The sequence below is a fragment of the Dromaius novaehollandiae genome, chromosome 5 (genome assembly GCF_036370855.1).
Source record: "Dromaius novaehollandiae isolate bDroNov1 chromosome 5, bDroNov1.hap1, whole genome shotgun sequence".
In the NCBI taxonomy this organism is placed as follows: Eukaryota; Metazoa; Chordata; class Aves; order Casuariiformes; family Dromaiidae; genus Dromaius; species Dromaius novaehollandiae.
Genome location: NC_088102.1, coordinates 37922686 through 38151926, shown reverse-complemented (window position 1 = coordinate 38151926; position 229241 = coordinate 37922686). Strand labels below are relative to the sequence as shown.

At 40.4% G+C, this 229241-nt stretch overlaps 10 protein-coding genes and 1 long non-coding RNA gene across 22 annotated transcripts; 5 read left to right on the top strand and 6 right to left on the bottom strand.

Annotated features, from left to right (window-relative positions):
* Positions 1–2256: 2256 nt before the first annotated feature.
* Positions 2257–22166, top strand: ARG2 (arginase 2). The gene is made up of 8 exons (XM_026095869.2): positions 2257–2457; positions 2577–2649; positions 13688–13865; positions 14786–14945; positions 18929–19023; positions 19168–19272; positions 20802–20938; positions 21831–22166. Exons 1-8 carry the CDS (start codon positions 2341–2343, stop codon positions 22034–22036), a joined length of 1071 nt encoding a protein of 356 aa, XP_025951654.1. The 5' UTR covers positions 2257–2340; the 3' UTR covers positions 22037–22166.
* VTI1B (vesicle transport through interaction with t-SNAREs 1B) lies at positions 22167–34450 on the bottom strand. The gene is made up of 6 exons (XM_026095870.2): positions 34197–34450; positions 30013–30071; positions 28406–28597; positions 26862–27035; positions 23591–23652; positions 22167–22540 (listed from the first exon to the last, which is right to left on the bottom strand). The coding sequence occupies exons 1-6, from the start codon at positions 34309–34311 to the stop codon at positions 22444–22446; spliced, it is 699 nt and encodes a 232-aa protein (XP_025951655.1). The 5' UTR covers positions 34312–34450; the 3' UTR covers positions 22167–22443.
* Positions 34451–34485: 35 nt separating this feature from the next.
* On the top strand, positions 34486–35586 carry LOC112980745 (uncharacterized). Its single transcript, XR_003258494.2, has 2 exons — positions 34486–34790; positions 34862–35586. It is a non-coding gene; the product is annotated as an uncharacterized LOC112980745 (long non-coding RNA).
* A 645-nt stretch (positions 35587–36231) lies between these two features.
* LOC112980747 (retinol dehydrogenase 12-like) lies at positions 36232–66423 on the top strand. 3 transcript variants are annotated; one of them, XM_064512484.1, is made up of 7 exons: positions 36232–36382; positions 38042–38160; positions 40507–40662; positions 41283–41387; positions 41850–42059; positions 42922–43111; positions 65808–66423. In XM_064512484.1, the coding sequence occupies exons 1-7, from the start codon at positions 36288–36290 to the stop codon at positions 65809–65811; spliced, it is 879 nt and encodes a 292-aa protein (XP_064368554.1). In that variant the 5' UTR covers positions 36232–36287; the 3' UTR covers positions 65812–66423. The 3 variants fall into 3 exon arrangements, with proteins under 3 accessions (XP_064368554.1, XP_064368553.1, XP_064368552.1); XM_064512483.1 differs by lacking the exon at positions 65808–66423 and adding an exon at positions 52949–53725; XM_064512482.1 differs by lacking the exon at positions 65808–66423 and adding an exon at positions 45297–46260.
* Positions 47772–99461, bottom strand: ZFYVE26 (zinc finger FYVE-type containing 26). 3 transcript variants are annotated; one of them, XM_026095871.2, is made up of 41 exons: positions 98876–99461; positions 97544–97622; positions 96583–96672; positions 94062–94608; positions 92377–92507; positions 91396–91560; positions 89581–89669; positions 89132–89292; positions 85696–85902; positions 84432–85085; positions 82084–82173; positions 81305–81370; positions 79865–80016; positions 78326–78524; positions 77737–78000; positions 77432–77551; positions 76992–77159; positions 75779–76006; positions 74227–74332; positions 72707–73446; positions 71899–72095; positions 70908–71012; positions 70207–70329; positions 68793–68969; positions 67325–67571; positions 66421–66519; positions 64464–64621; positions 62920–63089; positions 61666–61694; positions 60953–61080; positions 60642–60862; positions 59982–60129; positions 58645–58854; positions 57546–57761; positions 55859–56056; positions 55314–55516; positions 54368–54509; positions 53720–53779; positions 52133–52315; positions 51364–51408; positions 47772–50286 (listed from the first exon to the last, which is right to left on the bottom strand). In XM_026095871.2, the coding sequence occupies exons 1-41, from the start codon at positions 99064–99066 to the stop codon at positions 50077–50079; spliced, it is 7716 nt and encodes a 2571-aa protein (XP_025951656.2). In that variant the 5' UTR covers positions 99067–99461; the 3' UTR covers positions 47772–50076. The 3 variants fall into 3 exon arrangements, with proteins under 3 accessions (XP_025951656.2, XP_064368551.1, XP_025951657.2); XM_064512481.1 differs by having other exon boundaries at positions 85717–85902; XM_026095872.2 differs by lacking the exons at positions 94062–94608; positions 96583–96672; positions 97544–97622; positions 98876–99461 and adding an exon at positions 93404–93469.
* Positions 99462–100386: 925 nt separating this feature from the next.
* On the top strand, positions 100387–105716 carry LOC112980753 (galectin-related protein A-like). Of its 2 annotated transcripts, XM_026095879.2 has the most exons (5): positions 100387–100525; positions 103294–103382; positions 104196–104370; positions 104753–104938; positions 105455–105716. In XM_026095879.2, the coding sequence occupies exons 1-4, from the start codon at positions 100499–100501 to the stop codon at positions 104894–104896; spliced, it is 435 nt and encodes a 144-aa protein (XP_025951664.1). In that variant the 5' UTR covers positions 100387–100498; the 3' UTR covers positions 104897–104938; positions 105455–105716. The 2 variants fall into 2 exon arrangements, with proteins under 2 accessions (XP_025951664.1, XP_025951663.1); XM_026095878.2 differs by having other exon boundaries at positions 104753–105716.
* A 497-nt stretch (positions 105717–106213) lies between these two features.
* Positions 106214–117081, bottom strand: PLEK2 (pleckstrin 2). Of its 2 annotated transcripts, XM_026095876.2 has the most exons (9): positions 116900–117080; positions 113996–114160; positions 112757–112938; positions 111946–112037; positions 111428–111615; positions 110806–110907; positions 109535–109618; positions 108302–108380; positions 106214–107205 (listed from the first exon to the last, which is right to left on the bottom strand). In XM_026095876.2, exons 1-9 carry the CDS (start codon positions 117038–117040, stop codon positions 107078–107080), a joined length of 1161 nt encoding a protein of 386 aa, XP_025951661.2. In that variant the 5' UTR covers positions 117041–117080; the 3' UTR covers positions 106214–107077. The 2 variants fall into 2 exon arrangements, with proteins under 2 accessions (XP_025951661.2, XP_064368549.1); XM_064512479.1 differs by lacking the exon at positions 113996–114160 and having other exon boundaries at positions 116900–117081.
* Positions 117082–122194: 5113 nt separating this feature from the next.
* On the bottom strand, positions 122195–132642 carry EIF2S1 (eukaryotic translation initiation factor 2 subunit alpha). The gene is made up of 8 exons (XM_026095716.2): positions 132497–132642; positions 130277–130518; positions 129438–129517; positions 128509–128660; positions 125831–125937; positions 123847–123944; positions 123056–123199; positions 122195–122746 (listed from the first exon to the last, which is right to left on the bottom strand). The coding sequence occupies exons 2-8, from the start codon at positions 130515–130517 to the stop codon at positions 122621–122623; spliced, it is 948 nt and encodes a 315-aa protein (XP_025951501.1). The 5' UTR covers position 130518; positions 132497–132642; the 3' UTR covers positions 122195–122620.
* Positions 132643–132907: 265 nt separating this feature from the next.
* Positions 132908–142340, top strand: ATP6V1D (ATPase H+ transporting V1 subunit D). The gene is made up of 9 exons (XM_026095717.2): positions 132908–133122; positions 134992–135109; positions 136308–136387; positions 137714–137781; positions 138486–138530; positions 139015–139118; positions 139549–139615; positions 140843–140921; positions 141570–142340. Exons 1-9 carry the CDS (start codon positions 133082–133084, stop codon positions 141709–141711), a joined length of 744 nt encoding a protein of 247 aa, XP_025951502.1. The 5' UTR covers positions 132908–133081; the 3' UTR covers positions 141712–142340.
* A 1648-nt stretch (positions 142341–143988) lies between these two features.
* PALS1 (protein associated with LIN7 1, MAGUK p55 family member) lies at positions 143989–200770 on the bottom strand. 6 transcript variants are annotated; one of them, XM_064512475.1, is made up of 17 exons: positions 200553–200770; positions 195637–195700; positions 187829–187962; positions 180597–180679; positions 173358–173861; positions 165994–166206; positions 159190–159267; positions 157684–157830; positions 156905–157066; positions 155089–155166; positions 154070–154253; positions 152265–152336; positions 151738–151809; positions 150828–150995; positions 149894–150096; positions 148733–148843; positions 143989–147148 (listed from the first exon to the last, which is right to left on the bottom strand). In XM_064512475.1, exons 5-17 carry the CDS (start codon positions 173718–173720, stop codon positions 146972–146974), a joined length of 2028 nt encoding a protein of 675 aa, XP_064368545.1. In that variant the 5' UTR covers positions 173721–173861; positions 180597–180679; positions 187829–187962; positions 195637–195700; positions 200553–200770; the 3' UTR covers positions 143989–146971. The 6 variants fall into 6 exon arrangements, with proteins under 6 accessions (XP_064368545.1, XP_064368543.1, XP_064368544.1 ...); XM_064512473.1 differs by lacking the exon at positions 187829–187962; XM_064512474.1 differs by lacking the exons at positions 187829–187962; positions 200553–200770 and adding an exon at positions 200351–200436.
* Positions 200771–207923: 7153 nt separating this feature from the next.
* Positions 207924–215874, bottom strand: GARIN2 (golgi associated RAB2 interactor family member 2). The gene is made up of 4 exons (XM_064512401.1): positions 215806–215874; positions 214524–214762; positions 213205–213251; positions 207924–208262 (listed from the first exon to the last, which is right to left on the bottom strand). Exons 1-4 carry the CDS (start codon positions 215872–215874, stop codon positions 208258–208260), a joined length of 360 nt encoding a protein of 119 aa, XP_064368471.1. The 3' UTR covers positions 207924–208257.
* Positions 215875–229241: the final 13367 nt, after the last annotated feature.

Below are 229241 nucleotides of genomic sequence, written 5' to 3'. Positions count from 1 at the left end.
TAGTATATAAAAATATTTCTGTCGCTGCTTATCTGCAGCATCCTTAACTACAGACTTTTCATTGAAAACAGCCTTGTTAGTGATGTATTTTTGCAAAGTTTAAAGCAATGTTTTCTGTTTTTTTGCCATCTAAGTACATGATGTTATCAAAAACTAATAAATTGGAGACTTGGCTTTGTATACAAAGACTTTAATGGGTCTTTGTATTGTGTTTCTTTTCATACTTTTTAATTATTATTTCATATGACTTCTCTGGTACTGACATAAAGCTACTTTCTTTGCCCTTCAGGTTTGTTTCCCCCTCCAGTCCTTGAGTATATCAGCTAGCTTTAATTGCAGATACCATCTCTCTGTGGGCAATTTATTTCATTTATTGTATTATCAGAGCTCTTGGGTGGTTACTGTATATAAACCTGTTAACTTGTTCTTGTCAGGATAGTAAAGTCAAGGAAAAGGAACAAAAGGGGCTTGAGGAATCACTACCAAGATCTTTTTCTTAGGCTAGACAAGTAGGTGAACACTGGCGCTACGGAAAGACTTGTACAGCATGTCCTACGTTGTCCTGTAACACAAGAGCTGAGGTAAGGGGTGGGCTGGAGCTGTGAAGAGTAAGAGTGAGGTAGCTCGGAGAGAACAAAAGCTAGCAAAGGAACTGCAGAAATTGGAGGGGGGGGGAGGAATGTGGGAGTTCAAAAGAGGGTTAGTAAAGCTTTCTAGATAGGATAAAAGTAAAAAAAATTGAAGCCAGAGTTACAGATGTTTTTAAAAGGGAAGAAGTGTTTGTACTGATGGATGAGGACTGAACTGAATAAACAGGAGCTTTGGTATGAAAGCCCAGGAGATGGGGACAGGGAGAAGGAAAAAAAATCAAAGTAGGGGGTAGAGGAATAAAAAGCAGTGTGGAGGGAAAAGGCCAGTAACAGGAGGGGGAGGACTCCTGGGAGAGCGGTAATGGCCAGGAACACATTAACAAGAAATGCAAAACTACCGGGCCCTACAGAGGTTGGAGGACTTGGAGATCTTAAAGGAAGAGGAAAAAGCAAATGTATGTGTATAGATTTTGTTTTCATGTTATTGAGAAGTCCTGGTTTAACCCTGGGTTGGCTTCTTGTCATCTCTGTTCTCAGCTCATTGATATTGCCAGCCTTTCTTTCAAACATGTATTGTATTGTATACAAGTACAATGCACGTATTTGCACATTTCAGAGTAAGAATTGTGTTGCCTGGCCACAGAGGGGTAAGATGGGGTGATTTACTTGCTTTTCAGTGTTTATTGAAATTGCTATCCTTAAGATACATTGTGAACAGGAAGAGTCAGAGAGTTTTCAGAATTAGTGAGCTACCTCAGAGCAAGACACCCTGAGTGATCAAGTATTTGAAGTGGGTGAAGAGGTGACTTTTCTTAATGCTTTATCAAGGTTATCAAACCAAGAGCATAGCCCCGGTGGTGCTACTTCTTCAGTGAAACCTGGAAGGAGCATTACTGTGAGATGGCTCTCACCATCTGCATGTAGCCAGCCAGGGAGCAGGCGAAGAGCACATGAGCGAAGTAGTGTTTGGATATTAGTGTATTACACCCATCATCTTCATACATGATCACCCCCCAGGATACGTTACAAGAATGGCTCTGCCATGTCACACCAAGGTCCGGCTCCCCGGGATTTGGTCTCTCACAGAGGCTGACCGTGGCTGTTCAGAGACAAGGGCAAGGTAAGGGATATTTCCCCCAGACCTCTCCCAGCGTTCGGTGGTCCTTTGCCCAAAGCCTGGCTGATGTTTCATGCCTGCCCTCTTAGCAGAGGCAAGAGAACCGGTGCGGCGCTCGCTCTGGGGTGTGTGGGGAGGAAGCCACGAAGGGCTGCGATCCGCCGGCGCGGGGGGCTCCGACTGCCCTGACCGTTAACGGCAGCCGCTGAGGGCCGTCACGGGCACGCGGCGGCTGGCAGTGGAAAAACCCCGGCGAGGGGACGCGTGCCAGGCGCGGCGTTAGCCAGCGGGAGGTGCGCGGCTGAGGGAGGGCTTCCCCGCCGCGGCGGCGGGAGGGGAGGGCAGGGAGCGCCGAGGGGCGCGGGGGGGGCGGACGTCTGTGCCGGGCAGCCGTTGGCCGCGGCGGGCGCTCGCGCCACGCCCTCTTGGCGGGCGCCGCCGTCGCGCGCAGGGTCGCGTGCGCCGTGGGGGCGGGACACACCGGGCGCGCGCGCTGCCGTTGGCCGGGCGTCCCGGGGGTGTGCGAGGGGGAGGGGTGGGGCCGCCCCCCGCTGCGCCGCGGCGCTGGAGCTCTTTAAAAGGAGCGGCGCGACGGCAGCCGGCATCGCTCAGCGGCTCTGCGGCGCCTGGATCATGTCCCTGCGCAGCAGCTTCGCCCGGCTCCTCCGCAAGCAGGCGGACGCGGGGCTCCAGCTCCCCAAGCCGGCGCACTCCGTGGCGCTGGTGGGAGCCCCCTTCTCCAGGGGGCAGGTGGGCATGGCGGCCGGGGGGCGGAGGGGGGGCCCAGCCCCTCGGCTCCCTCCCGCGGGGCTCGGCGCCTGCCGCGGCAGCGCTTGGTAACCGCCCTCCCCCCTTTCTTTGTCTCGCAGAAACGGCGCGGAGTGGACCACGGCCCCGCTGCTCTCCGCGCTGCGGGGCTGGTGGAGCGGCTGGCCGGGCTCGGTGAGGCACAGCGCGGCGTCGGGGGGCCTCGCCGCGGGGGGGTCTGCTCCCCCCAGCCCCCCCCCCGGGTTTCCCTTTCATTACTCCTGTCGGTGAAGCGTGACTCAGCCGCTCGCCCCGAGCTGTGGCGGGGGGGGGAGGGGGGGGACACTACTCCCCACTCCGCGTTTCGCTTGGGATCGCGAAACCTGAAATGCCCCCGAGCCGTCCATGCGCGGGGGAAAGCACTATCTGCCTCATTTCTACGGTATCGGGAAAGGGTGACTCGGTGCTGTGCCGCCGTTCCCGCGTGCGAGATGCGTGAGAGAGCGTACGGCTGCATCGGCAGGCTTGTGGGGGCCCGGAACAAAGAGCGCTCGGGTCCGTGGCCTGCACACCTCGGTGTGCTCCAGCTCCTGAGAAGCAGTCGTGTGCATGCATGTATTTTCTGTGTTGGCACATCGAGTGCTTTAATACCTACCATTCCCACACTGATTTAAGAAAAGCTTGAAGAACATGATGCCATTCAAAACGTTCTATGCACTGAGTGTATCCAGTCAAGTAATACCCTTGAATGTATTGCTGAATTTCTCAAATAGCGTGCTTTGTTTTTCCATATTCGTTACGCTAATAAATAGGAGGTATTTAACTTGTTCTTAAAATATACTTTCAAATGACGAAATTTGGAACTTTCTGGAGAAAACACTAGGTTTGCGTATGAGGTTTTGTCTGAAGTTTTGCTTTGAAAGCACTTGGAAGTAGCACTGTCCGAATGGAAAGATTGTGGTCTTTTAACTCTTACCATTACTGTTGTTTAAGCAAATTGATGGGCTTGCCGGTGTTTCATATCTCACATTATCGCTTCTACAAGCTGAGAACTGGTGGAAAAAAGTATCACAGTTATTAGGAACAGGACATGAGAGATACAAACTTGTAAAGGTGAATTCTTGTCTGGAGAGTCTTTAATTTAGAAAGCTTTACCTGGAACTGTGTAATGGGGATGGACTGCAGAGGTGGATCACATGAAGAGAACCTGCATTATCTGTTCTATGTGTGATTAGTGTTGATAGAATCTAGGGGCATGTAGAGGTAAGATAACTTCTAATAACCCCCTAGCAAATTTATTCTGAATTTTAATACCACTTTAAAACAGAAGGTATTGTTCTGGACAGCCCTGTAGGCTTATCCTATGTGTCTCCTTATGGTTCACCAGCTGAAAGGGGCCAATTTACAACCACTTCAATGGAAACTTGGGGAAGGTGGGAAAAGAGGATACAAGCCTCTTCTGCATTCCAATAACAAATGGTTGTAAGGATAGAAATGAAGCAAGGTAAGCTCAAAAACAGGTGGAGTTTCATTGTTGAGTTGCTTATGAACCATTTACTAATTCATCAGTAATGCACGTGGAGATATTTTCTTGCTGTCCTTCTACATTTTTTAAAGCTTTTGGGATTTCTTCCTCCTGCAAATTTCAGTTTCCCATTGCTGACATTCTTCCACCTAGGCAGAGGATTTTTGGGGCATTTTTTTTAATTTTAATTTTTTAGTCTGTGTTGGTGTAACTTCATCTTAAATCTCTGCAGCCCTCTTATGAAGAGGTTCAGATGGCACATGAATTGTAACAGATTCTGTTTTGAGAGCCCATCTTGAAATAAATGATGGTCTTCGTTGTTTATCCTGCAAAGACAATCTGCTTGTGGGTTGGGTGGTAGATTGAGGAGGGAACTATCATGTAGCCTTTTGTGTTGCGCATATCTGTTGTTCATGGAAGCTTAACCAACAATTGTTTTTGTTTAGCGGCTGTTTATTTTTCTTCTCTAGCAGGATAGCTAACCCTGGCGAGATAGCTTTGCCTTTATTAATGTGGTAGTAATTCCATTGCTTGGTCTCCTGTGGTACACTGAATTGGCAGTAGAAGTTTACCTGCTTTTCTTTGTCTTCATCTTTCTAATGCTATGCTAATGCTATAAGTCTTATTTCTATTGCACTGAAGAAGGAAAATATAAGATACAGCAATTATTGTTGTTAACTTGAATTATCTCTTATGTTAAAAGAATTAATAATTTTCACAGGACCCCGTTACTTGCTTTCCAGGAGTGGGTAAATAACACTGCAAGAGACCAGATTTCTTCTTAAAAAGAAGTAACATTTATCTAAGATATAGGGCCTCTGTTCTCCAGTATGTATTGATTACTTCTGAAACGTTTGTGTCCACAGTGGGTTTTTTGGGGGGGGGGGGGGTGGGAGGGTGAGTGGGTGTCAGCAGGAATGTGAGAGTGCTATAAACATCACTGCACTGTTTGTCCTTGTCATTACAAGCTTGTAACTGGACACAAGGCCAGCTATGGAGGTGATGCTTCCCTGTAGAAGATTGAGGGTGGACTCTGTGCAGTGTAAGGAAGTGTAAGAAGTTCCCATCTACAAATTGAAATTATGTATTAACAGTAACTCTTATATAAAATTGCACTTAGTTGTTTCAAGTAGAAGAGATTTCTGGTGATTAGAATCCACTGTTTGCCTGACATTGTAAAATTTTATTTTTTCCATTATAGTTTCAAACTTAATTTGACTTGTATAAAATGAAGATGCTCTAAAGTCCCTTCTAAAACTATAGTGTTTCAGATGCTAAGATGCATGCATTGCTTTCTAATTTTCTGGGTTTGGCCTTAAGTATATATACTCTGTTACTTTGAATATCAAGGAACCACATGGCTTTTCATATGTTAATATGCCCAATTTAATGACTTAAGTTGCTAGTTTCTACCTACATTAAAGAGAGAGAATAGTAGACCTTTGGTTCCTTCTTTTTGCAGTGTCTTGCATCTTGCTTTCACCGACTAATATCTTGGGGAGGGAGTTTTCCATTCCTTTCACTCCATCTTAACTGCTGTTCTTTGATAGTCCTACTGCAGGGTCCTGGGCTGCTACTCCATTTTCTCATTTCTGATTATTCTCCTAAGGGGAAGACCAGAATATTAACACTTTAAAGGAACTCCTCCATCCTGACAAAGAAGTAAGAATGTTGTATAAAAACAGAGATTCATAGCTCCCTGGCTTGGGGGAGGACAGGATACAAAGCTTTGCAGGGCTGTGTATTCTTCTGACAGTGAAGAGAAATAGATACAATATGTGGAGGCGTTTGGACTTTGGTGGGTGGGAATGACTGGGGAAGATAGGTGGCAGATGAGCATTGCGTGATCTATAGGAGATACGAGGTATGTAGTTCTGTAGAGTAGGAATTTCTTGGGCCTCTCCTGTTTGTTGTGGATTAAGCAGAGAATCTGATCAAATTTAAAACCATAATGTTTTCTAGTTCCCTTAGCTGAAGGAGAAAAGGACCATTCTTGGATTTATAATAGGCGGCTGTTGTGTTAATTAGCACAGCCCTTGAGGCGACTTAGAACCCCTCTGCTCTCTCTAACATGAAAACAATTCTAGTAAAACACTGCTGCCCAAGTTTCTTTCTTGTTTGTTGGCTACTGTTGATTTATTTAAGTGTTTATTTAGAGCTGGATGTGCTGGGTTCCTGAGTTTGGTCACGCTGGGGTCAGACTGATCTAGAAGAGATTAACAAAGTTTGGATCTGAATTGCAACTTTGACTGGTTTGATAAGCTGGTGGCCTGCAGAGATATGTGGCCTACAGGCTTAAGTAGAGGTAGACTTGTCAAAGAGTGACTGTCTGGTATGAGTTGATATGGCCATAGTCTTAATTTACCGGAAAAACATCAACAGTGAAAGTATGTGAAGCTGGGGCATTCCTCACAGTAGGTCAGCTCTGATTTTCCTCCCTTCCCCATACTGATGGAAGACACTGTCTGCTTGTTTTTAATTTAGAATGAAACATTTTGGGGTCAGCTGATTTGATGGATTTTTTTCCCCACTTGTCCAGTACATATTCTGAATTGCACAAATTCACATTGAAATTGGCTTTAAAATAAATTAGGGTAAAGCACAGAAGGTGCTTCACTTGTAGATGCTCATCATATCAGTTTAGTGATTTTTTTTTTTCTTCCTTTCTTTTGGATGGATTTAAACTAAACTGATCAGGAAATCTGAATTTATTATTTCTTCCCAACCTTTCAGTAAGAAGAGATGAGATTCAAGGATGAAAGAACAGAGCTCTTCGGGGTTTTTGTATTTTGTTTTTCCTGGTGATACTAGTCATTCTTGACTACTTTATAATATAAAATCAGTTTTAATACATGGCTTAGTTTATTTGCTGATAGCACAAATTCAGCCATCTCTGGATTGGAATGAGTTCATGTCACATGCTGTTTTATTTCTTGCAATAAAAGGTGTTGAAGGAGAGGAGTTAGTGGAGAGGGGCCCAAAGGGAGATGATTGAGGGAAAAATTTAGAAAATGAACTGGATTACTGAACTGCTTTAGTGTTTGGAATTGTCATTACTTTCTTGTTCAAAACTTTAACCCTGTATTTTATTGTAGATTCATAAGCCCAAGATACCTATGGCAGGTATGTGCTTATGTGAATGTAATAGAAGGGATGGAAGGTGCAAGTTTCAGTTGTAAAACTATATTGTGAAAAGCTCAGACGTAGGTACCTGAGTCAAATGCCAGAAATTCAGATCTGTCATTTTAATATGAAGAAATGAGATAGTTTCTTCCAGTGAATAAGAGGAAGGGAGAGAACTTCAATAAGTTCTGGTATGTTCTGCTCTCCCTTCCTCCCAAGTATTACCTGCCTGGGATAACTGATGTAACAACTATTTACTTGTATAATAGTTAAAGCATGAGGTGCTTGTTGAGGAGAGCTGTTCTGGTATGTCTTGGTATGTCTGACTTACATTTTCTGACTTACATTTTTGCTGTCAGAAACATGCTGTTTTGGGGTTAAACTTATTTAAAAGGAATTGGATCTGTAAATGAAGACAACTTGCGCTGGAGTTTGTCAGGAGAGGGACAGACTGCAACGGCTGTCCGTCATCTCCTGCTCTGATGCAAGCCTCAGGGCAAATGTTTCCCAACACCTGAAAGTGATGTTTTTCAAGACCTCTTGAGGTCAAGCACACTGGATTTCATAACAGTTATCAAAGGGAGATGAGATGGCTGCTTGATTTGGGGTCAGAAAAATTTCTTGGCTAAGTGTATGCAAAGGCAACCTTGAATACAGACTCGGGATAGCAATTGGATTTCTTGTTTGTTGTTGGGTTTTTTTGTATGAGCAGAAGGCTTTTAAATAGATACTGAAACAGGAATGTTATTTTGAACCAATGCTTTCACAATGCTAAAAAGCAGAATGGAATTACTGAGATGTGAAATTTTGGTACTAGCAGAAACTTGTTAAACCATTAATCTACACCAAAAAGGAGATTTTTGCAGTGGGTATATATTTAAAGAGATTTTGTGTAGTAACTTTCAAAGCAAGAAGGTTATGATTAAACTAGACTGCTGAAATCTCAATATCCTGTATTGGGATCCTTGCTGGCCTAGTTTCATATCCGTGCAGAATAGAGTATGCCCTTGTTTGTATAGTTGTTCTCACCTTTTTTTTTTTTCTTTCCCCTCTCCTGGTAGATCTGGTGGATTAAAACTGTTTTAAAATAGGCTTCAGTATGCACTGGTCATAATGAATGATTCATTTGTTTGCTGCCATGCAACCTTTTGCCAGCCTCTCTGAGAGAGGATAAAGCGAAGCCAGCACCAGCCTATAAGCTTATCCGTGTGAGCCCACTGAAAAGGGGGATAGTAACAGCTTGTAGCCCTCTGTCTTGTTCACAGAAAGGAGAATGTTAAGTTTGTCTATCAAGATTGTTCATAATACTCATTGCTTCTTGAAAAGCCTTTCTGTATCTCTGGTGATTCACTAAGCTGGCTGTAACCTGAGAAAACAATTCCATTGAATAAGCAGGAGTGATATGTTCATGTAAGTGGTTTTATATAATACATAGTGTGAAATGAGATATAGTAACGGTGGGATATCCAAATTCCTTGTGAAGTAGTTCAGCAGGATTTAGAAACCCAGAAAAGGAAAGATTTAACTTTTCTGTTAAATTTAATTTTTTTTTACCTCTAGGTCACAAATGTGCGGTGTAAACAAGCAGTGTCAGGAGATCATTTCTCCCTGATGTTCCATATGCTTTTGTTTCAACTCCTGTCTGCCCCTTGAGACTTGTAACCATATTCCAGCAGCATGCCACTGGGCAGTGTTAGCAGACTGTCTAGATTTTGAAAGCTGAATCTCCTCCTTTCAAATTGCTGCTTCTGGCTCTGGTGCAACATCCTAGTAGAGTAGGATGGGTAGACTTTCCCTGCTGCTACCCAGGTGTTTTTCTAGTTAGATGCCCCCAAAGCTTTTGAGTCAGCTTACAGAAGAACATTTTCTCTAAATCTGTGTAGGGAAATGACTCACTATAGTGACTGTTGCCTATTGTGGAAGCTGACTAAATGAACTGTATTTCTCGTAAGATAGGAAGTGAGTATCCCCATTGTCATACAGCTTACAGAAGGGCATCTTATATCCCAGTTGTAAGTGTCAGAGCCTGAGTGATACATTAATAGCTTATTTGAAAAAGTGTGCAGGAAACCTTCTTTTCTTAAATCTGTTGTTTTGTATTGGTACTTTTTTCTAAGTACAAGTTTGGCTCCTAATTATTAAAATTCTGATTTCTGTTAATGGATATAGGTTGCATTGTGATTGTCTGGGTTGCCATCCATCTCCATCCAGTCCAAGTGACTGCCCTCCATCTGTTGGTGTGCTGATTGAATGCTTATGTGACCTTTCCCTATCTGTCTGCTCAAAATAAGTCTGCCAAGTTGCTAATGTTTGATATTAAAAACAAAGCCTAAATCCAAAAGAATTTGAGCTTGAAAATATTTCTGCTTGGCTGAATGGCTGAAGTTTGTTTGTTTATTTTCCCCTCCACCCCTTTCTTTTTTTAAATAAACATAATTTGATAGTGCTTTTTTACCATAAAACAAGCATGGAGGTGAGATGAGTATTGTGTTTTCCTGAGTTCTGTAAAAAGCTGGAGGTAGAGACCAGTAGAGAGAAGGCAACACTTACGAAGCTCTTTCTGAGATTTTTGGAAAGAAAAAGAAAGTCTGGGCAGTTAGAGTTCCTATCCATTCTACTCAATGTTACTTTTCTATGTGGCTTTCACAGAGGAGATTATTGAAAGAAAAATGCTTGCTGGGTGATTCTAAACAGCTGGAAAGGTTGGGAAAATAAAATGGTTTCATTCTGTGCAACTGCTGCTGCTGGTTAGGTCACAAATGTGATGAATTTGATGGTTGCAGCCCAGCTTTCTGGTGAATTTCTTTTTATAGCCTGAATGCAAGGCTCAGCCTGGCAGAATAAATGTCTGATCACTGAGGGAGGTACCTGCTGTTCCTGACTAGTCCTAACCTGCTTCACTGACAAATAGTGTGGATGCTGTGCTGCAATGTATGTGAGGAAGTTGGCTTTTTTATTTAGCCACATCTTCCAGTTTTGAGAACTTGGATCTATTGTGTATAAAAAGGCCCATATATGTTCTTCTTGTCAACTCTCTGTGCTGACTTAAAAAGCTGTTTGTTTATAGCTGTTAGCATCTTAAATTGTAAAGGATCCTAAGAAACAAAGAAAATAAGTGCTTATGTTTGTGGTAGTTGATTATAAATCTTTCACTAATGGCCAGATAAGTGCTAGGGACATCAGTTTGCAGTGCACTACAGTGTAGCTATCCATCTAGTAATTTCTACCTTTCTAAGTTGGGCAGCAAAATGTAGCTGAGGAAAAAGATTTAGTTTTAGAACTTCCTTAAAGCAAAAAACTACATGCGAGGAGGCAGAGTACATGGACTAATATCTGAGACATTTTTGACTAATATCTGAGACTCTCCAAAGAGAAGCTAAGAACTGACTATAAAAACCTGGTGAATTTGACATAAATTCTTTCACTTCACTGTTCAGTAAGCACTAAGACATACATGTTGGTTTCATCTCTTTAATATCTGATCACTCAAATATATGTGCATACGTGCACACACACCCCTTAATCAGGACCCATGGTTTATCTATGTACCATGAACATTTTTGTGCTATCTATTCATTAAGCTTTTCTTTTGCCCTGGGGTCACTTAACTCTAGGCATATTTAAAAACAGTAGAAGAAGATATTTTTAAGGTTTTAGGATTGGGTTAGTGCTTGCTTCTGTGACTGACTGCTTTTACTTTAATCAGCTAACTATGGCAAAGATTGCTGAAAACATCAAGTCACCCAGAGAAACTTGAGCCATCCTCTGCAACTACATAAAAACAGTGGGCCTAAATAAGAAGGCAGCACAAAACTGTGAAAAGGAGCTGCTACAAGGGTTAGCTGCTCTAGCTGAACAACAAAAAAACAACTTTTGAAGATGGTTACAAAAGCTGAAGGCACCTACTGACTCTAATAGAGACTAGGCTTTTTATAAAAGTAACTAGAGAGGCATCTTAATCTAGGAGATGCAGGAGTACCACTTATCTAAAAGGTGGACAAGATGACAGAATTCTGGAATCCAATAGTGTGTGTTCATCTGTCCATCTCTGACACATCTCCACTGTATGAACCCCATAGTGATCATAAGGAACACACAGCTTTATTTGGAAACTGTACCAATTCTTTTTGCCTCATAGATGGAGATTGGAAAGGGGACAGGGTAAAGAAGGTAAAAGAAAATCTTGAACACAAACAATACTTGTCCACACACACACTTCTTAGAATCTGCCATGTTTGGCCTCCTTTTAGGATAACCTGAAGAATCTTAAAAGAATGAGCTATATGTCACTACCTGGTATCCAGCTGACATCAGTTAAATACATTCTGCAGTTTTCCTTAAAGTGCTGTGAAAGATTGGTTGGCTTTGTTTTACACTGATCTAAAGATGGAGCTTCATGATATAATTTCCTTTAATTCTTTTTCATCCTAAAATGGGCAAAATACTGTGATGTGCTTGTATGTCCTGTAAGAGAGAATAAAGAATAAGTGGCACTCCTTTCCTCCATTGCAGTGTATGATGTGATGTCCTATCATGTTTAAGTCACTTGAACACACCTGCCCAACTGCAGATTTGCTCCCCACACATGCCAGATGTATTAGATCAAGGGAATGTGGAAAATTTTATTAACCTGTGGAGCTTCCTCTAAAGCTCTTGATACCTATTGACTGACTCAATGTCTGACTGTGAAGTCTTATTTCCAATACTTGTTTTCAAGCCACACTCACTTTCATCAACCCTTTAAATAATACTGAAAACAGGAGTAGCAAATAAGAAATTGGAGACCTTTGCCATTCATTGAATGTATCTCAAACTTGCAACTCTTCTCTGAAGGTGCACAGCAGAATGAAATAGAGGAAAATGTAGTGGTTGCACTGGATATCAGATAATGTACTCGGCTCTAACCAAAACGGGCTCAAAATTCCAGAGCTGTTGTCCTGCTGCTAATTATGTATTGTCACTGTATGCCCGTGTTGTCTTTTGAAAATGTAAAGTGGTAGGTCCTGTTCCAACTTACTGCTTTAACTCTTTGCAGATAATGCACTTTTTTGCAGAGTAGCTGACATTCCATTTACTTAATCCTTTGTCAAGTAGCTGTGCTCAGCTACCATGTCCTCTCCTAGCAAATACCCTGACATATGTCCACCTATGCCCCTGCTGTAAAACATATGCTTGCCCGTTTCCCAGCAGCCGAATTTTCACAAGCCACTCAACCTTTTTCCTTATGTTCACCAGTCAAAATTCCTTTGAATTAAAAATAGCACTGAGAAAAATGTGAGTTTATTATTTCCAACAAGCAAATTCCCAGAGCCTATTTCCTAGACATTAGACTAAGGGCTTAACAGAAATGAAGCAGGAATCAGAGTTTAAAGTGAAATACTTCCTTTTGTTGATTTGCTTTGCCTTAATTTTTCAAAATTCCCTGTTATGCATAAAATGACTAAATGTAAAATGTCAACCTCTAGCCTGGATGTTTTCAACTGAGAACAGACTAGTGCTTCTAGGGAACAAATTGAACAGACACGGTTGGTATTCAGGGTAGTCTTGACTTAGTAAGCCACTATTGGTGTAGCTGTAAGTGTCTTCGGGCATCTACTGTCCTTGTTGGTGCCTGAAGTACCTGCAGCAGTAGGCCTATCTGAAGCTGGGAGGCTCTGGCCTGTAAAATGCTGTTAGAAGTTTTGCTATCTGGAAGACTATTATGAAAGCACACAGTACCAAACAGCAGAACTTCAAAGGATAAGTTCTATAATGTGTGTGAAAGAGAACTGAACTTCAAATGCAACCAATTAATAAACTATTCCCCCCCTCCCCCCAGTTTTTTAAGGGGGGGGAGGGGGCAAAAAGTTCCCTTGTTTCCTATGTGGAAGTGACTCTTCTTTGGGATAAGTAGATAGAAGTACATTTTAGGAAGGCTGGGTCTTAGACCCAGAACGTTGTCATGTTTCAACAGCCAACTGCAATGACAGGATCTCAAAGCAGGTTGGAATCAAGGCAGCAGAATTAAGGTATCTTCCAGAGCATCTTGCATTGGAAAAATGGATAGGTTCTTCTACAAGACAGTTAGTGTATCTTTCAAGGAGTTGCTTGGAAGTACTGTAAGACAAGCTACTTCAGTGATAATTAGACACTTTGTGCCTGGATTCTGGTGGGGTTTGAAAATGAAAAATAACTGTTAGAATTCTGGTAATTTGATTAAATGTGGTCCTGGGCGTGTTTGGGCAACTGAACTCATTTAAGGCCATATACATTTTGGCTAACTGGGAAGGAAGACAGCAATACAAACCGTACTTTTTCAGCGCAAAAATTGCCAAGAAATAAATAAGTAACTGTTTTTTCCAGGTGACTTTTAGTGATTGGCTTATCTCATTGCTAAATTAAAGTGAGAATATTATCTTAAGCTCTCTAATTTGTAAAGCTGAGAGATGGTTGTTTGCAAGGGCATGCAAATGTCAAACGAATCAGTTTCCTTCCTGTTGCCCCTTGTGCTTGTCCAAGAGATTTTTTGAGGGGAATGTATTTTGAATGCTTCTTTGGGCACTTGTTTAGTAACTTCATTTTCTCCCTTTGCTGCTTTGTTTCCAGGATGTCAAGTATACGACTTTGGAGATTTGAATTTCACTCAAGTTCCCAATGATGAACTGTACAACAACCTGATTTTATACCCACGATCAGTGGGCTTAGCCAGCCAGGTGGTGGCTGATACGGTGAGCAGAGCTGTAGCTGCTGGACATAGCTGCGTGACTATAGGAGGTGATCACAGGTGAGCTGAACTAGAAACAATTGGTGCTGCATGCTGCAGGTTGACACTTAAAGGGGAGTATCACTTATTTAAATCAAAACAGGGGGATACTGAGAACAACTTTGGGTCGTTCCTGGCAGTACTATGAGGTAATGGGATTTTGTTTTGTTTTTATTGCTGGGACTTCGAGGATGGAATACAGAAGATGACTACAAAAAACCAACATTCAGAGATAGTACTTCCTAACTCCAGACTCTTCTGTCATCTGCAGACATAGGAAAGCCTCATTTATTTCTCTTTGGGGAAGTTCGTGTGATCAGATCCCTTTAGGAACCGTTGCAGTTTCTTTACTGCTAAATGTTTAGTGATTTGTCTCTTTTTGCAACTTAACTCTCGTGATGACAACTTTTAGGATAGGTTTGTAATGCCTGCACAAAGGCCATTTTTTAAGAGATCCTATAATGCATGATTCTGCTTTACTTTTCTTTCTTGCTAACCTTTGGCCTGAGAACAGGATGAAGAAGGTGGGGTGTGTAAGAATACATTGTGGGGGTAACATGACTGGAATCAAAAGCAGGTGAATAATTCAATTGATGAGTGAGCATATTAGATTTTCTGAGAGATGATTTGGAACTAGAAAAGGTGACAATTAAGAGTGTGGGAAGGCTGACAACACAGAGAGAGGAGAGCTCTTTCCCATCTCTCAGTACTAGTACTGTCCTCTAGAGTTATTTGTAGTGTTGTGGAATCACGGTGTTAGAGGCACTTGCCACATGGTTTATATGAGGTGCCCTCTATGATCGTTGTCATCAGTGTCTGATGTGTTTTAAATATGACAGTGCTGGTGACTGTAGTTGCAGGGATTCCCTGTTGTCCCCATATTGTTCTGAATGCATAATGTTCTGCACAGTTGACTGAAGACTTTGCTACTGTACTTCCAGCTTGGCACTTGGTTCTGTCAGTGGCCATGTGCAGCAGTGCCCACACCTTGGTGTGATCTGGGTAGATGCGCATGCTGATATCAACACCCCTCTCACAACTCAGTCTGGAAACCTCCATGGACAACCAGTTTCATTTCTCTTGAGAGAGCTCCAAGATAAAGTAAGTATTTTGCTGTACACATAGCCTGCACTGAAATCCTCAGGACATTTTACTTCCTTTCTGGTGTGAGGTGCTTTCTTATCTGCTGCAAAGGCAGACCTACTTTTTTATCAAAGTACCAGTAATAGTATGTATTATTTGTGTGTGTGTGTACACATGTATATACATATACACACACACATATATAGGTATATGCACACACTGTATGTGTGCATATATGTGTGTTTGTGTGCGCGCACATGTAAGTGCACACACTTGTAGAAACAAGAAAAAGCTTTTCTTCTTGCTAGCATTCTCCTGCATTGTACAACAAAAGCTCTATGCAGCAGCTGCCCATGGTGCCACTCCTGCATAATGAGTATAGTTAACGTGCTGAACCTGTGCAATGGCAGCAATTCTACTAACTGAGCCAAAAAGGGAACCTCCCCCCAGCTGAGCCTGTGAGAGCTGTGCAGAGCTCACCTCCAGTGGCAGCTGGGTCCTGCACGCCTCTTCTGCTTAGTTTGGCACTATATGTTTTGACAACCTTGGGGCACGACAGAGGCTGGTCTTATGTCACCTGACTGGCTGCTCTAGTGTTAGTCTTCCTGCCAAATATTACAAATCAGAACTGCTGTACCTGCTTACAGCCTGCTTGTAAAGAGATAGAGTCTGCCTTCGAAAGGAGTCAAAGTATCAAAAAGTACTGCTTACCAGGGCACATGGAATATGTGTAGCCAGTTTTTGCGACTGCCACAATGTTAAATAATAGGTAGGTCTAAGTCCTATATCATTTTCCTTTGGAATTTTGTACTGTTAGATAAATTGTGGGGGTAGCATGTTGATGGAAGTATGCCTCTTCCAAGTAAGGTCAACAGTATCTAATGTCTTCATGGCTATTGAGGATATGATCGCATTAGTACCTATCTGTCATAGCAAGTGGTCAAAACTGGTGTCATTGGGTAAATCTCTTCTGGTTCTCCTGCAAATTCATGGAGTGAATTTCTGAATAGAGTGGTTTGGTGCTTTTAAATAGCTTCTGCTTTCAAATAATTCAGAGACCATACAAGAAAACACGCTAGAATTCCCCAAGTAATGCAAAATGAATGGGACTTCTTAAAGTGTCCCCAGGACACAAGCAGATTAATAGAAAAGGCTATGGTAGTTCTATTTTCTTCCCCGTGAGTTAAAGGGGGTGATTCATACTTGGCCAGTGAGCCCACTTCTGTAGAGAGGGGATCGTGGTGGTGGTGGAGAAATCAAAAAGCCAAAAAAAAAGTTGTGAGTTACAGCTCACCTGAGGTCAACAGTTTGGGTGAGAACGGAAAAAAGCCAAGTTCTTTGATAGCTGGGGAAGGAGGAGAAAGGAAGAGTAAGATGCTGCTTTCCTCTTCAGTAGGTCAAAAGTATTTAATATGTATTTAAGTTGTTGATTTCTGGTCTGCCAGCAGCAGCAGTGAAGAAAAAGTAAGATCAGGCTAACCTTACGGGAGGGCTAGTTAAGTACCATGTTGGGTTATGAGATGTCACAGGCCCACCTGAATGTAGCTTTCATGAAGCCTTTGCAGACACATCTGACACAAGCCCCTCACCTCTATTTGCAACTGTGCAAACAGGCTTGCACACCCTTAAGTTTTCTTACTATATTGTACTGCTCTTTAGGGGGAGAAAAACATCTGTCCTGCTGGTGCAAAAAAAGTTCTCACAAGAGTATAAATTTTTCAACAGCTGTTCATCAGCTGTAGAGTGAGGCTTTGGCAATAGCAGCCTGTTCCCAGCTTGCTGTCACTTACTACTTGTTTGTCCAGCAATGCCTGGTACTCCTAGCAGCAAGGTGACACTTCAGATTTTTAAAAAAGGACTCTGGTTTTCTAATTAATTTTATAGTTTTAATAGAAAATATTTATGAACACAATCCTTTGAATGGCATTTCTCAGAGTATTAGTGTCAAGGCTCCTGGAACCATTTACAGACTAAACTCATAAACTACTATTAATAACTTACCATGAAAATGCTTGCAGATTTTTGAGCCCTTTTTCGGAGGCCTGTTTGGTTTTACTGTCAGCACCTTCTTTTCTACTGCAACAAAATGAGGATGGAGTCTACCAAAGGATGTGTTAAGGCATTCCATTCTCTCAAAGAGGAAAAGGTATAATTAAAAATGGCAGTACTAAACCTACTAAATCAGTTTGATATTACACAGAATGTGCTCAGCTCACAAGGAAGGTGATGGGTTTTGCAGGCAAAGCTTCATTTTTGACTGTATTATTTTTTCTTAGTGTGCCTCCAATCCATTTATATCTCATCTGATTTCATGACTGCACAAAAATTTCAGGTCATTGCTCCAGAGTAAGAAATATTTTAATTATTATAGATGCTTATTTAATCATAATGCAATTAAACACAGCTATGGGTGTTTTATGCCTTTAAAAACAAAGTAAAACATGTTGTAACTAGAATATAATTAACAATTGAGAAGGGTAAGAGGGAAGGAAGGCCTTCTTGCTGTTTGACAGTTTTGTTGGCTCTAGAAGTATTCAGTGGGAAGGTGAGGGGGAAGAGGAGAAACCTGTGTTAAATTAAAACATTAATAAAGTTAGTAGATATTACTGTAGCTGTTCCCAGGAAGCTGCTGTGCATGGATTCTTGGCCATGCTGAGTCCTAGCACTAGCTTCTCGCTACTTCTGTGGACAGGGCAGAGCAGGAAGGCACTTTCTTTTGCTCCCTTAGCTACTGAACCTTGCAGGAATCTGAGGCCAGGGTAGGAAGGCCCTGGCTGACTGGATGATGTGTTTGTTTGTTTTTTTCCATTATTTAAAGGGATATTATCTCATGAGGGAGCAAGATGAAACACGTCTGCTACAGAACCTCAGTTTCATGAGCATTTTTTCTGCCAAGAGTGCTGGGTTAAATCAGTACAATCAGTAGTCCTGAGAGAAAGGGTAGCATGTGAATCTTTTTTTCATTTTTCTTTTTTTTTTCCCCCAAAAACATTTTAATAGCTTAAGAATCTAATGTAGTTGAGAAACAGTGCGAGCAAAAATCTGGACAGCTTTCCAGTCTGTGTGTAGCACAAAATAAAAATCTCAAGAGCATTAAGCCAGCTGTTGTACCTAATTCTTTTATCATCTAAAAGAACCAAACCAAACCAAACCTAGTACCACCAAATGCAAAGTGCTCTCCCTTTTCTGTGAGTTGTTGTTTGCCTTTATACAGCTGCACATAACGCAATCATTCTTAGTCCCATTTCAGGGCCTTCCTCTTGAGCAACTGACTGAAGGATTTGGCCAAATTTCGTAGTATAACCACTTTATTACCAAAGTTGAACTTATTGGAACTCAGTATCTTTCATGTGCTGTCCCAGCCACATTGTCTAGATTTCTGCAATAAAAGCCTTGATTGTGATGAAGCCTGATCTAGAGGCGCAACTTCTTGTCATGCTTTTTTTTTTCTCCTACTTTAAATTGATCCATCTTTAACTTCTGTTTTTGTACGCAGTTTGCATGACCTTTTGGTGATTCACCTGCAAAGATACAGGTGCCTTAAAAATTACTCTAGAGACCGCTTGGTTTTTAGCCTTCTGCATAGGTCTTTTGTATGTACTGGATAAGTTACTTAGCATCACCAATAGTCTATTGTGTAAGTGATCTAGGTCTGGGTATCTAGTTTTCTTATCACTTCCTAATATACTCACTGATGCTAATTACCTCGCATTTGTGGATTTGGGCTTTTTATTCCTCCTCCCCTTCCCAAAACTGGAAAATGTAGAAGAATTAAAAACTTCCTCCTTCAACATTTAACTCAGGGAAACTGGTATGTCATTGGCATAGATGGATTAAATCAGGAAATCAAACTCTCAAGTGAGGAACAATTTTTCTCTCTTTAGGCAAAAAATAAGCACAAAGTTTTGAAGGGAGTACTAAATACAGGTGTGTTAATTATGTCATTAAATTATTACTAAATATGTCATTAAACTAATCTGATACCAACACTTTGCTTGCAGGTGCCACAACTTCCTGGCTTTTCCTGGCTAAAGCCCTGCCTTTCAGCAACTGATATTGTGTACATTGGCTTGAGGGATGTGGATCCTGCTGAATAGTAAGCTGATTTAAATTAAAGGAGTTTTGCAAACTCTGAAATCCCAGGTTTCTACCTACATCTGGCTGTGCCTGAGGGTTGTTAGATTTAAGTTTAGGCCAGTAATGAGTGGTTTTCTTCTTCTTTTAATATTTTCTTTAATAGTTATATTTTGAAGAACTATGACATCCAGTATTTCTCCATGAGGGAGATTGATCGCCTTGGAATTCAGAAAGTTATGGAAAGGACGTTTGAGCAACTGATGGGCAGGTAACTAACTATGGATGAACAGAAGCTGTTTCATAAGGATAAAACATAAGCTGATTAGTGACCTCGAAGCAAATCTGTAATCCTTACAGATACAAACTACTCTGTACCATCTACTTGTTAAGAACAAGTATCTGCTTTTCTGAAAGGTATTTAAATGAAGGGTCACTTCTGATGGAAGGCAGCTGAGTGATGATTCTCACGGAACTGTGAAAGTGTCCAGTAAACAGTAATGCCTTAGCACTGACTTCAGTCTTTGACTTCCACATCTTGAAATGGAATCATTTCACAGTGGTTGGCAAAGAGCTATAAGATAAGTTACACTAGTTGCTACAGTTGTGGCTCTGGTTTAGATGATTTGTCCTATTTCCTAAGAAATCATGTATCTTGCTTCAGTTTTACAAAAGCATTGAATCAACTCTGAATCCAGGGTGTACATTATCCCCTTTGAAAGATGTATAGCAACTGACAGTAACTTGAATTCAGCTGTCAGTACATGAGGTAGGAGCATTTGATGGCTTTCTCCTTAGACTATGCTCACATATCTTGTTCTGATGTCAACTGCTGTTCTCAGTTCTGCTAGTGAAGATCGCTGTTAACTACTCCCTTACTTTGTTCAAGCTTGCTGAACCAGGTCAGGGAGCAAATCATGCTATAAGGCCTTGGACACAGAGAAAGGATCAGAGCTAGGAAGGGTAACCTTTTCTGTTGCCACAGGATAGAACAAAGTCCTGTAAAGATATTGGTTGCTGCACATTGTTGTATCTAAAGCTGTGCTCACCTTTCCTAGCTGCAGCTATGCCAAGTAAAGAAGTTGCTAATCCATCTGCAGTCATTTGGAAGTACAAAGTCTACCACTTCAGTAGCGCATATGAATGACAAGCATTGTCCTGTTTGTTAAGCTCTCATGGTTGCCAGATTTCATGTAGTAAGTAGTGACCTTTTAAGTTTGAGCTCATCTTTTACTATTTCATCAGCTAGGCTTACACGGCAGAGTTTGGAGGGAGCCTTCAACTACTGTCATAAAAAAAAATACAGAATGCCCCATTCATCTTGATCTATTAAATCCTCAAGCTTGGTGCTTTCCCCGCCTTAGATGCCAGGCAAATCAGTGTTTCAGTCTTTCACCCTGGCTTTCCTTACAAAAGGAGGGAGGTGGCTAGATTATAGTGTATACTTCTCTACATTGTTCCAGCTAGGGAGACAAGCCTCGGGAAGGATGGTCAGAACTGAAGTACTTCTCTCCAGGCAAGTCAGGTCTGAGCAGAAGCTCAGTAAAATTAGAAGGACAAACTTCTTCTTTCTCAGCACACATTGGAGAAAGTTCTGAGCTAAGAAATATTTCAGAGTCTCCAAGGAATTTTTTTTAAAATCCTTTCCAAATGCAAACAAAACACTGTGTAGGACTTGAGCAGGGCACAGCATCATGGAGTGTGATACTACTTTGCTGATCAACCTGGATGGTAAGAATGCATGTAGCAAAAGTTAAAGGTTTTGAGTTTGCTTTTCTTTTTTGTTCTTTCACTCTCCAGGAGACAGAGACCAATTCACCTCAGTTTTGACATTGATGCTTTTGATCCCTCACTGGCTCCAGCAACTGGGACTCCTGTTCTAGGTGGACTAACTTACAGAGAAGGCATGTACATCACAGAGGAAATACACAACACAGGTAGGAGCTGGCCAGCAGTACTGCGCTGAGCCATGACAGGGGAAGCTGCACAGAGCCCACATCTGTTGTTTTTCCTGCATAACTAGATAATGATATGAATGCAGCCTAAGCTAACTGTCTGAAAAGTCAATTCAACCTTCAATAAGGAGGGGGGGGAAAAAAAGTCCAGTGATTGGGCAGTACCCCAGGTGTTCGAAGCTGCTTAACCATTAACACCTTCTACTTTACCAAAAGAAATGAAATTAACAATTCATGCTAAAAGTAATATAATTGTACTGTCTCCTTTTTCTAAATGCATGAGGCCAGATGAAAAGAGGGACACTGGATGCAGACACTTTTAAACACTCTGGAGTTCCATTCTAGGTCTAAAAGGCTAGCAAATCAAGCTTTCACTAAGTCTACTACAGTTGACTTAATATATGAGGACTTCCTCCTTATGCCATGGAGACTTCATTTAATTCGTTTAAACAAAGAATTCTTTGTAATAGAAGTTAGGATAGGAAGAAGGAAAAAAACCAGACCTGAGTATAATCAAAAATGGGATGGCAAAAATTAGTATGTAAGACTATTTTATATCCCCTAATTTTTTGATTGGGCAAATATAAGATTAAAAAGAAAAGGGGTTCCTTTCATAATTGCAGTTGGAGCATCAAACTTTGTTTCCATGAATACTAAAAGCATGGATGAGTGAGGTAGTGACAATGTAGAAAAGAACCAAAAACAACCACAAAATTGTGTCCAAGAATGAGAACCTCTCCCCTCACTTGAAAGCCAATTTTACTCATCAAATGGGTAAAGCAGGTCACAAGTTCAAATATCAGACTTGAGTGAAATAGCTGTTCCTGGATTCTTCCTGGTTTCATAATAACAAAGCTGCAAATTATTTTCACAGGAATGCTTTCAGCTATGGACATGGTAGAAGTCAATCCACTGCTCGGAGCTTCTCAAGAGGAGGTGAATGCAACTGCTAGTCTTGCAGTAGATGTGATAGCAGCGTCCTTTGGGCAAACAAGGGAAGGGGCACACATTGCTTTTGATGAACTACCAACACCCAGTTCTCCAGATGAATCTGACAGAGAAGAGCAAGTGAGGATTTAAAAGCCCAAAGTGTTGGGTACATTGGACATTAAAGAGCTCTGCTGAGGCACTTGAATGAATAGACTGACTGTCAACACTTGATAAATACTGTACCATCTCAATTTTTAAATAAACTAGCTTTTCCACTTGATCAGTGGCTACTGTATTATATACCAATTTTTATTCATTCGGTTAAGTATATACAAACTGAGACAATAAAACATTTATTACCTTCTTATAAATCTTACCAGTAGTTCAAGTCTGTCTGTGCATTTTCCTTTTACTCCCATTCAGTGTCTTTCTAGAGTTAGTACAGTTTCAGTTGAACATGTTGTCACATGATACAGTTCAACCCTTAGGCAGTCAAAGGGAACAGACATCCCACTCTGTTCCTCAGCAGTAGAAAAATTCATCTCAGCCATGAAAATTCATCTGCTGCGAAAGAATTTGTAGTAGACCACACCTCCCAGGATGGCTAGTTCCAGGATGATGATGACTGATAGCAACAACTTATTTGTGGTTACTCTAGGTTAAAAAAAAATAAATTTGATCACAATCTTACCTTCATTAAGACCAGAAGGCACTGTCTGAATAGCTGTTAACAAGCAGGAAGGGGCAAGCTCAGTGTTTTTCCTACTGCTTTTCTGGAAATTCTGCTTAAATATCTTACTTCAATAGCAGTAGTTCTTCCCCCCCCCCCCGCCAAGTACAAAGAAGGTGGATCAAACTGCTCTACATGTGCCTATTAATTTAATTAAGCAAAAAGGGACACATCAGTTGAAGTCTTCCATAGGAGCTGAATGTGCCAAAACCCATGCTGTGGTGCTTTTACTTGAAACTGTAGGAATTGAAGTAAAACTTTAAAAATCTCTAAATAATAATGTACTTTTCCTATTGAAAATTGCACAAATATCATAACTTCTCTTAACAGGTATACAGGAAAGGTGGTTTGAATAAAAGTACATACTTGAAACACACTTTTTCAGGTACTGGTTTCTAAGGATACTTACACCACAAGAGTTAAAAAAAAAATGTAGAGACACTTAAGCAGCCAAGGCCTAGTCATCAAAACAGTATATGGTCAGTCTCAGAGTTTCTCATATGACAGTTGAGCTACTCTAGAGCATTACCGTGGGCTAAACAGATTTGTCTGTGTCATCAGACAGTTAAATCATTCAATGCTGTAGTGATTCGTGGCACATCTTCTTCTGACCTTAATAACAAAGCGTTTCATGAGGTTACCTTATTTAAGCAATTCTCTGTAACTTGCTTATGTCCAAATTCCTCCCCCCACAATTTATCATGCATGATGGTTAAAGACACAATATTATCTTAAATGAGCAGCACAAATTCAGTAGTGTTCAACCATCATGTACTTCACTGAGCAGTTACTAGAGAGGAGAAAACATGAATTGCCATCTATGCACTTGCACGGTACTGTTTACACAGTAAAACCTGAAAACCTCCCTGCAGTTCCAGCTGACACTGTATTCCTTATTTTTTTGCCTTAAATTAGTAAGCAACGATACTGCCTCCCAAGTAATTGCTCTGGTACAAGTCAGTCATACTACTCACCTCCTGGACATAGTACGCAGAATTTTACGACTCTTGCTTAAGTTTTCACTTGTATTCACCAACTAAGAAGAAATGAAAGTTATTTACCAGTTAAGCAAGTATACACCAATGCTGTAAAGATGCACCTGCAGGCAGTTGATACTGAAATGTTGCAATTAATAACAGATTGAAGGCTAGCCATATGTTCTCAAAATCCAGACACAACATTATTGTTCTCCAAGTACAATACAGCTGGAGAGCTGTCTCATTACTAAGGAAGAAATAAGATGTCCAGATACACTTTCCCATAGATACACACAAAGATTATATGCAATTTAGGATCACTTTCTGCCCCCTTAGCTAACCTAAAAATATTGGAAAGCTGGTATTAGTTCCTTTTATTAAATTTTGTTTCATTCATTATTCAAGTTGTCAATACCAGAAGAAATTGGTATTGGCATGTTCCTCCCTAGTGCACTTCTAGATCTTTTTGAAATGCTATTATGTTTCTAGCAAGGAACCATTTTGCACTGGTAGGTCTAAGTGAGCCATTAGATTTCAACTCCGAACTGTTAATAACTAATGCGTTTCAGCTTTGTAGTGCTCAGAAATGAACTGTTAAGTATTTGTCAGTCAGCTATTATGAAAGAGGTAATTAAGGTAGGTTATGGACAACTGAAAAAAGCCGTTGTCTCTCACACACAGACGGGGGACCCATGATGTATGGTCACTGAAACTCTCCATGTAACACTTGGCCAGTCCACTTCCAAAGCTTCAAGATTAGTGAAAGGGAAGTCAGGTCATTTACCATTACAGCACACAAGACACCTGCCTGCAAAATTCCGCTTGTAGTTTAAGCTGCTACTCTCAACTGCAAAACTGGCCCTGTAGGTACATTTATTTTGCACTGAGATGCATTGGGCCAAGTTCAGAAGAAAACTACCAAGTCCACTTAAAGCATGCTGGATTTTGGATTTTTGCTATAAAAGAACCAACAAGAAGAAAGTCTGTTTCTAGTTGGGGTGTCTGTGTTTTAATACAATTCAGTAATACAATGTCTAAAATGCTTATTATAAAAAACACAGTCTCATAAGTAATCTCTGGATAGACTGATATATTTGAAGGACTACAATACTTTTTTGATAGAAAAAAATTGAAAAAAGATACACCTACAAATCTTAAGACCACATTTCCTTTCCTACCCTCCAACCCAAATTTGGGAGCAGGGCACATCAAACTCAAACTGAAAGTGAAAAATTACTTAAACTAAAAAGCTACAGTCTTTGTGGCAATGAGTACAGATAACTCCTGAGAAAAGGGGTATGCATTCTGTTTTGGCTGCATGCACCTGCCTGTCTAACTCAGTGTCCCCCTGCAAGTCACTTACCTAAAAGATGAGGAGCAGATCAGGAGGATGAGGAGCAGGCAACCTATCTGATACCAACATTTAGAAGAACTTAACAACTGCCTTCCAAATCTAAACTATTACCATTAATCTTTATGCGCTGGGCAATACCTTAGCATTTTTGATTAGATCGAATTACTGCTCTATTTTGAAGAGGTACTGTAGGCGTGGTTTCTTGCTACATAAGAGATCAAATTCTTCTGTGTACTCACTCCCATTTCATCACTGAAGCAAACGGTATTTTAGGGACAACTTTTCAAAGGCAAGACTAAGCTACAGTTGTGACCAAGTATGCAAAAGGCTCAGGTTCTTATTTACATACTAGAAGTGCTCTCATTTATATCCTGTTGTGGGGAATACAAAATCTGTATACTTTAAGCCATTCTAAATTAACAAATAAGGTACATTTAGATACTTTCTTTAACAAAATATCTTCATAGCTACATGTTGTGAACAGGACCTCATGACATTGCTAAAGAATATTTAATTGTGATTGAGTAGATTATAAATAAAGTTGTGATAGCAATAAGTTGACCTGTTTTTTATTTAAACACTTGGAGTGTAACAGAAGATCAAGTATCAATAATGTGCCTCTTGTGTCACTGATTAGAAGAAGAAAAGCAAAATACTGTCAAGTTAATTGGGCTATTCAATCTTAACATCACAAACAAGTTATGGTCAAGCCTGCCAACCAGCAGCCATCTGCTATTGCTTCTGGTGTTAATGGTTTACACTCTCAATAATTCTAAGAAGTCAACAAAATCAAGCAAGAGTGAGCTGGACACGGCTCCCTTTTGTACTTCACCATAAATATTATTCTAGCTTTGTTGTATGCTTTCAGATGTAAATCTTGAAAGGAATCTTGCCTTCATAAGTCAGTGGCCTAATCTGAACAAGTGAAACTTTGTTGCTGATAATGGAAATACCCATGGTTCTTTTTTGAATATGGATCTTCCTTAGGATGAAATCTAAGCACTAGAAAACATCTTCTCTCATTCAGTGAGCTCTTTCAACACAAAAATCTGTGAATTAATCATTTCAGAGCAATTCACCTCTCCGACAATAGTTTACTCAAAAGAAACGCTTTAGGATTTGACATCAAACTTTCAGACAATTTGAAGCAATTTAAGCCATTATAATTTTAAGTTATTCATTCCTGAGCCACTTCCACTACTGGCCTCAAGAGTCTAAGAAACCTACTGAGTCTCTAATCAATCAGTTTAACAGGCCAGCTAACAGCTAGTTTAGCTTCTTTCGTACTGGGTTCAAAAAATCAAAATAGCTAGTTCATTTCCACAGTCTTCTCTCAGTGGCAAGTACTTGTTACTATGAGAATTCAAACTGCATTGGGATAACCAAAATGCATGTTCCCCCTCCCTTACCAGTCTACAAGTCTGCATTCCTCTTCCCTTCCTCACTGAACCCAGGCTTTTACACATTTTACTGGATGTCTGGCTCATGGATTTCATTCCTATGAGACATACCATAGGTATGGAAACTATCACATCATATTGCTTGTATACCACAGAAGCAGCTTGGCTATACCAGTGCAGAGTGGTGAAAACTCACAGTGCTGGTGTTCAGATGCCAGTTTTGTGATGTCCCCTTGCAAGCTACAGAAAAATAGCAGCAGTATACAGGTCTAAGCACCTAGTCACATACAGACACTGTAGCAGACATTTGGCCATCATGCTCTGGGCACTTCCATAGTGTTTATTCTCCTTTTATGAGCCCAGCGCAGAAATGTGACAGCCTGGATTTGGTCTATAAAAACATCAACTGGATTACCATGTCCAGGGAGGTCTCCAACAGTAATTACTGGCACACATTTCCCACTAGGCTAACATCAGGCTGTTCCAATACAATGCCCACTGTTTCTCTGCTTACTCTGCTCTTGGTGCGTTCCAGTTGCTCTCGCTGCTCTCCCAGTTCTTCAATTATATCAGTACCAATCTGATCTGTTTCAGCAGCAATTCGGTGTGAGCGCTCAATGCTCTGAGTGGCTCGGTTTAGGCTGTCTGTCCCCTGGAGAAGCAGCACCCTCTGTGACTGCAGATTAGTCTGAAAAATAAAGTGTACCTAACTATTAGACATAGAAATAGAGATGCATGGGGCTTCTGACACATTAAAAAGTTAAGATGTGATCTTGTCAGACATTTGTTTGTATTAGCTGTAAAGACTTCTTAGGTTAACAGATGTAGCCCAGTTAATTTTGAAATAGTTCTTGTTCACATCATAAAATCATGACCAAATATGATTCAATCTTGAAAAAGGATGCACAGTTAAAGAGTTAAGAAATTTAGCTACAAAAACTGACTTTTTTTTTCCCTTTTCTCAGTAATTTCCTTTTCTATCAAATGATATTTACATGCAAATAATATCTTTGCTTTCCAGGTGCTAACTTTTCCTTTTATTCATATTTAAATTCAGTCTTATTTGTGAATTCACAATTGGTTGCTGGGGAGATCATTAAGAGTTTACACAGTCAAAAGCATGATGAACAAACAGCACTAGTAGATGGACTGCTAAGTAACAAAGATCCTCTTTTCATGGCAGCAGCTTCACCTAAAGGATAAAAAATATTTGCTGACCTTGGAGCCAAAAGGAATCTCAAAATAAAATATTTTCTTAAACTTTAGAAAGTCTCATCTACCATCCTGCTCTCAGTATTATAGAAGAGGAATCAAATGGCAAAATTTACCTAGCTACTGTAGAATGAGATATTAAAGAAAGAGCCTCCCTCAAAGCTTCCCTATTTAAGAAGAACAAACAAAACAACCCCACCTCCATGAACTTCTTCACAGATCACAGCACTTGCCTTTGAAGATGGCAAGCAAATTCAGTCCCAGTAGCTCAGATACATCTAAGCAAATTTGGCAGTAAGCAAAGAAACTTGCACTGTAGTAGCATATCCATTGTGAACAAAGTGCTACAGGATGACTTCTTAGGTTGTCTTTAAATTGTTTAAACTAAGATTGCTTAAGAGAGAATTCTACCAAAGAACCTATGCAGTGCATGTGAGTCACACACTTGGCTAATTTTAGAGACTAAAACTACATCAGTCAACAGCATCACTTCGGTGCTTTCAGTGCTGCAGGGGAATGATTAAATAAAGCATTTCAGTACATGCAGCTAGTCTCTAAAATTCATTGAAAAAATATGCCCTATAAGATATTAACCAGATAATACCCAAGGAGTACTATTTTGTTTAGAATAAATCATTATTTTAGAGCAAAAAAAGGCTCTCTTATGAGTTCTAGGTGTTCCTTCTCCTCCCTGAGATATTCATTTTACATGCAGAGAGATATACAGGGAGTTATGCAAGCACAGAAACTAAGTGGATTAAAGTAGAAACATTATAAATAATACATCTGGAATTATTTTTGTTAACAACCACAGAACTTTAAATACAATTTATATCTAACACTCACACTCTGTTCATTTTCAGTGGAGAAGATTCCATATTTTATATCTCCTTGACTTCCAGGGCCCAATCCCAAATCTGTACTTCTTATCTCTCTCTGGAACATGGAGAGGTCTCTTCTGTAAGCCCGGATTTTGCTCATCATTTGGTTGCGGAAAGGCAGAGGAGCATATTTCAATTCTTCCTCCATCTCCCGCAGCTTTAATGAAAGAAAATGTGTTTATTTTTTAAAGCACCACATTTATTCTTACCAACAGCCATATTCGAAACTCACTAGCACATGAGGGAATTCACATGTTTTTATAGCAATTGGAGGTGGGGGAGGGAGGATGAACCCCAAAGCACGTACCCCTCATCTAGTATCAAGTATACCATTCTGTTTAATGCTACTCAGCCCACGTGAATAAATTTATGCCAGATTTATAGTCTCTTGCATCACATCTTAATGACCTAAGGAATTTTACTCTACGATACTACATCTGAACTTCTCATCCCATCCTTTAATATTTCGCAGTTTAGCATATTATTGGCACCACCCACATTTGATTTGCGTTGTCATATCCTATCTCAGCAGCACATGTGAGTTTTGTTAAACAACAGCTTACACCAGGAAATCACTAACTACGCAACATTTAAAAAAAAATTCACTGGCAAGTTTAATGCTGGACATCTTCTGAAATGTCACTCTAACTTCTAAATTTGCACTTTTCCCTTTCATATTGTTTAAGCATTTGTTGGGCAAGTATCAGCTTCCCATCATACCTGTGGCAACAGAGCTCTGTTGCATAGATAGGCATGCCACCAAACTCATATGCTGAACATCCAGGCCTGACTACTGGAGTTACGATTTATAAACCCTGAGATTTTGCAATGTATGAATTTTCACATAAACTTTTGGTGACAGCTGTTACAAATTCAGAATGCTTAAAGCTATCTCCCAATATGACCTCTACACCCTACACATCGTCAGAATCTACAGAGATGCACCTCAGTCTGGTGCAGTTTCTGGTGCAACTGCTGTAATAAAACAAACACAAAACACAACACTCTCCATTTAAAAGGTATGTTATACTGCTAACAAATAGTTCATTATTAAGAAAAGGAAGTTTAATCCATAATGTCTTGCCTAAAAAGACAAGTCACAGGTATTTTCGCCTTGTTTCATGTCACCTGTTGCCCATGAAACCTGTATCTTTTTACTGCTCTATACAACAGAAGTTTCAAATACACAAGGTCCCTGCACTTGACCATCACACAATTACAGAAAGATCAGATGGGTTAAGATTGCCATGAAATAAACACAAAAGACAAAAAAGACAAAACAGAAATTCACTACCTGCTTTTGGCAGTGCTCCCTACAATCGCTGACAATTTTAACTGCATCGCTATCACTCTCTTCACTCAACAGAGGGAAGAGATACCCAAATTGAGCACAAATAAATAAATGAATAAATTTGTGTATATATATGTGTGTGTGTGTATGTAAAAAATCCCACAATATTTCCCTGCCAGCATAAGTATACCTGATGTAAGTAAAATTTGGAAGTATTATCCTTTTTAAGGCATCAATGTTTCAACCAGGCACAGAGGCCACAATTCTAGACTTAAACTTACTGTTTCATTTGCTTCACGCTGTTTCTCATCAAATTCTCGAACTAGTTTTTTTCTCTCCTCTGTTGAAGAAAAAGAAGTATGTCAGATAAATTATAAATAAATTACAAGGGAACTCAATCCACTGTGACAAGAAAGTTGACTATGGAGACCCCAGGCCAAAATTTACCATGAACAGGAACAGCCTGCTCTTATGACAACTTGAACAGGTTGGGGGCAGGGGGAACCACCCTTCCACCAGCTGGCCACTAGCTTTGGTGGACAAAAAAAGTCATTATTCAAACACGAAATATTTTTCTGACCTATTATCCTCAACACTTTACTCTGAGAATTGCATTGAGAAACAATTAACATGAAAGAGTAACAAGGAGGATGTGTTGGTAAACATCTCAAACGTTTCTTATTTTTGTATAAATTCTGCAAGATCACTGGAAGTTGAAATTTAATTTGGATTTGGACATAATGTGAAGTCAGGCTACATTTCCAAGTGATCCCTGAAGTTTTCAGCAGATACAGTATTCTGCATTCTGGTAGTCATCTAATAAAGCTATGCAGTAAATGGGATAAGTTTCTAGAGCCCTTTGAATTTAAAGATGCCATCAAGACATCAGATCAGGTCCCCACATTAATGCCCAAATGCTTCCCTCTTCTGAGACAAGATCAGTTTTTTGACTCAGCCAACACAGCTATACATTTTAACTGTTTGAGAGAGTCACTAGGTAGTCATATATGTGCTAGCATCCTCATACCTAGGTCTTTGGAGACCAAAGAATTGCCTTTTGGTACTGTTATATTTTTTAAACAAAATCTTCAGATATATTCTGCATCTGTTAAAAAACAGAATCAGCTATCATACCTTTCTAATATCCAAGATGAACAAAAGGAGCATCAGGGAAGTAGAATTCTGAAATATCTCATATCTCAATGGAACAAAAATAAATGTTTTATAAGCTTCTGCAAAAGCACATAAAAAGACAGACCACCAGAGGACTCTTCTAACTTACTGCAAAATTAAACCAAATTCTATCAGAAAGCTAATAAATATGCAATAGCCTAATTCATCTCTCTCTCAGGAGAGAACGATTCAGTCTTAAATAAAACCTTGGGTAGCAAAAAATGCAGACAGTCATGTTGGTAAAACTTACCTAATCTGATTAAACTATTTAGACAACATTATGAAGACACCATTGCAGCAAAAAAACCCTGACTTTATAATAACTTTTGTTAATATGATCCTCTGCATGAAAAGCAGTTTTTAAAGCACTAAGCTCTCAGCAGCTGGATATGAGAAAGGTTTGAAGTGGTCAAAACATTGTAATATAGTTCCTCTCATTTACATGACTCACCTAACTGTACTCTTTCCATTTCACTTCAAATTCATAATAAGCCCCAGAATTTGAACTGTTGAGAACTTAATACAGTATTAAAAACTAACAACATGCTATGATCTCCAGTGGCGCACAGGAGAATTATTACAGACCAAGCTATAGTATTATTAGCTTACACATTAACTGGTATCAGCAAATGTAGTTTCACATCACAGTTCATTCATGGGAAAATATTTATTTTGGAGGTTCCCAAATATACACTCAACTCCTTCCATAGTTTACTGCCATGCTGATTTGTGCTGATGCAACTGTTTGAGTGGCTGGGTTGCAAGTGAAATCAGTGAAATGAATTGGGAGAAAACAGCCTTCAAAAAGTCAGTATTTTGTTTAATAAAGGTCATTTCATTCATCTGGTTTATGTAGTGTTTTCTTAAAATAACCACTATCTCAAACTAACTGAAAACTGAAAAAGCAGTATTTTATCTTCTTTTTGTGTCCCCAAGCAGAGTAATAAGACACTGTACTTGTAAACAAGCAGCCAAAGAAATGAAAGTTAAAGTTTCCACAAGTTAAAGTGATAAGGGTTTGGGACTTTTTTGCTTGTTTATATGTCAAAAAGAAAATAGGTGATACAGTTAAAGGTATTATACTGGATCTAGTCTAACAGAAATGACAGAATATATCAGGCAGTTTAATTCATAACACTTAGGATTAAACCGCTACTCAAATTATACTGAGGTAACTTTTTTAATACAATAAAAGGAAATAGTACTTAAGCTGCAATAACATCACCCACACATTCATCAAAATTTGTGATTTATTTCCACTCAATCAGAAATAGATTCAACTGAAAAGTACAACTAACTGAATTTATTTAGAGAAAAGTATATTTTAAACTGATCCAGGCTGTCTGAAATGCTTTCTTATAAATGTGGAAGGGACAAGGTTTCTAGATCAAGGAATTTGTTATCTTGTTGACAGAGAATGGAATAACATTTCCAGGCTGTGTCCCTCAAAGATGGCTACCAAAGGACTAAAGATTGTCTTCCTTGGCATTTTGGTAAGGTGCTGGACATCTTAAAAGGAGTATGTATAACTTCTTTTATTGTCTCCTGACATTCTCAGGATCAGATATCTCAAGAAAGGGAGACATGCACACCCCATATGCACTAGAAGCAGACAAAGCACACTAGCAGAGCAGCATGTCTTCACCAGATAAAGAAATTCTTGACATACCTTAAACTCTCTTGCAAATTCTTTCTAAACTATTATGGCTTTTTTTTTCCAGCAGAAAATCTGTTTTCCAACAGATTTAAAGAATAAGACCATCATATTAAAATTTCATAGCATGTCTGAAATAATGTTTGTAATTATTTGTAATCCGTTGAAAAATCTACAAGCATTGCAAAAATTGTTTCCTGTAAATATTGTTTATGTCCATTGCTCAAGACTATTACAGTTCCACAGAGTCTTGACAAAGCTCCACTTTACTGAAAAACTCATTACTCTCTTTTCTACAAGGAAGTGAGGATCTCCTAGAAGGAATTTCTATTCTTTCAATATTCTAAATATACAATTAAATTCAAATATAGGGTGTTCTACTTCTTGTTCTATGGTGCTTTTCAACGTAATGTTTACTGATATTCTCAGTAATCTCAGGGCTCCTCAAGTAAACAATGATGCAAGCACAGTATTTTCTTGTTCTTTTCCTTGAAGTCAGGCAGTAAGAGAGAGGTTCTGCATTTCAAAGCAGCAGAGACAGTCACCCTCCCATAAAACCATCTCCAAAAAAATTTACGCAAACAGCATCCAGATTCAAAGGCCACTCTCCAAGGGAGGGTATGTTTTTTATTCTTGTTGACTGGTGGTGAAATTAAGTCAGCTTTGAAAGTTGTAATTTGCAGTTTTGAATGTCCTTCTTAGGCCAAATTTTCTGGAACCTTGATAATGAGGACTGTGACCCTGAATTTAACTCATTATTAAATGGAAAGCCAGATAAAAAATTAAATATTAAGCTTTTCATAGCACATGCATGCAGAGTGGTGTATTCTGAACAAACCATTTTTTTTCAGGACTTGTGATTTTATACCTAAATACATAGAATTAAGCAGTTCTGGGGATCACAAGACTAGCTATCACAGAGCATGGCTTATAACCTCGACTCATTCTTCTAGCATGGAAAAGAAACTGTTTGCAGCGGTTCACGATAATTACGTGTGATGTTTCTAGTTTAAAGTAAGCATTTAACCAAAGGGACCAGGCCACACTGGCAGAGTTCTCCTTGTCGGGTCGCTTCCCGTTCCAGTTCTCAGAACACAACCAGATATCCGGAACTGAAATAGAAAGACACCAACAAGTATTTACAGAGAAGTCTTCTGCCAGAGTGCTTTAACCCAGTGACAGTCACGGGGCGGGGGGGAAGTCAGCTGAAAGTGATGCACCAACTTCCTGACATTGTGTCAGCAAACTGCTTCCTTGCATAAAGGCTTATAAAGAGACTGATCTCCGGCTGTAAAAAAGGATTTATCTGCAGAAAAGCAGCCCAAGATCCCTGCCGCTGCCCTGTCAGCAGGCCCCAGCTACGTAGCGGAGTGGCCGGCCGGGAAGCAGCGGCACGGCGCCAGCACAGGGGGCTCCTGGCAGGGAGGGAGGGAAGCTGGGACGAACCCCGCAGCCCCCAGACCCCGCGGCAGCGGGAGAAACGGGCCCCCGACAGGGGAGGCGCCCGAGCGCCGGCCAAGGCGCTGCTGCCCGGCCGGGCCCGGCCGTTGGCCGCGCGCGCTGCTCCGCGGCCGTTACAGCCCCTCCCCCGGCTGCAGTAACGGCCACTCCCCCCCCCCGCCGCTCTCCGCTGCTCACCGGCCGCGCTGCCCCGCAGCCGCTCCGGCACCCCCCGCAAGTCTCCGTGCAGCCCCCGGAAGATCTCATGCAACCGCTCCAGGTGCTCCGAGGAGCCAGAGCCCCGGCTCGCCATGGCAGGCAGGCGCGCCCCGCCGTCGCCGCCTCCCGCGCCCTTCGGCCCGCACGGTTACCGCGGGGCTCAGCGCATCGCCGCTCCCTCGCGGCCGCTCCCGACCCGGCGGCGCCGTGGACCCCCGCTCCGCATCGCCGGGCGCCCCGAAGCGCAGCCGGACTGCAAAGCCGCTGGGCGCCGGCGACACCGCAGGCAGCGCCCCCCCAGACGGCTCCCCGCTGGCCGCGGCCGCCACCGCCGCCCGGCGACAGGCCTGGCAGCGGCACCGGCCGCCCCCGCCACCCGCCACCGGCCGCGGGGCGAGTCAGGCGCGCCAGGGGCAGCCCCGAGGCGGGGCGCGGGGCCTCGCGCCGCGCACTGCATGCTGGGGCGCGTAGTCCCCGCGGCGGCGGCGAGGCGGTTTTCCCTCCCCCGTAACTCAAATGTGTGGGAAGCCCTGCTTAAAGCGGCGACGGAGTCCAGCCCCGGTCGTAGAGCAGGTACTGAGCTGAAGCCGATGTTTCCGGGCACGAAAGATGTTTTATGTGACATTTCTTCATTTTAATTGCAGTGTAGGTGCCACCTACAGTTGATGTCTTCATGTCATAAAGGCAGTGTACTTTTAAAGGAAGGCGTGTGCTGAAGCAAGCGATTCTCTGGAGAGGTGCGAGCAGGCCACTGGGGCTTAGCTACCTTTCCACGCCGGTCCGGCCTGTGCCTGAACGCCACCCAGCAGAGCCGTGGCGAGGCTGCGCTGTGGCACCACTTCATTGCCTGCGGTGAGCACCAGGACACGCGTCTTCAGGGAAGTTCAGGCACAAGGAGACAAAGCAATCTGGTGCCCCACGCTTCTTTTTTCTTTTAATTCTCTGGTTAAGGTTGAGAATGAACATCTGCGAACTGAACATGGACTTGCAGACTGGAGCACTTCACCCAGCCCTTTACACATATATGTGCATGTAATCATTTCATATGTTTTGCTAGGGTTAATATCGTAAACTTAGGAATGAGGTTAAGAAAGGCTTAAGAAAGATAAATGACCTCGCTTTGATGTTGTGAATAACTCTCTTCCCAACCGCTCCTGAGCTTTCTCTTCAGGTACTTCCCAGCACGATAATTGGAAAGTGTTATTAAGACAGCAGAACTATTGTTTAAAATAGTTTGGAAAGACATAGGTCAGAGATGTGTACTCCATAGGGAAAAAAGCAGGCTGAAGGCGTAAAGCCAGCTGGCTTCATGCTGTAAGCTGGTATTTCAAGTAGGGCAGTACATTTACAGCAAAGAGCTAAACATGAATCTCCGTGTTGAATTTCTGCTTTGCCCGGCCTGGCCTTAGTGTAGTAGCCAGGCTTCATGGATGAGGACTCCAGAGCAGCTAGCACAGCTGGAATCACGTTCACCAGACTGGAATTAAGTGATATTAGTGGGTGAAGCAGGGGCACTGCACGTGCATCCGAGGTGTGTGCTGTCTGGCAGACACTGCTCTGGGGGCAGCGCAGAGCCCCGCAGCCGGTGCCTGAGAGTCTGGCTGCCCGGGCCTGTGCAGCTGTCCCTGAGCCACAGGGATGCTCAAGGCCGCACCGGGGAGGTTGGCCCGGCCACCGACCTGCTGGGCCACTGCTGCGGCACCAGGGCAAGCCAGCAAAAAAAGGGCAGGGATTTAAATTAAATCACAGTGTGGGGTAGCTTTAAGGAAAGCCTGGGGGGGGGGGACCGGTTTCTCGTGGTCTTTGGCCGTGAGCGAGGACACGCGGAGCAGCACTGACCACCGCGGCCAGGAGGCAGCCGGGGGGGGAGGGGGGCGCTGACTACAGCTCCCGACATGCCGCAGGGGAGTGGAACTACAACTCCCAGCGTGCCGGGGGGGGGGGGGGGGGACGGCGGCCGCGGGGAGCGGACTACAGCTCCTGGCGCCACGTCGGGAGGGGGGGTGGGGCGGGGCGGGCTAAGGGGCGGGGCCTCTCCTTCACCCGGGCAGAGCAGCAGCAGCAGCAGGCATGGAGCCGGCGGCGATGCTCACCTGCTGGGGAGCCGTGCTGGGGACGGCTGTGTCGCTCCCGCTGCTGCTGCTGGCGGCATCCCCCTACGTGAGGTCAGCCTGCGGTGGCCCTCGGCCGCTGCGCGTGTCGGGCTGCGCGGGGGGAGGCGGCGGTGCCGTCGCGCCCGCTGCGCGCGGGGCCCCGGCTGCGCGGGGCAGGTCGCGTCGTCCGTGCCGGCGCCGGGAGCGGGCGCAGCACCCGGGCAGGGGCCGGTGCGTGGTGTCGTTTGAAGGCTCCGGGGTCCCAGTGTTTGCTAGTTATGTAGTCTGCGGCCGTTAAAAAGCTGACCTCGCACGGGAGTTAGGGCATTCGCAGCCAGCCCTGCCTGACGCCGCCTGCGCGAGTTTCTCGTGCAGGCTCTTTCACTTGGCTTGCTTTCTCCGTTTGTAAAAGACAAGAGTAATAGTAAATGCTATTCATTCGATGGCTGCGCAGAAAATAAAAGTATATAGAAACATCCGTTCTTTAGTAGCGCCTTTGATGTCTAGGAAGAAGGATTAGGTAAAAAACCTCCTGGTTATTTGGGTCTCTTTCCCCATCAGGATTTATTTATTTTTTACGGAAAGGTAAATAAAATGGAATTTTTTTAACCTCGCTGAGCTAAAACGTTACTTAAATTTCTCTAGCTCTAGTGTCTAAGTAGCAATGATTCGAAACAATCTCACGCTTGCCCTGGGACCTGGGATACCCTTAGGTCTCAATTCAGTTTTCGCCCTCGTTTCTGCGGTCTTCTGTCTCGGCTGCTGAGAGACCGATAATATAGAGCAACAGCTGCCACAGCTGGCGCGTACCTCATGCTGCCCCGAGAGAGGGAGCTTTAAATGTTTCTAATATATATATTTTTCCAAGCTCTGACTGCTTGAGTTTGTCGCGGAAAGGCGTCCCGCCGTGGGCCCATCCCTGTACCCGGCAGTCGGAGCCGGGGTCCGGCGGCGGCCGGGGCTCCGCGCGGCTCCGCGGGGGCGGGGCCGCGGTCGCGCTCATTGGCTGAGCCGCCGGAGGGCCGATGGCGGCAGCCAATGGGGAGCCGTGGCTCCACTTGATGTAACGGCGCGGCCGGGCGCCGGCGGCGGTTGGAGGGCGGCAGGGGCCCGTTCGGGAGGGGCGGTGCTCTCCAGGCGCGGGGGCATTTCCTGCTGCCGCCGCCGCCGCCGCCGCCGGGTCGGGCCGGGCCCTGCCCTGCCCTGCCCTGCCGAGGCCGCTGCGCAGCGAGCCCGCAGCAGCGTGGCTGCGAGCGCTTTGGGGGCAGCCTCGCCCGCGAGGGCCGGGAGAGGCGCCGCTCTGCTAGGCGGTGATGGTGCCCGCGCTTCTGTCCTCTCCGAGCCTTTCTCTCCGCCAAACGGCCGTCAGCCGGGCCGAGGGTGGGCTGGGCTCCTCAGCTTTGCGTGCAAGCGCTGGCACTGTGCTTAAAGCAGAGAGGTTTGGAAGATGAGTATGAACCTGATGCTGTGGCTTGATGATGACCCCTGATCAGAGGAGGCAGCTACTCGAAGCTTGAAGGGGGAAGGAGGGATACAGTGAACTGGCAGCTTGAACCACTTTAATTGACTATCCATGTGTATCGCTGGCTGTTCTGAATGCAGGAATTGGCCCAACTGCTGGGGCACAGCCAACCGAGAGCTATAAGTGATCAGCGTGAACCTCGTAACCAGAAAAAACTGTCCTTGGACCTTTTCTCATTATCCTCTTGTTCCTGTTATCTTCTCTTCCAGGAGGTATGTTGCTGGAGGACAGTGTAAGTCAGCAGCTAAGCTAGATGGGAAGGTGGTGATAATCACAGGAGCTAACACAGGCATTGGGAAGGAGACAGCCAGAGATCTTGCACGAAGAGGCAAGTCACTGTCCTGTATCAGCAGGCATCCATTTGTAATGGCTGTGTGTGGGGGTGTGTCAGTATCACTGAGCCACATTTGCAAGAAGCTGGGAAATGGCTTAGTTTCACTGGTGTGTGTTTTAGTTATTCATGTTTCAAGCTAATTTGGTTTAAATGCTTTTGGGGTAATTGCTGTGGAGATTAATCTACCTGTTCATAATTGGTTAAGAAACTATTCTGGCTGGGGTCTGTTTGGCAAGAAGGCCAAACGCAATGGGGTGAGGTTGCTGTAGCTGTGTCCCCAGCTCAACCAGTAGCAAGACTGAGAACATATTCCTAGTAGTCACCCACACAAACACTCATATACAACATATATACACAAGTCCAACCACACAGATCAACTCCAACAGATGCACTCAGCACTCGCACAAACAGTACCAAGAGCCTCATCCTGTTCCTGTCTCTGGCTGATCAGGAGGAAGGTCTGTTAGTAGGACATATGCACATACATACAATGTGGATCCCTCCAGCAGCTGGGCTTAGAAACTCATTCCAGCCCTGGCCCCTTGATCCCTGGTCTCCCCAGTTGCTGGCACCTGGACATATGAGCCCCTGAAATCTGCAGCCCCACTCCACTTGCTGGTACAGACCTCCTCACTCGTGCATGTACGCACACATGCCTGCGTGCACAGACATGTGCGTACACACTGTAGATCCATCCAGTAGCTGGTCCTACATCCTTTCTCTTCCAGGTGCCTTACCCCTAGACACATAGACACACATATGTATGCGCACATCTTGGACTCTGTGGTCTCCCTGGCACTCGGTTGGGACTCCCCTAGTCCTTCCAGCCAATTTGCCTGTGGTCTCATGCCTGCCCCCCCCCCCCCAGCCTTGCAATCAACCCCCCCAGAGAGAGAGAGAGACAGACAGACAGACAGACAGACAGACAGACACACACACACACACACACACACACACACACACACACACACACACACACACACACACACACGTCTCCCAATCAACACCCCCCCCCACACACACACACACGTCTCCCAATCAACCCCAGATGCTACAGTCTCCCTGGCAGTTGTCTGGGACTCCCCTGGTCCCTCTGGTAGCCAGCTGTCCCTGTGATCTCACCCTTAGAGACCCACACACATACCCAGGTCACTTCACCTACTCACCAACTAGTCCAGCTTGATATTTGCAAGTGATCACTTGCATACCCTCCCTCATGTGTTCCAGTTGCTAGCACCCCAGAAGAATGGGCCCTCTGACCTATGGTCCCAGTCCAGTCCCTGGTCCCACTCCAGTCACTGGTACTTAATTTCACTGATTCTGATCTCTCTGCTTGCTAGCACGACAGACATATGGGCCCCTATGATCTGTAGGCACTCAGACCACCACACTTGCACATGCATGTGGAATAGAATGTCCCTCACCCAGGAACATAGTTAGAAAGGAATTTAATAAAGAGATGGGACAAACTGCACTGATCAGATGCAGGGCATGGCTGGATGAGCGTACTGACCAGGCCTCTTTCTATCCCCATATCCTTCTATTTTCCCACTTTTATTCCTCCTCAAATCATCTAAATCCCGCCCTTTCTCTGCCTTTGGTTCCTCCCCTAAACATCCTGTAAATAGTCTTGTGCTATCTCAAAATGCTCTTCTCCTGCGTCCCACAATGTGTCCCATACCCCTAGGCAGTAACCCCCCCCCCCCCAGAGCTCCTCTGGTTGACTCATCGTGGTGGGTTTCACACCTGCACCATGGGGCTGATGCTCTCCTGGGACAGCCCTGGGAGGAGCCAGGCAGGGTGTTTGTTCTCTGAGTAGGTGATTTGGGTTCCTCCACTTGCCACTGTGCCTCTACACTCCTCTGTGCTTGTGGAGATGAGCCTGTGATAGCCTGATCTGCTCTCCCGTGATGGTCCTGGGAGCAGCCGGGCAAGGTGTTACTTGGGTTCCCTCAGCTGCCATTCACTCTCTGTGCTCCTTTGTGCTTGTGGAGATGATCTTTTTACCACATAACCTAACACGGTCCACGTATCTGCATGTGCTGCTGCCTTGACACTGCCATTGTAGGGACAGTTACAACCCAGTCATACCAGCATTGTGGTACACATGCCTGACCTGGGAAAAGCTGGACAGAGGCACGTCTGATGTGCTTTTTCCTGGTCTAAGGACAACTCTGGGCTGCACTAGAGCTAGCAACACATGAGTTGATGCCAGTTCCCTAAACTAACAATATGTTGTTTGTAGGTGCTCTGTGTAGTCAGCCTGCTTGTCATAGTCCTGATTCTCCAGTCTGCTCCCAGTGGTCTCAGCCTGTGTTCCTGCTTCTTTCCCTTTTGCAGGTGCAAGGGTGATTGTTGCCTGCAGAGACGTAGCAAAGGGAGAAGCTGCAGCCAGTGAAATCCGAGCTGAAACAGGGAACCAGCAGGTCATTGTGAAAAAACTGGACTTGGCTAATACAAAGTCCATCCGGGAGTTTGCTGAGAACTTTCTAGCAGGTACAGCCCCTAGATCTTTCTTTTCAATGGGAATATTTGTCAAGAACTGCTCTCTGCTCTTCAGAGCTAAGGAAGGGGTGTGGCAGAGTGTGTCCTGGGAGCATTATCACCCTGCTCTATTCCTGTACCTGCTGTTAACTTGCTGGGTGACCATGTGTGTATCACAGAGATTCTAAAGGCAGAGGCTGAGGGTGTTGTGTAAGTGATGCAGACTGCTGATATGTCTATGAAAACGTCTTCCCATTTACTATACATGGAATTGTTCTGTGTGACAAACTCCATTGTGGGCAAGGGCAGAAAAATGAGACTGTCCTGGAGGCCAGTTCCGCCCTCCAGAGCTATCTACATGTCCAGACAAGAGAAGCAGGTTCTGTTCTGATGCCAGTGGATTTTAGCAGATACCGAGTTCCTGGCCTGCATATCCCTGTACGATGTTGGCTACCATGGTTTGACAGCAGGGGCTTGTCAGAGGCCATGATCTAGTTTGTGGTAGGAGAGTTATTCTGATTTTATTGAGGAAATGTGGCTGCAACTCAGACAGGCATGGGGTTTTTTGACTGACTGACTGACTGTCTTTTGTCTCTGTTGCCTTATTTAATGATGTCTGTTGTTTCTTGCAGAGGAGAAGGAACTTCATATCCTCATTAACAATGCTGGGGTGATGCTATACCCTTACTCCAAGACAGCTGATGGCTTTGAGATGCACCTGGGAGTCAATCACCTCGGTAAGACTAGTGGAGTCAAGTTTTTAACTCAATGTCTGTGGCAAAATGCCAAAGGGAGATTCTGCTTCTGGATTTTCTCTTCCTCATCCTTCCTTTCTGGGAAAGAATTGAAGACCTGAACTAGAGCTCTGGAGGAAGAAGCTGGATTCTGCAGGACTCAAATGTCATGAGAAGGAGTAGTGCTATGTGTTTGCTTAGCATGGATCTAGTTTAAGAATCTCTAGATGTCACCTGGGACATACGAAATTTACAACAGCTCCAAGTTTTTGAAGCTGAAGAGCAGAACTTGATGGCCCCATGAAAGTTTAGCTGTTTCAGTGTGCCTTCTTTCTCCTGGACTTGAAAAGATGGTAGCAGTAAGCAATAGCATGCAAGTAGTATGTTGAAAGCACTTTGAAATTCCAGCAGGGGAAGACTTCAGAGAAGGATGAAATATCCTAACTTTTCCTCTCTTTTTTTAAGGTCACTTTCTCTTGACTTTCCTATTGCTGGAGCGTCTGAGGCAGTCTGCCCCGGCCCGTATAGTGAATGTGTCCTCACTGGCTCATCATGGAGGCCGAATCCGCTTCCATGACCTCCATGGTGACAAGAGCTACAATCGCGGCCTTGCCTACTGTCACAGCAAACTGGCTAACGTGCTTTTCACACGGGAGTTGGCGAGGCGGCTGCAAGGCAAGTCTCACAGGAGAGCAGAGTGTTTGTCTGCTTGGCTTTTGAGCACTGTGTATGAGGAGCGTGGATTGAAGAAAAGTCTAGAAATTGGATATACAGAAATGAAATGGTTTGAACAAAGGTCACTGATAGCTGGTCCATACAGGAAGAAAATATCTCGTGTCTGTGGAACCAGGAGACTTAAAGCAGTAATCATCTTTTCAGCAACAGGGCAGAGGAGTTTAGTAGAGTTGCACAGTTGAGTGGATTTCATTTTTCTTCAAAGCTTGTCCGAAAACTATCTGCATCCAAGCACACAATTGTATTTTGTGGGTAGAAGCTGAAAGGACTTAGAGCTGAACATAACACTTGACAACTGCAGTCTACAGTGAAAGAGGTATGGCATTCTCAGCTGCCTGAAATGTTGAAGGCCGGTAAAATAGAAGCATAGGACTAGACAGAACCTCTTAAGTCGCAGCATCTCTGTCACTGCCATATTATTCAGTCCCTTCCATAAACCTAATTAAGTAGTATTTATTTTACTAAAACAGAAGCAGTGTCTTCTCTAGGAATGTAGTATTAGAGTAAATAAAAAAAGGTCTGGTCCTCTCAAAAGCCTGATGGAAACTGCTGCTGTTTTAGCATCCAGGCCTTTTGGCAGATTGCTTTGCAAAGGCATGTAGTAACTGCAGTGTTTGGAAGGGAGTGAGGGAAGCTCCAGCAAGCAGTGAGGCTTTCATTGGCTCTCCCAGTATCCATGCCTGGACTCCTTTTTTTTAAGTTGTTGAATATTTGCTGATAGAAACGAGGAGAATGTTACCCCTTTGCATAAGGCAAGTCTGATGCATGCAGATTTGTCCTAGATTACTTTCTTTTCCCACAGGTACTAAAGTCACAGCAAACTCTCTCCACCCTGGCTCTGTCCGTTCTGAACTGGTCCGGCACTCATCTGTAATGACATGGCTGTGGAAGGTGTTCTCATTCTTCCTGAAGACTCCTTCGGAGGGAGCTCAGACCAGCGTGTACTGTGCAGTGGCAGAGGAGCTAGACTCTGTGACAGGACAATATTTCAGGTGGGTGAAAGTTGCTGATGTGATACGAAGTTGCGGAGACGATGTGGAAGCAACCTTGCTTGACTGGGAGAGTAAATAGTGTCATTCTTTATTGCAGAAGGGACTGTGCAAGATTGTTGTCAAAGGTCACCCAAATAAAGTTGAAGGTGACAGAAATACAGGCCCTACCCCTTCCAGGTCTGTTCCAAGGAGTACTGTGTTACAAGGAACCACTGACCTGTGCAACACTTCAGGCAATAGCAATTCCCATAGTGCTAAGAGTGTCACTGCACTGGAAGCGCAGGAGAGGCTGTCACATGCTCAGAGTTCTAATCCTATCTATCTGCCTTAGACGCGGGCAAATCACTGCAGTAGAGCTGGTTATTTAGTTAATGAGGTCACTGGAGTCAAGCATGGGAAAGAGCAGTTTGTTTCTCTTTGTAGTTTTAGCCTGTTGGAGCAGAAAGTACCTGTGCTCACAGGGAGTTGGGAGGCTTGATTCAGTTCCTTTCAGACAGTTCAAATGTGGCAAGATTGTTGGGAGGAGCAAAAAATGTGTGCTTCTGATCCTGTAAGAAGTAAGATTTTTTTTCAGTATGAGTCTAAAATTAGGCATATAACAAAATGACTTGCTCCTCCAGAGTGACAGACACACCAGCTGGGAGGCTCCTGCTGGGAAGCTCATCACTCTGTTCTGCAATTTGTCTTTTGTAGCTCTTGCCACAGACCCCTTTGGTTTTTTTTAATTTTCTTTTACCTTTTTTTTTGCATAATCACTCCCTTTCCCTGACCAAAACTGCAGCCCAGAGCGGTTTCAAGTCATCATCATCTTAGACTTGGAAAAATGCCTTTTGAACAGCTTCGTTAAGCCCAAGGGGAAGCTGACAGGCACCTCTGAGAGCAGTGTAACCAAACTGTTTGAGAAATGAATATGGAAATCTGCTTTTTGTTTTTCTTTGTTGTTTTGTTTTTAGCATAGATATTGTTGGAGCCTGCACTTCTTTGCAGAGCTTTCCTCCCTTGTGATAAGTAAGTGAGCAGATTATTCTCTGTAATGGTTTTGTCTGATCTTCACCTGGAGCTTGTAACATCTTAATCAGACTTGAGTAGTATATAAATAGGTGCCTTAATCTTCCCTGCATGATTGTTTCTCCCAGGATATAAATGGAGCATTTATGTGCTGGAGTACAGAAAATTTATGTAGATTTTAACTTCATAATAGAAGAGACAGTTTTGGACTTAGTGGGAAACAAATAGCTGAAACACACTAATTCACAAGTGTGCCTGGTTTTACAGTGGACTGGCCTAAAATAATTTCCACCCAATAGAATATAAAGCATAAGTATAAACATTAAAAAAAAAAAAAAGCCTTATGGGCTACAGCAAGCCAGGCAAAGTCCACCATAGCCTTTTTTGGGGGAACATCACAGGTTGTGCAGTATGGAGTATACAACCACTATGTTTTGCAGAGTCTAGAATGGTTAGAAATCTCAGAGATGTGATTTCCTCTGCTCCCTTAAGCCTCCCATTAGTTGCAGCATGCAACTAATAAGATAAGAAAGCATAGTCCCTATTCCAGACAGCATGCTGTCTGGTTGCAGGAACTGAGAAGAGTGAGCCACCCTACAGAGGATAGAGGAAAAAGGCATAGTATAAAACACTATATGGTTGTTATAGTATTACCGGCCTGGGGTAGCTCTGCCTTTAGTGAACTGCGGTACAGTGGGATGAATTAGATGAGACAAATAGTTCTGAATGAAGGGCTATTCAAGTGGCTTTTTTGTAGTGTTTGCTGGAAAAGCTGCTTTTGCAGAAGCTTGGCTAGCATTTATAGTCCTTTGTAGTAGTATTAGCAAAAGCTTACACTGAAGAGTACATAGCTCAGTGTATCTGGGCTAGGGTTTCTTTAAGAGTCAAGACAACAGATACAGAGAAACAGATGTAGAGCCAGTTCTTGGTGCCATGGGGGAAGATTCCTCTTCCCTAGCCAGGTAGAAAGGAAGCCTTCCTAAGGTGGCTTTGCAGCAGCCCTTGCTCATCTGCTACTTATCCTCCTATCCTTCAACTGGACTTGAGTTAAGCTGGTAGAAAGCAACTCTCCTCTCCTTACCACAGACATTTCAGTATTCTAATGCTGATAGAAATGTTTGATTTACTTAAAAAAAATAAACAAAAAAACCCCACAACAATCATGTTCCCCTTATAGTGATTGCCAGCCAGCATATGTATCTCCACGGGGCCGGGATGATGAGACAGCAAAGAAGCTCTGGCATGTGAGCTGTGAGCTCCTAGGCATCCAGTGGGACTGAGCAGTGCAGACCTCAAGCATGTGTCACAGTGGCTGACCATGGTGATGCTTCTCCTCCTGGGAAACTTCAAGACAAGAACTTCAGCACTTCCAGATACCCTCATGATGGTTCAATGGACACAACTGAGTATGAATTTCTGAAATATTATGCTTAAGGAATGAGATTAGTAAGCAGCTGGTCCCCTTTCCTAGGTGGAGACTTAGAGCACAGATGCAGATATGATTGATATATACTTGATATTCCAGAGCCAGGTGCTAATTGTGCTCTGGCTCTAGAATAGAAAGGGAAGTTGCAGTCTTATGTTTAGATTATGAAGCAAAAGACTTCCCTTCATTGAGAAGCTTTTTTTTTTTTTTTTTTTTTTTTTTTAACTCCACAGTAGTAGTAATAGTAAAGTAGGACACTATATTTATGATCTAAGGTTATTTTCAGTTTCTAGTATTTGACCTAGCAGAATAGGAGAAGTACTTTTTCAGGTATTAAGGTTTCTGGCAATTATATGCAATACAAATGTTCTCTAGCACATAGAAACAGGTGCTGGCCTTTTTGTGCCAAGCATTATGTAAAGTTTTTAACTGGAATTAGGTGTTGTTCTGTATATGCTCTGTAAGAAGTTGGGCCATAGCTACTGAAGCACCTTGTCTCCATTGGCTATTGATTGGCATAAGTAAACCAAGGGTCTGTATATCTTTTGAGGACCCAGGTCTCAATGCAGTTGACTGGGAGGTTAAATGCTGCAGGAATACTGCAATCCTGCATAGGCAAGTTTTCTTATTTCAAAAAATTGACATTGCTGCTATGAAGCATTAAGCAAAGACGATGTAAAAGTTGTTACAATAAAATCCCCAGCTGCACTTTAAATGACTTGAGAACTCAGAACTACAAGAGAGCAGAGTGAATAAAGAGCATTTCAACTACACTGAAAAAACTTTAAAAAAAAAAAAACACCAAAAAACCCACACAACCTTCAGCTGAGCTTTCAACTTTAAATGACAGCTGCTTTGACAGGCAACTAGCTGAAGCTAAACAGTGCTGATCCCTGCTTTATCTTGGTGTTATGGTTATTTTAGCTATGAGACAGGAAAGTAGGACTTGCACAGAAGTCTACATTTGTCTGCCCAACAGTTACTGGACTAGGCTTGTTGAGGCTGCCATCCTGGCCTTGCAGTACCAGATACCCTGTGTGCTCAAAGGGCAGCTTGGTGAATCCACATACTAATGTGACTGCTCCCCTGGAAATGCGCTCTTGTGCTACTTACTTTGGTTCAAATTGCTACAGTGAGACCAGTAATCTGAGATCTTTCTGGAAGACCCAAGCAGCTAAAAACAAAAAAACCCCCACACACATGTGCTACAGCTCATGGGATTATCTTCCACTTCTGGAAAAAAATGCAAACATCTCTGGACTTGCATATGAGTGTTCCACTGTGACAAACTACCATGAAATTAGCATTTGCTTTCTAATGCTGGTAAATTCTGCTTGGAGGTTATCCATGCAGCTCAGTCCTGAACTACTTCTGAGTAATACTAAGTAAAGCCATTTTCTTTTTACAGCAGAATACCGTATCTTCCTTCAGAAATGTTGAAGCAGTTTAGTTGGTGCTGCCACTATACACACCTGCCTTACCTATGTAAAGAACTCAGTTTGTGTTACATTAAGTCCCTTTGTATTTCTTTGTCATGATGTTTTGTTTCCGCCCTTGTTATGCTTCACCTTGAATGTGGAGCTAAATCCACAACTAAGTTGTAGCAGTAGAATGCTACCAGGCACCTGCGTTGCAGGCTTAGCTTTGTCTGTGCAACTCTGATCTTGAAAAGGGCTTTCAAGAGCAATAGAAACCATCAAAAAAAAAAAAAAGGGGGAAGAAAGTGTCTCTGGCCCAAATACTTTCCCCTTGAAGGTCAACGCTTTTTTCAAAGAAGCAGGACTGTAGATCTAACATAAGGCATGTAACAACAGATTTCCATAGACACAAACCCTTCTTTTTTGACCTTGGGCAGGTTATTTATCCCTTCTGTAGCTGAGCCTTAAAATGAGGCAACTTAAGCTCATTTAGCTGCCTCAAAGGGAGGCTGTAACACAGATTAACTTGTAAAGCATGCTGAAGAGGATTAGTGGTCTGTGAGAGTGCACACATAAGCAATGGGATGAAATAAATAACATGACTGGGCTGGCTACCAGGAGGACTTCTAAAAAGTGATATTCTAACAACTTTAAATATTGAACTCACTATAGCAAAGAGTGTCCCGTCCCCCCCCCCACCAGAGGAGACTTCTTCCCCTTCCCTCTGCTAAGCATAACAAAAAAGCAAAACACAAATCCAGAAAGAGAACCCCAGCTACGCTGTAGTAGAAAACAAACAGAAGATATGTTAAGAGATCTTTAGTGATAGTACTTTATTTTTTTTGCATTGTAAACAAACCTTGGTCATTAATATAGAAGTTCTTTTTAACTGGCAGTATTGAATCCATTTTTGATGCTGAACATTTCTAAACCCATTGATAATTGTAGTATCATGACACAAGGCAGTTAGTCAGGTTCAAAATTCCAGGTCTGCTGGTAAGAGAAAGGTCCCTACAAGTCCAGGTTATGAACTATCAAATTGCAACAAACACTGTATAAAGTGCATAAAGTACAGTGCAAAAAGGTCAAAGAGAAAGGCAGGCAAAGAACTGACTGGTCTGCATGGCAAGCTTCTCTCTCTCTCTCTGCTATATACAGCTGTGAGGGACTAGAGCAGAAGTGTAGGTGGTAGAGCAGTGCATATCTGGATACATAAAACAGTAGAACCCCCTTGACTCCCCTCATAATTAGAGATTTGAAAGTGACTGAAGACATGGATAGTGTCACATTTTAGGATTAGCCTAACAACTGTAATCTGATGGAAAGCTAGATCAGTCTGGCCAAGACAACAAAAGGAGCTTTCATTAGTACTGCTCACTAATGAGATCGTGCAAATCTGGGGTTGGCAAATTCTGAAAGCTAAATGTGGTCCTTTCTGACTGTTTAGCTCAGAGGCATGTCTAGCGCCATGCTAGTGAGTGAAGCGCCTCAAAGACAGATGTGCATGTCAGTGCGACACTGTTCGTGAAACACTCAAAGGAGATGAACCACATCCTTTTTACCTCCATGGAAGTCTGCTCCGTCACAACAGTGAAAGTGGGGATAGTGCAAGACCCTTATTTGACAGTCTCAATTTCTTAATGTATTAAACTATTTACAGTTATATTACACTTCAGAAACCTATTCTTTTTTTTTGTAGAAAGTACACAGTTTAACAATTACAAACACTGTACTAGTTTTCCCACCTCTTGTACTAAAGTACATGTAAACTGCAAACACATACACTTACGGATTGTCCCCCACCCTTAAAAAAAAAAAAAAAAAACACCCTACTACTATCTACCCCTCTTCTGCCCATTTCTCATGTCCCAGTAATCATGGCTGCAGAGAAATAGCCACCTCTCTCAGCATCCCTGAACACCGATGCCTGTTTTTTTCATGAAACTGAATAAACCTAACACTTCTGGTCTATCTCTAGTCACAGTAAGCACACACACACACCCCCACATGCAAAAATTCAGTGCAAAAGCTACTGTTTACTCCTTGAGCTATAGAATACTTCTTTTTCACCTGTCCTAATGCACTCCAGAGCAAAGTCAGGCAATATATTGATCTGTACAGTTTATGTCCAATTAACAAAAATTCAGTCTGCTGTTCTATTGTGCATGACAAGGAAAGATTATTCTGGTAAGAAAAAAACCCCAAACCATCAATCTCTTTATGACAGGGATACAAACTGCCTGTTGAATTTTAGCACAGCTCTGTCTTTCCATGTCTTCTGCTCTATTTGATGCAAAATTGTGGAAGTTTATTGGCAACTGTTCAATGACAAGCCTGGATCACAACAATTTATTTGATATCATCATAGAGAAGAAAGAGGTAGGCCAGTTTTAACCATTTTAAAAGAATTTTTCCCTTTGTACTCCCCTTTCCTGAATATCCCCCTTTTAACTTCATTCATCCATTAAGGGTTCAAGTGTCATGCATATGTCATATAGTGCAACTGGTAAGTAGAAACCTGCCCAGAAGAACCAGTTCCTACCTTTTTAAAACAACTAAAGAAATTGAGCACACTGCACTAATGGGAAGAAAAAAAAAAGTAGTAATAATTTGTATAGAGACTTAAAAATAATCATGTTTTTAGTTCAGTTACTGTAAAAGAAGATGTCCCCAATCTTCAGAAATTTTACAGAGAAACTCATAACCACAAAAAAAAGTTTGTACTCTAGGCTACATCAAACTGATGAGATTTTACCGTCCTCTATGTAGGTTTGCTGGGTTAAAAATAAGAATCATGCCAAAAAGATTAGTATCTTTCTAAAATATATGAGTGCCTTCTTCCATAAACCTAAAAAGTCTTGTTTGTTCAGTTTGAAAGTCTCCACAAAAAAAAAAAAAGGCCAAAAAACACCCTGAGGTAAAGACCATTGTTTGTCAAAATGTAGGACTGGCACTTGTAAGTTAGTTCCCTTCCTTTTAACCAGAGGAACATTAGCAGCTTACATTTGCCACCAACATTGGTCAAGAGACTTCCCTTTTGCCAAGCGATCGCTGAACCACACGCCTTTAGGCTGTCTTCAAGTCATGTCTTTCTGGATGATGGTGAACACCAGTTACTTCCTACTGCTCTGGGAAAGCCAATTTCTTGTTTTGGGCTGGTGCACAGAGAGCCACTGGGCACAGATGGCCTGCACAATGTCATCTCCGCTGTTCTCAGCCAGCTGTCGCACATGCTGGACTAGCTGCACTGCTCTGGTGTTCTCCTGTCTCACTGAGACTAGGTAGGCAGAACGTAATTTGTTGCACATCAGGTAGGCTTGGATCTGAAACAGAAAAGACAGAACGTTATTAGAAGGCTGCAGCAAACTAACAACAAGCTTCAGCACAGGTTCACTGGAAAAACGTAGTACAGAAGCCTGTCATACAAGGCAGTAGCAGCATATTATGAAGCAGAATACACCATAGAGCAGATCCCACTGTAAGAGATAAACAGACTGGTGTATTTTAAGTCTGTCTCTTATGGAAACTCCTTTACAATATCACTACAAAAATCAACATCAGGAATCCTATTTGGTGTATTAATTTTCACACCTTCATATCAAAGATTCTAAAACAGTCATTTTCATCTATTGCCTGGTTCTTGAAGAGGTCACATCTTTCAGCAATAAACCTTATACAAGGGCAGAATGAAAAGTCCATTTTTCAATCTGCATAAAACACTGTTAGCTGGAGCAGGACAGAGGAGAGTTCCCAGCTATGCAGCTGATCGCTCACATGATCTATGACAATCCACAAACTCTGAGCCACAGTCTCTTCATCTATAAACATGCATCTGGAGTCCATATATTTACCTGTGACACTCTAGTGGTTTCACAGGCTAATATTAAAGCTAACAAGAGTCACTGAAACCAAGTAGTTTAGGCCTCACTTCCCTTCGGAAAGAAAGTGCATCAAAATTGGTAAGTTCTATCATTTAACTCCCTATAATAATGGAACATAGTAAGCTGAAATGCTCATCTTTGAGGTATATTGTTCTTTCTCAGCTGCCTGCCACCACAGGAAGCTTACACACACATACATGAAAGATAGGGTAGCAACCCACCATAAGCCGCTCCGAAGTACTTTTCCTTCCAGTTTAACAAATGCCTAGCTCTCACTCCAAGGAGAGTCAAGGAACTTGCAAGGATAACATCAATCAATACCTTCATGCCACAGCTACAGTGACAAATAACACAGCCTTGAGGAACAGACTGTGATTTCTATAATGCGGGAAGTGGCCTTCAAAACTTCTGCTCAAGTAAGGATGGGAGAGAAGATGGTGGAAAAGAGCATGTAGCCTGCAGACTAAAACTGGGTTCTTCAGCTCCTGCTAAAGGATTTCCTACTGTGCTTTTACTTACCTTGTTTTCATCACTGTCCATATCCTGAATCAGATTATCAAGATCCTGCATCCAAAAAAGGGAAAAGGTGTTCACATTTAGAGTGACTGTAGTCTGCAACCCCTTCCCTTTTCAGACACCAAGCCTTTCCATAGAGGATGGGCTGCTGAGATCACAGCCAGATGTTTACATCATCCCAACTGCTAGTGCTGCAGGTGTAGAAAATAAAAAGTCCAGTTCTTGCCTTTACCACAGCTTCCCCTGCCTGCCCCATGTCTGTGAGGTCTCTCTAGAGAATGCAGTCAGGTCCAACTCTTGTCCCCTTGCCTGATTAGTAAAACTTCATAGAGGACCTTCCCTTCCATCACTGGGATAGAAGAGACATTGTGGCGGGCACAGGGAATCCTACAATTGTTTTCTATGAAGACAGGAAATTTCTGTCTCCACAAATCCCTCTCTGTCAGCCAGGGAAGCTTGGTGGAAGGGAATGCCTCCCACCCCAATCAAGAGCATCTGGCAGGATCCCATTGGGCAAAGGTTCTCTCCCCATTATGGATACTCATTTGGAAAGTGCGGAGTAGGAGCATGCAACAGCTACCTATTGCTTCCTCTCAGAGTAACTGCCTCAAGACAAAACACATGCTCCCATCTTTAAACGATGTGTGTGGTGCAGGGCCAGAATAAGGAGGTGCTACAAGAGCAGCACAGGCACCACTGGACAGTTTCTTTGTATTCTGTATGGTATGTACCCATTTTATTTCAAAAGGAAGAAAATGCAGGATAGCATTACCTCAGCAGGAATGTTCTTGAACTCATTTAGACAGTTTATGATGATGTTATCTCCATCGTTCTTAGCTGCAACTCCAGACTCACTGACACATTTGAGGAGCTGCCGGATCTCACTGTACTTCTGCTGCTTCACTAGCTGCTTGGCCACTTTGCTGTACAATTCTGTAGCCTCCAGCTGGAAGTCCTAGAAGTGGTTGGAACATCAGAGCAACATGTTAAATGTCCTCAGCAAGTTCTTGCAGGCACTCTGTACAACAGACGATCTTCCGCTGAAGACAAAGTATCACAGCATGCTCCAAAAAGCTAAAGCTGTTTTGGTGGCCTCTAGCTTCCCAGTGACCACAGCTCAGGACTGGCTCAAAGCTTCTCCATGATCAGACCAGTAAAATCCAGTTTTGCTCGAGAATGAGCATACTGTTATATTTTCCCTTTCTGGGGTGTCAAAACTCAGTTTAGCTTCTGGCCAAGCATCTTTCCTAGGCAGAGGCCCTACACAAAGCATAGTCCCTACCCACCTCCTTCTCACTTAGCAAGCTCCTATGGGGTCCCCCAGCCCCCTCCAATGGCAGCCATCCTTTGTGCACCCTGGGAAGCAGGAGTCAACTGACCATAGTATACCTCCCATAGGAGGGAAGAGATGACAAAACCTGGGACTGCTCGTGTCATGGATAAGGAAAGGAAAGAAACAAAAGGAAGGAAACAGAAGTGATGCTGGGGAGCTGGACTTGCTGTTCCGTTTTTGCGGGGGGGAAAATGACTGCTTTTGCTGCTAAGAAATGCTGTTTTACTAATGCTCTCCATATCTTACTCCAAACAGTAGTACTGCCTTGTACATCCTGACCTGACAGAAGCAGCATGGTCTGTCATCTGCATCAGTCAAAAACACAACAGACAGCAAGGCAACAGACACTTTCTGTAGTATGCCACCTCTGTCCAGAAGTGGCCTTGCTATATATACCTCTGTCCCAGACGGGAGGCAACTGCAGACTGCTCTGCTTGAAGCAGTATCTTTTAGCAACTCCTAATATTTGGATGAGAAATGCAAAAAAAAGGTTGGAGGATGATGTGCTACAATGACTGACAAGCACCTCAGCTTCTACAGAGACGTGAGGAAGGACAGGTCCCCGAAGACAGTTTTCAATTAAGTAGCTTTGCTCTCCCAGCCAGGAGAGGAGTATGGAGATAGCCTGGCCTTATTTATTCACCTTTTTTTTTTTTTTTGCATGGCTGTCACAGACTGCAGGGACCTGCTAAGTCAGAGCGCTCAGCTTATACCTGTGATTGCCTTTTGCCAGTGCAAGCCACTGAACAAGATGCAAGGCAAAATAAAAGCCATATTTGATTCCTCTGTAGGAGACAATTACCTTGGAAGTGTCCTACTGAAGCAGGATCTGCATTTCTTTACTCAAAACACATTCTTCCAAATACATGGACAGTTTAAGACTTAACTAGTAAATTTTCTCACAAGATATCTTCCCTTTTGGGGATTAAAAGGCCTGGGGCAAAAAGTCTTTTGCTTAAACAACTGCTGTTTGCAGAGGTTTCTCTTTCGTAATGACAGTACTTCTTCTATCAAGATTTTCCATACCTGAAGGACTCTGAATGCAATCCCAAACCCCTCCTCAATGTTTTTTCCTTCCAGCATGACCTGAAAAAGAGAGGCATCAGACAAATTTCAGGATGCACATTGCTTTTTTGTTACATATGGTTAAATAATAGCAGTCTTGCTCACAATTCTGAATTTTGTCCAGAAGCAGTACCTTTGCCAAAAGACAACTCATGACTCTGAACAATGGAAAACAGCACCATCCCAACAAGAAGTGGAGCAAATACACGGTCTATTGTCACACACTGATTCACTGTGGAACACTGGGTAAGCTAAAGATGAAGCTGAGCTGAATTTAGCAAGGGTAACAAAAACAGCATTGTTTGCCTTGCTTCAAAACACAGTAAGATGTACAATTGAAAAACACATTACTATTAGCATTTGGTATCCTCTGCCTCTGAAACTTTGAATTTTGAACAGAGTAGCTCCAGGTTCTCAGCTGTTCTCTGCTGCTTTGAGGAAAAAAAAAAAAAACACAATTTTTTCCATAAACAGGAGGTTGCATACATGCACAAGAAAGCTGCCAATGAATAGTACCAGGGGCTGCTCCAACTGTCAAGTATTTCAACCTGCACACAAGTCGGTTTTGTTTACGAAAATAAGACCTATGTTTGAAACAGCAGTAAGTACCTTGCAGGCAACATCCATTTTCATGTTATTGTTTCCAAAGAGTGTGGGCAGCAAAGAATCTGTCATTTGAAAGGTTCCTGAGCTCTCACATCGATGCAGGAACTTTGTTACTTCCATCTGCAGCTCAACTGTATTGATATGTCTAGACAAGGGGAAAAAAATATTTACACTTTATTTTGAAATAGAGGAAGCATCAATTATTAATTGTGTGAACTTACTACTTTCTAGAACACATTTCAAAATAAGACATATATATTTCCAAACAATAATTATTTTTACTTGCTGTTTGACTTTGTTTTTGGTGTAGCCTAGTCTGCAGCAATGAGGTACTTTTCAGATCTGTGCATACAACATGCATCACAAGCTGCAGGTGAGCACACGTAAGCATTATTCTATAGAGTGAGCCAGACAATCTGGATCCCAAATAAATATCTGCTCCCTCTCTTTTCCACCTTTTCACCCACACTCCCCTGCTTAAGCTGGGAGTCTAGCCTTAAAGAACAGTCACTAGGTAAAACCAAGATATAGAAGACCAAGCACGAGAGAGATCTGGCTAAACTTTCAGTTCAACTTCTGAACATGAAGAGATTTAGTTAAGTCTAGCTCCTGCAATTCACGTGTAGTTGAATTATAATTCGAACAAGCTTAACCAGTTCAATATTGCTGTCTGTGTACCTGTAGGGTTTTTTTTTGTTGTTGTTGTTTTTAATTAAAGGGAGGTACCTGTTACACAGATTGGTATGTTTAGCAGAAACAATGGCTCATCTTCTCCGTTAGGTTGTGGGGGGTGGGAATGGTAATGGGAATCCTGTACTTTCAACTAAATAAAGTCAGATTTGGGTCAGGCACTACTAGCAGCCTTAAGCCACCTTAACACAACCACTAAAAAAGAAGAAAGTCTGTATTTCTCCTCTTTCTTGTAACCTAGCTTCCTGTTTATAGATACCTTGACACATCTGTAGCAGACATTTTCTTCCGGAAGGTGAATACCATTTTTTTCCTCCCTGAACTTCTTGAGACCTCCTGCAGGTAGACTTTGAGATGATCCTTGATCTTTAGGAGCCATGTCTGTCTGCCTCCCAGTTCAGTGTAAGACTTCGCTCCATGAGTGAAAAATCTAATGCAAGTCATGGCAGCACGAACATGATCCTAGAAGAAATATACTGAATACTTTAAGAAGGACTGAAATAAGCTGCCTTCACTAGTCCTTTGTCTGTACTAAAGCACTCACACAAAGTGGGTGGTGCTCTATTATCTTTAAAGCAGTGGTTAAGCTACTGCAACGCACCAGACACACAATAGCGATGCATAGCTGATCAGTTTCAGTCGGGCTCAGGCTTTCCTTTTTCTTAAGGACTGGAAAGTAGCAATAATCTACTTGTCCATCATGCAGATTAACACCACTTTTCAAAAAACACCCAACTAAATAACCAAAAGTCTGACAGTATTCAATATATCACTGAAAGAGTTAGCCATTCACCCTCATCTCACCTTCATGAACTGTTGCAGCTCATATAGGATATGGTAGTAGTTCTTTCTCTGCAAGTGTTTGCAGGCTGCAATCAAATAGGTTCCCCAGCTCTCCAATCCTGGATCAATGGTTTCTAGCAAGTTCTCCAACATATGTAGTTTTCCACTTTCATAACTTGGAATGAAGATCCCTTCAATGAACACTTCAGATGGGGATTCCTACACAAATATCAGAAAGGTAGGTTGAAGCAAACCAGCTGTGGCACCTAGATCTCCTTTTATAATGTAAAGGAGTATCAAGTGACAGAGGTCATACAACCAACAGATAATATAGGTTGGAAAGGATCTCCACAGGTCATCTGGTTCAAACTCCCACTTAAAGAAATGAGGGCACATTGCTCAGGGCCTAGACAGTCCTAAGCATCTCCAAGGAGAGTGATTCCACAGCTCCCTTGGGGGCTGGTTTCCATGTCTGACTACCTGCACTGCAAAAACCTTTTCCTTATATCCAGGTGGAATTTCTCTTGCTGCAAATTGTGTCCACTGTCTCTTGCCCTTTTACTGTGTACACTTGAGACAAACTTGGCTCCATCTTCTCTATAATCACCCACTTGCTAGCTGAAGACTGCAAATAGATCTCCCTTAGCCTTCTCTTCAAGTTGAAGAAACCCAGCTCTGTCAGACTCTGTTCATGTATCACATGATCCAGTCCACTAATCATCCTGGTGGCCTTCCACTCAACTTGTTCCACTTTGTCAATGTCTGTCTTGTTCTGGGGAGCCCAAGACTGGACACAGTCCTTCAGATGAAATCTTACAAGTAGTGAACAGAGGGGGATATTTACTTCCCTTGACCTCCTGGCTACTGCTTTTGCAAATGCAACCCCATGTATTAATGTTACTGTGGAAAGAAGCATGTGTGATCACACAGCCTGCATAAAATTTTTAAAGGCATGATATGTAATTGTTTATTTTTTATTTTTTTTTAATTCCACAGTAAGATACAAGTTACAAAACCTGTATACATAAAAATGTTTTCAAACACCCAGCTGCAAAATTGCCTGAAGAAAGATTATGTTTCATCAGAAACCTAGTATGTTATGGTCTTAAAGTAGCAAGCCTTCCTTTCTGTTTCGTAATCAGTGTTAGTCTCCATGTCCAAAACTTCCATATCAAATTGTCTGTCTAGAGTATTTTGAATGCCTACTACTTAACTAGTGAAGTTATTTAACCAACATTGTAAAAACATGCAACTTTCTTTAAAGGTATATCTAAACTGATAAAAAGGACACATTTGAAAAGCAAATTCGATAAGCAGATGAGAATATGAGCTTAGAATGGTTGATGAAATAAAAAGTAAGCAAAGCTGGTAAGACCACTTAAATAATTTCCTACAAATTAGCCGACTGAAGACAACAGAATTAGGTGTTTCAAGTAGTATATTCTCAGTAAGAATTATTTTAAATCCAAGAAGTCAGTAAAAAGCAACCACAAGCACAAAAGCTTAAAAAGATGAAAGTTATTTTTTCATGACACTAAATTCTTGTTAGCCACTGGACAGATGATGGCACTGAGGACCTCAGAAAACTCAGGTAGAGAAAACTGCCCAGAATGCTGTATGACACTCATTGATGTTTCAGACTGGTCTTGAAAGCCTTTTAGCTGCTTTTCAAATTCCAGTTTAGGTGACTGCAAATTAGATTACTCACCTTATTTAACAAGTGAAGCAGTGCTTCTCGCATACAGTCATGCCTCATGTAAAAGCTTATTATTGCTAGATTAGTGCCATAACTGTGTAAATAGAACAAGCACTCTTGATAGTAACTGTTGTGTTGAATCTTCCCCTCACACATCATCTCCAGGGACAGACTTCTTGTTCTCAGTGTTGCTTCAAGTTCCCTCAATGTGGCAAAGTAGTCATCATCCTGCAGTCAAAGCAGAGAATCAATGATAGGTGATGACTAACAGGAAAACCTTCTCTGCAGAATTTCTTTGAGATTCTTTTCTACTAGATCTTGTCACCTAACCCTGAAGCTTGGGGTTTTTTTTGGTGGATGTGGGTGTGTTTTTAGTAAGTATGGTTTTAGAGGGGCAAGACCTCAGTCATGCTTTTTATAAACACTAGGCTGGAACCCTGCTATAGACAGAGATGTTGAATGTAGGCGTAGCTAGCATGGCTCTGTCTCCAGGGATGGACAGGAGGCTTATTTATTTAAAAGAAATTCCACTCTCAAGAGCTACTTCAACAAGCTAGTCCAAACTTGCTTTCTTATTCTCCTAGAATGTTTACTACTAAAAGCTGTTTCATGAATGCAATTCTGTAATTTAGCCTTAAAAGTCTTTTTTTTTGGTACCTAATCAGAGCTTCCAGAGCTAATCCAAAACCATGTAATAGTGCTTTCTGTCAAGGAAATATGAGTGGGACAACATTCTTTGCATTTGTAATTTTTCCTTTTAATTCCTGCAAAGTAACCAGTTTCAACAGAAGAATGGCATCATTGCAGCATCACAAGATATGGTTTAGTTTCCTCAAACTGTAGTAGTAACAGCTTCTTTCCCCTCCACTGAGTATACCCCAAATTACTATGAAAATCCCCTGACAGGGCTATCAACCAACTTACTGCCAGGAGGCAGCCAATGAATTTCTCAACAAGATTCAGTTTGTGATGCCTAATCATGACAAAAGGAAAAAGAAACGTGATACTTGATATTATAACATACATTGCTGTAAGATTTGTATTAAAGCATCAATGCTTGGACAGCTTTACTATAGAGCATTTTAGAGAAGACAGAAGAGAAGACACTTACCACAATGTGTATGGGCTTCACTGTGGACTCCAGATATTGTATCACATCTTGGATCAGCCTTGAACCATAGTTCAGCTGGTTTAGATCCACAGGTGGCTTTAAGCATCGGCTGAACTTCTCTCTTGCTGAACTTAAATTCCCAGCTTTAAGGCAAGCCATGCCCCAGGCATGCCACGCCCCGCTTGGATCCAACCCAGATTTTGTAGAAACCTAAATTCAAAAATCATTTATTAATACTGTAACATATGGTTCCAATACAGAACACAGGAAAACTGGATAATCACACAGAGCCTATGACTATAACCTTCCATTTCCTGAAGACATTTCTCATTAAAACAGACAAACAAAAAACCCACAAACTAGGCTACTGGCACTAAATGCCAACTACTGGAACACCCGTGACCTCCAAATGCAGAAGAATTTTTTTGTTCAAGTTTAATCAACCATGTGTCCAGGATGTTTCAGTTCAACAGTTTTAAAACTCATGACATTTTTCACATCGGGAACAGATTTTCTTATAAGGCAAGTGATTTTTACAGAGAAGAATTCATCAGGTTTGTGGTTTAAGAACAGCAGCAGAACATGTAGTTTTCTCCTTAGAGAAATATTGATACTTCGTGAACTGCTGCAAATTTCTGTTCTATTCCTGAATTTCTTTAGTAGATTTGCTGCCTTTAAACATGAACCATTTTTACTCAAGTAGGTCATCTATTCCTGATGTTTATTTCCCTTTAAAAATCCTAATCCTGTTTGTAGTATCATAATCCTCTTCCTAACAAATTTCAATGCTATAAACGGAGGCTTATGAAATACAGAGTAGGAGGAAGATAAAAAGATAAACCACACTAGATAAGCTCTTGTAGATAAATATGTCACCATAGCTGGCTGCCAGGAAAATGCTTGGCAAAGCTGCTTGAGTAGTATCTGCTGCAGGACAGCAGGACAAATTAAGGACAAATGAAATCAAACATACAAGTCCTGCCACAAAGGATGTCTCAACTCTTCTACTGATTATAAGATTCCTCCATGTAGTCACTCTCTGGCAGTTTGCCCACTACAATTTTAATTGTACCAGGAGATACGGTCCCTATTCTTGCCTTCAGCAGCCTGCTCCACAGCAGAAGGCATTTTCCTCCTCAGAAGTTTTCTTCAGTGTTCAGAAAAGGTTTGCTTCATTGCTTAAAAACTTAATCCCAGTCTGTAACAGTTTAAATATTGTTTAAATATTAAATATTAAAACAGTTTAATTATCATATCCAGCTGAACTCAGGAGGGGAAAAAAACCAAAAGTCACTACAAAATGATTATTAATACTTGTATCCCTCTATTGTCATTACCTCTATAGCTAATTGATAGTACTCTGCTTCCAAAAGCCGATTTCTTAGTCTTGTGATTGCTGCAGGGAGAAGAATCTGATCCAAAGATGGCACTGGACGATAGGAAGCAGCAACCAAAATATTCAACACGTCCACTTTGCTGATGTAGCTAGGAGAAAACAGAGGTTAAACAGATACATATACTGTCACTGTTATCATGCACGCTAAGAATCTTAAAGACTTTTATGCCAAAGAACTCTTAGAACAGTGGTTCCTAATCACTAGTATTGCAGGTTTGTCTGTTTCTCATACTGTCCTATTTAGGCTACTTTTGCCATTCCATTTCATTCAGTGGTGCACTGGCAGATACCGACACCAGCTAACATTACCAAATCAAACTAGCAGGTGGGAAATTTATGCATTGCACCTGGCACTGCAAGCATCAGTAAAACAAAGTCTGAGGAACAAATAAGATAATTTTATCAGTAATTATTACATAGCCATGAGACTTGAACTTCTATTATTTGAGCTTTCATATTGTTCTATTACGAACTTCTCTTGTTGCTTAAAATGCCCACAGTACAATCACAAAACAACCCTCCTCTCCTCTACTCCCCAATATAAAAGCGTAAGGGTCTTGACAGGACCTTGATGCAGCCTACTGAACATCTGAAAAATCACCTGTCACAGAGGGCTAGATCCTGGCTCCTTCCAGCTTTTACAAACATCATTTTGGCACTGAAGAGCAATTGTTTCATGATGTCCATAAGAAGTCCTGCATCCACCTCAGGGTTAGTCAGCCCTTGGGACAATTTGCAGCAGTGCTCTATCAGTTGGTGGCCACACACTACACCATCGCTGTGCAGACTGAGGATGGCAATGCACAAGGAAGAGCTGGGAGCCTGACAGAGGAAAGAAAGATGAACATGAGTACTGAGGTAATTCTTTAGGGAACTGCTTATACTGGACTCTCCTCTTTCTCCACATCTCACCTGCTCATAATAAAATTCACTGCGTACAATTTCATTTTCCTCTTCATTCAGGGACACAATCCATTCAAGCTCAGTTGCCTCAGGAATTCGCACGACTGTGGAATATTTGTTACTACACCTTTCCAGGGCTGAGAAGGGAAGAAAAGGTAGAATCATCACACAAAAGGCAACAAACCTGGCTGAGGGAGCATCATACAGAGCTATTCCAATGCTCTCAGTTATTTACAGTCCCTTCACTGTGCCAATTCCTGTTAGTCTCACATGTCCAGCACACAAACCATAGAAACATTTCCATTCCTCAGCAGACTGCCAAGCTGGATCAAAACCTACTCTTACTATCACCAACATCTTGTCAGTAAGAACTGGTTCCAACAACATATTTTCAAATGGGCTAATTAATTCCTACTTTTAGCACAGCCTTTCACTGACTGCTTCCAGTATGCAAAGTGCCTTCTCCAACTGTTGTTTTCAGTTTCTGCATTTAAACCGCACCCAGCTTGTTCAGTATTGGCTCTGACATCTCTCCTAAATCACCATTTCCATTTACAGGAATTTAAAATGCCTGATTTCTGCCTGCTCATGTGAAAACAGTATTTTTTAAACAGAGGTTTTGATCACCCTTTTCCTGCAGCTAGATGTAGCAGATTCCTATCTCAAATTCTACTGGTAATCAGGCACTTAAAGTGCAAGTTTAACATTACTCTATTCCTCACCTTCCACTTGGTCCTGATCTTCTTTTGCGCTGTAACAGAAAGACAGAAAGAAACATCATGCCTATTCCAACACACTGGGGTAAACGTAATTTTTAAGAAGGGATCAATGCAGCTAACCTTTTCAGAACACCGTTTTCCGCTCCCCCCAACCCTCCCCATCTGTGCGTTCTAGAAACATGAGTTCCTGCCCCTACATACTGCACTTCAACTCCACTAAAGAAGTAGTTCTTACAGGCTTGTGCAGAAATGGTATTGTTGTACATATGAGTGAAAGCAGATATTGAGAACAAGAAAGTACCGCCCAGTATCAGCATATGTCAGAGCTAAAACAGAGTTTTTAGCATGCATGTCTCTTTCTTAAGATTTAGTTGGTTTTGATATACAAACAGGGTAAGTTTAAAAACAAAGGTCAACAGCACTTCCCCCCCCGCCCCCAACACTTAATTAAAACATGAAGGTGATGTTCAAGCTTACTGCTAGGCTCTGCTGATCTATTCTGGTAGCATTAGCAACCATTCTGACTCGACCTGGTCTACCTGCAAGTAACTGCTTGTTTCTTCAGAGGTTCCTTTTCAGATCTGCACAGGATTCCTCTCTTCCTAGCAAGCCTGTTTGTACTGCTATTAGCAGGCTTGATTGGGTCACAGGGAATAAAGCCCACTCTTTACAGCCGTACTTTGCACTAGCTGACCTAACCTACACACCATGAATTTAACTCCGATTCTCATCTGAAAGCAACCATATCGAAATCTGTCATCACAGCTAGGCCTTTCATTAAGGGCACTGTTTCAATTTCAAAACCTATATAATCATGAATGCCCAAGGGTCACAATCATGGGATTGTGGAGAAACATTTAATTACTGTCATGTTTTGCAGAGCCAGTCAACATGCAATGCTAACCCAGAAGCCGAGTAAGCTGCAAGCAACTTGGTTGCTTATTGTAATATTTTGTTCTAAGTGTCTGGTACTAAAGCATTCAATTCTTAGGTTTAATGACCAATTGATGCTTAAACAATTAAAGCACTTCAACCAGTTCTCCAGTGTTCCTTCTAATATTAAAAGTAAACTGAGGCATCATGATCATCCCCTCACCTAGCAAACTTGAAAATCCCAACTGCTAGAGGCCAAAAAGCTGATGTATTGTATTGTATTATCCAGATAAACCCAAATTTTTGTACTCTCTGATCCCTGAAGACAGCAGTCCACTTTCCTGTATACATGGAGTTACGAAGAGCTGGAATGAAAGGACTTACGTGCTTGTGTCTTGTACAGAGTCAGGTAGATGTTCTCTATTGTAGTAGCTGTAGCACTGGTCACATACGCGAGCTGGATTTTCTCTACAAGCTTCTACTGCCATTTTCTTGGTGGAACAAGAGCTGCACACTAGCCTGCCACAGCGCCTGCAGTGATGGCGCCTATTAAACTAAGCACAAGAAGTCATGAATGAGCAACGGAAAAAGTTGACTAAAGTCCCCTCCTATGTCTGCCTCTGTGTATGAGTAAACTTATTCCATTCAAAGCAAGCAATCAGTGTGAATAAGGCCTTTCAGAACTAGTGATTGATGCTCACTGCTGATTCTCACAATTCCCTTTTGGGGAGGGCATAGCAAAGGGGAAAAAAAAACCACAAACAGAACCAGATATTTCTAACTGACAAGCTTGCTGCAGGGTTGGACTTTCCAATATTTAGATTGTTACAATTTTGATATTTAGATCAACGATCAATTTAGATCATCTCTTGAAAGAGTTTAAAGCTGCAGACTATCTTTCTGACAACATATTATTCATTTCAAAATTCAAAAGCAACATAACTTTGAGGAAGCAGTGCTGTTTGTAAGCAATAGAAAACAGACCGCCAGCACGTTTACAAAACTCAAAACTAATTTTCTCCCTAACAGCACCACTGTATTTGCTTGAGTACTTTATGCAACAACAGTAGTAGAAAAGTGTAACCAACAGCAAAGCTTGCTCTCCTCTGTACTGGCAAGCTGAATTATATTACGCTCATGCTATTTCTAGCCAGCACAGTCAACCAGACAGCCCTGTGAAATTGCTAAGAATACAGATCTCCAAGTTCTCACAGACTCCTCTCTGATAACGAGATTTCCTTTACAGGCTGTATGGAGCAATATGGAAGAGTGTCAAGGAGACAGGCGATGGAAACTAGGCAGACTGTCCCAGGAGGGAAAAGAAGCAGTGCAAACTGTCCTGCACATCTTATCTGTCACAACCCGTAGCTTGGCATGCTTTAGCGGCTATATCACACAACCATTTCACGATCATAACGTAATTCTGCTTATTGTGCATGAGCCTGTTGCATAAAAACCTATTAGTTCCCCCTTCCCGGGTTCCTTGCCATGGACCAATGCTCAGAGGTGCCAGGGACTCTCCCGTCTTCTTATTGCCTCGATCGATCAGGATAACACTGGGGACACCCCACATAGACACAGAGGTAATAAGCGCCTTCTAATGATCCTTGTGTGTGTTTATTTGTGTATCCATCCCTGCCTGGGGTCCGGGTGGTGCCACCGCCTTGCACCCACACAGGCTCTATCACTTCCCTCAGAAAACTTGAGGAGAGGCCTGAGAGACTCTGCATGGAGCTAACAGTGTTGCCAGTCTCCTTAACTGATCTAAACAGAAACTAATGGTTACACAGGTCAAGTCCTGGCAAACCTACACTGATGTAGGCAAACTTGCTGAAGTAGCCAATGGCTCTTAGGAAACAGAATCTGAGCAAATGTTCACATTAAGATCACAATTCTAGAAATGTCTGTACTTTATCTCTGCTCCTTACCATAGTAAAGCGTTCAGTTTTGCAGACCATACATATCATTTCAGTGTCATCAGGTATCCATTGCTGTTTTGGCGGTGGCTTCTCAGGTGGCACAAATTCTTGAGGAAGCAAATTCTGCTGCAGGCTTCTGTCTCTGGAACTTGCGGATATGGTAATGCCTTAAAAGACCACAGCAAGATGAACATGGAATGGGATTTTAGCTGTTCAACAGAGTCTTGAAGACCAGAAAACACTACAGACTTACTGAGGCTATCTGACTTACTGCTTATTTATTAGAAGACATTTACAATAAAAGTTACAGAAATTTAAGACTAGGTCTTGTCAACATCTGTTCTTCTATCATAAGCAGAGACTTGAAAAACAGATATATGGATACCAAATATGTAGCATAGCATAAAATATAATCTTCAGGATATTCAGGATAGGCAGACTGACATTCCTGAAGACTGCCTTTTCTTTAGCATCTCAGGAGAGTTACATCACGGCTAGCAACTGCATATCCTCCCTATTCTGCTCCGCATTGCAATCTATTGTGGGGAAATCAATTCAGAGAGGCAGGAATTTGTAAGTCTGTGGCCTTTGGCATCTTTGATATTGCCATTGAAACACTCATTGACTCAAATTTATAGCATTAAATAAGCTTTTAGTTTACATGATGTGAGCTGGTTACACTTCAGGCTAATTGAAAAGTTTAACATCTCAGTGCAGCCCCACAAGCCACCTCCTGTGCACAATGATACTAAAGAACAACTCCATTCCAATAAAGCTGACTCATGTTCATCCAAGTAGCTATTGGATTGCAGAGGAATATTAGAGGACGATGCATCCAGGTTTTATGACAATGTTGTGATAATTAGCTGCCATACAAACTATTTCCTGCCTATCATGAGAGAGGCTGAAGAGCTGCGCAGCCAGATCCAAGACACTGCCATCACCTCAGGTATGCAGAACAAGGGGAACCTTTAATTCAGGATACAGAAACTAAAGAATAGCTCAGACACCCTGAACTGTAGGATCGAGATATCACTGTGGAGCTCTAGTTCAGGCTCATCACTTGCTGGAAACCACCAGTCTTGGAGATCTGAGGAAACCCACTGGTAGTCATTCTCTGAGAGCACATACTCTCCATCCATCATGCTATACATCCTGTGAAGGATATAACTCACATTCAGTGCAGAACAGAATCTCAGAAGGATTTGTTTTTCTTTTTCTTTCTTTCTTTCTTTTCTTTTTAAAGCCAAGAATATTCTTCATTTTTTAAAATGATTTTGTTTCTATTTATTTGGGTTCAAGGACAGTGAATGGAGTCCCTTAAGGCAATTAAAGGTGTGCCATTTCCCTCAGGTGACAAGAGGAATCCTAGAAAAAACTAAATTCAAAGAACAAAAGAATGAAGAAAAGAAAAAAAGACAAAATGGACTAAGCTTCCACTGCAAAACCAAAGTTAAGATCCAGAAGAAAAAAAAATTTGCTGAGCAAAGAACAGGAAAACAAGAAAAAATACCACACTGATGGGTTTCCAGACCGACACTGCCCATGTACCCAGAGACCATTGAAGTCACGACAGGAAAAGATTAACCTGCAGCACCATCAATCCACTAGCAACTTAACTGCGACACATAGGTAAACCTTTTGTTTTTGCAGCTGAAGTCCAGTTTCCTAGGGTCTGTTCAGACTTATTTCTTTCTGTAGGGTCTGGAATGGGATTCACATGTGCTGACTTTTCAGGCATTTTGCAGATATCTACCAAAGTCCAAAACAAAGACATACCCTTCTTATCTCCCTCTAAGTTTTCTTTTAACTGGGCCCAAAGCACCCAACTGGAAAGACCTACTAACCTGTGCTAAATGTGACCAAAGCTACTATTAAATGGTGAGATGCAGAGTTCAGACACAAGCAGGGGATAAAAGAAATAAAAACAGGTTGAAAGAAAATAGCATTGAGACCTCATCCTTACCAGTAAAGCTGGAATAAGAGAGTTCTGGTGATCCCGATTTAGACAGTGCTTCACATTCCAATATTTGATTGAGACTCTCTTGGATACGTATGACAGAATCTAGGACAAAGGAAGAAACGGATCAGATAATACTGGTTATACTTCTAACCTGCATATACGAAGATTAGAAGAATCCATTCACAACAGCATGTAAGAGTGTTACAAAACAGAATTAGCTATGTAATGAATTATTAAATCTTTCATGAAGATTCGCTCACAATGATTCATGTTTCAGGAACCACTGTGGGCTAATCTTCATGGAAGAAGGCGTGTGCGTGTACATGGTCAACAAAAGCACTGAACTCGATCTGCAGCACCCTCTGCTCTTCAAGTTCTAAAACTACCAAAGAGAGCCAAGCCCAGGAGAACTGAATTTAACATGGATGAGAAGGGACTGGTAAAACAGGAAGAGGAGCTGTGCAAAGGTAATTAATAGAACTAGAAGTCTTTCATACAAATAAAAGGCACAGAGCTCTGGAAGGAGGAAACAGTATGAAAGATTAAATCCTCATTTGATTTTGGGGAAGATGCAGCTGGGTGAGGCGGGTTAGAACTGCTGAAGTTGTCAGTGATTTTATATTAAACAGAAATGAAATGAAATTGCATAGTACATATAAGAAAGGAGCCCCTGAAAAGGAGCAACAGAGGAATATCTGAGAAACTTTTGGAGCTGTTGATCCTTAAGCTTACAAGCCTAAGATCCTTCTACTTACAAAAAAGGCAAGGACTTAAAGAACATGTCTTGGACTAGAGGGAGATAGAGACACGTCTCAAAATGCTGTGGGCACAATTGATGAGATGATTTGGGAGGGAAAATTTGCCCTTCTTTCCCAAGGGAAAAAACAGCATTTTCAAGGACAGATACCTGATCTCTTTTCTTTTAATGCGAAAGGGAAGTCAAGGGCTTTTTCTGCATACTTGGAGAGCAAATTATCAATATCTTCTACAGCAAAGCCAATTTCCTGTCCAGCTAAGAGTTGGTGTAGTGTCTGCACAGCCACAGCTACCCAGTCCACTTTCATATTCATGAGGAGCTGCTCCAGCATGAGCAGTGGCCTGGAGGAGAGGTGGAAGTAGTTAACACGGTAGAGCTCAGGTAGAGTCAGCAACACCTGGGACACAATTAAAAAAAATTAAAATTATACACCTCCAAATCTGGGCTTTTGTAAGAGTAAAGGTAAGGTACTAGCAGAGCCGCTTATGATGTAAGGAATGGAATAACATTTAGAGGCTAAGAAATGCAGATGGGACTTCTTGGGCCTATTCCTAGTTCCCTTACAGAATTACTGAGGGGATTTGGACAAATCACTTGGCTTCTGCCTGACCTGTTTCACATTCTATAAAACACTGTCTCATTTCAGAGAGGGAAAGGGAAAGCTGAGAAAGGGAAAGCATTTTGTGACCCTATGACAGCGATGTTCTAGTAGGGCAGAGCATATTCTCCCATTAAAATAAATTTTTTAAATAAACATTGGCACAATCCTTAAGATTTTCTCTCTTGTCTCTTCACTATATCCATCACTTCAGGAAGTATGGAAAGGAGAAAATAAGAGTTCTTCAAAAGATGATCAGCCAATATGGGCACTTTCCAAGTTAATGTCATATCCTCCAAGAGGGACAATACATACAGGAAATGTAACAAAACTGTTGCACCAAGCACTGGAGCAAGCTGCTATTTGTAGCCCTATAAGAATGGCCTACTATGGAAAGCACTGCATTTTGTTTATGTATGCACTTACTGCTTAATCCATTTACTCCCAGGTGGAACACAGAGCCTGTGTGACTTCTGTAAAGGTAACGGTCATCCAGAAAAAGAAATAATATTGCCCACCTTTGGCAGGTATTTGGGAGTTCCTCAGAAGAAATATGTAAGTGTCAAAGACCACTATACAAGCGGGCATATATTTATTCATATTACTAGACAGGGAACAGTGGTAGCACTGGAAGGATACCTGGTGTTTCTGACACAAAGAATAAGTTTAGGATGCTTTCTTCTTCACTTGGACAAAGATAGAAACTGTTCTGATAAACACCTTATTTCCCTCCTCTACTCTGTGTGGTCCTTCACTCCCCACAGCTCAGACAGACACAAGAACGCTCTGTTCACTTTGGGAGCTGCAGTCACCTCAGGATATAGGAACTACAGAGATGGTGAAGGGAAAGACTACTTTTATGCCATCTCCACCTTCCTTCAGTGCTGTCACAGCACAGATAGGGACTAGACTCACGAACTGAGGTCCCATACGATAAGGCGGCTCTTGTAAAAAATTGCAGGCAGATACTTACAGAATTACACATTGCTGTAAATCTCACAATGCAGCAGTTTTACTCACTTTCGACCCTATATAGAGAGCCTGAATTTCGTTATGGCATGCAGTTGTCAGGTTCCTGCAGAAGTGAGTTGTGAGGTAATCTGCCAAGAAGTGAGAGGCTGCCAAGCTGGGACGCTGATCAAGGGACTGTTCACTGATGGCAAGACAAATATCAGGGTCTTCTATTCTTTGCAAGAGCTAGAAATACAGACAAAAATACAGTGTATCCCAAGTACATTCCTGGAAAGTACTCTTTAAATCACATGGTCCATGACAGATTATCGCCCTGTGATGGTTCCATAAGCATTTCATTTAACTTGCACCAGCCTCTAACATATATATAATGATGATTTAGATCATTCATTTATAGGTTACCTCATTGCCTAATTGCTCCTTTTAATAATCAAAATAGCTTTACAACTAAAGCAAGCAAAAATTAAGCAAAGAATGAGGCAGAAGATGAATTAACGAGAAAGCTCTACCCTGCTAAGTACTTTAATGCCTATATAATCTAAAACAGCCTTTACTTTTATTTCACTCTCTCCATTATTAGCAATGGCCCCCTAATTATTAAAACCAGAAGAATTCACACTTTATTACGTTTGGGCAGAAGCCTAACTGACCACTTTCTGTTATTACTTTCACTCCTGGTTCTTCTGCTTAAGCAGCACAAAAAGTTTCCTTATGATTTCTCAAATAAAAAACGGTCCAATGTTTTCATTTAATTACAATGGCCATGAAGGCATTTACACTATTTCATCCCCAAACTAGACTGACAAGCTATATTTTCACTGAAGTGGACTGGGTGAAAGGCAAGACTCTGCAAGTGAATCTATGCAAACAGCATCCTTTGAAAGGAGAAAGAAAAAATAGCAAAATGCCCATGAGCCAAAGAAAGCAGTTCCATATCCTAATAACCATAAAGCAATCTGGCAACATGTAATATAGAGACAGAACAACAGACAAAACACAGACAAGTCTCATTTTCTGATATTATTCTTGGTTCTCAGAAAAAAATACTGTCATTTAAGAAAACAGTGTGCAGCCTTCAGTTGCAGAAAAACCATAAGACAGGCTGAAAACCTCACATAAACTGTTAAATAAAAGCATTTCTCAAGTCTGGCCTAAAGTCTCTGGAATGCTCTACCTTACACAATTTGAGCTGCTTGGGTTGAGAGCTACAACAGCTGCAGAATACTTCTCAAAAGTAGTTGCTGACATAAGTCAGAGAAAACTAAAGAACTCTGCATGCAACAGTGATCTTACATCTAAGCAACTCCGCATGTTATCTTGTATGTTTATGATGAAGAGGGTAGCTCTGTTCCCCTCTCCCCTCATCCATTTGATAGGAGTAACTCATGGTGACAAAAGTTTGGCTACTTTGTTCTCAACTAATTTGACCTTTAGATGGGAGGCTGAAACAGTCCTGCTTTACCCTCAATGCTTTTTCCATGTCTCCTGTCTCCAGTAAGTGGAGGAGGTGCTCACGGTGAAGACTGATTAAATTTTCTCTTGGGACAGGATACAAGCGGCCCCATTCCTCACACAACTCATAATCCTGAAACAAAACACACACACAAAAAAACACAAATAAAAATCCAGCTTCCTCCAATGCAGCTGTTTCTTCCAAAGTCCTGATCAACTTCTCAGGAAATTCTGTAGCTTAGATTCCTCTCCCTCATGCAGAAGTAAGTAGTTAAAATGACAAGGAGAAAAAGAAGAGATTCAGTTTGGCCAAAGTCACAGACCACACCAAGAATACTCATATCTCCCAGTAGGCAAGTTGTCTTTCTGGACAGACACTTCTCAAACCAGCTATCACTCCCTGAAATCTATGGTATTGACACTCATAATGTAATTAAACCTATATCATGCCAAAAGCCATACTAGTAAAGACTTCAAAATTCTAAGAGAAAAGAACAGGCTGAATTTCAAAATAAGAGTTACTGGACTCCTTGCATGTAAATCTTGACATTAAACACATATTTGCATCTGTTTCTGCAGCACAGAACTGAATAAAGAATTTCTTCCTTCCAAGGTAATCTGTAGACCAGTGTTTTAGAGTACCATTTTCAACAAATTTGTCCAAAGTGTAACGCACTCTAGTTCAACAACATTCACGTGAAGATGCCTAACCTTTGCCTTCAGAATGATATCCATGATGGCTTGAGGATCATCAGTGCAGGCTCTTTTCAGATCCTGCCAGTCACTCCACAGTGGTTCATTTTGCAAATTCAATATCTGAAAAAATTAGTGTAGCACAAATCTTAAAAATTGTTATCCACAATAACCATTAAGCCTAAGAAAGTGTCTGAACTGATCACATTATGAGTTGCCTCATACTAAGAAAGTCAAAAAGCAGCCCCTGTTTATCTCCCCCTTTTCTGGAATGATTTAACACACTTCTACCTACCCCCAAAAGAACGACAAGATTTTCTCAGAGGTGCAGATTTATGAGTGCCTTTGTGCAAAGAGATTTCTAAGGCAAAGTTTCTAAAAGACTATGCATACTGCAGACATTGTTAGCACTGATAGTGATATAGCTGAGGTAACTTTCAGCTAGCAGAACCACTGCCAGACAGAATTCATGACTCCTTTTTGCTTGGTCTGGCTTTTCAGTCTGCGCTGATCTTCAGGTCAGCTAGTCTAACTTAACTTGGGTATCTACATTATGTCGCAATTAGAAGCACTGATTTGCAATACAGACATCCATTGGGCCACTTGTCCCATAGACCATGCCTAGACACATCTGCACCTCTTACAAAATGATGAGCTGCCATGGGAAGCTTCCAGAGGTTCTTGTATTTGTACGGACTGGGAAAAAAAAAAAAGAAACATCACCTTTGGGGGAAAAAAAAAAAAGTGGCCTCACTCAAAAGTTTAGGTCTAATAGCGTTTGCCAACCTGAAGTCTAATAGGTGAGTGGAAAAGTTAGGAAGGATGGAGGTGGAAGCATTAACTGGATATTAAATCCAATATTAAACAGCACTGAAAACATGATCTGTTTTGAAAGACAAACTTGGAAAACTTTTGTGATGAAAAAAGAACCAACGGCTTTTTTCAATGACATGCATATTCTCTGTTACCCATTTTGTCTTAGTGGTTACTTAACAGAATGGCTTCGTACCTTCTGATAAACCTGCAGTTCTTTCTTCCTGCTCTGCAGATTGGATTTTAGTCCATCAGTTATGTCCAAATCAGAGGCACAATAAGCCAAGATTTCCAAACAGGCATCAAGGGGCCATTTGTCTAGACAGCGCAGGGCCAGCCTACTTCTCAGTGTTGCATCTTTTACTGGGAACAAGTACTGCCAACCATCTTTACCTGGGGAAGGGTGGAAGAAAACACAAACCACCAGTTTGAAGCTCAGTTTCTACGGTTGAGAAAAGAAAACCCTTATCCTCACTGAGTGCCCTCACCAAGAGAAAAACAGTACAGCGCTGGAAAAGCCATGCCAGACTCACCCCAAACATCAGATTTTCAGGAAACAGTGAAAGTTAGAATGGAACATTTATGGTCTTTAGACTCCCAATGGCCACTCCTTTCACAGGATACATCATGCATGTATCCCTTGAAGGGAGAACAACAATACTGCTGCAAGAGATGTTCCATTAATGGTACTATAATTAACACCTCCTGATGTATTCAGCTTTTCACAAATAAATAACACCAGAGATCCATCCCAGTTCTGTGGTACTTTTTTTTTTTTTTTTTTTTTTTTTTTTTTTTTTTTTAAGTTTAGTGTCAGGATTTGTTCATTTGTATAAGAGAAACCACACTATCAGCAAAACCAAGTTTACAGTGGGGGAAGGGAAGGAATAAGTTTCTGTTCTTCAGATTTGCCAAAGGACCACCAACTATGTCCTTAGTTTCTACCTCCTGTGCTAAGCTGTACTCTTTATAAAGGAAAAAAAACCCCATATAATGCTTCTTACCATCAGCAGCTGCACAGCTCAGCACAGCATCCTTCACACTGGCCAGCTCCTCCATACCCTGGCTGTACAGATCCAAGACCTTCAGAGCTCTGGCCCAATCCTTTGCCGTAAGTGCTTGTTCAAAGACTCCCATTAGTACCTCAACAGCTGTGGTGGAATGCAATCCTAGGAGAACCAGAGACATGTGTGTCTTGCCACAGAGGACACTGGCCAAACTGCTGCCTTCCTCCTGCTGATTCTGAAGCGGCTCAAACATAGTAAGAAGAAATCGCTCCAGTACTGAGAATTCCTTCAACAATGCCTCACACTCCCTGCAAATCTGTTCCAAACCTAATGGCACTTCCCTTTTGCCCCGAAATTCCATCCATGATAAATTGGATTTGGGGATTTTCTGTATATTAGATGCACTTAAACATGCCACTGTGGCCATTAGCCTTGACTGAGACTTCAGGAAGTCCAGGGTGGAGGCAGTGAGTGCGTTCTGGTTCAAGACAGTCACTGAGGATGGGGCCTGAGCAGAGACATCCTCAAAGGCTGTTGCAGGATTGCAGATAGGTATTTCAACATCTGGCAGGCAGTTGTAGGCATACAGGCATGCTAGGCTGCTTATGTTTGCCAGAAGGGACATTGTCTGGCTGTTTTGCCTTGCATTGCACAAGGAGAGCGGTTCACAGCAACAGCTGACAATAACTTGCTGCACATTCAAGTTCAACTCTTCTTTAGCCAAAAGGCAAGAAAGCCTGCAGGATTGAAAACAGAACCAAGCTTACCCTAAGCATATGAACAGTACTTAACAATTATCTGCTTTCATAAACCTTCCAAGCATTCTGTGAACACAAGTCCCTTATATGCTTCAGAGGTACATACAGAGGAAGAGTTCAAATCCTATGTTTAACCTGTATGAGAAAACTTATACAGCACAAGGATGATAATTCAGAGCTTATGCGGCCAATCCTTTAACGAAGTGGAACTTCTCAAACATTAACTTTTACCTAAATGCCACATACTAAAACAGTTCACTATTTGTGCTAAACATTTTAAGAGCGACTTTGTCAAATCCCAAATCGGAGACTTTCCACACCAGCCCAATTCAGTTGTTTGTGACAAGAACAACTTTGATTATTCAGTCTACCAACTGGCCAGTTGGGGAAAAGGGGGAAGAAGGCAGGAAAAAAGGGGGGAAAGGGAAGCCCAGGAAAAAAAAAAAGGGGGGGGGGGGGAAGCCCAGGAAAAAAAGAAAAACCCCACACACAGAGGCACTTTTTTTCCCCCAACAGACAGCAACTGTCAAAAACAACGAGCTATATATAGCTTTAACAGCAGAAATCTTCAGTGCTATTTTGGTAGAAAAACCCTCCCTGCCCACCAACCCTTGCAGCATTAAGTGACCTGCTGGTGGGAAAGAGCAAAGGGAAATTGTATAGTTGTGCTAAGTAGCCACAAAAGACTTCAGTCTTGGTTGAGGTCCAAACTCACCAACACTAAGTCAACATAGGTAAGTATACCTGAAAAGCACCAACCTGTCAGGATGAACCTGTTTCTCAAACACAAGTTGGGAGAGCAGGTGAGATGGACTCTGCTGTAACAATATGAAAGGATTTCCCACTTTCACTTCTGCAGATAGATCTTTAAAAATCAGAGCAAGACAAAACATCTATTACAAGAAAACACATTAGCTGAATACAGCAACCAACTCTTGTTTTAGAAACACAGGTTTTAAAAGCCTGAGTCTGAAGCTTCTTTGCTCACATTCAAAGGTCCGTGTTCACATAAGTCAGGTAAAATCCAGAGTAAACTACAAGGCATTTATGATTATGATATGCCTTTCAAACTTTGCATCACTGGCTCACATTTTACTGGATGTGTTACCAGAACAGTGCTTTGTGGAGCGTCATTGGCTTTTAAGTGAGATCTAGGTACAAACGATTTAGCAACTTTACTTCAGCCTTTAACCAAACTGTATTTGTAGTGAGACACAGAACATGTACAGTATTAGTTTCTGAGGATTCTCTAGATATAGATTAAAGAGTCCCTGCCCTTATCAGCTCCAGGCGAGCAAAGGAGGTGGCAAGGGGGGGGTAAAAACAACACAGAAGTACAGGTACTTTTAAAAATGGAGTAAATCCCTGGACAGCACTGCTGAAATGCCTTTCTACCGACTACCACGTAACTGTAAGCAGATTCTCAAACTCACCTTTTCCTTTCACACTCTAGTGCAACAAGACTAACTCAGCCTTTAAAGATCAAACATTTTTTGGTTTTCGCAGTAAGTTCTTAGGGACTGAATCATGTCCATATAGAAGTTACTACTGGCATAACAGCAGCCTGAGCTGAACTGGCATGCCTGAAAAAGGTTCTTTGTCCTCTTCCCTTATCCTCTACACTCTCTAAAACCAGTACTGTGGTATTTTTGCATGAGTGCACCTGAATTCTATTTTAACTGAATTCTATTTTAAAAAACAAAGTGTTTTTCTCCTATCAGTTAACAGTGTTTTCCTTCTAACAACTATACATGCTGATGATGCATTTCTTTTCATAAACCACCATCATCATTTGATTCAGTGATAAAAATTCTGTCTGGTTACCTCCACATAGCCTTCTAAAACACTCTCCTTCTGTTCCTCTAGAGCAGTAGGGCCTAGGTTGCCTTTAAGAGAGCTAGGAAGTACATAGAGTGCTGATGCACTGGATGCGAAAGTCACTCTTTCCTTACAGGGGTAGTGGTCAGAATTTGGGAGGGCTGTGGGTGGTGGTGGGGGGTGCATGTTCATTTAAAAAAAAAAAAAAAAAGTGCAGACTCTGGGTCTGCACCTAACATTACCATTCTGATTTTCCCACTGCAGTCAACTACCACCTTAGCTGTGGGTGATCTGGGCACTAAGAAATAAATAATACTAATAAAAAAAGACAATACAATAATCAATAGAAATAAAAAAAAAAATCAACTATGCATAGGTAGTCAATAGGTTTGGCAAGGAGCCATTTTTACATGGTTACTTTTCAGAAGCAGGCCAGACCGTGCAGTCTGGGTAACTTCAGCTATGGTCAGGCTTTCCAGCAGAAACCACTTACCTAGCTCTGCATTCAGGCTTCGTAATACAACAGCAGCCAGTGTAGTAACATAGTCAAAGAAGGTCTTCACGAAGTTTGTCTTTGTGCTGCTCCCTGGCATGGTTTGGATATATTGGTCAATAGTTTTCAGCAGGAGCTGGGTTTGATTCCAAACTGGGTGTTTCTCCAGTTCCAAAGCTTTCAGAGAGGCCTGTTCTACCAAGGCACTAAGCAAGCTCCCTTTGGAGTCTGGTTTAAGAGAAAAGATGCAGATCAAGATTCAAGAAAGAATTAAATGCCAAAAAATAAAGATGTTTAGCTTAATTTCGTCTCTACGATTACAGCCTGCAGTCTGGGCATTAAAATTTTATCAAAAGCAATAGAAATTTTCACAGCAGAATAAATCAATAGCTCATCTAAACTGGTAACCTTGCCTCTGGCAGCCTAGAAAAGCCTGAAATATATTTACTTGAGTGGTGTTAACATAAACTTATTCCAAGACACAGCTGTTGACCAGTCCTTATGCCCTAAAACATTTAGCTCTTAGAGCTCTCCTAACTTTTCGCTCATTAATCGTAAGACCTTGAAATATTTTATGAACACCTATATGCCATTTAGAAGTTTGGTGAAGGCGGGGGGGAGGAAAGGGGACAGAGAAGAAAACCCCAGTGCTATAAAACACAAAGAGCTTGGCAAAAAGGCTGTAGTAGCGCTACAACCCTGGAAAACATTCTGAAAAAAAATTTTTTTGACGATCCTATGAAAACTGGAAGGTACATTATGTTATACTTGTAAAACTATTGTAGCCACTTTTTATAAAAACAAAGGAAAAAGCAATAGGAAGACAACATCTGATTATCTAGAGGCTGTCAGGTTAAAATACATTTAAAGAATTCCTTGTTAGGACTGCATAAAAATAGCAAAAGTAATAACCTCAGATAACTCATTTACATTTTCTTCTCTTCTCTGGTAAGTTCCCAATTTTAGCTCTGATAAGAATGCTTAGGTTATAAGAATTAGAGAAAAGTTTTTACATCTTATATTTGTGATTTAAAAAAATACATCTATTTATGTATACATAAAAGAGCATTACTACTGGTTTTACAGTTTTTTGGATTGCACTCACAAACTGCAGCTTCAGACAGCTTAACAAAAACAACATACCACACCACACAGGACAAACTACAAAATTTAGATGCATTTGTTAGTCTTCATGATGACAAAATTAACTCACCAACAGAATGTTCAACACGTGTCAGTGCTTTTAGAATTTGATTGAGATGTTGTGATAAAACAATCTCATTAGTAATACTTTCTTCAGTCAAGGCAGGGTAGCAAGCCTGCAGAAGAAGGTGTACAATACTGCATCGAAAATGGCTACTTATTTTCTCATCTGAGAGCTCTACAAAGAAAGAGAAAGAAATAACAACTACACAAAAAATTGGAGTATCTTTGCAGAGAAGATGACCTACATAACTAAAAATAATATAATATAATACAACATTTGTTAAAATCAGAGTTGTTCACAGTTGATTCAGAATTGAGCTCTTTTGTTGTTGTCATTTTAAATACGAAGCCAAAAAAATGGAAAGTTCAAATTTTCCATCTCAACAGAAGACAAGAATTTGAAATAAGCACATTGAAATGGAAAACTGTATCAGCAAAGCATACTACCTGACTTGGACTGTCCTTGTGACGTGCAGGAATAGTTGAGAATTTTACTGATTTGCTGAAGAACTGCTGGGAAGCCCTTTATACCTTCAGAGTGCAGTAAAACAAAGTCAGGTCTGTGGCCTAGAAAAGTCATTGGACAAAGGAGTCAAAATACGAGTTAGGAGTGGAAAAAGGGAGACACTAATATGAAAATACAAAACAAAATTTCAGTAAGACCCAGGTATTTGCACAAACAGCACAGAACAGCACAAAGGCATCTTCCACCCCCATGTCCCTATTGATGAACAGAAAAATCAAAAGCCTACCCCGAGTTTCAAGACTATTGTATAGTTTTCTTTCTGCCGTTTCCAAAAGCTGCTTACAAGTCTTCCAAAGATGGCACTGAGTACAAGCTAGGTCAAATGCTGCCATTGCTGAAGGACTGAGGTCCTCAAGGACTTCCCGCAGTGGATTGGTATGCTCAAGCTGGATGTTGCTGATCCAGAAGTTTTCTTGGAGAGTAGGGGCAAGACTTCCAGAAGTTGCAAGCAATTTATCAGTAACATCGGAGATGGAATAAAATACCATGCCTACACAAGTAAGCAAAACACACCAATCACTAATGAAATGGGATATTTATCTTAGATCCTATCATGGATAGGATTTTCTAATTCTTTAAGAAGGTAATTCAATAGGTGGTCTGCTTCATGGACCAATTCCCTCAGAGTTTATCAAACTAATCCAACTGGGCATCAACAGCAAATTCCAGCATTCTCAATCTCTTTCTCTGTCAAAGATGACATGCTTACTCTTCTGAACATTTATCACACTTATTAAGGCAGTATTTAAGCTGCTTTTCCCTGTTTTCCACTTCTTCACCTTCGATGAATGGTACTAAAGAAACCCAGTCCTTACCAGCTGCTGCTGCATTCCCAATAGCCTGAAGTGTTGAACGACCACTGCCAGATTTCCTGATGCCTCCAGTGCCATCTGATGTTTGGTTCTCAATGTTGTGCTCCACTCTGGCCATCTCTCGTACCACCTCTTGGTAACGCTCCATGAAAACCAACTCACCGTAACAAGATGAAGTATCCAGATTAAACATCAAAGCCACCTTTCAAGAACAACAATACATGTAATTATAATGCATAGCAAAAGCAGGTTTCAAAGGTCAAAGAGTTTGGGGGGGGGGGCTTGGAGCAGATGGGGAGGAATAAAATAGATACTTTAATTGAAAAACATGTGCACAGAAACAGTGAGCTGAAATGGCTTTTTCCCCCCAAGAGTTTTAAGTGCCTTAGAGACTCTTTTCAACTTTTTTTTTTCTTATAAAGCTCAGCTATTATGTGCTACAAGACCAGATCTGAATTAATCTGCATATCTATCTTTCAGAACTATGCTTCAAGATTTCAATATACCAGATAATGATAAAAATCTAGCAAACTGGGCGTCCAAAATAAACTACTTAAAACAAATTCTTATTCAGCAAGGAATACCTTCTAGATATTTAAAGACAGAGTAGATAAGCACAACTGTGCAAGTTCCTACTATCAAATCAATAGCAGAATGCAAGTCAAGCTTGAGTTCTTCACCATCAGAGATACTGAAATTCAGAGTAACAAAGGAATATAGATGCTTCTTGGGCCTGTAAGTAGGGAAAAGATGAAGTAGTACATTTGTAGTCAAACAGAACTAATGAGTTGGGCATTCAACTGCTGCTGATGCAACACTTCAATGATATCAACTGCTGTGATAGTATTATCTCAAACTCAGCCAGGTCACTGCTTTTTGCAGAGGATCCAATTGCTGATGCATTTCAAGATGCTTTTTCAGAGCATCAGCCCAAAAGCCACATACAGAAAGGTATGTAAAACTGTGAGGGAGCACAGAATTACAGCTATGCAGACTGGTAATTACAAGTCATTTTGCTTATTTTCAGCACTGTGAATTTAGCCTCAGCACACCTCCTCCAAATAAGTATACTCCCCACTTTGGGTAGGGAATACATTTACATGTTACCACTGAGCTTCAAAGTAGCAGAGTCATGGTTTTGATTCACTGACTACATTAAGCAGCTCAAATGCTGCTTCTTCAAGAGACTTCATATAAGCTCTTCACCTTCTCCTTCACTCAAGTTGATACACTAAGCTTAGTTGGTTCTGATCAAATATTTCCATGCTTTGAAAACCCAAGTTAAGAGGAGCAATTTTTATACAACTGGGAAAAACAAAACAAAAAAAAACCACCACAATAGCCTCCTTGTGATGTCATCTTGGAATATCTTTGCTCCTTTCATGTATTTTTACTGCTGAAATCACTCTTTCACTTCAAACAGATGCTTCAGCCCTATGCTTGCTAATGCAGAAGGAGCATGAACTTCATCAGCTGTTACAACAACAAATGCCAATACCAAATTGGATTTTAAGTTGCACAGAATATATGCAGCTCATTCACCTGATGGGCTTCTATGAAATTTCCTCTCAAAACGCAAGAAACTAGGAGTGATTCTGGTGGGGAAAGCATCATAGGAATCAGGGGGTTTTGCTGCTGTGGTCTCATCCTACTTTCCAAATCACTCCAACCAAACATGTTGTTGGTACTTCCCTCTGCAAGACGAGAGAATTAATTAGTGTGCTATTACAGGAAAACATTTCATCAGATTAACAGCCAGTTATCGGATAACAGCACTTCTTATATTTAACACAAAGATATAGGAGCAGAGTTACAAACAGTTTTAGCATGAAGCAGACAATATAAGTCCCTTGTTAAAAATTCTAATAAGATTTGACTATTTGGTCAGAACCTTCATTTTGCTTCTCATCCAAATGTAACACTGTTTAGCAGCTACATAATGCAGATGCTATGCTAGGGCACTGGTTCAATATTGATAGAGGGAAGAGTCTCAAGTACCGGACCAAATAAATCAAGAATCTAAGACAGATTCACTCATTCCTCACAATTCAAGACAGAGGCTGGCAATGAGTCCTAGCTTTCAAAGTCAGCCAAGAGATCATAACCCAAAAAAGCAAGACCATCTGTCACCCAGCGTGACAACATTTCTTTTTTCACAGTAAAAACTAAAAGATATCTCAGGATATAACAGACACACACCTTCTATCAAAAAAATTCACTGGAATTTTTATACTGCATAATTCAAAGTAAGTACCCCAGAACAACAGCCAACCAGTGACAGTCAGGCAAAAAACACAATTAATGCAAAAGCTAGCAAGCGTGAAGAATACTAGTAAAGTCAGCATGAAAATGGGAACAAGATGTCAGTAGTGGCAAGCGATTTTGAAAGGTATCTGCAATCTGTTCAGGCTAAGCATTAGCACAACTTTCACTGTTACCGCTTTTCAAAATCTCAGCTGTAAAGACCGAGTTCAAACTTCTGTAACAGCCATTGCTCAGCACAAGCTTTGCAGTAGGTTGTTTCAGCCGAGTCATGACGCTTATGCACAACAAAGGAAGAAAGTTAGCTGCCAAGTTTAATAGGATCACAATTATATAGAGAGAGAGAGACAGAAAGAGAGACTTATAAGTCTATACACACACACACAGAGGAGTCTGATACGCCCCTATCTGAGAAAAGTAACTGCACTGCTTCATACCAAAGCTTGGAAGAAAAGAATGTGTGTTTTGCAATACTCGACTACCAATCTATTACCTTTTTTTGATGTTTTTCTGAAAAAACACCAAGAAAAAAAAACCCATTCTCTTATTTGAGAAGAAACACATACTATTTAACTAGAGAAAAGTCTGCCAAAGGTGGGAGCTCTAAGAAGCAAAGAGTTCTAATTCTGTACTGCACAGAGTAGTAATTCACCAGTCAAGCAAATACTTTATCAGGGCACATCAACAGAACAGAGCAATTCTTGTTTAGTGGCTTAGTACCTGAGGTACTGGTGCTGAGCTCGCTACTTGTACTTTCTAACGACGGACTGGAAGTTCCCTCTTTCCCTAAAAACAAATCAAAACCAGCACATGAAATATACTTTGACCAGACAAGGTATTTACTACAAATAGCAGATAAGGCAATCTCAAGAGATCTTCAGGAGTACCTCACAAATGAGCCATCACTGATGTCTATAATAAACGCAAAAATCAGTGATTTGAAGAAAATGCTGGGCCACCCCAAAGTCTCTTGCCTATCAGTGATTAATATCAGATACTTTAAAGCATTTTATTTGGAAATATCCCACTCCAAAACTAGCCTTATCTTTTAAAAGATCAGTAGAAGAGGGGGGAGGGAGCCAACTTTCTCCTGAGTGTGTGAATTTAAGTCACAAAGGTTTCTGTAAATTTGTATCTTAGGTACTACAGTGATATGAATAAAAACATAATGAGCAGTCATTGGATATAGTGGAGATAAGAGAAGAACTGGTATTGTAGTTGCAAGTTCCCCCTCAAAAATCAGGTTATGTATGAAAGAAGTTATTTCCTTAACTCATTTTAAATTGAGTTATCTTTTAGTTGTGCAGGTAGGCTTTAGGAAAACAACATCAATCCAAGTAGAACTGGATTACGACACTTCAAACCAGTTAGTAAACTAAAGGAAGTTAATCTCGTTCGCTATTTCCTGTCCAGTAAATCTAACTGCATTCAGCTATGAGAGCTCAGCAACATGATGTGCACTCCAGAGATGTCTTCTCTAAGTCATTTTCTCAATCCACCTGTCTTGAACCTTTGCGATCTACTTCGTTTCCTTAAGCTGGAGCATCTGATTAAAAAGCTGTATCGTCTGGATGCTGCAAGCTGATGTTCTGTGAAAAGATAAATTTAACACAAAAACATTACCAAGTAGCTAGACAGGACATAAACACAGATATTTGTCTACCTTGAAGATCCTACTTGTACATCTACATAGGTAGAGCTCTGATGGCAAGCCTCCAAACAAAGGACACACACTTGATCTCAGCTAAAGGGTTCTTCTGCAGTAAAGTTTAAAACAGCTCCTTAGAATAATTTTGATGCGATTCAACTAATACTGTGCTTTTTCACCCACATATCTAATATTGCTTGAAGGGGACTGCACCTTCCACATACTCCTAATGAGTACAACTATACAGAAAAATAGGCAAGGTCCAAGCCCATACACAACTAGAAACAGGCAAGAAGAGTGGGAATGAAAATAGGAAAACAGATAGTTTGATTTGACATTTTGGTCTTCCTAAGACAACTGGGTTCCTCAGTACTACAGGGTAATAAGAACTCTAACCTAGTCAACAATTCTGAAATTGAACAATAGGGTGCAACCCTCAGGACAAAAATTTTAAGAGATGCAGTGTCAAGGAATGTCAATTGCCTTTCCTTGGATGATGCTCTCCAAAATCATCATCCTCATCTGTTGACAGAAGTTACCACTAAACTGTACAGAACCCCACAGAGAGCTACTGTCCTTTTCAGTATAAAGACTGACGACTGCCTACTGAAACATTCATGCAACTGGCCAAAAGAAAACACATCAGAGTAACCTATTCCAAAAGGGTTCATCTCCTCAACTACAGCACACCAAAACATCTTGGGAACTGTAGACTTGTTCCTGGATGCTACTCCTGCCTCGAACTCCTCAGCCCCATCAAATCCATTCCTTTATAAGAGCAGACTTCAGAAATGCTTAAACACAGGTCTGGAAAGGCCCTTTCTTAGACTCATTTGAGCTTAGTGTAATGAGTGATCATATCAGTCATCCCCAGATGCTCTGAACTCAGATTTTCGACTGCCACCAGATTCTTTTGAGAGCTAAGCCCATCCTTCTACACCATCATTCACTTTTCATTGAAGATACTCATCTGAAAGGGCCAGGACAGTGGGACATCAGCTCTCTACCAACTGTGTAAATACAGTTGAATCTAAAGCACATCTGCAGCTGGTGTCATTCACTCCCAGTGACTGGGGAGACTGCTTTCCTGTCTCTTTAAGAGGGGGAAACTACAGCTAATAAGCAGACAGGGTCTGCAGCAAAGAAAAGAGTTCTAAGTCAGCTGCCTGCAAATTTCAGTCATTTATGGAACCACATTAACTCTGAGAACTGCATAAAGAAAGTAGTAGCATGGCAAACACTGGTATGCCCTTCATGGCTTTCAGCTCTGAGGGAATCATTTGCATTTTAAATATTTTACCATCTAGGCTGGAGACACTATAAGGATGCTCTGAAGATATCCTTTCCTAACAGCAGGATAACAACTAGGAGGCAGCAGGGGCCTGTTTTAGTAGTGCCATTCTGAAGGGACTGTTAACAACAACAGCTAAGATGACCTGATTCCAGTCACTCAGCTGTGATTATAAAACAAACACTGCCAGGTTGAAGTCAGTGCCAAACTTTTACCTGTGCACTTCATCCACATCCCCAGAATCTAAATGCCCTTCCCTCCACCAACCAAGCTCCTGCGTTTGGAAGGCTTGATGCCCCAGCTGCTCTGCTGCCTGGTCTTTCTTGGAACGTGTACTTTGCATGGTCTGAGACACACAGTAAGTCACAGCACAGTACAAGCAAAAATCTGACGGTAGCAGCGCTAAGTAGTGATAGGATACGGACAAGGCTGGGAAACAGGTCCTTAAGCATGTTGTCCTAGCCACTCCTGAGGAGTGGCCAACATCCCAGAATAACACAGCTCCCTGTGAGGTGTGTTTCTAATGCGCTCTAAGACTGGGCTAAATCAACACTATATCCATGAGTGAGATGGCACTATCTGGCTTGCATTGGATCTTACATCACTGTGTCCCTTTGTATCACTGTACTGTCAACAAAACTTGTGTCTAAGGGGCAGGAAAAAGGCAAATTGAAGCAATGCATCTGAAAAGAGAAGGGGAAAAAAAGCCTCAAACGTTTTCATTAGATCACTCACACCGAAGAATAGTGCAAGAACCAGGTGATCTTTAAGTAGGGCACCCTCCTATCTTCCACCAAAACGTGCCCCTTCACTGATATGCTCAGGGAATTTAGTCTTGAGGGCACTGCCTGGAGAGCTGTAACAGAATAATATCGATACCACTAGAAAGCACCTAATACGAACCCTACCTGCATTTCTGTTACTCATCACCACTTTGAATCGCCAGTGAGCTTCAGAAAGGTATTTGGAAAATTGCAACACACGACTCCCAAAACTGTCTCTGCTTGCAGAAAGATTCAAGCACTCAACAAGCTCCAGCTCTTCACGAAGCACATTACTCGAGTCCCATGGGAGAGAACTCTGAATTTCTTCCAGGTGGTTGAGGAGCAATGTGAGGAAGGCATCCATGGCCACATCATCCACTAAAAATCCGGTGACACCACTGGTGAAGTGTTTCAGATCCAGGTAACTCTGCTGAGAAGATTTACAGCTTTTGCTACTCAACTCTGAGCCAGAAAAAGCTTGAGTATCCGAGTGGACTGTCTGAGCAGCTAGCAGGTGCCTCTCTAATTTCTTGTCAGCCTCTATTAGGTACTGTGGACTTTGTGAGGTGAAAGACTGTCGGCTAGCACTGCCTTCTACCCTCACAGTAGAGCTCTTTTTGTCAAGGTCATCATCCTCTGCATAGTCCTCAGGTTGGAGAATCTCAGTGTGGAGGTCACTGTAGGACACAAAAAGTAAGGAGAAGATGTTCTCCAGAAGCTCCAGGCGCAGAGGAACAGGAACGCTCCTTAAGAACTGCTGACATTTTACAAGGTACTGAGGAAAGACTGATGAGCAATCTATATATGTAAAAATAAAAAATAAAGAACACTTACAATGTTTTCCAGGACGCCTTTCCTCCCACCTCTGCCCTCCAAGGAAATCCTAGAAGAGGGAACTGTCCCACTGTTTCAGAGGTGATCATTCCTCTACAAATCAAGTACCTATATGTTCTGTGTTTTATATTTAGAAGGCCAGTGTGCCGCCTCCTCAGCAGTTGCAATTACTATCTTGTGCAATGATGTACAAATTCAGACTATACCCATTTTAACCATTAAATCAGTTTTGGCTCTGGGAAACGATGAGCTCTTACAAAAGCATGCTTGCTTCATCTATCTTATCTCTAATATCACTTTCTTCTTGCACTGTATTTTTAATACAATTACCTTAAATGCTTTAGAACAAGGCAGGTAGCTTATCCACATCTATTACTACTAAAGGTAACACCTCACAGAAATGCCAACAGACTTGTTTGCAAAGCATTCATAGCCCAGAAATGCCAACAGACTTGTTTGCAAAGCATTCATAGCCCACTGAGTAAAAGCATTATGTGTATGCAGGGTGTACTATTATCCTAATACTAAATGACAATTCAGAGCCCAGCAAATGGAGAAACAGTAGCTATTGAACCTGAGAAAGCAGGCCGATCACCTGCCGGTTCTTCAGGAGAAGTTGCATCTTCGGGGATATCACCAAGAAGGCCGCGCACACAATATCTGCACTTGGAATGTTTATGTGAATTCACACAGAGAGCATAGATAGCATACTTCATGGCGCAAAATGCTCGAAAGAGTGCCAGATTGCGTTGCTGACTCAGGATGTTAGGAACTGGTGCCACTGTGGAGGGAAATAAGGGTGTGGGGCAATAGGGAGGCAGAAAAAGAAAACAGAAGATTAGTTCTCTCCTGCTGTTTCCACACAACAAAGCTTTCCTGCTTTTTCTTCCTCAGAGTCAACTGCATCCCAGCTTTGCTCTACTTCACAACAAGAAGAAAAAAAATGAATAAAGAAAAATCAAGTCTGGATCCCTTTCTAAAAGGGAAATTTTCTGCCAGTTTGTGTTGCAGGACCACGTTACAACACAGAATGATCAAAATTGGCTCATGAATAAGTCTCAATACAAGTACAAGGTTAAGCTGTGCTGCTGCATTTACAACACAATACCCTATCTGTTTCCAGCAACCTAGAATTTGTGCTCTATTACATAATAAATTGATAGATAGTGGAGACTGGCCATGAGACTAGAGCACCACCACTTCTGCAGACTTACTAATAAATAGATATTGCAATTTGATTCTATCCATAATCGTAGTCAAACCGATCATATATAAATAGCAACTGACTTATACTAACAAAAACCCAAAAAACAAAACAAACAAACAACCCCCACAACCATATGATAGGCATGATAAAGGCAACTTAGAGAAGTACTGCATGACCCACTCCTCCTCCTTTTGCTTTTTTTTTTTTTTTTTTTGAGGAGAGAAGGCGTCACATGCTAGAGACATGGTCCCTTCTTACTATAGTGAAACAGCAGAGCTGCAAATAACAAGCAAGATGTATCATCATTCCCTTTACCCAGGAACACAGTAGTCATAAATTCTTCCTTTATGATTTTAGATGAATTATCAAACTACTATGCAAAAGTTGTCCAAAAAAAGAAAAAAAAAAAATCAGTGACAAGACTTAAATCAGTATTTGAATCTGCTATCCTACAACATTCTTATACAAAGCTTACACTGCCCCTCTGCCTCCTGGTCATGCAGGGGAAGCATTCATGATGCTTTTTTAAACAGAGCACTGGTTTGATGTACTGGTAATACCCCCATCCAAACATGGGAACTGAACAGCATTATCTAGAAGTGTTTCAGCACTGTCATCCACATGGTTTGAGCATAGCTTCAGATTAAGACACCAGCATGAACGCATCTCAGACTACAAAAAAACCAAGACAAACGGAGCGCACAGTTTGAAGCCCACTACTTCCTGTCACTGCAATCGTAAACAGCAGCAATGGCAGAAACTATAACGTACACAGCAAACAGAACTGAAGAAATACCCAAAAATACAAGTCCTGTTGAGAACCTACACAGACATGGCAATGTTATAATTCACCAAGCGCTCTACACTAATATGTATTATCTGAAAAGTTCTCACCACTGCTGTCATAAGAGGACTTCAGGCTATTGAAGCCAGAGATGTGATAAATACAGGTCTCCTAAAATAGACTAGCTGGAGATACTACAAGATATACACTGGTAATCTGATACAAGATTAATAGTTTTGCCTCCCTCATGGAAGGGCTTAGATGGAGTGCATCCATAGCAACAGTTGTGCCTAAACTAACCCTTTTCCTTGGAACTACTGTATAACTATAAGCACTTGCTTTTCCTACCCCAGAAACATTAACACTTTATTCTTGAATTATATAACTCATGGGGAAGTTTCTGGCTATTTTTTTTCTTATTAGCTTGATGGCTCACAAGCTTGTCTTACACACTGATCAGAGGGGAGCCTGCACAGAGCTGTTAACAAGTACCACCACTTCTTCGGTTTCATTTTTGCTGCTAGCAGGCAGATGTGTGTCAAGATGAAGAGGAAGTAAGTGGGGGCAAGGGGAGGAAAAAAATCTGTTAACACTATCAGATCAGACAAACCAAAAACTTCAAGGCTGCTCTCTTCCCTTTAAATGTCAGAATACATTATTATAAAGGAGATTCTATTAAATGACTTATGGAAATGTCTGACTTTTACAATAATCACTGAGTTGAAAAGAAAGGAAGGGCTTGTCCTCCATTAACTAGTTCTGTAAATTGAAGTGATCCAAAAGAAGAAGAGAAACTAGAGCTAGAATTTTTTACCAGAGCCACGCAGCTCCCAGATGATCTGGTGGGCCTATCTCTTCCCGTCTTCGAAAGATTTCTGACAGAATTCCAGCAGGACAGAATTAAAACATGAAGACTGATTAAAAACCCAACACTACCACCAAAACCATTAATTTCAAAAAGCAGGACACCAAGACAGGAGATCGATACACAGTCTCAATCATAAAGTCTTTTTAAGACTTATTCAAGACAATTATCATAATTTAACAACAGTGTCTGTAAAAACAGGACTAGAAACCACCATCTCAATCTGATACTGAAAGCAGAGAAAACTGCTTCCCATTAGGCAGCTTGGAAAAATCTGTGTAAGATCCATCACTAAGTTGTCAGTGTAACTCCAGTTGACATTATGCATGTACAAATTCCTATCCATAAATGGAATACAGCACAAAAAGTTACAGCTTTCTGATCTCTAATAAGTTCTAGTCTTCCTGAATGTGCATCATTAAGAGAGACTCTGTCAGAGAACAGCAATAAAATAGCAGCAGCCTGACTTAAACACCGGCATAAATCAGAGAGCATAACATGGACACGTTCACTTCAAACTGCACTAGTGTGTTTAGTAATACCAAATATTTTGAGCACTGAATTGGAGGGTAAGAGGAAAAGAGAAATGAGGAAAGAAGGATGTAAAGACAGCCTGTAGGGTAAGCCTTATAGACTGTAACATTAAAATAGATTTTTTAAGGCTTTATATTAGAAGAAGAAAAATATATATATTTAAAAATGAAGATATTACATTGATAAGAGATATTGTCAATGTCATTTAGCTTTGCCCTTTGGCTTGAAAGGCAAGCGCACTGTTGGCTGAAATCCAAAACACACACTTAACTTTTCAAGCTAGGGGTATTATCAAATACATAAGTGACAATGATTAGCACATGAGATAATTTTAGAATTAAGTCAATTTTAAGCAACACAAAAAGAAAGATCTTAAATGTATTTTTTCCTGAAAGAGTCTGGTAGAAGGTATGCATATATTATGAATACATGCAAAGTTTTGTTACCATCTTGAAAAGGCTCTTTCAAGGGTCTTTTTCTTCCATAAAATGCCTGATCAGTATCTTTCTGATTTACAAAAGCAGGTCAGAAGAACAGATTCTTCCTGACACAAGCATTGAGCAGCATACACTTTGATGGATCAGGGATATTCCTGTGTTCTCACAATCCTACACATTTACCCTGCATCTGTTGGTCTCTAGCAGGAACCCTTTGAAGAAGCTCAATTACATCATCTTCATTCAGTGCCAGGAGATTAGTGAGGTGATGAAGAGAGTATACTGCAGTGTGGCAACCTAGGCCATGCAAGTGTTGCAGAAGAACCTTCTCTGGGATAGTAATACTGCAAGAGAGAACAAACAAAAAGGTGGCATAAATAGACTCAGGCCTCTCAGACATGTTCAAAGATCTCTCTTTCGTGCTAACTCTGATTCAACCAAATTACTGCAGTTAAAAAGAATAAAAAAATAGCATAACTAACATCCAGGAAGCAATTTCAAGAGTTTGTGATATGCAGTCACTAGGAGACAATTAGCTCAGATTCACAGAAAGAATACACTTTCTATTTGTGTGTGTAACATTGACTAATAGGCAACTTTGGCAAGACAGTTTGGAAAGAGTTCTACTTTACCTGTTTTGCTGTATGCACCATTCAAGAACTTCCACTTGAGTCCAGAGTCCATCACAGAAGTCTTTTAACACTAAATCATTGCACAGATCCTAATTGGAAAGGCAAATAAAATAATCTCTTTTACAAAAAATTCTCTAGTCAAACACAACAGCAAAACTAAGCTTGTATTGCATATGGGATGTTCATAAGACTCCTTATCCATAGCATAACTTTTAAGTGCAGAAAACTGCCAGTTTCATTACAAAGATGGCAAGAAAGGACTATCTGAAGAAGCAAAGTCGATAAGCCTTCACACGACATACCTACAGACCACAGGAAGATGGCTACGTCCCCTTCAAATTTAGCTTTCAAAAAGACAATTAATGCTTCCAAATGATAGTCCAGAACTTTAACTCCTAGAACTAATAATGTACCAGACCAAATGCTATACTGGGTAGCAGATACTCATTTTCCTTTTTCATGTGCTTTTCTACTACAGATGGCTGCCTGTTAAAAGGCATTCACTTTAGAGGCTACTGAATAGGCATTAGACAGGAACTCCCTTAAGGCAACACCAGCCTAGGTTAGATCTGCCCCCATGATCCAGCAGTGTGTCTCAGACAGATCCCTGTCTCACCACCTCTGTCTTCCAAGCCACATGCCTGCAGGCAACCATCACTGAACTGTAACTGCACCCCCAGAGGTAAACTCTGACTTCTTCAAAGAGGAAGACTCCCAAACAAGGTGGATCTTTCAAGCACAGACCTTGTTATTTGTGTCATAGTTGATTTTATTCTAGGAATGCACATAGGAGATTTCTTAGCTCCCCCACTACCCAACTCCGATTAGTTGCGACTAGAACTTGTCACGATCCTGTGCTCGTTCCTCAGGCCAAGCGATGTTGCAAAGTATCCCCCTGCTCCTTCCAAAACCTGAGTCAGGTGCTGCTGCTTGCTGGCTCTCTCTAGTCTAACCAGCAAAGTGCTGAACAGATCATGTAAGGCGAGCTTTCATAATTTTCAGGGCAATCATATTCAGGTCACAGATGAGCAGAAAGGCAAATTCCCTTTTCAGGAAGATTAAAATTCTCACTATAAACACTCCCCTTTCATCTCTTTATCCGCAGTTCAGATTCTCAAAATCTGAGGTTGTGATTTTTCCCTTTTTTTTTTTTTTTTTGCACAAACCAGGAAGCAAAAGAAAAAAAATAAAAGAAAAAAAATAAAAGAAAAAAAATAAAAGAAAAAAATAAAAGAAAAAATAAAAGAAAAAATAAAAGAAAAAATAAAAGAAAAAATAAAAGAAAAAATAAAAGAAAAAATAAAAGAAAAAATAAAAGAAAAAATAAAAGAAAAAATAAAAGAAAAAAATAAAAGAAAAAAATAAAAGAAAAAAAATAAAAGAAAAAAAATAAAAGAAAAAAAATAAAAGAAAAAAAATAAAAAAAAATAAAAGAAAAAAAATAAAAGAAAAAAAATAAAAGAAAAAAAATAAAAGAAAAAAAATAAAAGAAAAAAAATAAAAGAAAAAAAATAAAAGAAAAAAAATAAAAGAAAAAAAATAAAAGAAAAAAAATAAAAGAAAAAAAATAAAAGAAAAAAAATAAAAGAAAAAAAATAAAAGAAAAAAAATAAAAGAAAAAAAATAAAAGAAAAAAAATAAAAGAAAAAAAATAAAAGAAAAAAATAAAAGAAAAAAAATAAAAGAAAAAAAATAAAAGAAAAAAAATAAAAGGTCAGAAACCCAACTAACAATCTAAGCAAACAAACTGCATTAACTGGATTCAGACTGGGAGCACAGCACTAACATTCCCACTTGCCTTTGCTGCCAGCTTACCTGAGTTTTGTGAAGAGCCCATAGCAACACTTTTGCTGATTCCAAGGTACGACAGTGAGTCCATCCTAGCAATATCAAAAGGCGGCTGAGGGGGTTGAATTCCCTCCTCAGTAAACTGCTCAGGCCTGAGAAGTCTTCTCTTTTCAGTAAAGTTAATGCAGTCACCTAGAAAACAGAAGGGAAAAATATTTATCTTTCTAAAACACAGTTATGAACCTAGCAGTTAAGCAAGTGAGGAGCTGTTTCAGCATCAGCTTTGCAAAAAGGGTGAAGTTCTGCATTTAGAAGTTTCCTAAGCTCACGTTTTACAAGCCATCAGGTTACTCCAAATGTTTGCTACAGAACTGACTCTCACTCCCTCACCACACTATCATTAGTTCCTTTCTACTGAGTAGATCTCTATTAAAGGCTTTATGTAAGAATCTCGAATCAGCAGCTTAACCTAGAAGTGGAGCTATGTTCAACTTTAAAATTCATACCAGTGACTGCCTGCCAGAATTCTGTTTCTTCTCTCCATGTAAATACATTCAAATAATTTAATTTGTACCAGAATATTTTTCACCAGATCTTCAAGCTCTTTACAAATATTATTTTCACCTTGCAAACCCTTTGAAAAGCCTCTCTGCCTGAAGTCTACCAGCTTCACCCAGACAAAGTGACTAGTCCAAGGTCATGGGATAAATCAACAAGAACAGACGACAAAATTGCAAACAGAACACAGGACCTCCTAAATCCTCAAGATCTAATCTTCGGTTTGCATGCAGAGGAGCTTTTCCAAAATTTCACTGAATGTTTTGAGTCCATCATACTGCTAAATTGAGGGGAGTTATCATCAGTTAACTTGTTGTTCCTGAAACTCGTGACTCCTAGTAAGCACTGTCAGAATACAAAATGCTTCTGCAAGTCACCAAGATATCTGGAATACAGGGACTGATGTTAGCCACCACTGGGTTTTCCCTCTTAATGATTTTATGGCCATACCAGAATCTGTTCCAGAAAGTGCTTGCTGCTGCTCAAGCAGTAGAAATAGGCAGTCTTCCAAGAAGCAGCCTCTTTGGGATCTGAGAACAAAGTCATCACTGCTTGCTCTGTATCCAGCTGCTTAGACGAGCCTGAAACGCATCAGAACAAGATTATCTTCTAGTACAGAGGGGTATCCTTGAAAGAAGCATAGTCGCTGTTAATTTAAACTGAGGAACACCTAACATTTTCTCAAATACTAACCAGCTATTATATGTTAATAGTTAAGACTCACAGATACTTTATTGGATAATGAGAAATCCAGTCAGAGAAATGCAGAAGAGAAAGGTAACAGGACAGATAGGGTGGAAACACCCTTAAGTTGGAGGTAGACTTCTAGTATCAAGAATAGACTGCTCTTAATACAGCACCCTATCATTAGGATTCTTTGATAACCAGCAAACTTAATAGTTTGGGCTGAGCATAAATCCAGATCCAATCCAAGAACCACTGATTTTTGTTTGAACTACAAATGAGCAAAAAAGTTGTTCTGGTTGCAAAACCAGAAAAACATTCATCTGAACTGTTGACACACTAGCAGAGGCCTGCTCAGCAAGCACACAGAATTAGCTCAGGTCTACAGAGCAGAATCACTTTGCATTTCTTCCTCATTTCTCATCGTACACATTTTATCTCTATGTAGTTTGAACGCTCACTTCTGTACTGTGACACTATGCTGCTCTGCAGGCCCGAGCAAAGGCTTGTTCAACACAGGAACTTCTCTGATATGTGCAAAGTGAGAATTCAACTACTCCCAGTATCTCTATTTCTCTTCCTCCACAAGGGAGCACTATCTGCAGCTATGGTCAGAAGTGCTAGAGCCCACTGGGCTTCACTGGCCTGAACTTCCCTTCAGCAGTCCCTTGGAGTGAAGGGAACCTTTGGAAGACAGAGGATACAAACCCCACTGACTCGCACCTCCACCTCCATGTACAGAGGCAAGCAGAAGAGGGTAGGTATTCTAGCCTTTCCTTCCTTGCACACTCACCTGCCACTTTCCTGACAAGAGCATGGGCACTGCTTGCCACCCAGCTTCAACTGAGCTCTTCAACTGAATGTACCAGACCTAGGGAGCTGAAGGGAAGCCATAGGGTTATAGTTGGTATACAAACAACAACAGGGCTCTGGCAAAGTCCTAAGTGGTGGGACTGAATCCTCTTTCCAGCTGCAGCATTGGCCTCTTCCATTGTCCCTTTCCAGTTCCAAAATTTTCCCAATATTAAGATGTTTGAATGTTTCAGAATTACTGAGGCAGTTAAACTGTTATTGGCCTGAAAAGGAAGCTCCTCCAACATGGAGGATCCCAAGCTGGAGCTAAACCAAAAAAAAAAATTTCTATATGAACAGAGAGTCAGTTTTCTAGTTACAAGCTAGATTGTCAGCAGGAGAAACACTGAGCAAATTAAAATAGAGCACAACAAGGGACTGGAAAGAAAGTGCTCACACAAGAAGGCAGCACAGAATACAGAAAAGTACAGACAGGTGCCAGATTCTTGCTTTAAATCATTTTAACATCATTTTTTCCACCAAGACACTTAGTCCTGTTAACACACCTGAAGAACACTGACTGATTCCATAACAACTTGCTCATTTAATGTCTCAATGGCATTATTAAAAAGAAATGAAAACAAAGAAGTGAAACAAACCTTTTGATTTTGACCCCAGGAATTTTTCTCTTGTTCTTTCTACAAGAACACTGCTATACAGGCTTAACAGGCCATAGCTCCGTTTCCTTAGCATGCAGCTTAGTAACTTCTCCTCCCTCAGTGGGCTCCCTTCAGCCCAGCATGCATCCAAGAGCTCCCTGAAGACTTGCCGTATTTCATCAGTCTGATGTTCCATCTCAAAATTCATCATACTAAGAGCACCGTAAATTGTATCTACCAGTTCTCTTTGATCCAATTCTGCTGAAATCTCAGAATTGCACTGAAGCCTCTGCAGAGATTTTAAGGATTCACGAAGAAAGTCAACAAAGATATTTTGTACAGAGGAATACTGCTGGAGTGAGGAGCTGTGCATGCCTGGTTCCTCTCGGAGGAACTCCAGCAGGGCTTGTGCCCTCTGGGGAGCCCGCAGCAAAAGCTTCCGGAGAGCTGAAACAACATCCAAACTGAATCTGTGAGAATGGCCATCTTTTCTTTTCCTGTCTGCAATATGCTTGTCCTGGGTGCACTCAAATGCTTCAAATAGTTCCTGGAAGGGGAACAGTGGAAGAGTAAGCCTTTTGGACTTCATAGAAAGAATATGAAATAAATATACTGAAAAACAGGAAAAAAATGAAAGCAAGTAGATAAATCAATTTGGAAACATCGGATTACCTAGGAAACCCATTAATAAACAGGAAGTGCCAACACTGGTATATCTTGCCCAATATCCTCTCTAAAATAGCAGACATGCAACCAAATATGAAGAATTCTGTAATATACAAGAACAATACATAAGCCATGCACTCTTAAGCGAGTACCTTAATTCATCCAGGCAGCTCCTATAGTGTGGCTGAAGCGTTATATTCTACCTCTTAGAAACACGTTCACATGTCTGTATCTTCATAATCCAGTAAGGGCATGATGATTTAGTGTCCAGTCTTTTTTTTTTTTTTTCCAATCCTGATTTCCCACGTGCAAACCATCCATCTACCAGCCTTCCACCCACACCATCCTCATCAACAATGATTTTTCAAATTTGATTGAAATTGGCAAATGGATTCAGAAGTGATCTCACTGACTCCTCTATTAAGCAACAATTTTTTTGAGTAACAGAAAAACCTACAATTCAACAGCAAGGAAGAAGAGGAAAAGCAAGAAAAAAAACTGCAAAACAATTAGCCACTGAGGGGTGGTAATGCAAGGCACAGTCCAACCATTGCATCTTCTAGTTGGTGCCAGTTGGATAGCAGCTAAGCAGCACTTGTGGCCAATCTGGAGCTACGTGTGTGCTGTCCTTCTGGAGGCAACGTCTCAGGGAATATGAAGGGGAGAGGTGGCTGGCGTGTGTAGGAAAGAGCAGAATATTAGGAAGAGCGGACAAGTCCACAACATCCTTTTCTACTTGCTGGATCAAAACATAACTCTACCTGTTATCATGCCTCTGACACTAACTGGTGACAAAGAAATGAAATTAATGAATCTCCTATTTTTGTACAACACTGCAGACAACGGTGAACTCTTTCATGACCTTGAAGGTCAGATGATAATGTCCAACGACTTGATTAGTTGTTATTAGACTTCAAGCAGATTCATTTTAAAACAGTCAACTTTGCCTTGCTTGCTTTCACCCTGTAATTGTTAATTCTGTATCTTTACAGAAATATTTAATACCTCTTCCTTATTCATACTAACAAGCTGCAAATAGTCTCTGAATATAATCAGTTTCCATTTTAATCTTAAAAAAGCAAAAAAAATTTCTTTAAAGAGCTAACATGTATAAGACTAGAAGAGACATTCTAGGACATTGAGTACTATTTTAGATACTGTATCAGATAATTCTGTTGTAATCAACACCAAATTAGGAGAATTCTAAAGTCAGAAACTCTCCTGCTTTTCAGTGCTATATTTGGTCTTGATTTTAATCACTCTTTGAATGGTTCAATGTATTTCTCAACTAAATCAGTCTGTGTGTATTAATAATGGAAAAATGGGTCCTAGACTTTAGAGCACAAGTCATACCAATTACCAAGTAACATCACTAACAATAGCACAGCAATCAAATTTCCTACAGGGATAAGATGGAAAACAAGATTTCAGGAGAAAGAAAAAGACGACAGATGTGCTTTTAAAAGGTGTTTTCCAACTACAATTTCTTTTTGCCTTTTTTTTTTAAAAAAAAAAAAAAAAGACTTTATGATAACCACAGGCATCTGTGGATGCCAGACTGTGGCAAAAAGCCAGAGTTGGGAGTGGAGTGCGTTAGAAAGACCACGCAGAAAAGCTTGCTCATTGCCTGCCTACAGTCTCTTCTCTAGCCAGAGAAAAATCACTTTCAGGAACATTAAACTAACTTCAAAAATGGAGCTGAATTACAGTCTCTTTCAGTTTGCCAGAAGAATAACAACGCGCTACCATCTCAGGCAGTCAAGTTAGCAGAAAGCACTAACTTTGACCCCAATGACTGATAAAGAGAAGTTGAACACTCTGAAAAATTAATGAGAGGAAGTAAGACAGCACTCACTTTTAGAGCTTCCTCAGAGACATCTTTCTGTAGTTCTTCCAAGAGCAATAAAAATTCAGTTTCTCTCTGAAGAGCAACTGGAACAGTTTTCTGAAATAACATAAGAAAATAGCGAAAAAGTTAATCAATGTAACTTTTACTTATTTCTATTGTTACGTGAACCTAATTTTAGCTATTTAATTAACATTTGAGGCAGACTGAAATATCTGTCCAAAGATATCTAATTCTCAGTTAAAGACTATTCCACATCTAGGTACTGCTTCTGCACCAGTGGAATCCACTTAACCATACATCTGGAAATGGAGACAAGTGTCACCTCCCCAGGAATTATAATCTCATCAATTAGAGACATCTTTCCTAAGAGGTGATGAAAAATTGCAAATCTTTAAGTAGTGGGATCAATGAACAAATTAACTGGGGGGGGGAGGGGGGGAGGGGGAACACCAGCACATGAACACACATCCCACTGTACCAATTCAAAAAAGAGGAACAGAGACTAGTTTCTCCTTTGCTTATGAAACATCTAACACCCATCTATCTCCACCCACCAATCCAGCAACCACAAGCTATATTCCCTCAAAATCTAAAGCTTATAAAGAATTGTCTAATGCCTGAATTACTTTACGAGAAGAAGGTGTTACACAAATGCAGAAGCTTATTAGCTCATACTTTCCATTAGCAGAAATGCTCTATGCTAAAAAATCAACTTATATTATCTAAACAAACATAAAAAATGTCCTTTTTCTCCTGAGCATGCAGAAAGGAAAGGGAAAGCACCTTGTGAAGATTAACAGTTATTTCTTGGCATGTTTGTTAAAAACAAAAGCAAAACCCATCCCATGCACCCCTCAAACTACCTTGAGAGCCTTCTTGCATGAACAGTGGGAGAGCCTAGAATTTTAAATAGGCAGCTATATTGACTATTTTCCACTTGGAAGTCAGCTAGAACTAACTTCTGTACCTGATTGCAGGCAAGCCATTTTTCCAGCACAAGAAGCCATAGCCACGCAGCTCTTCGGGGGCTGCAGTTTTGTTCACATCTACAAAAGTAATAAGCACATATCATGAATTATACAACATTGTTCCCCATCCTCTTAGATCCTGGAAATCAGTCAGGGCTCATTTTGATCTTTATATTTCTTTGAATATGATAAAAATAAAGATGACCAAGTCTTTAAAGAAGAGGCAAACAAGAAGAGAATGCAGAGAATACAGAACATTGGTACTACTTCTTCCTTAACTTGATAATTTCTGCTATGCAAATAGCTGCTTTTGGATGGGCTCAGCACCAATACTACTGCCATAGTTCTTTGCTTCAAAACACTGGAATTTATTTCTGGTCTAAAGTTCAGTCTGTAGAGCAATCTTTGAGCACTTCAGCAGATTTCTCTGAAACTTGAGGGCTTGCCAAGCACTGCTATTACCTGTTCTTTCTAGTTCTAGCCCCCAAACCCAAACAAACTCTTAGCTCACAACAGCATAGATGCAATTCTATGTCCAAATTAAAAGTGAACTGTTGCACCAGTTAAAGAAAGAATACTTCTCACTTCCATCAGCTTTTCACGTGCTGCAGTACACTTACACACATTCCACAATCTATGCTCTATTCAGTATTGACCAAGGAACTGGAAGAGAAGGAGAAAGCAGAAAATATTTAACTAGTCTTCAATAGCCTCATCAGTGCTAAGCTGAGTCTTCATATGTGATAGTACAAATAGCAAGGGTAAAAAGGATCAAAAATACTTGTGTTTCACGTGGTCATTCACAATATTCATATAACTATGTGTGCACCTTCCTCTGGACTCCTTTTAAGTGCTGTCTGTGTCTTCACTAAACTTTGCACAAATGTTAATGAGAACAGGTGTTATCATTTGCTTGGAGAGGGGGAGTGATATTAAGTTTTAACTTCCCTTGAATATCAATGTTCCCTGAAGAGCTAGAAAGTCACACTTCCTATGCACCCGCCTCAAAAGCGGAGATCAAAGCTAACTAGAAACAAACAAGCAAAATGCTGTTTCAAAATCCAGTATGAGACAAATAAGAAACCAACAGCATAATTTTGGATTTATTAGAGCTTATGTTTTCCAAACATTGGAAGGTCTTTCTAGAGCTAGAAATATGGGGACACTGTCAATAACCACGGTGCCCATCGTGGGAGTATCATTTCTAAACTAACCCGAGCTCAGTTTCAGAGCAACGCAACCTCAGAACAGGTCTCATCTTTCAAGGAAGTCTAGCGAAATCAGTTCGTCGCGCTCTCACCTACTACGTGGGAACATCGCCTGGCGCTTACCTCGCCGCCACGGGACAGGCCACCAGAGCCTCAAGCACCGCCTCCACCTTCTCGGGGCCATGGCCGGGCCCCTGGCGCAGCTGGGGGACGCAGGCCTGCGCGAGCTCCCAGTGCCCGTGCCGCACGCACTCACGGAAGAGCCCCAAGAGCCGCTCCAGGGAGGCCGCTTCTTCGCCGCCGAAGGGATGCATCTTCCCCGGAGGCGCGGTCGCCTAGGGCACCCACGCACCGCAGGGCCGACGCCGTGAGGGGGAGCACATGCCTCCGCCAGGCTGCCCGGCACAACAGCAGGCCGCTTTTTCCCCGGCCCGCGGCCTCGCCCCGCTCCCCGAGGGCCCTCCCGGCCCCGCCGCCCTATCTGGCGGGGAAGACGCGGCCCCCGCCGCGCTCTACAGCACCGCGGGCGCCCACCGCCCCGCCGCCATCTTGAGCGCTGCCTCAGCTGACCGCGCCGGCGGGCGGGCGGGCCGGCGGGCGCCCGGCCATTGGCCCGGCCGGGGCAGCATGTAAATAAACCTCCATTTTCCTTTGGGGCGCCTGACGCCGCCGCAGCATCTCGGGGCAGCCCAGGCCCCGCCCTCCCGAGGACCGCGCCCCGCCTCTTACCACTCGCCAGCTCCGCCCCGTCCTCGAGCCTCGGGAGCTTCTGATTGGTTCTCGCCAGGAGCCCTGCCCTCCCCCGGCGGGCGCTGGCTCCGCCCCAACAGCGCGTGCCTACCTGACGGACGCGGCCGCGGGGCGCCATGAAACGGGTGACGAAACCGTGTGTTGGCAGCAGCCACATCCTCTCCCAAAGAGGATGTAATAGATATTGATGTGTATATACATACATATGCACACACCCATGTAGTTAGAATATATGTATGTGTGTGTATATATATATTTACTCCTTGAGGATGAAAATACTACCAAAATATATTTAATAGAGCTTAATTACCTATTTAGGTATATAATATACAGTATTTTATACATACATGCACATACATACACACACATTATACACATACTATACATAAGTGTGTGTGTATAGATTTGCCAGAAAATCATGATTCTCCATGCCGACCTTACTGATCCGCCTCGTTTCCATTTGCTTATTTTCAGCATCGCAGAGGACGTTCGGAGCAGGCTTGGTGCCCCTTTCCACAGGGACAGACGCAGGAGGCCTGCACGATTCACCCATGCTGGGGTGCAGGCCGCGGTGGCTGGGCAGGCTGGGCCGGGTGTCGAGGGGCAGTGGGGCAGGCCATGGGGCAGGCCGGGTGCTGAGGGGCGCCAGGCCCACAGCAGGGGTACAGGCGAGGACGAGCAGGCGTGCGGGCATGCAGCGCCCGGGCGACGGGGGCCTGGCTGGCAGCACCCCGGTCTCGCTGCCGATGGACCCCGGGGGCCCGGGCTATTTCTCCGTTTCCTTTTGCCACTGTGGGGGTAAACGGAGGCGCGGAGGGCCGTGACTCAGCTGCTTGGCAGGGTGGTGTTCAGCTGGTGTTTGGCAGAGATAAGGCCCCCCCACACACACATCCTCCCTGTATTCCGGGCTTTTTGTTTGTTTTTTTCCTCGGGCGCGAAACAAGAACGTCTCTCCCAGGACTGTTGCAGCGGAGGCAAGCGTGAGGCAGAGGAAGGATGACAGAGAATGACAGGTGTGCCAAAGTAAGTGGATGGATGAATCCCAAGGGCTTTTACACAGGAAGTACGGGGAGGCTGCGATGTACATGTGTGTATTAAAAAGACAAAACTGCTAGGAGTTTCTCAACTCACCTATAAACAACACAAGATCCAACAGGGACTTTATTCTCAGCTCCTATAGCATCTTGAATAGTTTTCCTCTATACTGTCAACTCAAAATCAGCCAAGAAATGGCATATAGACAGTTGTGCCTCTGAATTTATTTCAGCCATGCTGGAAGAGTTTTAAGTGTTGAAACCGTATAGTTGTCTTTGCACATATTTAACTCTGATACCTTATGCATACCTAATGACTGTAATTACTGTGTTTCGTGACTGTGCAAACCATTTCTCAGCCCTCACCCTCAAGCTTCGGTATTATTCCATGTCTTTGCCTCTTGGGTAGGCGAGGGAGGAACGCTGATGGGAGACGAGACCTCTGTGGTGAGGGAGTTCGTTTAGCCTGTGGTCTTGCCTGCCCTGTTATCCACTCTCTGATTGCTTTATCTCATTTAAAGTATCTCGTTACTCAGACTTCTTACTTGAGAGACTATTCCCTCACCTAAGATGTCTTAGACGGTCGATGCTTTTCTTTTGCTACAAGTTTCTAAACCCTGGCTATATACCTAACCCTGGCTGGAGCCACCTGTCCAGTTCTGGGAGAGTAAATGTACACTATTAGCATTTACCAGTACTGCTGTAATTTTGAAGGTATTTTTTTCATTAATTTCTTCCTATATTTGTTCTTAGGAATTAGAGGTTTATTAATATCTGTAGCACTGTAAAGGTTGCTGGATATAAAAAGCAAGATGGGAAGATAAATTACTGATGATGTTTTCAGCAGAAGTTATGACTAGTATATTGAAATTAGAAAGTTGAGTATGGGAGAGACTTTTTCATCTGTAATTTCCATGCTCACTAAGCAAGCGGGCATTCAATAATTTACACGTTTTCTTCTTTTTATGAAACAACAAAAAAAGTAACATTTGTCGTATCTTTCAATCACCTGAATTAAAAAATGTATGAAGTACTCATAGCAAGTTACACTTGAATGAAAGTGATTTTACTGTGAGCAGAAGTCCACGAGTTTCCATGATAATGTAATGTTTCTAAAAGTCAAACTATTAAATCGTATATTTTGTGCAGATCTTCTAGTGAAAACTGTCTGAATTTTTACTTTGGAACCCTGGAAAGATAAAGTGCCTTTTATCTAAAATAGTGTCTGCTGTGCATTGACTTGGAAAATTGCAAATGCAAATTGCTAATTATGCTCAGCGTGTTATAGCAGTTTCTGCCTAAGTGAGTATACCCATGGAGTGATTATGTGCTGCAATATAGTACTTCGGCATTTGCATTATCAAATCGTTTTATGAAATTGAATTCTCAAAACATCCCTATCGCTTGTTTCTAAGCTATTTTATTTGTCTATATTAACCATCCCATCTATTAGTTTTATTACTGACCCTTGAAACAGAGAATTACTTGGAACAAGTACATGTAGCTCTGACGTTTGGGTGGAGTTTTCAACTACAGTTCTCTGTATATAGCATAAAAGTAGATCTACTGAGAAGTCTTCTTCTGTCTTAAAAAATGATGGCTTTTAAAGTTACTTAAAGGTGTATCAGATCTAACTCTGATAAATAAAAGGAAGGAATATTACTCCTGACTAAATATAAGGAAGTAGGGTGAACCAAAGGCGGGCAATATAAATGATCTATATTAAATATCAACCCATCATGGGCACTGTAAGTGTATCCAGATCAACCTCCACTTGCCCCTGTGGGGCCCTCAGCCAACCTACTGTTCCTGTCTGCATAAGGTCGAAGTTTCCGTGCCAAAGCATTTCTTGGGACACAACAGAGAAGCAGCCGGGGGCTGCTGTCCACTGATTGTTAATACTGGACCTGCACGTTAGCAGATCCCCCACCAGCACAAACTTGATTGGGATCTGATGTGAGCACACAATCGCATTTCTGTCCAATTAGCTGCATTACAGAGTTTGTGCTGGCTCTATGCTCTTACGCCAGAGGACAGACACAACCTTACTCAATGTAATGTCTGCTAATATCAAGTCGATCGACCAAAATTTGTTAACAAATTTGAGTTGGCAGAGTAAGTTTATACATGGTCTGTGCTCTGCATCATGCTTCCACAAAGCTTTTGATTTGTTATATGGAGCATTATGACCAGGTTTATTGTCATTAGACCATAGTAGCAGTCACTGGGTCATCCGAGATGTGGCAGTTAGCTGCCACTCTCTCGAAGCATGTGAGTCACCTCACCTACTTGATCGATCTCATTTATCTGAGCAGCTTCAGTGCTTGAAGTACTTACTCTTAGCTTAGCTAGTGGTGCCAGTCATCTTAAGTTTGTGATATCTGTTTATAGAGCCACCTGAGGCATGCTGTCACATTAATTAATCATGCATATCAGTCATATATTTTACAGACAGCAGCCAGTCATCTTAGTCATGTCAGTCTTTAGTCAGATATTGCCCATCACAGTCGACAGCCCTATCAGTTAGTCATCACATTGCTATCAGTCATTTTGGTTACGTCAGCCAGCTCACCTTAGTTACCAGAATGAATGGCATTTAGACTAAAAATATAAGAAGTATTTTAGATTGAAGATTTTTTAAAATCCTTTTCTACATGTAAAAATAAAATAGAGCTGTAAGAGGTAACCAAAGCAGTTGTTAAAGCTAGTTTAACCAAGCTGTAAACTACCCCAGTGTGTTTTCACTGTTCCCTGCAGGTGGAGCAATACATTGGTGAAATTAAAGGTGGACTGAGACCAGCCATGAAAATCACTGTCATAGGGATGGTGCATTCCAACCCCAAGAGGTAGGTGGAGGGGCTTTTGTGGGGCTTAGTCACTTCACACACTGTAGCATACCTGCCTTTTACATTCAAAAGATTTCTTAAGGGTCTGTGCTCTTTCAGGAGGAAGAAAGTCATATAGATTCATAATTTATGGCTCTGTTTCTTTTCCTTCTTTTAGAGTGAGATTAAAGGTCAAGAAGGAATTCACTGTTCAGGCTCTCTGCTGTTGCAGCATTATCTACTCTTTGCCTTTGTCTTGTGAAAACTGTAGGGAGTATATGAATGGCATTGCTCTTTCAGGAGCAGATATAATTCAGAACCTGTGTCTGTGTTGTCTACTGGATGCTCAAGTAAACGCCATTTAATTCTGCACAACAGAAATATCTGGTTTTGGCACAGCAAGTGTAGGCCCATTGCTGTGTTTGGTCCAGATGACAGCAACTGTGCTATCATTACATTTTTTGCCTTTACTGCTATCAACTCTTGTGCTTCCACCAAGGAAGAGTTTTCCTCTCTTACTACATTTTTTCATAGCCTCCTTTATGACACAGACTGGAATTGGCTCACCCACAAATATTTGCTTGGTTTTGGTCGCAAGAGAGGAAAGCAAAATCAGAAGTCAGTAGCATCCTACTGGAAACTGGAGGAGAAACAAAGAACAGCTGGTTTCCATCCCTTTCTGCAGCTTCTAAACCTGTGCACAGTCCTTACAGGAGTCCTGTATTTTGATCTGAGAAGAAATGAGCAGGGGTCTCTAGTTTTTCTATGCATTTGCCATGTATCCTCTGTTCTTTTACATTTCTGAAAGTCCCAGTCACTGAACTGTTTTTTCAGCTTTGCAGTGACTCTGCTCTGTGATCCAGTGGATGCAAACAAAGATGTCGGCCTGTTACTCACAGTTAACTTCAGTGACAAATCCATCACCCGAAATGCACGAATTGGTGGGAAGTGGGGAAGAGAAGAGAAAAATATTCCCTACTTCCCATTTACGGCAGGTGACACATTTAAGGTAATTTGGGGGGTACTATGATTAGGGTGGGAGAAAGGCTGAAAGGCTGCATATATCACAACAAATCTGTAACTGTTGAAATTGCCACATTAACAACCCTGACATACTAATCTAGTGTGGCATTGAGGGCAACATTCATGCTTCATCAGCAGCCCTGCTCGGAGAGAACCATTTCTTTCTCTAGTTTTATGGAGAGAATTCACTGTAAGAAATTTTACAGTGTTATCTCAGCAGAAGATAAGTTGTTAATTAGAGGTGTTAGAGAAGAACCTGTAGACCTTGTGCTTCAATATCCTGATCACATGGGGTTCTAAGTCCATGCTAGCGAAATCACCTCATCTGCTGGTCTCTGATACCCTCCTTTGTTGTTCTTCCATTGCAGATGGAGCTCTTATGTGAACACCAGCAAATACGGGTCTTGGTTGATGGACGGCAGTTCTGTGACTTCACTCACCGCATTCAGGCCCTGAACTTGGTGAAAGCTTTACAGATCACAGGGGACATCAAGCTTACCAAAGTAGCTTGATAAAAAAGAAGACCTCAGTATCATCAGGGAACAAAGATAAATGTACTGAGAAATGTTTTTTCTTTCTCTCCTGGTTGATTCTGGAGAATGGGGCCTGTGTCTGTTTCACTTGCTAATATTTTTGAAACATACACTTTTTTCTCACACACACTGAGCAATTGCAGGTATTTGGCTGGTCCAGGTAATCAGATGGCCTTTGCTGAGATATTCTCTTGGCCTTCCAACCTTAAGACTATGATGCTATGCAATATCTCCCGTTCTTATGCCCCTCCCCCCAGCTCCCCAGCCATGCCAGCTGCTGGAGCTCAGGCCTATCAGAGATAGCATGGCTGTTGCTCTTGTGACTAGAACTGAGCAGTGTACAGGTGGTGGTATTGAGAGAGGAGAGATTGGAGATCTCCTTAAAAGTGAGTAAGGGAGTCTGGTGGGCCCCCAACAGGGTTTGCATTACTAGGAGAGAGTTGTTCTTCCTGGAAGCTCTGCTCAGTCAGCACAAAGCCATCTGTGCTTCCCAGTACAGAGCAATAAATGCCTTACCATCGTCCCTGTCTCTTGCAGGTAGAGTTCTCATGAACTGAAAGGTTTCAACAGCTGTGGATTTCACAGTCTTCTCTGCATCAGCCCTGTGCAATGGTATCTGTAGCTGAAACTGCATTGCTTATTCTTGTATCTGATTAAAACTGCATCTTTACTGACAAACTTCTGTATTAACTTTGTTAGATATTTCAGTGCATGTGAGTGTTATGCTGATATTTTGTTGCTGTAGGTTTACAAAAGATTCCCAAATATGTAGCTATTACAATACATTTATATATCATAACTGCTGCCTTTGGCTCTAATTGTTTGGTTATAAAACAGGAAAAAGGGGAAAATCTCTAGATATAGAGGCTTTTTGTTCAGTACAGAACTTGGAGGACAATAAATCTGCAATGAAATCGTTCTGTGGGTAGGGGGCTATCAAATTTCTCTGTGATTTTCAGGGAAGATATATAGCATACTGGTTTCAGAGGGCCTCTTCTAGAGACTCTGCAAAGGTTGGCTGTCAGATACAGGTACTCAGATAACATGAGGAATTTTATGAAAAAATGGGCAGTCTGGTAAGGCGTTTTAATCATCTCACTAAATTCCATTCTATTCTCTGGCACTGTGTGAGATGTCTGAGTTTCCATACTAATCTAAGTTTAGAGTATATGAAACCATTATTTTCACATACCCCAAACTATCCTCTGAGAAAAATTATCTCAAAAGAGCATAGGAGATTCAAATGCACTGAACTTTTATAACATCTAATAATAATAATATAATATCAGAGTCAAGTTTACTAGAAAAACAATGAAAGTTTAATGGTTTAAAATAGAAACAGCAATAGGCAGAACTGCTATTAGAACTCTCAGTCCCCATGGTGCACCACATGAATGGGTTTACAGTGCTAATCAGAAGGAAAAGTCTTGCTTTCATGGCTGAGTGATTTGTTCCAATATATTCAGCACCAGCCATTGTCTGGAATAACTACCACTGGTCTGATCTGATATAGCAGCACTCAGGGTCACGTAATGCTATGAGCCATTACCAGTACAAGAAGAAACTAGATATCGGAGTGGAGGACTCTCTGATCTTTTCTAGCATGACAGACAACCAAATACTAGAGCAGATGGATGGACAGACAGACCTGTGGTTTGTTTCACAATAGTGATTATCTTAGCAACTAAACTGGCTAGCACAAGGTGCTTTCATGGTACATGAAGAAAGGCAGCCCCAGAAACCAGAAGCTTTCATAGCTCTGACCCAGTTCACATACCTTGAGTCAGTCAGCCCAGACTCATTAGTTTATGAGCCCCTTTATAAAGAGGAAATGGAAAAGACATTTCTGCTTTAGGTTAAAGCACAATCTGGATCTGCCCGCTAATACTTGTACAAAAGGATATTCGCTTCCATCTTGGAATATTCTATCTCATTGTTTCCTTGTAAAGCCTCATTTGTCTATATCAACCTGTCATTGCTTGTCTCTTGGTTAGATGATAAATTCTTGGTGGTGAATTTTTATTCTGGATTTACATGACTTCTGTGCTGTGGTAATACAAATATCAAAAAAATCTAAGGGAAGAACAACACTCCCAGACAAAGAGAGCAGGAAACCTGGTCACAAATGTGACTTGCTATTTGGCATGGAGTCCATCTTGTTCATGTCAGTGGTTTGATTGCCTCAATCCATTGTGCTCGCTCTGCTTTGGAGCTGGCCTGGATATAATAATGGATGTCATTTTTGGTGATGATTTTGAAAAGGTTGCCTTGCACATTCCCCTTCACTCCTGCAGAGAAAAAGTGTGACAGATGAGGAGAGTGCACAGAGGACTGCTTTTCAGCAGAAACAAAGCTTCGTAGGGAAGAATTTTAATGTAGTGAAAGAAAGGGATTAGATCTATATCTGTTTCATTATGGATAAGACATCTAAAATCACTGCGTCTTTGATTCCCCTTCTGCATTATAAAGACATAGTATAGACACACCTCTCAGAGACTAGATGAACTACTGTGTGTTATGCACCGTATGCAAAACATGTGCTATTTAGATCGTGAATCTTACTGGAGTCATACAACGGAGAGATGAACTCCTTACCAGTTCCTGCGGTAGATTAGACTGGCTCCTGCCCATCTTCAGGCTGCTCTAGCAGGGAGCTGTACTGCGTATTGCTGTGTCATCTCTCTCCCCCCTCTACCCCCACTCCCATATCTTTTTCAGGCTGTGTCTTTTGTGGGGAAATGTATTGCTTAGGAAGAGGAAAAGGAAACCAACTCTTAAAAGACGTCTTCAGAAAGATGCTCCTTATTCAAGATCAACACATTGTGCTTACTATAACAAAATTGATTACTTTAACAGCAAAAACACTTATTTGTGAGGCTGAGGTTCCAGACAAGTGTTAAGCCAAGCACATATACTAGCAGAACTGGTTTTTGTACTGTTGTTTTTAAGTCTCTCCTATATTTGGATTGTAGCAGATCAAAACCAAAAAGGTATTGGCATAAGTAGAGAGAACAGACAAAAAGGGATGGCATCAGGGGATGCCTCTGGGCATTAGGTTCAACAACATCCAAAACCAAGACATTTCCTCTTTGACTATTAACTCTGTAATATTAATCAATGTCTTGAGACAGTCTCAGAGGTCATCTGACTGAGAAAGGCCCATAAAAAGGGGAACACTCAAGATATGCAGAAATAACTCTAAAAATTCCTATCTGGTATGGGACAGCCCAACAGTATGGGGCTTTTCAATGACCTGCCTCCTCCCTTGCTTGCCACGTGAAAGGAAAGGCCAGCCCACTTGTGCACACATGCAATCCCACCCCCAAAAACTGTACTGCTAGAGAGTATATTTGTATGCAGGAAAGTCTGAAGGCTCATGCTTACCCGTTGGGACTCCATTGTCCTCCAGAGCTGAGACAAGACAGCCACGAAGAGAAAATCCACCTACTGGCCTGTTTTCTTCCTGCAAATAAAATGGAAATGAGGCTTATCTGGAAAAATCAGAATTATTTTCTAGGGCAGACCATTTATTTTTACAAAAGTGGAGAGGTAATGCCAATCTTTCTGGATCTAAAACATCCAAGTCACAGGAGAAGTCAGGACATGCAACTAAATTATTATTTTCCCTCAGTCTCAGAGATTTCTTTGGGGCTGGGAATGGTAGAGATCAATTAAAAGAACAATGGTAGTATAAAAATTATATACGTAAAACCTCTGTACTGTTTTATCAATAACATATTTTTTTTTAAAAAAAAGCTTCTCCCAGTTTTTAGCTTACCACTTTTCCCTGAGTCTGTGTGGGAAAAATCTGACCATTTTCACTAGCAGGTTAGCTCCCTTGTCTGATCGCCAGGCTCTGCAGTTTGAGTTTACAGCATTACAAGGGAGAGTTGTAATACAAAAAGACCTACAAAGAAATCAGCAAGAAAAAACGAACCAGCTCTACGAGCTGTTTTCACTGTTCTGCTGTTTGCCTTTTCTTGCAAAGTCACATGCAGCACTCCTATACATGTTCCACTTAGTGACCTGGTGGGGTTCGTGGTACCCTGTGCGTCTGGGCCTGATGGCTCCACGTGCCCGTCTGGCTCACTCTCATTGATGTTTATATCCAGGAAGATAAATTCTAATATTCCTTGAGCAGGTTTAGAGCTGAGTACTACAAATTCTTATAAACACTTTGGGATCAAGGAAGACCTATTCAGCATTGGAATAAGAAAGTAGAAAATCCCAGTAGCAGTACAGCCCCCAAGAGGTGAGATAATGGCCCCAAAAGACCACAGACCAGCAAGAATCCCTGCAGGAGCGTGGTCCCCTGCTGTGTGGACACAGCAAGAGTAATCTCAAGGAGATCACTGCCCCACAGCTATAGTAAAAGAGTCTCAGTGGGGAAAACACAGGCTGGAAGACACTAGGAGAGACAAATCACACAGGGACAACCTCCCAGGGTAAGGCCAGAGAGGTCCTGTTCCCCAGGAATGGGCAGAGGAACCCAAAAGGAGATTTAGGTGAGAGAAACAACATTTACAGCATAATTGTGTATTATTATTATTATTATTATTATTATTATCATTATTCCGTAGAAGGGTTTTTGAGGAGGCCAACTCCCCACTCACATACCTTTGTGGGGTCGTAGTAGTGCAAGAAAGCAGGATCAGCTCTCAAAACAAATCTCCTCACCTTCCAATTTTTCCTTTTGTGCCCCTGTAACATAGAAGAATTAAAAGTTACCACCAGTAAATACCTCCTGCTGCAATGGCCATTTTCCCGCAGGCTGTAGGGGAAGCCTACATAGGTACAAAAATTAGAGGATTTGGAGCCAACAGGGAAAAATCTTTTCTGACATCTTTACAACTCCCAGGATTTTCTTCTTAACATCCTTTATCATACACCGATAATTTTTCACTCTCTCCCTTTCTTGTGCTGAGTACCAAGAAAGGGGAGTGAAAGGAACAAGCAAATATATATGTGATTCCTCCTCCTAACTTCAGATTAAATACAGGGCTTGGATTAAAAAGATATGCCCTGCATGCTCTGAGGGCATTAAGAGGTGATGGGTGCTTTTGTGTCTCTTTACTCTTTCCCTGGCAGGTGCTAATGTGCAGGGCACACATCAAGCCTGTGTCAGGGCCCTGAAAGCATCCCCTGGCGGAGGTCTGGACTCCAGGCTGGGGATGAGGAAGAGCTTGAGCAACACCAAAAACGCAGCTCATGGTTCAAAGCTCTAGGAAAAAAATGCAGGGGTGCAATAAGGTGGGGTTGCCTGCTGCAGGGGCCTGGGTTTGGCTTTGTAATGTTGCAACTGATGCTCATTTTAGAAATGAAGTGTTGCAGACTGCGGGTGGGATCCTGCAAACAATTACCCACTAACAGGTAATTACACTCAAAGACAACAGGACTCCCCCCCACCAGAGCATCTATGTGTATATGAGTGACTGCCCACCGGTTAATGTCTGCTTCATGCCAAAGTGAATCCATTCAGCTTTGAAATTCAGCTGTGGCGTGGCTGAACATCCTAGCTGCTTACATTACCCCGATGGGTTAGGACAGAGCAGAACAGTGCATCTGCTTGGGGGTAAATATAACAACTCTGGTGGGATTTTGAGTTTGAATGGGACCCTTGCTTTTGACATTATTTTATATATTTCAGTATACCCTCAACATATATGGTATATATCCCATTAATAATGCTGCAGCAGCAAGCTCCATAGTTCACTTTATGACTAGATACTCTTCACTACATTATATCTGATAGCAAAGCTGACAAGAAAGTTCTCTCTGTTGGCCATAATTTTTCAGCAATGCTCCTATAACCCATGTTTATTCTCCATGCAGCCGTAACAGCTGTCATATTTCTTGTTTCACAAGGAAAGTTCAAAGACTGTATTTACCTGTTTCACTAAATAGCCTTGTTTCACAATTGTGCCACTTAATTCACTGATATTAAACTGCAGGTCTTCCTTGGAACTGTTCTTTTTCTTATAGCTCTCAGCCTGCAAATGGGGAAGAAGATAGTTGCACTTTTAGAAAATCTAAACACACTTCTAAGTACAAAGTTCTACTGTATTTTGTCTTCCATGGAGCTGTTTTTAGCTCATTTTTTTCCTGAATGAATACTACTCTGTAACCCTGCTGCCCAGGTCAGCAGTTCTGAGATTTACAAGCAATGAATTACAGCCATAAAACCTACACATGCACTGTGGCCTTGACTTTTAGTAGAACCACAGCATGGTCCCCGTTAAATGCAGACACAGCAGTGCTGAGCGCTGCACCCCTTTTTGTACTTGATTACCTAACCTGGAGATCCCTCCATATCCATGTAGTTTTTTGTCTCCAACAAAAATACAAGCCTTATTACTATTAAAAGCCCAGAGCTGCTTCTTTCGTGTTTTTTTTCACCGCCTGCCTGCTTTGCCTTTTGGTGCCTGCTGTGCGTGTGTCCCCTTTACCGCTGCTGAAAATCAAGGGACAAAGGGCAGAGGAGGTGCGTCCGTTGGCAGCCGCATCACTTACAAACATGTACAGTGCGGTGGAGTCGTCGAGGAACTGCTCCGACAGGTCGCTGTAGCGCGTGGCCTCAATGCTGCGGGCTCCCACGGGCTTGATGAAGTTCTCCTCCATCAGCATGGAGGCCAAGGTGACGGCCTCGAACCGTGACACAGCAAAGCTGCTGGAGATCAGCCAGTCCACCAGTGCAGAACCTGCAGGGAGAAGGCAGCTCAGACCAAGACGACATGCTCTTCCATGGCGAGACAGCTGGTCTCCTACCGCACAGGCCTTCTTTTGCTGAAACTTTTTGGCACCATAAAATAGACTGTCAATGAGGTACAAGTTTGGCCAGAAGTGTGGGGGCCCTATATGTGCTTGCATACATCCATAGGGCAAGACAGAATGGCATTGGAGAGCTTGGCTGCATCAGTACTTTCCACTGTGCCACAATCAATCCCACCATGAAGACAACGCGATAGCTCCCTTTTCACTGCAACATGGCACACTGGACGCGAGGAAGCTCTTGTCTGCAGCACACGTACCTGAAAAGGTCTCTTTGTATCTGTTGCCTTGCTCCATGTTGGGGGTCAGCTTAATTCCAGTGCTGCTGTCATGCATTTTGTCCACTATATGGCTGTAAAAGAGAATGGAGAAGAGTGTTACCCGAAGGGAAAGACAGGCAGAGACTGTCATGTACCTCTCTCAGCACCTGGGATGTCCTAGTGGTTACTGACATAAAGCCAGGAGACAGCCTTGATACTCGCCTGAAGCTTCCTCCTAAGTATGGTATAGGAAAACTGCATTCTCCCAGTGCAGAGCACTAAACAAGATGCCTTACTAAGCATGTCTCATTTTAAAGCGCTCCACCCAAGCTATAGTCAGCTTCCATTTATCATCTTCTCAAAACAAATTAAATTCACATCAATTTTCTTAGTCAGTTCTCAGTTTCCTCTTGTTTAGCATCACGTGCCCTGAAATCCTTGCCCAGATTTTGGCTATCAGTCAGCTTTGACAGCTCACCAACACATCATTAACAAAGTCATCTACGAGTCTTTCCTTGATGTTACACCTTCCAAGACGATGCATTGCCCCAATGGGAACACTTCTGCAGCAGGACTAGGACGGCCTCAGGCCAGCCGTGCGGAGCCTGTGCAGAACCGTGTACCCGGAGCAAAACGATGGTCAGGAAAAAGTGCATTCCTGCACCCAGGCAAAACGCAGGACTGAGCAGCCCTTCTGGCCATGAGGGAGTGGATCTGGGCAGAGAGGAGCTCCCCTCGAGCCTCCCCACCCTCCAGCTTGGGCGCTTTGTGGACTACAGCAATAGCAGAAGGAGAAGGCATTTACACTTACTGGAGACTAATATTCGCTAGCAGTTTGAAAGAGTTCTTCATTCTGTGAAGCTCTTGTACCTGCACTGGGTGGCCAGCGTGAATAGCTCCGGTAATGTCCAAAGCCCAGGAGTCTCGCTCCTCTCTGGAGCAACACTCAAGGAAATAGTCTGTGTTGGTTTTTGTCTTCAGTTTAATAAGGAGCTGCAGAGAGAGAAGTGCAAAGCAGTCACAACATTTAACTAATACCCTCCATTCACATTTTGCTTCTTTTAGCTCTAGTCAAGTGAGACGAGTGAGGGGAGGGTATGCCATCCCACCTGGGCAGTACCAAGCAGTTCTTGGCCTGAAGGATGCTGGGCACAACTCTGCTTTTTCTTTTCTTTTCTTTTCTTTTCTTTTCTTTTCTTTTCTTTTCTTTTCTTTTCTTTTCTTTTCTTTTCTTTTCTTTTCTTTTCTTTTCTTTTTTTTTCTCCTAATCCTTGCTTTTTTAGTTCCAAGCACAGTTTGCATGCATGGAGCCAGTGGTACTCAAGAGAGCAGACTGCCTAGACACTGGATTACGTAGGAGTCTGCTACCGACAATGGAGTTTTTCACATCCAGATCTTCTCTAGTTTCTCAACAACTAAAAACTCTCACTAGGCTCATTCTGCTAAGAGAAGTCTTGAAATAGTCAGCAGTTCACAGAGTTATCTCCCTGCTGGCCCCGTTCAGGGGAGTTTGCATTGCTGCCACCAGCCGGTGACCAGAGCAGCACGGGAGGCACTTTCCTCTGCAGAGCCCTCGTGCTGAAAAAATTTCTACAGCAGCAAAGTCCCACTGGAGAGGGAAAAAGGCGCCTGACCTGGCTGCGAGCCCAGGAGCACACTGTGGATATGGCTGGGGCTCAGGGCAACCACCAGGGAAGACAAGGTAGAAACCTCTCTCCTGCTCTCTTCCCCTTCTCCTCGGGGTTTTGCTGAGCTGTTCATGCCCTCCCTCCGCACACGGCTGGGCTGCTGCATTTTCATTTATTCTCCCCTCTGCATGCGTGTTTTGTTAATGGCCGTGCCCCTGATTTGCAAAGACACCATGAGAGGATTCATGGCTAGGCCTGGTTGCACTGCTAAGGGTAGCTCACTTTTGGCTAGGCCCAACCCTGGAAAAACATACCCTAGTGATATGGTCACAGAAATCAAAGCAGGTAGGAGAAGAGGAAAAGACTAGGGAGAAATTAGAGAGTGGGTGTCACTGAGAAGGGATATCTTTCTCCAGTCATACCGGTCTGTTCTCATATTCCAGGCACGGACAAGTAATAGTGCAGCCATCCAAAAGGATCCTGCCCTTTGGAGAAGGCTCCTTCTTGCCTCCTTCAAGTTTATAATACAGCAGCTTATCTTGAAGCAGAACGAACCATCTCACCTTCCAGTTATGAACAATATGTCCCTAGAGGGGAAGAAATGCACATAGCTGCTTTTAACACAAGCATTGGAGAAACGACCGTGTTTTCTTTTTCATGAAAATGCCACAGACAAATAGGAACCTGGATGAAAAAGATCTTAAGGAGTCATTGTGGTCCCCTGCTCTCTGAAATACACATTTCAGTAAGAAAATAACAAAGTTACATTAGTATAAAATCATGCAGCAAGAACAGAAAGATGCTGTGCTCTTTCTCCAGCAGGACATCATCTTTGCTGGCAAGAAGTTTTTCTTGCAAAAGCTCGGGTGAATGATCTTAAAAGTCTGTCATTTAGGTCTGCACCTACCAGGTGGCAGCGCCAGGCAGGACCAAGGCAAACCTCGAAATCCATGAGAGCGTCATCATCTCAGCAGCATCTCCTGCAGACAATTTCTTATCTCTGTGGACCCTGGGTGGTGTCTGATATCTCCACATTAGTTTCATTCGCTGTCATTTTGGTGTGACTGTAGGTGCCAAGTGGGCTTGAGAGCGCTTTGTTGGGTGGCTTGGCTTTTTCTTGCTTCCCCTCATACTGCTGATTAGGGGTTTATTTCTATCAAAGCTGCCTCCAATCTCCTGGAATAAAAAACTCCCTGTGCTACTGTTTTCTGTCTGTAGGGGAGATACCCTCTCCAATTGCAAAAGGCTAAAGGAAAGCTGTGAACAGTCAAATGCCTCCTGGCTTATACCAGAATACAAATAAAAACTCTTTTTTCCCCTCTGTGAATAGCGGCAGCCTCCAGCTGTTTTTAGCCCAGCTGTACGGGAGAACATGCTGAATGAGGGCTGGCACCGACAGGCCCAGTCCTGTCCTACACTGTCAGGTCCAGCGTTGCGGTGCAGTGGAGCTGACTTACATTTCTACAGATGACGGAGTATTACAGTCAGCGAGTGAAGCGCTCGGCCCAGGCAGCTTCGACACCTGGAAGAGGGTGGGGACAGCTAGAAGAAAGGAACATGCAAGGTCCAGTTGTGGCAGGAATCAAAGCTCATTAATTCTCTGCGAGTAAAGGGGAAAAGCAGCAATTTCCAAGAAAAGTTGGGGTCATTAAATTTATCAAATCCAGGTCACTTTAAATCTAATGTCTTCTGGTCTATACTAAATACAATTTACCTAGCTTGGTCTTATTCTCTTCTTCCCTTCATCTTCCTCACTGTCTTTTTCACCTGCTGTGAATGCCATTGGCCATTTTTCATCTCAATACACTCTGTTATGGCTCTTTTCTTTCCTTTTTGGAGTTTTCTTCTGTTTCAGGAGGTGGCATCTTATATTTTATCTTTTCCTGTCTCTTGTACAGTTCACTTCATACTTACAACACATTCAGCTACTTATAACACATTTAGATGTTCTCCTTGCTTCTGCTGTCTTCTGCTTAACACATCTCTGTGTCCTTTTATCTGATTGCACCCCATCCTCGTCGTTTTCTGTGGATGCCTTGTTTCCTTCTCCTTCAGTTTCCTTTCTCTGTCTTCTTTTCTATCTCCTTCCTATTAAAGTGTATTTCTCGGTGATGTTGTACAGCCTCCTGGCAGTTATAGTCCAGTGTGCAGACGCCCTGTTCCTCCGATGGACGGGGTGCCTTGTCTTCCCTTATTGAACTCGGTAGTCATGCAACAGCCACAGAGTCCTGCTGCCTTTCCTCCCGGCACTGGCAGCTTTGCTCGCCGGAGGAAGGGAACATAGTGACCAGCTCTGGCCACGGCCGTTCTCAGCGCAGAGCCTGGCTCCACGTGGCCCCCGAATGGCCACCTGGGAGCCCTGCCAGGAGAGCTCCTGAGGAGGATTACCTTCATGCTAGCACCAGAAGCATTGCTACATACTGTCAAAAAGCATTTCCCAAGGCGTGGTAAAGCTCTGAACAAACCTTTCAATAACATTTTTTGAGTGCAACTAAAGACCATGAAGTTAGTCGTTGGTATTAAAAGACAGAGTCTTGGTACTGAAAGCAGTTTATGCCACCAATTAAGTTGCCCTTTTGAGTCCCAGCTATAACCTGGTCCTATAAGGGAAGTTTAGAAAGGGATAAGTGGTGGGAAAGGCTGAAATCTGTGATGCTGTCTTTCAGCTGTTTTCTCCATGTTTTGGCTGAAAATTTCTTACAGACGAGCGTGAGGGGCATGGAAGAAGGAAGTTATTGCAACCACATTTCTGCATTTAGTATTGCTCTGATCCCCTACAAAAAGGGTACCCTGTTCCCCACCCCCTCGTATGCACTGAGAAACCCTGCTCAGCTGGCCCCCCTAAAGGAGGCACAAAGTATCTTAGGAGACCGTCAGAACACCTTCCCCCTCTCCATCCTCCCATGGCCACTTCCACCGGTGCCACATAGCCTTTTGCCAGGTATTTTTTTACGTGCTCTTTGCAGAGGTGTGGCCTAGGGTGCACACCTATTGCCTTTCTGATAACTAACTAATTCTGCTAGCTAGTTCACTTTTCTCCGGGTAAACACTGGAAGAGGGAAATCAGGGTGCGGGTGGTCAGCACCTGCCACTCCTGCAGCTCGGCCTGTGTCCCCCAGGCACCGCTCAGAGCCTCGCGACCTCCACGATCTTCTTACCGCAGGGCAGGCAGGAGCCTTCCAAAGCCTGAGCTCAACGCACCACCTCGCCATGAGCCCCGGCTCCGCCAGCTCCCCAGCTCACGCACGGCAGCTGCTTCCATACGTGAGCAGAATCGCAGGAATGAAACAACGCAATGTGGCTTTTCTCCCTCCAAGAGCACTCACCCTTTTGACGAGGAAGCCCTCCTTCAGCACCCCACCTGCTTCCTGCATCGTGGCCAGCCGGGCGGGAGCTGAACGCCACCCGCGAAGTGCCGAGCCCTTGCAGCCTGTCCCTCTGCACACGAGCAGTTTAAGAAAGCGCATTTTCCTCCACTACCCTCCTCCTCAGCCGTGACGTACTCTCCCTTCCCGGATTTTTTCTCCCTTTCATCCTAGTTATGAGACATTAGTTAAACATTGAACTGGCTCTGATACAGCACCTGCCCTCAGGGAAGTAAAACAAGGGAAGTTTAGAAAGGATTTCAAAAGAATTACACAGAATTTAGTATTGTAAAAAAGCACCACTGGGTGCGTAAGCCGATATAAGGAGCAGCCACATGATGACAAATCAGATCAGACACGTATATTGCATGGGAGGGGGAAGCAGAATTATAAAACTGCATCTGTCAAAACTTCAGACGGTTCAACTATACAGCATAAAATTTCTCCTGCAGTGAACAGCCCTTATGGGGCACTATAGACCAGGACACTGCGAGTGTAAAGTAGGATGATTAAAAGGAGAAATTTACAAGCCTGAAAATATATTTTCTTTTGCTAGAAATTTATTTTACCCAAGGGGCCCAAAAGCACCCCAAACCGCACTCTACTTTCAGTGGTCCCTGGAGACACAAGCCAAGATTCTCAAATACACTTACACTTAGGAACCTAAATCCATATGAAAGCAGCTGTTACTGCTTTTAGGAAAAGTTTGGTCAGTGAACACCCTCTGGTGATTTCTTGGAACTACTGAGAACCTGTGAAACACAGAGTGCCTTTTTTGTGCCTGAGTATAAGCGTAGAAACCTGATTGCAGTCATTCATTTCTGGAAACTTTAGCCATAATATATCCATTTTGACAGGTCTTCATGAAATAAGCCAGTAATGGCCAACAGCATTTCAGTCACAGTTGCTGTTCAGAAGGAAGAGCCTTGCCTGTACTGTTAGCATTTCCTGACTTGTATCAGAAGTAAGGTGCTATTTGTGGATAAAGCTAAAGACTGTGGTAAGAAACATGATGTAGAAGATAACAAATCAACAAGAGCTCCTGTTGCTATGCAAAGAGTCCAGAGTCCTTCGGTGAGACAAGTTGACTCAAGCATCTCTCCTCAGTCTTTGTACACTGGATCAAATTACTGGTGACACTTTCATGCACTGAGGAAAAGGAACAAACAAACTTATCTTTATATTATTTTTCTGACTTTTAATGGGGAGGGAGGAAGACGAAGGCACTGAGGAAGGTATTCAAACACAACCACCTACTGGAGACTAGGCAGAGAGAAATCCCGCACGAATTGTGAGAAAGACAGTGGGTGACCAAACACTGTTTGTACTTTGAAGTTACAAAAAACAATAGCTATATAAAGGGAAAGCACTTTAGTTGAGATTTCAAAAGCAGCCAACCCATGCTGCCGGTAAGTACACAGCTCCTACTGAACTCCCTTGGCCACTTCGGAAACGGCAGGCAGCCACATGACAACAACCTGCAGAAATTGCACCAGGTATGTTTCCTCTTCAGTCCATCTAAATTGAGTGCAGTAAGTTTAATAGAGCATCTACAGAAGTTGTTTTAATATTTTGTTGCTGTAGGTATGTGAGTATTTTCAAAGATATCAAAGGAAATTTTTGTAACAAAAAAAGGTTTATATGATTGTGGCCTTAAAATGAAGAACCAGGCTGAGTGTATATTTTTAATTAGAAGAACAATCTGTCTGTGTATACACATAAAAGTACGTATAAATAAAAGTACACACTCAGAAGCAGCATCTTGGGGAAAAAGCAATATAGTCAGTAGAAAAAGAAAATAAAGTAATTTCAGCTCACTAAGTGTTCCGTACATCAGAATTAAACTCATCCCTCTGCATACCAGCAGTGCCCCACCAATGCTAAACTTCAGGAAAGAGCTAATAATATTTGGAATAATCACAAGAGCAGGTAAGCAAGGACATTAGCAATGCTGCATCAAGAAAAAATACAGTGACCCTAAGTACACCAAATGTGATTACTGTGCTTGTGTCCCAGACAGGAGCTCTTTATATAACCAACTCCAAGAGTACAGCGCTCCATCATATGGAATTTGAGGTTTGACTTTGCATTGTTCAACTTGCTACTGCAGGCAATGCATAACAAGGTGGGTAACATAACTTCATGCTAGTGAAGACAGGCAGAAGCTTGCAGGGGCTCTTGCTCAGACAGTGATCTCAGAATTACACAATAACCAGTCCTTGCTGAAGACCTGAGTGAGCTCTTTTTTCCATGGTGCAGACCACCCACAATTTTACAGATGTGCCTTGGCAGAATTACCACTAGCAATGAAGAATTTCATTGTCAAACTGCTGGTGAGTGGGGAAGCAAAAGTTGCCTAAGATGCTTATTAAAGAAACAGCCCAGGAATATGATTGCTTTTGTACTGACTACTTCTTATAATCTAGAACCTTCACTTATTTCTTCAGTGCTTTGGATAGGTATAGCATGCCTGCATGTGCATGCACACACACACACAAATCCCCTCTCCTTTCTCCTTCTGCAGAGGTTAGTCAAGGCTAACAAACTGCCTGTATGTTTATGGCCCCCTGGGATTAAGTACATGCGGATCTCACTCAGACAGAGGATGTGGGAAAAGTCATTGCAAAGAGAGTCGACACATCTGTGCTGTCAGACTAGCCCGTGTGCTGGGAAGGCGAGTTCTGGCATTGAGGTGTCTCCACTGAAAAGTGATGTATTCCCAAACACACAGATCTAGCAAGCTCTAGAAAATGCTATGAAGTCTTCTGTGGGATGTGAAAAAAATCACTGAAAGGAGGACTGTCCGCTTCCTCAGATCCATCTTAAAGTGGTGCTTTCCACAAGTTGGTAAGGCATTTTAACAAAAATACTGCATTAACTTCTTTTTTGCCTTCCATTCAAGGTGACCCCAAAATACTTAGTATGAAGCATACGGAATTTGCGTCAGGATGGCCAGGAAGAGCTGTCTGTAAACTTCAGGACCACAGAATATTATTCAGGATTAAAGGAAAGGCAGGCAACAGCCTGCACTCTGCAAGCCCTGCACTATTTCAGCTAGCTGACTTGACAGACACTACTGGTACCTTCCAGTTTACTCCTTCAAGAAACCAAGAACAGCTGATCAAAATAACTGGTCCAAAAACCAACTCCGGTTGCATGCTCTATAATGCCCATCTCTACAATCATGCAAGCAGCATCACATGGGGGATTATGTATATCCAGCTTTTTCAGACTAGATGCTTAAAACATTAGGACTTTGCCCTGCAGTGTAGGACACCATTAAATATTTAGTGCCTATAATACACTGGGGATGAAATAAGATGAAAATAAACCACATCAGAATAAAAGTGATGAAACATTTCTAGATAAAAGTGAAAGATAGTAAGGGTTCAAGAGTTCTCTATGATGTAAAAGCATTTTTAAGATCAACTATAGAAAAGTGGCAGTATTTGGAAATAGTTATCTGTCTAGACTCTAGAACAAAAAATCTGTCAGAAATCAAAAATCCAAAGTGCAGATTCTGCTACAGAGAAAAACATGTTAATTTCCCTGCATCTAAAAATGAGTGCCAGAATCGCAGTACAGCAGGGAATTTTCACTCCATTAAAAAATCAAGCAAAACAACTCAAAAAAGCAGGGCGCACACTTTCTTTAGCAGTCACTGTTAGCCCTAATGAGAGACAGAAGCCCAGACTGTGTGCTTGATCTGATCCAGTATCTGTTTTTCTGCATGAATCCTTAACAGATGTTGTAAGTAAAACTGTTTTCAAGCTGTCAATCTTACAAAATTAATTTGGGATATGAAAGTCAGGCTGGGATCCTTACGATTAATGCATCAAAATTGACATAGAACTGCATGTATCAGTAGGTTGAGGCTCTAGCTAGAATTCCTGTAGCTACTGTACACATTTAGCAAACTGTTGTCTAAGTTACTAACAGAAATGATGCTCACCTATTAACCTACTGATAGAGCTCTTAGCGACGACACCAACCATATCACCCTGGCTATATCCTTTACTTAAAGAGCAAGAGTCGTTCATTTTCAGTGCCTTGCCTTACTGCATTATTTTGGCATTCAAGTCACCAGGAGACTTTCATTTTTAAACCCCTTTTTTCTTTTGTCGGAGTACCACATACATGCCAATTGAATTGACAAAATTCAATGGAAGTCAATTCATTATTTCGGTGAACGGGCAAACTGAAGTTATCAGAAGTGAGCTTCTGCTAGAAACAAAACTTCAAATCATGACAGGGCTGTGGCACATAACTTCTAAGAAGATAGTAACTTGAGAACGTATAAAAAAAGATTTTTGTTTGCATACTCTGTGGTGACACACTCAGGTTTTTTCTGGCATTCCACAAAGATTGGAAGTTACTTAACTTTGAAAAATAAAAGGTGGGTGCATGTGAACTTCTCTGATAATCAAGCATGGATTGCAGTGTACAGACCCTGCGAGAATACCTTTGGTGTATTCTCTTCCACACCATATAGCAATCACATTGTTTGTACTATGGCAATATTTAGAATTCCCAGCTAAGGTTCACAGCCCTGCTGTTCATGCACAGGTGTATACTGCTAATGAACAAGGACAATTTTTCTCTAGCAGCACAAAATCCTAAGGGGAAAAAAAAAAAGGTGTGTAATAGGGGATGTGTCAATGAAGATTTAAAAAGCTGTTCGCAATTTGGAAATGTTACTTAAACAAAAACAACTCCCCTCCAATTCTCATAGACATGATTTTTTCCTTCAACACAGAAAGCACATCTTGTTTGTCTTCTTCAGAGAAAAGAAACTTAGCGGTATCTGTTACGAATAGCTCACTCTAATGTAAACTAGATCGAGGGTAAGCAGAGTGGAAGATCTTCAAAGAGCAGTGAGTTCTCAGAAAATAGCAGTATCTATTTGAAGTATGATTAAGTTAGTTAAGGCTTCCGCTATATCTCTCTATAGGAACGGAGCATACCTATATGTAATTTTTTATTTGTCAATTGTATTTACTGAAATGGCAACAACCTGTGTTTAGAGTTTCCAAGTTCTCAGGCCCTCAATGCAGATAAAATACAAAGGAAACTGCCTTTTAAACAAGTCTGCATTTACATACCTGCATGGTCCCACTCATTCTTGCCTTGATTTAAAACAAAGAAAACAAACAAAAAGCTTTCCATCTTAAAGCGAATCACTCACTAATCATACTCTGCCAGGTTTTATATTCATACTACTCCATGCGACAAGAATGAAAAAAAAAAAGCTTGAAGTTATGTAGCCCAAAAATTTATTGAATATTTGCTTGAATACATTCTGTATAGAACTGTTCAGCTTGCCTGGTTTTGGTGGTCCCAGGAAAGCTCACTGACAGATGCACTGAGCTGTAATCATCAATTTGGAACTGTCATATATGGAAGTGTTAAGGATGGATCTGTGGCCCCTCTCTGGCCTTGAGATTTGAGTCTTGAATGCAGCTAGACACCTTCGTTTTGAAGGATTCAATTTGCATAAGTTGCTGCATAAGAGCAAATGTTATTTAGGAGAGAATTTCATATATTGTTCTTTTTTAAACACAGTAAAATACTTGAAGTATTTGCTTTAGAAGTTTTCAATACTGGAAGCATTTGGTCCAGGGTGTTTGCAATGGGGTGTCTAATTTTTTTTCATATGCTCTGTCTTTATGTATTCCAGAATATTTAGTCTTCAGTTTTGGCTTCCATTTCCTCAGCATCGTCATCCCCATCCACTTCAGCATTTTCCCTCTCCAGTCTTTCCAACTGCCTTGCAAGCTCAGTCTCATCTGTGTCAGTAACCACCTTCGGCTGAAAAAACAGTACATACAGTAAAGTCATTTTAGGAAACATTATGTTTACTTTTTAGGTTGAAAAAAAGAAAATAAAAATAATTTGTTGCTCTGATCCTGTACAAAGAGCAAGAAATTAAATACTTTAAGTTATACAATAAAAACAGGAAAATTAGAAGATTAGGCCATTTGTTTACTTAAGGAGAAGTTCAGGTTTAATATTTTTAGTTTCATATTTTTTGCTAAAATGTCTTCTAGCACTACTGATCTTACTTTATTCTAATATTGGGGGTAGGGGGAACACATTTTTTATGCACTGTGTTCTTACTTCCATCTGCACATTAAAGACGCCTCTCTTCTCCTCAATTTTTTCTTTAATGACAGCCATGGCTTGATTCAAAACAGACAGCCCTTCGGTTCTCTCCAGCGTTGTAGTAGTCATCACATAACGAGGAGGAGCTATCAGATTAATCTATTGCATTGTGGGGGGGGGGGGGTGGGGAAGAGAACAAAGCACAAAAAAGCAAACTCAGTAACACAAAGCAAAAAGAAAAAATATCAAAGAGCAAAGTGAGCAACATTGTTCTGAATGTATAATCCAGAAAGAAACATTTTGCCATTACAAAAGCCCTTTCTAGAAGCATAAACAGACTGAAATAACACACAAGAAAGTACACAGCCCATCAGATTTCCCCCATTGAAAAGTTATTTTTATATAGTATATTTATTTAGAAAAATATGTTAAAGTGGAGAAAAAAATATTCACCCTGCAGATCAGTAAAGCAGCCCATCACATAATTTTGCAAAGAATTATGACGACTGTGACAACCAGTATATGTTCTTCTAAGACAATTGGATAAGTAAACTTTTTCAATTGAACAGAATAAACACAACTTCTTGAACTTGGGAAGCCATGGCCGAGTCATAGTAACAACTGTCATCACATAGTTGAAATGAAGTATGTTACATTACACACATACTATATAGAAGAACCAAGAAGCATGTGAACAACTTCCTGGCTTCAGCTACTTGACTGTAGCAGTTACAACTGCAAGCTACTATTAACTCAGGGCATCAGAAAACTTTGCTTTTGATTTCACTATCAAGATGGACACTTACTTTAATGGGCATGTTCTCCGTGGAACAGTTCAAGCCTGCTCTCAAAGCTTCTTTCACTGCATCTATGCCTTCGTAACCATAACAGGCAACCTCAATGTCTAAGACAGATAAATACAAATAAAACTCACAAACTTAAAGTTATCAAAGGCTGTATAGACTTTAAAGATTTTTATAGTTAAGCTTTTAACAAAGCTTTTTAGCAACAAATGTTCATCTACAAGAATAGCTTCAGTACCTTCCAGAACCACAGAAGTATTTCAATTTCCTAATTTGTAAGCTGAGGGAAAAAAAGTCCTGATAAATTCTCTAGATGTATAACATTTTACACAGTGCTTTGAAAATCCAAGATACGAAATTATACACCTTACACACCCATATGCACTCCTCCTTCCCCACCCCCCAATAAATTCAATACGAATAAAGTTGTATTTTACATGGAGAGAAGATCAAGATATAAAAGCAATAAATGGCAGAGAAAATGAAAGACCTCTTCAGAAAAAAAATGAAAATTGGGAAAGTGCACAACCACAAATTCAAGGAATTTATCAACCCTTATGTCAGAGGCATCACCTTAGGAGCATTTTTTTGCAGGGGAGAGGGATGGAGGAGAAGTTATATTAATATATCATTAAAATAATTATCTATTCTTTTTTGTAGGTTTTTGAAAGTGAGGGCACAGACTCATGTTGCTGGTCATATCTGTTATTTCCTGATTAGTCAAAAGGAAGATTTGTTTGACTATGTAGAAATGGTGCAAGGGTTTAACCTACACATAAAATTAGTCTCACTTCCAGGTGACTCACAATAACCTTCTAATTCTCAGCTATCACAAGTAAATTCATAGAAAAGTAAGAATCCTATCAGCCTCGTAACAAGGCTATAAGCCAATAGAAAGTTTCTCTATCTCCTCTGAAGACAAAATTAAAACCAACTTAGATAATTTGAATAAAATAGGCAAGATATACTAAATAAGAGAATAGGCCCTTCAAGTAATTTTAGTTTCAAAACTAATCAAACGATATTCATTTTAGCAACTTCATTCTGCATGGTTGTCAAATTCTACTTCCACATTTGAAGTCTATTTTAACTGATATGGTAAACTACAGTAATAGACAGAAGCATTTTTAATTACCTTACTTTTTGCACTCTGTTCTTCACTTCCGTCACATGGATATAGATGATCTTTTCTTCCCTCCACAGTAATGACAAGTGCTAATGCCCATCAATATGCCCTTACAGAGAAGGGGCTATTTCTTACTCTGGTTACAAACATTACTCTGCTATATTGAGTATCTGTTTAATGGCAAGTGTGCTTTTAAGCCTGTTCAGTTATATGGCTGTATAACCAGACTTACATTTTAAATTACACCTTCTTAAGTAGTGCAGTCGCACTTTCTCTGCCCACACTATGCTAGCAAGAGACAGAACAGCTCAAACTGTATGAATACATTAGTGAGGTGCTGGGCTTGAGCTAATATACCTTGCTGAATGTTTTGCAATCAACCAGCTGGGAATACACCCAGAGCAAACTCAGAACTATTTTCACTCATGAATGTGGACATACTCCTAGCCATACCAACAGAGATCAGTCATCCTGTCAGGGAACCAAAAAATTCAACGTTTCGAATAATGCAAAAGGTTGAAGAATGTTGTGGATTCAGTAATAACTATGAAATATTTAAACTGCTTGTGTATCAGTGCAATACGATAGACTGCATTATGTATTATGACAACTACTTTGTGTCCCAAGGAATCTAGAATTGGGCGGGGGGAACCAGACAAACAGCCCTGGACTTTGAAATAGGAGCCATACAAGCATTTTGCAAGCAATCCCTTGATTAAGATGTCTTAATTCTGAAAGAGCAGTTTCATTCTAGTAGAAACACCACTAACTGCAAGTTTTAGGCAAGTTTATAGTTTACAAGATACAGTAACTGCACATCAGTGCCAAGGCCTGTTAAATGAACGTCCAAAAAGAACTCACCAGCTCGAATTTTGACTGCTTGCGGTGTCAGACGTCTGTTAATATTGTCAATCAACACACGCCTCTCTTCCTCTGTCAGATCTAGACTATCCAGGATTGCAGGGTCTCTGAACCAGACAAAGTAATGTTACAGAAGTTGTACAAATTGGAGTAAGTAGTAACATTAACTTGTGGTACTATTTCAATATTCTTATGCATAATCCTAGAGATTTACTAGACAAATAAAATGGGGATACTTCTTAAGAGTCCATTTAAACACAAGAAGAAATTAAAGGCATCTATTTTCAAAATGTTTTTCCATAGAAACATTTATCAACAGAACAAACAGTTCATGTAGTCTGTTCCTGGAATGAATAGTTTAATTTAATTGTATTTTTTTTAAATCAAGAGATGGAATAACCTCTGTCCAGTTCCATATGTAAGTTATAGGTAGAGTGAGAAATACATCTAGTTTGGTGTTTTGTCTAATGTGAAGATAAGTCCATGTTGCATGAAAGAAAATCCACAATGAATCTAAGGTTTTTGAATTATTTTAGTGTTACTCAAAGGCACAATTTTTGTCTTTCTATAAGATAAGCTATCCTCATTCCATGTTATTCTTTACTCCTTTCTAACAGTAACCAGACCACAGACAGACATGCATCAACTGGCTACATTCCTGGCTCAAAGACATAGGTTTTTCAGATCACAAGCTAATAGTTTCAAATCTAAAGATCAGAGGCAAAGTCCTCTGCTGTTTAACCATATGAACTAGCAGTTCTTGTTCTAAAAAGTGGTGGCATTTCACTGTATTGCTGTATTATTTTTATCCAAAAATGCCTCTGAAACAAAGAGCATAACCTAAAAGCTCCTCACAAAAGGCTTCCCTGTTAGCCCTATAGCTGGTATTTTCAGTCTTGCCTGGGCAGAAGTTTCTGAACATTCATACCCTGTTCCCTGAGAAAAGAAATGTCCTGGTTACATTTTTCAAAGATAGGAGTTATGGTTCTCTGAAATGTGACACCAGACCACCTATGCTACTACTAGCATACAAACATTAACCAAAATGCTCCCCCAAAAAACAGAGGCACTTTTGGAGTTTGGTCTTTGCTACTAATAAAACATCATCTTTTGCAATTTTATATACTGAACATAGTATAAGGGACAAACAGACAGAATTCACAAACATGACATTTTTACACACTGAAAAATATGAATTTATATGACAGAGATGCTTTATTTATTGGGCACGCAAGTTCTGTTTCTTCATCTACAATCTATCCTGTTAAGCCTTCCAATTACAACTTTCATGACCTACACTAGGCATTCAACAAGTAGATCCTGAATGTTAATTTTTTACTTGAGTGTAAACATATTTTAAAACTTTACTACACGATCCTGCTGTGTGAAACCACAAAACACTAAGCCTCAGTAGTAAGAAAAGAAACAGTAAGTCAAGTTCTTAGTTATCAGAGGGCATGCTATGTCTTCAGCGGGCACTTCAGGAAGCTTATGAAGGCACATAGTTCTGCTCACCCTCAGCAGCTTTACACAACAGCACAATGGGCATAAATAAAAATGCTGCCCATTGTCAGAAATCTTAAGGCATCACGGGGTCAGCCAACCTTAGAATATTATGCTCCAATCTGAAAAGCAAGTGAGTAACAGATGGACTGTGTGTTCAGTACTTCTTCTGAATTAGAAGATTAAACAGTCGGTGTAAATACAGCCTTTGTCCTTTAGTATATAGTTGTTTAACTAAATATTTATCAGTTACAGAATGATCTGAAATTCTTTCTGCAGCAGTGTGCCCAGATTTGCTCTTTATCAGTAAATTTACTTTCATTACAAGGGAACTATTCCTCTATGGAACAAAACACAATCGGTGTCAGTGAGAATACAGTTAAGTTATTTCCCTTCCCAAAACAGAAAGAATTTTAAGCTAACCAAAAATGCTACTAATGGCCCTGGTTCTTGATACCAGTCTTCTAAAATCCTATCATTGCCACCTAGTGTTAGACTGAAGTTCATCTCTCACAGGCTTATGTACTATAAAAGAATAAAATCGGAAATGTTTAAGAAATCTATTTTTGGATTGCCAGTTCAGATTTTCATGAAAGAATCTTTAGAGGGAAAGCAAATGGCTTAGTAATTCTAAAAGCAAAGTGAAATACCAGATGTCATAAACAGTTAAAAGGCAATCCACCTCAGGGCACACTCCCCTAGTGTCACAGTTTCCAAGTCTTTCTGCTCATAGTTCCATTTCTAAGCTGATAATCCCACTTCCATTCTTTAAGTTTGGAAGCGTTGGTTAGAGAAATAACAACCCAACTTCTGATAGCCTTTAGAGAAGAAAAATTCAACTGGTAGCAGTGGAAGAGTTACAGTCAGCTGTGGGTAGAAATATCTTCAGGCACAGAACTAGATCTGCATAAGAACATCTGACTGGGACTAAGAACAAGCAAATTCTGACAGAGAAACCAAGGTCAGTGCTTCTTCTTTTCTGAGGGGAATACCACTTGAACAGTCAGAGAAACCTACTATAAGCAACTGGAGGGCTGAAATAGAAGTTGACTAGGCTTACTTGATCAGTACATACTACATACTGACTTTGAAGAAATGCACATTATGATGATGTAGTCCAGGAAGTACTTCTCTGCAATTATGAAGTAAATTCCTAGAAGTAAAAACATCCTTACGAGACTGCATGCTTGAATGCATCATAAGCACCATATCCTGGTCTTTTGTACTTGTCATCGAATACCCAGGCAGTTCTCTGGAACAGACTCTCAAGCTGCTCATCCTTAGTGTATTCCAAGACCTCAGCAACATGGCGAAGAATGCTGTAAACCTTGAACATAAACATATTTAAAAAAAAAAATTAAAAAGGAGAAATGAGGCTGTCTTATTCCAACTGTACACTCACATAATGACTCTTAATATGAGCTTGTACAGCACGCAATTGAGCTCTTCAGATTAAAGTCCAAAACCAAAATTGTTGATACAAAGAGACAGTGAAAGGAAAAAAAACAGTGACAAAGTGTTTTGATTCTAAATGCTGTAGGATGTTGCAATACAGTCTTCCTCTATATTTAGCAATAAGTTACATATTTTGTAAGCTCTTGGAATTCAGTATCAAACACACTGCATGAACCTGAACCTTTAGTGCACATTATAAAAATAAAATTACTCTCTCACGGAAAATGAAGCAGAAAATTGTATCGAACCATTAAACACAGTATTTTATTGTATAGAAAGAAAAAAAGTCATAATCAAAGTAATACTCAATGGGAAATATTTCTCAGGAGCGTAAGAGCACACTAACTGCAAGCTTTTCCAATGAAGTTTGTCCATAGCATGCTAAACCAGCACCTGTTTTTGCATTTTTGATCATTAAAATGTCAATTGAAAATTTATGATGCAAAGGGTGATAACTCATCTATCCGATAATCGAGAAGCAGCTTGCCAGAACATTCATAGACAGATGAACTGATTATATACGTGCATGGGTAAAGGAATATCAGAGCATGCCTGATAAATGAGAACAATACTTTATTTTCATATTAACTTATGTCTGTGCATTTTTGTTGTCCAAGAAAGCAACTGAGCAAACCACAATGCAACTTACAGTCTTCGATTTTGTGAATTTGTCTTCACATTTGATTGCTTCCTCTGGAGAAACTCTTCTTTTTGACAAGTCAATATAACCTACCAGAAGAAAAAACATTTTGAAAGTGTAAGGAGTATACAAACTTTACTCTTAAAATAAAATACAGCACATCCAAAAGTCTAAATGCTTCAATAGAAAAAGCATAAAGAACAAGGATATAGATTTTAAAAATGGCACTGAACAGTATTCCAAAAAAAGTAGCATGTCCTATATATATAGAAGATATATTAAGAAACTTTAGAGTCAAAGATTCAAATATTCAGAAGATAGGAAGAGAAGAAGAGACAAAGTTAAGGCTGTATGCACAATCCCAACTTTTAATCTTCTACAGTATGCACATTATACAATCATTACATAACTGCCATCCATTTTATAGTCAGGGTTGAAGCCTTAGGGCACAGGATGGACTGTGAGCTCTAAATGCTCATTATTTAGATTTTTTTTCACCACCTCAGATAGGTCTCATTCTCCTCTCCAGATAAGACTCAGGAAAGCTACACAGACATCAAAAGAAAATCCCACTTCACTATGGTTTGTTGACTAAACATTGACTTTAAAATTTGGAAGACCCACTTAAACAAATCTTTACTGGTGTGACTGATCTTCATGAACCTGATTCTCAGAGGATACACAGAAAAATGCTCAGAATCCAATGGTGAGATTATGCTCTTATTTTGTTCGAGTACGTTACATAAAAAACTCCCAGAAAAAAAAAGGGGGAAAACTAAGCTGCCCAGTTTATCTGCATTTCTCTTTATGATTTCAAACTTGATATTGCCCATAACATCCCAGAATACCTTTCTCTTTGTCAACCCTTATGACCACAACGCATTCATTCCTCCCAATGCGGATGAGTTTGTTTATGGAACGGATGCGTCTTCTGGATAGCTCACTAAGAAGGATCATGCCTTCAATGTTGTTGTATTCTAACAGGCTGACATAAGCTCCCATTTCAGCAATGGACCGAACGTTGACCATCACTACATCTTCCACCTCTGGAAATTTATGCTGGTAGAATCTACAGCTTAGTCCTGGCATTCTGTAATTGGCACAAAAAGAAACAAAGATGACTTAATTCACAGTACACCACTGATCTCTCCCAAAAACGTAGTAAAATGCAGCAAGGACTGGTGACAACAAAGAAGAACACTGAACTCTTTGGAACAAGAAATCGCAAACTACTTTAGGAAAAAGCTTTCAGAATTAGGCTTTCATAAGTACTAAGGTAAATTACTTTTAGTATTTTAATATTATCACAGGTTTTGCTAAGACAATCATCTCTTGCATGAAAGTAAAAAAATCTTGCTACCTAGTTATTATCCACTTGACTGTAACATGATGTATACCACACAATACAGAAGAGGCTTCATGTGGTGGAAAGGAGGTACAGCACTCTTCATTCCTCCAGATTCATAATACCATGTAAAATTGTAAAACGGATTTCAACAACAGGAGCACATAGCAGAAAAGAAATCTGCAGTGCTTAAAAAAAAAAAAAAAAGGTATCTGTAAGCATATCACAAGACAGCATGTGAAATGTTGAGAAAATAACAGGCAGAGTAAAGGTGCTATAGTACTGGGAAGGAAGAGACTCCATCTATCTCTATACTCCAGAAAATGATATTCTAAACTCAACTTAAAATATTTGGAATAATTCTCTACAGAGAGAGAAGCTTACAGCTCCAGAGGCCACTTTTCAGAGGTCAAAGGATGCAAAGACAGCAAAACAGCTGACAGAATTAATCAGCCCACTATGAATGAAGCATTGAACAGAGAACATCTCTGGAAAAATGGAAAAAACAAACAAAAAACCCCAACAAAACACACACACCCCCCCAACATACAGCTAGTTAGGATGGAAAAAAACCTGAAGAACAAAACAGGATTCTTTCATTATATATTCAAGGGCGACAACTAATGCTCCATAAGCATGCAGCGATAAGAAGAAATGCACACTAAGCCATGCAGTCTTGTAGGAAACTGCTTCATTTTCCTGATGAGAGCAATCCACACATGCATCAGTGCTAACCAGATTACCCTGATTCCTTTTGTCTATGCCTAGAAGCCTGATACAGAAATTTAAAATCACTCTAGATGTAGCAGTCTCTAAAACCAAGTCAAATATGTTATTTCTCCAAAAGATTTAGTTACCATTTCAAAGTTTTACTCCTGATCTTTACAGCAGTGCTAATGCATTCCATATATATGTAACACCAACTGCGACACACACATGGCTGCACAGTTTTGAAGACTGTGTCCACCCTTATTTTCATTGTTCACTAACTTTCAGAAAGGAAGAAATACAAACTAGTAACGCAATTATGAAAACGCTCTTCTAAAAGGTTTCATAGAACTCACATCATCTTAAATTCAAAGAACTCCAAAATTAAAAATACATATTTTAGTTAGCTTTCTAATCCATTTAGTGCAATTCAAATTAATCCTATATATCTATGTAGGAGACACAAAATAAAGATACAGTATAAAGCAACCACCCCCAACACTGGTAAGCGAGAATGGACAAACACGGCTCTGCACACACAGCATTTCAGCGCCCTCTCCGTGGTCGCCAGCCGTTTACGCTGGCCTCCTGTGGAAAGAGACCCAGCGACGATGCACTACCCGCGGCCCCAGGACTGGAAACCATCCCTCCAGGACGTCGGAGGTGAACAGGCAGCGGTTTAAATCCACGCTGTCGTTAAACGACCGCACAGGCCTCTGCAGAAACCGGTGAGATTAACTTCTGGTCGGAAACTCCCCGCGGCGGCGGCGCTGACCGGAGCCGGTGCCCAGGCAGGGGAGCCCCAGCCCCGAGGGCGGCGCGGGACCGAAGCGGGAGGGCCGCGGCCCCCAGGGCGGCCGAGAGCCCCGCCAGGCGCAGGAGCGGCCCTCACCGGCAGGCCGAGACGCGCAGCCCCCCAGGCCGCGGAAGGAGCCGGGCGGCTCCGGGGCCCCACGAGCCCAGCCGGACCCCAAGCCGGTGGCAGGCCGCGAGCGGCGCCGGGGCGCGCCGTTACCTGGCGACGGTCGGGGTGTCCCGCTGCCCGCTCGCGCTCCTGAGTCCCGCACTGGCCCCGCTCCTGCCTCAGCCTGCGCCGGCCCCTGCCGCCCCGCAACGCGCAGCCGCCAGCCCGCCCCGCCCCGCCGCGCTACTTCTCGCGAGACAGGCCGGCCCCACCCCGCCAGGTCATAGAGTCCCAGCGCCGAGGGGGGACAGAGGCGTAGGGACCGCAGAGCTCGCTGTAGGCTCGCGCTGAGCTAGAGCGGCCTCAGAGCTTGCGGAGCCCCAAGGGCTGAGAGCGTAGACGGCCGTTTAAGAGCCGCAGAGCCAAGAACCTCCCGAGGACACAAACAGGCCCGTGAGCAAACTCTCTCTCTCCCTTCCCGCCCCCAGAGAGCGCCGTTGGCCCCCGGCGGGCACGTGACCACAAGGGAGGCGCGTGGCCGACGCCCGCCCTCGGGAGGGGGCGAGGGGCCCCATCCGGGCTTCTTCCGGCCTCCTCTGGCGGCCAGGGAGGGGCTGCGCCGGGGCCGCGTCACGTGAGCGCGCGGCGCGGAGGAAGGAGCGATCCCGCGGCGCTGCCCGCCCGCCGGCCGCCACCATGTCGGGCAAGGACCGCATCGAGATCTTCCCCTCGCGCATGTGAGCCTCCGCGCGCGGCAACGGCGGCGGGGGCGGCGGGCGGGGAGCCGCGGGGGAGCCGTCCGGGGCGGCCTCGCGCTGCGTCTCCTGCAAAACGCGTCGTTGGCGGCCGGAGGCGGCAACCTGATCTCCCTCGGGTCTCTCTTCCAGGGTGCCCGGTGCTGGCTCCCTCGGCCGTCGGGGGGCCATCGCAGGCGCCAGAGCCGACACAGGCGGCTTCTGGGGGCCTCGTTATACCATGAGGCGAACTTTGGTTGTAAAAAAGACCAATTTGTAGAACGCGTGCGTACGAAAAAGGCCGCAGATCAAACCGTGTCTCCCGCTCTCTCCTGAAGGGTGGTTGCTGGTATAACTGGTGTGGCAGCAGCTGTGTTGGCCATAAAGAGTTAAGAAAATAAAGGAAGTCAAATCCGTAAAGTGCAGACAAGTAATTTTCCAGATCCTGACAGCAGACTCTTTGTCATGAAGTCAGATGTCTCTTGACAAGGCTTGGAAAGCAGCCAACATTAGAATGAGCGCAAATGTTTAAAATTGATATGCTATTAGGATTGCTGTTATAATAATGCTGTTTGGTTTCTTCTCAGAACTCCCTGAGATAGAAGGACTTTGCTTTAAAGTGAAAAGCTGTTCCAGACCTTGCATAAAATTGGGTTGATGCCTGAGATGTAGTTTTGCGGGCTGATACATCATTGTGGCAAGAAGGTGGCGATGTGCAAAGGCTTAATATTTACAAGCCTCTTTTTCAAAGGAGGTATTAGACCAATAATGTGGCTGATTTTTTGATAGGGAAGTAAGCTAGGGCAGTAAAATAAAGATGGCCTGCCTGCGTGCCTCTGGAACAAAATCTTTTTGTTAAATGACAGAACAGAATTTTCAAAATCCTTCTTTTTTTTCTTTTTTAAATCTTTGTGAAAGGCTTTGCTGATATGAACCTCTTCTGTACTGGGTATGATCACTTGCAGAAACTGCTCTGTCTTCTTTACAGTACACAAGACTTTGTTTAGTGCATGCTCAGAGCCTGTGAAATCTTCTTGAAGTAGAAAGTGAGCCAGTCTCTGACGGGTGGTGAACAGAGCAAGCGAGTTAGTGCAAGGTGGTGGCGAGCCAGAGCCTGTTCCAGTCTGTTATGAAAATAAAGCTACCTTTTTATTCCTTGACCTTGTTTTTTTATCATGAAAATTTTGAAAAAACTCTTTTTTTTCCAGTTATAAGCATCTTGTAGACATCAGTGAAGCTATTCTCATAATATACCTGTAAAGTGGGGGAAGTAATGGATTTCACAGTGTAGGTAGAATCTTAATTATACTTAGTTTTTCCAAGGTCAGAGAGGAAGTGTGCAGGCTACTCCTTACACGGAGTTGTCTTGAGTGTTGTCCTTTGTGTGTAGTAACTGTATGTACAAAGCAGTAGCTTAAGTTAGCACAACTTGTGCTTTTTGTAGTATAACTAACTGTTAGTTAACCTAAATCAAAAAATTACTCAAACTAAACTATAGTTCACAGCAGTAGAGGGAAACAGAGATCCCTCACTCCCCAGATCTGTGTCAGAATGGTTCATTTGGGGTAGTTGTCATCAGGAAAAATGAAAACTCTTATTTCCTATTATGGAGAGACTGAAAAATAACTTGCCAATTTTCCATGATGTGCAGCTTTACAGATACTAACCTTGTAATCCTCATTGATGGGGAGGATTCCCTTGATTTTAAATGGAAAAACAGAATTCATTCCCAAATTGTCCACCCTGGTTTACTGCATTGATTTTTCTTAATTGCTTCATAATTTCAGTCAAGTCCATGTCAGAAAACTTTTGATTTTTTCCTTATCCCTTTGGATGATGCGGCACCTTTTTATTTCTTCCTGTGTTTAACAGGGCTCAGACCATCATGAAGGCTCGTTTGAAAGGAGCCCAAACAGGTCGTAACCTCTTGAAGAAAAAATCTGATGCTTTGACACTTCGATTCAGGCAGATCCTTAAGAAAATTATTGAGGTAGGTAAACTAGCATTTTCTTCTCTTTGGCTCACCCTGTTTGAAACCTGTCTGTTATCTGTCAGTTGTACATTCCCATCCTGCTAACTTCATGAGGTAGGCTGGAATGTAGGACAACTTTGTGGATAACCTGTGTTTTATAAGTGAGGCTACTGAGGACAGATGAGCAGAAGTATGTTTTCCTGGCTGCAATGGTACTGAAATTCTGTAAGACTTAATATTCTTCACCTCTTTTCAACCAGTCCTAGACTCTGCTTTCTTTTATATCTAGAGTTCCCTCCTGCATCTTCTACATTACAGGAGATTTGCTATGACGGTGCTAAATACTGTAGGAGTGGATTTAAGATGTTCTGTCGTACTGTTTTTGTTGCTTGAGAGGATGCTGCAGATCTGCGTTTCCTGCATGACTGGGTACACCAGGAAGTAGAGACCTGAAGTTTCATCAAGATGGAATTTCTTCCTTTATGAAGAAATGCCAAGTCCTATTTCTTGTGCTCTTCGCAGCACAAATGATAAAGTCTAAGATGTTCAGTAGAGCCCAATACGGCTTGGTTCTGATCTACCATACTAGATGGGATTTGTTTATACTGTTTTGACTGTTACTGCTACGGATGGCTATGGTTAGCAGTAGTACTTCATTATGGTGCTTTAGACAAGCTCATGGTGCTGTTACGTCTAGTTGCCTGTAGACTGAGAACAGCGGTGCACCGGCTAATACACAAAAGCTCTTGCTTCTGAATAGCATACTTTTTTTAGCCACAAGGAGTTGAAATGTATAAAAATTGGAAAACTGGAGCAGGAGGAGAGGGCAGCTTTACTAAGCTGCATACATCTGTATGTTGAACAACTTAAGAAGTCTTTTATCATTCAATACAATATCAAGTAAGAGTGTTTTCTCACTGTGCCATTATATTGTTTGAATTAACTGCCACCTAGTAGAATTTTCTGTTGATAAAGGCAGACAAGTCTTTTGCAGTTCTGTGAGTTCTTATACTGAATCAAACAGCTAAAATGCTTCTTTTTTTTTCTTCCCAGTCACCTGGGAATTATGATTTGTGGTTTGAGAGTTAGCTTGAGATACAGGTTTTTCTCTTTTTTAAATTCTGTATTATTTTCTTGATGTTTTTAATTATCCATCCTTCAGAAGGAGTAATATGCCTTATTTTTGTTGCCTCCTCCTACCACCCCCTCTCCCCAGACTAAGTTGCTGATGGGTGAGGTGATGAGGGAAGCTGCCTTTTCGCTTGCTGAGGCAAAGTTCACAGCTGGAGACTTCAGGTGAGGATTGCTGATCTTACTTGTGGGAATCCTACGCATGGGAAAGTGATCAACAAACTGCTGATCTCTCTTTTGGAAGAAAAGTAAAATTCTTAAATACTCTTTAGAAAGAGCAAAAGAAGGCAGTGAACTAGGTAGGACAGGAAGAACGGGATAAATAAAGGTAGGGGACATCACTGCAGGAAAAAGATGATTTGTGTGATGCAAACGTATATCCCTTTAGAAGCTAAACAAAGCAGAAATTAACAGAAATTACACACAAATTACACACAAATCTTTGATTTGAGAAGATAGTTGCTTTTTGCAGATTGGAATCTAACATATAGGAAAACAAAAATATATAGCAGAATCTAGACTATTTATATATTTTTTTTCTTTGTTGTGGACTTATGGGCAGGATCCTAACCTCTTGTCTCACTAGGGCTAACGAGGGGAAACAAATCTTTTTCCTCCACTGGGATATTTGTGTTGGAATAAATTATAATTCTGCCTAGGGTGTTTGATTAATTTATTTAACTAGAAATAGACTTTGTAGAATAAAAGTGGGGAGGTGTTAATGTTTCAGCTTATAATACTAATTAATGGGGAAGAACCAAGTGATCAGATGCAGTAGCGATCTGTGTGCTGCAGCAGGTGCACAGCATCCATAAAAGACTTTTTGACATTTAATTTGGACTTGGTGCCCTTTGTTTTCCTGTCCTAACCAGCAGTACTGCTTAGTTATAAACAATAGTCAGATTCCACCCTGTACGCAAACTTCATTTCAGTAGAAGAGTTGGCTACAGTGACCTGTTCTGGGAAGATGTTAAGACACTCTAGAATCCTTCAAGGTGAATTGTAGAAACTTAAGTTTGTTATTTTGATATAGTGGATAAACAAACTCATTACTGCTCTGAAAGAACAAATACATATGAACTCTTAAAAATGAACTGACTGTTACGGCTTCGGTTTGCATTTTAACCTTGAAATTCCTTTGCTTTTAGTGGGAGGAGGGTCTTATGGGTTTATTAGACTTAGTGTTATTAAAATGTTTTCAAGTAGTTTGTCAGATAACTGGCTAGTTTTCAGATACGCTTTGTATACTTGGTCAAAGATGTTTCTAAAATAACGCTTCACAGACTCTGCTTCTTTTACTTTTCCAAACTTTGTTGGAAACCCATTTGTTTCAAAGGTTCTGTGTTAGCTTTGAAGTCTGTGCTCAGAAACCTGAGCTGAAAACTATCTCCAAATCTTTACAGCAATTTGATAACTACTTCACTTTGTATATAATGAATTAATGAACCACTTCATCCTTCCTGATTAAGATAAACATTTTCTTCCTTACAGTACCACTGTGATCCAAAATGTGAACAAAGCTCAAGTCAAGATCAGAGCTAAAAAAGACAACGTAGCAGGTGACTTTTCCAGACTATGGGTGTTTTGACTTTTGAGGGATGTGGGGGAGAAGACTCTGAAATATGCTGTAGTATTTCCAGACACTGTCTCTTCTTCTTTATTTCTCTTACTCATCTAATGGTAGGAACACTTGTAGTCTACTATGATTTTTACATACAGCAGATGAAGTTTTATGTTTAGTCACTTACACTCATTTCATTTTATGAGAGGCATGTAAACTGCAGTCCAATTTTTAGATCATCAAGCAAAGCATAATTTCTGTTGTGCTTTTTTTCCTCCTTGGGCACGAGAAACAAGTCCGGAAATCAGGAAATTAAATATTAAAAAATTAACTACATGAAATTAAATAGCAAGAATTCTCTATTAAGAAATCAAGAAAGATAAATTATAATCAAACACTCAAAGCATTCCTTAAGCATGAGGAAAATATTGCTTAAACAGAAGCATAGTAAAATTGAATATACTTCCCTGAATTTTTTGTGTGCCTGTATCTCAATGAGATGTAAAGTAATACAGTTCTGAAGTTCTGTAAAAAATGGCAGAACCAGCATGACTTAATCTTTCCAAACTGTATGTCAAGATTTTGAAAGCAAAGCTTCCGAGCTCATGTAATTCATTAGAAGCAAATGGGGGAAAAGTGAGTTGTACTTAATAAATAAGTAACACTTTGTGTCTTGCACATGTTCTTGTTTGCTTTTGCTAGGTGTAACCTTGCCAGTTTTTGAGCATTACCAGGAAGGAGGGGACAGTAAGTACAAAATGAGTATTTTATATCTTACAGGTACTTATAGCTATTCTATGCTAGTGGAAAAATATTGTCATGCCTTGCTGATAAGTCAGTTCACAGTATAGGCATAGTAGTATGTGTTTCCTCTATGATGCTTTACCTGTGTTCCTGTGACATGGAGGAGTTGTTATTAGAGGCTATAGTGGATTTTAACTCCCTAAATCAGTGTGTTTTTCACACTAGAGGAAGATTGGTCTCGATGACCAGTTTTTAAGGTTAAGGTTAGAAGGTTTTTAAGACTGGCAGATCTTACTGTGGACATGCAAACAATGACTTTTTACATAAACCACTATATGAAGAGATTTGTTAATGGGCAGACTTTACCTTGTCAGTTCCTGAGCCATCTTGTATCCCTGTAGTTTGTAAAATACTAATTTTTCTCTGGTAAGGAAACGCCATAATGGCATTAGCAGGAGATATTATTTGTTTTTTTTTTTTTTTTCAGGTTATGAGCTGACTGGCTTGGCCAGGGGTGGAGAACAGCTGGCTAAGCTGAAGAGGAACTATGCCAAAGCTGTGGAGTTGCTTGTAGAACTGGCCTCCTTACAGGTTGATGGGAGGAAAAAAAAATGGGAGGGAGAGGGAAGGGGTCTCTGGTTTCTCGCAGTTCATAAATGACAGTAAAGTGGTCTCAGTGATTGCAACCTAATGCTTTCAGCTGTACTATAATCCTTTAGTTTATCACAGTACACAGTTGCAGGCCTTTTTCGGTCATAAAACTCAGTTATACTACAGTTTCACTGATTTCATTAGTCAAAAATGCAAAGAAGAAACTTTCTTCAGGGAGTTAGTATTTGGTATAGTAGACTTGTAACTGCTGATGTGCAGCGTTCAGATGTAATCTGTTAATAGTGAGAGCACTGACATTAGCAGAAACAATTCTGCTCCCATCAAGAATTTTGTCTGTTTTGTTTGTAGGATTAATGAAAATGCTGAGTTTGTTTTGTTATGTATTAATTATTGAATGTCTTTCCATCAGACATCCTTTGTTACTTTGGATGAAGCCATTAAAATAACAAACAGACGTGTGAATGCAATTGAACATGGTGAGTATTTGCCCTGCATAGTATTTTTGAATTTCCTTACAATATGGAGAGCAGAGTCCTGGAAGACTGCTCCAGAAGAGCTGCTCTTCTTTCAACTCCTTTCCTGTTATAAAAGTCCACGAGAACTGTGGCTGGAGCACACAGAGATAAATGAGTATGCAAACATGAGAAAGGACTTAGGACATTGCACTGAGTATAAAGACTTCAAAAATGTGTATTGTGGAGTGTCTGCCAGTCATCTTTGACTTATGTCATCAAGTCTGTTGACTGGAAACAAAAGGGAGGGATGTTGTTATGTGTTAAGATGTTTTAATAGCTGCTTTTGTAATGTTTCCTAGCTTACAGCTAGGAAACAACTTACAGCTTTTGAAACTGGATTGGTGGTGTCCAGCCTAGAGGTTGTGACTTTTTGTTTTTGGATGGGATGGTAGAATAGGCATCTAGAGAGTAATCGTGGTTAAATTCAGGTTCAGGTTATAGGAAGCAGAGCCTGATGTACATTCTTTGGTATTTATCTTTGATCTGAATTCCTTATCCTTCATGTTCCTGTTTGTAAATTTGTCTCTTGCTATTTTTTAAGTACTGCCCATGCACAGTACAGTTGTAATTCCTTTTGCTGTAGTAATCAGGGTGCTTTGGTTATTTCACATTTCTTTTTGAGTTGTTGACAGCTGTAATTTAATCATCTTTGCATGTACACAATATACATTAGCTTATTTTAATAAATGATTCTAAACTGTCCTCTTCAATACTTTTTTCTGTAGATTTATTCCTTTGAAATTGCAGGCTTTTTCTGTGGTTTTCACTCAACAAATTAAGGCAAAGGCTTCCTCTGCAGCCTTTCAAACTTCGGCAGTGTTGATAACAGCTTTCCCCTTTGAAAAGGCGGTTTCTGGCATGTATTCTTCAGAACTGCCCAGCTCTTGTGCCAAACTTTGTTTAATCTTCCCTTGTGATGGTATATTTGAATATTTTCTTCATTACAGCTGGATGTGATGGCTTTCTCAAAGTAATTAGATCAGAATGTGGTGGGTAAAAGTGCTGTATATTAAACAACTTTCTGACAATGTGATGGAATAATGTAGTTTTCATTCAAAAGCCACAACAGGTGGACTGGATTTTTTTTTTTTAAAGAAACTTTAAATAACTATCCCTGCACTGCATTAAATAATTTCCTGGCTAATATAACAGCAGTCCAACAACTTCCGTATTTGTATTTTTTTTTAGTGATTATTCCCAAGATTGAGCGTACTCTTTCTTACATCATCACAGAACTGGATGAAAGAGAACGAGAGGAATTCTACAGGTAAGTAAGTATCAAAAACAAGACAAGGCTGGTCTCTTTTTCTCAAATAGACCAAACTCCTCAGAATGCCGTTTAGAGAGCTATTCACCAAATCTGTCAGTGAACACTGTTAAAAATGATCTGGTTCTTGCTGCACATTGAATTCGCAGAGATGGGCAATTGGAGATCTGCAGTTACTTGTCTCAAAGTTACTAACAGATCCCTTCTACTTGATTGTGCCTTGTAGTCTTTATCATGCATCCAGAGGATGGAATACAGTACATGAAAGTGCTCTGCTTTAGTCGTGCCTCTTCCATTGCTGGTCTGTTTTGGGCTCCCTGAAGTGAAAAATGTCATACCTGAAATAGGTTAAGGAATTTTCTTCATTCAAGAAAAGCAGAGCAGTGTAAGGCAGTGTTTAGGGTCAAGAATGTAATTTAGAGTTTAGATTAACTCTTTTTTCTTTTTTTAATCTGCAAGGTAGTTTGTTTTTTTTTCAGGGGCAGCAGGTAGGCATAAGAGCCTTTTGCCATTTGTTATAGGATCTTCATTTGCTGGGGAACTTCTTCAACAGTTTTATCACATCCAAGTTGTATTGCATCTTTGCTGCTAACCTGTTTTATGAAAACATCATATTGTTTTCACTGATAAATCATGTGTTCTTCACAGGTTAAAGAAGATACAAGAAAAGAAAAAAGTACTGAAAGAAAAATCTGAGAAGGAACGGGAGCTGCGGAGAGCTGCTGGTGGGGAGCGTGAACCTGCCAACCTCTTAGTGGAAGAGAAGGATGAAGACCTTCTCTTTGAGTAACCCGGCACAAATGTTGTATAGGGGAGTGGGGGACCCAGAAGACAATGTCCAATTGCAATATAACTCCCAATGTGTTGCCTCAGTGATATTCGTGGCTTCTCAGTTGATGTATAAATCTGAGTTGACTGCATTGTGGATTTCTTCTGGGATATTAGAAATTTGTGAATTTGATTGCAGGTGTTTTACTATCAAGAAAGCCTTTTATTGTTGGTTTTAATGGATACTATCAAGAGTCTTTTTCTGTCCCTCCAGTTTCCTTACACAGTAGGAATGAGTGTCCACACTTGTTCCTTTTGCAGGATGGCTCTGGATTTCTCTAATCAGATTCTTTTCTCATTCCTCCCCTTTCTACTATAACCGTAGAAACTGTTATTTAGGGAGGGAGATGCACACAAAGTTTTTGCTGCTGAACTGTTAGTTACTTAAAGCAGGTATTGGCACAGTTTGAAGCCAAATGCGAGTATAGACACCTACATTTTCTAACCCACTGATGAAATCCACAGTCTTACATGATTTATTCTGTTGCATGATTGTTACCATTGGCCTAAAATGCCCATGGTTTTAATTAGAGGTTCTGCCAACTTGTGTACTGTCTGTGCTAGAAACAAGTAAAAAATTTCAAGTGTTAAGTGTCTGGTGTCTGGACCAAGTTGCTAGAGGATGGTGGTCTTAAATGCTTGGAAACTGTAGTGTTTATTTCAAAATAATGCTGTTTCCCCTGACCCTAACTTAGAACCTGTGCTGGGCATCCCTTTACAGGCTGTATCCACATTCACTTAAACTTTACCTTGTTAGATAAGAAACCAAGAAGTGACACTGTTCTGCCGCATATGAACCTCTGCTGAGCTATCCCACTATATGTTGCTAAATCGTCATTGCAACAAGTAGATAGGCAAGCAGAGCAGAGTTAAACTTCTAGTCCATTCTTGCTGTGGTTCTTCATGTCCTGGGCTGATTAGGGGAGTCTAGAACAGTGGCTGAGGAAATCAGTTTCTGTAACACATTTCATAAAGTCTTTTTTATAATTGCATGAAGCATTTCTTTTCTCTTTTAACACTGAAAGCAGCACAGCTGAATACTAAATCCAAACCTGCTTGTAGGATTACAGGTCCAGCTTGAAAAAGAGAGCCTTCTGCTTTTGATTTGTGTTGACCTCCCATCTAACATTATTTTCTGGCCTGCATATGTTCTACCAGAGACTTCCCTCACTAGCAACAAGAAGATTTAACGGGGGTGAAAGGGAACTGCTTTGTCTTCCCCTAAAACCATTCTTCAGCCAAGAGAAGTAAGGGGAAGGATGTATTTACAAATCCTTGTCCTAGTGATAGAAAAAAGGATCCTTATCTAACTAATGGAACAGATGTGTACTGCCACAAAGGAACTTTGTAAGGGGAATTAATTCTTATTTCTTCAACTACTGCTCTTCATCAGAGTCATCCTTAAGAAGTACTTTTTGGTTGTACTATGCTGAAATGATTGTTTTGTCAACCCAGGGAAGATCCTGCTTTTAGTTGCTGGAAAAAGATGTGCTAGTAATAGGTTTAAGTTGTGTTACTGAAGATAACCATCAGGCCTCAGGCAGAACGGCTCCTATGAATTCTGACTTTCAGCGTAAGCTTAGCATAGGGAAGGTTGTATCTGTTGGTTGAACAGTTTTTTGCAACTTGGACTAAAAGCTATGTAACAGTATCCTTCCTCCTTCTACAGGCAGCAGTTTATCATATAGCAGTTAACTGTCTTAGATGGTGCAGAACTCAAATGAAGATGGTTTTAGAATGGAATAAAGTACAAATGGATCCTAGGTCAACAAACTGAGAGAATTTTAGAAGTCTATTCCAAAACTTACTGTGTTCTGGAGCATTGAAATCCTGACAAATGATCTTCTATGGCTTTTCCCAAACAAGATGACAGGCAGGTTCATCTGAAAATGGATCACATCAGGGCAGGTGATTTACAGCTAGAACCCAGAAAATGTCACTGATAAAGTCCTGGAGTTTAGAGTGAAGGGAAGGAGACAGTGATTTCGAGAAGAAATAAAAATAGGGATTAAACTAAATTTAAAAAATTAAGCAGCAACTATAAGAAAATTACAGTAAGACAACAGTTGAGAGAAACTGTACAGTTGAAGAATATTTCCTGTGCCCTTCTGACACCATACATCCAGTGGGAGAGGTACAGAGAACATGCCCTAGGGCACTGATGGGTCAAAGTCTCAGAGCATCTTTAACACATTCAGGAACACAGTAGGAAGAAGACTTCAAGAGCCACTATAAGAAATAAAATTGTACGGTGATTTATTTTAAATCTAAAAATATTTTACATTTTTACATTAGTGTGCAGTTCATGATGTCTCAAAAATACAGAGTGCAGGTACATGTATAAAAGTACAATGTGGGGCTAACCACAGGTCTCAATAAAGTTACCTTAATTATTTAAGGCATTAAACCCCCATCTTATACTTTAAAAAGCCACATATAATTACATTCAAAAATTCTTTTATGCAATTAAGCTAACAAGTTTATTTTTAATTAAATCTGGACTGATAAAAATAACAGTACCCTCCTTTGAGTCTGGTACAGCTCACTACAAAGCCTGTGATAACGCTGAAGTGTTTCAGTAGTGAAGACTGCATATTCTCTTTTACTCTAATGGAATTAACACATGTTGTTCTTAAAAAAAGGCAGAACAATTTCTTATACAAGGTAGTTCCAGGTCCAAACTGGTGGCAGATGGACAGCGTGGTACATTTCTCAGTGCGGTACATTTCTCAGTGTTGCTCAAGCCTTTCAGCTGAAGGCAAAACTACATTGGCTATAAACTATCATAGCACCTGCCTATATGGATGTCAGTGTATGCTGTGTGTCTTGATAATTAAGAGAGTAGAGCTGAACTTAATGCAACATTTTTTAAGTCTACATTCAAAAGCTTATTTGTATAATAATTTCGGTAACGTGGGGGGACAAAAATTAGTCAAATACAATAATGGCGTGATTTAATGTGACTGATGCTGCATATAAACACTGAATACATAAGGGGATAGAGCAACTATCTTACGGTGATTGTGACTGCAAGAATTTGGGTGATACCTACCTAGCTGAGCTAGGTCACCCTTACCACATTCTACTGCTTTCCACCTTCTTGTCCAACTATGAAACAGTCAATAACAAAGCCTAAAACATCTTCCAATTATCTTTCTAAAAAAAGGGAGGGGGCAGAACTGGTGTTCTGTCATCTATGCTGCACTGACTATGCAATATAACTGAATGTTGTAGCTGTCCTAACAGAGTCAGGATTAAAGTGAGAACATGCCTGTAATGTGAGGCAAAAAGCCATTATTTTGAATCTCTAGCCCTTAGGCCAACAGATAGAATTATTAAATTATTTCTAACACTGAAATGAACTGAAGGTAAGTTTCCAACCCTCTTCCTTTCTGAAGGGTCACTAGCTAACCTCACTAATTGCTTAATTTGTTTAGCCCTAAAAACAATTAAACCAGCAAATAATTTTGCTATAACAAAACTGGAATGCACTCTATACTTCCATTTTTCAATGCAGCACATCAGGAACTAGGAAAATGATCTGACACAGCTTCTTCACATTTGCTGTACACTTTGTGTTCTCAACAATGGGTATAAATTTGTTCCATCAGAACTTGAAGAATATATGCAAGACAGTATGGAAGAAATCAACTACCTTTTCATCCATCAGCATTAGACAGGAGTGAACTACACATTGACATAACTCCAGTGTTTTACCTGTAGGAACAAGGAAATGCTATGGCTAAAATTAAGAGAAACATTCACATTCAAGGTTCTTCATGCTACCCATTAGCAAACCAGCCAAGATAATACTATTTAGTTAGCTTCAGCGATAGAATAGCCGTACTGCAGATGCAGAGCTTTAGTAGTTAAACCTTCACAGCTCAGGTAATTATTTGAGGATGCAGAGATGTGATCTGCTTCACAAAACATGCTAGGACACAGACAGACCTTGCCTTCTGTTTACTTGTTTCAAGTTTTTTTTGTTTGTTTTAACAGTTCCAAATGTTCCCCTTTCTTGTGACTTCTCTGTCAGTTGCCAGTGTTTTACTTGTACTTGTACTGAGCAAATGCAGGACAATACATTGCTGGTGAATTGAAATGCTACTTTGCAATACAGTAGCTACATTCAGCTATTTTAATTCCAGTTAGCTATCCATTAGAGCAACTGCCACAAGACGAACCATTTCCAGAGAGAACCATCCCCAACACCACCGTCGTCCCATATTCAGCACATCATTCTGTTTTAGTCAGTATCCTTTGTTATAAAACATGAGGAAATTTGTTTATTCTTAATCAGCATGTTTTATAACAATGTATTTTTCATAAAAATATAACCTTTGCCTTTCTAAATATCTCTACAGATCCGTGGAGAACAGTGGCTCCAATCAGTCAATAAGTTTTAATGAAAACTCCATAAAAATATCACATCTAAAGATCAATATAATATTCATCTTTGATTGGACCTAAAATTAATGTGCAGTCATATCTGACTTACAAAGTCTGACTAAAAAGACCCAAGGATTGAAATATTTACATTATACATATTTTCCAATTACAGTGCTATTAGAAAGTGGAATGTTTTTTAGAATTAAAAAATAAACTCAAGCCTCACAGGGCAGCTCCAGACCAGAGTGGCATCTTCATTCTGTGTATTTTTAAAACAGGAAAGGTTTCTCATTAACATTTCATGTGTAGATTATTTCTCTGCCCAATGATCTGTAAAATTATGCTCCTGAACTACCATCATGTCCCACAAAGTCATTAAGTTAAGTGTTAAATAACATTAATATTTATAACTATGTGACAACGTGGACTATATATATATATATATATACACACACACACACGCACATACATGCACATACTTAAAATCTTTAATTTTATAACGGTGATTCTAGGTTAAAAATAGGGTGTATTTATGTATAAAAGCAGTTACCAGAAAAATCTATCTAAAGCTTTAGAATTTAGTACTGACTTAAGCATCTCCATTTTTAGATCACAGAGAAGGAAAACTTGGACAATCTCTAAATTAGTTAAATCAGCTCACAAGCTGATTAGTGGATTTTTTCAGTAATACACAATTTCACTGGCAAAGTATATAGCCACCAAGGTCTAGAGCTTACATTCCCATCTATTATTAGAATTGGGCAGACCTGCACACAATCTTCTTTGAAAGATTGCTAGATTGAAGTTCATTTGTCCCTTGGAATTGTTCTCTTTCATCGTAACCAGGTCGAGGGCACCCACTGGGGTTCTGTGTCAAGTTTGTTTATTAACCGAAGTAACTCTTGATATGCCTTATCAAGATCAGAATTCACAATTGCTGTATCAAAGTAGTGGCCATTGTTCTGTTCCATCTCCCTCGTCTTCTCTATGATTTCTCTCAGTTCTTCTGGCTAAAATCAAAAACAGAGAATTATTGTATAAGCCTCCTCCCATAACAATGGAATAGAGAAAGGTAATTCCTCTACTCAGGTCTTTTACATGAATTTTCATGGTATCAGTTTTGGCTACTGCAAAATTTCTGAGAACATTTAACCATGATACATATTTGAAAGCCAGGGACATTCAAGACACCTCTGCATTTTGGCATCATCACAAATCACTTCTGATTGGCCACAACCGTCAACCCAGTAAATAACTCTCTCAGACTGAAGTGAACGAGGAAGATACATCGCCACTTATTCTATAACATGCATCTTATTGAGGATCTTAAATCATGTTTCTCAAAAATAAGTTAGATCACCAGGCCTCCTATCTTTCCAAAGAGACTGAAGTCAGAAAAGGCATGGGAGAAAGTTTGAATGGTGTACAACAGACAATATGCCTCTGTCAACACAGCCAAAGGCAGCAGCTATCATTAAAATATTTTTACCCAAAAAAGCATATAAGAAAAGTAACTAAAGCTAAACAGTGAGAACCACAGCGAGAGCTACAGCAAGAACATTTGAGTCAACAGAATCACTATAGCATGAGGTAAATAACACTGCAGAAAAATGAAAAAAAAAATTGTAAGCTGAAAGGGAAAACATCAGAAGCAGGAATATTGCCCATGTAGATAAAAGATGCTAAGGAAGAAGTGGACCTCGATGATTTTACTTTAGGGTTTTGATTATTACACTTGGATTCTAAAAGCATGTTTGATTTTATCTTCTGCAGCTTATCTTATTGCTCTGTTATATAAAGTAATATTTGGGTATGATGTTTGAGATAATGGTGGCGAAGCGCTCCCACTGTTGTAGGTGTATCTCCTTTAAAAAGCTGAAGATCAGTATCTTTCATTATCCTAGCAATACATGCTTTATATCCTATAAGCAAATAAGGACCTTTTCTGAGCTTTCAGACACCCTGGTTTAATCTCTGGGTTTCAATTCCATCCTACAGAATGAAATTTACATTTACATCTGAACTAGAAAAACTGAGATACTGACACTATTCACGTTGACGCATGAAGAGCGATCCTACAGGATCAAACATTAGAATAACTTTATCTGAACAGTTTAGTTTTAGAATACATTTTTAAGAAAGTATTTTTCAAGGGCAGATAGGTCCTCAAAAGGGGAAAAAAAAACCATCTGGTCCCCAGAATTACTCTCATGTTTACTTGAGAGTTGGGTTTTCCAGAGTTTTGAAATAAACGGTCATATCTTTGTGCCCAAATGCAGGAACCGCAACTGATTCTGCAACTAGAAGGAGACACTGTGCCCCAGGATTACCGAATTAGCAGTTGTCCTTGTCCCATACATCACACACATTCAGTTAGGCAGAAGTACCTTAAGCCCCTCCCTTAGTATGGTCTGCTGATTAATCTGGAAAGAACCTATCTCTAAACCATAGCACTTCCTGTATATTCTGAGTACCTTTAACATTTCATAACCCCCCCCCCCCAAAAAAAAATTATACAAATATGTTTACTGAAAGCAGTCTAGATCTGTCAACAAAAAATAGAACGGTTTCAGAAGAAATGTCAGATGTGTTACCTTTGGATTTTTCCCTTCTTTGGCCAATAAAGCACGTAATCTTTCTTGTGAAGGTGGTGCAACGAATACAATATATGGCTTCAAGTCTGAATTGCGTAACGTCTTCAGTGACTGCAGAAAAACAGGGTTTAAGCGTAGAACAGTTAACAAAAGTTCCACCCAGAAAACGGATGTTTAATGATGAATTGTTCAAATAGTATAATTAATAATATACTCCTTAAAAGACTGCTAAGTTAATTACAGTTGTACAATATGTAACAGCAGTATTATTAAATGCAATTGATAGGAAATAAAGGGAACCAGATTGTAGTTTGTTTCTTCCAAAACCTGCTGCCTTTGTCTCTCAGGACAAATTACATGCCTCCGACTTAAATTTTACAGACATGAATTACATCAAGTCAGTTTTCAAAGTGCTATGAATTTTCAACCTATTTGTTCTCATCATAAGCTTTGTGAGCCAGTGAGCTAGGCAACTGAAACATCATACAGCCCCAGTTGGCCACAGCTAATTCTAGCATCAATATTACTAGACTTCACTGATGCATCTTAGCTTTAGGACTTCTCTTGCAGCACTTACAACAGCAGCAGACCTCAGGCTGTGTTCCACAACTAGGCCTACTATGTTTTGCTAAATTTCTAAGTTGAACTCTGTATGCATAGTTTGTCCCTTCTTTCTCCACAATTTAAAGGTCTCATAGCTAAAGAGCTGCTCAATATTATTGATATGTCATACTGAAATCCTGCCTGTTCGGGAATTGCATAATCACATTTCCAAAATGCAGTTTCCACATGTGGTCTCAAGCAACTTCATTTCCATCTGCAAAACCTTCAGAGCTCACAAAATAATTAAAACACTAACACACAAAGCATATTTTAATTAATTTATCAACTCAAATGCTTAAAGCTGGTGAAAACCAGGGGCCTGGAGACCAAGGCCCCTTCTACCTTTGGCACAGATACAGAAGATGTTATGAATACAACATTCCTCATCTGAAAATACCCAGAACACACTAGAGTCAATTGAACCCTACTGAATGAAAATTTAGAACAAACAGGGAAATGAATTTTGAACACACACTTTCTACATAAACCACCAAAATCTTTAGATTTTCACAGTAGCTGCTAGAATAAAAACACAATAGGCAACAGCTTCTGCCATACCTGAGTATGAAGATTTAAAAGGCATATCTTGCCGGAGTTGATTACTTGCCGCACAGAGTCTATGCTAGTACCATAGAGATTCTTCTCAAACTCTCCATATTCAATAAACTTCCCTGCAGCTATGTCATTCTCAAATGCCTGTCGGGAAATGAAATGGTAATCCCTCCCAGCTACTTCATTCTCTCGCCTGCTCCGAGTAGTATCTACAAACAAGAGCAACCAAAAAGAAATCAAGACAGTGATATACCTGTAGAATTTCAAGTGCCTTAGGAGAGATACCGTTAATAAAGCAAAAAAGGCATCTGAAATAGCCAGTAAGAAATGCAGGTATTAGTTTCAAGAAAAAACATCCCTGAACAAATTAGTCTGCCAAATACTGAACCTACATTTAGAGTTTTCTTTTTTTAAATTAATCTAGAAACATTTAATCAACTAGGAAAGGAACGGTTTCATCTGTGCAGCTGCATTCCAGATGGGAAAAAAATGTTAGCCATTTATAACATGTTAAATTGCTAAGTTGCTTATAAACCTAATTTACAGTATAGTAGACGTTAAATATAACACTCAGTGAAAACGTAAGAAGTTCAGAAAGGCACTAAATCACCAAAATTGAAATTTGCGCAGGATAGCTAGGTTAAAAATTCTGACAGATGTGCCAGTTTCTTTTTCAAACTGCTCTAGCACACTCCAGCTTTATCCAAGCTGAAATACATGCTTAACATATAATGCCTCTATAACACTATGTTGGGGCACTGGATTTGCATTGATTTACCAAAGCTACTTTTTGCTACACAAGACTTGACTTATTCTTTATCCAAGAGCTGACTCTATCCTACTCAAAAAACCCCAAATCCTAATCATAATTTTAAACACAAGAAGATGTGCCTGCAGACAGTATTTAGTATAAGCAATCACATCTGCCTGTCAAACTTACGTGGAACTGCAGAGGCAAAGCGATCTACTTCAGTATTCATGAGTCTCTGACGCAATTCATTTTGGCCACAGTTCTGCGGGCCTATCAGAACAATAGGCCTTTTCCTATTTGCTGGTTGATGATACAGTGACATTTCCTCATAGGTCAGTATTTCCTCATTATCATAATCTTGAGAGAAAAACATTTTAAAAAAAGTCAAAACATTATTGCTAGGAGCATAAGGTACTAAGTTTAACAAAGCTCCTGTCTCTCTTGCCAGCATCTATCCACAAGCAACCGAAGTAAGGAAACTCAAAAAATTACCACTTGTGGCTGTCCAGTAAGACAAGATGTTCTTTTTCCCCTTCTGGGGAAAGACAGCGTGCTTCCAGTCCCTACTGGTATAAGCAGTAGTATAAACTCAGGAAACAACCATCTTGCCAAGGACCAAGTTTCTAGTATAATAACAACGTCTTATGCTTAACAACAACAAAAAAATCACCATCCCAAACCCAAGGTACTTTTGTAAGAGTATACTTATAACAGCCTACACAACTCACTGCGGACAAAATTTCCATCTACTAGACTTAACCATGGAGAGTACAATGATTTTTCAAAACCATAATAAAATGGCTCATCATTGTAAAATTGTGAGAGCTTCAATACCCCCAAAACTATTTATTTTTCTACCTGTATCATCTGGCCTCTATTAAAGGCACTAAATATCCCTACAGATCCTGCCACCAACCTCTTTTATATCTTTCACTAACTACAGTTGCAAACTATACTACTACCACCACACAGAAACATCATCGGGCAATATTTCCAACATCATATCCTGAATTTCAATGTTCTAGGAATAGTTAGCCCTGGGAATGGAATCTCCTATAGTTGTTACAAGTGAACACACAGTGTAAAAGATGCTGCTTACCATCATTTTTATTTGCATTGTATAAAACCTTTTTCCGTTTCTTTTTATTTTTCTTCGCACACCAGAGTTTTCCTAACCAAAATAAAATCAACGCAATTAATTATCTGTACAGTAAAAACCTTCCTATCCCGCCCACTATCTGCATTTTTAAAATGGAGATTTTTTTCCTTAAGTTTTGAAGATGCATAATGTTCTTCAGTTCATTACAAGTCTGGGATATAAAGCAAATGCTGCATGTCATGGTCTTCAACTGAGTCATGGTAGATATAATTCTCTTCAAGAAAGAAAGAGGCTTCTCAAATTCTCCTACATAACCTCCATTACATTGTACATCATTGCAATTTATAAAACTAAGTTCTTAAGTCAGACCTGTACTTATATCAAGAATTTCAAAGAATCGTCCCATATGTACCATAAAAAAGTGTGGGAATTTTCTATAATTCTCTATGCAAGCAAGGTTCCAGAAAGCTCTCTAATTAGCACCTGTATTACAGAAAATTTCTCCTTGGAAAGTGTATATATCCAACCTGATTTTTCTGGCTCCTTGTCTTCTTCTATGGTTTGTTTCATTGCTTCTCTCTGCTGTTGAAAACTTTTTCCTTAATGCATTGAAAAAGAAAAAAAAAAAGAGGTATGATAGCAGTTAACAGTTAAAAACCATTTCCATTTATAACTAAAAATGTATATACATTTCCTTACTTTCCTCTAATGACCTATTCATTTTACTTTTTCCAATGTTTTTAAATTTCTGAAGGGTCTAGTGGAATACAAGATGCAAGAGAAACTCACTGGGGAAGAAATAGGCTGGTCATACAGAAGACATAAAATTATCTCACCCTAAAAGAAAGAATCTCAGAAAATTAAAAAACATTGAATGAGCCCAAGCTTCAACAACAAAGAGTACAACAAATCTGCATGGCATGTGCACCACATTAGTAACACCCTTTGAAACTAAGGATACTTGGTAGTGATGTTGTTCATATTTACACAAAAATAAATGTCTGTGTTGTTTCAATAGCATTACCTATACCAGATGACAGTTATGGTCAAACGTCCAGTGTTTTTGGGAGCATGTTGTCCACAACAATTTCACAAGATGCCTTTTTAATAAGCGTTCCTTCTTAAGTTCTAAGTTTATTATCAAATAAGTCACATACCCCTGGCATCATCAGCAAGTATATTTTTGTACTTTCTTAGAATTTTCATATTGGTTGTATATCACCTTCTTCAGGTATGTGAACATAGGTAATAATGCAATATTATTAGTAAGTGGTAAATAGAAAACCAGCTAGTTTCCTTCCCAACATGACTTGAATTTTTTTGTGAATTTTGGAAGGAAGGATTCAGCCTTTCAAAGAAATCCAACAGAAACACTTGCAGAAGGTTAAAGTTGCTGAGAAATCTGTTTGTTTATTGCTTCCAAACTGTATCGCTCAAGAAAGAGTTGCAGAGCATTCAAACTACTCTGTGGACAGTTTTGTTTGGAAATGTAATCATTCCAGTATTTTCAGTTTTCCAAGTTATGAGGATATGGCTTCCTAATTATTTTTAAATATTAGATGTGTTCTATTTATAAAAAATCTTTTGAAGATCAGCCTCAAGGAAATCAGCCTATATTTAACATCAGTGTTCTTATCTTACTCAAATGTCATAAAATAATGTCATACTTTATAGTACTTGAAAAGTCTTTTTTTTCCACTATGTTTAACAGACAAGCAGATCTTTAATGGACTGAAATGCAGTTCGTAATCTGATGCTCGTAATTTGATGCAAAAATTATATACTGACTCCAATTTCTGAAAACCCAGTTACTCAAAAGCCCTTACCAGATAGAAAAGAAGCATGGCAAAGCTGCTTTTAACTAAAGCTCTTTCCTGAGCAAAAACATGCAGAGAAATTATAACCTAAAAAGATATGTTTTAAAAATATACTAGTTGAAATACTGAATAACCCATCAGCTGCTCTCATCTGACATAGCAAGCAGGTTGAAGTGCAATGTTTTTGCAGCAGCCAGCAGAGGGAACTCTGAATCTACAGAATCTGCAGGGGTGGAGGAGAGGAGAGTAGCTCTTGAAAGGCAAACTGCAGTGGAAAGGGAAGCTCTTCTGTGTTTGACATCTATACAGAGAAAGCCCAGTTTATGCTATTGCCATCTAAAGCTCAATGTATTTTTTAAGTGAATTATATAACTAATTCTGTGCTCTCCTGCAAGAGGTTCAAAGTCATAGACATTTAAGGCAGTCAATGTAAACGCGTCTTTGAAAACTAGATTATTGCCCAGTACAGCTACGGCAACAAGGGCCTGTCAAGCTTTCGCTAGAGCTTTACTTACCAGGGATAAGGCCTGCCAATGGTTGATTGTCTTCATCTCCATCTCTGTAGGCCTGCCACCAGTTGGGATCTTCTTGGCTGATCACATGGAGTATATCTCCTTTTTGAAAAGACAGGCCTAACTCTCGGCACGGGACATATGGGTCGTCAGAGGGATCATAGTCAAAATGTGCCTTCACGTGTATCTGTGGAAGATCGAATGTAAAAACAGAGGAAGAACTGGTGCTTCTGAAGAGTTATACCCCATCTTCCTGTAATTGGATTAGAGTTCTAATATATAAAAACTCCAAGATCCTATAGAACGGTGATTTTATGTGGCATATAGGAGATAATGGAATGGAATAATTAGGTACATTGGCCATGGACACAGCTGTGCTAGTTCGGAGATGACAGCCTGAATTGAACCTTCTAAAATTATACAGTCTATGTAATTCCCTCACTTCTTCAGAAGGAAGAAAAAAAAAAGCTACTGATTTAAACTTTTTGCATTAAAAACTTATCACACATTCTCATTTTTTAAGAGCAACTAGCAAATGCATGGATTGAAACCCACTTTGCTAGATTATAGGTGAAAGTTTTTGACACAGTGCAGAGATTTTATATAAAACTGTTAAAGCTGTCTAAAGAAAAATGTTAGCTAACAAGATACTGAATGAAGTTTTCAGTGTTAAAATTTTTCCTCCCAAAGCATATTTTCAAGTTCAAACAAAAACACTTAAGTTCCCACCAATAACATTTTTATTTATACATATATTAAGTACATATATAGTAGGTAATTTCAAAGGAGAATTTCAGAAGTGCAGACAGTTCTGGTTTTATAATTTTTTACTATTTTACAAACGGAATTAAAAGTTATATTATGAATTTCAGCTTATCATCTTCAATCATTTTCATTAGCTAATTCAGCTATTAGTCTGGTGGCTTAAATTAAAATTTTTTTGTTCCCCAATGTAATGCGACTTACAGAAGACCCATGGAAGTATGTATCTGAAACTCAAGAACTTATGTAAAGCTACTTACAACTGTCTCCTTCGCAGAAGGTGGCTTGCTCTGTTGACTGGGAATCAATACAAAGGTCAGAGTACCATGCATGTCAGCCTGAGGGGCGGGGAGGGAAAAAAAGCTCTTCAGTACGTAGTATCAAAATCTGGCTCAAGGTTAAGAATTCTAGCAAGTAACATGCTTTAGAAAATGCTGCATCAATTCCTAGAAAAGTCAGCTCCTAAAAGCACATAATCTATAATTGGGTTGAAAGGTCATAGTACAGATTCAGAGGCAGTGATTCAGTGACAGACTAAAAAGCCAAATGCTGATATATGGATAAAAAGTCTAGAATTCTTTATTATGCATAAATTATTCCTATTTGAAATGGGGCACTTGCAACTCTGTAAAGTGGAGGACTGTGAGAATTACACTCTCTTGTTGTGTTCCAAACACCAACAAGTGAGTCTATGCTGGGAGGAAAAAGCATGTAAGATTTTAGAGAGAAAACTTTTGTATGCAAAGTGCATGTGTGCGCACACAAACATATAAAGACGTGATAAAAAGCAAGCAACAACTCTGCGAAGAGGCCTAGATGTGTCTCACTTTACACACACCATTCCAGGAACCGTAACACAATTCATGTTGTATAAAACCAAAATGCATACATGTATCACACAAAATTCAGACCTAAGGCTTTAAAAAAGCAAACATAACCAAGCATAACATGATCAGGCTGCAAGAAAGCAAACCCCACAGTACTCAGTCAGCATGCATAGCTCTGTAAAGGAATGGGTAGTGATGGTCTATATAGCCTTTGTCTAGTCATGCGCAGTTCATTATCATTTTACTAGCACAGGATGAAGCAAAAAATTAGAAGGAAAGTAATTTCCATCTTCTGTTGAAAGTACTCTCTGGGGATTGAAATATTTGAGCCTAATTTTTAAAACTTCAATTTCACATTAAAAAAATAGAAAAATCTACATATAAAAAACATTAAAGCTGAAAACTCATTTAAGAAATTTTGGAATTTTAGTGAATACTTCCAATGCTTAGTATCAAAGTTATAAATTAACTTAAAAAAAAAAAAGTCATTTTCATCTGTTTTTACTTCAACTGAACAGTCTTCCCTCCTACAGTTGGAGGAAAGATTCATAGTCAGATTCAAGGTGTCCTGTTTCTGACACTGATTAATAGCAGATGCTAGGGAAGAGCATGAGAAAAGCACAATATCGGGCAAATGAAAGTATCAGTAATTCCCAGTTTTTAGCATCCTACATCACAGGGCCTTTGAGAGAGAGTACTTCTGCACTAACAGCTCCTGTGATTTTGCCTAGTAGCTTTTAAATTCATGTATAACCTTGTCATGAGTGTCAACAGTATAGTGAACAGAAATAAAAAATATCTATGCTGGTAAAATCTTAGAGAAAAGTGTCATTATTGGGAGGGAAAGAGCAAGAAGTCTAGTCATGTAAAGGTCCTGTGTGAAACAATCACACAGCTAATAGTGTTTATTAATTGCAGACTAAACCAGCAACAGAGATGAAGAAAAAACATGGTTTTTCAGATCTAAGCAAAATCTTTAAGAGATCAATAAAATCAAGTCTCAAGAAGATAACTTGACTTTTCCAGACTTGTAGGCCTCATTTTTACAGGTAGCTGCCTTTCTGCTTATTAATATTTTACTTTGCATCAGAAGGGAAACTTGAAATGGTCCTCTACATTAAGTATTAGCTATCAGAAAGAAAAGATTTTAAAATAATGTTAAATAGGACTACAAATGACAAGCTGAGCCATCAGGCTTCAGTCATATGAAATGAGTATTTCTTGCAAGGAAAAGAAGTGCACAGCTCACCAATAAGTCAAAAACTTCATTAACATCTTTTCCACGAATCTCAATGCCATTAATCTCTAGAACTTCATCCCCTTCATGTAACAGCCCGCTCTTCTCTGCGGCACCTCCTTTGACTATTCGACTAATGATGACAGAATCCATTTCATTGCGAACAGTAGCACCCTGTATAGTGGCAACAAAATCTGAATTTATTACAAATATGAAACTCAAAGCCATCTCTTGGATGTACTCCAAGCCAGTGGAGAAAGATTCCTACTTTGAAAGAGAATGCAAGAGCTTGGATTCATTTAAGAAATGCTGCAGTTAAGAAAAACAACCAACCAAAAGAAACACACACATTTCTTTAAACTGCACTGAATATTCAAGAATTGAATTGGTGTTGCACACATAAAATGCCATTTTTAAGCAGTTTTCCTATGGAAAATAAACACTTATTTGAAAGATGAAAAATAAAAGATCAAAGAGCTGTTAAAAAGTCTACAGTGGTTGGCACAAGGACACAAACTCTACTGCAGCAAAACTTGGGACAATGCCTTCAATCCAGAAGCCCCCGTCCAAACCCAAGTTCACAGCAGTTGTATGGACTATAATTGGTAGTATGTCAAGTGCCGATATCAAAATACATAAAAGTTTATCATCTATGAGCATTTTTCATGGGGGGAAAGGGGGAAGCTTTACAAGTTAAACATCATCTCCACATTCAAATTCCATTGCAATCTGCAAAGGACAAAAACACTTGCCTGCTTTGCATATAATTTTGAGTAAGTATCAACACATACCAGTGGAATATCTCGAGCTTTCTCAATACGAACTATTTTAACCGTCTCCCCTCCATACATGCCAACATTCTCATAAATCTTCTCATCTGTCACTGGCTCTGGTTGCATTTCTTGTTCCGCAACCTTATCGTGAGCTAGTAAGAGTGCCTAGTGTTAAACAAAATCAGTTCAGTTAAAGAAAATTTTGCATTTTGTATCTGTAAAAAATAGTACAAAGTTCAGTGAAATTCTTATGCAGCTACATAAGTCTTTGCTGCTTACAGAAAACTGCAAACTGACTCGAGCAATGAAAAAAAGATTATTTATCACAGCTATACAATAAAGTTTAAGCACAGTTTATTATCAGGGTTCCATATTTTACACAGCTGCAGAATTCTACCACTTACAGAGCTGAAGTCCATAATTTCAATGATAAATTTACGGAAGTTTTATTGTTATGACAAAAGACCAGAAATATCTTTGAAAACATTACTGTAAAATAATGAGCCTGCAGAATAATGCACTCTCTGCTCAACACTAAGTTGAGTTGTTCATTTCTGCTGTAATTCTGAAACCTACAGAAGTCACGCGCCCACTTGTACCATTCTGAAAAGCGAAAATGGAAGCAGGAGGGAGGGAGGAACCAAAAACATCTATGAACAAGTTGACTTTTATTATAATTGCAGGCATGTGAAGGTGCAAATACAAACACCCCAAACTCCACCTCAAATTTTAGGAACAACCCAAAACTTCCAAAGTTCTTGCAATGCTTTAACAAAAATTTGGGACTCCCATAACACAGGTCTTAGTTCAAAATATAGTGGTCACAGGTTTTCAAAATGAAACACTGAAACAAAACAATACATTACTTGGCAACTCTCAGACTGCAAACTCTTTGGGACATGTAGTACCTACTACTACACACTTGCCAAAGTTTGCTTCAAGATTGCAGAGAATAGAAAAACAATGTTAAACACAACTGTGACTGTAATTAAAGTTTTCTTTTATAAAAAAGGAAAAAGCAAACAAAAAAATCCCATGGAAATTGTCTTGTTATGTAAGTGACTGAGGATATAGATAGAAGTTTTAAGTTATTGCAGAGAAAATGACTTACGGATTTACAACTTGTTCACAAGACAAAGTTTCCTTTATGTACCTTATGCTAAGTGTGAAATAGTTTTCATTAAAGGAAAAAAGAAAATATATATAAGTAGTTACTGCAAAGCAGCTGATGTGTTGCCCCTGACCCTACTGACCTAATGGTAATTTCATGTGAATATTACCCAATTGTACCTGTAAAATATAGCAGGGGCTGAATACAAGAATACACTACACATTAGTACAAGTTTCCATTAGTTGCAGAACATCAGAAACCTCTCCCCCTAGAGAAACATTCAAGCCTTGCTACAGAGATGAAGAACAAAATCCCCTCCCCAACCAGCCCAAGACATTTGCAAAAATATAAAATAGACTCAAAAGAGCATTAAGAAACATATCCAATAGATTAGAAGTCTCATGCTGTTTTACCTGCATGTGAGGGGTATTCAGCAAAGCATTAAGCTCCTGCCCATCTTTGTGGTGACTAGGTTTCAAAACACTCTGTACCTAAAAAGAAATCAGGTAGTAAAGCTCTTACTCCATCCAGTGATCCATCAAAAAAAAGAAAAAACAAACAAAAAAACCCCCCAAAACACACACACACACCCAACAACAACAAAAAACCCAAACAAAACCCCAACCAAGTAACCCAGAAAGCCAAAAAATAAACCACCCCCAAAAAACAAACCACCAAAAGCCCCCACAGACCAAGTACAAAGTCCTAGTTGCAGTTACTCATTTTACAGAAAGCAGGATGTCCACGTAATTGTTACACTGCCTCATTACAGTTAATCTGGTACACACTAGAAATACATGCAATGAGACTACAGAACTACTCTAGCATGTCTTGTCTCAGTAATTCTCTACAGAGTAAAAGCTGGTATCCAGTACATCATAGATCTGTCAACAGCAGAGACCAAAGAGCTCAGCTATGACAAAAGATATGGCATAAAAAAATTAGTTCAGTAGAAGCAAGAAGATAATCAAATCAGTCACAACGAAGTCTATCATTTGAATATGCCTTTTTCATTTCTCATTTAATTTCTCATTAGCATGCCTAGACTCCTTTTTGCCAGAAAGCAGTTAGCTTATCTTTACCCAAACTACTTCTATCAACAGCAAAACTAAAAGATTTCAGGACAGGTTTCTACCATCCATGCTGAGCCCCCTGCCCCAGAAAGTGCGAGGTCAGAACTTCAGAGCACCACAGCCCCAGGAAACCAGGTTTCTTTGGCTGGTTCCAAAATAACCCATGTTAATAAATGGATTGTTTTTGCTTAAGCAACTTGGGGTGCCAAAAAAGGTTTGCATTCTCATTCTACTACAAAAGATGCCTTGCCATCATCTCTCACAAATAGTGAAAAATCCCAGCAGGCTTAAAGACAAAGCCAGAAGCAGGGAAGTGAGCTGTATGTAAAGGCAAGACTGAAGAGGATGCTTTCCATAGCCATAATCCTTATGCCTAATTCGTGCCAAAGGCACACAAATACAAAAGCACTAATGGATCTAGAGGCATCAAGAAAAGATTACACATACCAGAGCAGCAGCCTTTTGTAAGATGAAAAACATTTATTTATTACTCTTAAGGATGAGGTAATGTGACAAAACAGAGAATCAAGAAATCACAAGTTCCAAGGTGAAAATAAATTAAGCTTTTGTGTGCTCAAGATCTCAAGAGCCTCTATCCTGACAAAAATTATCTGCAGAAATACTAAAAACTCTGGGATGCTACCAGACCACAATACTGAAAACAGAGTAAAGATACTTTGAAACTCCATCAGAAGCCACTGAATGAACCGTTCGCGTAAGTAGGAAAATGCTTACATTGCTACCAAAGCTATCAGGTGCAACGAGTTCTGGGGCTTAGTAGTGACAACCAGGCACACTCTCCAAAAGCCGTCCTTCTGACACCCCTAGAATGCAATGCGTAGCAAACAAACCTGGTACAGCTTGAAAGAAAAGAGTCAACAAAGAAGGAGACAGATTTAAATAAGCCTTTACTAATTTTTTCAAAACCCTAGAGAACTGAAAGAATTCAGCTTCATATAGGCCTGACCTCTGACTCGTTCTAAAATTTTGTTGAAGTTGCCAGAAAGCTATTATCCTCAGCCAAGCCGGAATTTTGGGATGTCCTTTAGCAGACAGAGCACTCTGAAGGATATATTTCACTAAAAGCAACTCTTCCTCTCTGTTAAAAAAAAAAAAAAAACAAAAACAAAAAAACCAAAAAAAAACACTCTTCTAAACAGAACAAGACAAGAGGTCTATTTAAGGTCTCTCACTTTAAAGAGATTTTACATTTACATAAGAAGCCACAAGAAGTAGTTTTAAAGCCTTGCTCATCCAATCTTGATGGCCCTTTTACAGAAAAGCCTACTCAGAAAGCAATTTAGACAGAAGTCCTGTAAGCAAGACATTCTGAATGCCTGGTTGGAGCACACATCTGTATCTGCCATTAAATATCTCAGAATCAAATCTGTAAGTCTTTGTAAATTTGTACAAGAAGCAAAAAATACTTTCCATAAGAACCAAGAAAAATTACATGCTATTTTGAGAAGGGCAACATTTTCCTAGCTGCGACATGATGCACATGGGACGTGGCCTCAAATAAATGCAAACAATGACAACAAGCCACTTACGCCCCTAGCTTACCCCTCCTGGTATCTTTCTACTTCAAGTTTCTAGCAATCACAGCTAAAACCAGTGGGATTTTTATGAATGCAACACCAAGAACTGCATCTTCCCATTCCTTTATTTTTCCATGTCTAGCAACCTGGCCCAACCAGTCATCCTCAGTGCTGTGAGTATGTGTTATTCAAGTCAAGTTTCTGCTTAGAGTAATTAAATTATTCAAACCTCTAATACCTTCCCCCCCTCTCTGCTTTTTAAGAGAAAGATAAATGTATTATTTACTTATTATATATTTTGTTACAGTGCTAAAAAAAGTTTCAGTCCACATACACCATTTATTACATGAGTATTGCAGCACGTCAGACTCCTTTGTCATTGGCAGTAACAAATTCCACAGGTTTTATCAGATGAGGAAAGCAGAATTTAGGCTGACTTTCTACAAGTGACACACTAAAGCTGATGGCATAGGCAGTCCACATTAAACATGTGGTAAGAGTAATTTCTTAAGCCTGTAGTCTAGTTCTTATTGTTAATTACATTAATTTTACTTCAAACCAGTTCCAAAAAAGCCATTAACGTGATTTCATTATACAAACTGCAGTTTGGAGGCATGAACAAGTATTGACCATTCAGAATATAGCAACTGCAAAATCACATTGTTCTTTACTCTAATATGATTACATGATCATTAAACAAGAGATATATAGATTACTAAACTCATTAGAATGCATATAAGTTAGGAGCTTCCCCTCAGAAGTACTGATCTAATTTAATCACCTACATTTGCCAGAATGAACAGTATTAAATCTGAAACATTGAAAAACATAGCTGATGTAAATTGGGTCTATTAAAGTAAATATAATAGCAAGAATATCTTTAATATGTCTGAGATGTGCTGTTACAAGCCAAAAATTACAAACTGTCTTGAATGCTGCATCAAATACTCTTACAAGGTCAAGATTCAGTCCATGTTCCCATAATCCTTGCCCTCATTTTTATCAAGTTTAAATGGATTTAAAATCACTTTAATTATATTTGATGTTTACTGGCTATTTTTATTCAAGAGGCAGAGTCCACCACATTATTTTAGGGAGCTAATCTCCAAGTAAATTCCTTAAGCCTATGTGCTTCACTCCACCTTTTTAATTAAAGTTTCTGGAAAGAGAGAAAAAAGAAAGAAAGAAAAAGAGAGAAATTTTGAGCTGTTGGTGCCTGGTTGTCAGAATCAGTGGGAAAAGTACAAGTGGACTACTAAGTTTAATAACTCCCTAAAAAGAACTAGAAAATAAAAATGTACAACTGTATTTTTATGTATTGTTAACAGTTAAAAAATGCAAAAGCAAAAGAGTTTTCAGAACACTTGGTTCATCCACATTATATGTTTTATAAAAGTAAGTAATTGTTTAAAGAGTAAATGAATAAAGATTTTTGAATTCTGTATAGCAACTGAAAATCCGCCCCCAAGCACACACTTCCAGAAGTGTAGCTTAATTCATTTAATATTAATTTTGCTTTTATTTAAGGGAGAAAATTTCTGTTGCAATATGAAGTTGTATAACTAACATTGCAAGCTGTCTTCTTCTGCTACAGCTAGAGAGCCTAAGCTCTAGAGCAGGTTCTCTTCCACACTGCAAAACTCCAAACAAAATTGATGTCTGTAGCTTTAAAGAAAGCTTTTGGGACAGGAAGTCCAAAACAGTTTCAGAATTATACAATGCCACTGATGAACTGTACACTAAAATATTCACGTTGGCATTACCTGCCATTTAAAAGTAATGTTATGTGTGCATATGCCATTTTTCTTTGTTATAATATTTTGCTGTTTGCATCATCAAGAAGTTATCAGCATCTTAAGACTAGGCTTCTTCAAGTGCCTTTTTACAATCACTCTGAAGCAAATAAAACTCTGGAAAGAGGAAAGAACTTTCTGGGGGAGCAACTCATGCCTAAGTTCAGCAACATTAAACAAAATAAAAAAGCTGCCCGCCCCCCCCCCCCCCCCCCAAGCTTCCCCCCAAGATGAGGAAAAAAATAGCCAGACATGCAAACTACAGCTACAGAGACTTGGCCAGAGGAAAGAAAATCAACTTTTTCTCAGGCAAAAATCATTTCCTCCCTCTTGCTACCATAATAAAAGGAGAGGCCTTTCCAAAAGGAAGAAATAATCTGAAAAATGAGCCTAAGATCTTCTGTTGAAACAATGCCAGGAGAATACAGGATGGTGTGAACGGAGGCCTGAAAGTTACTCTCAAGACACTTCTGTCAGTCACAGAAATATTTGTTCTAAATTTCCAGTTCAAGCATTTTAGGATACTGTTCAACATACTGCAAAATACAAGTAAAATACAAATAGGTTGAATACATCAGAAGCTGAATTACGGAGAATCCAGAAGATTACATCTGAAAATTGGAACGGGCATATGCAACATACTGCCTTTTCAGGAATTTCAAGGCCAGAGAGCAAGAGTGGGATGGGGAAAGAGGAATCAAGAAGACTGCAGGAGTATGTTTGCCATTTATGTAATAGCCTTCTGGGTGATGACAGAATTTGATAGGTTTAAAATAATTTTGGATTTAATTATAAAGAAAATATATCTTCATGGAGTGCTATCAAGAGACACAGCATTGACTTTACGCCACCTTCTGATTTTAGGATTTATGAAGCTAGCTAAAAAAACACAAGGGGTTTTTTGGAAGGTGAGGGGTATGGAAAATAGCAGGGGGGAATATGAAACTTTGAAAACAGACCTGGATTTTTCCTACATTAATAAGGCTTTGCTATTCCACTACAGAACTCAACAGATGATTTGGGCTTGCAGGAGTAATACAGAGTTGGAAGGCATGTTTTCTTCTTGGAAGCTTCGCTTAAGCATTGAATAAGAAGACAGCATATCCGTGAAGGAAAAGATAAAACAGATTTACTAATAGATAAATCCATAAAGCCCTGTAGAGGAGAGAGAGATGGAGATCCAAAACTCTGGCTTGTATCAGAATAAAGTCCCAAACTAGGCCAATGGAAAGAGTGCTTGCGAGGAAGTAGCTTCCAAACAGAAGTTAACCAAAAAGCTCCCTTCAGTTCAGGCACACTGATACTGAAGAAGTCCACTTACTTGTCAGCCCGTAGTAAACTACAGGATGCTAAGCCAGAGAGAGGCAAGCTCACCCAGAGATAAGCTCAGAGGTAAAATACTCCCACTTGGTTTTGGCCCAATCTTACTGACAAATCTAAAGAGGAAAATCTTGAGCTGCCGCTTAATCAGCACACTGTGCCTTTAGATAATATTTAAATAATGTCCCTCAAGAATCAGTAATTTCCTCTACAGAAGATCTCCAAGCTTGCTATAAAGTTGTTTTTCTTGACTCACAATGTTAAAGTCTACAAGAAGGAAACAAGAGCGGGAAGAGATGCGGGGGGGGGGGGGGGGGGGGGGGGGGGGAGAGGAGGAGGGCTTCTAACCAGACAGAAAAGAAAGCCAGATAAAGAAAAGGAAATCAACTTGCCACCATGCTGAAATTGGAGTGACATCTTATAGCAGTTGAAGAATGGCTATATACTGGGTTAGATACTCTGATCTGAGCCAGTTCTGAGTAGTTAAGTCTGGTTCACTGGGTGCTAACTACTGGAGCATTTACCCAGCCTCTGGGTCTGGTTTTGCTAAGTGCTACGTCGTTACACACTTAGGGTGATACTGGTATTCAAGCTAGCTAAAGTTAACAAACATGTATGTGTACTGAGGTGTAGCCTCACTTTACTGCAATATATATGTGCCTTTGGCCATAGAGCATGGAAGATAGTTACTGAGCAAACCATCAGAGGGTCCAGCCACACCTAGCCACATGTGAGAACTCACGCTGTTCACAGCAACTCATATCTGATGGGTTTTCTGCTAACTGCTACTCCTGCTTATACAGCTACAGGTATTGTTCAGCCATATTCAAGTCAGTAAGTCTCAATGAAGACAGTTAACTTTTAAAATTTTTTTCCATTAACATCTCACTGAAAAGATTAAAGTTAAAATCTCAAGTCAAACTCTAGAAGTATACTTTAGTAATTTCTAAAAGATATATCAGGTCTTATGGAAGAGCAGCCATCTGTCAGACCACAAAATCAAATCTAAGTTGACCATCACAGCAGAGAACAAAATATTGAAATGAAGTTCTAAGTGACCTAGTGCTCACTTTAAAGCAAAATGCTTGTTTCCAGTACAGTTGTATTTTCAGAGATGCCCTCCAATTTAGGAACCATGGCTCACTCAGAGGAATGCCAACAGTGAATTGCAATTTAATTGCTGAACGCTTGAAATAAAGAATACTGGTGGTAAAGAGTTACGAGTAACTAACTGCTCTTCTTTCTTGTATGTAAACACAGTACCTTTTATGTATTACACATCTACTTGCACTATAAAGGAAATTCTTATCCCCCAAATATTTCTGTAGTTACTACTTGTAAATCTGGAAAAAACAGATATAGCAATCAGTGACTAGTATAATCCATTTTATATGCAACATTCAATAATTCACACAAGCTTGACAAGCAAGTATTTCAACAACAGCTATGATTATAGCTTTCAAATATATCACAGAGATGCATACTATACATACCTCTTGTGCTAGTTCTTGTGCATTGGAGATAAGAGGATATGGAGGGCTGGCTTTGTTCATGTGCACTGTAACAGCATTGTGTATCTTAAATGCATTCTGAAAATCAGTATTTTGAACAAGTTGTAAAATGAGAGAGATATCTTCTTGGCTCTGCGGGTCTACCAAAATGTGCTGGATATGCTTAAGAGAAGTTAACAGTTCTTCCACTTCTAGGTAGAAAATAACAAAATACAAATAAGATACCAGTTAACAAAGGCTAATAATTACATAATGTTTCTATGAATATTTATGCCAATTTCCCCCCGTTCAGTTTTTAATCAGCAATGATGCACGCAGATTCATTAGTTATCTATTGTTCATCCTGAATTTTATTAGCAGGAGATCAGAATCAAAACAAGGACCACAAGTCAGTGTAAGCAGAAGAAATAAAGAGCTGATAAAACATTTAAATTTAAGTTCCCTATCACAGCAACACTTGTCCTTCTCTGAAGGAAAGCACTGATAGGTAAAAGACCTGATAACTGACTGAACTGACTAATTTTGCAAAATGAAAATAACTACTTGCTAAACTATTCTTGATGCACTGTATATTCACTAAGAGTGCTATTTCGAATACACCTTCCCATGTCTATTTGCCTTATACATAGGTATTAACTATATACAGCTTACCTATAGAATGAGTGTTTGATAAATAAACTATATAATTTCTAAATGTAGTAAGTAAACTATACAATTTCTAAATGTAAAATTATGAGCAATCTTATCACATTAAAATAAAAAGGGTAAGGATGAAAGAAAAATGTCTATGATCAAAGTTCTGAAAGTCCTCTGTATCAGAAGAAAGTACATATCTTTCACTTACTACATTATTAGTTCTACTTGGACCATAAAATATTAAAATATTTTAATATAACTGGTTTCTACATTTTTGTAGAATACTACACATACACTACATTCTGCACTTCAAAAGCTAATTTAATGCTTTAGGAGTGCTTTTTAAAGATTGTCAGGTAATTTAGTTTTAAAACCAACCAGAATTTCTGCAAAGTACGTCACTTCTCGATATTAAAAACTTGAGAAACTATCTAAAACAATGAATATAAAGCATACCTATACATCTGTATAAACACACGTTATACAATCCTCCAGCAGACCAAACAAAACTAGTGGATACTTTGAATGTGAATAATGTATGTATTCCCACACATTATCCAAAAATCAAAAACTTTCTCAACAGAACTATTCAGCCACAACAAGCAATCTTATTTCAGTAGGTTCAAGTCAGCAAGAACTCTGAATCCCGGTAATCTTTTAAAACGAACAAAGAAAATAATTCCAAATCTTAAAACTTTTAGTTGATTTTTGAGGTCATTCTCACTTGCTGGTATCAAATATCAGCTGTGAGAATCATTTCTCAATTTCAGCAGCCATCTTCACTGCTCCATTATGAGCTAATTAAATAACATTAAATAAAATAGCTATGCCATCAAGATGTCAGCTATGTTAAACCACAATAGATATGGATCTCTAACATAGGCACATTTTGTCAGAGAGTTTCATTTACCCATTTTTAACCCAAACTCATCAATATACTTAACCCAAGGCTGGACTCAAGCCTGTTGAGCATAAGATTAGGATGGCTGATCAAGGGGCACAAGCCTAACAATGCATTTCAATCAAGTTTAACATTTTAAATTTCAGACATAGCATATTTAAATAAATGTTTTCTTTCTGAGTTAGCGAGTAAGTCTTCTGCCTAATAAAAGGAAACAGAGAAACAATCCAGTAGAGCTACTATTGTTGCATTTCACTGTCTGCAGGACAATTAAAAAACCACACCTCAAAACCATTCCAGGCATAGCTACAAGCATCCTCCCCACCCAGGTCAAAGGCTCCTCCCTGTTACCATCAAGGAAAAAGGCAGTGCAAAAGCTGCACTGAAAGCTCGGACACAGGCTGTGGGTGATAAGGGAAACCCAGTACCGCTCAGAACACGCGAATTAAGCTCGGCATCTCCCTAGAAAACAGTAAGCAAAATATACTTGCCATCACACGGTGGCAAACCAAATTTAGATAGAAGAGTAAAGAACAGTCTACAAGAATATTTGCTAAATGTTGTCAACTGGACAAATTTCTTACATAGTGGGGTATGCAGATTACCAAAGCATCTCAGAAACTGGTTCTCCTGAGAGTGAGGATACGTACTATTCTCAAGCATTAAAAGAAAAAGAAACTCATAGTGGATAAAAGTCAGAGGCTATTGTGCATAAAACTTCCACAAATACCTATCCAGATAAAAACAAAAGCCAAAACCACCAAATTCTGGTATTCGTTACTGTCACCAGTTTCAAAGAGTGAAACTGAGGAAACCTAACTATTTCTACCACTCTCTATATCTAATTTTTTTTAAAATCATTTCTCAATTTTCTCCCAACCATATATCTGAGAATTGAAATAGATACATAGATGTGTGTATATATGTAAAAACAGATTTCTTTCTAATACAGATTCCAAATAAGATAAAAATATATATGGACATAGAAGGATGGATACCTATAATGAAAAGAAGTAAGCTTCCTAGATACCTCTACATATTATCTCTTCAGCACTTTGCTGCTTCCATTTCTTTCTTTCTCACCTTTTCCTACAAACCTACCGCAGAACTCTCCTCCCCATCTAATTCCCCTCTACAGTAAATCTTCATCTGTGCTGAATGCAAAGCCCTATACAAACTGATACACACACACAGGCAAAGGAACAGCAAACAAATACCCTCCCCTCAATCAAGGTCGTAAAAAAGAAGTAACACTTAGATAGAGTGAAATTAAATATTCCCCAAAAGGCAGAGATTCATTTCCAAAGTCACTTGTTCAATAAAAAAAGAAAAAAAAGCATACACATACAAATCTGCCTTTACTGATGCCTAACTCTCTCTGGGTCTGTATTTTTGAATTCTAAATCAGATTAAATTAGATTAGAGTTAGGTACATTTATTTCTTTTAAATAAACACCAGGTAACAAAAGATAGGTACTTCCTACTGAAAGGGCTGTCTGAAGGGGGGGGGAAAAGAGAGTTCGGTAAGTGACTTAACATCTGCATTTACTCACAGAAAAAGTGAGGGCTGTTTTGCAGAAGTAGTCCACTTTATATCCCTGATCAGCCATAGACTACTTTGTTTTAAAGGTCTTCTTTTACAAGAAATGTTGCAGCCTTTTTCCACTAGACTATGAAATGGCACGGAACGAGACTGAGCACTGTAACGTATGCATTAATCAAAAGACTGACAGGGGAAAAACACACCACTGCAGGGGAGGACACAGCCACAGTTTAATATTCTAGATTAGCACAGGAGAAAAAGAAGTAGCTGCTTATTATCACTTTAAACAAAAAAGTTATGAACAGCGAATAAGGTGTAACTGGCTTCATTGTACATCACCATCAATATATTAATGCCAAGTTCTTTGCGGACCTTTTCAGCGTACTCTATGTGCCAGTACCAGCACTCCGGCCTTCCATATGCTGCTTGACTCACAGGGCTGAAATTTTCTGTTTTAGTACAGAATTATTTATAAATAAGCTGTATTTATAATTATTTATAGAATTATAAATAAGCTTTGACCAAAGTGCAAATACAAAAAACAGGCAGGATTTGTCCTCTTCCAAAGAAAGGACAGTTTTCATTGTAGCTACAAATAAGAGATTCATTTACTTGAAATGTCAGTTACTCATTTAACTAAATTAGCCGAATAAACTGAAAAGAACAAAATATTTTCTGCATCTACAGAAAAGTCTACTGATGTGAAAAAGCAACTTAACAGCACATGTTGCAGGTGCTCTGAAAATTATTTCGATTAGGTCAGCTGTTTAAAACATGCTCTGTTTTGATAATAAACATGCCATTTCAATGTTTTAATTAAGTGTCCCAAATTATTTTCATAAATGAAATCCAATTTGTTTAATCTAGCCTGTTTCTGTTCTAGGCTGAAAAGATTAAAGGCTTGACAATTACCTGCCAAAGCAGACATCAGCACCTATGAAACAGTATTATTTCAAAACTACAAATAAAGACCATCAGGTTAATATTCTTATTTTAACCCATACCTTTATCAGAAACTCTTTAAGAATTAATAAAAAAGCAAAACTAAAATTTTAACATCACATAATAGTTTAACATCTTTTACATATTAACTATAATTCACTAATACTTGCCAAGGATTATTTAGGGTTTTCATAACAAAGTTTAGAGATTTGTAAAAGTGAGTAATCACTTTCTCTGACAGTAAAAGTGGAGTCATGAGCAATGCACTTCAGAAATTCAGTATAACCAAAGAGAGAAAGAGTGAAACACTTCACCTACTAACAGTTGTTATTTTTGGACAAAGTCATGAGCTAGCAAATCTCTTAGAAACCAAGTTGTATATACAAATTTTCAAAATTCTGGCTTCTCCAATTCAGGTATTCAACAATTTCCATTAAAAAAAAAAAAGTTGATGTATTAGAATGGGCTCAAATCCTCCCTCTATTTCATTGTATTATTTTCTAAGTATATCTATTCATAAACTAACTTCACTAGTCCCAGTACTAAACAGGAACAAGACAGCTTCCAGAATAAAATATTCTTCTTTTTAAATTCAGAGGTGCCAGATGTTGGAATGATTAATCCAGAAGGCTGAAAAAAAGGACATGCATAGTAGTGGAGAAAATGTTTAGAAGAGGCCAAGCTCCCATGGAAGCATTTTGTTAAATTTAAAATAAAATTACGACTCAGTCTTCGATAGCACTAAAAGCTGAACAGAGATTCTTTATGAACTATATAGTTCAAAAGACTACAGCATTTAATCTGTAACTTTTTTTTTGTTTTAAAGTTTGCAACAACTCAACATCAAATTTGAGCATTCAGCAAAAGCCCCACTCCTCACAGGAGTGCTAACATATAAATTTTTGTCCTCTGTTCTTAAATTTAGTCTGCCTTTATCCAAATTGTTTCAGTACTAGTGTTATTGCCCTGTCAAACACTACTGTCTTCATGTGCCTCTCACAAGGCCATGTCATGACTTTTTAGATTGAAACAGATTGCAGTGAAGCCCTAATTCAGCTCTCTAGTGCATATGTATCTATATCATGATTTAGTCTAATTGTATTACTAAATCTCCTAAAGCTCCTGGCTTCTTTAGCTTAAAGGACTGACCACATGCAATTAGCAGCCAGTCAATACTTTGTTCAAATCTATGTGCATACATTTAGGTCTATTGACTGCACTGCAGAGTAGAGACAAAGACATTATTAGTTTTCTCCTTTTCATGATATCTGAACACTGAATACCTTTACGTTGAACATGCAATTTACTACTGTGTATTTACTGGTATGTGCTGACAGCAAAAGAATGACAAGACCCAAGCTTCTGATTACAAAAATAACAAGTTTGCCCTAGCGGACATAATCACCTTCTCATTTTCCCCTAAGATGCATCTTCTAACGCATACTCTCCCCACTGCTGTTTCCTAATTCATCGCTTTCTGCATACACCACTATATTCTGGTCTCTAATGTTTTGTGCTTTTCCTCCTCCAAATATGTTTATTCAATCGCAGTTTCCATCCACACCAATTCCTCCCTCCTCCAACTCTTCTTGCTCAGCCAGACTTAGTTTCCTCCTTCCAACTTTTCACAAAAACCTTCTGCTTTCTCTGACAAACTGTCAGCTTCCCCCATAGCCTGCTCCTATTTCTTTCCCATACTGATAGATTTTTTTTAAATCACCTCTCCTCCTCACTGCAGTTCTCAGTGGGGTCCTTCCCTGTTCAAACACTTCGGTCTACCCCTACTCCTTACTAGTTCTCAAGCCTGCCAGCCCCCTACCCCTCACTCCCATTTCTTTCTTTCTGATCAGCTTCTGCGTCTAACTTCTTTGCCTTTTTGTTTCCACCTAGCCCTCCCCCTCAGTTCTCAGCATCTCTGGCATGAAACCTAGTCTCACCTTTCTAACTCCAAGGGGCTTGCTTTCCTCCCTTCTGCAGCTCCAGCTTACAGTTCCTCACTTAGCAAGTCTTCAGAGCTTTTAGCCATCATGGCTTAGCAAGTTCCAGCAGAAGTAACTTTTACTGTCTGGTTGTGTTCTATAAAGAGAATTTCATAAACTCCTGCATCCTTTTCCCACTCAATATGTAACTCTTCATAAAATTAAGTACAGAATTTATCCATTATGAAGAGATTCTCCTGGATGGAAGTTGACAAGCCTTGCACTAAAATGAGGTACACCTGCCTTCTTCATAACTGACCTTGCTTTGACCAGGAGGTTGGACTAGGTGACCTCCTGCTGTCCCTCCCAACTTGACTTTTCCTAAAGAGGGATCTGTGTAACATAAGGATTACCAGAGGTTAGGAAAGAGAGCTGTACCTTTAGCAGAAAAGTTGCTCAAGCACACTAAGGATGAAGGGGAGGAGGAGAGAAAGCAGTAAATTGATAGCTATTTTTCATTCTGTGTTCTCAAATACCAGCCAGCAGGAAAGAACACAAAAAGGATTTCAAGTATGATCTCTGCCCTTAAAAAAAAATAAATAATAAAATAAAATAAAGGCACTTTTCAAAGCAGTGTAGATCTTAAAACAGGTACAGATTTGAAAAACTGAACTGGACTCTCAAATTCCCAGTGCCTCATTTTCACTCCAATGCCACACTGCATTTTAGCTAAACACTGCTGCTTGAAGAAGAAGGATTAGAAACTTTTTCTACTAAGTTTAGTAAAAGGAACGACAGTTACAAAATGAAGGACTTCAGAATCTATTTCTTTAAAAATTACTAACTTATTTCAAACATTTTCATCAGTGTCTTTAGCTCCTCATTAAGTATTTTGCATATATAAGTAAGAGTCAAGATAAGTCACTGTCAACGCCAATACTTTAAGAGAAAAGGCAAATTCTATTAGGCAACATTTGATAATGCAAGGCAGCCAAGATAAGAAGAAACCAAAACCATCCTTCACTTGAAAGTATTAAACTCTTAACACCCTGAATTTAAAGGAGAGCAAGTGTTTATTCATTACTTATTCTGGTATGTGTTTGATCACACATAATAGAAATTGGTTGTACTTGCAGTTTTCCCCACTGTAAGAGGATAGAGACATCCAATGAATTTATTAGCGTTCTACAGGTTGTCTCTCTGACTCCCAAATGGAGCAGTTTTTAAAAAGCCATTTGCTGAGGCACACTGCCTGATGCTAAATGAAAGAAACCAAATCCAAAGGACCAGAAGATTTCAAATCTGAACAGAATTAGCTGAAATGGTTTTCAGTGGCCTAAAATAATATTAGTATTCAACTAAGTATTTACTCTATTAGCATGTTCATTGTATTTTACCTACCTAGTGTCTTCACAGTACAATGAGGACTCTCCAAAATAATTCCTTCTTCCGTATCAAATATTGGATTATCTATTCCAGTTTTAGGAGGGATTTGTGCCAGTTTCTTAAGCCTCATGGAAGCAGTAAGGTCCAGTTCTTGTTTCTTTCCCTCTTCTTCCCGTCTGCGCCTCATGTCCTCCTGCTGCTGACGAATTCGCTCAAGTTGAGCACTCCGCCGCATGGGCATCATCCTGGAGCCCAAATCCCCAGGGCAATCAACAGCCATTTCTCTGTGCTTTTGAGGTTCCTCAGGACATGCAAGATCCACATTTTTTGCTTCACTGTCAGAATCTTCTGTGATGTGTCCATTCATATGAGAAGTTGTCATGATTATTTGTAATTATGCGTATTCTCTTCAAACACAAATGCTGCTATAAGGCCAGTTATGATGTGGTATAAAATCCATTATAACTTCAAAAATATTTCCCCTCCATCACAAGACAGTTGAAGAAACATCCAGGAAGAAAATCTAGTGAAAGATATGCAAAAAAAATTTACTAAATAACTGCATGTAGAAGAAAACACCTAAGAGTTCTTCAGGTCTGCAGCTATAACACTGAGATTTTTTCCTCTACATTTACATAGAGCTTCTTCCCCTACTAAGAACTATAATACCCACACAGATCTGATTAACACATTTCAGTAAACTTCATGTGCCCGTGTTAGAAAAGAGTACTGTTAAAACTAATGCTAAAATTTCTTTTATTTCCATGTCAAACCAGTAGAGATTTTGCACTTAACATAAACAACTGCAAATCAGCAGTTTTCTGAAAGTCCTCACTCAGTTTTAATTTATCATTCCATTCTTAAAATTCCAACACAAACTACGCCTATGATCCTACAAGCGCTAAATGTGAATAACTGGTTATAAACAACGTATTCAAAAGAAGTTTGACAAAGTTACACTCAAGTACAAATATCTGCATTTATTGTTTGTAAGTTGAGGCATTTTCATGTAAACATTGCTTCCGAGATTTAAGAGCAGACAGATCTAGGGTACAGTTCTTCAGAAACCAGCAGTTCGGAAAAGCACTGAAACAAATCTAAAGTAGGGATAAAGTCCTGGGACATGGGTTGGAGAGTTCTGGTTAGCAGTTACTCTTAACACTTTCTATAGATATGCATTAAAGCACAGAGTATTAAATAGAAGGCTAAAAATCTTTGCGTGTATGTGAACATGTGTACATATTTGAGAATGAACAATAATAAATTTCCATAGTCAAGCAGTGACATTACACTTTATTCCCTATTATGATTTCACATATCCCCAAAAGTACAACCACTCAACTCTTAAATATAACACACATAAGTGTCCTATGCTGCATTGCCTTTTTCTTTCAGTTTTCTGTATCAGACACATCCATTGACACAACATTATCTCCAATATGCACCAGTATGCTCCAATATGCAAAAGGATATAAAATTAATACAAATAGTTGTGCAAGGTAATCAGAGTATTACCAACTACACTTACTATTTTTAAAGTTCCTTTTTAACATATTTCTTTTAGTTACTGATGGAAAAGAAATACTATAAATATTTCATAGTTCTATTTTACAGAAACACAGGAAGCACCAAGACAAAAAGTATCTTCCCTTTCTTAAACAGAACGTTTGCATTTGGAGGAGGAAGGGAAGGCTGCTGATGTAATTAAGCTGAAAATTAAATATCAATAGCACAGTATTAGAGGAGCAGCAACAGAAACTCCTACACAAGTTCCTGCTAGTCTGCAATTCTAACTAGTTTTTCATTGTAAGAAAGAATAGCATATAGACACATACAACACCAAAAAAGATTTTTCCATTTGTTTCCTATCTAGTCACTACTGCCAGTTATTGCCGAGATCTTCCACAAAGTAATTATCTAAGCATTTCTATGGTAGTGAAAGTTTCCTTTTATTATCCCTTTAAATGATACTCAATTGTTTTTCCAAAAGCACTGATACGCAAAAATGATTTCAGTGCTCAATACTCCCACATTCAGGGGGAAAAAAAAATAAAAAAAAAAATCAGGCAACAAAAAGTCAAAAGCTGCACGCAAACTGGGGTCCACTCAACTGTCAATTATTGCCTAACTAAAAAAGAAAATGTTCCAAAGAAAGTATTCAAGTTCTCTAAAGACATAAAACAAAGTTATTCAGAAAGGGTTTTATAGAAAGTACTGTATCAAAAAAAGGAGTCTCTGAAATTCAGAGAAAGGCAGACGGCAGTTTAGCAAAATGATCTTCAGAAAAAGAGGTCCTTCTGTAAAGGCAATTTCATCGTGCAGAATTACCAATCCAAACAAAAGGAAGCCTCATTCATAAAACAAAACTGCAAAAAGCACTGATTTAACTGAGGTGTCTAAACAGTTTAATGTCCGTTTACTCAGCACTGGGTCAAAAACACTAAGGATATCTAAAAAATAAAATGTGATTTTAAAGATACCTTTTTATTACTTATTAACGCGTAAGCTAAGTATATCACACTCAGTAAAGAATCTATACTTCAAAAAAAGAAGTTCCTGGCCACTATTTAATAACTGGGCAAAAATGTTTAAAGTATGATTGGTTACATTTCCTCTCTCAAATGTAAAAGTGTTAGCTATCTAAGGCGAAGAGCTTGTTTTGAGGTTAAGTTAGAAGGACACAACAAAATGGATGTATCTTTACACAGAATGAGAAATTTTTAAACCCCTTTAGCCTGGAAATAAGCACTGAAGACCATGGACTAAAAATATAATCTGAGGTAACTGTTAATATTATTGCCTTTATTTTCAGGATAAGCACCATGCAAGATGCAAACAGTATACAGACTCTTCAGAGTAACTGAGACATTTAAGTGGTCTGGAACAATAGCTGCTCACTTCCAGTAACATCCAGATTATTTAGGTCTGTTAAGAAAGAAACCGAAAGCTAGGTGAACTTCGGACTCTTCTGCAGTTGCACTTTACTAACTGCAATATTCAGGAAACTGTCATCAAAATTCAGAGTCTTATGAACATTTTAAATAGAAAGTGATTTTGATATCCCAGAAAAAGAGATGTCTGAGGCAAGCAATAAGCAGTGAGTGCAGACAAAATAATCGTACCCAGAATACCCAAAAGATGATATGAAAGATCACTATCAGGCAGTCTAGAATCTGAGGTTACAAAAAAACCCAACAACAAGAACAAACCACACATACACACACCAAAACCCCCCAAAACTCCAAAAATCACCCAACAAAAGAAAAAAATAACGTTCAAACACCTCCTCCCGACTGTAATTAGTTGATAATCTGTAAGAGCACAGGGATGTTGCAAGTCTGGAAAGCTGGAGTAGCTTCCAGTAATCAAAGAACTTGTGATAATAGTTGAACCCTCCTGAACCTAAGCCCATTTTCTTTCTGCTTTCTGAAGTCTACTTCAGACACCACAAATCCTCATCTCCATCAGTTTTGGAAAAATGCTACTGTCCAATTCCAATGAACCAAATAAGTACATAAGGAAGAACCTTCAGATCAGCTCTAGAGCTCCTCCCTATAACAGTCCTCAAGCAATTTAAAATTTAAGATATCTGACACTGGTAAAATGTTAACCTAGTTCTCAATTAAGGTGTAGTGGAGCTATTTGTCACCAAGGTGGTGTTTAAAAAACAAAAAGTAATCAGCCTGAGACAGATACCAAGAATATAAATTTTTATTCCAACCACCAAGCATGGCATCAAAAGACTTGCAATAAATAATTATAGAAACAGTTTTGTTGGCTTTCGTTTCTCAAGGTGTTTGTTTTGTAATTGTAAAAATCCTGAGGCAGTACCAAAAAAAAAAAAAATTTTAACAAGTCTGTTCTCTGCCAGCTATGGATCATCTGATAAACCAACTTTTAAGCCACAAAAGAGCTTATTTTGTTCCATTAAAATCTTATACTAAGGGGGAGACAAATTACAAACATTCATTAATACTGACTTTTACTGTATTGTATGTAAAACATACAGAATAATATACAGAATTAACAATTTATTTTCACTTTAAAACTCAGTTGATGCTAGCAGCTTTTATGCTCTTTAGGTAGTCTGTGTTACAGCGTTTGGGTGCCTGAAGTTTAATAGGGCTAAACTGCAGCTCTGAATGTCCCCTTTGAACTGTCAATATCTAATAGCAGGACCTCAGTGTTGCCACGTAACAAGTGGATCTTTTCAAACAAGCTGGATTTATGACTGTCTTCTGCCCAACTTCATACCACGAGTCTGACCAATATGGTCCTGAACAGCACATGTGAAAGTCTCTTCTTTGCAGATTACTTTTACTGTTCAGGTTCTTACTCTGCAGAGGAGGATTTGTACAAACTGCTAGCATAAGTACAGCGATCAAGACAGCATTTTAACTACTCTGATCATCAGGCATCATACAAAAACTTCATTGTGAAGCAGTTATGAACAGCAAACAAACCATACTTCCAATGCAAGCTCAAACCAGCATAATTAAAGAAAAAAATGCAGCTATGTCTTGTTAACTACAGTTACCATTCCCACAAATACTGTACTTTACAAACTACGCATTATTCTTCATACTGAACCCTAACAATGCCAGGCTTCCATAATCTAACAGTCCTGAACACAATGAACAAAGCACAGTCCCCAAAAGCTCTATCAGTAAAAGGACAAGCGTACAAAAATGCAGTCATCTTGGTGTGCAAGACAAATGCTAATATAAAACACATACTGACAGGGACAGAAACAGAAGGGAAGTGCTATAAGGTGTTTTAAGTTTTCACTCGCTTTCCGGGGATAGTTATCTGCTGCATACAGCAATCCTAAATGCCTCAGCAACTAAATTCTGTACAGTAAAACTAAATTTGTTTTATTTCAGCAGTTTCTGAAGAGTAAAAATGACATTTTCTTGAGGCTGAGGTTGTGTGTTAATTTTGATGGTGTTTAAAATTCTTTCAGTGCTGCAAGTATGATTAGACCTGATAGTTCCCTTTTTAAAATTCATTAAAGCTGCAAATTCTGAATGAGTGCAAGGAAGTTCAGTGCTCAGATCCAACTGAATGTCATGAATTTTGGCACACTTGAGTAAGAAAGCCCAACCTACATCCGTAAATACATTATGAGCAGAAGTAATACATATTTAACATCAGGCAGGTTGCAAAGGAGTCTATCATTAGCTGAGCGCCATACACTAAGAACATGACAGATATGGTATATTAAAATACTCAATAAAAAAGTTAGGAGAGGAAGACTAGGCTGTTGAAGTAAATTAAAATAGTTTGATTAAATCACATACTAGATGCTTCCTGATGTCTAAATTACTGACGAAATACTAGCATAAAACTATGCTAGAGATCTCTACCATGTATTATTAATGGCTCATCTAATAGTGGGTATTCTGGTATTTTTATTCGTTGCTTCAGACTTTAAGCAAGCAACACTTAAGTCATCAAAAAGCAATACTATAAGCACAAGCTATCATAAAGTAGTATGTTCCCAATAATGTCATAAATGCAAGCTGAGTGCACCAAACCCAAAATTTTCCTGCTTTCACTGCATCATCTGTCAAGCATCATTTGTTTCTTCAACAATACAAACAATTCTTCACAGCATAACATTAACCCCCAGTTGATGAGAATTAAAGATTGGAATTAATAGGAGAAACAACGTCACAGATATCCAATAGGGAGCTTAATAGAAAACTACCTGAAACAATTGGTAGAACCTGGAACACCCTGATGTTTTCAAAAGCAGTTAAAAGTTACAAGATCTATGACTTCTTGATACCATTTTTAATTTCAAAAATTCTATGGTACAAAAAAAAAATTGTCTTTACCTTAACTTTGGAATACATTCAAGACAGTGACTTTTAAGTCAAAAGTTAGTATTTTCTATGATTTTCTCTAATTAGATGCCATCAGCATAGTCTTAGGATTGGAAGAAAATGTTTCCTTTCATACCCATCTGACTCGTATTTCTAATCACTTCAGACCAGTGCTCATTAGAAAACCCGTCAAGCACAGTAACTCAGTTCAACGTGTATTTCAAAGGGCTTTCAGGCAGGCCAAGAGGTTTTAACATTCCATTCTCACTTAAATGTGCAAGATCTGTGGAGCAACAACAAAAAGGCCTAAACCCTCAAAAGGAAAGTAATTTTCATTGTTAAGTGTTTTCTAAGTTACATTTGTACAAGAGAAATAAGAATGTTAACTGGCAACATTAAAATGCAGAGAAATTGGTCAAACTGAAATTTCAGACAGTAGGATTAGATTCTGCTTTCATAAATTGTATAAACAAATCGTATGACATGCAAAGACTGGGAAATCAAACATATTTTTGTACCACACTGGTATTACATTTAAGAACTGTGATCTATTTAAGACATGAATTCAGTTTTATTTTATCTGTTGATTCAGTGACAGCAATCAAAAGAGTCACAGCTCAAGTACTGGCCAGTCTGCCTTCACTAGCAATCTGAAAAGATTAAGGGGCTACTGGTTAGAGAACAGATACGAACAAAGTATTTCCTGCAGAAAACGTGGACCAGTAAGACTATAAAAATCACATCACCCAACAGCTGCACAACTCAGATCAATATATTGCTCTCTTCAGCAACTGCACCTTTGCAGTAAAAATATATGCAAGATACATTTGTAGTTTCTTGGTATATACTATATCTATGTATGTGTATACAGTAATTTCACTGTGTATGTGCACCTGGCAGACAAGAGTGGATTTTAACCTCTTTTACTGAGAAGCATCAATTGCTTTCCGAGGTACATCCAAAGGTTAAGTTTTATTTAAATTTTCAGTTTAATACAACACTTTATCCTCATTTCAGCCACTGTTGTAACTTTTAGTCACAAGTCAGGCTACTAGACACATTTTTAAAAGAGGCAGGTTTAATTCAGCTAGTCCAGCAAGACAGGCACTGGAGTTTGGATAAACAATTTTCAGTGCCTCAAAACTGAAAGCAGAAATGCAAGATTTCTAACTCTTATTCACCACAATCACTATCAAAACTTATTCATACCACTTATTCATTGCCAAGTGTGCAAAATAAGAGACGAGGCCCTCATCCGGCCCGGCGGGGTGATGCTTCTCCCCCGGTTTCGCCCTCTGCCCGGCGCCCCTTGGGGCTCCTCGCCGAGCTCCGACCAGCATTCCGGCGGCATTCTCCGCAGCGGCCGGCCGGTTCCCATGGCGACGGCTTTGTCAGCGCGCGGAGTTCATGCACAGAGCTGAAGGACTTACATCATATGTTAGCGATGCCTCTCCTCGACTCCCTCGGCTTCTTCCCCCGAGGTTTTGACACGGTGGCGGCCAGTCTTCTAACCCTGTTAGAAATCGAGATGATTACTCGAACGGGGAGCCGGAAACCACCTTTTTGGGGGGGCTGCACCGAGTTCAGTCATCAGATGACTAAAATCACATAGTAAGTAGCAGTAACGATGCCAATAAAACCTCTAAAGAAGAGTATATATACTATCTGTTCTCCTTATGTCAATCATTTGAAAAGACTCAAAGCCTCGATGACTCAGGTGAGTGAAACAAGTTTAAGAGATATATAGGATACACCACAGCAGATTACTTTTAATAATACATTTTAGCTATGTTCAGTCTGCAGAAATTAATGCTCATTAAAATAAGCACAATCCAAACTTCAAGAAATCGAACAGGTGATTTTTTTAAAAAAGATATAATACAGCATTCACAATTGGTGGTGGTGGGGAACACTTAAATCTTGTCTAAATTCTTATTCTCTGTGCAAACCACATCTTGCATGTGCTATTAGCAACAATCTGTGATTAAAGGAGCTCACTGTCGAGACACTAATCTCTTAAAGGTGATAGCACAGGTCAAGCAAAACCACTGAACAAGAAGCTTCAGTCTTAACATATCTGACTTCCCACTGTGGTATAAATACTTTTGTCTCAGTTCTACTAATAATTAAAATATTTCTCAGTTTGACCAAGATAAAAAACAATTGTTGACAACACTAGCAGTAAACATCCTAGTTTATATGGTGATAGTTGCCTTTGTTTTAAATATACCATGGCGCTTACACATCAGTATTGTTTATTTTGTAATTTTTACACCAAATAAAAAGACATGAGGGGTAGAAACTTCTAGCTGAGGTGACTGCAGATGCTGCGGGGAGAGGCAATGACAACAGAAACATACCAGAAGCAGGGATCAAGATACATCTAGACAGAAAACTTACACTTTTGCCAAGATCATTTTTAAATGCAATAAAATACTATTTGAGTTTTGTTTATATTTTGCTATCCTGTGTCATCAGTAAAGCTCTTACCTAGCCTAACCCCTTTTGATCACTTACCAACAACTCTCAGCACTTAAGAGCTAAATTCTTCTTTAGGTGAACAATACAGCAGAGGGCAGTCTCTACACCGATTAGAGAAAAAATAAAGAAACACATGCCATTTCAAAAAGTAGCCCATGGAAATGATCAAGATTACAGCTCATTAAGTAGTCCAACACCCACAGGACCCCCAAAACAGAACATATTTATGATCATAGCATCCTCTGATAGCTTAGAGTAATAGGCCAGAACTATGCATACAGCTGAATACACAGCTCTGATGATATCTTTAACGCCATCAAACCCTGCTCTACAAGAAACTTGTATATATTTCGTAGAGATGAGAGTGGATGACAACGCGGATGTCTAGCAGCTGCAGTAAAAAGATGATGCAACAGTGAAAGAAAGAACTACCTTTACTTAGCATTTACTCCAGACGTTTAGAAAACCTTAAAGGATAACAAATGAAGAGTGAAGAAATTCCTAGAATTCCAGGACATGTTAACAGATCTCAGAGGACAGCCAGAAGCATGATAACAAGACAGTCGCTTCTTATCACCTATCCACAGACAGTTAAGACTTCAGACTTCATTGTCTAAGAAGTAAACATGCCTCCTCTTGTTTGAAACTGTGGTCATATTCTCTGTGAAATTAAAAGTACTGCTGCTATTTCAGCTCTCTAGTAAGGTGGTTTTTGGTTTTTTAAGTTGTGTACATTCCGTTCTGGACTCCTGTGCCCTAGTCTTGCTCTAATCCCCACTTTTTTTTTTTTTAACATTTTTTAATGCCAATGCTTGGCACTGCTTCACTATGCAAAACAGTATTAAAAGTAAATACTCATGCGTACTAATATGTAAATGCCACTTTCAGAGAGGAGATGGAATCAAAACTATACCTAATTCCAAATTAAATTCAAGATACAGTGTTCCATAACTTACATCTCATCTGACATTCAAAATAATATAAAATGGCATTAGTTTACTTCTCCACAGTAAGTTGTTCTTCAGTCATATATACAATACTCCGGAGAAAGAAAAATTTCTTCCTTTGTACCTAGTGAATCTGGCATACACATTTTGAAACATCATTTAAAGAAAAGGCAAAGACACACATTCCCTGCAGGATTTCATCCAAAAATTCTTAACTGTTAACTACCTAGTTCAGCAGTCTTCGAAGAGGCAAGATATAGGGATGAAGGCTTTCAACTTTACATGACTGAGCTACAGGCTCTGCAAATACAAAGAGCAAGGTCTCACTCACAATCTCTATTAAACAACAGACACACGTGCTATCCTCTGTTACAAGGCTGCCCGCTCAGGACTGTCCTTCCAACTTTTTTGGCAATATTATCTGAATGGGTGAGAGCACAGTGATTTTTCAAAAATTACTGTCTTTAATGCTTTAACCTGATTAGCCCTGTCAGTCATTAGTCATATTAGTCAGTGACCTCAAAAATAAAAAATAAGATTTTCTACTGACATTTTTTTCTGACCACAAAACCGAAGACTTCAGAACAGCGAAATTCTGAAACTTAGAACAGAAAATACAAAACTATGACTGATGATCTAACAGAGCTCAGTCACTCGTGCACCACAAACTCTGAACAAGACTTCATTTGAGCTCTTTTACTATGATCTGCCCAAGTTATTTACAGGAAAAATCACATAAACTGTTTTAGACCTCCAGGTCTGCGATGTCACAACAGTTTTTCATTCCCACACTGATCTGAGATATGGCGACAGAACCACTGAGTAAAATCACAAACAACTTGCTGCATAAATTTCAGAAGTTTTCCTCTGAAAGATTTTTACTTCATAACCACAGCCCCCTGAAGTTTCCTTTTCTAATTAACATGACTTGCTTTTTTCTGCAGGATGCCCTAAGCGAGGCATGCTAGCCATGCTCCGAATGTTACAGTCTGGTCTACGATGCTCATTTCAGGACTGTTACTATGCGTAGTTGTAGTGTTAGAGAAAGCAGACAGAAACCCCTGCTAACACAGGAAAACTATATTACATGCCTGTTTTTTTTGATCACACTATAAGGCAAGAATACCAAACAAACTCAGAGTGCCTAGTAACCTGAAACACAGGTCATGAAGAAAACCTGTAGAAAAATATTTTTAGAGAAAGTATTAGCAAAATTCCACTGTAAGATGTGGAAACAGTATGCTCTGTAAATAATCTGCATTATTAGACTCCATAATAAAAATACATGGGAAAGCTTCACAAAAGCTATAAAAACCTAACATTTGAGGCCTTTTGTACCTTATAAAAACAGTTTCTTCTTCTCTTCTATTAAATGCAAATGGACTCTTGGGCCTAATTTTAACAATCAGGCAAACTGAGATAAAGCCCTGATGGAAACATACCCACTTCTGCAAACCCTATGCAAAAACATAAACACTATGGCTGCATGGCTCTTTCATAGCTCAACTCCTTTGCTAAGGCAAAGAAACTATATTCAGTTTCTGAAGCCTTCTTAAAGCAGATGTTTTTATTCACAAAACATTAGGAAATTGTGATAAACTCAAAAAGAAACACAAGATCCACTCCCATACGATAGCTCAGAGTTACAAACTAACTTCATATGTATTGGTGCAATAGTCCTGCACAGAAAACTAACTCATCAATGGAGCTGTTGAACTAAAATATAAAACATCACTATAGAAATCAGCAAAAAACACTGTTAAGCTAAATGATTCAGGTCCCTCCACAGCACTCTCAAACCAGCTCTAAGGAACAAAGATTGAACAACTTGAAAGGCAGAATTCAGGAGAAACATCTCTGCTCTGCATTGTGGAACTACTCTTCTAGTGTAATCGACTAAGTATTTCCTCTCAATTCCTTACACTAATCAAGCTGAAGATGATTCCTCAAAGAGTAGTGTTGAAAACCCGTGTTTAAAAACAAACTTTTCCTTTTTTGGCAACATCTGTAAGCTTTCTTCTCACCCTCGATTTGAGAGTTGAAAGCTGAAGACTGAATTTCTGTTCCTTATACAAAAATTTCTCATTATTCATCTTGAATATTCTGTGCCAGTGAAATGGATAAACGATGAAAGGTATGTTAATCTATACTTTACATTTACTTATATTAACTAGAACACAATCACTCTCTCACAGAAGTATAACATTTGCCCAATCATTAAAACCTTCCGAAATGTTTGACAACTAAATCTAGCACCATACACACGTATGCCTACTATTTATCCACTGCAATAATTATCAACCAGCAATGAAAATTTTTACAGCAAGAGAAAAACAGAAATTGCAATTCAGGAATGGCCAGTTTGTTCTCCTAGTTTTCTGAACAAAGTCAAAATTCACTAATTTGCCTCAGTTTACCTTTCACACATACCTTTCACTGTCGTAACAACTGAAACAAGTTTCTCAACAGAAAAGCAGACAAGGCATTACATATTTGGACATTGCTTCTACGTGAAACGATTGAGCATAAAAATTAAGTTAAATCAAAACTGAATGGATGCAGGACAATGAATCATTTACATAAGAGACAAAGTTTTCCTCTTGGTGCCATTGTTAGATCTGAGCAATTCAGGTATTTCATAATAGGAAAACGTGAAGAAGGAAAGAACAGCTCCAAGTTGTGAACGCAGGATATCTTTGCATTTCACCACTCAATGAAGTAAGCTGTATCGGTATTACACAAAAGGGCATTAAACATTAAGAATATATTTGAAAAAGTTATTGAGCAATACTTTGAGAAATCAATCACACACCCAACCCCTTGTACAAACTTAATCTCCTGGTATTTGTTTAAGTTCTACATACCAGCAATGCGAACATGTTTATGTGTGTTACACCAACACAGTTTAAATCTCTTAAAAAATAACAAAAAAACCCCGAATCCGTACTCCTTCTCACCTTCCTCCCCTGCCAAAAGAAAAAGAAAACACCATCCCCACACCTTTATTGTTATGCCAGTATGTAAAACTCTTACTCCTTAGGTACTTCTGAATCAGAAAGTAAAAACTCAGTGTTCACAAAAATAATCCTGTTGACAAACTTAAAATGAAGTCAATATACAGCCACTTTAGGTAGCAGTCTTCAGTAATCATTGTTAAGTTTCATTCCAAAAAAGTCATAGTATAGATTCCTTCGGAACAAAGCTATTAGAAGTTTAAGCTTCATAAGAACGCGCTGATGCCATCCAACTGAAGATAAACCACTATTAAATTCAAAACCATAGAGCCAAAAATTCCCATAATTAAGCTTATCTAAGAGTGTAAGCTGTGTATTTGGCAGTTCTGCTTTGGGTTAAAGAAAAAAAAACCTTGAGGAAATGAGTCTTTAACAGGTTTTACTATATTAATCCTTTGAATAAAAAGAACCGCAATACTCTGGGCATAAGGTATTTTTTTGAATTAACATTTTCATATATGTAAAAATATGAACTTTAAAGTGTAAGTACCACTTTGTATCCCTTCAGCAAAATTATGTTCCTGTATGCTGCCCTCACATACAGAGACTACACAGGTAAGTCGTTTTCCACTAGAGGTGAAGACAAATCAGTAATTTAACACTAGCCTTACCTACACACTGCATTAGTAACACTTCCTGATACTGAAGCATTCTGGGAAATAAGGTTACAATTATGAAGTTATCCGAAGAAAAATCATTTACTATAATTTGCCATAGATGCTAACATTCACACCATCATGATGTTTTACATCATTGATTCTGGCAGAGAACAGCCTGAAATATTCTCTGTACTTTTATCTCCAAACTGGCTGGCTTCCCTGCTGTTGCGATACTTCAATTATTGCTCCACAGAACACCACTAACTAGAAGTTGCTTGTAGTATGAATTCTAGATATTGAGAATGGATCTTTTTCCATAAGAAAATGAAAATGCAGGAGAAGAAAAAGAAAGGAGTCTAGGACTAAATGATATGAAGAGAAGCTGATAATTGGAGAAATTAAAGTAATTTTTCATTCAATAATCAGATGAGTAGGAAAGCTGAATGATTCTAAAACCTCCTCCTTGTACTAAAGCAGAATTCATTGTCAAAGGACAAGACTAAGATGACAAAGCCAACACAGCAAAACTTCTAATTGGGTACACGGTACAGCACCAATATCAGCATGTCTATATGCTGCCCTGGAAGCCACATCTGTCCCTTCCCTGACTCAGGTGTAAGATACATGATGAAAATTAAGTTGAAAAGGTTACAGAAGTAGAAATTTGTAACAATCCAGCCTGATGCACCTCCCTTGTAAGTCACAGGAAAACCAGGAAATTTTGCAGTCAAAACTTGGAATATCACACCAAAGTTTGAGTGGCAATGACAACACAATGTCTACTCTCCAGTCGTCAGCACAGTTACCCTAAGGAACAGTCAGTTTTACTGAAGCGGTTTCAGCTGAGAAACTTCATCTGGATCCTAACACTAACACATTACACATTTGCAGTGTCTGACATGCATCAAGGACTCTATGTGTCCATGCTTCTGCTCAGCAAACCTTGAAAATACCTGGTCTTTTTCTTACCTAGTAGTTTTGTTTTTTGAATTTAGTTTTCTAAACATACTTTTTGAAGATTTCACAGGAGCATATTCTCACAATGCACTGGAGCAGCAAAGCTGAAAAACTTTCAAATACAGTACACACCACCCACCTCTAAACATACACATATATCTACATATCAAAACAGTCTCAAGTTACAGCCACTGTTCCCACTTGAGCTGAGGATATGATTTTGCAAGGTAGACACAGCCTTCACATTACCCTGAACCCGCTGCCTCACTCTCAACAAGCCAACTTGGTGCAATGAAATGGCAGAAGAAAGAAACCTCTCACTCACAATGGCAAACTGCTGTAACGTCACATCATCTGCACATAAAACAACTGTCTCAAAATTACTTCATTTGCTCCTTTTGTCACCAGTACAACTGCAATTTTCAATGAGTTACAGATTTGCAAAAGCTAAAGTAGTACTAGCTCTTACCAGGGGTAGACAAGTCAATTTACACCTAACAAATTAGATGAAGTATGTACAAGAAACTCCACATGATAGCGTGTTTAAGTGAAAGAACAAATAAAAGCCAAAACCACTCCAAAAAGTACTGTGTGATTAGCAACAATGGGTTTAGGAAGAAAGAAACACCCAAAGGTTCAGAGAGAAAGTAATAGATCTGCTTACCCTGTACGTCAGATAAAAACCAACACGACAATGAACGTTATCTGCTTTCTCAATCTCAGAACAACTTCACAAATGTGTCTGCTAGGATTAGGACTTCTGAGGCCCACTTACAAATGACAAGTTTGGCACTTTGGCTAAAATGAGAATTATAAAATCAATTAGAATGCAACCCGATAACATCATCCAGTGCAAAAAGCTACAATTTAAACAGTATTTTCTTGACATTTATTGCCTCATACTATTTCAAATAATCTGTTGCTAGTAGTACGGAATAACTTTTAATGACACTTCAGGAATAATGGCAAGGCTGTTCTGTACAGAGCTTTTATAAAAAGACAGACTGCCTAACAATTTTATGAAAAATATTACATCACATTATAGGAAAATGCTTGATCCTTTTTAGTAGAAAGAGATTAAACTGCTCTCTATTAAGATAAATTAATCAACATAAATTACAGAGTTTCAGTTCTCTTTCATGCAAACAAAAGAAGGCACACCTTCACCTGGAACAGGTTCCACTCATTTTCTTAAGAGAAAAAGAAGAGTCTGAATATCAGCAATATAAGTTACTAGAGATGAACAAACACTTTCAAATGAAACAAAGTAAGAAAATACACAAAAGCTATGTAAAATAAGGAACTGCCTACAGAAGCTAAATTGATCACTTTTATTTAAAAGAGCAACAGGATGTTCAGTAAAAGAGGAAAGAACTGGTTTGCTTACAAAAATAAATTATTAGCTTACAAAAGTCACAACTTCAAGATTGAGCATAAGACACAAAAGCATTCAAACATCTGTGAAAACTGAAGAACGCATAGCAGCTACATAATATTGTTAGGGCAATGCTGTTGTCTCCCTTTGTTCCCCAACCCACTGAAAAAGGGGTGTCAGGACCTCAGACTGTCTTATTTTTTTTTCTAATGAATGAGTAAAGAATCCCTAAAGAATTGGTCAGGTGAGTATAATCAAGAGGTCTGACATGACTGCAGGTCAATTAATAAAAGTCTTCTAGCACAGTTTTCAAAGTACCACTCAGGATAATAGCTGAAAAATAAAACATATTTTAAATCCTTAATAAAAACATTTCATAGTCAGTGTTCCCAGTAAGCAGGAAAGGACTGGGATATTCTGATAATGGTAATGCCTGCAGATATCATTTCAGAAGACAAGACAGACAAAACTCAAGTGACACTGAAGTACTTGGGTCTGGTACAACCATCAGTGATCTGGAATTAATAAACCATGCTTAATTCAATTTTTGTCTGTACTCTGCTAACTGCGCTCTCCAAGCTCATGATGGCTTATTAGCTCAGACATCTCCATATTAATCATGAATAAAGAGAAGTAAGAAGGCTCTCAGGCAACAGTCTGCTCCCTCGCTGACACTCGGGAATGTCCACAGTACGGCTCTGTTGGATCCTTACCCAGGTTGTAGGCTACTCTCTGGACACCTACCTTAAATTCTCTTACTTACTAGCAATATATGCAGCTGTTTTTCCTGCAAAGACCATATTGTCTAATTTTGGAGCCCTTTAATGTGGTCTTTCAGGCAAAGTTGGGTAGAATGAAAGCACTATCATTACAGAACTTTAACTGGGAGACCTGATTAATCAGAGAAGTTCCAATGCTTGCAAGTATGAATGTTCGAGTAATGCTCAGGTCTACAGGGTGCCACGGATTCCTTGTTCTTAACTGAAGGAGAAAACATGCTAACATAAGGTTTGAAGTGTCACCTTCTAGGCCAGTAAAATCAGTTTTGTAAATATTTTGATTGTGTTATAGTAGGAAGGCTCAAAAAGTAGCAGCAGACACTGCAGTCCTATATTTTACAGTTGTCAGATGTACAAAAGTGAGTCTTTACGCTTTAGAGCTCACCTAAGCCTAGAAATCAAAGCAGTATAATAATAAAGATATGGTGCAGTATTCATTTTCTAAGAAGCCCTTAACAGCTTGAATAATGCAGCCATTATAATAAGTTGCACTGTCTAGAAATCTACAAATATTAACCCAGCAGGGTTAAGCAGGGTTAGTACTGAACAGCACTACTACCTTACATGGAAATATACTGAAAAAAGCTCCTCTGATGACTGTTCTAATGCCTTACAGACAGAGGTTCTTCAGTAGCCATCTGCACATGGCTTTCTCTCCTACCACCCCTCTGGGCACTTGTTACATGCATTCTGGAAAAAAGGGGAAAAAAAAAAAGGAAAAAAAAAGAAAAAAAAAGGAAAAAAAAAGCAAGGTTCCAAGATTTTGCTTTCTAATTTTGCAAAGTGAGAAGACAGGTTCTTGCCCTAGGGAAGCATTTGATCTTGAGATTTTTCATTGGAAAATACAAAAGTCTGTGTTTTTTCCACTTTTCTTGAAAAAGCCAAGAATACTTCAGTGACTTTTATCATTTTCTTTGGAGCCTGAATGATTAAAACAACCACCACTGCTCCTCTAACCTTTAAATGCCCATTCAAGTGGCTCCCATGCGCAAGACAAGAGTCTTGCTTTAGGTAATAGATATTACCATTTATTACTGATGTTTCTATTTTGATTTTGGTTCTGCACACACCGTGGTTATGTATATAGAAATAGCACAGTGCATTTCTGCATAGTATGACATTTTAAATCCAGAAATCAAAGCCAGTGCAAATTGCAACTGTTAAATAAGTTTTCTCAGGAATGTAACTGTAAGAATATATATTAATATAACAATATGTTAATCCTTAATACCTGAAATGGTCAACAATAATATGCTTGATGCTTCCTCAAAGTACAGGTCACAAGTTAGGGATGGAGTTCCTTGCAAAGAGTGATCTTAAGATATACAGCCAATTGTTATTTCTTTGCATTATCTTTTTCAAGAAGAAAATAAGGCTGCATAAGAGGCTGAGCTGAAGGGACAACAGCTTAATTTAAAGATGTTGATAGACAAGCTCTAGCAAATCTTGTTGTAGCAGATTAAGTTACTATCCTCAGCTGTAGATCCTGCCCACCCCCAGGTCAGAAGTCACTGATCCCCAAAGCAGGGTTGGCAGTAGGGTATGTGTACTGGCACCTCAGCCACTTCAGAGCTAAGATTTGCATCTCAGTTTGGGTCCTCTCCCTCAGACACCACACTGCACTGAAATGACTGAGGAACAAGCACTTCTTCTGCCAGTTCTGCAAGTGATGAACTAGACAAGAGGAGCTGAACAGGAAAAAGTGAAAACTGTGACTTGTAAATCACCAAGCTGTAGTGACAACCTAAATTTCTTCTAAAGTAACGAGAATCAGATGCACCACTCCTCACAAATCCATCCAACCCCACCCCCCAAATTGCTCCCATAAAAACAGTTTCAAAAGCACAGTGTAAACTTAAGCAATTAGTAATTAAGTTTAACAGGCTCCGGTTAGTCATATTATGTACCTTAGAGCCTAAACACTCAGTTTTAAAGTAGCTCTAAGAAATAAAGCATTGAGGTTTTGCGTGGAATGTTAATTATCACATCAAGTCGCAACTACAGAAGTTAGAAGCGGCATTAACACACGTAATACCAAAAGAACAGTGTTAAATATTTTTCTAAGATCTGACAGGAGTGTGCACTTAAGACGGAACACAAAACTAGTCTACATTTGCTACCCAGCCACTTAGGTATGCAGCCGCATTCATTAAATATTTGTATAGAAAAGACTTTAAAAATATTGACAGAAGGAGAAATTGTATGAAGTTCTCACCAATGGAAGTCAGAAACTGGCTCAGAAGAATAAGTATACATAAATTCAAGTTTGCAACTCAAGCTGTTAAATTTGAAAAAAAATATGCAAATATTTAATATCTTACTATCGGACAGGTGGTATTTTACATTTTACACTTTCCATTAAATGAATTTAAATGCTCCACTTAAATGTGTACCGTGCAGTTATCACCCTAGCGCTTACTCATTAAGATCAAACACATACAATACTTATAAATTAGGTATCACCACTGATTAGCCGTGGAAAACATACTCAAGGCTTAAAAAAGAACTTGCGCATAGAGTTCACTTCGGCAGACTGTCCCCTCCTACCACCTTTAACTGAGCTTTTTAGCTTCTAAGATCTATTTGCCTTTCTAAACAAGTACAAAAAAAATCCTCAATGCGGCATCACAAAACTGTATTTGTAACAGAGGCCCCTTCATGTCCATTCATCAAAATTGAACCATCAGAATATCAGTGATGACACTAAACATGGCATTTTTGCAGAGGAGTTCACAGGGGAGCCATGACCGCCTTAGCAGGCGGATTGAGATTTTCAGCCGAGCCTGAGCTTCTTATCCTCCCTTGCTAGGGCTTCCCAGCTCTTCCGTTCCCCCCCTTTTTTTGATCAGCTTGTTACTGCTTGTAGTCTAGTGTAGTATAATATCTGGCTTGCATTATCTGGCATTTACTTGCCATATTTTTAGAGAGCAAATTTCAGTACAAAGTAAAATCTGGATTCTGCACATTTAGGGTAAGAATACAAGAAACGCCCTGCTGGGTCAGTCAGACCAACGGTCCATCAAGCCCAGAATTCTGCATCTGACAGTAGCAACCAGATGTGCTGTTTCAGGATAACCTGTATTCCCCAAGCATCCACAGCTGTTGAATTCAGGACATTAGATGGTACATCCCTGACTGTTCTATTATGAACCATTGACTGTATCTGTCAATGGACCTGCTATCAGGGAATCTGTTTAATTCCTTTCTTTTTTTTTTTTTTTTTTTGAACCTGCTGATACTGGTTGCCTCCACAAACCATGTGGTGAACATCAGTAGTTCAGCACCCAGTCTGCAAAGACATACCTTCTTTTATCTGTTTCAAACCTATCTATCAGTTTAATCAAATGCACCCTGCATTTGTGAGCTCCACAGCCTTCATGACTTTTTTTCTGGAACCTCCATCATATCCCCTTCCAGCCTTCTCTTCAAACTGAGAAGTTCCAGTCTTTTTAGTATCTTCCTGTAAGGCTCCATTCCCTTGGATGTTTTTGTTGCCCTTTTTCTTTTTAATTCTACTGCTATGTACTTCCTTAGATGTAGAGACCTGAACTGTACACAGGAGTAGGACAACAGTTTTGCACTGCAGCAATACAATGTCTTCTGTCATCTTCTTAATGCCTTTCCTGATACAGTCAACATTTTGTTGTCTTTCTGGATGTCACTCACACTAGATAAAGCATAGTGAACAGATACTATGGTCAAAAATAATTTTCTATGAAAATCTGTTCAATTTTATTACACTTCAGGGATATGTAATAATCCCATTACGCACTTGCCAAAAATTACTTCTAGAGCTACTGGCACTGGACTACTCTCCTTTGCATACTACTAGGTAACAGTCATCATTTTTATGGGACGTATCCCATAAAAAAGGTTATTTCTGTTTAACTCCACTCTTGCATAGAAAATTGATGCTGAAATAGAAGGGGTATCCTTGAATATACCGGAGCTGAGATAACAGAACAAAAGCATCACAAGACCTAAAGAAGAAGCAAGACAGCAGAGCAGAAGGAAAGAAATGCTAAGTATAGGCACTACTTTACAGGCCAATCCAACTTTAAGATGCAATACAATAATAGGATAGGAAAGAGAAAGCGAAAGGTCGTAAGACTTAACAGAGCATAGGAATGGTGTGATCCAATATATAACCTTTGTTTCCTTCCCACTATTGTCCGTCTTGCCTATTTAGAGAATGTCAGCTCTAAGACCCATGAAGGTCTGCAGAAGTACAGAATGCAAGAAAACGAGCAACAAAAATGCTGCAAAAAAAGTAGTGTCAAAAACACAAAAAGCCCACACTAAAACAAGAAAGATCTAAGGAAAAACAATGCATCACAACTATTCTAACTGATCATGTGAATACTCCCTAATAGTTATAGATTCACTAGTCTAAAGAAGACATTGATATCAAAGTAGAAGTAGTTTATAATGTAACAATTACCTCATGAGCAATAAGCCAAAATAACTCTTAACTGCTGCTTCAAAACATCATGCAACGAAATGCAGAGTTCTATTTTTCAGAGAGAAATAGCTCTCAGTTGCAATTCATTTTGACTTCTTACTTGAAGATTGGCAAAAGGTTAAAGAAAGTAATGGCCCACCAAGTATTTCAAAACAACTCATTTTGAACAGCTTTTCTCCTGTTGAGTTTCCTTAAAACTATCCTTAGGATTTTTTCTTCTGGAAGGAAGAACAAATGACATTTGCTTTTCGGATCCCTAGCTTTCTTTGGGATATACTTACAGTCCTTGATCTTTTTGTCTTGCTTGTTGAGCCAATGGAGGAAAAAGAAATTTAAGTTTGCTAAAAGGTAGAAAGTATCGATCAGACTCTGCAGAAGCCACAGATAGCCACTTTCCTCCCCTTTCCACTGATGGCAAGCAACTGACACCTTAGCAGTTCTAGCTAGTACTCATCGTAACGCCTTAAAGCAACATGCTTTGCTAGGAAGAGATTGTATCACAGTGGTTAAAGTCTTGAGAGAAGAACACAGCACACACTAGATGAATATTCTAAGAATGGGCAAGAACCATCGTAAAGTGATAATACAGTGCAAAAAAAAAAAAAAGTCCACTAATCTAACAAGAACTTGAGGCTCAAAAAAGAGTTTTAGTGCATTTTATAGCTTTTCAAGAAATGAAGTGTGAAACAGACTATTCTGGTCTAGTCAAAACCAAACCGTAAATACTATTGGGCTCATAAGCAGCTTTTATCTCATTTCTCTAAGCGACTGTGCTTCCCTCTAAGTAATTAGGTTACAAATTTAGAACACATCTTGATTACTGGAAAAAAAAAATGAAACGGTATGAGCTTGCATTATGTTTCAATTATCCCGCAACAACTTCTAAATACCTATATCCAGTTCAATTTCCACTCACTTTCCTTTTTTCCTGCATCTGAGAATTTTTAATACTGTTTAAAGAAAATGTTTAGTGCTACCATGCAGTAGCATTTACAATTCTATCACTGCTTGATCCTACAGGAACTGATTCTGCAGAAAGCACATGACATCCAGTATACTATATTCTCCCACTAAAACACAGGACTAAATTTATTTGCTGACATCACAGGTCCTTTCAAACACTGCGAAAAGAGAAATTCACTCTCTGAAAACAAAGACATACATACCTAAGAAGTAAAATCAATACAATACAAGCTAATTCAATGCTAACCCTCTGCTGTTTGAAAACTATGGATGCATAGCCCAAAAGCACAAGTTTGGCCTTCAGAGATGAGAGAACATTTAGGAAATAGGACTTACTCACTATAGGAAGTAGTAACACACTCTTTTTGCCAATACAAGACTTGCATCTAGTTTCTGTTGAGCACAACCCATTAATTTGTAATATCTCTTCCACAAAAGCAGCTTTAATTTCCTTAGACAGCTGAGGTACACTGTATTAATCCACGATTAATCTATCTCCATACATAACCTGTCTCAACTTTGATTAACAGTAGCAGACAAATCAACGGTGATTTGATAGAACACAATAAACCAGGCTAACCACAAGTTCTCAACCAGGACACCGAGGGACACTGCTTGATCTGACGTTAAGGTCAAGCTTTTAGCTTTATGCACAGAAGCATCATATTCTAAAGAAAGCGTTGTCATGATATCTCCTGCGTTGAAGAATTTAACAGCTCGATAGCACAACTGCCATGAAGAAAAGATGCTTCCCTACCTAGAATTCTCCTCTGCCACACAGACGACCAGCTCCTAAATAACTGACAAATAGAAAAGGAGTTGTCAAGGCATACTACCTTAACTGAACTTGACTATGAAGATCATCTCAGCTAAGAGATCACTGGGTTACTCACCTGAATATTGACTGAGATGAGAGCTGATCAGCTGATCTCTGTCACCCAAACTGAGAGTAAGATCCTGGGAGGAAGACAAGCAGTGAGAAACATCAAGTGAAGTCATTTCTCTCTTTGAACAGTGATTTTACTAAAGCATCACACCAATTACGTTTTACCAGCCTTTCAGCCTTGAACAAGACGAACATTTTAACAGTTTTGTTATTCTTTCATATATCCCTCACTAAATGCAAGTCACTCGTATGCTATCACACTACTAACAACATGCTCGTACATAAATCCCTGGCATTCCTTATAACACGCTACTGAAATGAGAAGCAACTCTCAGGCACTAATACACATTGTCCCCCTTTGATGACAAATGTTTGTGATCAGAACTTCACGACAAATCAGCTCAACACCACCGGTGTCTAAAACAGTTGCTGTTTCCACTCTCTCCTTCCTGACTTTAAAATGTATACTTATCCTTGGAAACAGAATTGGAATGCATATACACGCCTCCCAGCAGCTACTGCCAGGTCAAAGAGCAGTTGCAGGGGTTGCAGCAGCACTTCCTAGTTATCAAAGGTTTTTAGTTTTGCCAAATTCAACACTCTAGAGAGCATAAAGATATCACTGAACAACTTCAGCTATAAAAATGAGGCAATTCACACTGACTTTTCACACAACAGTTGATATTAATACACAGGTGCGGTCTTTAGATGCTACCGTACTCTGACTACACAATACTTGAGTTCTACTAATGCCTTTTGTAAAGGACCATTTAACTCTTATCCCTTAACATACTTTTCCCAGAAATCAGCTGCGGTTCTAATATATTTCCTTTCCGAAAACCATTTGAGAGCCTTTTGACTCATCTGTTATGCTCAAATAAGCCACTGCTTTCCCACTGCATCTCCATAATATGAATGCTAACACAATACAAGGATGAAATTCATAGTTTGTTTTCTAACACATTTTTCTACAAACTAGCTTTTTTCCAGAATTTCCATCATTTCATCTGTTTTTAGGTTTTTGAGGGATATGGGGAATTTGTTTTCTATACTGATAAAGCATGGTGAATTCAGAATGCTAAACTTGATGATTGACAACTATGACCTACACTGTCGCACATACCAATTGTCAAACTTCTTCTCTAAGCCTAGAGAAGAAATGCAAAAAATGAAAGACCAGAGAGGTGAGGCAGAATTAAGTATTAAAAATGTTAACAGAAAGTCACTTTAACTAATTCTTTCTCATAATTTTTCTTTGGAAGGTAATTATGACCTACCAAAACTGATACATGATGCAATAGGCAAATCACTTAGGGAAACATAATGCATTGCAGTGATCTTCATATAGCAGATAATAATTATAGGTAAGTTGAAACAATTGCATTTTTGTTATTCCTTATCTTGTAAGAAAGCAGAAGTAGATCCACAAGAAAATCTAAATGCCTTGCCACTTACTAGACTCCACAGCCTCCAGATAAGCAACCAGGCTCCTTCTGCAGTGAAAACATTAAGTTACATATGCTGTTCAAATGTCTAAAACTAAACATGAGTAGCAAATGGCCAAGTTAGCCGAGAATAAACAAAAAGAGAAAGAATAGAGACTTAACCCCCCACAATTTAACTCTACACTACAAAAAAAATAATCCTTTTCTCTTACTCATTCAACATTTGGCCCACATGCAGGAGGGCTGGGTTCAAATCATCAATCTGTACTGATCATTTGCCCTGACAGCCAGTCCCTAGGCTACATACTCTGCTTGCACTCGGCCCCAAGGGAACACTACTCCTCAGGAATGAAACTCACTGGAGTCTGGAAGTGCCTGACATCAAAACACACAGTGGCCTGCCCATTAAGGCATTCCCCTGGGAAATAACAGGTGTGGATTTCAAGTCCCCCCCCAAACAGTACAGCAATTTGAACCTGAACTTCAACATACTGGCCAAGTACTCAAAACACTTAAGAGAGGCAACATCACATCACTTTTTTTGCAGAAAAGAAGTATGCAGGATTGGCCCTGTCTTTTTGTCACCTGCTTTAAAGATTTGAGTCACTCCTCCTTACACAATTCATCTCTGTGTTACTAACGTTATCTCTGCTCACTTTCTTATTCAACCGATGCATACTTTGAGAGTTACAGTATGTTTTTCTTCCCAAACAGCTATTCCTCAGTATGCAACTGGACATCCGTGGGAGTATAAAACAAGTGTCTATCAATAGACAGGCATATTTTAACACATCTATTTGGGAAAAAAAAAAAAGCTTATTGGAAATTTCCTGGCATATAAATAACTTCTGTGGCTATAACTTTTTTTCTTTGTTTAGAATTCTGCTTCATACTTTGACTTGAACTACACTTAAAGCATTTCACCACATAATTATGTCAGAAGCACAGGGAGGAGGATCCAATCATAAAACATTTCTTTTGCCAGAATTACTGTGTTGGATAAAGCACTTCAGTGGATAATTATACTAGAAAAATATTTTTGACAGCATACCTGATTTCAAATCACAGAACAGGCCATGTTTCCACCAAGTGAGTTTTCTATCACAGATGTACCATCAAATCTTTTCAAATATACAAATGCCTCACTTTGCCCATTAATAAAAAGAAAACAACATAACATCATTTAATTAATACTTAAGAGAAGTTTTGAGGTTTTCTGATGAATGGACAAAGCAACAATTACTTTGGTGTTCCAAATACCATAATATCAAGCCTTTTTACAACACTGCTTGTCACATAAAGAAGTTTTTTTTTAAATGGCCAGATGCCACAAAGCTTTAGAATTTTAAATTTGACATATGAATACAAATACTGATCCTTTTTTCTAAGGAGGAGCAGGCTGTTTGAACTCTTGGCCTTCAGAATTCTAAAAGCCTAATATTTTAATAGGAATGCAGTTAGTCAAAAGTACAAATTAGGAAAATCTGAATAGCTGAAACAGACAGTTGCAACTGTTACTATTTGATGCTAAGCCCCAGTCTTTAAGGGGACATCATAACAGAATTTACATCTACAAATGCCGCAGGATTTTTAAAAGCTTACAACTTCAAACTGTAGCAAAAGATTTTAATTAAAAAGCAGCAAATAAGTATTATGAAAATATAATTATTTACATGGAAAAAATACAGACAAATAAGAAGTTCAGACTAGATTAAGTTTTGCGTGTCCATAACCCTTGGTACGAATGATAACTTCTACATTACGCTTTTACTGGTTCTACATCACACATTGCTGTGATAATGAAAGACGGGTGGCACCCCTCAACGGCCTGAGTAATTCTTGCAAATTCCTAAGAAGGCTAACTAAGTTTACTGGAAAAATATTTTAATTTACATTTGAAAGTAAGTTCAGATCTTGTGAAAGGAAATTCAATAAAATTTAAGTAAAACCATCATCTTTACCATCATCTAATTCCTATAGAACAAAAATTAGCACCCACAACTATTCCATACATTGTAAGGAAACATGGCATGTTGGAAGAAGGCAAAGTTTGAAAGAATTCCTTTGAAAAGAGTGATCATATATTAATAGTAATGTTAATTAAATTTAACATTCTAGTACACTCCTTCACAAAGTACTGCAATATAAATATTTGATACCTAGTTAAACCATCTACAACACTAATCATTAGTTAACATCTTAGCACGTAAAATACAGAGGGTTTTTGGATCACAGTATGTTGGAAAACAGTTAATACATGTATAAAACCCAGCTACATTCTAAAGTGCTGGATACTTGAATTTGTAACTACAGTTTTAAGATGATTATGATAAAAGAAAAAAAAAAGGAGCACTTGTGAAAATTCAGATGACAGATTAAAATGAAAAGATTACAGGCTTGGATGCCTCATCAAAGATATCCTATTCTTAGGAAATGCAGGAAAAACACCCCAATCCACCCAAAAGACAGACAGGCCGCTTTAAGGCATCTGAAGCTGTGCACCAAAGCAGCAGACGCTTGAAGAAAAACACCAATCACTGTCTAAAAGCTCAACTACAACGTCCAGTTATGCAGAACACGAGTATTTTGTTCCAGTAAGTGAGCTATGCAGCTAGTTTATGCCCAAATATTCCAGTCATAGAGGGTTCAAGCTGACTTTTCCCCTTTTCATATTCCTGATTATCCATTTTTTTTTCCCCAGAGGTCCGTCTCACCTAAGAGACATCTAAATAAAGTTATTATTTTGGACAGATTTCTTCCCCCCCCCCCCTTAAATATCCACAGTAAGGTCAAATACAAAGTAATCTAAGTTTCTCGTGCGTTGCGGCTCAGCACACTCCCAGTCACTCTGCTCGCGGCTGCTCGCCCGCACGATGCCCGACGGGAAGCGCTATCGCGACAGGGACGCTGCCGACACAGCCCTTCCGCGCACCTCGTGGTCCTGGCCAACACGCACGTTAACGCGCTGGCGGTCGCCCCTACCCAGGCCGCTAATCCCGCGGAGCTCCAGAAACCGGCGGTCCCGCCGCCGAGGGCCCTTCCCGAGCGCCGCCCCGCCGGGAGGTGGCAGCGCGGAGGAAGCGGCGCTCAGCGCGCCCTTACCGACGGCCGGGAAAACAGCGACGGAACCGCCGCTCCTGCGGCAGCGCCGACGCCCCCCGCCGACGCCGGGCCTGCGCCCGGCCGGCCGGCCCCGCCGCTCCGCGGGCTGCGCGGCGCCTCTCGGCAGGGCGAGCCAGGCCCCCCCGCCGCCCGCCCCACGCGCTCCGCGGGCACCTGCAGCCGCGGCGGCCAGGGCCGCCCCTCCGCGCCGCGGCGACCGGCGCGGTGCCCCGAGAGCCGCCGATCCCGCCCCGCCCGAGCCGCAGGCCTGCGCGGGCGCCGCGGGCAGGGCCCCCGGGGAGGAGCCGCGGCAGCCCGGGCTGGCGGCCGCCCGCCGGGACCCGCCGCTCGCGCGCCGGAGCGGGGCTGCGCTCACCGTCCTTCCCTCGCCGCCGTCGACACGCTCCGGGAGCCGAGGCCGCCCGCACGTCGCCGCTCCGCGCCCGCACAGGCACAGACACAGACACAGACACACACGGCTGCGGCCCCGCAGCGCTGCGCAGCAGCCGCCGCCGCCGCCAAGCCCGGCCCGGCCCTGCCCCCGCGCCCGCTCCCAGCGCCGGCCGCGCCGCGCCGCGGCCCCGCCCCCCCCGACGACGCACGTACGCGCGGGACCCGCCCCCCGCCTGGGGCGGTGCCTCGCCTGGTGTCGCGCGGGGAGGGGAGGTCGGTGGGGGAGCGCGGCGGCACGCGCGCACCGCGGGGGCTTCGCAACGGCAGCGCCCAACGGCTGCCGTCATGGTCACGCGGGCCGGGCGAGAGCGGAGGGCGCAGGGCCGCCAAGGCGCTCCGTGCCCGCAGTCGTGTCCCGGAGGGGCACCTCAGCTGGAGTCGCGGCTGTCTGAAGGGCAGCTCTATCCTCGCTGTGGCCCGCTCCTGCCTCCTCTCCGCCGCCGGCTGCCTCGGCGGGCAGGTGCCCCGGGCGCTCCCTGCCGCCTCCCTCCCTTCCTTCCCCGCCCGCTGCCAGCCTCTCCTCGTCATTCCCCTTCCCCCCGGCTGCTGGCTGGCAGTCTCGGCTGAAGTCTGAGCGGCTCGGCCAGGCTTCGGACGGCTGCCGGAGGGAAAGTGTTTATTCCGAGATTCACCTTTGAAGAGCAGGGAGAGGCTCAGCCCAGAGAATACCCAGGCATGGTCTCTGGAGCGGAGGAAAGAGGTCATTAAATGCGGTTTTACCAGGCCTATACCAATGGCTGTTTTACAGGACCGTGGAAATACTTCTTCAGTGCTGCAGTTTAGTTTGGCTAAACTAAAAACTAAATTAAAACTGCAGTGCCACCCCCATTTTTTTCAGGCTAGCCTGCCTAGACTGTTACCTGAGGTGTAAAAAGAATCTGAGATGACTTGACCATGCCAAGATGGCTAGTTCCACATAACATGGCCAGAAAAAGGGATTTCCTAGACCGCTAAAAAGCCATTGAAGAGAAACCTCCTTTTTGCCCATCTCTTCTTGCTTCAGTTTAACCAGCTATCATTTTCAGTTATGAAATCCAGATACAGACTTTTAACTTCCTACAGTTTGACCCTATATGATGTTTTCTTTGGATCCCTTTTAAACATGCACATTCTCTCTCATTGTTTAAATCACAAAAACAGATCCCATGGTTTTCTTTCCTGAGCGTACAAAATCACCAGTTGACCTGCCATTAATGTACGTCCTGCCAGCCACTTGCAGAGGAAACTTGGACCTTTTCACGCTGTGGCTCACGCACCATTAGAGTTTTTAATTTTCAGAGCAGCAATCCCTTTTCACTATATAGAACCCACTATTTCAATTCTGACCTTGTTCAATAACAAGGGTCTTTGAATCAAGTGAGCAGGAGTGGAAAAAGTGGAGCATTACAAGAAATATGAATATAGGTGGATTGTAGAATTATTTACTTTGCAAAGGAAAATGGAGGGAGAACATTGCAGTACTAACTCATGGCTGAGCAGCACCCAAAATAGCGCTTTTCACCTTCATATGAAAATGTTCACATGAACCTTTTTTTACATACTGTTTTAGGAAAGGACCTGAGAACCAAAAAAGACTTCCTCAAAACCAGATACATGCCTAGAAGTTGCAATGGCTACAAAAAGTGTCTAGGTTTAGCAGCTGGCTGTTCAGTGGTGTCATCCTCATCCAAATTGCTAGTTTACTTTTCTATATCCAAGTTTGGTGTGAACAGACTAAAAATGCCACAAGTTCTGATTACAACTTCTTTCACTTGACAGCATTTCTTGTCCCTCTCACTGGTCTCAGTGCCCCTAGTGTGCATGTTACCCAAAGCCCATTACTAAACAGAGGAGTTTTCTTCAAAGTTTTACACAGTTTGTCATAGATCAGAGAAGGATTCACACCAGTTCTAGATTTTCTGTTTTTCTCCTTTGTTCTCTTATATTGTAGCTGAAGTTTTAATCCTTTCCAAGGGTTGCCAGACCAGGTTAAGACTGAGCTTGGGATATCTCTTGAATATAGCTGCTTAAAGATCTGTTTGTCTCTTTGGTAACCAATCTCCTCCCTCTGGCTTTCACAAACCCTAATATTAGCCTTTGCCCAGCTGGCAAATCCATTCATAAGATGCTTGAATGAGGCATGCTTGTCTAATTCTGCCCAAGAGATTAAAATATTCTGTCAGACCAAGAAATTGTCATACCTGAAAAGGTTTCACAATAAAGCACAGGATCAGCAGCATTATTTGTAAAGAGCCAGATAACTTTTTCCTTTAAATCTTTGTGATAGCAATTTAAATGAACAGATCTAAATGCTAGTTCATTTTGCCTTGTGGGTACTGTTTATTGGTATGCTGAAGAACACACAAATTGCTGTGAGATCATCAATGTTTCAGCTTGAATTTAACAAAACATTCAAATTAGAAACAATATATACAAGGAAAGAAGACAAATGGGAGGATGAGGAAGGAAATTGAAAGATGATTGGGAAAGTGTTTATTTTGTCTTAACTGACTGATCTTTGATATGAGGATCTACTAAGATAATTCTTAATGGAAATCAGAAAACTACTTACCAAAGTACTGCCTCTGCTGTTCCATCCCTTCTTCAAAGTTTTTAATGATTATCTTCAGGTGAAAAGGAACTGAAAAGAAATGCACAGTTGAGGCCTTTTATGAGTTTTGAACCTGAATATTTTGATTTTACAGAAGCACTTCATAATGGCTGTATTCTCAGTCATTATGGGATCATTAAAGCATGCCTGGAGCTACAGAACCAATGTATTTAGGCAATTTGGTTTATTATTAAAGCAAAACCTTCTTTTTAAGGTTGATACATTCATTCCACAAGCAAATGTTCTTTTACAAAGAAAATGCTTATCTTTGATGAATGGACTTTTATGTAAATTAGGGTCACTGGTTCCCATCAGGATGCTAATATAACCATTGATCATTCTAAATCTGCCTGATTGTAATCAATAAAAAAAAAATTTCTGACAGTGAAGCTTAGTCATGAGGCTAGCATAGGACCAACTGTTTTCTTTGATACCATCGCCCTCTGGAGGGGGAATGAAAAATCACAGAAGGATTAGGTAGAAATTCCCTTTTATATCACTGCATAACTGAATTCATGTTTTACAGTCCAGAAGTGGTTCTGCAGACTGATGCAAAAAGGCATGCTAAGTCGGAAGAGCCACAGCAGCAACAGTGCATATGTCAGGAAAGGCTGGAGGAGAACCAGTCACCATCTGTCTGTCCCGTTACTCTCCTCCCCTTTATCTCTAAACGCTTTATCTCTAAACTCATTGAACATGCATTCTACAACAGATGTACTTTCTCTTCCAAATTCATCTTGGATCCCTTCCAAACTGATGTCATCCCTCTTATTTGCCAAAATACTTTTTATGCAATCTCTAAAGAATTCCTGCCTAGCTGATGTCAGGGTCTGTATTCCATCCTCTTTCTTGACTTTTCTGCTGTTTTTTTCATTATCTTGATTACCCTTTCCCTTTTGATCTTTTATTCTTGCAAGGTTTTGAGAAATTGTCTTCTCCTCTTTTTGTGTCTCTAATTTCATGACTGGCATCTATTTACGTAGGCTCTTCTCCTCCTGTCTCCAAGGATTATTGTGGATTTTTCCTTTCCCATTTTAATGTCCCCTTTAAATGAATATGAATGAAAGCAAGCTGTTTTTTTCTCTGACTTCTCCTACCTATTCTCTCTGTGTTTCAGGGGAAATGAAAATATCCCACAGTGGCCCGTCCAGTTTGATTTACAGCAGTCTGATCTCGCCTGGCCACAAATTTAGTGACCAGTTTAACCCTGAGCATGTAAGCAGGACACATCAACTAGTGTGCATGTAGAGCCAGCTGTGTCCAATATTTAGTGTTTCAAAGAAAAGTGAAAAATTGCTGAAAGTGCAGAAGCTAAATTACGTATTAAGTAAGAAAAAAAATCACTCTTGGCCTCCATAGTCCAGCAGCAGAAACCCTGAACCTTGAAATTAATAGAGCAATCCAATTTCATTGCAGCCTTCCTTGAACTAGCACAACAAATACCAAGGACTCAAAGATGGTCATGTTTTCCTCCTTTATAGCACCTAGAACTGTCTTTTATGTTCTATCCAATAACCCCTTTTCACATTTATGTTCATCTGGATGGCTGAAACATCTTCTCTGGCTTCTGGTATTCTCTGCCTCGCTTCAGTCCTTCAAAATCCCAAATTGCACAACTCCAAGTAAGGTCACAGTATTTACAAATAGGGTCATAAACCCAACAGAAATTCATTTGTAGAAAAAGGTTAGTCTTCAGAAGAGAGGTCTGACGTCTGGAAGAATTATTCAGCTCTCAATGAGGGGTCTTAAGCCCCAAAATAGGGATCTTTCCCAGAAAGTGGGTGCCCAAAAATGGAGCTGGAAGTGGGAATGTTGATGGCACAGTATGGGGAACTGTGCTTAGTCCAGAAAAATTATGGGTAATAAAAATAATCTTTCTTGCCTGGCAATTTTGTCTTATTGCCTGGCAGTCTTTGAATGTTTCTACTGTTTCCCCTTCCCCTGTTAAGTTATACTCAAATCAGCAATCACATCAGTCTGCTGCTTCCTGTTCTTCCTTGCATAGTTTCTCACTATCTGTGCACATTATTCCATTTATATTCCATGCTTCTCTGTCTTTTTGATATTGTTTCAAACAGTCATCTGTGTGCCTTCTTCTGTGCAACTCTCCATTTATGGTTTGATCTTGAACAAATTTATAAGGACCTAATGTAGGTATTTAAGTCTCTCTAGAAAACAACCTCCTGCTTTGCTATTTGTAGCAATTATTAATTCGTATCTATATCCATTTTGTTCTTCTTTGACTTGCCATTTTGAGGCTGGATGTGTCTTCAGCCTAAAGTCAAGACAGCCTTTTACTTGGATTTTAGACCTAACTGGCATATTGTCAACTTGCAAATACTTTTTACTGGGTTTACCTGACAGTCTGCTTACTTTGATTTAATCTGTGAATATAGGGCAAAAAAACACTTCTTGTTTTACTGTTTTCACTCTGTGGAGCTTCTTTTTTATTGGCATAAATGTATGTAAATGTATTTGTAAATGAATACAAACCTATGAGATAACTCACAGATCTGTGACAAAATAGGTGAAGAACCAACAGGAGGAATTTCAAGAGTTGGTACCACATAATGAAATTAGACATTTGTGTTTTTTAAATTCTCTTCAGGTATGATAATGTTTCCTGAAAAGCAGCTTAGTAGTGGTAATTATGTTAATGATGATACCTCCTATCTAATGATGTTGCCTTGTAAAGCTTAAGCTTTACATATTTATCAGTCAAAAGTAAGGCACTGAAGTATATTGTTTGCATATTTTATTAAAAAAATGCAGTAAATTTTATCATTGAAAGCAAATTAGATGTACAATAAGACATCCATAAGACACTGTAAGCTACTGTAAGATGTATAATCAAGACCATAGTTCTCTTTGTCTCCTTTTTCTAAATCTTCACTGAGATAATCTTGCACACTGATTTTTTTTTAATCACTTTTGTTTGATGCAGGTGTACATTTGTTATATCACAAAAAGATTTATTGCTATTCTGTACTGTACCTCTACCCAAATTTTTCTTGTTTGTTTTTGTGTAACAGCTCTTTCAGTGTTAGCACAGCTACAGCAATATGGTCTTGTAGGGTGGCAGTACAATGTCTGCTCTCTGCCTTGAACATCAACAAACACATTTCCAAATAAATTTCTCTCTGCTGTAAGTATGATATGCTTTTTCTGAGATATTTCCAATCTTTTTCTTTCTATTTAAAACTGAAAACATTTTCACATTTTACTTGGATATCTGAATATAAGATTTCTGTGAGGGAGGATCACTTTCAAAATGATTCTTCTCAAAATTATCATTTGATTTTCCCCCTAGTTTTTGAGCTTGCTTTCAGTAGATTATAAACAACATCTAGGGCAGTTAACTGCCAGCCAACATGTGTCTGTTGTTCTCCAGCATTTCAAGCAATGCTTTAAAATGTATTTTATTTGAATTCTAAACATCTGTGTAGTTAAACTGGAAATATTCTGAAACTAAAATTAGAGGAGGCCAACATTTTTTTTCTCTAGGAAACATGCTACTAGGAAATAATGTGTTGTGCATATGACTCCAAGAATGTTAGACAGGACCTTCTGAGATATACCATGAAACCCATTAATATGAATAATAATGTTATTGATCTGGACATGATGAATTAGCCCAGTTTAAAGTTATTTTGGCTGTTAAGCATGTGCAATTTTATAGCATTTCCCCCCGCCCTCACACATGTGTTTCATTGCTCATCAGTTGACCAGTGCTTGCTGAGAGCTCGTGATCTGAAAGTAAAACATTTTGTACCTCTTGAAGTCTGGGTTTCTTTATTTTCAGTCTGCTCAACTGCCTGATGTAATAGAATTTTCATACCCAGTCTTAACCAAGAATCTTTAAATTTTGACATGAATATGGACATATGGATGGCTGTAGCATTTGTGCACAGACAGAAAAAAATCCTTTATCATATGCATAAATCTGGAGTATCATGGCACAGGTGAAATTCAGGTATAGCATCCAGTCCCTTCCTAGATGCCCATGCTGATCCCAGCATAATGTCTTCCATACATTATTCAACCCTGCATTCTTATGTTTATAAGATGCTAACAGATTTCCATTACCACCTCTTGGGCCACTGAAGTACACTTCAGATAGATACTTTGTTTGTGTACCAAAATACACTTGTCAGATGTGCTGGCAAAGCCAGTACACTAATTACCTTTCTCAAGAAAGCAATATCAGCAATACACCATCACCATTAAGAAAGAAAGAAATTGTTTTCACACTAACATGCAAATCATTTCCTTCCATTTATAGCTTTGTGGAGCTATACGGATGGTCTTCATTATCCTTGAATAAATCTATGAGCTGCAGTGCAAATTCTATACAGTTTTCATAAATCTGCATCTTGACAGAAAATTGCAAGGGGAATTCAAGTCATTCATACTGAAACCTCTTTTGGAATATATTGCTTGAATTCCACTCTGTTTTGCAGTATTTCCAAAAAGGTGCAGTCAAGCACATACATTACATTTGATAGATCTACTGCTTGCATGATCTTCAATGACTGATTCATGTTACTGTCCCAGTGGTTGTTTTTCTTGCAGAGGAGCTAATAGACTGTATTGGCTCATTGAGTCAACACTGCATACCAGCCTACTGAATCAGCCTAATATAAGATGGTTTTTGTATGTAACCCAGCAAGCATCCATGCTGAGTTATTTTTCTTTGCTCCAGGCACAGCAATTAGGGTATTTTTTTACTGCATTTGCAATGCACTCAATTCAGCTTTCTTCCCAACGATGTAGTCTGGGAAATACAATACTTTCAAGTTGCTTATCCTTTGCAATATTGACTGAGAACATGTTAGGTTGTATTCCAATGAGCTGAGGCTGAACAGTAGCTCCATTTACACAGTGCAACAGTCCTTTGTCACACCATATCTCTTCAAGGTCTGTCAACGTTGCCACAGGTTAGGGTACTATATGTGTCAGAGTGACTATTTTTGGCAGCACAATACCTTGTTCTGAGACTGACTCTGGTTTCTACAGATAAAGGACTATATCTACCTGTTCAGTCTGTGAAGAGAAACACAATGCTTAAGAATCATAATTATTCAAGTAAGTGTCACATTGCTGTCATGAGCTTTAGTGGACAACTTTGTCCCATTTATCACAGCATAAACTAAGTCTTTGTGGAAGGAGTCTGTCAATTCTTCCATCCTGGCTAATCAGCCTGTTTTCTGTTATGACAAATATATATAATTGGGGCAAACACATTTACTTAAACACAGTGCAGCTCTGAGAATTGAAGAGACTATAACTCTTCATTCTGTTTTTCATCTGAAAGTCACTTTTCTCAAAATGTGCTTGGATCTCTGATCTATTTGTTTTGAATGATTTTAACTTTTTCCATAGGACCAGGTTATCTGTGGTGGACTTAGGCATTGACAGGTTGTCTGGATGCAAGGTTAATTTCTCTTTATCATAGGTAATGTGTAATGCTCCTCCAGACAGGATGTTTTTTTTTATGAAGGAGGTTAAATCTTTATTGTATTCCAGGTTGCCTAATAGATGCAGCATATCTTGCTATGAAATCATAGTTATTATGGCTGGGTTAGAGAAACAGTTGTAACTTGATTAGTGCAAACAGCTTTTAAATGCAGTATACTGCGTTTAAAAATGTTCACAATATGTATCATGAATTTTCCAGAGTTCCACAATCTTAATTTTATCCTCTCCAATTTTAGTGTGTAAATGATAATATCACTGATGGTAAGCATTTGCAGCCAGTCGCTCTGCTGACAGTGGTGAAGGTATTAATCCTTGGTCTTGCAGTATTTTACATTTGTCCATGTAGTGGACAAAAACATTTCATAAATCCTATATCATTCAAAATATACTGACTGTCAGGCAGAAAGTATGCTATATGGCCATTTCTTCTGAGACTGCCTGAAAGTTTCTTCCTTGTCAGTAATTGACAATTTGTTCTTTTGATAAACAGAATGCAGAAAGCTTTTTCACAATGAAAAATACATTGGAATTTTCAGTTATATTGAATGGTTATATTCAGTTATATTGAATTTCACTCTCAGTCATGGTTTTGTTGATATTGAGAATTGGAATTTACCATTTGTTTTTTATGGCATCCTAGATTGGAATCTGATTACACATGGGCTGCCCTCAAAAGAGTAGTCTGTTAATTTATATTCTCAAGGAACATTAGATTGGCATTTGGCTCTTCGGAAGTTGTGAATTATGTATGTCTTCTGTGCTCATTTGGAAAAAAGCCCACTGGGTCTTCCCTCTTTCTTGCTTAGCTATGTTTATGCAGAACTTATGCTTCAAACCTTCAGTAAAATACTGCACATACTGTAAGCTACACAGAAATTTTCAAGCATCAGGTAGCAAGAGCAGTAGTAGATAACATATAAACAGACTGCCTATCAGGGAATTCAGTTCTTGTTATGGCAACCATCAGTTGTTTCATCAATCTGTAACTCAGCTGCTTTTCTGCAGTAGGCAGAGAGATGAAAGGTGGCTGTATCACATTGCAGAATTATAGAAAAGGTTTTTGCACCAACAGCTGCGAATTTTGTATAGCGTCAGAAAGGTCTGAAATGCCAGACAATCACATGGATGAGGTAGTGAGAAAAGAACGATAGATCAGGTCTTAAAAAAAAGCAGATGTCTCCTACATTCTAAACTGAATAGAGAAATTATAGCATGAATGTTCTGTATTATAGCATGAATCCATATATTAGACTGCTATTATATAGCATAAGGTAAACTGATTTACTCTCTCAGTGGGATACCTCTCATCAGCTCTTAAATACTGCTGGAAGTAATATTGCTAATTCAGTTGGTGGCATCCTTTCTCCCACACAGTGCCCAGGTAAATGCACTGTTGATGTGCTCATTGTTGCAGGTCTTTGCTTTTACCTTTATAATGCATACAGTTACATAAGGTAAGATATTTGGCTTCCTTAATACAGTTAGTAGTGCAGCAAGTCAAATATGCTACTTAGTATTCCATAGTAAAGCAATGTATATAGGTCTGGCATTCCCTGTTTTACAAAAGAAGCTGAGGCACAGAAATAAGTGAATTGCTCACATAATCTAGAAGTTCACTGGCAGAAAAAAGGCCTGGGTTAATATGGGTTTGCATCTGCTGCATGGCATTGCTCTCTATCACTTGTCCCACTGCTGTATTCTGAAAGTCACTTGTACAAGAAGCTTTCCTCACCATATGTGAAAGTATGAGCCATACTCAGGCATTAACGTTAATTCAAGCATCTAATTCTTTGCTTTTTGCTGCAAGCTACGGGTCTTCTGCCTGAAAAATAGTCTAAGTCACTGCAAAATGTAGATCCCATTTTCAAGATTCAAAACAAATTTATTTGATGTTGTTATTTGTGAATTAACCATCAGATGAGTACAGAGTTTGTGTTTCAGTAACAGTTAATTTCACAATAGTAAAAGGTTATGAATAGAATTGAAGTCTGCAGGGTGATTTTTTTCTTCTGTATGTATGTCTTTTCCCTGTTCCAACTGCATCTGATATCCAAGATGCTTTGCTTTATTTTCTTTTATTCCTTCTCACTGACTAACCGCCTGGAATATTACTTGCAGCAGACTACACCTGACTTACTGCCACTCTTTAGATTTCCTGAAAAGGAAGATGAAGAAAATGAGGAAAACAGCACAGGAAAGCAGAGAATCAAGGGGAAAGAGAAGCACAAGGAATCAAAATCAAGAATAGGACAGAGAAGATAAGCAAACACAAAAAACCACAAAGGAAGAAACAGAGACCAGAGGCGACTGATTTTCAGCTTTCCTTACCATTTCTGTTTTTGGATGAACAGATATTGCCTTTGCCTCAGTACAGCAAATTCAGGAATTGGTGATAGAATGCAGATTGGGAGAGAGCAAAGGAAAAGAGGGGAGAGAGAATTGCACAGAGGAGGAATACATATTTAGAGGAAAGAACAGCTTAAAAAAGAGGAAGAAGCACAGAATGGGGTTGAAGGGATGTAGAAGGTGAGAGAAAGAATAAGCTAGAGCTAGAGAGAAGGAACAGGAAAGCTGATGAGAGGGAAAGCTGAAAAACTGTAGACTACTGAGGAAAGAAACAGATACAGGGAAAGAAGCAAAGGTGGTAACAGAAAGAAAGGAAAAAAGATGGGAAATACAGTCAGATACTTTTTCTTCTCTATAGAAAATATTCTGCAAAATCATTACTACAAAATAAATATCTAACAGTAATTGTTTATATAGAATAGAAAATGGAGACAAAATACTAGAGGGGAAATGACTGAAATAAATAGGCATGCCCCTAAGTCTCCCTCCCTCAGTCCAACAAATCCAAATGCTGGCTTCGCCAACATGGACTTTTTTTTTCCCTGAATGATCTTATAGTTGTGTGTGCATAGTAGGAAAATACATGAAGCAGTTAAGTTCTGATTGCTTCACTACTTCTCTGTTATTACAGTTCATACAATAAAATTGCTAGAAACACCAAATAGTATCGACGAGTCCCAGTAAATTATTTAGGGATTTTAGCACTCTGTGTATGTCACAGAATCTTTTAAAATGCAAGAAATGAGTTTGAAATGAAACCATAATTAATCTAGTACCATGCACTTTGTTACTGCTGATTAAATACTTTGTTGTTATTTGTCTCCACATAATGTGCAGAGTTTAAATATGTTTTTGGACATGTGCTGGTTTATGTCTCCTCATAGCCCCTTGCTCTCTGCCCATCTCCCCATTTCTGAATGAATGACTGTTGAAAGAGGGAGAGTGAAAAAGAACATAACAATGAGGTATTGGAAATGATTCGTGTACCAAAGTATAGGCAGAGAGAAATGCAACAAGATTTTGAGGCAGATAGACAGCCATCTCTTAGTGGATGAAGGAGAGATGTGTGCACACAGAAAAAAATGAGAAAAGCAGTTGAACGAGGGTATGTAGTAAAACAAAAGTCTGCCTTCCAGGCCCTGTAGCTCACTTTAAGATTGCCTGCTGACGAGTAGGAAAACAAATTGCATGCAGCCCACAGGCCAAGTATGAAGAGGAGGACACAGTAGCATCATGTTCACAAAAAATGAAGTTGATAGGACAGGAGCTAATTCAAATTCCTGTGACTTGGCAAGAGAGAGAAGTACATGGAGGAAGATTGTAAAAGCTTTTGTTCAAGAGACCAATTCACCTGCATGCAGAATGATCACAAGTTTCGACACAAAGTAGGGGGCATCAATAAGCTAAGCTGCTCTAGTTTTTGGCATTTCTTGGCAGAAATGCCAACGTTATCTTGGCAGGCGTAGATAACAATGCTTACATACTGACAATAAACAGAGAGTTACAAACACAGGGAACTATGAACAATGATACAGACTCTGTCAGGTGCCTGCCTTTTCCAGCTGGATATTCTGTAGAGATTTGTGCAGAAATATAGGATGTCAAAAAGAAAGCTAATGCTAATCCCAACATAACATTGTGGAGAGTGCGTCAAGAGGTTATGTTTGCATTTTACTTGGCACATAGATCTGGACCTCATGCTTGAGGACAGTGCAGACACACTGCCTGGATGTAAACATATGCTCAGACATGGGCTTTTGGGAAACCTTGGAGCACACTGGAAGAGGAGGTATGGGCCAACAATAGCTCTTCGTAAGGTCCTAGGCATGCAGTTTTCTGGCCCTTCCTGCCAGACTGTATTTCATCTGCTTATGCAGTGATGTTGCATGACCGATACCAACCATATGGGTCAGACATCAAGGTATTCCTAGAAGAAACCTCACACTGAACCCTGTAAGGTGGGATATGATCACAGCAGGGACTGAGCACAGGGTACCTTCTAATAATATGGCTGTACTAGGGCTGATCTATTAGCAATATGGATACAGGAACATTTGTTCTAAAGATCTCACAGCTCAGAGTTTCAGCTTCTCTCATCTACCATTGCAATAGGGAATAGTAACATGGAAATGAGTAAATGTGCAGAAAACTTCTGCCATACCTGAAGTCTGCAATTTTTTTTCACTTTTTTGCTTCATTGCACTTGTCCTAAAAAAAAAAAAAAAAAAAAAAAAAAGAAAAAGTTCAGGAAGAAAACATGATGCCATTGGCCACAAAATCAGACCCAAACTTATCCTACTAATATCATTACAGACTAGGATCAGTATTATATAGATACTATTTTAAACTTTCTGCCTGCAGTAGAAACATGCCTTGCTAAATGTGTATAGCAATCATGTCTTTGAAATGCAGGCACACTAACATGTAGAGATATTTGAATGCTATAAACTGAGCTTATATAACACACATCTGAACTCATCACTTTGTGTCTAGATGTAGCTTGAAAAGCGATTATATTAAAGTCTTGTTCTTGGTTGTCATGCAGGTGCTCATGTAAGTAGCAGAGTTAGTCTACCACCTACCCTTTGCTTAACTGTGCAACACAACCAATAAAGATCTGTTCCTTTTTCGCACAGGTAGAGAAGGATATAGCTGCAAAGGGTATACAGAAAAGACAGAGTTCTGGTGCCACACCATATTGCTGCCCGTGCACAGAAAGAAAATACCGAGTCTGCCCCCTTGCTATGCAATTCACTCATATACTAGGCAGGTACAATCCGCTTTCATATTGGCTCATTAAGTGGCACCTTCCCCCCAGCACAGACTTGTATCTCAAAAGCACCATCTTTCCCAGTAGTTTCTGCTGGATCAAATCTTCTGGCTTTACTGTCACAGAGGGATCTGAGGAACCTGTTATTTGTCTTCTGCTGGATCAAATCTTCTGGCTTTACTGTCACAGAGGGATCTGAGGAACCTGTTATTTGTCTGCTTTTGAAAGCTTATCTTCCGACTTCAAACTATGCAAATTAAGTCTTACAGTTTGGGTTGTACTGGCACTTACAGGGTGAGTAGCAGAAGAGAGAAAAGTTTTCAGTGCAGTATGATACAGTTGCAGAAAGTATGCAAGATAGCCCATCTCCGATTTATCAGTTTGTGGGCATCTAAATCAAAGTTGCCTGTGTGCAGATTCTTCAGTGTTCAGGGAGAGCACTGAGTACTTGTATCACTGAAAATTCATGCTCTTTTGCTTAATTGCCTAACTTTATGTATTTGGAAGGGAGAGGATGCAGGGGCAGGGGGGTGGGTGCAGGCAAAATGGTCCTTCAAAACCATGCGAATGACTGAGAAACTAAAGTCTCGATGCCCGGAAGCTCCAGTGCATGCACAGACTTTTATTCCTTGAAAACGCAACATATTTTAGTCTTCAAAATTGAGCAGCAGAAATCAGCTATATCAGAATAATTTCCCAACCATACCTACCTGGCTTTCCTCTTGTCTTTGCTTTTGCTTTTCTTTGCATCTGGATCACCTTTATTCTTTGTCACCATGGTGGTTCCTTGCCTAGTTGCTTTCAGGGAGCCGTGAAAGGCTACTTCTTTCCTTCCACTCTCTTTGTTGGGATCCACTATACCTGAGAGGGGAACTTGCTTGGAGGAGGTATTTTTACTAACTTTTTCTTCCTCTGTTTTTGGGCTAGGGACATCTTGTGCATTGTCCCTCTTGAAAGAAAAAGGAAAGGTTAACAGACACAGTAGCAATGGACATTAAAAAAAAAAAAAGAGAGAGAGCGAGAGCTCTTCTCAGAGCTGATCAGCACAACTGGAACTTTGTGATGAGATCAGAAAATAATGTCCTATATATTATTCCCCTATATGCTGAATATTCTGCTATAAAATGTTGTTAGACAGATGATCCATAGGAAAAGTAATGTATCTATCTAAAACAGAGAATACTGGTAGTGGAAGTCTTCCTACATTATCAAATTGTTAATGATTATTGGCTACATCAGGGGATAACAGATCCCAAAGCTTAACCTCTGAGATCCATTTGTAGCTTCACCTCGAATTCTCATCATGAATCAGAAACAGAACTTGCTTTTCCAGGTTATTCCTCCCTTTTTGCTCATATCTGGAAGCTGGGATGAGATCTTTGCTCTGCTTCTTGTCCAGATTTTGTGGTTGGTCCCTACTAAAATCCTTTTAAACTTCCTGCTTTCAAGCAGCTGAGGCAGGGATATCTGAGTCAGCTTTCTATCTAAACAAGAAGAGAGCAGAGATGTAATAGTGCAAAGGAAAATTCAAATTTAAAAATGTTAGTAGAAAAGAAAAACTCAAGAGTTAGTGACAGCCAGCTCTTCAAGGCATTGAAACTTGGAGGCAATTGGAAAAATCAAACATGTAAGGCTAACAGCACATGTCCATTCTGCAAAGGAAAATGGAAATTCTAGGTCTGGATCATGATTTGTAGTACATCAAAGCAATAGTAACATCTGCTATATGCACAGGAGCTGACATTCATGTCAGGTCAGCTTGTGTCCAGAAGGCTGTGAAAGGATCTGAGCTTTGACATCAAATAAGAAAAAAAGCAGAACACCCAAAAGAAAGATGGCTATGAAGGGATAGTTGAAGCAGGAAAAGTATCAACTAAGAAATTTGGTAAATCCTACACTTCTCTCTCTCAAAAACCTGTGCATTCTTGAGTTACCCAGTATGGTTGTGGTATGCGGCTGTGCAGATTTTTCAGCCAGATTAGAGTCCTATACTTTCTGCAAATCTAATCTGAATGTGCTACTTTTTCCCTTCTCATCACTGACTTTTCTTGAATGAATCATCTCCCACAGTTCTCTTCTCTCTCCAAAATAATAATTTTTCTAGTTCCCTTGTCACTTTTCCACAGTAAGTAGGCAAAGTTTTTTTCTCTCTCTTTCTCTCTGCTACCCATGGCCAGGGAAGAGATGGGAGCTCTTGAGTGCAGTGAAAAGGTAGTTGCATATGCAGCACTCAGCACTGATCATTTGAGTGTGCATTTTTCTCCTGCCTGCGGATGTCCCTCTGTCTGGCTGAAAAATGTGTTGGATTGAGCAAGAAATAATGCACAGTCAAGAAATGTCTGTGCTGACAAAATGTTGTTTATGTGGGAAATAGCTTTAGATAATATGTTCAGCAGCATCATTAACCATTCAAGTTCCTTCCTAGGTGCACCTCTAAGGTAATGGGTCCCTCCTGTGCTTTAGTGGAATTTCTGTGTGAGAGTTTTCTCTTCAGGACCTCCTGCAGCATTTCTGCTGTCTCTGCTCCTTGTTTCTTTCTTAGCTACACTGAGCAGCTGCCTTCAGCCTGTCTGGCTGTCCACTGTATTTCCTTCAAATATTTTCTACCCTTTCTGTCCTTTGAGTGGATCGAATGCTTTTGCCCCCCTTGCTTATTAGCTCTGAGTCTCTACGTAGGACTCAGCTGTGCCATGTCTTTCCTTCTCTGCCTCTTCTCAGTGGGTTGTGGAATTCAGCAAAAAAGAGCCGTTCAAAAGAGCATGTAAGTCTGCTACCACCTATATGAGGAAAAAGTAAACACTGAACAATAAGTAAGCCATTTCTTCATTTTCAAAAATTCATCAAGGCTACCATGCAGCTGGCACCCTCACTCCCATGAAGTGCTCTAGGGAGTTTACAACAGGCCAGCTGTTTTGGTAAACAGGTCTGTAGCTCCTTCAAAGAATACAAAAGCTTTGACTTCAGACATAGTGAGGAATGTTGACACAAGCAGGTGATACTCTCTGATTCTTCAGCTTTGCCAAAGACTCACGTTTTCCAACAGGTTGTTTGGGCTGTGGGCTTTCTCTTGACTTGTGCCAAAATTCTCATACAATACATTGACTTCGGTATTGCTAGTATTTTCTGGGGATTTCAGGAGAGAGATGAGCTGCAACCACTGATGGAATAGGTGATGTTGTTGGTCTGGTGGGGCACAGAGCTCCAGATAGTAGGAACGGCCATTTACTAACTTTAACTTGAGGTGGTGTTTGTCTGTGCTGTGGACAGAGAGCTTTACAAACTTCAAGGGGAAGAACCTACCAAAAAAAAAAAAAAAAAAAAAGGAAAATCATGGTAAAATATAAGTGGAGATTCCTCTCAAATATTATATCTGTCAGACCTAAAGACAAAGTAAGACTACAAGTGAGAAACCAGAATAGGAAAAGTTGCTGATTGGATTTGGACACTTTTCATAAGTGCCTCTATCTGATTATGGAAGCAATATTGAGCAGCAGTTCATAGAACTGATGCAAAGGAGATTAGCTTCTTTACAATGTCTTTATTGCACTGTGTTATTCCCTGATGATCCACCACATCCAATCTTACTACAAGTTTTCAGCTTCTGATATATTTAGAAAATTACTTGTTAGACATTCCCAATTATCATCTATCTATACATATGTGGATAGCTTTAGTCTCAAATGGTGACCAGAGCAGGGCCAAAAACTGTGTACTTAAGTTTAAGTGATCCTATTGTGAAGTCTATTAATGAACTGACCCATAAAGGAAAGAAAACACTGTATGAAAAGGGGTAGTACCTTTGTATTTCTTATTTATTCTTCAAGGAATTATTTACCCCTTCTCAGTGCTAACTCACCTGGTAAGTGCTAACTGTTCCATGTGGGATGGCTGCTCTGAGAACTCCCAGAAATTTGTCGCACTTTCTGGTGGGGACACAGGCACCTCATGTGCTAGCAGCATCACACTGGGCGTTGGTGAGCTGGGGCTGGCAGTGCAGACGCCGATGGTCACGCAGTTGGGTCGCTTATGGACATAAATTGGTTCCCCTTTTCGATTAATCTGAACAAAAAACCCCCAATGAACTGTCATTTGCCATGAGATCTCACACTGAGAATATACTACCAATACATTTCATGGTGTTTTGGCTTGGGACTCCTACAGCTTATGTAATGGGGTGGTGAGGAGAGAGGGGAGTGTGGAATAATGAGAGGGAAATGTGTGAATGAAAAGAGAAGAGAGAAGCTGAGTAAGGACAAAAGAGGACTGGAAATCTCTTGTTCTTGCATAGTCCCCATCACTGGGTACCTGACTGCTGAGGTAAGAAAACTCTTGGGTACCATTATCTTGAATTTCTCTTAGTGCAAACATGATGGAGGCAGCACTCTGTTCTGATGATTCGTTGTACTTATCAGTATTACTGTGATAGTAACGAGACCTGCTTATGAGCCAGGATCCTGCGAGGTGCTGTATGAGCACAGAATGGAGAAAGGTCCCAGACAATTTCTGTGTAGGACAAAGTATCAGATAGAGAGATGAGAAAATACAAAGAGATGAGAATAAGTTGAAAAGTATTATGAAACTGTACTTATGGAAGATGGAATGACCTACCATCATCATGGTTTATTTTTGGTAGGCAGCGGAGGAAGTGTGCTCCAAGAAGGAATTTGAGGGAGGACAGTGCACTAGATTTGTGGATATCTAGTGAAAACTCCTCCCAAGTGTGGGAGACAGCATGGAAAAAAGCTCAAAGGCTATTTTTTTTTTCATTTTCATGTAAAAAAGTGGGTGATGGTGCTGTTTTCTGGGGCTGATCGGTTAGGGCAACTGCCTCCTTGATAGCAAATGAGGTCTGATAAATAAACTAGGGGATAAAATCATTAAGCACCTTGAAAATAGAGACAAGTTGCTAATTATCATTCTGCACATGTATCAACAGTACAAGATGGAATTTATCAAGGCAAGAGCAAAGGATATTGCAATTATCACAAAGTGAGGTAATGAAATCCTATGAAAACCATTGTTCAGATACATCATGTAAATAAAATTCATGGGTTTTAGATACATTGTGAATGTAAGATTGCAGGAGTTTAGATTGTTGCCAAGGTCATGCAGGTTCTGTGGCCAGAACTTGGTTCGTAGGGTAAGTGACAGGCAGGGATTTTAAATGATATTAAAAGGAAGGAGCAGGGAGAGATTGTCTGGGGAAGGCTGACTGCTGTTTAGGTTAGGTTGAGCTTAAGCGAATGTCTAAACAACCTTAATGAGATAGTAGAGAACCAGAAATTCGCTAGAACAATCCTAGCTGTTGGTACAGAAAGCAGTAAGGACTGACAAATCTCAGACATTACTTTTTGCCATCCCTCTCCAATGCACAGCATTACAAAGAGTGGTCCAAAAAATCCAGCAACAGCAAAGTGAGAGCAGAATGAGTCTGTAGGAGAAGGGAAAACAATTACATTTGTATGTGAATGTGTGTATTGAAGAATGGAGAATAAAAGTTGTGGGAATAAATGAATAAAGGCACCTGTCAAGCTGAGGGAGAAAAAAAAGAGACAATCTATTCAAGCAATTTCATTTTGTGCATGCCAAATAATTTCATTTGAATGACTTTTTACCTGGACAAACTTGCTTTCAAACATGGGAGCAGAGGTAAAAGGGGCATATTCTCCTTGGCTAAGGACTCTCTGAAGATCACCCATAGTGGATGTCTGGCTTGTACTGATGCTCTTAAAATCAAGCTTGCTACTCATTTTGCCTATCCACAAAACAAGAATAAATTTACAAATTAAACAGAGAAAAAGACATATGTGGGGAAAACTGAAGATTATGAAAAGAAACAAATATAATCCTTCCTGCTCACTTTTATTGTCCTATTAAAGAGCAGAGCCTCCCCCAACACACACGTTTAAGAATGAGCAGTCTCAAGCACAAAGAGTAACTTAGTAAGGCTTCTCAGTTCTTCACTCCTCTTTCACCAAGTGGTTTCTAAGCAGAGGGTCCAACTATCTTTCTGATGGTAAGCTCAGGACGTTAGATTAGGCATGAAGCCCAGATGAACCCATGCTTTAAAGGCAGAGGTGCTGCCTGAGGAGCTGATGAGATTTAGATTTGTTCCTCAGGCAAAACCAACATAAAAAGTGATTGTCACATTAACTTTTTCTTGCTGTTGCTCTGTATCACTTATTTTAACTGCTCTTTGGCATAATTCTTCCATCCTCTTACCATGAAATCTCAGTTGGAACAATTCTAAGAATAAACCCTGATAGTTAATGGGTGAAATTTATACAAAACTAGTGAAATAAAAAGTGAAATAAAGACTAGTTTGCATATGCTATTCCATGCTTCTGTATGTCTTTCTTGTTTATAAATAATCTTGTATTTTTTTGCCACTATTAAGATAATAGCATTTTAGTAGCTGTATTTCTATATGAATACAGTGACATACTTTGCAAATAATAATGGAAACCCTTGGGCTGTACTCAGTGCTGCTCTGGGATGACAGCTAGGTGACTTCTATCTTTGTGCCTCTTGGATTACAAAGTTTTTGTCAGGAGTCAAGATGGCAGGACTTCGGGGATGCTCTGGAGTAGAAACTCTCCAGCAGCTGACCAAGCTGACTAGCACAAAAGCTGGAGAATAAGTAACATACTATTGATTGACCTATTAAGGAGAAAAAAAAAGCCCAAGGCTACTCATTAATTACATTTCATAAATCTTTGTTAAACAGCTAATCGCTATTATCCCAGGTAGATACAAAAGTCAAATGATTTATTCAAGACTGCTCAGTAAGTGGCAGAATGACAAAAAGACTAGAAATATCCTGCCTCTGGCTTATTTAAAGAAATAGAGGTAGTAGATTTCTACTTCCAGTTCCTACCTTGTTTCACATTGGTAAATCCATGTCTTAGACAGAGTATATCTAGGAAAACAGCGGACGGGAGCGCACTAGCCTGTTCCGAGGAGCCCACTGGAACGCTCTTGGCACTAGAGGCCCATGGTCAGCAACATCAGGCAAGTTCTCGATGATCCAGGCTCCCTGCTTGAGTTTCTTTAAAGAGTGATGATACATGAATGCCTGTAAAAAGGGCAGCAGTTTTTGTCATAATAGGTAGGCAGGGGCAGACTGGAGGAGCTCAGCCCCATCACTGCTGGCCTCACAATACGTGGCTTGGTCCGCACCCCCGCAGCAGTTAGGTTTCTCAGTTAACTCAGGGCACCGTGGTTACAGGTTGTGCAGATTCACACAACATGAACACATTAAGGGCAAGATAACATTAGAGATTTTTGCATGGGTGTAGTCTGCTCAGTGCAGGCTGCCAGGGATAAAGCAAGAGTGGGTCTCCTCCATGAAGGAGCTGAGAGCCCACGGTGACCTCAGCAGAGGCAGTGCTCTCACCAGCCAGAACACAGCCTCACAGAATACACAAGTATGGGCAGAGCAGGGTGGTGCTAACAGGGTCCATTGACAGTCCCGGGCAAGCCAAGGTGATTAACCAGGTCAGCAGGCCATCCAGAGAGTCCAGTGAGAAGCAGCAGGAGACAGGGCCAGAGACAAGGCTACAACACAGGTCCAAGAAGTCCATCCAGGAGACAGGGCTGGAGACAGATACACCTATAGCATAGCTCAGGCAAGCACTACATACTCCAGACTGAGCTTAAATGTAGCTGCCAGAGTCAAGGGTGCAGGGTGTGGGTGTGGGTCTCAGGTGAGGCTGCTCAGGGTAATTAAGGCCTATTGGTGCACTCAGGACCCTGAGACAGGTCCAGGGTGTTAATGAGCTAATTGAAAATGGAGCTTGTACTCATGTGTCTTGCTCTGGTTTGTAACTTATGGCTTCTCTGTATATATTATTTCTCCCAAGTAACTTTTTTGTTCAGCCAAGGGATGTCACAATCAGCCTATGACTTTGAGTTAACTGTTTTTTCACTGTGTGTAATAACACTACTGCTTCCAGCTCAGCCTGGTGCATAGACAAGAGTTCAGGCCATGACTGAGCAACAAGCTGGTTGAAGCGGAATCAATACTGCAAAATGAGGATTATGTTGTCTGATTGAGGGAAACAGTTTGAAGAACCACTGTACTTCTTTGCAGATACACAGCCTCCTTTGTATAGGTGCACATCCACAGTTGCTTAGATGAGGCCCAGCGTAGAAGAGCTTCTGAACTGTCTGATAATACTATGTGCTGACATAGCTCTGTCCAGCGGAAACGCTTTCTGCTCTCTCCACCATACAAGACATCTCTGATCCAGTCTGGGAAGCAATGGGTTAGCCCCTAAAATATTTTTCTTTTCCAGCTGCTTTACAGCTATGTAAATATGTGGACAGAGATGCATAAATTGGTCTAGCAAAACCGGCAACAACAAAGCCATTTTTCAAAACTGAATTTCCCTTTCCTCTCTGGACAATGGACATGTAATTATGAACATCAACACAGGTGAGTGAGCTGAAGGAGACTGACTCCACAGTCAAGTTGTCACAGCTCTTGCCTAAGACATGGAAGATGCCAGTCCTTTCTACCTACTCCAAATACGGCATTTCATACACTGAGCAGCATTGCATACACTTGTTTGGACTGTGCAGTAAGTGCGGTGAGCAGATACCAGAGGAGAGACTGAGCTAAGATTGTATTAGGAAACAGCAGAGCTGCCAGAACTTCTGTAATGCAGGAAAACAGCACTTTCAGACCTAAGATAACATTATCATATGATGCTCTGTTGTGCCATGTGTATGTTCTGGCATGGGCAGCACTAGCTAATGCAGGCATCTCTGCCTCACTCATCACTCTTCACTCTAATGTGTTGCCATCAGACTCTCTCAGTTTCAGGGTAATGCTTCAGTACTGGCTATTGTAAGGGCTATGGACTAAGGGCTGCTGGCTATTGTAAGAAATGTGTCTATCAGTTTTTCAAGGCAAATTTTGTAAGGCCTTTCTTTTCCCTCCTGTAATGAAATAAATTGTTATTTTTGTTTTAATCTAACCCTAGCCACCACCTCTTCAAAAAACTCCAGCTAATGGAGGAGGCAGCAGCATGACTCCTTAGCAATGCAGGCTGCCAACAGCATATTAAGCCCTGTCTTCTGCTCTGTTCGCTGACTTTTTATAGCATGCTGAGCAAATTGATTGGATTTCACCAGTAGGGAGTAAATTACAGAAAGACACTAATGGAAATATGGTGCCAACCAACTACCTTTAATTTAGATAGGTTCAAGTAGCACTGCATCTCTATGTATACCTCTCCTCTCCTGAAGTGCTGGTGGATAAGTAGCTCTCAGGCCATTTTCTTCTTCATTATTCAATACCTTTAGTGTTGCACAGCTGCCTAATGCTAACCCAAAAGCAGTGGTAGGCTGTGTTTTCAGAAACAGAACAGTACACCACAAAAAACCAGCCACAATCGGCGTCAGCTCCAGTTCATGCTACCAGTAAGTTCCCGGGAGCTGATCCCTGTCGCGGCCTGAAAGGAGTCGTTCAGGACGACCTCCCTCCCCTTGGGACCAATGACCAAGTTTGTGATGCCCTTGGAGTGAATTAAGGTGAAACGACACCAGCCAACCAGTTTAAGATTTATTAACACAAATAAGGCATGTGGTCAAATAGGATAATTCAATGGTGAATACTGCAACTAGCTAGACAAGTCCTGTGCCACACGTTTCAAACAGATCTTACCAACATTCAACAAAAGAGAGGGAAAAAGAGAGAAAAAGGGGGGGGGAGAGAGAGAGAGAGAGAGAGAGAGAGAGAGAGAGAGAGAGAGAGAGAGAGAGAGAGGAAAGAAAGAAATATATCACCACCCGTGGATCCAGCGGCCTCCTGTTGGTCCTCTTCCTTTGGGAGTCCTGGCGGGGGGGGGGGGGGGGGCTCCCGTCTGGTGGTAGGTGGGTCCTCTTCACCCTGGGTGTAAGTTTTGGCGATGCGCGTGCAGTAATTACAACTCGAGCAGGGTCCGACCCTAGGTTCCCGCTGAAAAGCTTGGAGCCAAATCAAGGCAAATTAAATAAATAAATTGTAATGACACGCGTGCAGTGGTTACAGCTCGAGTTGGGTGCCTCCGAAGAGGGACCCCGAACAAAGAAATCCCTGGGCAATTATAGCTTTTTTCAAATCAAGTTTCCCACCCCCATGTGGTAGTTCAGACCAATAGTAATTTTTTGGGTCTGGGGTCTCCTGCTCCTTATTGGGTCTCATCGTTGTTCCTAGGCAGGCTGTTTCTTTTCTCCCTTATCTTTACTGTTGCAGTTTCTGCAGACAGGTGTGTCTTCATTCCTCCGGTCCCGCCATCATCTCTCAAGGTCCTGACAAAGAGGTGGTAGGTAACTCCAGCAATTAGCACTGTTTGAGCAGTGCACAGGAATGCAAATTGCTGGTAACTCCCTTATCATTCCCGCCTGCACCAGCTCTGGGACCCTTTCTCACTGAACTAGGGAGTGCGGCCTAAGGCTTCAGCAAATTTAGCTACTCATGCTAAGCAAGTTTTATAAAAGTTGTGCTAAGCAGCAATAATTTACAGTCCAGGTCCCAAAGTCTCTGCCCGATCGTGACCTGGTTCAGCGCAGGCTCGGTGTGTCCTGGGTGGTTGCAGGGAGACCATTTCGGGGGTCGCAGCAGCTCAGTCCTGTTTCCGCCGGGAACAGATGGCTTGTTCGGGGTTATGGTTTGCTTGCACCTTATGTACCAAGAAATGTTTAAGGCAAAAGTTCACTCATCTGTCCGCCACAATCCGCCTGCAGCGCAGCACAGTTGCCCACCGGGGGGGTAGTCAGAGCCCCCTCCCGAGAGGTTTCCCACCAATCTTCACTGTGAACCTGCCTGTTCCAGGAACTCGTCCAAATACAAGGAATCTGTAGTAAAGTATTAAGCACCAATTTTTTTCATTCCAACTTCTTCATGTGTGCACCAGGGTGGTCTTGCCTCAGATGAGATTGCCTAGGTCAGCTGGCTGTTCTCCGGACTGATGCAACAGCGTACTAAAACAGCCGCATACCTGAAGAGGCTGTCCGCACTAGTGGGCTGGCTATAAACCACAATAAGCGATCAGGCATAGTAGGGAAAATGTACCAATAGTATAGCATAGCTGTCAAGCGACCAAAGCGGGTCTTTTCACACAGTATAGGACAGATCCTCAACTGAGGTAATCAATGCAGTCTCCATTATCAGATCAAATTAGAGGAAATTAAAGGAAGATACTCATTTACCAGGGCTCCTTGCCATTATTTCTAATCTTTCATGATTTGTGCAGATAACCTCTCTTTCCTTGTACCTACACAATTACAAAATAAGCAACAGTAATTAATGGTGGAAGTGGCAGCAGTGCAAGCTCCCTCGCTGCCTCCCCTCCAGCCCGCAGCGTGTGCCAGGTGCCGAGCTACCACCACTTCACCGGCGTGCTGGGGACTACAGCGCTCTAGAGAAACAGTATTTAGCTTGCCCTAGCGCATGCTTCTCTCCAGGGGAAACTTGCTCTCGGATGTTTCAGGCCTTCCACAGTGGAAGTCAGGGAAGATCTCTACAAGGGGGAGAAAAGAGCAAAATAAAAAAAAAAATCTGAGAATTGTGAATAGAAGCTAATTTTTGAGCGAAGTGGGATGCTAATTTTTAATACTCCTCATCACATTAGGTGCAGGGGGGGAAAGAATGCGCTACATAGAACAAGTGTCCTGAGTATATGGCAATGTCTATTTTTACACCAAGTGTTCGGAGCTGGAAAAAAAAATCCACTCTACCTCCAGGGCCTGGCCAGCTAGGCTGTGGTGGCCTACGGGAGGGCAGAGCTGCAGCCTTGCCGAGTGGGGAGCAGCCCTGCAGTGGGGCCAGGCCTGGAGACCTGCTGCGATGGCAGGGCTGTGCACGCAGAGCCCACAAGCAGAGGCGTGCTGGCACCCCTGAGCTGGCAGGGCAGGGGCCACGGGGTGCACCAGGCACCATGAGCTGTGCGTGGAAATGATGGTGATGGGCTGGAGCGGCACACTTGTGAAGTTTATGGTTTGCTTTTATGAGATATTTTATTTTTGTTGTATTTTGGTTTATATGGTTATCTTATGGTTATTTTATATTTTGGTATATACCTATACCAATAAATCTGTCCATATGTGGAATTAACTTGTGTGGGCCATGGACACCTTCCTTTGCCCTTCATAAGAACTCACCTTGCCGTGGACACCTGAGGCTGAAGAGAGGTCACCTGGTCTGGAGTATGGTCCAGTCACACTTTGCTCCATGTAGCTGGGCCAAAGCTGGTGAGTGACACCCCCACCCTCCCACTGCTTCGCAGCTGTAAAAAGGGGCACGCTGACAGAGAGGGTTGAAAGACCAGCGACTGCCTGGGCGACTGTTGCCATGAAGCCGGGATGGGGCTGTATGGCACCTCTAAATCTCATGAGGACATCTCCAAAGGCTTTGATAGCGGAGACCTGGTAGCAGTTTGTGTTTGTATTGCTATTTATGGGCTCCAAGTAATGTGGCTGTTTACAGATGTCATTTTGCCAAGATGTTAGGGTCTCGTAAGTTTTCTTGAGCTCCTTATCGCTCCTGAAATAGCAAAGGATTAGGAAATAGCAGAAGTGGATTTAAATACCTCTTCTCCTACCTCCTCCCCCACAAATACCCCCTTTCCTGGCATATGAGTCTGCAGGACTTCTGCTAGTAAATATATTAGAAAATGACCTAGAAAAGGGATGAATGGGGAACTGACAGAGCTTGCTGATGATACTAAGATATTTGTGGTATAAAGGGCAAGGACAACTACAAAGAATTGCAGAAGGATTGCTCAAAGTTGAGTGGAAGTGTGATAAAACAGCTGAGGAAATTCAACACAGAGAACTGTAAAATGATACATGTGAGGAAAATATTTTCCTAATTTGTCGTCTCTAATGACTGTCTCTAGATTAACTATTATCAATAAAGAATGAGATTTTAAGGTATAGTAGATCTGTAAAAACACATTGTTCAGAAGCAGTGTAAAACAGATTCATTATTAGGAAATAGCGAACACATGGAGATCATCGTTATGCTTTTGTGACAGTTATGCCTTTGAATCCTATGTGTAGTTCTGGTCCCTTTATCTCAAAAAGAATATAGAAAAACTGAAGAAAGTGCAAAGAGGGGCAACAAAGGTGATCCAAATTATTGCCCCTGTGAGACTAAGTATGGACACAAAGGCTGACTACATAGATTAGGCTTCTTAATCCACAAGGTAGCCATCTATAAAATTATGGTTGGCAAGGTGAGGGTGGCTTCTCATTGTTTACTCTAATACAAAAGCTAAGAGACATGAACTAAAACAAGTAGGTGGGAGTGAGAACAAAACAAAGCAAATAATGCTTTACACTCTGCTTAGCTGAGCTTTGGAAGTCCTTCCCACAAACACTGTGGATGCTGGGAGAGTATTTGGAAGATGCAGCTTTATCTACTTGCCATGCATTTGCACTGTGCTCCCTGAGATACGAGCTATCAGCTGTGTGCACATGGTTGTAGAATTAGGTACCACTTATTGGTCCAAACAACATAACTTTTCAAAATGATGAAGTGATTGGTTGCTTCGCTACAACAGACAAACCTCCCAGTTAGTAAATGCTTTTGTCAAACAGGTAATAATGTGTTGTTGTTTTTGATGCGCTTTACATCCTTGATGTGGTAACTCTCACCCGTCTTGCTGATCTTTCTGATTTCTGTTTGGCAATGGTATACTTTCGGACTAGCTTGGGCCACAGTAAAATCAACATGAGTATAATACCACATACTGATGAAGGCCGCTTTGCATACTTTCTCGTCAGTCTGGTGGGACAGTTTTTTGTTGTGCTAGTGGCTGGTAACATGTCAGTATTCTTTGCATTGGTGGCCTTATGTCTACAATTTTATTTTGGTCAGATGATTTCATCTTGTTCCAGATTCTCTTGGGCCCAGTCCACTGTTTTAAAGATATTTTCACCATTCACTTAGCTCTTTGTCAAGCAAGACTTCTGTGTTTATGAAAGCAAATGCACCAGAATATGACTCTGATAATCTGGCACTGTTCAGTATCTACAAGGGGAGTAAATCAGGTTTTTGAGATCTTATCCTGCCATTGTTTATAATGTAGTTTTTGCATGGGTTTATCTTCCAGAAAAGTCTTATCTCCTCTTACATTTTTCTTAGTTACTTCTAGTTTTGAATCACTGGTTTCCAGGGTCATGACAGTGCATTTGCTTTCTCTGGTGTGTTCAGATTAATTATGGAGTTCCTGGTGAATATAGTCAGTTCTCAGTTCTGCTTGTGAATTAACCCTGCAACAATTAAGTTGGCTGTCTGTAATTTTAAATCCCAACTGGGTCCATGCAAAGCAAATGCAGAAGTCCCTGCACTGGAACAAGGGAGGCTATGCAATGCTCAACAAGTGACTGCAAGGAGGCAGCTCAAGCTGCATAGATGGTGCTGAGGTGGAGCAGGTAATCCGAGCCAGACCAGTCTGACAACTGGAACCATTCTCTACAGCGCCCTTTTGAATGCTTTATATTCCAGGAGCTTTGTCAGCTTATGTGCAGCATGACACGAATGCACAGAGCAAGTCTTAATCTAATGCTGAATGAGAGTCACTAAGCCCTTTCAGAAAAACATGCAATTAGCAGTACATCACGAGGCAGTAACATTTGCAAAAACTACAAGCTTTTCCTCCCTGTGAGTTAGCCAGTAAGTGTCTGCATTTCAGTGTTAAGTTTATATCCAGCAAGGGAACTCACCTTTCTGGGTGAAGGCAGGGATATACTTACTAGAAAACAAGCAGCAAGTCTGGAAAAAACATAAAAGAAATATCCATAAAGGAAACTTTAAAGAAACATAAAAATGTGTGGTTTTTTTTTCCCCACTCTGCTTTAATATGGATCTTAAGCTGCTGGCAGTACAGTGCAGAAATGGTAGAGCTGTTGGGTTTTGTCTTTTGAGACTGGCTGGCTTTGGGGGTTGGGGAAGCTGACAAACCATTCAGTATTTATAATTATTAGATATGATGTTCCTTATTGTGAGATTGAGGCACTTAAATGCTCCTGTGGACACCTAGTTTGTTCCTATTCAATACAGACTGCTGCATTAACTGTCAGCAGCAGCTGCAATTGCTCTCCTCACTACAAGTCCTTTTAGTCCAAAAATAGTTGCAACTTTGACCATCTCATTGTCCACTTCTTCTAGAACTATCTCTGTGCTTTCTTCCACTACATGCATAAACGCCCTTCCCTGTCTAACCTGAAGTGCCAAAACTTCCTTAGCTGTTTCACAGGAGTTACGCTAGATGACTTAAGCTCCAGACATGAGACTACCATACATATAAGACATTTGAGCAAAAAGCTGCTGCCCTGAAATTTTGGGAAATTTGTAAAATCACCTCACAAAAGAAGTATTAGGTTGGAAATTTATTCCTGTGTTTATTTGGAATAAAAGACTACTAGAAGTGTTCAGA

Bases quoted from the DNA above. Each gene is read 5' to 3' on its own strand.
- ARG2 (XM_026095869.2), top strand. From the start codon at position 2,341: ATGTCCCTGCGCAGCAGCTTCGCCCGGCTCCTCCGCAAGCAGGCGGAC. The intron at 2,650-13,687 runs GTGAGGCACAGC...CTTTGTTTCCAG, and splicing joins GGAGCGGCTGGCCGGGCTCG to GATGTCAAGTATACGACTTT. The intron at 20,939-21,830 runs GTAGGAGCTGGC...TTATTTTCACAG, and splicing joins AGAGGAAATACACAACACAG to GAATGCTTTCAGCTATGGAC.
- VTI1B (XM_026095870.2), bottom strand. From the start codon at position 34,311: ATGGCGAGCCGGGGCTCTGGCTCCTCGGAGCACCTGGAGCGGTTGCAT. The intron at 30,072-34,196 runs GTGAGCAGCGGA...TTTCTTCAACAG, and splicing joins GCTGCGGGGCAGCGCGGCCG to AGGAGAGAAAAAAACTAGTT. The intron at 23,653-26,861 runs GTAAGCAGAGAA...ATTTCTTCTTAG, and splicing joins TGGAACGCACCAAGAGCAGA to TTGGTGAATACAAGTGAAAA.
- LOC112980747 (XM_064512482.1), top strand. From the start codon at position 36,288: ATGGAGCCGGCGGCGATGCTCACCTGCTGGGGAGCCGTGCTGGGGACG. The intron at 36,383-38,041 runs GTCAGCCTGCGG...CTTCTCTTCCAG, and splicing joins GCGGCATCCCCCTACGTGAG to GAGGTATGTTGCTGGAGGAC. The intron at 42,060-42,921 runs GCAAGTCTCACA...CTTTTCCCACAG, and splicing joins GTTGGCGAGGCGGCTGCAAG to GTACTAAAGTCACAGCAAAC.
- ZFYVE26 (XM_026095871.2), bottom strand. From the start codon at position 99,066: ATGCATCCCTTCGGCGGCGAAGAAGCGGCCTCCCTGGAGCGGCTCTTG. The intron at 77,552-77,736 runs GTAGGCTTTTGA...TGACTTTTCTAG, and splicing joins CAATAGTCTTGAAACTCGGG to GCCACAGACCTGACTTTGTT. The intron at 64,622-66,420 runs GTAAGGATGAGG...TGGTCTTTTAAG, and splicing joins CTCTTATTCCAGCTTTACTG to GCATTACCATATCCGCAAGT.
- LOC112980753 (XM_026095879.2), top strand. From the start codon at position 100,499: ATGACAGAGAATGACAGGTGTGCCAAA. The intron at 103,383-104,195 runs GTAGGTGGAGGG...CTGTTTTTTCAG, and splicing joins GTGCATTCCAACCCCAAGAG to CTTTGCAGTGACTCTGCTCT. The intron at 104,371-104,752 runs GTAATTTGGGGG...CTTCCATTGCAG, and splicing joins CGGCAGGTGACACATTTAAG to ATGGAGCTCTTATGTGAACA.
- PLEK2 (XM_026095876.2), bottom strand. From the start codon at position 117,040: ATGCGCTTTCTTAAACTGCTCGTGTGCAGAGGGACAGGCTGCAAGGGC. The intron at 112,038-112,756 runs GTAAGTGTAAAT...TCTCTTTTACAG, and splicing joins CTAGCGAATATTAGTCTCCA to CCATATAGTGGACAAAATGC. The intron at 111,616-111,945 runs GTACGTGTGCTG...TTCTCCCTGCAG, and splicing joins ATACAAAGAGACCTTTTCAG to GTTCTGCACTGGTGGACTGG.
- EIF2S1 (XM_026095716.2), bottom strand. From the start codon at position 130,517: ATGCCAGGACTAAGCTGTAGATTCTACCAGCATAAATTTCCAGAGGTG. The intron at 129,518-130,276 runs GTATTCTGGGAT...TTCTTCTGGTAG, and splicing joins AAGGGTTGACAAAGAGAAAG to GTTATATTGACTTGTCAAAA. The intron at 123,945-125,830 runs GTGAGTTCTTTT...TATCTGTCTTAG, and splicing joins AGCAGTCAAAATTCGAGCTG to ACATTGAGGTTGCCTGTTAT.
- ATP6V1D (XM_026095717.2), top strand. From the start codon at position 133,082: ATGTCGGGCAAGGACCGCATCGAGATCTTCCCCTCGCGCAT. The intron at 135,110-136,307 runs GTAGGTAAACTA...CCCTCTCCCCAG, and splicing joins TCCTTAAGAAAATTATTGAG to ACTAAGTTGCTGATGGGTGA. The intron at 140,922-141,569 runs GTAAGTAAGTAT...TGTTCTTCACAG, and splicing joins GAACGAGAGGAATTCTACAG to GTTAAAGAAGATACAAGAAA.
- PALS1 (XM_064512475.1), bottom strand. From the start codon at position 173,720: ATGACAACTTCTCATATGAATGGACACATCACAGAAGATTCTGACAGT. The intron at 148,844-149,893 runs GTATGGCAGAAG...GTTTTTCTGCAG, and splicing joins TTTTAAATCTTCATACTCAG to TCACTGAAGACGTTACGCAA. The intron at 147,149-148,732 runs GTAACACATCTG...TTTTGATTTTAG, and splicing joins AAGAAGGGAAAAATCCAAAG to CCAGAAGAACTGAGAGAAAT.
- GARIN2 (XM_064512401.1), bottom strand. From the start codon at position 215,874: ATGATTCATTCAAGAAAAGTCAGTGATGAGAAGGGAAAAAGTAGCACA. The intron at 214,763-215,805 runs GTATAGGACTCT...TTTTCTTTCAAG, and splicing joins TCAGATTAGATTTGCAGAAA to AGGGACAATGCACAAGATGT. The intron at 213,252-214,523 runs GTAGGTATGGTT...TTTTTTTTTTAG, and splicing joins AAAGACAAGAGGAAAGCCAG to GACAAGTGCAATGAAGCAAA.